Here is a 247,360-nt window from a genome sequence, read left to right as displayed (position 1 = left end):
ACAAAGCGACTCCATACTCGCGTCCGCCGAGCTGCATAGTCGCGTATTTGGTGCCTATTTATCACGTTTCTAGAAAGGGATGACACCGTCTCAGAGGTTTATTTAGTAGCATTCCCTGCACAGCTTGTACTGCTGGGTAACGCATCTGTGGGATTTGCTCTTAGTATTGCTTATTTGGAATGGCTTGTAGCTTAGGAAAAGCAGTATATAGATCATTTAGATTCCTAATGAGTATGCTGATCCCATGGCTGATATTTGGATTTAACAGCTCATCATGTATTCAAGGTCACAGCATATTGATCATCTATCCTCAGGATAGGTCATCATTATGAGATCAGGGGGGATCCAACACCCTGCACCTCCACTGTTCCACTATTATTTGCCTTGCTGGAAGTAAACACTTTACACAGGGCTGCAAAACACAGCTCCATGTAATGTGTATCGGCCGCTGCCGTGTACAGCCGAACAGTTCCTATTCGAATAAAAGCTGATTGGTAAGCGTGCCTGGTGTCAGACCCCACCTACCAATAGGTCATCAATATTTTGTGGCCCCTTTTAAGTGTTCAACTTTCATCTGTATTTATTGATAGCCCCACATGAGTCTTCATTAGTACATTGATTTCTCCTCTCCATCAGTACTCAAGTGTTGTGCCTTTTGGTATATGGGGTTGCCTGCCTGTATCTTTATTTTGTTTAGCTGAATAAAAAGATCATTTGTTTACATTGTAGGCTGTGATGTCATTTATTTTTCCCCTTTGATTGTCCAGTTACATTATATGCTGTGATGTCACTTATGTTTGTATTATGAATGTCCAGTTACATTTTTGTTACAAAATAATTTGTTAGGCAGATAAGTAAAAAAACAACATTAAACATTACGCTTAAATGTCCACACAGTGGTCAAAATGAAAGCTTTACAATAGCATGATATACACAAGCTCTGATCTTACGGTAGTCTAGCTGGGTGTATTAGGCCCAACCCAATCATAATATGTAGTAGTCCATATGTACAGTGGCTTGCAAATGTATTCATCCCCATTGGCACATTTCATGTTTTGCTACCTCACAACCTGGAATTTCACTATTTTTTTAGGGTTTGCATCAGTTCATGTAAAGCACATGCCTACAACTGTGAACATTTTTTTTTTTATTGTGAAGCAAACAACAAATTGGACAAAATAACTGAAAACTTCAGTGTGCATAACTATTCACCCCCCTAAAGTCAGTACTTTGTAGAGCCTCCTTTTGTGGCAATTACAGCTGCAAGTTGCTTTGGATAAGTCTATGAGCTTTCTACATCTTGCCACTGGGATTTTTGCCCATTCCTCAAGACAAAACTGCTCCTTCTCCTTCAAGTTAGAAGTTTCTTCTGGTGAACAGCAAACTTCAAATCTGACCTCAAATTCTCATTTGGATTAAGGTCTGGGCTTTGACTAGACCACTCCAAAACATTTACACGTTTCCCCTTAAACCTCTCGTGTTGCTTTAGCAGTATGCTTTGGGTCATTGTCTTGTTGGAAGGTGAACCTCCGTCCCAGTCTCAAATCACTGACAGACTGAAACTAGTTTGGCTCAAGAATATCCCTGTATTTCTCACTATCCCTCAACTCGGACCATTTTCCCTGTCCCTGCTGCCAAAAAACATCCCCACGGCATGATGCTGCCACCACGTTTCACAGTGGGGATGGTGTTCTTGGGGTGATGAGCTGTGTTGGTTTGGCACCAGACATAGCATTTACCTTGGTGGCCAAAAACTTCAATAAAAAGTAAAATTTTGGTCTCATCTGACCCCATCACCTTCCTCCATACATTTGGGGAGTCTCCCACCTGTCTTTTGGCAAACTCAAAACGAGCCTTACAATTTGTGTGTGTAAGTAAAGGCTTTTTTCTTCCCCACTCTTCTATAAAGGCCTATGGCTTATTGTGGTTGTATGGACAGATACTCCAGTTTCTGCTTGGGAACTTTGCAGCTCCTTCAGGGTTACCTTTGGTCTCTGTGCTGCCTCTCTGATTAATGGCCTCATTGCCTGGGTTGAGAGTTTTGGTGGGCGGCCCTCTCTTTGAAACTTTGTTGTGGTACCATGTTCTTTCCATTTGATGATGGATTTGATGGTGCCCCAGAGATCATCAGAGATTGGGAGATTAATATATATATATATATATATATATAATATTTTTTTTAATAACTAACTTGTTTGGATATCTCCTTGGTCTTCACGATGTTTGGTTAGTGGTGCCTCTTGCTTAATGGTGTTACAGCCTCTGTTGCCTTTCAAAAAAGGTGTCTATATACTGACAGACCATGATTGCACACAGGTGGACTTCCTTTCAATAAGCATGTGATTTATGAAGGCAATTGCTTGCAAAAGAAACGTTTAGGGGCTTCATAGCAAAAGTGGTGAATACATATGCACATGCCAATTTTTAGTTATTTGAGCCCATTAATTTAATTTATGCCTATATTTTTCTAACTTCACTTAACCATCTTAAGACTATTTAACGCTGATGCATCATACACAAATCTGATTACAAAAATATTTAAACACAGATTCCAATTTCTGGTGCAACCAATTACCTTTATGAAAGGAAGTCCACCTGTCCAAATGTCACATGGTCTGTCAGTATATACATACCTTTTCTGAAAGGCCACACTCTGGGGGTGAGGTCTATTGAAATTTGCACCAATGAAAAGTCTAGTAGATGAACATAAGGCCTGTGAATAATGAAATCGGTCTACATGGCTGCCATAGGACACTACCCCACGCCCCAGTTTGCATACATCTGGTTGTAACACAGAGCACTAACAAGTTTTTTTAATTTTGTATTTATTTTACTTCTATAGTACCATTAATTTCCACAGCACTTTCAGACATCATCATCATCACTGTCTCTAATGAGGCTCGCAATCTAAATTCCCAATCAGTATGTCTTTGGAGTGTCGGAGGAAACCCACACGAACACGGGGAGAACATACAAACTTGCAGATGTTGTCCTTGGTGGGATTTGAACCCAGGACCCCAGTGCTGCAAAGCTACAGTGTTAACCACTGAGCCACTGTGCTGCCAAGTCAATGATAATCCATCACTTCTATTACATTACATACTGAAAACCTTCAATAAGAGAGATTCAACATATATCATTATCATAAATTTCAATGGCCAGGTTTATCGCAGTTCTCCTGAGAAATATACTCAATTCTCCATTCTTCCATGCAGTGCCCATATCCGTTACTGAAATTGCAGTGGTAACCTATGCACTTTCTTGACTATGGTTGGCTAAATCCACTGATGTGGGTAGGACTGATTAAGGTGTATTGGAGATTTGGCTGACGTTATTTCAGGCTGTCAGGGGAAAAAAAAAGTTTGGTCATCTAGAATTTTGACATGCTTGATCCTGTTTACAGTATTGTACCGACAAATATTATTTCTGTATCTGGTTTTAAATAAACAGTCTTAAATTGCACCCTCGTTGCGGTTCTACATTAAAGCCTGCGGACGCTGAGTCTGCGCTGGTCTTGTCCGCTTGTCTGCTCCCCATCTTGAATACGGAGGTAAAGGAAAAAATCTCACAGCATCTTATCAATCGGCTATACCTCCAGTCGCCTTATGTAGAGACAGAGCAACTTTTAGAAAACCTCTGATATGGGAGAGATGTTAGAAGATTTGACTGGTGCATGCAACTGCTGAGATCCCTGTGATCACTAAAACAAAAGGACAGAAGGACTCAAAAATAGAGCACTGATCTCAGACTGAAGAAGGTCCCATACACATTCTACAGGATAGAAGCAGGGCAGTGGAGTCGGTAAGCCAAACCACCGACTCCAACTCCTCAATTTCCCTGACTTCCGACTCCACAGCACGGCCTCACTACTGAGCATGTACATAAAGTGCAGCACAGATTTATCTCAACTAAAAGATTAAATCCTTAGATCAGGAACAGAACAGACATTAACAGGACATTTCATAACTTTCCCAAATTCTTATGAAAACATTTACAGCACATCCAGCACTTAACTACTGAACCCAATTTATTATATATTTTAGGAGTCGGTCCATTTTATACCAACACCAACTCAGTCTCCACCAAAATGGACTCAGACTCCACAGCATTTAGCACTCAATAATAGAGCACTGCTGTCCCCTGAGGCTGAAGACGGGATCATACACCTTCAAGTAGGCCCTTCTGTATTCTGAGGGAGAACAGGACTATGTTAAGTGCTTCCCTTTGCTTTAGTAATTTGCTCAGGTCTCTGCACCTGTATCCCCAATCAAAACATCCAAGATAGAAAGCTATTGACATCCCATAAACCTAAGGGGGACTTCCACATGGAGCAGAATTGCTATAGAAAAGTTCTGTAGTATAAATAATATAATTTATACTAATATTATATATAATATTATACTAAACATCTGTAGCAGCATATCTGCGATTTGCCATTGCATATAGGACAAAATAGAGAGGGAGCTGTGACGATACAGCCTATAATCTTAAAACAGAAAATTAGATTTGTTAATCCAAGAGAAATACTCTGATCTTTGCGTTGACATGTAAATGTATGTGTATTTATGTGACAGGTCAAGGACAGACCAGTATTTGTATAACCCTGATTGTTGTCTCCTCTTTGATTCTAAAACAATGATGTTGATTTAAAGAGCCCCCTACTATACCAACTATGTAAATTGATTAGCTCAAACAATGAGACCTTAGCCCTGTGAGTAATGCCCTCCCTAACCCCTTGACCTGTGGATGTGTACTTAAAAAGGACATGTGCTTCTGTCATGGCTGTGGAGTCTGTGTCCATTTTGGTGGAGTCGGAGTTGCTATAAAATGGACCGACTCCAACTCCTAAAATATATAATAAATTGGGTACAGTAGTTCAATGCAGTTTGTGGGGAATATTTTTTCTTAAGAATTTGGGAAAGTTATGAAATGTCCTATAAATGTCTGTCCTATTCCTGATCTAAGGGTCTAGACTTTTAGCGGAGATGAATCTACCTACAGTAAAATTCTCACTTAAACATGAGCCATGTATGAGGGAGTCTGAGTCATGGAAATTGAGGAGTCGGAGGTTTGGCTTACTGACTCCACAGCCCTGGCTTCTGTAGCAGTCAGACTTGTCACAGAGATTGGAAAGAGACTTTACAAGAAGAATCAAAGATCAGACTCTTCACCTCATCAGCTTGGTAGGATGGCTTTACCCAAAGAGACACAGATTTGGATTCTACATGATTCTAGTCTAAGGGTAGATATCCCTGACTGGAAAAATACTGATCTGCTACATTGACCATCAGAGAGACATGGATACATTTGGGGAGACTAGTTTGGGACGATGAAGTCACCTGGCCCCATGGATTTGTTGATTGGGGTTGCCAGGTGGGACCCTCTGGTCGCCTGGAACCCATGGAGACATTCGGAGAAGCCAGATTGGTACCAGCCTGTCATCTGGCCCCATGGAAACTCGAAAAGGCCAGGGTGAGACCCTCGGGTCTCCTGGCCTTGTACCTCGATGGACTGCTAGCTTCCTAAGCTTGCCGCTACCTTCTCTCTGTGGGGGCCCGCCAGAAGCAGGGGGCCACTGGTTGAGGTAGTTGGCCCTGGAAGTCCCAAAGTCGCAGCTCTTCTCTCCCAGGCGAATGGAAGGGTGAGACTGTAATGTTGTACCATCTTGGGTATTTTCTGGGACTGTTCTATGTGTTTATTGTCTGTTTTGTGGTTCAATAAAGTATTGCCACGCTGTTTTACCCTCACCCTGTGTTGTCTGAGATGTGTTACAGAAGACCCCAGCTCTTCACATTTTGGTGGCAACAGTGGGATACTACTCAGCCCAGTGGAGTTGCAGGGGTCTGGTGTTTGCACACACCGTCCAAACGGCTGCACAACTAGGGAGGCATATAGACAGACCCAGCAAACCATAGGTGAGGCATACACAGTGGGTTTCGGATGCTACCATGTTCAACCCCACCAGCCAGGCCTTGGGAGGAGGACCAGAGAGGATATACAGCAGCAACAAGAAACGGCAACTACAGGAGCTGTGTCAGCTTCAACAGATTGAATACCAGGCCACCGACACTCATCGGATTTAATTCAGGAACCACAGGATGCGGAGGACGGCATGTGTGGACGCAACGGATACCAGTCAGTTCTCGTCAATTGCGTGTGGAGTTTATTTGCAAGGAAGACATGGAATATGCTCTGAGGAAACCGGATGATGCAAAGTTGTCTTCTCATGATGGTGAGACCTCTTATATTCTTGTCTGTGCTTAAAGACATGCTGATGGACTGTCTCCAATAAGTGGAGGATGATTGGGATCCTATCATGTCTGGCTAATTAAGATTGGGGGAGCAATGTGACGATACAGGCTATAATCTTAAAATGCCAGACGATTAGATTTGTTAATCCAAGAGAAATACACTTATCTTTGTGTTGACTTGTAAATGTATGTGTATTTATATGGCTGGTCAAGAAGAACAGACCAGTATTTGTATAACCCTGATTGTTGTCTCCTCTTTGATTCTGAAACAATGATGTTGATTTAAAGAGCCCCTACTATACCAACTATGTAAATTGATTAGCTCAAACAATGACACCTTAGCCCTGTGAGTAATGCCCTCCATAACATCTTGACAAGTGGATGTGTACTTAAAAAAAAGGCATGAGCTTTTGCAGCAGTCAGACTTGTCACAGAGATTGGAAAGAGACTTTACAAGAAGAATCAAAGATCAGACTCTTCATACTATCAGCTTGGTAGGGTGGCTTTACCCAAAGAGACACAGATTTGGATTCTACATGATTCTAGTCTAAGGGTATATAGCCCTGACTGGAAAGATACAGATATGCTCCATTGACCATCAGAGAGACATGGATACATTTGGGGAGACCAGGTTGGGACGATAAAGTTGCCTGACCCCATGGATATGTTGTTTGGGGTTGCTTGGTGGGACCCTCCGGTCGCCTGGAACCCATGGAGACATTCGGAGAAGACAGATTGGTACCAGCCTGTCATCTGGCCCCATGGAAACTCAGGCCAGGATGGGACCCTCGGGTCTCCTGGCTTTGCACCTCGATGGACTGCTAGCTTCCTAAGCTTGCTGCTACCCTCTCCCTGTGCGGGCACGCCAGAAGATGAGGGCCACTGGTTGATGTAGTTGGCCCTGAAAGTCCCAAAGTCGCACCTGTTCTATGTCAGATGAGCGGAAGGGTGAGACTGTGTAATGTACCATCTTGGGTATTTGCTGGGACTGTTTTGTGGTTCAATAAAGTATTGCCACGCTGTTTCACCCTCACCCAGTGTTGTCTGAGTAGTGTTAAGCCCATGGAAGACCCCAGGTCTTCCCAGGAGCTATTTCTCAACTCCTCTGGATGATGCCACGTCCCATGTGACTGCCTGTAATTGACTGAAACAGTCACATGGGATGAAAAGTCTTCACATTTTGCCAGGAAATTTTCAAAAGTGTGAATGAAATATGGATAAATCCCATCCACTTTGCTACAACTGTAACACACTGGAGATTTTCTGGCTGGCTTATCAAAACGTTGGGTGGTGGCAGCGAAAAGTGTGGTGTGGACAGACTGTGGGGTGCGCTTAGCTTCTTGTCAGCTTACTGCAACGAGTCAGTGGACAAGTGAGTGTGAGACCCCCTTATAGTCCCCTCTGAGTCATATGTGCAGCCAGGGCTGTGGAGTCGGAGTCTGTGCCCATTTTGGTGGAGTTGGAGTCGGTATAAAATGGACCGACTGCGAAAATATATAATAAATTGGGTACACTAGTTCAATGCAGTTTGTGGGGAATATTTTTTCATAAGAATTTGGGAAAGTTATGATATGTCCTATAAATGTCCGTCCTATTCCGGATCTAAGGGTCTAGACTTTTAGCTGAGAAAAATGTGTCCTACCGTAAATTTATCACTTAAACATGAGTCAGGAAAATTGAGGAGTTGGAGTCGAAGATTTGGCTTACTGACTCCATAGCCCTGTGTGCAGCGTGTGGTTGGTGTCCGTTGCAATGTTTATCCTACACAATGATAAGAAGCGGAAAGCTGCAGTCCTTACTGAACACTTCCTCAGGGATGGACAATATTTTTAATACATAAATATATTAATTTTTTAATTTAAATGATTTTTATTGAGTTGAACCCCTTTCTGATGTGGGGCGTATTAATACATATCTGTGCCCTGGGCCTATTGGACCAGATACATATTAATATGCCCTGGTGATCGCGCCCGCACAGATGCTGTGCAGGCGCGACCGCCGCCGGGTGTCAGCTGATCGTCACAGCTGACACCCGGTACTATGTGCTAGGAGTGGTCCCGCATTGCTCCCAGCACATAAACCCCTGAAATGCTGCGCTCGAAGTCGATCGCAGCATTTGCGGGGCAAGCAGCGGTGAGAACGCCCCCCCCTACCTCTATCCGGTGTCCCGCGCTGTGTAGGCCGGGTCCAGATAGTTGACATGGTGACCCAATGTCGTCATGACGACATCTGGGTCACCTGGCATCAGCAAGATAGGTAGATTGTGCTCAGTGCACAATCTACCTAGCTTGTGTGTGCAGGGGTTGACAGTCTGCACAGCATAGGGGATGATGCTTCATCCTTATGCTGTGCAAGCGATCAGACTCCAAAAAATGAAAGTCCCATAGTGGGACAATGTGTAAAAGTAAAAAAAAAAAAAAGTCTCAAAGTGAAAAAAAATAAATAAATTTAAAAAATATTTTAAAAAAAGAAAATAATCCAAAAAAATAAAAATATACTGTACCCATAAAGAAATAATTAAAAAAAAAATTACACATTTGGTATTGCCACGTCCGTAACTACCTGATCTATAAAACTGTCCCACTAGTTAACCCCTTTAGTGAACACAGTAAAAAAAAAAACGAAACAAAACGATGCTTTATCATACCGCCGAACAAAAAAATAGAATAAAACGCGATCAAAAAGACGAATATAAAAAATAAAAATGATATCACTGAAAACGTCATCTTGTCCCGCAAAAAACAAGCCGCCATACAGCTCCATCAGCTAAAAAATAAAAAAGTTATAGCTCTCAGTATAAAGCGATGCAAAAAAAATTATTTTTTCTATAAAATAGTTTGTGTAAAAGCGCCAAAACATAAAACTATATAAATGTGGTACCGCTGTAAACGTACTGACCCGAAAAATAACGCTGCCTTATCAATTTTACGACACGTGGAATGGCATATAAAAAAAAAATTCTTGAATTGTTGTTTTTTGTTTATTCTACCGCCCAAAAATCGGAATAGAAAGCGATCAAAAAATGTCACGTGCCCGAATATGGTACCAAAAAAACTTCAACTTGTCCCGCAAAAAAATAAGCAGTCACATGACTCTGTCGGCCAAAATATGGAAAAATTGTACCTCTCAAAATATGGTGATGCAAAAACTAGTAATGTGTGACAGCTGTCAATCATAAAAACCCGATACGAATATGGTATCGCTGTAATCGCACCGACCCGATGAATAAAATCGTCTAATCACTTATACCGCATGAGGAACGGCGTAAAAAATAAACTCCACGGTTAAAGTTGGGCTATGGTTGTATTAGGGTTGGGGCTGGGATTTTTTCAATAGTAAAAAAAAAAAATGACGATATGGCAACTAGTGTTGAGCGCAAGTGCTCACTACTTTGTTTGCATCGGGTGCTCGGGTGACTTGCGCGAGTCTCCGCCCCTTATGTTTTGCAGCTGTTATACAGCCAAAAAAAACCTTGCAGGGATTGCCTGCCATGCACGAGCGATCCCCGCATGTTTATTTTTGGGTGTCTAATAACCGTGAAACATGCAGGGCAGGGACTCGGAGCATGTCACTCGAGCACCCGCAATACATGGTGCATACCAGAGCACCTGATGCAAAATCAAGTAGCGAGCACTTGCTCTCAAAACTAATGAATACTTATTCAATATGATGACCTAATTTTACCAAATTCTGTGTCGTACCTCTGGGTTTAAAACGTTCACTATACCCCTTGATAAAATCCTTGAGGGGTGTAGTTTCGAATATGGGGTCACTTGTGGGGAGTTTCCACTGTTTACAGTGGGTACGGAAAGTATTCAGACCCCTTTAAATTTTTCACTCTGTTTCAGTGCGGCCATTTGGTAAATTCTAAAGTTCATTTTTTTTCTCATTAAAGTACACTCTGCACCCCATCTTGACTGAAAAAAAACAGAAATGTAGAAATTTTTGCAAATTTATTAAAAAAGAAAAACTGAAATATCACATGGTTATAAGAATTCAGACCCTTTGCTCAGTATTGAGTAGAAGCACCCTTTTGAGCTAGTACAGCCAAGAGTCTTCTTGGGAATGATGCAATAAGTTTTTCACACCTGGACACCAGGGGAGGAGTCCTGAGGAGATAATTTGCATATTCCCACTGCATTTTGGGGTAAGTGAAGAGTCTCCGCGAGCTCAAAGAACACTGGATTTTGGCTGTTGGAGCTGAAAAGAGGACATCGGTAAACCAGGGGAGGAGTCCTGAGGAGATAATTTGCATATTCCCACTGCATTTTGGGGTAAGTGAAGAGTCTCCGCGAGCTCAAAGAACACTGGATTTTGGCTGTTGGAGCTGAAAAGAGGACATCGGTAAACCAGGGGAGGAGTCCTGAGGAGATAATTTGCATATTCCCACTGCATTTTGGGGTAAGTGAAGAGTCTCCGCGAGCTCAAAGAACACTGGATTTTGGCTGTTGGAGCTGAAAAGAGGACATCGGTAAACCAGGGGAGGAGTCCTGAGGAGATAATTTGCATATTCCCACTGCATTTTGGGGTAAGTGAAGAGTCTCCGCGAGCTCAAAGAACACTGGATTTTGGCTGTTGGAGCTGAAAAGAGGACATCGGTAAACCAGGGGAGGAGTCCTGAGGAGATAATTTGCATATTCCCACTGCATTTTGGGGTAAGTGAAGAGTCTCCGCGAGCTCAAAGAACACTGGATTTTGGCTGTTGGAGCTGAAAAGAGGACATCGGTAAACCAGGGGAGGAGTCCTGAGGAGATAATTTGCATATTCCCACTGCATTTTGGGGTAAGTGAAGAGTCTCCGCGAGCTCAAAGAACACTGGATTTTGGCTGTTGGAGCTGAAAAGAGGACATCGGTAAACCAGGGGAGGAGTCCTGAGGAGATAATTTGCATATTCCCACTGCATTTTGGGGTAAGTGAAGAGTCTCCGCGAGCTCAAAGAACACTGGATTTTGGCTGTTGGAGCTGAAAAGAGGACATCGGTAAACCAGGGGAGGAGTCCTGAGGAGATAATTTGCATATTCCCACTGCATTTTGGGGTAAGTGAAGAGTCTCCGCGAGCTCAAAGAACACTGGATTTTGGCTGTTGGAGCTGAAAAGAGGACATCGGTAAACCAGGGGAGGAGTCCTGAGGAGATAATTTGCATATTCCCACTGCATTTTGGGGTAAGTGAAGAGTCTCCGCGAGCTCAAAGAACACTGGATTTTGGCTGTTGGAGCTGAAAAGAGGACATCGGTAAACCGCGCGCCGGTAGGCGCGCGCATTTTGAAGCTTTTTTTTTTAAGCTTTTTTCACTGTTTTCAGAACATTAACAATAAGAACATGGAAGAGTCCAGGAGCCATTTGGTGAGCTGCATATCCTGCTACATGTTCACAGACTTGCCAGTGGAAAAGCCAAACTTCACATGCAAGAAATGCAAGCTTGTGTCCCTGTTGGAGGAAAAGTTGCGAAATCTAGAAGAGAGGTTAACTACCTTGAAAATCATTAAGGAAGGTGAAGAGTTCTTAGACAGAGCAGAATTATCTCTTCATGATTCAGAAAGAGAAGAAATTCGAACTGCACCTGACGAAACAGAGGAATGGAAGCATGTGACCCACAGAAGCAGGAGGATCGAGAGGCAGTCAGCACCCATACTGCTCAGGAACCAGTACCAGGCTCTCACGCTGGAGAACCATGAAGAAATACAGCAAAATAAGACTTTGCCAGCAATGAATAACCTTGTAAGCCCTCAGAATCCTCCTGGATGGAGAAAGAAGAATGTTGTGAAGAAAAAACGGAGAGTGGTGGTCATGGGGGATTCCCTGTTAAGAGGAACAGAGGCCGCTATCTGCAGACCAGACATAACCTCAAGAGAAATGTGCTGTCTTCCAGGAGCAAAAATTAAAGATGTGTCTGACAGGATATCAAGACTCTTCAGACCTACAGATCACTACCCATTCCTGCTAATACATGTGGGGACAAATGACACCGCAAGAAAGGACCTGGAAACCATCTGCAGTGACTTTGAAGACTTAGGCAAGAAAGTGAAAGAATTGGGAGCGCAGGTGGTCTTCTCATCCATCCTCCCAGTGGATGGCCATGGAACAATGAGGTGGAATAAGATTCTACAGGTGAACAACTGGCTACGTCGATGGTGCCGTCAACAAGGATTTGGATTTCTGGATCACGGAATGAATTACCTATACGATGGACTACTTGCTAGAGATGGGGTGCACCTTACGAAGACTGGAAAACATGTATTTGGAAGTCGCCTTGCTACACTCATCAGAAGAGCTTTAAACTAGAACAATGTGGGAAGGGAAGCAAAAGGCCAGAAAAAGCCATACAGCTGACAAATACTATTGAGATCTCTGCTACTGGAAGTGGAAAGGAAGAACAAAGACAAAACAATTTAAATAATAAAAATATGGGAGGAAGAGAAACCAATCACAAACTAAAATGTTTTTATACAAATGCACAAAGCATGGGCAACAAACAAGGAGAATTGGAACTACTAATGCAGGAAAAGGAATATGATGTCATTGGAATCACTGAAACTTGGTGGGACGATACACATGATTGGAATAAAAGGCTAAAAGGATACAACTTATTTGCAAGAAACAGACTTGATAAACGAAGAGGAGGTGTTGCATTGTATGTTAGAAAAGCGTATATCTGCACAGAGATTGAAGCTTCAGAGACTGGGAGTTCTGTGGAAACTGTTTGGGTAAGAATACAAGGAGAGAACAACGGAAAGGACACCATTGTAGGCATTTACTACAGGCCACCTGGGCAAGCTGAAGATATGGATGAACTCTTTATGTATCAAATGACCAAGTTCTCCAAAAAATATGACGTAGTGGTCATGGGAGATTTCAACTATCCAGACATTTGTTGGGAATCTCTCTCAAGTAAAACTAACAGGTCAAGCAAATTCTTATCCTCTCTTGCTGACAACTTTATCTTCCAAAAGGTAGGGGAGAAAACAAGGGGATCTGCTACTTTGGATCTAATCCTTATAAACAGGGAGGAAATGGTTGAGGAGGTAAAGGTGGCTGGGACCCTAGGAGGCAGCGATCATGCTATTATAGAATTTTGGATAACTAGAGGAGGAAGACATGTGAAGACTCAGACTTCAAGGTTAGATTTTAGAAAGGCAGATTTTAAGAGACTCAGAAAGAGAATAGGAGGGATCCAATGGCTGGATGTCCTTAAGGACAAAAATGTCCAGGAAGGATGGGAAATTTTTAAAAATGAGATTCTCAAAGCACAATCGTTAACAATCCCGAAAAGTAGGAAGAATGGGAAGCATTTAAGGAAACCAGGATGGATGAACACAGAACTTAAACACATGCTAAAAAGAAAGAAAGAAATGTTTATTAAATGGAAAGAGGGAGGCATATCTAAAGAAGATTATAATGCAGTCTGCAGATCCTGCAGGGCACGCATCAGGTTAGCTAAAGCTGACAATGAATTAAGGCTTGCAAGAGATGTCAAAAGCAATAAAAAAGGATTTTGGGGGTATGTCAAAAGTAAAAGAAAAGTCAAAGATGCTATAGGATTTTTACAGGATGAAAATGGAGAAATGGTAAGAGAGGATGTTGAGAAGGCCGAACTTTTTAATTCCTATTTTGCATCTGTTTTCTCTCAGAAAGAAAATGTAACATCAACTGATCTTCACTGTCCTTTTAAAGGAATAGAGGAATCCAAGTTATCTGTAAACAGAAAGATTGTGAGGGAATATTTAGCTAACATAAATGAGTTCAAGTCTCCAGGTCCAGATGAATTACACCCCAGAGTACTGAAGGAGATCGTAGAAGAAATTTTAGAACCACTCTCCATAATCTTTGAAAATTCTTGGAGAACAGGAGAAGTCCCAGAAGACTGGAGAAGAGCAAATGTTGTTCCTATCTTCAAAAAGGGGAAGAAGGTGGACCCAGGGAACTATAGGCCGGTGAGTCTGACTTCTATACCAGGAAAGATCTTTGAACAAATTATTAAACAACATGTATGTAAGTACATGGATAAGAATGAAGTGATTAAGCAGAGTCAGCATGGGTTTGTAACTAACAAGTCATGTCAGACTAACTTAATTTCCTTCTATGACAGAATCACTGACTGGGTGGATCAGGGAAATGCTGTAGATATAGTATATCTTGACTTCAGCAAAGCATTTGACAAAGTATCTCACACCATCCTTATTGAAAAAATGACCAAGTATGCAATGGACCAGGCAACTGTTAGGTGGATTCATAACTGGCTTAGTGATCGGACTCAAAGGGTGGTTGTAAATGGCTTCACATCCAGCTGGATGAATGTCTCAAGTGGGGTACCACAGGGCTCCGTCCTGGGACCTGTATTGTTCAACATCTTTATCAATGATTTAGATGAAGGAATTGAGGGTAAACTGATTCAATTTGCTGATGACACAAAGCTAGGAGGGATAGCTAATACTAGAGAAGAGAGAGAGAGGATTCAAAAAGACCTAAATAAACTGGAGCAGTGGGCAGCAACCAACAGAATGGTTTTTAACAGGGAAAAATGCAAAGTACTACATCTGGGCAATAAAAATGAAAAAAGCATATACAGAATGGGAGGAATAGAGCTAAGCAACAGTACATGTGAAAAAGACTTAGGTATACTAATAGATCATAGACTGAACATGAGTCAACAGTGTGATGCAGCAGCAAAAAAGGCAAATACAATTCTGGGATGTATTAACAGAAGCATACAGTCTAGATCACGTGAAGTCATTATCGGTCTTTACTCCTCTTTGGTCAGACCTCATCTGGAATACTGTGTACAGTTTTGGGCACCACATTTTAAAAAAGACATAGACAAACTGGAGCAAGTTCAGAGAAGAGCGACCAGAATGGTGACTGGTCTGCAAACCATGTCCTATGAGGAACGGTTGCAGGATTTGGGAATGTTTAGCTTGCAAAAAAGAAGACTGAGAGGAGACTTAATAGCTGTCTACAAATATGTCAAGGGCTGTCACATTGTAGAAGGATCATCTTTATTCTCATTTGCACAAGGAAAGACTAGAAGCAATGGGATGAAACTAAATGGGAGGAGACACAGATTAGATATTAGAAAAAACTTTTTGACAGTTAGGGTGATTAATGAGTGGAACAGGCTGCCACGAGAGGTGGTGAGTTCCCCTTCAATGGACGTCTTCAAACAGAGGCTGGACAGACATCTGTCTGAGATGATCTAGTGAATCCTGCTTTGAGCAGGGGGTTGGACCAGATGACCCAGGAGGTCCCTTCCAACTCTACCATTCTATGATTCTATGATTTGGGGATCCTCTGCCATTCTTTCTTGCAGATCCTCTCCAGTTCCGTCAGGTTGGATGGTGAACGTTGGTGGACAGCCATTTTCAGGTCTCTCCAGAGATGCTCAACTGGGTTTAGGTCAGGGCTCTGGCTGGGCCAGTCAAGAATGGTCACAGAGTTGCTCTGAAGCCACTCCTTTGTTATTTTAGCAGTGTGCTTAGGGTCATTGTCTTGTTGGAAGGTGAACCTTCGGCCAAGTCTGAAGTTCAGAGCACTCTGGAAGAGGTTTTCATCTAGGATATCTCTGTACTTTGCTGCATTCATGTTTCCTTCAATTGCAACCAGTCGTCCTGTCCCTGCAGCTGAAAAACACCCCCATAGCATGATGCTGTCACCACCATGTTTCACTGTTGGGATTGTATTGGGTAGGTGATGAGCAGTGCCTGGTTTTCTTCACACATACCGCTTAGAATTATCACCAAAAAGTTCTAACTTCGTGTCATCAGACCAGAGAATCTTATTTATCGTAGTCTGGGAGTCCTTCATGTGTTTTTGAGCAAACTCTATGCGGGGTTTCATATGTCTTGCACTGAGGAGAGGCTTCTGTCGGGCCACTCTGCCATAAAGGCCCGACTGGTAGAGGGCTGCAGTGATAGTTGACTTTGTGGAACTTTCTTCCTACTGCATCTCTGGAGCTCAGCCACCGTGATCTTGGGGTTCTTCTTTACCCCTCTCACCAAGGACTCCAATGAAGAGTAGAACCATCTCAAGGAGGATCACAAGGAAATGGACAGCATGTGACTTAAATATGAGTGTCTGAGCAAAGGGTCTGAATACTTATGACCATGTGATATTTCAGTTTTTCTTTAATAAATTTGCAAAAATTTCCACATCTGTTTTTTTTCAGTCAAGATGGGGTGCAGAGTGTACTTTAATGAGAAAAAAATGAACTTTTTAGAATTTACCAAATGGCTGCAATGAAACAAGAGTAAAAAATGTAAAGGGGTCTGAGTACTTTCCGTACCCACTGTAGGCGCATCAGGGGCTCTCCAAACGTGACATAGCGTCCGCTCTCGATTCCAGACAATGTTGCGTTCAAAAAGTCACACAGTGCTCCCTCCCTTCTGAACCCTGCTGAGTGCCCAGTGTATTTTGCCCACATACAGGGTATCGGCGTACTCAGGAGAAACAGTTTTTGGGGTCCATTTTCTCCTCTTACTCTTGTGAAAATAAAAAATTTGGGGCTAAAAGATCATTTTTGTGGAAAAAGTTTCATTTTTTTATTTTCACGGCTCTACGTTATAAACTTTTGTGCGGCACTTGGGGGTTCAGGGTGCTCACCACACATCTAGAGAAGATCCTTGAGGGGTCTAATTTCCAAAATGGTGTCACTTGTGGGGGGTTTCCACTGTTTAGGCACATCAGGGACTCCCCATGCAATATGGCATCCACTAATTATTCAAGCTAATTTTTACATTCAAGAAGTCAAATGGCGCTCCTTCCCTTCCGAGCCCTGCCGTGCGCCCAAACAGTGGTTTTCCCCCACATATGGGGTATTTGCGTGCTCAGGAGGAATTGCACAACAAATTTTGGGGTCCATTTTTTCCTGATACCCTTGCAAAAATAAAAAAAATTGGGGTCTAAAGTAACATTTTTGTGAAAAAAGTTAAATGTTCATTTTTTTCTTCCTCATTCCAAAAATTCCTGTGAAGCACCTGAAGGGTTAATAAACTTCTTGAATGTGGCTTTGAGCACCATGGGAGGTGCAGTTTTTAGAATGGTGTCACTTTTGGGTATTTTCTGTTATAAAGGCCCCTCAAGGTGACTTCAAATGTGATGTGGTCCCTAAAAAATGGTTTTGTAATTTTTGTTGGAAAAATGAGAAATCGCTGATCAACTTTTAAACCTTATAACTTCCTAACAAAAAAAAATTTTGGTTCCAAAATTGTGCTGATATAAAGTAAACATGTGGGAAATGTTATTTATTTACTATTTTGTGTGATTTATCTCTCTGATTTAAGGGCATGAAAATTCAAAGTTTGAAAATTGCAAAATTGGCAAAATTTTCACCAAATTTCCGTTTTTTTTCCACAAATCAACGCAAGTCATATCGCAGAAATTTTACCAATTTCATGAAGTGCAATATGTCACGAAAAAATAATCTCAGAATCACCGGGATCCGTTGAAGCGTTCCAGAGGTATTACCTCATAAGGTGACACTGGTCAGAATTGTAAAAATCGGCCTGGTCATTAACATGCAAACCACCCTCGGGGTTTAAAGGGGTTAATAGGTAAATGGTATATCAACAATATCAATAAAAATTAACTAGGAAAGGGAAAGCTGGGAGGGAAAACAAAAAGGAAAGATTAGGATGATTTTTTTTTAGCATACAACTAAAATTATTCATATAATAGGGATAAAGGAAAGGGAGAGGAAAGGGAAAAGGGAGATGATAGATTTGGGAAGAAGGGTAAGGAGTCATACAAAACAATCACATGAACAAACAAAGAACACAGAGATAGAAAAGTGTGCCTGTAAGCTTATATTACCGGGCTATCCATTGTATTATCATAGATAGACCTATAATATTTTTAAGACATAGAAGAATAGAATTTATTGTTCCAAAGTGACCATCCCCTCTCGTATTTTAAAAAATTGTTGTTTTTCAAGGCGTTATTATTATGTTCAGAAATATGTTCAGGAATCTGTTTGATTATGTTAATAATTGTGAGAATTTCTCTTTTTTTCTCAAAATGTGGCAATCAAGTGGTTGGTGGTGATTAGAATATGAGAAACTATAAATTGGTGTTTTTTCAGCAACTAGTTAATACCTAGGACTAATAGAGCCATCTGAGGGGTGAGCACAATGCTACCTCCAATAACCTCAAAAATGAGAGTTTCAACTTTCTCCCATAATCTGTTGATACCATAGCATTCCCAGAACAGGTGTTTGAAGTCACCCTTCTGTCCACATTCTCTCCAACATTGAGGGGATTGAGTTGGAAAATCTTTGTTTAACCCCTTTATGAATTGGTACGTAATAGTATGCACCACGTCATAACCCCCTGTGCAGCACGGGCACCGGCGCAGAGCCCGCACTTTTCCAGGCACATGATCGGCGCTCATACCAAGTGAGCAAATCTGCTACACACAGGCGATCTGCTCATCACCTGTGTGTAACAGAAGCCATCAGACAAGTGCTGCTTCTAGTCTCCTATGGAAACTACTGAAGCATGTAAAAAAAAAAATAAAAATTTTTTTTAAATATTAAAAAATAAAATATAAAAGTTTAAAATCACCCCCCTTTTGCCCCATTCAAAATAAAACAATAAAAAAAAAACATATTTGGTATCGCCGCGTTCAGAATCGCCCGCTCTATCAATATAAAAAAAGAATTAATCAGATCGGTAAACGGTGTAACGAGAAAAAAAAAAATTGTAAACCCCAGAATTAGGTTTTTTGGTCACCGCAACATTGCAATAAAATGCAATAACAGGCAATAAAAACATCAGATCTACCCCAAAATGGTATCAATAAAAAGGTCAACTCAACGCGCAAAAAATAAGCCCTCACCCGGCCCCAGATCTCGAAAAATTGAGACGCTACGGGTCTCAGAAAATGGCGCCATTTATTTATTTATTTTTTTCAAGCAAACTTTGGATTTTTTTTCCCACCACTTAAATAAAAAAGAAGCTATACATGTTTGGTGTCTACGAACTCGTAATGACCTGGAGAATAAGAATGGCAGGTCAGTTTTAGCATTCAGAGAACGTGGTAAAAAAACAACCCCCAAAACACAACTGTAACACTCCTCGCCGCGCGCACACACAGCAGTAACCACACTACACGCCGCACACACACAGCAGTAACCACGCTACGCGCCGCGCACACACAGCAGTAACCACGCTACGCGCCGCGCACACACAGCAGTAACCACGCTACGCGCCGCGCACACACAGCAGTAACCACGCTACGCGCCGCGCACACACAGCAGTAACGCTACATGCCGCACACACACAGCAGTAACCACGCTACGCGCCGCGCACACACAGCAGTAACCACGCTACGCGCCGCCCACACACAGCAGTAACCACGCTACGCGCCGCCCACACACAGCAGTAACCACGCTACGCGCCGCCCACACACAGCAGTAACCACGCTACGCGCCGCCCACACACAGCAGTAACCACGCTACGCGCCGCCCACACACAGCAGTAACCACGCTACGCGCCGCGCGCACACAGCAGTAACCACGCTACGCGCCGCGCGCACACAGCAGTAACCACGCTACGCGCCGCACACACACAGCAGTAACCACGCTACGCGCCGCGCACACACAGCAGTAACCACGCTACGCGCCGCCCACACACAGCAGTAACCACGCTACGCGCCGCGCGCACACAGCAGTAACCACGCTACGCGCCGCGCACACACAGCAGTAACCACGCTACGCGCCGCGCACACACAGCAGTAACGCTACATGCCGCGCACACACAGCAGTAACCACGCTACGCGCCGCCCACACACAGCGGTAACCACGCTACGCGCCGCCCACACACAGCAGTAACCACGCTACACACACACAGCAGTAACCACGCTACACACACACACAGCAGTAACCACACTACGCGCCGCGCACACACAGCAGTAACCACACTACGCGCCGCGCGCACACAGCAGTAACCACACTACGCGCCGCGCGCACACAGCAGTAACCACACTACGCGCCGCGCACACACAGCAGTAACCACACTACGCACCGCGCACACACAGCAGTAACCACACTACGCACACACAGCAGTAACGCTACACACACACAGCAGTAACCACGCTACACGACGCGCACACACAGCAGTAACCACACTACACGCAGTGCACACACACAGCAGTAACCACACTACACGCAGTGCACACACACAGCAGTAACCACACTACACGCCGCGCGCACACAGCAGTAACGCTACACACACACAGCAGTAACCACACTACACGCCGCGCGCACACACAGCAGTAACCACACTACGCGCCGCGCGCACACACAGCAGTAACCACACTACGCGCCGCGCGCACACACAGCAGTAACCACGCTACTCGCCGGGCGCGCGCACACAGCAGTAACCACGCTACGCGCCGCGCACACACAGCAGTAACCACGCTACGCGCCGCGCACACACAGCAGTAACCACGCTACGCGCCGCGCACACACAGCAGTAACCACGCTACGCGCCGCGCACACACAGCAGTAACCACGCTACGCGCCGCGCACACACAGCAGTAACCACGCTACGCGCCGCGCACACACAGCAGTAACCACACTACACGCCGCACACACACAGCAGTAACCACGCTACGCGCCGCGCGCACACAGCAGTAACCACGCTACGCGCCGCGCACACACACAGCAGTAACCACGCTACGCGCCGCGCACACACAGCAGTAACCACGCTACGCGCCGCGCACACACAGCAGTAACCACGCTACGCGCCGCGCACACACACAGCAGTAACCACGCTACGCGCCGCGCACACACAGCAGTAACCACGCTACGCTCCGCGCACACACAGCAGTAACCACGCTACGCGCCGCGCACACACAGCAGTAACCACGCTACGCGCCGCACACACACACAGCAGTAACCACGCTACGCGCCGCACACACACAGCAGTAACCACGCTACACACACACAGCAGTAACCACACTACGCGCCGCGCACACACAGCAGTAACCACACTACGCGCCGCGCACACACAGCAGTAACCACACTACGCGCCGCGCACACACACAGCAGTAACCACACTACGCGCCGCGCGCACACAGCAGTAACCACGCTACGCGCCGCGCACACACACAGCAGTAACCACGCTACGCGCCGCGCACACACACAGCAGTAACCACGCTACGCGCCGCGCACACACACAGCAGTAACCACGCTACGCGCCGCGCGCACACACACAGCAGTAACCACCTACGCGCCTCGCACACACAGCAGTAACCACACTACGTGCCTTTCACACACAGCAGTAACCACGCTACGCGCCGCGCACACACAGCAGTAACCACGCTACGCGCCGCGCACACACAGCAGTAACCACGCTACGCGCCGCGCACACACAGCAGTAACCACGCTACGCGCCGCGCACACACAGCAGTAACCACGCTACGCGCCGCACACACAGCAGTAACCACGCTACGCGCCGCACACACACACAGCAGTAACCACGCTACGCGCCGCACACACACAGCAGTAACCACGCTACACACACACAGCAGTAACCACACTACGCGCCGCACACACACAGCAGTAACCACACTACGCGCCGCGCACACACAGCAGTAACCACACTACGCGCCGCGCACACACAGCAGTAACCACACTACGCGCCGCGCACACACACAGCAGTAACCACGCTACGCGCCGCGCACACACACAGCAGTAACCACGCTACGCGCCGCGCGCGCACACACAGCAGTAACCACGCTACGCGCCGCGCGCACACACACAGCAGTAACCACCTACGCGCCTCGCACACACAGCAGTAACCACACTACGTGCCTCTCACACACAGCAGTAACCACGCTACGCGCCGCGCACACACAGCAGTAACCACGCTACGCGCCGCGCACACACAGCAGTAACCACGCTACGCGCCGCGCACACACAGCAGTAACCACGCTACGCGCCGCGCACACACAGCAGTAACCACGCTACGCGCCGCGCACACACACACCAACCACGCTACGCGCCGCGCACACACACACCAGTAACCACGCTATGCGCCGCACACACAGCTGGTACCACACTAAATGCCACACACAGCAGTAACCACACTACGCGCCGCACACACACAGCAGTAACCACACTACGCGCCGCACACACACAGCAGTAACCACGCTACGCGCCGCACACACAGCTGGAACCACGCTACTCGCCACACACAGCTGGAACCACGCTACTCGCCACACACAGCAGTAACCACGCTACTCGCCACACACAGCAGTAACCACGCTACTCGCCACACACAGCAGTAACCACGCTACTCGCCACACACAGCAGTAACCACGCTACTCGCCACACACAGCAGTAACCACGCTACTCGCCACACACAGCAGTACCACACTACACGCTGCACACACACAGCAGTAATCACGCTACGCACAGCACACACCCAGCAGTAACCACGCTACACCCAGCAGTAACCACACTACGCGCCACACAGAGCAGTAGCCACGCTACACACAGCAGTAACCACACTACGTGCCTTTCACACACAGCAGTAACCACGCTACGCGCCGCGCACACACAGCAGTAACCACGCTACGCGCCGCGCACACACAGCAGTAACCACGCTACGCGCCGCGCACACACAGCAGTAACCACGCTACGCGCCGCGCACACACAGCAGTAACCACGCTACGCGCCGCACACACACACAGCAGTAACCACGCTACGCGCCGCACACACACACAGCAGTAACCACGCTACGCGCCGCACACACACACAGCAGTAACCACGCTACACACACACAGCAGTAACCACACTACGCGCCGCACACACACAGCAGTAACCACACTACGCGCCGCGCACACACAGCAGTAACCACACTACGCGCCGCGCACACACAGCAGTAACCACGCTACGCGCCGCGCACACACACAGCAGTAACCACGCTACGCGCCGCGCGCACACACAGCAGTAACCACGCTACGCGCCGCGCGCACACACACACAGCAGTAACCACCTACGCGCCTCGCACACACAGCAGTAACCACACTACGTGCCTCTCACACACAGCAGTAACCACGCTACGCGCCGCGCACACACAGCAGTAACCACGCTACGCGCCGCGCACACACAGCAGTAACCACGCTACGCGCCGCGCACACACAGCAGTAACCACGCTACGCGCCGCGCACACACACACCAACCACGCTACGCGCCGCGCACACACACACCAGTAACCACGCTATGCGCCGCACACACAGCTGGTACCACACTAAATGCCACACACAGCAGTAACCACACTACGCGCCGCACACACACAGCAGTAACCACGCTACGCGCCCCACACACAGCTGGAACCACGCTACTCGCCACACACAGCTGGAACCACGCTACTCGCCACACACAGCAGTAACCACGCTACTCGCCACACACAGCAGTAACCACGCTACTCGCCACACACAGCAGTAACCACGCTACTCGCCACACACAGCAGTAACCACGCTACTCGCCACACACAGCAGTAACCACGCTACTCGCCACACACAGCAGTAACCACGCTACTCGCCACACACAGCAGTACCACACTACACGCTGCACACACACAGCAGTAATCACGCTACGCACAGCACACACCCAGCAGTAACCACGCTACACCCAGCAGTAACCACACTACGCGCCACACAGAGCAGTAGCCACGCTACACCCAGCAGTAACCACGCTACGCGCCACACACAGCAGTAACCACGCTACGCGCCACACACAGCAGTAACCACGCTACGCGCCGCACACAGCAGTAACCACGCTACGCGCCGCACACAGCAGTAACCACGCTACGCGCCGCACACAGCAGTAACCACGCTACGCGCCGCACACAGCAGTAACCACGCTACGCGCCGCACACAGCAGTAACCACGCTACGCGCCGCACACAGCAGTAACCACGCTACGCGCCGCACACAGCAGTAACCACGCTACGCGCCGCACACAGCAGTAACCACGCTACGCGCCGCACACAGCAGTAACCACGCTACGCGCCGCACACAGCAGTAACCACGCTACGCGCCGCACACAGCAGTAACCACGCTACGCGCCGCACACAGCAGTAACCACGCTACGCGCCGCACACAGCAGTAACCACGCTACGCGCCGCACACAGCAGTAACCACGCTACGCGCCGCACACAGCAGTAACCACGCTACGCGCCGCACACAGCAGTAACCACGCTACGCGCCGCACACAGCAGTAACCACGCTACGCGCCGCACACAGCAGTAACCACGCTACGCGCCGCACACAGCAGTAACCACGCTACGCGCCGCACACAGCAGTAACCACGCTACGCGCCGCACACAGCAGTAACCACGCTACGCGCCGCACACAGCAGTTACCACAATACGCGCCGCACACAGCAGTAACCACGCTACGCGCCGCACACAGCAGTAACCACGCTACGCGCCGCACACAGCAGTAACCACGCTACGCGCCGCACACAGCAGTAACCACGCTACGCGCCGCACACAGCAGTAACCACGCTACGCGCCGCACACAGCAGTAACCACGCTACGCGCCGCACACAGCAGTAACCACGCTACGCGCCGCACACAGCAGTAACCACGCTACGCGCCGCACACAGCAGTAACCACAATACGCGCCGCACACAGCAGTAATATCACTCATTAGGCTGCATTCACACTTATGTTTAGACTTTCCGTTTGTCTATGTCTCCCGGAGATAACCATGCACCGGATGGCTGAGGAGCAGGTCAGCCCCGTAGATTATTACCCCTCCGTTATGTGTGCAGTTCTGTGCGCGGCGCTTTTCCTTCCATTTTAGAACGGAACACATAACGGACCCACAGTGAGGTCCCTCTGCTCCATAACGGATCCGTCTAATTACTCCTATACCCGGAGCACATGATGCCAGGCATTATACCGGTACCCGGCCGCGTCTCGATCACCGTCTGCTCCGTGGTGCCGGGCTAAGCCGTGTGCGATCTCAGCAGTTCTAGGTAATGCGACATGAACCTATGCAAACTATCTGGCGGCTACAAATGACGGAGAGCGGTTTCTCTGTGAGCGAGGGGTTAAAACCTGTGTAGGCGTGTACAGGGCGGGGAGCGGGAAACATTAGTCATGTGTGGGCGGGGATGGCCGTCTCATCTGCGCGGGGCACCAGACACAAGGGGCGGCACTATGTAGGCGTAGCAATATGTAGAGAAGGTGGGTATTGTGTTGTGGGCGGGGACCAGTCATGAAGGCGTGTTGTTACATGCCAAGTTACCAGCTATAGGGGCGGGTCCTGATAGTAGGCGGTGCGGCTACATGAGGGCGTGTCCTGATAGTGGGCGGGGCGGTAGCATGGGGGCGTGTCCCGATAGTGAGTGGCGCGGCAGCATGGGGGGCGTGTCCTGATAGTGGGCGGTGCGACAGCATGGGGGCGTGTCCTGATAGTGGGCGGTGCGACAGCATGGGGGCGGGTCCTGATAGTGGGCGGTGCGGCAGCATGGGGGCGGGTCCTGATAGTGGGCGGTGCTGCAGGCCGGAGCTCCGCACTTGTCCGCAGGCGGCCTGAAGTTTGCATGCGGCGGACGCTGGGAGTTTACACGACGTTTTGTTGACATCGGGCCGGAAGGAGCGGAAGGAGGGAGGGTCGCTGTGCGTGTTGCCCGCCCGTCCACCAGCCCCTCCCGTATGGCCTTTTCTCGTCCCTCCGGCGTCAGGCCGGGCCTCCACTGATCCTCCGGAAGGGGGCAGCAGCTCGGACCCCATGACAGGCTGAGTCGCCGCGGTCCCGCGGGGACTGTACGAGCCCGGACACCTCGGACTTTTCCCCACTTCTCGTAGTCAGAGCTGAGGCCTGCGACATGGCTGCGTCCCAGGCCTCCAGCGGCTCCAACCCGAGGAAGTTCAGCGAGAAGATCGCTCTGCACAACCAGAAGCAGGCCGAGGAGACGCGGGCCTTCGACGAGCTGATGACCGACCTGACAGTGTCCCGGGTGAGCAGCCGGCACCGTGTGTCTGACGTGTGAGCGCGTGTGTTCACTGACAGCCGACATCGGCCACAGACCGCGCGATTCTCATACAACACGACCTCTAACGATGATCGATCTCAATAGTGATTGTGCCAGTGCTGCTCACATGAAGTCTGTTATGTCAGTGGCGCTTCCTGCAGCTCCTCAGACCCCGACCAGGTCAGCTCCAGATGCTGCGACTACAACTCCCAGCGTGTCCTGACAGATCTATGAAGCTCCAGCAGTTGGGAGTTCTTTCCCCACGTGACGTCGCTGCCCCCCCCCTTACGTGACGTTGCTGCCCCCCCCTTACGTGACGTTGCTGCCCCCCCCTTACGTGACGTCGCTGCCCCCCCCCTTACGTGACGTCGCTGCCCCCCCCCTTACGTGACGTCGCTGCCCCCCCCCTTACGTGACGTCGCTGCCCCCCCCCTTACGTGACGTTGCTGCCCCCCCCTTACGTGACGTTGCTGCCCCCCCCTTACGTGACGTCGCTGCCCCCCCCTTACGTGACGTCGCTGCCCCCCCCTTACGTGACGTCGCTGCCCCCCCCTTACGTGACGTCGCTGCCCCCCCCTTACGTGACGTCGCTGCCCCCCCCTTACGTGACGTCGCTGCCCCCCCCTTACGTGACGTCGCTGCCCCCCCCTTACGTGACGTCGCTGCCCCCCCCTTACGTGACGTCGCTGCCCCCCCCTTACGTGACGTCGCTGCCCCCCCCTTACGTGACGTCGCTGCCCCCCCCTTACGTGACGTCGCTGCCCCCCCCTTACGTGACGTCGCTGCCCCCCCCTTACGTGACGTCGCTGCCCCCCCCTTACGTGACGTCGCTGCCCCCCCCTTACGTGACGTCGCTGCCCCCCCCTTACGTGACGTCGCTGCCCCCCCCTTACGTGACGTCGCTGCCCCCCCCTTACGTGACGTCGCTGCCCCCCCCTTACGTGACGTCGCTGCCCCCCCCTTACGTGACGTCGCTGCCCCCCCCTTACGTGACGTCGCTGCCCCCCCCTTACGTGACGTCGCTGCCCCCCCCTTACGTGACGTCGCTGCCCCCCCCTTACGTGACGTCGCTGCCCCCCCCTTACGTGACGTCGCTGCCCCCCCCTTACGTGACGTCGCTGCCCCCCCCCTTACGTGACGTCGCTGCCCCCCCCTTACGTGACGTCGCTGCCCCCCCCTTACGTGACGTCGCTGCCCCCCCCTTACGTGACGTCGCTGCCCCCCCCTTACGTGACGTCGCTGCCCCCCCCTTACGTGACGTCGCTGCCCCCCCCTTACGTGACGTCGCTGCCCCCCCCTTACGTGACGTCGCTGCCCCCCCCCTTACGTGACGTCGCTGCCCCCCCCTTACGTGACGTCGCTGCCCCCCCCTTACGTGACGTCGCTGCCCCCCCTTACGTGACGTCGCTGCCCCCCCCTTACGTGACGTCGCTGCCCCCCCCTTACGTGACGTCGCTGCCCCCCCCTTACGTGACGTCGCTGCCCCCCCCTTACGTGACGTCGCTGCCCCCCCCTTACGTGACGTCGCTGCCCCCCCCTTACGTGGCGTCGCTGCCCCCCCCTTACGTGGCGTCGCTGCCCCCCCCTTACGTGGCGTCGCTGCCCCCCCCTTACGTGGCGTCGCTGCCCCCCCCTTACGTGGCGTCGCTGCCCCCCCCTTACGTGGCGTCGCTGCCCCCCCCTTACGTGGCGTCGCTGCCCCCCCCTTACGTGGCGTCGCTGCCCCCCCCTTACGTGGCGTCGCTGCCCCCCCCTTACGTGGCGTCGCTGCCCCCCCCTTACGTGGCGTCGCTGCCCCCCCCTTGCGTGGCGTCGCTGCCCCCCCCTTGCGTGGCGTCGCTGCCCCCCCCTTGCGTGGCGTCGCTGCCCCCCCCTTGCGTGACGTCGCTGCCCCCCCCTTGCGTGACGTCGCTGCCCCCCCCTTGCGTGACGTCGCTGCCCCCCCCTTGCGTGACGTCGCTGCCCCCCCCTTACGTGACGTCGCTGCCCCCCCCTTACGTGACGTCGCTGCCCCCCCCTTACGTGACGTCGCTGCCCCCCCCTTACGTGACGTCGCTGCCCCCCCCTTACGTGACGTCGCTGCCCCCCCCTTACGTGACGTCGCTGCCCCCCCCTTACGTGACGTCGCTGCCCCCCCCCTTACGTGACGTCGCTGCCCCCCCCCTTACGTGACGTCGCTGCCCCCCCCCTTACGTGACGTCGCTGCCCCCCCCCTTACGTGACGTCGCTGCCCCCCCCCTTACGTGACGTCGCTGCCCCCCCCTTACGTGACGTCGCTGCCCCCCCCCTTACGTGACGTCGCTGCCCCCCCCTTACGTGACGTCGCTGCCCCCCCCTTACGTGACGTCGCTGCCCCCCCCCTTACGTGACGTCGCTGCCCCCCCCCTTACGTGACGTCGCTGCCCCCCCCCTTACGTGACGTCGCTGCCCCCCCCCTTACGTGACGTCGCTGCCCCCCCCCTTACGTGACGTCGCTGCCCCCCCCCTTACGTGACGTCGCTGCCCCCCCCCTTACGTGACGTCGCTGCCCCCCCCCTTACGTGACGTCGCTGCCCCCCCCCTTACGTGACGTCGCTGCCCCCCCCCTTACGTGACGTCGCTGCCCCCCCCCCTTACGTGACGTCGCTGCCCCCCCCTTACGTGACGTCGCTGCCCCCCCCTTACGTGACGTCGCTGCCCCCCCCTTACGTGACGTCGCTGCCCCCCCCTTACGTGACGTCGCTGCCCCCCCCCTTACGTGACGTCGCTGCCCCCCCCCTTACGTGACGTCGCTGCCCCCCCCCTTACGTGACGTCGCTGCCCCCCCCCTTACGTGACGTCGCTGCCCCCCCCCTTACGTGACGTCGCTGCCCCCCCCCTTACGTGACGTCGCTGCCCCCCCCTTACGTGACGTCGCTGCCCCCCCCCTTACGTGACGTCGCTGCCCCCCCCCTTACGTGACGTCGCTGCCCCCCCCCTTACGTGACGTCGCTGCCCCCCCCCTTACGTGACGTCGCTGCCCCCCCCCCTTACGTGACGTCGCTGCCCCCCCCCCTTACGTGACGTCGCTGCCCCCCCCCCTTACGTGACGTCGCTGCCCCCCCCCTTACGTGACGTCGCTGCCCCCCCCCTTACGTGACGTCGCTGCCCCCCCCTTACGTGACGTCGCTGCCCCCCCCCTACGTGACGTCGCTGCCCCCCCCCCTTACGTGACGTCGCTGCCCCCCCCCCTTACGTGACGTCGCTGCCCCCCCCTTACGTGACGTCGCTGCCCCCCCCCCCCCTTACGTGACGTAAACAGCATGGATTTATATAGTGTGACCCAAGAGAATGTCAAAAAATAAAAAAATAAATCTATACTTACCCTCTGATGGCCCCCCGTGTCCTGCTTCCCTCCGTTCTCCCTTGCCGGCAGCGGTACACTGAAGTACCTGCCGACATCAGCATTGCGTGACCCGTCACATGACTCTGACGTCAGCGCAGGTCCTTCAGTCCATCTCAAACTGCCGGCAAGCAAGGAGGAGCGCAGCGCGTGCCGCCAGAAGGTAAGTGTATATTTATTTTTTTTTACAGTTTTCTATGGTTCCCAGGTCCGGAGGAGAGTCTCCTGTCCTCCACACCCGGGTACCATCCGCACATTGGAACGCATGGAATGCACATCTACATATCCAGTGATGCGTAATCCATGCGTTCCAATGCAAGTCAATGGCAGTGAAAACGCTGCGCTTCCGCTAAATAATTTGTAGTGCTGCGTATTTTTCCGCAATGATGATCCGCAGCGGAAATTTCTGCAGCATGTGCACAGCACATGCCGATTATCATTGGGGAGCATGGCAGGCCTTCTACCAAGCGTTTTTTAAGCTTTTCTGCAGTGTTTTTGCCGCTGCGGAAACGCTTAAAAAGCGCATCGTGTGCACACAGCCTTAAAGTAAAACTCCATGTGCTCATAGCCTAAGGTTGCATCCATACATCCTTTTCCATTTCTCATCCATCTGAAGCCGACTGTTTCTCTCTTTTGTCATTTGTTTTCATCCATTTTTTTAACAGATTCCCATAGACTTGAATGACCGAGTTTTATCTGCAGAATGGATGAGAATAGAACAAGCTCTCAGTCTCACAGACCGGAGACGCGGATCTGTTTTATTACTGATGTGTGGACGGATCCGTAAACTCTATGGCTCGTTGTGGTGCCCGGGACATGTACGATGGCTGTGTTCTTGCAGCTTAAGGTCCATTTACATGGACTGACCGGCAGCACGATAAAACCGTAGGTCGGTAAACTTTTACCGATCTGCAGTGGTTTAGATGCCTGTTTACACAGAAAGACTAAAGCAAGGATGCACACTGGGCGATCTATACTAAATCAGTCAGTGTATGGGCTGCCATTGTTCTCGGCAGCACGAGTCCTGATTACACAAGGCGATGCACCGCTGAGGATGATTATCTTTAATCTTTAAACTAACATTTTTAACAAGGCTCATTCACAATTATCCTGCAGTGTAAATGCACCATGAGTCTGTATTGACACATCTGTATCCACGTCCATCAAACAATGCATCCGTTTGTTTTTATCTCCTCCTTTTTGTAAAAGCTGAATGAGGTGAACTGTCTGTAGTTTATCCATCGACTCCTAACAATGAAACACCAATGAAAAAATTAGTTTTCTAAGTTTAACATGTTTACCTGGTTCTCCTGAGACTCAGCAGCTCAGCTGTGTCGGGCAGACGTTTGTCCCTCATGCAATTGCCGGATTCAGTAGAAAAAACAGCATATCGCCCAGTAGCCTGCAAATAATAATTTTTATTTATATAGCGCCAACATATTCCGCAGCACTTAACAATTAAAAAGAGGTAGACCTAGACAACACTCTTCTTCTACAAGCTGCTCCTGCTAGTTTGCAGGCCCTTTAACAAAGCAATGTCAAAAAGGTGTAGAGTGAGAAGCTGTACCCTACTTTCTAGAATTGGGACCTGCACACCCACTGTCGAAAGATGTTAGTGGTCATTGAGGGGTTAATTTCTGGGCTCTGCAGCAATAAGCTTAAACTAGATCTGCAATGAACATATAGCTGGCTTCAGGGTGGCTTTAATTACAGCGATTTTGGAAAGTTGACATACAAAATGCACCAGTGAGACATGTGAACCCGCCCTCAGTGTATGCCCCTGTAAGGCTATGTGCGTACGTTCAGGATTTGCAGCGTCTCTGCATCTCTTGGCAGGAAAAATGCTGCCGAAAAAACGTGCATTTTGATGCAATTTTTAATGCCTTTTTTAAAGCGTTTTTGTACATCAATGAATGCTTTTTTGGAGCTAAATAAAGTTATTTGTAAAAAGAAACGTGGGACATTGCTTTAACCCTTGGATTACTGCCAGACCTGGGGTGAGTATATTGGTTAATTTAAATGATTAAAGAATGTGTCTGTTGTAGTTCAAATTAAGTGTTTATTCTGTCTGTGTGTTAATTTAACTCTTTTTACTTTACTTTAATAGTAATGAAAGGGTCTGATTGACACCTTGTCATCACCACACATAAGGGCTAGGTGTCACCTAATCCCATATACACAATCTTCATTAGCATTTCCATTCATGTAATTTGAGGCAGCTGTGAGCTGCTATTTTTAGCCTAGGAAGGTGCCATTAGGCAAACACTTTCCCTGGCTTTAATAACAGCTCACAGCTGTTTCGTTAGCCGCTAGGTCCCCCCGATCAGCACTCAGCCGCTCTTTGGACGCAGCGTATTTTTGCTGCGTCCAAAACGCTGTGTTGTAATGCCGCACTTCTGTTGTCAAAACTTGCGTATCCACCGCATATAATGACACTTCAATTGGTCAAAATCTGCAGCGGAGACTAGCGTCTCCGCCAGGGCTGTGGAGTCTGTAAGCCACACCTCCAACTCCCGACTCCCTCATACATGGCTCATGTTTAAGTGATAAATTTACTGTAGCACAGATTAATCTCAGCTAAAGGTCTAGACCCGTAGATCAGGAATAGGACAGACATTTATAGGACATTTCATAACTTTCCCAAATTCATATGAAAAAAAAATATTCCCCACAAACTGCATTGAACTACTGTACCCAATTTATTATATATTTTAGGAGTATTTTATACCGACTCCACCAAAATGGACACCGACTCCACAGCCCTGATCTCCGTTACAGAAATTGACATGCTGTGGGTGAGTTTGGGTACGTGGCCACGATCAGGAGCCGCTGCAGGATTGAAGCTGTGTATTTATGCAGCATCAAACCTGCAGCATCCAGATGTTACAGCATAGTGGATGGGATTTCTAGAAATCCCATGTCCACTATGCGTGCATCTGATATTGCGGATCACCCGTGGACACGGACATGCGGTACATCCTTCAGGACCGCAGCATGAGGATTTACCTGCGTTCAATAGTATGCAGCGTTTTTGACGCAGCAAAAATATGCTGCATCCAAAGCGCTGCTACGTCCGGATCATGGGCACATAGCTTAAAATAAAAAAAATGGCGTGGGCTCCCTCGTCATTTTTATAACCAGCAGAGGGAAAACCGACCTCTGGGGGCTGATATTAGTAGCCGGGGAAGGGGCCATTAGCCAAAAAATGTTCCCTGGCTCTTAATGTCAGCCCACAGCTGTTTGCTTAGCCTTTACTGGCTAGGTTACAGGGGGACCCCAGAAAAAAATTGACGTAGGGTCGCCCTATAAAATTTAACCAGAAAAGGCTAAACAGACAGCTGCGGGCTGATATTAATAGCCAGGGAAGGGTCCATGGATACTAGCCCCCTCTTCGGCTAATAATATCACCCCTCAGCAGTCCCATAAATTTCACATCCATAAGATGCGCCAAATATTATGGCGCTTAGCCTCTGCTCTTCCCACTGCCATGTAGCGTTGGCGAATGGGGTAATGGAGTTGGGGTTCATGTCAGCCTTGTATTGGGGATTGACATGAAGTCCAGATTAGTAATTGAGAGGCGTCTATAAGACGCCCCCATTACTAACCCAGTAATAAAGTTTTCTACGCTTTTTCAATAAAAGACACGGCCAGAATATAAGTATTTTATTGAAATAAAATTACATACGGTTTTAATAATATTTTTATTATGGCTCCAGTCCCGAATCCCTCTATCTTCTGTAAAAAAAACAAACAAACAAAAAACAACCATGTCCCTCGCCTGTCTACCGTCACAACGTAATCCAGATTGTCCCTCGGCGATCCAGGTCACTTCTACAGCAGCCACATCAATCACTGATGTGACTGCTGTAGAAGACAGCACTATACACTGACAGGAGTATAATCAAAATTCCGCATCATGTGCACAGCACATCAGGATTGTCATTGCGTTAGCTTGCAGACAGATTACATAGCGTTTTTGATGCATTCTGCGTGGAAAAAATGCATCAGAAACGCACAGTGTGCACTTAACCTTATGATCCGCCCTTGTGTGTCTGGTGTATAGATCAGTTGTCGGATCCTATTGATTTCGATGGAGTCCTGTGACCGTGTAATGACTGATAGCAGCTAAGTTGTCCAGTATTTCCTCTTCTATCAGATCCTTTTCGATTCCAGAGTACAACGGGCACCAGTATCCGGCCTTAGTCCACGTCCCCACTATCAGTATTCGGTCACTATTTTTTCTCAGGAGTGGGAGCCAAAACCAGGTGAGGAACATTCAGAGGAAAGGTATGATAGAAACAAGTCACCAATTCTGCATTTATCACCCACTCCTGGTTTTGGCTCCCACTCCTGAGAAAAAATACTGACTAAATACTGATAGTGGGGCCGTGGCCTTAAGGTACCGTCACACTTAGCGACGCTGCAATGATCCCGACAACGATATGACCTGTCAGGGATCGATGCTGCGTCGCTATGTGGTCGCTGGTGAGCTGTCAAACAGTCAGATCTTCCCAAGACGCAGCAACGATACGACGACCCGTAACGATCTGTATAACGATGTCGGCGGTCGTTGGGACCCTGTCACATAGCAGCTACTCTGACGATTCAGACCTCGATGAGGGACGACTTCTCAGTTCTGAGGCGCCAACGAGGTCGTTGGTAAGGTGTCAAACACACCGATGCATGCTACCCAGCGGGACCTCAACTATCAAAAAATGGTCCAGGCCATTTCGACACGACCAGTGATCTCACAGCAGGGGCCTGGTCACTGCTACGTGTCAAACTTGTGACTCAGCAGCAATCTCGCTTAGTGTGACGGGGGCTTAAAGCCCCCGTCTCACATAGCGATATCGCTGCTGAGTCACGGTTTTGGTGACTCACCAGCGACCTCACCAGCGATGTCGCTGTGTGTGACACTTTGCAACGATCAGGCCCCTGCTGTGAGGTCGCTGATCGTTGCAAAGTGTCCTGGACCATTTTTTGGTCGTTGGCCTCCCGCTGGCCAGCACACATCGCTGTGTGTGACCAGCGGGACCAACGATCTGACTGGTAACTATGGTAAACATCGGGTTACTAGGGGCACGCGCGCACTTAGTAACCCGCTGTTTACCATGGATACCACTCTGCTACGGTGCGCGGAGGCTCCCGCGCACCGTAGCAGAGTGGTATCCATGGTAAACAGCGGGTTACTAGGGGCACACGCGCACTTAGTAACCCGATGTTTACCATAGTTACCAGCCTGCTCCTGCTTGCAGCAGGCTGGTAACGGGAGCAGGACATCGTGGAACGATTCTTTCCACGATATCGCTGCTCCCCTGATCGCTGGTGAGCCTGCCTGTTTGACAGCTCACCAGCGATGTATTAGCGATGCAGCAACGATCCCTGACAGGTCGTATCGTTGTCGGGATCGCTGCTGCATCGCTTAGTGTGACGGGGCCCTTAGACTCTTCTTGTCCAGTGAGATGGTTAAACTGATTGTTACAGTGAAGCTGTTAAATTATTGGAATTCGTTCAGATTGGTAGAAAATTCATTTTTTGGTCTGTGGCCAGCGCGTGATGATAAATCTTTTACAGTTTGCCTTTGAGCCTCTGATTACTGCTGGCAATGAGCGGAGAACCATGGTGGTAACTGAGGCTGGGCTCACACTGTCTTCGTCACTCTGAGGGGCTTCCGTGTGAAACCTCATAAATGGGATTCAGATGTGTCCCCAATGAAGTCAATGAGGCAGACAGTCTAAAATATGAAATTTTGGTTTCTTGTTTGACCTCCTTTGTGGTGGTGTCCGTGTAAGTGTAGCCCACCATGTTGTGTCTGGCTAAAAAAGGTGGACACCACCAACAAAAGAAGTCAAACTGAGTCCTAAATTTCATATTTCCTATTCTGTTGGCTCCCGAATGGGGACAAGCAGGATGTGACACCTTTTAAAGGGTGTCCCACGAGATCAAATATCCAGTGCCTGCCCACAGGATGGGGCATGTGTGTCTGATCACTGGGACCCCGAAGTTATTAGTACAGGGGTCACCTGCTTCAGTTTCTTACTGCCCAGCTGCAGTGAGGAGGAGCTGGAATAGACTTGTGGTAATGCATGTGGGGGTTCTGCACTATTCATTGTGTAGGGGGCTGCCAGACAAGCAGTGGAGTGACCCCCACCCATAGGGTTATCATGTATTATGTGAATAGGTGACAAATGATCCCAGGCATACAGACATGTTGGGTGTACGTCCGTGTGGCTAGTGTTTGGACATGCTGGACTCTTTAATTCCATTACTGTGTGTGATTTATTTCCCATTCTTACTGTAGTGACTGCACACCCATATCCTCACCATTGGGGCGTGCATGTTCACCCGGTCACAGCTCCTTAGTTGAGGCGGGGGTCATGTCTCGGGGGCTCATTAGTGATTTAACGTTGTAGCACATGTCGCTGTGTTCACATCTGCACTGCAGGCCGGAGACAGATGACATCATGGCTGGCTGCAGCGCCGTTCCTTCCATGACTGAATCCAGCTAATCTCGTTGTCAGTGGGTCCATCGGGCGTCTCCATGACGAGAGGTATAGGGCACCATGTCCGGTAACCTATAGCCGTGATAGTACTGTACCTCCAGGAAGGCTCTGTGTGAATGGAATCTTGTTCTAGTAAATTCTTCCTGTCACTAAAATGTAACCGAGTGCTGCATGTGTTAGCCTGCAGGTTGTGATGCCTTTTATTGGAGAGAGTGGAGACAGTATAGGTCGGCTTGTAGGTTTATGTTCTTCTAAAGAGCAGTACTGACGCATTTCAGACGTTCAAAGTTTCTTCTCCTCATGAGTTTATGGGTGCGAGTGTGTCAGTGTGGTTTATCATGCCGGGTGGGTGCTGGGAGATAAAATACAGATTAGTTATAACTGCGAGTTGCTGTGTGCTGCGGGAAGCTGATGGCACAGAGTGATCGCGCCGCTCACATGGGCAGCATAGAAGTCACTGGTAATATAGTAGTAATCAGTAAATGACCCCTCTACAAATGTCGCGTCCTCATATAAATACGGGGGGACATGGTGATTATATGGTTGGGGGCTGCAGAAGTGGGGACGTTACTGGCTGACATCACATCCCCCTCATATACACGACGATACCCACTGAGCACGTGTACCACAGCCTCCAGTAAGACTATGGCGGCCTACAAGTCAGGCACTACACCATGCCTCTTGTCCTTCACACAAGACACGCACTGCTATTCTGAAAGGACTGAGATGCTGAAGATTGGGGCTTGGGCAATTGTCACAGAACCCTCCCTCCATCGAGGAACATTGATGCAGTGTGACTAATAGTTACTGTGATCCCTAGCCATAGTGATCGATCTAATGTCCCCTTCATCAAGCCTTAGGCTAGGGCTGCACACTGATATTTGGCTGTGGAGTCATGGTGAAATTGCTGCATTACTCTCATGTTAAACAAGGTCGCAACCGTTTCCCAACCATTGCAGAAAGTCTAATTGGTATGATATGTAACTTGGAATATATATACACTGCTCAAAAAAATAAAGGGAACACTTAAACAACAGAATATAACTCGAAGTAAATCAAACTTCTGTGAAATCAAACTGTCCACTTAGGAAGCAACACTGATTGACAATCAATTTCACATGCTGTTGTGCAAATGGAATAGACAATAGATGGAAATTATTGGCAATTATCAAGACAACCTCAATAAAGGAGTGGTTCTGCAGGTGGGGACCACAGACCACATCTCAGTACCAATGCTTTCTGGCTGATGTTTTGGTCACTTTTAAATGTTGGTTGTGCTTTCACACTCGTGGTAGCATGAGACTGACTCTACAACCCACAGAAGTTGATCAGGTAGTGCTGCTCATCCTGGATGGCACATCAATGCGAGCTGTGGCAAGAAGGTTTTCTGTGTCTGTCAGCGTAGTGTCCAGAGGCTGGAGGCGCTACCAGGAGACAAGCCAGTACACCAGGAGACGTGGAGGGGGCCGTAGGAGGTCAACAACCCAGCGCAGGACCGCTACCTCCGCCTTTGTGCAAGGATGAACAGGAGGAGAACTGCCAGAGCCCTGCAAAATGACCTCCAGCAGGCCACAAATGTGCATATGTCTGCACAAACGATTGGAAACCGACTCCATGAGGGTGGTATGAGGGCCCGACGTCCACGGATGGGGGTTGTGCTCACAGCCCAACACCATGCAGGACGCTTTGCATTTGCCACAGAACACCAGGATTGGCAAAGTCGCCACTGGCACCCTGTGCTCTTCCCAGATGAAAGCAGGTTCACACTGAGCACATGTGACAGACGTGACAGAGTCTGGAGACGCCATGGAGAGCGATCTGCTGCCTGCAACATCCTTCAGCATGACCGGTTTGGCAGTGGGTCAGTAATGGTGTGGGGTGGCATTTCTTTGGAGGGCTGCACAGCCCTCCAGGTGCTCGCCAGGGATAGCCTGACTGCCATTAGGTACCGAGATGAGATCCTCAGACCCCTTGTGAGACCATATGCTGGTGCAGTTGGCCCTGGGTTCCTCCTAATGCAGGACAATGCCAGACCTCATGTGGCTGGAGTGTGGCAGCAGTTCCTGCAAGATGAAGGCATTGAAGCTATGGACTGGCCCGTCCGTTCCCCAGACCTGAATCCGATTGAGCACATCTGGGCCATCATGTCTCGCTCCATCCACCAACGCCACGATGCACCACAGACTGTCCAGGACTTGGCTGATGCTTTAGTCCAGGTCTGGGAGGAGATCCCACAGGAGACCATCCACAACCTCATCAGGAGCATGCCCATGCGTTGTAGGGAGGTCATACAGGCACGTGGAGGCCACACACAATACTGAGCCTCATTTTGACTTTTTTAAAGACATTACATCAAAGTTGGATCAGCCTGTAGTGTGTTTTTCCAATTTCATTTTGGGGGTGACTCCAAATCCAGGCCTCCATTGGTTAATAAATTTGATTTCCATTGATGATTTTTGTGTGATTTTGTTGTCAGCACATTCAACTTTGTACAGAACAAAGTAATCAATGAGAATATTTCATTCATTCAGATCTAGGATGTGTTGTTTGAGTGTTCCCTTTATTTTTTTGAGCAGTGTATATTTATTCCATGTGGTGACTAGGTTAATTTTAGACTTCTACTTCCTGTCCTTTCAGAATTTTCAGAAGACTCTTTATCATCAGAGGCAGGATTACAATGACAGGTAACTCCTCCATACACAGCTGATACTAGAAAAAAAAAAAGTGCAATAGGGTCTTATCGGAGTAATTTAGTAAGGAAACAAAGGGGTTTAAACTCCCCTAGAAAGGCTGTGTACGGCACAACCACTGCTGAGGTGACTATGTCAGCTGCTACAATATCCACCAGTGTCTTCAGAATGATACCAGGGTAGGGTGGATTTTTGATGTGCTCTGCTGGTTTAAACACGATGCAAGAAATCTCTGGAAAAAGTGGTTTATTGTCGACGTGTTTCAGAGTCCATCTGACTCCTTCCTCAGGGCAACCGCAAAAAATCAATTGAGATTTCCTGAGATCTCTTGGAATGTGTTTAAATTAGCCACACACATCAAAAATCCACCCTACCCTGGTATCTTTCTCATACACAGCTGATGGCACAGGATCCACCAATTACAATAGGTGATGTCACAGCTGACCTGCTCCCCCTCCCTTCACAATGACCTTGCTCACACTTATTAGTTGCTTCAATACAAAAATTAGAGTCAGTCTTTTCATTGCAGCTATGTCAATGTGTGGCATACGGTCCATAGTGGCAGACCAAGCTGCCGCTTTGGGGCCCATGAGACAGGGGGGCCCGGGAGAAGGAATCCACATCTGTAAAAGTTGTGTGTTGTGCCGCGCAGAGGATGACTCTGTGTCTTCTCTGTAAGGGTACGTGCCCACAATCAGGCTATAGCAGCGCTTTGGATGCGGCGTATTTTCACTGCGTCCAAACGGTGCGTTCGATCATGCAGGTAAATTCGCAAGTGTTCACTGAACCACGCTGACTTACCCCAGCCAATACATTCTATTGGGGAAATTTCTGTTGCTGAGACCAGACTATATTCGCACATCTTTATAAAAATGGACCATACACTGATCCATACACATCTCCATTTTAAAAACGGATCCGTGTCTCCTGTCCATGAGCTTCAGAGCAGGTCCTGTTCTCATCCGTTTACACTTGGCCATTAAAGTCTAAGGGGATCTTAGCAACAATGAGGTTTGGTCCCCACTTCCTCCCGGCATCCTGATAGTTAGCAACTATCCGAGAGGAGGTCACTGGAGCGGAAGTAACAGTGACTCCCCGGCGCCTGCGCACTAAAGCACAGCAGTAAAATAAGGCAGGGAGGGAAAAAAAATGCGGCTTAAGTTATAGGTGCATTGTGCATGTGCGGGATGTGCAGATCTAGAGTGCACGTCACGGGACCCTGTGACATGCAGGGGAGGGGGGGTATTTAAATTAAGTAGGTAGGCGGGGATTTCTTGGCTTTTCCTGGTCGCCAAGCCTAGAAAAATTGGATTTTTATAAAAAAAAATATATATCAAAGCAAGCAGACCTCGAATATGAGGCATACAGGTATGTATAGATTTACATTTCTATAACTTGTATGCCAATAGTAGAGGTCTAACTCCAAAGGGGTGACAGATTCCCTTTAAATACAATCAGTCCCTTTAAGACCATTGTGGTTGTGCTGAGATATGTACACACAATGTAAATATTTTACTCCTACTGATGTTTTTGTGATTAGTGTATTGATTAATTTAGACATTGTAGGTCAGATGTAATTGCTCTTCACACCTATAATTACATGTGCACATTATCACCTCTTCTAGTGTTTGAGAAAAGGTTTAATATGTAAGAGACAAATCTTTGTATTATGATTTGGGTGGCGGGTTGAGGTTACTGATGTGAGCAAGTGAGTCTCTGCTGGGACTACTGAAGGGTAAGGCATTGCTGTGACTATTATAGGTAAGGGAGCAGGGGAGTCTCTGCTGTGTCTAGTCAGGGGTAAGAGTGTACAAGGCACTACTGTGACTATTATGGATGAGGCTATGTGCCCACGATGCAGAAATGCTCCGGATTTTTCCGGAGTGTTTCTGCATCTCCTTGGCAGAAAAAACGCATGCGGATTGTACATGCTTATTGTACATGCGGATTGTACATGCATTTTTCCTGCCAGAGACAAGTGGAAGCGAAGCGTTTTGCACATGCGATTTCTCATGCGGGTTGACAAGCGCTTTCCAGGCGATTTTAGCATCACTTTGAAAGTGCTTGACAAGTTGGTCACACTATATAAATCCATGCAAACTGCATGGATTTTATATAGTGTGACCGTAAAGAATGGTAAAAAATGAAATATTATACTTACCTTCTGATGGCCCCCGGTGTCCTTATCCGATCCGTCCAGTGTCTCGCGGTTGTGTAAAAGGACCTGCCATAACTAAATGACATCATGGCAGGAGAGCTGCCGGAGAGCCAGGATGCATCGCTGAGGAGACCGGGGGCCATCAGAAGGTGAGTATAATGTATTTTTTATTTTTATTCTTTTTTTTACAGGTTCTATGGTGCCCGGTTCTGGAGGAGAGTCTCCTCTTCTCCAGACCCAGGTACCATCCGCACATTGAATCGCTTAATATCTGCATGTGCACATGTAGTCATGCAGATATTAAGCGATTCAAAACGCCGCGATTACGCAAAATAATTGGTAGTGCTGCGGATTTTTCCGCAATGATAATCCGCAGCGGAAATTTCCGCAGCATGTGCACAGCACATGCGGATTATCATTGGGGAACATGGCAGGCCTTCTACCATGCGTTTTTTAAGCGTTTCTGCAGCGGAATTGCCGCTGCAGAAACGCTTAAAAAATGCATAGTGGGCACACAGCCTAAGGGAGGAGGTGAGTCTCTGCTCTGATTGGTAAGGGGTAAGAGGATGCCAGGCTTCTGGTGAGCAGGCTTGGACGTTTTAGTTGTATGTGTTTCCTTTTTTTTTTTTTGCAGAAGAATACTCAAAAAGGGAACAGAAGTATAAAGGTTTCCCCAAGTTTTGGCATGTAAAAAAAAGTGTGCAGCCAAAAGTGTAGCAATCAGGTTATAATAACCCAGCTTTCCAGTTTCAGTGTATTTGTACAAGCTGGCTCCATGATCTGTGTGTCCCGGCTGCCATACCTGTTTTCAGCTTCAGGTTTGTAGTATTTTGCTGCCTGATAGTTATAGAGAGATGCTGGCAGGAAAGATCACATTAAGCTGCCATCGATCTGAGATTTTAGGTGGGTGACTGGTCAGTCGTTACCATCACCGACATACACAGCTGATACCAGCAGAAGCTGACACTATGCTATAGGAAAAGTCCTCAAATCTGAGCCTGTAAATCGCTTTGTGTGCACCCCTGCTTCCGGAGCAGCGCTCATGTGACAAGTGTTTCCCGTAAGGAAGGGTTTTCGGGATCTGGAATCCACTGATCTGTAGGGTATTTCAGGCCCTGTCACATAGTAGAAAACAGAAAAATATAGGTACGCTTTAAAGAGGATTTCACGTCACATGTTTTTTTACTGAATAATTTTATTTCCTGTCAAAAAAAAAACAAAAAAACACTTTTTCGATCTGTATTCTCAATCCTGTTATGTCTCCTGATTATTTAAAATTTGCCAACTGTTTTAGTATTTTTTTTTGTCAAGGGGGTGTGCACCTACTGTGCCCCCAGCACCCTTGGTAATGCCCCGTTCTCAAGTTATTCATAAATCCATAAACAATAAACATGTATTTATAGGTGTGAAGAAATAGCAGGAACAGCACAAAGAAGACTGCAGAAATGTTACCTAATGTAGAATACTGGTCTTCATTATAGAGTAAACTAAACTTTGAAGCTGCACAGCCGGTGACCTTAATGAAGCCATCAATAAGAGAAGCAATATTTTACCTTTAGTGAAAGTTGACCATCCTTATATGACTTTGTCTACCTTGTGGCAGTGGCTTTTTCCAGAGGCGGAATGATTGGTCCATTTAGTCTTAGGAAAAGCAGTCTGAAGTATGAAGGCTTTCCAAGTGCCGCTGTCTTGAGGGTATTGTTCACATTTTCCAGCTAGATCTTCCAGGCAGAAAATTTGCAGTTTATTACAGTAACAACAAAGTAGGTAAGCTTTTACCAAATCTTTCCACTTGCTTCAGTAAAAATCTTGGTGTAATTGGCGCAGAAGTTGAACTGCAGGGTGTATATTCAAATCCATGGGATTATTGTGGATTTATTACACATATTCCCTAATAAATTTAATAACGAAGGAAAAATCGAATGGGTTTTGTTGTGGATTTTGATACAGATTGCCCACAGATGGCAGGAAAACTGCAACTTGTGAATAAAAAATAAACTTTGTAAAAGTGTAAACTATAAAAGCCATCTACCTGCAGCTCCCATAGCCTCCATGCAGGGTCCTCTGCCAGTCATTGTGCTACCTGGTCTCCTATGATGGCATTTTTTTCCACATGTGACAACGGCAGCGGTCGTATAGAAGAAAACGTCAGAGCAGGCGGCTGAGTTGTACGGAGACCAGCCGGGAAAGGACAGATCTTTGCCAAAATCCACAAATTTTGGTTTGGATTTGCCAATACATAAGTATATCTGGCCAATGCGGAGATTAAAACGTGTAGCCAGCTAATCTAGTGAAATGTTATTAGTGAGATTTAGCACTTTGCATTTTACCCCTATAATTACTTTTTTTACTTAATGGTCAATTCCTGTAAGAGGATATCCTCGTGATATGCCATCAATGTATGTCCTGAGATAACTGCTCAAAGATTAATAAAAGATCGATGCCTTTCATTCATGTACATATCCTGAAATCTCATTGAGACACATCATCTCTGACCACTAGACCACGAGGCCCTGAGGCCGTCCCTGCTTGCGGCGGGGCCCTGAGGCCGTCCCTGCTTGCGGCGGGGCCCTGAGGCCGTCCCTGCTTGCGGCGGGGCCCTGAGGCCGTCCCTGCTTGCGGCAGTGCGTGCCCAGTTCCATAGAATATACACTCATGCAGTATAATTTGCGCCTTTAATGCACATAGTTCAATGTAAGCTTAGTTGCCCTACAACTAACCATTGCAGGCTATGACTCCAATGAGCAGTACCTTCCAATAACTTTCTTGCTGAGGTTGTAATGTGAACAGTCGCTTATATCCCAGACATTTGTTTTGGGCTGAGTCATATAGATGGCTTCTACATAGCAGCAGATCATCTGCTTTATCCCAGTGATCTGCCAGAGGATTGTTTTACAGTGAAGCTTCACTTTCCTACCTGTGATTCCCTTGCACCACATATAACAGATATATATTGTCCTCTTTGTTACGTGAGTGTAGTGAAGTCTGCCCTAGGACTGTCTGTGAACGGTTTTGTGTTCCAGCCCCGGGTAGATCCATCCTGTATTGTGTCTGTTGTGTCTTTGTTGAGATGTAAGTGAAGTATCTTCAGCTCCCCAGGGAAAGGTGGCCCACGGAGTGTCTCAGTAGTTTTCTACTGATTTTTATGTCTGAGACCCTCGGAGTGAGCTAGGAGCAGGATACAGCTTCCATCGCCATTGAGCAATTATAAGCTGATTCAATCAAAAATGTTCATTTATAATAATAATTTTTATTCCTATAGCGCCAACATATTCCGCAGCACTTTACAGTTCAGAGAGAATTTGTACAAACAAGATAAGACATTACAGAGTAATATATAATTCAGCACAAACCAAGAGGAGTGAGGGCCCTGCTCACAAGCTTACAATCTATGAGGAAATAGGGGGGAAACGAAGTATAAATAAAGTACTTGTGTAAGGTCCAGCTGTCAATATAATAGAGGCTTTCGAATAACGCTGCATGAACCGGTCATCAACCAGAATCTGTACATTTACAAAGTGCTCCTGAGTGCATGGAAGGGTGAAGAGGGAATAGTTAGATTAGTGAGGTGAGGGGCCAGTTTAAATAAATGTGTTCTCAGGACACGCTTGAAACTGTGGATACTGGGAATTGACCGGATTGTCTGGGGTGGTGCATTCCAGAAAAGTGGTGCAGCACAAGAGAAGTCTTGGAGACAGGAGTGGGAAGCTCGAATTATAGAGGATGTCGGTCTTTGTTCATTAGCAGAACGGAGATGACTGGTTGGGTGGTAGAGACGAGGGAGGAGATGTAGGGCGCTGCAGAACTGTGGAGAGCTTTGTGGGTGACAGAGAGAAGATTATATTGGATTCTTTAGGGCAAGCTGTGCACAGAGTGGCGTCATCAGTTTAGCATTTGGACAAGATTATGATCTTTGGCTGCTGCGTTCAGGACAGATTGGAGAGGCGAGAGTTTAGTAAGAGGGAGACTGATTAGTAGAAAGTTGCAGTAGTCCAGGCGAGAATTAATCAGAGCAGCAGCAAGAATTTTGGCGAAGGTTTTGAGGTGCAAGTGACATGAGCAAGCGATCTGATATAGGGAACTATTGAAAGAGCCGAGTCAAATATAACCCCAAGACAGCAGACATGCTGCTGGTGGTAGAGCCGCACATGGAAATGGCAAAATCGGGCATAGGTAGGTTAGTGGAAGGAGGAAACACAAGGAGTTCCGTTTTTGTCAGATTCAGATAGAGGGAGGACATGATGTTAGAGACAGCGGAAAGACAATCGCTGGTATTGTATAGTAACGCATGAGTGATGTGAGGAGACGATGTGTATAATTGGCATAGAGATGGTACTGAACACCAAATCTGCTGATGGTTTGTCCAGTAGGAGCGGTATACAGAGAAAATTGAAGGGGACTTAGGACTGAACCCTGAGGATCCCTGACAGGCGAGGAAGAGACAGCAATTGATCCACTGAAGGAGCAGTCAGAGAGGTAGGAGGAGAACCAAGTGAGATGACTCTCTGAGGCCGATAGAGCGGAGCATAGTGAGGAGGAGCTGGTGATCCAGGAGAATCAATGGGAGTAGATAATTTGTTTTTGGAAGATCAGTACATTAGTGAGGGCCGTTTCTATAGAAAGTAAAGAACGGAAATCAGATTGTAAAAGGTCAAGAAGAGTTATCTGAGAGAGAGCTGATTAGACAAGAGTGGACCAAGTCTTCGGCTATGTGCCCACGTTGCGGACCTGAAGCATATTTTTTACGCTTCTCCCTGGCGGGAAAATCGCATGCGGATATTACATGCGGTTTTCCCGCCAGGTAGAAGCGTTTGTGAGGCGTCTTTGCATGCATTTCCGCATGCGGGTTATCAAGCACTTCTCCAAGCATCACTTGGAAAAGTGCTTGACAACTTGTTCAGAATGGTAAAAAAGAAAAAAATAAACTTTATACTCACCTTCTGATGCATCCTCTGCCCCGTCCGGAGTCTTGAGCGGCTCACGCTGTTGTGTGCAGGACCTGCGGTGACGTCATTGAGTCATGTGGTGGGTCACATGACTCAATGACGTGGCAGGTCCTTCAGACAACAGCGCGACGGAGGGAAAACATCAGAAGATAAGTATAAACTTTATTTTATTCTTTTTTTTACAGGTTCTTTGGTACCCAGGTCTGGATGAGAGTCTCCTCTCCTCCAGACTTGGGTACCATCCGCACATTGATTCCGCTGCGCTTCCGCAAAATTAATGAACATGCTGCGGATTTTTGACTGCAGCATATACGCTGCGGAAAAATCCGCAGCATGGGCATTGACATTGCGGAATGCCATTGGGGACCATGGGGTGCGGATCTACATGCGTTTTTCAAGCGTTTACGCTGCGGAAATTCCGCAGCATATACGCTTGAAAAACGCTACGTGGGCACACAGCCTTCCAGGAGTTTAGTGAAAAAGGGGAGATTGGAGACCATCCGTTGTTAACGGTGCAGTTCTAGTTCAGGGATTTTTTTTCCTCTTGTGATAGGTTTATGATGTGGTGTTTGAAGGAAATTGGAAAGATACTGGAAGAAAGCGAGAAGTTAAATATTTTAGTTAGGTAGGAAGCAGCTGGTGAGAGGACCTGCGCAGGAGATGAAAGGGAATAGGGCCACTGGTGCTGGTAATAGGGCGGGAAGATGTGAGGAGCCTGGTAATCTCTTCTTCTGGAACCAGTTCAAAGACTGAAAGTGAACTGTACAGGAGGGAAGAGGATCCATGATACTGGGTGATTGGGAGACATTTTCCTGTCGGATACAATCAATTTTTTTCTTTGAAATAATTGGCCAGATAGTCAGCCCTGAGGTTGATGGTCCAGGCTTACACTATTGGACTGATGGAGTGAAAAAAGTGTCAGTTATTTAGATTGCTGGATAATGAGGTGATAAGGGTGCTAAATTTTTGGAGAAGGGAGGACTAGATGTATATGTTTTAAGCATAAACTTATAATGGATGAAATCTTTGGCCAAAAGAGTTTTTTTTTTTCCTCATGTTCTGGACTACTGGAGCAGCGCCAGGGTTGCTGAGTCAGGACATGAGTAGTAGGAGATTGGGGTAAACGATGAGTGCAAATTCTTCCTAAGTTGCTGGATATTGATGGCACAAAGATTTCTGTAAATGCGGTAAGTAGTGGTGTCCTGAGTGGGTGACAGTTTTTGACCGGGGGGACCTGGCAGGCACTGGTGGGGAACCGGGAGAGAGACAGGAGAGCTGGAGCGCGGTGCTGACGTCTGCCATGTGACCGATTTATCCACTGATTACCATGTACTACTTAATGTGTGTGAGTGGTCTATTTTATTTATATTTTTTGTTATTCCAGTCCATTACTTTTATCAGTTGGTTCATTTCTCTGAAGAACCATCTTTTCCTTTTTTTTTTTTTTATAAAAAACTTTACTTTATTATTACATGTTATGGCTTCTAAGTTTAGAACTGTTATTTATTCTTAATGGAGCCCTAATATTGTCTGTCAAAACTTTCCTATCAGTGTAAGGTCAGATTGTAAGCCAAAACAAATCCCGTCCCCCTTTCAAAAGTCTACTACCTGCTGGTATTGTCAGTTCAAATTAGTCCTCTTGGGAGTTTTTTATTACAGGGTCGCAGGAACCGTGAGGTCAGTACAGTAATTACAAGAGGCTTTTGTGCATAGGAACTAGAATTAAACTTTACACCTTTTTTTTTTTTTTCGACGCTGTTCCCTACAATATAAACTTTCTAAATATCGTAATTAGTATTGAACTATTTCTGAGCTGCATTCATAATTCTGCTCCAATCCGAGTTGAATTCGCCCAATATTCTCTTTTTCGCTCAATGTTTCTCATGATTGCTGATCACCTGTCTTTATACAATAATCTGGTGTGGAGAAAACTTTCCACTGAGCTAATTGTCTACTCACTGCTTTTGGAGTGTCTTCCTTCTGGCCCCACCCCAGTGTTAGGCCCATTTTACACACACACACACACACACACACACACACACACACACACACACACACACACACACACACACACACTAATATATATGTATGGAGGACTATGTGGGGCCATTATACTGTATGGAGGATTATGTGGGGCCATTATACTGTATGGAGGATTATGTGGGGCCTATTATTCTGTATGGAGGACTATGCGGAGTCCCATTATTCTGTATGGAGGACTATGTGAGGCCATTATACTGTATGGAGGACTATGTGGACCCATTATTCTGTATGGAGGACTATGTGGGGCCCATTATTCTGTATGGCGGACTATGGGGTCCCATTATTCTGTATGGAGGTCTATGCGGGGTCCCATTATTCTGTATGGAGGACTATGTGGGGCCCCATTATTCTGTGTGGAGGACTCTGTGGGGCCCCATTATTCTGTGTGGAGGACTCTGCGGGGGCCCATTATTCTGTGTGGAGGACTCTGCGGGGGCCCATTATTCTGTGTGGAGGACTCTGCGGGGGCCCATTATTCTGTGTGGAGGACTCTGCGGGGGCCCATTATTCTGTGTGGAGGACTCTGCGGGGGCCCATTATTCTGTGTGGAGGACTCTGCGGGGGCCCATTATTCTGTGTGGAGGACTCTGCGGGGGCCCATTGTTCTGTGTGGAGGACTCTGCGGGGGCCCATTGTTCTGTGTGGAGGACTCTGCGGGGGCCCATTGTTCTGTGTGGAGGACTCTGCGGGGGCCCATTGTTCTGTGTGGAGGACTCTGCGGGGGCCCATTGTTCTGTGTGGAGGACTCTGCGGGGGCCCATTGTTCTGTGTGGAGGACTCTGCGGGGGTCCATTGTTCTGTGTGGAGGACTCTGCGGGGGCCCATTGTTCTGTGTGGAGGACTCTGCGGGGGCCCATTGTTCTGTGTGGAGGACTCTGCGGGGGCCCATTGTTCTGTGTGGAGGACTCTGCGGGGGCCCATTATTCTGTGTGGAGGACTCTGCGGGGGCCCATTGTTCTGTGTGGAGGACTCTGCGGGGGCCCATTGTTCTGTGTGGAGGACTCTGCGGGGGCCCATTATTCTGTGTGGAGGACTCTGCGGGGGCCCATTTTACTGTATACTGGTTGGCCCTCAACTTTGTCAAAGTTTTTCATTTTGGCGCTCTGTGTGTTTGAGTTTGACATCTCTGCCCTAACCAAAGCTGATGAAACTCAGTTTTTTTTTTTCCATACGAGAAAAATCACTGACATCTGAATGAACTCTTACTTGCTCTCCTCCGGTCAAGTGTTAAATCTTCACCACTGCCCCGGGCCTTGTTGTTTGTCTGCAGCACTCATGCCAATAGCACTGCAGACAATCCATGAACTCTGGCTCATGCCATTTACACGAGCAGAGCCAGTGTTTAGCTGCAGTGCTGTCAACGTGATATCGGCACCAGAGGCAGCGGAGGAGATTCAACACTGGACCTGAGGAGGGTGAGTAAGGCTATATTCACAGTTGTGACATATCCATGTAACTAATACATTAGAGGGAATCTGTCACCAGGTGTTTACTGCCCATCTAAGAGCAGCATAATGTAGGGGTAGAGACCCTGATTACTTATTGGGACAGACCCATGACAGCCTAACCATCTTCACTAGATTTCCTCTCAGCCGCTTGAATGTGACATTATTGGTCTTGTAGGAACTTTATCATTCTTTTGCAGCTTGTGATTTTCTATTAGATCCTCTTTTGGCACTTTGTGTTACCTGCACTTTATTGTGGTATATTTAGTGGGATTGGAACTATAATATTGTCCTTTTTAAATGCATAAATTGGGACATTAACATCATTGTCCACAGTGACTGCAGACTTATCGATTTGGACCGGACAACCCCTTTAACAATTAACTTTTTCAATTAAAACTTAACAATATGCACACCTATTTTTTATATGTATTTCCTTTTCTGTTTCTCTTATGATTTTCAATACATATGTAATACACTTTTCTAATACATATGTGCTGTGCATCTTTCCACTCTTTTTTTTTTTGCTGAGACCCCATTCCAGCGATGTATCACTTACTGAGCGGCTTGCTGTCATTTTGATAAAATCACTTTTCTCTGCTGCAGATTTAGCAGTTCTCCCAGTTATAACCCCTTCCCCCACCACTGATTGGCAGCTTGATGTGTACACTGTGCATAGGCAGAAAGCTGGCAATCAGTAGTGAGGGTGGGGTTATACAGAGCTCATAATAGGTTTGACTACTTGGGAGCAGGTTTACTAGTTCTCTAATGATCTCCTGCTGATAAAACAATGATTTTATTAAAACTACAGCAAGCAACCCAGTAAGTGACACATCACTGGAATCAGGGTCTCTGTCTCTACATTATGCTTTTCTCAGATTGTGACAAAAACCTGGTGACAGATTCTTTTTTAAGAGTCGATTGATAAAAAAAAGTTCAGTCTACCTTCATTGGTGGAAAGAAGAAAGGGGATGATAAAAACCGATTCACCTGAAAAATAGTCTGTCCATATCTCTTGGATGGTAACCCTCACATGGGTGAGTGATTCCACCCTAAAGCATAGCTTGTTTTTACAATAAACTGCACCTGGGGACAGAACTTTTCTGAAACCTGAAAACCCCTTTATGGTGGCCATGTTGGCCAACGTTTGCTTGACCAGCTGACCATCTAATGTGTACATGGGTATTCGGCTTCCTTCCCAATGGCAGATGTTAGGGGAAAGAAGGATTGGGCATGTGGGATTTCAACGGCTTGTTTCTTAATCACTGGAGTACAGTAAGTCATATCGGATGTGTCTGGAAGCTGTTTATTCCCCTCCACCCGTTGGTAATACATGCAAACTTGGCCGTGTGTGTGACCTACTTTATATTTGGAGATTTGATGGTTTAGGCAATTTCATGTGACCTAAACATGGCAGCCGCACAAGCACTTTTTAGGCTGTGGGATCTTACTGACACTGAGCTATTGTCCCAGACTGCAGTAATGTGAGCAGTGCGATGTCACCATGGATATTGTAGGCCTCTCCATGTAAGCTGTGAATATTTCCAAACATGAAGTACCCGATTCAGCAAGGTGTTTTTGGCCGTTTTCTAGTGTGAAACACCTTGAAATGTTGCAAAATTTTTGCGCAATACAAAGTTGTGCAATAATGTTATATTTGGTATCTTTACACCAGTCAAGAGCAGCTCCGCCAAAGTAGGCAGAGCTTTGGTGAGACGGGGTGTGCGAAGGCCAATTCCTCAAACCTTACGCCACTTTAGTGTTACAAAGCCAATCTTGGTGAATCAGGCTCATGGGCCTTGAATCATCAAAGCCATTAGGCCAAAAGTCCGGCGAAAATTCCTTTGTGAAATCTCAATATTTTAGTGCAACGCTGAATTGCGCAAAGATTTTCCAACTCTTGTTATTTTTATGTAAGTTTCTCCCATCTCCGCCAAAATGGATGTAGCTGGAGTGTGGAGACGTAGCTGTCTAATTCCTTACTGTAGTCCGACTGGAGTAAGATTTGTAGTGATGCGCATGCCATTCGTCAGAAGCGGGAGGAGCGTCTGACTCCACCACAGTCCCTCATCTAGACCGGCAGGAACAGCGTCCGTCTTGATGAATCGGAGCCATAATGTTTTTGTGAATCGTGATACGTTAGATCATAGCTTATAGTAATTTCACCTATATGGGATGATTTAGAGGCTACTAACCTCCACACACACTGCTGACCTGGGCCGGCTCTGTGGTACATCGCTTGCCCACCTGACTGTCTCGCAGTTTTACAGGCTTCCCTTTATTAACAATATCCATTTTGGCTTTTCAGGTTCAGTACCAAAAGCTTCAGCAGTTGCAGCTTGCACAGACTCGGGCTCAGTACTATGGTGGCTCCTTGCCAAATGTGAACCAGATTAGCAGCAGTCCGTCTGATTTCCAGGTAAGATATTGATGCTGCGTCGATGATTGATTTCTTAGTGTCCACATTGTGTGTTAGAACACACAATCCTAATGTAGCCCTACTGCTCAATCCTGGGACATTCAGAATTTGGGGCCCAGCATTCTTGGAATCCTAAATGGCAGAATTACTTATTCCGTTTCCAAGTTGCTTTACTTGTAAGCACATTGACTCATTAATGGCGCTTGAATTTTAATTTGATGCAAATTTCAGGAGACCATTAGCAAATTTATGAGGCCACTCTACACAATTGATCCATTTGTTGTGTGAACCTTCGTGGTACTGGAGCCCTCACCCATCTACTTTCACAAAAGGCGTGAGCTACAGTACCATTTATGTCCACTACCTAGAGTGTGGCGCTGTGACTGATCCCATGCTGTTTCTTTACTGATCTATAGGGCACAGCAGATGGCAATAAGAACCTGTATTTAGTGAATCTTACTTTTGTGGCTGATTTGAACTCTATTAATAGAGATGGAGATTATTAAATTTTTAGTAATTGTTTCTACTTTGTGCACTAGCTGCTCTATCAATGGTTCTGGCGTTATGTATATTGTAGGCAGAAATTAATGCACGGGTAATGTATGGTAACTACAATTGAATGCTCATGTGTAGAAAAGTTGGACCATGGCAATAAACTGATGGCAAGGCTGGGGTATTTAAAGGGTTTGTCTACTACTGTGACAACCCCTTCTGAATTCCTATGTTCCCCCCTTGTAAAATAATAATAGTTATACTCCTCTGTGGTGCCGGCGCCGTTCCAGTAGTGTTGGCACTGGCTGTCCCGGGGATCGAGTGACATTTTTGTCACACAATCCCTGCAGCGAGTCAGGCTGGTTTTACTCTCCCTCCTTCAGACGAATCACATACAGCAATGTAAAGACTGAGAAAGCGGTAGCGTTTGCTTCCTCTGGATGTATGTGATGCGTCTGTAGGAGAGAAGAGTGACGCCAGCGCTGATTGGCCACAGGGATCGCGTGACATAAAATATCACGCGATCCCTGGGAGAGCCAGTGCCGACACCTCTGGAACGGTAACAGAAGTGAGTATAAGTGTTATTATTGTACGAGTGGGAAATATAGTGATTCTGAAGGGGTTGTCTGAGTAGTGGACAACAGCTTTAAAAAAAAAAAAAAAAAGAGCGAATTTATTGTGTAAAATGAACCATAAAGGGTATCTTTCAGTCTGTGTACACAGTATATGGAATACAGTGTGTATGGATTTTGCTCCAGGGGAGATGTGACTTATCTGTGTGGGGTACCATAGTTATTAAGCATTCCCTGCGAGACTGTAAGCCCGCAAGGGCAGGACCCTCTACCTTCTGTACGCAGGCGGTGACCTGATCGTGATTTGCATACTTGTGGTCACATGCTGACTGGATGTGTCTCACTTCTCTCAATTTGTGTCTGTGGAGAGGCACCAAGTGCTTCTAATGGGCACATGACCACTAGCATGACAATGGTGGAATCACAACAGTAACTGCAGCCTTTTGACCCAAGCCTGGACAACCCCTTTAATGCATTTATCTAGGGCTAAACATCACTTTTGCTATTAGGTTTCATACAAAAATGTGCACGTTGCCTTCTGTAGGTTCTCAGTGTTGCACTTTGTATTTGTGGCTGCAGAAGGAGTTATCTGAGAATCTGTCAGTCAGCTCATTCTGACGATCTGATGGGGGAGAGTTTCTAACTCTATTATTTGTCTTTTTCTGACCCGTTCTAAACTGATTTATGACCATAGACCATATCAAAGTATAATGAGCAGTGAAAGAAAAAGTCACTGTAAAAGTAAAATTGTGAAATCCAATTGTAAAAATGATTTTTAGCCCTACAAACATGCATGTATGTTGAAAAAAAAAAAATAAATAAATATATATATATATATATCTATCTCTCAAATGTAGACTACTCCTCCGCAGCAAAGTGTATGGCTCTAGAGAAACGGTGTGGGTCCGTACACCACTGGTACAGGAGCTCAGCGCCTCCGCCTCTCATCCAGACCAGTTTTTTCTGTGGCACACTATGTATTCTGCCTTATATGATACATACTAGTTATCTCCTGTGAGAGGACCACTCTGCAATACAATTTGGGGTAGTTAAAACATTATACCGTCTTTATCACTCTGACTTAAATTATTCCTGGGGTTACTTGTATAAGAATGGGTCTCCTGATATTGGCAGGACCCCCCAGCTCCCGGAGCATGGTCACCATGTATTTACCGTCCCTGCACTAGTTCTCCATCTTACCAAGGTATTGGCAGAATGGGGCCGTGTTCTCGCCCTCATCTGTGTTGGTCTCCTCTTCTTTTTATCATTTACACATGTCTGACAGTACAGAGAGATTTTCAGAAGTTATAGAAGTGAGCAGATTATAGTGTAGTATCGGCGTCTCTGCCCCCTGACAGGCAGAGACGCCGTCCCACTCACCGCCGCGCTCCCTGCCCGGCGTCCTCCGGCGCTCCTGCCTCTCTTGCTGCCAGCACGCGCAGCTCCCCGGGCACTGTGCTTAGGGCACGCGCGCACTCGCGCCGTCCTAAAAAGTCCCCGTCCAATGGTCTTCCCCTATAAAAGGCATCTCCTCCATTATGGAGGTGCCCTTGCAAGGTTGTTGCTCTTTATGCTAAACTCTGCTTCAGCCCACAGGTCCCGCTGCCTGTCTGACTACCAGTCTAGTCCGTCTGACTATCAGTCCAGTCTGCCAGCCTGATTACCAGTCCAGCCTGACAGTCTGCTTACAGCCCAGTCCGCTAGTCTGTCTATGGGCTTGGCCAGTCCGCTTATCTGGAGCCTCCACCTGCTACCTGTCTCCGCCTGCCAAGGACACTCTCCAGCCCGGCGGTCTGCCTCCTGTCAAACCCTCCAGTCTGTCTATGGGCTAGGCTAGCCTGCCTACTTGGAGAACTTGCCTGTTACTTGGAGGCTCCTGCTTGCACCTGCCGTGTATACCTGACAACCTACCTAGAGGCTCCTGCTAGTTACCTGCCGTGCCTGCCAGCCCGTCTGCCCGGATCTCTCGTCAGCCTGCCTGCTGTGCTCATCTGCTGTATCGGTCAGTCTCTGCCTTCTGACCCGTGGGAGTCACCTGCTCTCATACAAGGTCGGTCCCCAGAGTAGCACCTGGTCCCTCTGCTCGGTCCTTCCCTGGTCACGGAGTTGATTGAGCCGCCGTACGGCCTTGGTCGGTCCGAGTTGATACCTAGTTACGCCCCTCTGGTCCCTCCTTGCACCGCAGCGCAGAGGTTCCACCACCCGGATCCGTAACATATAGTTTCCATCATTGCCACAAACCTAACTGTCTGTGCCAGGTGCGGCTGCAGCGTTACCCGCCCGGCCCTTTAATTTAGACAATAATTCTGTTTTCCCAAGACCTGCACCTGGAGACCTCTTCTATATGTCAGCGTGGGATAGCGGCTGAACATCTGTGAGATCCTGACTGCTTCTCCTTATTATATACACGACGGTCATTACTTTTAATTCCTGTGCAAATCTGTGATGTGTGTGAGGTAGAAAATGGTGACACGACCGAAGGACACACTATAACACCATGACTAGCAGCTCAGATACCACTATTTTCTTACCTCAGCCCCATCTGGCTGAAGACTATGGGGATACATAGAAAGAGCTGGATTGTCGTATTAGTCCTCATTGCTTGCCATCTGTTGGATGGCCATTTTTAATAACGTTCTGGGTTGAGGCTCTACGTTCTGGGTTGAGGCTCTACGTTCTGGGTTGAGGCTCTACGTTCTGGGTTGAGGCTCTACGTTCTGGGTTGAGGCTCTACGTTCTGGGTTGAGGCTCTACGTTCTGGGTTGAGGCTCTACGTTCTGGGTTGAGGCTCTACGTTCTGGGTTGAGGCTCTAAGTTGTGGGCTGAGGCTCTACGTTGCGGGCTGAGGCTCTACGTTGCGGGCTGAGGCTCTACGTTGTGGGCTGAGGCTCTACGTTGTGGGCTGAGGCTCTACGTTGTGGGCTGAGGCTCTACGTTGTGGGCTGAGGCTCTACGTTGTGGGCTGAGGCCCCAGCCCAGGCGAGTTGCTAAACTCTCCCAATGGGCATTAAAAAAAAAAGCACTTAGTGGTTGTGATCCTCCTGTTCACATGGACATGTTTCATGGCTTGGTGTCCTCAGGGAGCGCTCATTACTATTGAGGTATTTGGAAGTGCAGCCATGTCACACAGCTGCTGGGAACAGATGGGTCATGAAGGAATATTACACGTTTATTGCTGTGATGTAACTGCAGAAAATATTCTTATTGGAAACTATTATTTGAACAGGTTCTGGTGGCTATAACTGGAGCATTTTTGGGCTGGTAGTAACATTGGTTATATGGGGAATGAGTGCTGTGCCTGAGAGCAATTACTATAGTGAGGACTTTCCAAACTGCCACCTCCAGACATGTTTCCAATCATAGATGCCTTTTTTCAATGTTCGCAGTATTCTCTTCTGAACTCATCATCATGGACATGATAAAACAATGAGGGATATTTATTATTACTGTCCTAAATTTTATATATTATATCCCTGGTGAGAGAGGCTCAGATCCAGCCAATAATTTCCCATAATGATAATCGGTGCATTCTGCTAGATGTATTAGACGCCTCCTCTGGCCACTAAAATTGTGCCCCCAAATAATGACACTATTAATATATTTGGCACATTTTACACTTTAGTCACTCTTCCAATTCTAGACATATGTAAAATTGTCTAGTGAGATGCAAATTATTCATCGTTTTAATTTTATTGAAGTCACTTTTTGATTATTGACTTCTGATTTTCACTGATATTTGTGTCGCACAAAAGCCTTAGATCGTTTAAAAAGTCACAAAAATGTGCCAGCTTGAAAACTTCTCCAGCAATCTTATTCCAGATCCTTACTCCAGGCAGGGACTGGAGTGAGAAACTCAAATTACTTTTTTTTTTTTTTTGAGTAAAGGTTGCATTTTATAAATCTGTCTAAAACATCTGGATAAGCAAAGTCGTCAAATGATAAAAAATAGACTTAAAAAAAGACAGCTTAAAAATGGTGCTAAATGTATAAAGAATAAGGCACAAACACTAAAGCCACTAATAAAGGGGAAATTACACCTGGAACTTGTATGAGAACCAATGATCATTTAATCCGTTTGGACTGTTACAATTTTCATTTTTGTGCGTTCATTTTTTTCATCTCCTTCTTCCAGGAATGTATTCTAAAGCAGGAAAAAGTTAAACAGAGGGAAAAAATGAAATTGTTATAATTTTAGTTTTTTTGAAGTGTGGGGGGCTGCGGCTGTTGTTTTGACATCATTCATTGTGCACTAAAATTATCTGATGATCGGATTCTCCGGGACCTGTGCGAAAAATCTGAATTTTTGTAAAAAAAATTGAATTAACATTTTTTTTTTGTCAATAAAGCTGTAGAAGAGCTTGTTTTTTGCTGGGCAAATTGTTGGGTTTTATTGGTACCATTTTGGGGTATGTATGACTTCTTTTTTTTTTTTTTTTTTTTTAGAAATTTTTAATAAAAAAATGTTGGTGTTGGCGAAGTAACAGTAGAGCTGGCAGATCATATTGGGTTTATGTGAATTGTTTTGGGTGGAGAAGCCTCAGTAAAATAGAGGTGAAGAACTGTCTTCTCATCATTCCTAGATTATACAGCTTTGCTGCTCCAAGTTTCCCCATTTGCTTCCATATGGCATGTGCTGTGCTAGAGATTAACAATGATTTGTATGGCAAAGCAGTTTGCAGATCAAGTTAACACCTTCATACCCAGCGAGGTTAGATGTTTTTTGTTTACCTGTAGTTTGTAGAAATGGAAAAACCTCTGCGCTTTTGAGGCTCGTTCTTTAAATGGGCTGTCCACTGCCTTTAGTTAAAAACTAGTGCGATTTCAGAATAAAAAAAACATACACTTGCCACCAAATTCCCCGTTGCAGAAAATTTCCACATAAACCGCACAACTGGGTATGTATTAATTATTTTTTCTACTCATTGTACTACATAGTTTAAATTCAAAAAGCACATTTTTCTGTAAATCCGCTTTTGCCCTTATTCCACCTGTTTTGCTAACAGAGACCCTGCAGCGCTGCGCCTTCAAATTGGCCTGTGTGAATTACAGGTTCCCCATGAGTCTGGGCATGGTGTGCTAATCAAAACTGATGCGGCTCCTTCAAGTTAGAGGTTTCTTCTAGTGAACAGTAAACTTAATATCTGACCACAGATTCTCAATTGGATTAAGGTCTGGGCTTTGACTAGGCCACTACAAAACATTTCCACTTTTCCCCTTAAACCACTCGAGTGTTGCTTTAACAGTATGCTTTGGGTCATCGTCTTGTTGAAAGGTGAACTTCCGTCCCAGTCCCAAATTGCTGACTGATTGAAACAGGTTTTGCTCAAGAATATCCCTGTATTTCGCACCATCTATCTTCTCCTCGACTCTGACCATTTTCCTGGTCTCTGCTGACAAAAAACATCCCCACAGCATGATGCTGACACCACAATGTTTCACTGTGGGAAGGTGTTCTTGGGGTGATGAGCTGTGTTTGGCGCAAGACGTTGTGTTTACCTTGATGGCCAGCATACTGTTATAGGATAATAACTTTAGTTAGCTAAAAATATAGGATAAGATGCAGTTAATGTTTGGGACGAGCCCACAGTGGAAGGGGAATAGTGCTAGTGAAAAGCGGGCATTTCATGGTAGTGATTGAGATAGGGATGCACAGTCACAGGTTCAAGTGAAACGGGCACAGGGGAAAAGTGACGTGGAACCGTGAGAAGGGAAGGTAACGGATCTCAGACGCACTGCTGGAACTGGACAGCAAATCCCTAGGGCTGATGGAGCCAGTGAGCGTAGGAATAGTCCAGGAGGAACAGATGGTAGGGCTAAAGATGTGTTTAAGGAAATAAGGAACAAAAAGTGTTGTGCCCAATCCCACATGTTGCAAAGTGATGAACTTGAACTGTCCAATAAACTTCTGTTTGTTGAAATGAACTTGGATCATTGAAGTTGTGTGTGGCGGCTCCTGAAGATGGAGGCCTACAAATGAGTGTGATGTACCCAACGGCACAATGGGACTGGGACACGGTTTTCCTGTAAAGTGCCAGAGCGCAATGGAGCAACAGCTCGGCCATGGCTACCGCCTGCGGTCACTTTACAGCTTCAAGACTTTTTGCATCCTATATACAGTAAGTTTTGGCATCTGGGTTTCCAATACCTAAAATGAGAGAAACGTCTGACCTCCTTATGATATTCACAGCAGAGAGATTTGCTGAATACACCGGCAGACAATGTCTGGGAATCCCTAAACACAAAGGGCAGTAAATATTCTGCCTTAAGGGAGAAGAACCTTTAGAGCCGAACCTCCTTCATGTGCAGGCTAAAGAATAGAGGAATATGTATGTAAGCCGCCACCTCTCACCCCCCTTATAACAAAAACATGCATTGTAAGCAGCCATAAGAATCCAAAGAATTATGTGCACTTGTCAAAGATTTATATTATGCCTTCACTTGTCGGTCTCCAGGGCATCGATGTGCTTACTAGACCTTACTTTTTGGCATTGTGGTTATGCAAATGTAAGGATCCATACCCTTGTGCCGGCACCATATTACCTACCGCATCGCTCTTTATGTAGCGGCTGAATCTTCCTTTGCGGTGTGAAAACCTGAATGGGCAATCAGTTTATTCTCATTAAATGGGGCAGGTAAACCTGAAAATCATTGGGAGAAAACAGGAGAAGGCTTAGATTTTTGCCGAGAATTCTACTGAAAGTGTAATCTTTTCTTTTTGGAAAATTCTCGTGTGTTTTTAATATACTCACCCCACCCCCTCCCATCCCCTCCCAATCACACTGATTTTAAAATTGTGGCATCCTTTTGGATGAAAAGAGGATTTCAAATTGAAAAGAATAAGAGGCTGTTTGTGGGCTGATTTTATGTAGATGTGGAATTTGCATAATAAGTGACAAATTTTCGGACTTGTGTGCACATATGCCGTATGTGACCTGATGCTTATTGCCGTGGGGTCCATACACCATGATTAGTGTCATTGAATAGAGTCATTTCCACCTGGACCATTGGCGATTCAAACTGTAGATTTGTAGCAGAAATCTCAGGTTTGACTAAAGACTTTTCCCACAGATTCTCTGACAAATCAGTTTCCAATTTTCTGATAAAATCTCAATGTGAACGTACCCATATGTTCCCTCTTCGTGTGTGTGTATATATAAACTATAAGTTCACATACACTATATAAAAAGACATATGCATGTTTTTCTCAATTTCTGACATGAAATCAGAATAAACCTTTACCCTTTTAGGTCATTTAGGAAATTAGGATTACCATAATTTAATATTTGCCAAATGCCCGAATAATAGAGAGAATGTTTTAAGGCATTTTTACTTATTGCAAAGTCAAAAGTTTACATACACTAAGATTACTATGCCTTTAAACAATTCTGGACTGCTCGTATAATGATGTCATGTGTTTGGAAGCTTCTGATGATCTGAACATCTGAGTTAATTAGAGACACACCTGTGGATGTATTTTAATGCACACCTGAAACACACTGCTTCTTTGTGTAGCATCATGGGAAAGTCTAAAGAAATCAGCCAAGATATCAGGAAGAGAATTGTGGACTTGCACAAGTCTCGCTCACCCTTGGGTACAATTTCAAGATACCTGAAGGTGCCTCATTCATCTGCACAAACACTTATACACAAGTACAAACAAGATGGAAATATCCAGCCATCATACCGCTCAGGAACGAGGCAGGTTCTGTGTCCCAGAGATGAACATGCTTTGGTCCGACATGTGCATATCAACCCAAGGACAAAAGCAAAAGACCTTGTGAAGAAGATGGCGGAAGCTGGTAAGATTGTGTCAATAACCACAATGAAACAAGTACTGTACTAACATGGGCTGAAAGGCGACTCTGCCAGGAAGAAGCCATTACTCCAAAAGAAACATAAAAAGACAGATTAATGTTTGCAAATGCACACAGGAACAAAGACCTTAATTTTTGGAGACACGTCCTGTGGTCTGATGAAACTAAAATTTAACTTTTTGGGCATAATGACCATTGTTATGTTTGGAGGAAAAAGGCAGAAGCTTGGAAGCCTAAAAAGACCATCCCAACTGATGGGATAATGTTGTGGGGTTGTTTTGCTGCAGGAGGGACTGGTGCACTTCACAAAATAGATGGCATTATAAGAAAAGAAGATTATGTGGCAATACTGAAGTAACATCTCAAGACCTCAGCCAGGAAGTTAAAGCTTGGGGCTTGGGCGGAAATGGGTCTTCCAAATGGACAATGACTCCAAGCATACTGCCCAAATGGTAACAAAGTGGCTTAAGGATAAAGTCAATGTTTTGGAGTGGCCATCACAAAGCCCTGATCTCAATCCTATTGAAAATTTATGGGCAAAGCTGAAAAGGCAGATGAGAGCAAGGCGACCTACCAACCTGGATCAGTTACACCAGTTTTGTCGGGAGGAATGGGCCCAAACTCCGACCAACTATTGTGAGAAGCTTGTGGAAGGATATCCCAAACGTTTGACCCAGGTCATTCAGTTTAAGGGTAATGGTACCAAATACTAATGAATAGTATGTAAACTTTTGACTTTGCATTAAGTAATAAAAATGCCTGAAAACATTCTCCTATTCTCTCCCCCTCTCTCTCCCCCTCTCTCTCCCCCTCTCTCTCCCCCTCTCTCTCTCCCCCTCTCTCTCTCCCCCTCTCTCTCTCCCCCTCTCTCTCTCCCCCTCTCTCTCTCCCCCTCTCTCTCTCCCCCTCTCTCTCTCCCCCTCTCTCTCTCCCCCTCTCTCTCTCCCCCTCTCTCTCTCCCCCTCTCTCTCTCCCCCTCTCTCTCTCCCCCTCTCTCTCTCCCCCTCTCTCTCTCCCCCTCTCTCTCTCCCCCTCTCTCTCTCCCCCTCTCTCTCTCCCCCTCTCTCTCTCCCCCTCTCTCTCTCCCCCTCTCTCTCTCCCCCTCTCTCTCTCCCCCTCTCTCTCTCCCCCTCATATTAAAAATTATGGTAATCCTATTTGACCTAAGCGGGAAAGGTTTATTCTGATTTCATGTCGGATATTGAGAAAAACATGTATATGTGTATTTTTATATAGTGTATGTAAACTTCTGGTTTCGACTATGTGTGTATGATTGTATATTTATGTATGTATATCTCGCATGCTTATACAATTAGCATTTCATTAGCGTTTTCACCCCCACCTCCCCCCAAAAAAAGACCGTTTGAACACTAAAAAAAGTAAACGTTAACCGATAGCAATAATGCAACTTTCCAAGAAACATTGACAAAAAACACTTTCCTGAAGCAGTTACTACGTGAAAAATGTCGTTTTGAACCGTACCCCCTTAGTGGAAGCTTTTGAGCCCACATGTAAAGACAAAGGTTTTTGCTTTTTCCCTAGTTCAGCTTGGTTTTGGTTTTTCGGTGCGCACTTTTGACTTTTTATACTTTTACGCCACGTTCACATGTTGACAACAGACCTGCTACAAAATCCACACCAGTTGATTTGGCCGTAGACGTCGCCTTACTGCATTACAAAGCCTTGTGTTGGGTATAATCTATGATAAAAGTAGCACATGGTGAGAAATCTGCGGTGGAAATCCGCACAGTATGCACACGCTCTCAGCTTTGTGCAGGTTTTTTTTCCAATACATGTGGACATGTGTTCGAGAACCATATTTGCTTGTATTGTAAATTGCTGTGTTTGTGACATGAAACTGCACGGCCAATCCTGTACGTGTGAACATACCCTAAGGGAATCTGTACACTGGGCGAATTTGCAGCAGACTGTTCTGGATTATCCAGAACGAGGATTTTCTGCAGATTACAGTAGCAGCACCGTAAATGAGTATTTAAGAAATGTTCGAGGAATGTTGCAGAGGGATGTTATACGACTGTGCTTCTTGTATTCTGAGCTTTTTGTCACATCTATATTTTCTCTGCTGCCTCACGTTACCCATGTTTGTTTCCCCTCTTACTGTACTGCGAGTTCACGCTTTATCTGCTTCCCAGATTGGCGCCTCTTCCTGAATGTTTGTCGATGTATTAGATCAGGGATGTCAAACTCAAACACACAGGGGGCAAAAATGAAAAACTTGACAAAGTCGCAGGCCAACCAGTATACTGAATAATGGACTCCACACAGTCCTCAATACAGAATAATGGGCCCAACATAGTCCTTCATACGGAATAATGGGCCCAACCTAGTCCTCCATATGGAATAATGGGCCCCACATAGTCCTCCATACGGAATAATGGGCCCCACATAGTCCTCCATACGGAATAATGGGCCCCACATAGTCCTCCATACGGAATAATGGGCCCAACATAGTCCTCCATACAGAATAATGGGCCGCACACAGTCCTCCATACAGAATAATGGGTCCAACATAGTCCTCCATACAGAATAATGGGTCCAACATAGTCCTCCATACCGAATAATGGGCCGCACACAGTCCTCCATACAGAATAATGGGTCCAACATAGTCCTCCATACAGAATAATGGGTCCAACATAGTCCTCCATGTGGAATAATGGGCCCCACATAGTCCTCCATACAGAATAATGAGCCCAACATAGTTCTCCATGCGGAATAATGGGCCCCACACAGTCCTCCATACAGAATAATGAGCCCAACATAGTTCTCCATACAGAATAATGGGCCCCACACAGTCCTCCATATAGAATGAGCCCAAAACAGTCCTCCATGTGGAATAATGGGCCCCACATTGTCCTCCATACAGAATAATGGGGCCCACATAGTCCCCCATACGGAATAATGGGGCCCACATAGTCCCCCATACAGAATAATGGGCCCCGCACAAGTGTGGCAGTTCTGGTGTTGAGGGGCAAATATACAGGCGCATCTCACTAAATTAGAATATTATCAAAAAGTTATTTATTTCAGTTCTTCAATACAAAAAGTGAAACTCATATATTATATAGAGTCATTACAAACAGAGTGATCTTTTTCAAGTGTTTATTTCTGTTAATGTTGATGATTATGGCTTACAGCCAATGAAAACACAAAAGTCATGGGCTGTGGAGTCGGTAAGTCAAACCTCCTACTCCTCAATTTTCATGACTCCAACTCTGACTCTGTGACTCCGACTCCCTCATACATGGCTCATGTTTAAGTGATACAGTAAATTTATCACAGATTCATCTCGGCTAAAAGTCTAGACCCTTAGATCAGGAATAGGACAGACATTTAGGCTATGTGCCCACGATGCGGAAATGCTCCGGATTTTTTCCTGAGCGTTTCTGCATCTCCCTGGCAGAAAAAAACGCATGTGGATTGTACATGCGGATTGTACATGCGGATTGTACATGTGGATAGTAAATGCGTTTTTCCTGCCAGGGACATGCGGATGTGAAGCGTTCTTCACATGCATTTCCGCATGCAGGTTGTCAAGCGCTTTCCAAGCGATTTTAGCATCACTTGGAAAGTGCTTGACAACTTGGTCACACTATATAAATCCATGCAAACGGCATGAATTTATATAGTGTGACCGAAAGAATGGTAAAAAATAAATATCATACTTGCCTTCTGATGGCCCCCGGAGTCTTTATTCGATGCGTCTCGGCTTGCTGGCAGCTCGCGGTAGACTAAAGGACCTGCCGACGTCAGCGGTCGCATGACCCGTCACATGACTAAATGACATCAAGGCAGGTCCTTGAGTCCACCGTGAGCTGCCGGCAAGCCGAGACAAGGAGATCGGGGGCCATCAGAAGATAAGTATAATTGTTTTTTATTTTTTTTACAGGTTCTATGGTACCCGGGTCCGGAGGAGAGTCTCCTCTTCTTCAGACCCGGGTACCATCTGCACATTGAAACGCATGGATTCCGCATGTACAGATCCAGTGATGCGTAATCCATGCGTTCCAATGCAAGTCAATGGCGGCAAAAAACGCAGCACTTCCGCAAAATAATTGGTAGTGCTGCGTATTTTTCCGCAATGATGATCCGCAGCGGAAATTTCCACAGCATGTGCACAGCACATGCGGATTATCATTGGGGACCATGGCACGCCTTCTATCATGCGTTTTTTAAGCGTTTCTGCAGTGGAATTGCCGCTGCGGAAACGCTTAAAAAACACATCGTGAGCACACAGCCTTATAGGACATTTCATAACTTTCCCAAATTCTGATGAAAAAACCATTCCCCACAAACTACATTGAACTACTGTACCCATTTTATTATATATTTTAGGAGTCTGAGTCTGTCTATTTTATACCGACTCCACCAAAATGGGCTCCGACTCCACAGCCCTGTTTGCAGTATTCACACTGTTTTCTCAGGAAGAGTTTACAGCAGTTTCTTATCATCAGAGGCAGGATCACAACTGATCACATAACTCAGTATCCACCACTCACAATATACGTATGTGGTCACCGCCGACCTCGCTTACTTTCACAATGACCTTTCCATATGCTCATTAGATGCTTCAGTACAAAAGATGGGGTCAGAGTAATTTGATTGTAGCTAATGTACTTGTGAATTTCCTTCCTTTTTTCGAAAGCCTTATTGGGCTGTGTGAAAATTTTAAAAGATTTTTATTTTTAATACCAGATTGTGGTATGGAGAAAATAAATTGCCAAAAATTAAAAAAAAAAAAATTAAACAATGGGCAATCTGATAACACATTCCTTGTAAGTGAAAAAAAAATTGTCTGATGTCCTAATGGCAAGAAGAGAACTTGGGGAAATTTATGAAGTGAAGCGCAACATATAATAGAGAGATGTAAGACTTTTCCGTTCCAGAATAAATAGACTTTATTGCAATAAAACCATGTTTTGGTGTGATGCCTCAGGCCAACGTGGTATTGTTGAGCAATGCTGTCACTATGGCAAGTCTACACATTACACTGCTTTTAGATAAATTTTTTTGTCATTGACCCTGCCAGCTATATCCGATATTTATGGTGACCTATAAACTGAGCAGATCTGGCTAATGCTATTGGAAGACAGGCTGGATCTCATCTGGTCTGATCGTATTTCCTGACCGTGATAAGGGGCATAAGATGTGCCCAACAACCACTTGTGCCACGCTCTGGTAGAAATAACAGATCCCTAAGAATAAGTCTCTGAGGTCAGACAGACTTTCCAAAAATCCCACCACATTCTGCAGAGGCAGATGACCTGCAGTACGGATTTTGGAAGAAAATTTAGCAGGTGAATTGGATGGAGATTTTCTCATGGAATTCACTGCAAAAATCACAAACCCCAATTGTTGCAAATTTTTATTTTAATTACCTGTGGGTATTTTGCAAACTTTTTTTAAACAAAAAAAAAGTTTTATAAAGTTTAAAGCCATAATGACTATACTGTCTTCACCTTGTGCTCAAGAGGCTCCCTTGACTGGTATGTTGCCTGTCTTGGTATAACCTTGCCTTCTTATAGGTCTTGTCCATTTTCCTTCTTTTGTCTTGTGGTATTCCCTGGTGTTTGTTATGCCAATTTTATCAGAATGGTGCATATGTTTGTGTTTTTTTTTTTTTCTTTTTCTGCAAAATGTCGCAAACACTTCTGGCGTACATATAATCACTCCAGGGTAGGACTGGAGTTAATTTAATACATATTTTGCGCAAATGATTATTCAGGCAAATAAATCTGGAAACTGGAAATTTTGCCTAATGTGGTAAACTAAAAAAAAAAAAAAAATAAATAAGACCTAGGCAAACATATAAAATAGATATAAATGTGCAAATACAACCACAACCAGCTCCTGATTATACTGCCGGGAGCAGGGTGAGAAAGCTGTGGTTGTCGGAGTTCGGTCACATCATTATGTAGAAATCTTACTTTGCATAGGCTTCAGCCTTCCAATTTCTCTTCCTTAAGGGCTCATTCAGACACGAGTATTTTATTCCAGTATACAAAACTGATAGCATACAGAGAGCACTGGAACCAATGTGGTTCTGTGGGCTAGCATAGATGAGGTTTTTCCACAGGGGCCATGTGTCTACAGTCATGCCGAAAGTGTTGGCACCCTTGAAATTGTTCCAGAAAAGTATTTCTCCCAGAAAATGACTGCACTTCCGCATGTTTTGTTATACGCATGTTTATTTCCTTTGTGTGTATTGGAACAAGACAAAAAAAAACTTAAAAAAAAAAGGCAAATTGGACATAATTTCACACACAACTTCAAAAATGGGCCTGACAAAATTAACACCTTTCCAAAATTGTGGGTAAATAACTTTTGTTTCAAGCATGTGATGCTCGTTCAAACTCGCCTGTGGCAAGTAACAGGTGTGGGCAATATGAAAATCACAAAATGGGGAGTCGTTGACTCAATCTTTGCATTGTGTCTGTGTGTGCCACACTAAGCATGGCGAACAGAAAGGAGAAGAGAATTGTTTGAGGAACCAATATCTTGTTTTATTTTATTTTTTCTCTCCACAGATCCATTGACTTGAATGGGCAAATTAAACTTGTTTCCATTTTGCTTTTTTTGGGGCCAAACGGATAGAAGATGTATATAAAAATATAAAACCCACAGGTGTGATTTGGGCTTTGGTCACGTTCTCGCATCAGTATTTTGGTCAAAATTTGTAAGTCAAAACCAAGAGTGGAACTAATGATATTGTGTGACCTAGTAAATGCCAGAGGTACCAAGGATGCTGGCAGAATTGAAGACTGCTCTGGTCCAGCTGTGCTGGAGACCCAAACTGGATGCCATGCTAGGGCCGCACAAACCTTTTTGCTCCATTCATGTAGCATGGAAACACTCTTACAACCCCAGCAAAATACTGTCCAGTATACTGCTCCGAGAACCTACATCCACTGAATGGGTCAGTAAAAAATAAATGGACAGCACACCGGTAACATCCAAGTGTTGTCATTTTTTCACTGACTGGCTGCTAGCCGGAGCTTGGGAAGCAGCTTATTTTTTATTTTCTACCCTATGCGACAGTAATAAATGACACACCGATGGTAAAACTGATGGAAAATGAATCCTGTAGACTGATGAAATATGGCCTGTGTCTTGCAGACAAATGTGAAAAAGATCACTGATGTGTGAACAAGGCCTAATACTGGTGAGTTGATGTGTAGCTGTAAGCTCACACCAAGATACAAACAAGGGTTGTCCTGCAATGTAAGCAAAGGAAATCCTCAGCTGAAATACATTTTACGAGGCATTTCCATTCTGCAGCCATCCACTTCAGGGTTCTTCACGGGACCTTTGATGTCTTGTCCCACTGAGATCTTCACAGAATTGGATTGTTTGCACCTGTGTTCAGAGCAGGGGTATTATTGCGTTTAATTCCAACATTTCCTTCCTTTTCAGCCTTATCAACCATATTATAATGTGAATGTTCCTGTGTTTGTTCCTGTGATCTGGGTGAGAATCATGAGAACAGGTTTTAGATCCTGCATTTTGCAGAAGGTCCAGTCTTGGACCTTCATCATTTACCAGTAAAACTTACAAGCAAGAAATTTGTGGGCTGCATTAACTATGTCTGCTGGGGAATAATAGAGGAGAAACCTCTAAGAACTCCTTGCTATCCTCGTCTGACATCGTCCTCGATTGTGTCATACTGCCCTCCATATAGTCCTCCTCCTAGGCGTGATAAACTGTAAGGCCTTCTTCACACATCAGTATTCTTGCTCAGTATGGGTAAGCCAGAAGTGTCTCCTAAACACTGAAGAGCCATGGATCTTTCTATTAGAGTTATTGTCCTGCTTTTGGGTTACAATTAAGGCTATGTGCCCACGATGCAGATTTGAAGCAGAAATTTCCTGAGCATTTCTGCATCTCCTTGGCGGAAAAAATGCATTAAAATCTGCATCGTGGGCACTCAGCCTTACTGTTGCAAAATTCTAGCCAAATACTGAAATGTGACCAAGGCCAGACTGGCAGGAAAACCTGTTTCTTTGTCTTGATGTAGGTTCTCCTGCTGCTACGTGTAGAGATATGTAGCTTTGATATGCCATCGGTTGGTGAAGATTGAACTGTGTCTTAGAATAAAGCCCTAATTAAAGGAGTGGTTTCATTTTGTTACATGTGTAAAATTGCAAACTGCTTGTAAAAGCAATCAAGTTGTAAATTACCTATTAAAAATCCTCTCATCAAGGAGGGAGGCATTTTTAATTCTGTATTGTGCTGCTTTTTGCTTGGGTTAGCAGCTACTTCTGCAGTCTCATCACAAGTGTCTGGTTCTGTAGATGAGTAGCATGCACTTACAAGCTATTTGTTTTAGAGCTTGCAAGGCCTGCTCGGTCGCTGGCCGAATCGCCCCCTTGTGAGCATTTACTAGACGGGAGCTAGCTAGGACTGGCGATCTCCATCTCCACATTATATTGCCTAATTTGGGTACATTATAGTCCTCCCTGAGCTCTGAGAAGTATTAGGTGTATGCAGCTTTCACACTTTGCGGTTTTGTTATGGCATTTTATTACTTTCCTCTAAAATTCAGCAAAGCCGTGATATTGTGTGGACTTGTAACCCCACAGCCTTCATCTTGGGCGGCTTATCAGATATAATGGTTAATTCTTGTCATATTAGCTATAGGAACCAGGGAAATCGTCTATTTCTTCATGTTTTTTGTCCTGTTACGTGAGGACTCCTTATATAACTTTCCATGTAACTGGCATGGAAGGATTAAAGGAGTTGGTCACTTATGGGAGCCTTTTTTTTTTTTTCCTAATACATGTATTTTGGAAAAAAATAATTTTTGCAGGTGGATTTCATCACATTTTTGCATAATTTTGCTTTTTCCTCACATGGAAAAGCTGCTTTTCTATTGGAGGAGGCTAATAGTCTGACGGTCACATGCTCCACCGCTAGCGGCCATTGTATGGGCAGACGTACTGGTCAGTGTGTGAGGAAGAGGCGACCTCTGAGAATCTGTCAGCGAGCTCGTTCTGACAGGCCAACAGGAGAGTTTGTAATCTTTTATGGCTTTTTCTGAGCTCCTCTCAGCTGGTTTATGCCCACAAACCACAATATAGTTGAAGGTAATGAGAAACAAAAAGTCTGTAAAAAAACAAAGTGCGAAATTTATATTGAAACCCAATATCAAAAATGATATTATTAGCCCAAAATACATGCAACTAAGTAAAAAAAAAATCCAGAACAGTAGCCACCCCTTTTTAACCTCTTCTCAACTGTCACTGGTAAATATACCCCGGCACTTGCTGGTCTTTATGCAGTGCCGCCATAAATTTACGGTCATGCAGGGTTGGGGCACGGGATTCCAGTCTTAGCACCATCTCGGACCGGCGACATCATGGGGACCTTATTGGCTCAAGTCCCGATGATGTTATCCCTGTGTAAGCCAGCCCCTGGCTGTCTTATCTTCTAGATGCTGCTATCAATAGTGATCAGGGCATTTAGAAGTCTGATAGAGGCCTCCCTCTCTCACCCCATCAACATCCCCAAGACGTGATTGCGGGGACCCCGGGTCTGCAAGCTACAGTGGCCTGTTAGACTCAACCAGAAGCAAGGTCTAGCAGGCGATCTTCTGATCCCAAACAGTAGCTTCCAACCACAAATTGCACAACAAATTGTGGGGTCCATTTCCCCTTTTAACCTTGGGAAAATGAAGAATTTGAGGCTAAAGCAACATTATACAGTACTTTTTTTTTTTTTTTTTTTTTCTAGTTTGCTTTAAAAGGAATCAGTCAGTAGGATCAGCCCTCCTAAGTCATCTATATGGGTATGTAAGCAATAGGAAGCTGAATGAACCTCATACCTGCGATCTGATGGTGTTTTTTTTGTAAATCAAAAGTTTGATTTCCATATACGTTTATAAGTACAATACAGTCATAAATGATTTACAATAAATCAGAATAAAGCAGTTACAAAACCTGTTTGTTTTTTAAAAAAACAAACTGCTTAATAATCTAATTACAATCTTACAAGTTCTATAACAATGTGTTTACCACTAGAAAATGGAAATAAAAAAAACACACAAAATAAACAAGATAAGGAGTGTAAATGAAAAAAAAAAAGTTGAAGAGGGGTAAGGAGGGAGAGAAAGCAAAAGAAATTAATAAAACCATAAACAATTGAGGAGAAGGAAACGTCGGTAAGTCTCTCTCCGAAGTCAATCCAGACCCTGTATTGTCCATAGATGCATGCCAAAAATGTAATCATAGAGTAGCGATTTGCTGTTTTATTCCAGAGAATCCATGTTTTTTACATGTGAATGAGCTGTTCAGGACTATGGGCCGGACACTGATCTGCATGAGAATCTGCCTCCAGAGATTATTTTAAATAAAAGGGGGAGTTACTAGTGTGAGACAAGTAACTAACACAGAACAGGAGAAATTAATTTAGTTTTCTTGCCAACTGATTTTTTTTGCAGCTCTCTGAGCTCTGCTGTATTGCAGCAATATTTCAGTCCTGTCTGTCTGTGTGTGAGCTGGAAGCTGAGAGGAACCTGCAGATGTGTCAGTTAGGCCGGGGTCACACTGCCGTATGTTCTCTCATGTCAGAGAATTGGGCCAAATATGCAAATGACAGTCTTCCCAAACTGTATAAGCATTCAAGCCGAGTGTCCGTGCTCTGTGCTCCGATCCTCTCGCATGAGATAATTGCAGCACAGCTGTGGAGGGGCCGAGAAAGTAAATTCTCCATCTTCTCCATTGCCGGTATTCACTCAGATTAGACTGCACTCGGATGACATACAAGTGCAGTCCGATGTTTCATACACACCCATAGACTTATTTGAGGGAGTGCTGTCCGATTCTCTGATGCATTCGCAGCATGCTGCGATTGTTTTCTCATGCCTAATAGGCATGAGAAAATAATCGCTGATCTTCACTACCCTATAGAATAACATTGGTCTGAGTGCTATACGATTTAAAAATCGGATTCCACTCGTCCGATTTATATTTTCATGTGAGCGAGCCCTTCTAATAACACACAGCTGTGCAGCGAGAACAGAGAGTGGCCATGACACTGGTAACTCCCCCTTCATGTAAAATAATCTGGAGGCAGATTCTCTGGGAGATCAGTGTCCGGTTTATAACCCAGAACAGCTCATTCACATATAAGAAAAACAAGGATTTCTCTGGAATAAGACATCTGATCGCAGATATCAAGGTGTCATTTTATTCAGCTTCCTATGACCTACATGCCCATATAGACGGCTTAGGAGGGCTGATCCTACTGATAGAATCCCTTTAAATTTTGTGAAGTAATAAATGCTTTGAGGGGTGCTGTTTTTAAATGAGTTCTTGTTTATGGATTTTATGGCCTATAAGCCAGGGCTGTGAAGTTGGTTAGCCAAATCACCGACTCCTCAATTTCCCTGACTCCGACTCCACAGCCCGACCTCCCTACTGAGCGTGTACATAAAGGGCAGCACAGACTCATCTCGCCTAAATGCCTAGATCCTTGGAACAGACATATATAGGACATTTCATAACTTTCCCAAATTCTTATGAAAAAATATTCAGCACATCGTGCATTGGACTACTGTACCCAATGTATTATATATTTTATACTGACTCTGACTTTTAACCCTTTTTAACATCCCAACAAAAATAAGTCTTTTAAAAAATGATACTGATGTAAAGTAGATATGTGGTAAATGTTTTTTTTTTATCAACTATTTAGTATATGACTCAACATTTTTTTTCAATATTTTTATAAATAAACCCAAATTTTATTGACCTAAGTTTACCACTAGCATAAAGCGCAGTGTTCCAAAAAACAAACAATCTTGGAATCGCTAAGATATGCTGAAACGTTCCAGAGTTATAACCTCATAAAATGACGCTGGTCAGGAAGGTGAAAACGGGCTGGGTGGGTGAAGGGGTTAAAGGGAATCAGTCACCACATTTGATTTATGTAAACTATTAATATGGACATACAGATTATAGCCTGCTGAGGAGAGCGATCCCTGTATGCCTCATATCGGGTGTATTGTTGTTGATAAAGCTTCTTTTATCACTTTACATTAATGACCTTTTCCAGACTATGGGGAGGACGCTGCCTGGAAGATAACGCGGCCCCTCACTTCATTATTCTATCTTTCTCCTCCCACATTGTCAGTGTGTCCCTGTGGCGTCTGGTGCGCGGACGGATATCCCGCGCCTGCGCGTTCTGCCTGCCGTCGTTCCTCTTCACTGTTCCGCTCTTCTATGGGCATTGGCTTCCCTTTTGTTCTGCGCAGGCGCTGGAGAGCCACTGTAACTTGTGCTCCCAGAGTTCTCCGGCGCGCAGAGAAGGTGCAAATGACATGCTTTCTATGCAGGGCGGGAGGAAGGAAGTCGGGAGTGCACCTTTTCTTGCTAGAATACAGGTAGTTGTGGCTGATATTTACAAGATCATCCTTTGGATCCACTGTTTTTTATTCAAAGGCCACGGTCACACGTTCAGTATTTGGTCAGTATTTTACATCAGTATTTCTAAGCCTAAACCAGGAGTGGGTGATAAATACAGAAGTGGTGACGTGTTTCTATTATACTTTTCCTCTGTTCCACTCCTGGTTTTGGCTTACAAATACTGATGAAAAATACTGACCAAATACTGAACGTGGCCTAATAGTTAAATTTCTGCATGCAGTTTCTACTCGATTCGCTAAGCAGTCGCTCTTGGTGATCCATTACACCCCAACACAGGCAAGATCTGCACATATTCAACAGCTGTAGACCTTTTAGGGGAAGGGAACAAGAAGAACCATTGTAACATAGAAGAGGCCACTTGGAAAGTTGTTTTACTGACATTTTGGAATGTGAATCATTACCAATTTGTACATATGTGACATGCAGGGGGGATAATCCATGTAAAGGCTAATTTTTATAGATCCAATCAAACTAGTTATGTTATTCTATTCTTGTTAGCAGAAAAACTTGGGTCCTATTTCTTGAGTCTTGTTCACATGACTGTATTTTCTGTCCGAGTGCTGTATTTTGCATGATTGTTTTAGCACCAGAAGTTTATCATTGCTGGACACAGCAGCCTTTGTATGCTGGTCCGACATGCCCCCTCCTCCAATGAGCACCTCACTGTCTATGGACATTGTATATACAGAGACGGGTGTGGGCGGAGCTAGCTTCCTCAGCTCTGCTTCATTGCTAAATCTAAAAACTGTGTGAGAACAGCTGCACCCAGTAATCTAAGTAATACATCGTTGGATTCAGGGTCTCTTTGCCTACACCATGCTGCTCTCAGATGAGGTAGCAAAAACCTACTGACAGATTCCCTTTAAAGATCTGCAGCCACCTGCCAAATGTTTTAAATTTTGAAGTGCTAATTATTGGTAAATTCAATATTTTTTAGATTGCAGCAAATATAATGGAAAATAACTTCTAATCTTGGTAAATGCCTTTAATAAAAAATACTTTTTCTTTACCAGCTATGCTCTTAACTCTGCTTCATTTGTGTGTTCTAATAATTTCCCTGTACCTTTGTCACCTAACACCAAGCTAATCCCACTTTTGTTTATCTCTAAAGTGCAAGAAAGTTTTTGTATATTACAATTTACTGTTTATAATTGTAATACGCAGACTAAGGGCGCAGTCAGACGGCCGTATTACTCTTACGAGGATAGCATCACAATCCTGGGACTGGCTGTCGGCTCTCCTGACCTGAGCGTGATAGCATGTATTTCTATGCAGCTGTAGCTCTAAGGTCAGGAGAGCCGACAGCCAGTCCGAGGATTGTGTTGCGATCCTCGTGCGAGTAATACTGTCATCTGACTGCGCCCTCAGTTGTATTATATGTAGAAACCACATAGGATTGCTTAAAGCAATGGTCAAGATGCAACTGCTCGAGTCCTGTAATAGAGAAGCACAGCCGGAGGTCTATCATCTGCTCTTCAGTTACTATTATAACCTATTATAGATGGTCAGGTTCTTTGAGATACTGTTGGGACAGTACTCTGCCTCGTATTCTACTGAAAAACTTGTAGAAAAACATCTGCATAAAAAGAAAATGTTTCATATGTAAAGAATTGGTGTTTTTTTAATGTTTTTATACTGCTCTATTAAACATCATGTACCAAGATTATAAATTACCATCATACCCATGGGTTTGGGAATAATTTATCGATGAGTGGGGGTTTGACTGTTATTTAAAGGGGTTTTCCAAATATCAAACTTTTTCCCAAACTTAAGCCACCTTAGTAAACTCCAGTATACATGATTACTGCATGGTCCAGAGTTTCCGATGCTTTTCCTTGTTTCCTGTGCGGAGCCAACAGTAGGCGGTGAACCACAGCCTGTCATGTGGCTGTTGCTCTAACGGGTAAAACTACATTACCCCTGAGCTCCCTGAACTTCTATTAAGTCAGTAACATATCTATTTAAAAAAAAAATCCACCCATCTCTTGTAGTATTAAAAGCTTTTATTGCATCCCAGAAAGAAAGGGCCGAACCAGTAGAGCATAACATAATCCTAGATAACCGGAAAGCTGCGGCTGCAGGTTGGTGGACGGTCTAGATGGCCGCGCAGAAACAGTGAGGCTTCGGATTATAACTCCTGACTGTGTGCGGATGATGTGGATGATGATCATCCTCTATACGGAGTTACATGGGAAGAAGGTAATGGCCACACTGGCCCCCTACTGTCAGGACGGTGGAAGTGCGCCTACTACATATTGTACACCTGTATTTCCTGCGCCTGCTTGACCTGTAGCTATAAAAACTACAGGACAGAATCCGTGGTAACAGTGTGAAAACAATGGCAGGATTGGGGGCTGGAAATTTTCTATTGATCCACTTGATCTTGGGCGTTAAACAAATAACACTATATGTAATTTACAGTAAAGTAGTATATACTCTTTGAAAGGAAATCTTTCAGCGGGTTTTTGCTCCACCATCTGTGAACGGCATAATGTAGGGCCCGAGACCCCAATTCCAGGAATGTATAACTTACTGGGCTACCTTCTGCAGTTTTGATAAAATCACTGTTTTCTCTGCTGCACATCTACCAGTTTTCTCAATGCTGAGCTCTGTATAACCCCACCCACACCACTGATTGGCAGCTTTCTGCCTATGCACAGTGTACATAGAAAGCTGCCAATCAGCAGTGGAGGCAACGTGAGAGAGCTCATGAATATGGAGGACTACCTGGCAGCTGGTTTACTAGTCCTTTTAGTGATAATCTCATGATTATTTTATCAAAACTACAGCAAGCGGCCCATTAAGAGACACATCGCTGGAGTCAGGGTCTCTGTCCTTACATTGTGCTGCTCTCATATCAGGAGGCAAAAACTGGGTGCCAGATTCCCTTTAATTGTAGCTGGGGAAGGTGAAGGCCTGGAAGCGGCTTTGACAGTGAAATGAGACAGGCCGCAGTTGAACATTTAATATTAATGTGAATATTTGGTGTTACTATTTTAGCAGTACTCATGTCGCTTTTCTTTTTTTTTTACAGGCTTCCTTTCACCCAGCAGATAATATGCGAGGTATGAGGCACCATGGGCTGGTGCAAAGGGTTTCCCGTAATCGCCAGCATTCCCCTCTGCACAGACCCGTAGAGAAGCATGGACGACAAATATCCTTTAAGATTTCTGAAAAGGGCAAAGAGAAGCTGGCGGTAGCGCTGGCGTTCCTGTGGCGACTGTCTAATTTCAGCTCTTGGTAGGGCCGCAGCACTCCATGTAAACAGTGAGATCTCGCTGGGATTCCAGCTCATTAGACTGCCTCTTCCAGCAGCGAGCACTTATCCCATTAGGACAGGACTGAGCTTTTATTTCCACGCTGCTTTATAACCTTTCTGGTGTTGCTATATTGTGCTTAGGTTTTAGGAGTTTCCTTTGCAGTTTGATTTGGTTGTAAAGGCTTCATTCCCTTTTGACAATATAAAGTCTACAGCCCTCCTGTCTGTCCGGACGGTCTGTCCTTTATGGGGTTTTTTCCTTTTATTATTAACCTGACGTTTAGTGGAAACTGTGAAGGCTTCTATCCAACCGCTGTGTTTTCTCCTAATGGTTGACAGGTCCTGTTTCTATAGACCTTCACATGTTTGCTTTGTTAGAATTTTTTGGTAGCCAGACTATCCAACAATCGCTTGTCTGTGACTACCTGAAAAAAACACAAAATAATATCCCACAATTCTGCACTTAATCTCATTTTTTGTTTCATATTCCAATTAAAACGGAGACAAGTTAAAATAAATCTCATCTGCGTATCTCAGATCAGCCATGTCTTGCCCCTTCTCCTGCCCGGTGTCTGGCTATAAGGCTATGTTCAGACACAAATCTGCAGAAAAACTTTATCTTCAGGGGCATTTTGTTCGTTTTTTTTTTTGCAGTTTTGGTGCTTTTTTGATGCTTTTTTTTTTTTTTTTTTTTTTCAGCGTTTTTTTCACTGTTCTTCTGTCTCTATTTATGCATGTACATAAAGTTCTGTGAAAAAAAAGAACCCCATTCTATTTTGCCATCAAAAACACTGAAAAAACACTGATGCAAATTTAATGCGTTTTTTTTACCACTCATTACTTCCTATGGGTTAAAAAATGCTGAAAGAAGAAGGGACATGCTCTATTTTCCAAAAAACAATGCAAGGCACAAAATGCGCAACAAAAAAAACATGATGTGTGAACAGAGAATTCTGGAATCTCATAGACTTTGCTGGTAATGCAAAAGGCAGCTGAAAATTTGCATAAAAATCTGCAGCAAAAAACGCTGAAAAAAAAACCATGATGTGTGAACATAGCCTTAGACAACTGGCTGCAGCAGACGCCTCTGTGCTGTGTGCACTAGAACAAATATCACTAGACCCTTGGTTGGGGTGGTTTCAGTCAGTCATCAACTGAAGACGATCAGCGGTAGGTTAACTCCTGTCTTCTCTGCAGGATTTCTAAAAGTCTCACTATTTTAGGCTATGTGCCCGCGATGCAGAAATGAAGCAGATAATTTCTGCAGCGTTTCTGCATGTTCTTGGTAGTCAAAAACGCTTGCAGATTTTACACGCGTTTTTGATGCGCTTTTGCACCGTTTTTACATGCGGATTTGACTTGCGTTTTTCAAATGCATTGAGACCTCAAATCCGCATGCGGAAATGCACAAATAATGGACATGCTGCGGATTTTTCCGCAAGGAAAATCTGCTGCAGAAAAATCCACAGCATGTGCACAGAACAGGCAGATTTTCATTGGGGATCATGGGGCACGGATTACCAAGCGTTTTTAAAGCGTTTCTGCTACGGAAATTCCGCATCAAAAATGCTTGAAAAACGCATAGTGGGCACGCAGCCTTAGAGTCATGTAGAGAATGCTGTAGACTAGCAAACAATGAGGACATTGAGATTTCTTGTTTAGTTTTGGCAATCAGTTTTAGATTTTGTGTCTCTTTTTAAGTCGTCCACTGGATGTCCTAAATGAGGCTAGAATAGCTCTGCACATATAATGCCTTATGCCACGGCCCCACTATCAGTATTTTGTCAGTATTCGGTCAGTATTTTTTCTCAAAGGTGGGAGTCAAAATCAGGTGATGAACAATCAGAGAAAAGGTATAATAGAAACAAGTCACCAATTCTGCATTTATCACCCACTCCTGATTTTGGCTCCCACTCCTGAGAAAAAATACTAACCGAATACTGACCACATACTGATAGTGGGGTCATGGGCTTAAAGGGGTTTTCCCACGAACAAAAGTTCATTTTAAAACTGGCTGTGTCTGACCATGTACGGAACATACCACAGCTCCTGGGCAGGGGTGGGGAGAAAAAGAGTATACACGATCAGACACAGTCAATTTTTTAAATGAACTTTTGTTCGTGGGAAAACCCCTTTAAATCAGTGGTCCTCAAACTGTGAGGCTGGCCTCACCAGTATTGTGACCATTTGTCAGAGAGGTGGAGTAGCTGGGAAGGCAGATTTCATGGAAGTGATTATATGCTGCAAAGTCCTTTCTATAACTTGACCAATTTTTTGGTTTAGCAACATAATTGACTTATTTTGTACTTATTGTAATGTTATATTGGATTCAAGAGACAAAAAAAAGAAATTTGAGATTTACAGATGGAGAGGCCAGGACATTATCAGGACCTGCCTGATGAGGCCCTAGTGCAGGGATGTCAAACCTAAACACACAGGGCCAAAATGAAAAACTTAGCAATTGCGGGCCAACCAATATAGTGTATAATGGGCCCTCATACAGAATAATGGCCCCCACATAGTCCTCTATACAGTATAATGGGCCCCGCATAGTCCCTCATACGGAACAATGGGCCCCGCATAGTCCCTCATACGGAACAATGGGCCCCGCATAGTCCCTCATACGGAACAATGGGCCCCGCATAGTCCCTCATACGGAACAATGGGCCCCGCATAGTCCCTCATACGGAACAATGGGCCCCGCATAGTCCCTCATACGGAACAATGGGCCCCGCATAGTCCCTCATACGGAACAATGGGCCCCGCATAGTCCCTCATACGGAACAATGGGCCCCGCATAGTCCCTCATACGGAACAATGGGCCCCGCATAGTCCCTCATACGGAACAATGGGCCCCGCATAGTCCCTCATACGGAACAATGGGCCCCGCATAGTCCCTCATACGGAACAATGGGCCCCGCATAGTCCCTCATACGGAACAATGGGCCCCGCATAGTCCCTCATACGGAACAATGGGCCCCGCATAGTCCCTCATACGGAACAATGGGCCCCGCATAGTCCCTCATACGGAACAATGGGCCCCGCATAGTCCCTCATACGGAACAATGGGCCCCGCATAGTCCCTCATACGGAACAATGGGCCCCGCATAGTCCCTCATACGGAACAATGGGCCCCGCATAGTCCCTCATACGGAACAATGGGCCCCGCATAGTCCCTCATACGGAACAATGGGCCCCGCATAGTCCCTCATACGGAACAATGGGCCCCGCATAGTCCCTCATACGGAACAATGGGCCCCGCATAGTCCCTCATACGGAACAATGGGCCCCGCATAGTCCCTCATACGGAACAATGGGCCCCGCATAGTCCCTCATACGGAACAATGGGCCCCGCATAGTCCCTCATACGGAACAATGGGCCCCGCATAGTCCCTCATACGGAACAATGGGCCCCGCATAGTCCCTCATACGGAACAATGGGCCCCGCATAGTCCCTCATACGGAACAATGGGCCCCGCATAGTCCCTCATACGGAACAATGGGCCCCGCATAGTCCCTCATACGGAACAATGGGCCCCGCATAGTCCCTCATACGGAACAATGGGCCCCGCATAGTCCCTCATACGGAACAATGGGCCCCGCATAGTCCCTCATACGGAACAATGGGCCCCGCATAGTCCCTCATACGGAACAATGGGCCCCGCATAGTCCCTCATACGGAACAATGGGCCCCGCATAGTCCCTCATACGGAACAATGGGCCCCGCATAGTCCCTCATACGGAACAATGGGCCCCGCATAGTCCCTCATACGGAACAATGGGCCCCGCATAGTCCCTCATACGGAACAATGGGCCCCGCATAGTCCCTCATACGGAACAATGGGCCCCGCATAGTCCCTCATACGGAACAATGGGCCCCGCATAGTCCCTCATACGGAACAATGGGCCCCGCATAGTCCCTCATACGGAACAATGGGCCCCGCATAGTCCCTCATACGGAACAATGGGCCCCGCATAGTCCCTCATACGGAACAATGGGCCCCGCATAGTCCCTCATACGGAACAATGGGCCCCGCATAGTCCCTCATACGGAACAATGGGCCCCGCATAGTCCCTCATACGGAACAATGGGCCCCGCATAGTCCCTCATACGGAACAATGGGCCCCGCATAGTCCCTCATACGGAACAATGGGCCCCGCATAGTCCCTCATACGGAACAATGGGCCCCGCATAGTCCCTCATACGGAACAATGGGCCCCGCATAGTCCCTCATACGGAACAATGGGCCCCGCATAGTCCCTCATACGGAACAATGGGCCCCGCATAGTCCCTCATACGGAACAATGGGCCCCGCATAGTCCCTCATACGGAACAATGGGCCCCGCATAGTCCCTCATACGGAACAATGGGCCCCGCATAGTCCCTCATACGGAACAATGGGCCCCGCATAGTCCCTCATACGGAACAATGGGCCCCGCATAGTCCCTCATACGGAACAATGGGCCCCGCATAGTCCCTCATACGGAACAATGGGCCCCGCATAGTCCCTCATACGGAACAATGGGCCCCGCATAGTCCCTCATACGGAACAATGGGCCCCGCATAGTCCCTCATACGGAACAATGGGCCCCGCATAGTCCCTCATACGGAACAATGGGCCCCGCATAGTCCCTCATACGGAACAATGGGCCCCGCATAGTCCCTCATACGGAACAATGGGCCCCGCATAGTCCCTCATACGGAACAATGGGCCCCGCATAGTCCCTCATACGGAACAATGGGCCCCGCATAGTCCCTCATACGGAACAATGGGCCCCGCATAGTCCCTCATACGGAACAATGGGCCCCGCATAGTCCCTCATACGGAACAATGGGCCCCGCATAGTCCCTCATACGGAACAATGGGCCCCGCATAGTCCCTCATACGGAACAATGGGCCCCGCATAGTCCCTCATACGGAACAATGGGCCCCGCATAGTCCCTCATACGGAACAATGGGCCCCGCATAGTCCCTCATACGGAACAATGGGCCCCGCATAGTCCCTCATACGGAACAATGGGCCCCGCATAGTCCCTCATACGGAACAATGGGCCCCGCATAGTCCCTCATACGGAACAATGGGCCCCGCATAGTCCCTCATACGGAACAATGGGCCCCGCATAGTCCCTCATACGGAACAATGGGCCCCGCATAGTCCCTCATACGGAACAATGGGCCCCGCATAGTCCCTCATACGGAACAATGGGCCCCGCATAGTCCCTCATACGGAACAATGGGCCCCGCATAGTCCCTCATACGGAACCATGGGCCCCGCATAGTCCCTCATACGGAACCATGGGCCCCGCATAGTCCCTCATACGGAACCATGGGCCCCGCATAGTCCCTCATACGGAACCATGGGCCCCGCATAGTCCCTCATACGGAACCATGGGCCCCGCATAGTCCCTCATACGGAACCATGGGCCCCGCATAGCCCCTCATACGGAACCATGGGCCCCGCATAGCCCCTCATACGGAACCATGGGCCCCGCATAGCCCCTCATACGGAACCATGGGCCCCGCATAGCCCCTCATACGGAACCATGGGCCCCGCATAGCCCCTCATACGGAACCATGGGCCCCGCATAGCCCCTCATACGGAACCATGGGCCCCGCATAGCCCCTCATACGGAACCATGGGCCCCGCATAGCCCCTCATACGGAACCATGGGCCCCGCATAGCCCCTCATACGGAACCATGGGCCCCGCATAGCCCCTCATACGGAACCATGGGCCCCGCATAGCCCCTCATACGGAACCATGGGCCCCGCATAGCCCCTCATACGGAACCATGGGCCCCGCATAGCCCCTCATACGGAACCATGGGCCCCGCATAGCCCCTCATACGGAACCATGGGCCCCGCATAGCCCCTCATACGGAACCATGGGCCCCGCATAGCCCCTCATACGGAACCATGGGCCCCGCATAGCCCCTCATACGGAACCATGGGCCCCGCATAGCCCCTCATACGGAACCATGGGCCCCGCATAGCCCCTCATACGGAACCATGGGCCCCGCATAGCCCCTCATACGGAACCATGGGCCCCGCATAGCCCCTCATACGGAACCATGGGCCCCGCATAGCCCCTCATACGGAACCATGGGCCCCGCATAGCCCCTCATACGGAACCATGGGCCCCGCATAGCCCCTCATACGGAACCATGGGCCCCGCATAGCCCCTCATACGGAACCATGGGCCCCGCATAGCCCCTCATACGGAACCATGGGCCCCGCATAGCCCCTCATACGGAACCATGGGCCCCGCATAGCCCCTCATACGGAACCATGGGCCCCGCATAGCCCCTCATACGGAACCATGGGCCCCGCATAGCCCCTCATACGGAACCATGGGCCCCGCATAGCCCCTCATACGGAACCATGGGCCCCGCATAGCCCCTCATACGGAACCATGGGCCCCGCATAGCCCCTCATACGGAACCATGGGCCCCGCATAGCCCCTCATACGGAACCATGGGCCCCGCATAGCCCCTCATACGGAACCATGGGCCCCGCATAGCCCCTCATACGGAACCATGGGCCCCGCATAGCCCCTCATACGGAACCATGGGCCCCGCATAGCCCCTCATACGGAACCATGGGCCCCGCATAGCCCCTCATACGGAACCATGGGCCCCGCATAGCCCCTCATACGGAACCATGGGCCCCGCATAGCCCCTCATACGGAACCATGGGCCCCGCATAGCCCCTCATACGGAACCATGGGCCCCGCATAGCCCCTCATACGGAACCATGGGCCCCGCATAGCCCCTCATACGGAACCATGGGCCCCGCATAGCCCCTCATACGGAACCATGGGCCCCGCATAGCCCCTCATACGGAACCATGGGCCCCGCATAGCCCCTCATACGGAACCATGGGCCCCGCATAGCCCCTCATACGGAACCATGGGCCCCGCATAGCCCCTCATACGGAACCATGGGCCCCGCATAGCCCCTCATACGGAACCATGGGCCCCGCATAGCCCCTCATACGGAACCATGGGCCCCGCATAGCCCCTCATACGGAACCATGGGCCCCGCATAGCCCCTCATACGGAACCATGGGCCCCGCATAGCCCCTCATACGGAACCATGGGCCCCGCATAGCCCCTCATACGGAACCATGGGCCCCGCATAGCCCCTCATACGGAACCATGGGCCCCGCATAGCCCCTCATACGGAACCATGGGCCCCGCATAGCCCCTCATACGGAACCATGGGCCCCGCATAGCCCCTCATACGGGACCAATGGGCCCCGCATAGCCCCTCATACGGACCAATGGGCCCCGCATAGCCCCTCATACGGACCAATGGGCCCCGCATAGCCCCTCATACGGACCAATGGGCCCCGCATAGCCCCTCATACGGACCAATGGGCCCCGCATAGCCCCTCATACGGACCAATGGGCCCCGCATAGGCCCTCATACGGACCAATGGGCCCCGCATAGGCCCTCATACGGACCAATGGGCCCCGCATAGGCCCTCATACGGACCAATGGGCCCCGCATAGGCCCTCATACGGACCAATGGGCCCCGCATAGGCCCTCATACGGACCAATGGGCCCCGCATAGGCCCTCATACGGACCAATGGGCCCCGCATAGGCCCTCATACGGACCAATGGGCCCCGCATAGGCCCTCATACGGACCAATGGGCCCCGCATAGGCCCTCATACGGACCAATGGGCCCCGCATAGGCCCTCATACGGACCAATGGGCCCCGCATAGGCCCTCATACGGACCAATGGGCCCCGCATAGGCCCTCATACGGACCAATGGGCCCCGCATAGGCCCTCATACGGACCAATGGGCCCCGCATAGGCCCTCATACGGACCAATGGGCCCCGCATAGGCCCTCATACGGACCAATGGGCCCCGCATAGGCCCTCATACGGACCAATGGGCCCCGCATAGCCCTCCATACAGTATAATGGCCAGGGGTGGTGATTCTGGTGTCGGGAGCCAAATATAACCGCCCTGCAGGCCAGATTTGGCCACCGGGTCGGAGTTTGACATGTTTCCTACTAGGACATACAAGGAAATAATTACACATGTACCACTGATTTACAATTCACTCTTTCAAGTATCTGCAGAATGGTCTTGTTATGTGACTTGTTTTCACAACCTCCCGATAGAACAGCTTGAATGGATGACAACCGTGTAAACAAGACCTACTCTTATTTCTAGTAGAGGCATCACATTTGGGTGGGTTTCCAATATAGACAAATGGCCTACACATGTGAATGGGTTGCTATATCCAATCAATATATGTCTTTCCAAGTGTGATAGTATTAACAAAGTGATTGCATTTAACCATGACGTTTAAAGTCCTTTATTCAAAACATGTAGGTCGTAGGATACAGAATGCTTTGCAGGACAATTCCAGAAAAATCTTAAAGGAAAGCGATCATCAGAAAATGACCTATTGTTTAAATCCGGTTTTTGTTTTTTAAAAAAATTGGCAATGTTTTTTTTGTTAATGAAACTTTTTTAAACTCCTACTTCCTGTCCTTTTCAAGGAGAGTTTTCAGCAGGCTCCTTATCATCAGAGGCAGGATTACAATGACAGGTAACATTTGTGTACACAGCTGATAAGAGGATCCACCAATCACAATAAGTGATGTCACAGCTGACCCTGCCCCTCCCTTCACAATGACCTTTGCACAGGTTCATTAGACACTTCAATACAAAAGATGGGTTCGGGGGTCTGACTGTTTGGCAAATGTCCAGGTGTTGTTTTCTGAAACAGGAAATTAGAGTTTAAAAAAAAATCCCCAGTGTCCTCTGTGAAAATTGGCTCGAGTTCTAATTTTAATTTCTAATACATATTGTGATATGTAAAAAGGAAAAATAAAATGTAACGCAAAAACCTGATTTTATCAGTGGCTCATTTTCTGATGCCTTGCCTGTAAAGTGACCAGTAGCAGCGCCAAAGGAAATCGTTCGTATGGTGGCAAACTGTATACTCTTTTGCTGCCCAAACACTACTATTCACTACAGGATCCATCTTTTATTCATTCTGAACGAGGCTTGTGCGGTAGAGGTCAACAATCGCTCTGTGCGTGCAAAGGTTTTGTAGCTTTATTAACTTATAGAAATCCAAAATGGGAAATACAGGAGATTTTTATTTTATTATTTTGCAATATTGTATTTAATTTTAGCTAGTGCTTCTTTTTTTTCCTTAAAATCACCATGCAGGATCTGTACCTTTTTGTGGTACAGAAACGATGGCCCTCATGTTTAACCCCTAAAAAAAATGAAAGTGCAAATATTCTAAATTGTATTAGTACCCTTAGCCTTTCATGCATCTTCGCTATCTTTATGTTGAGACATGGACGAGTAAGTGACGTTTGTACAGCGATTCCTCCTATTTTCTGACAGTTCTTACAGTTTTTTTGTTTCAATGATTATGGGATTTCTTGACTTTCATTGGCTGGATTACGGTTTTAGCTCATAACCTTTAATTTTCTGCTAATTTGTGTGTAGTGTATGTTGGAACTTGCACTTCAGAAATGAGGCATACTGCTTGCTGGGTAAACATGGCGTGCGTGGCTCATTCATACCTGTTTGGTGGAGGGCTGCAGCGGCTTGATACCAAGCATTAATAAAATTAGAGGTAAGACTCTAAAATAGATTTGTCAGACAGAATGGCGCAGGGAAGGATCAGTTTCTTTCTGATGTGGCTTTGGAGGCAGCTGGTAAAAAATAAATGCACAGTGCGATGATAGAATCACAAAATGCTTTTTTCCTAGATGTGTCGTCTTGTGAACACGTAGCAGTCTTTTTTTTTTTGACAGTGTCGTGGCTGCTTATATCTTAAAGGAAGGGGAAAAATGTTTAGTAGGATTATTGTATTCCATTGACCATGCGAACATTGATCGTAGGATTACCTGGTAGATATTTAGTTTCTCTAACATAAAATAGCCATAAAACAATAAAGCTAAATATCAGACAATATGGAGTTATTAAAGGGAATCTGTCAGTAGGTTTTTGCTATTTCATCTGAAAGCAGCGTGATGTAGGCAAAGAGAAGCTGAATCCAACAATGTATCACTTAGATTACTGGGTGCAGCTGTTCTGACACAATCAGAGCTTTTAGATTTAAAATGCAGCAAAGCTGAGGAAGCTAACCCCGCCCACACCACGGCTAACCCTGCCCACACCAGGCTCTCCATGTGCAAAGTCCATAGACAGTGAGGCACTTATCACAGGAGGGGGTGTTGCTGAACTAGTCCAGCAAAATCCTTCACAGTTAACAGCAGCATTTTGACAAGTGACACATCCCTGAATTCTGTGTCTCACCCTCGATCTCCTGATATCTTCAGAAAACATAGCCTAAAGCTGCTGTGAGTCACCTAAATGACTGCCACAGAATTACTCTGGCAAAAATGATGGGTCTTAATAGTTATGCATTGTAGTGCACATTATCCCATAATTCTACATAGCTGTGCAGGAGAAAAACAAATGGGCTCATTATGAGTCAAGAGGGACACAAGAAATCCACATATTGACCCACACGTAGTTTGATTTCATGTGTCAGGGCTTTAGTGTTATTTATTATTATTTTCTTATATAGCGCCATTAATTCCACAGCGCTTTACAGACAATATAATCACTTTCCCCATTGGGGCTCACAATCTACATTCCCTATCAGTATGTCTTTGGAGTGTGGGAGGAAACCGGAGAACCAGGAGGAACCCCACGCAAACACGGGGAGAACATACAAACTCCTTGCAGATGTTGTCCTTGGTGGGATGTGAATTGAGGATCACAGTGCTGCAGGACTACAGTGTTAATCACTGAGCCACTTTGCTGCCCACACTGTGTCTAATTTAGTGTCGATTATGTATTGGCTAGAAAAACAAATGGGGTATTTCTGGATTCAGTCAGCTGAACTGGTAGAAAAGATGTGCAAGGTTTGCACAGGAAATTTGTGATAGGATCACTAGCAGTAAGGCTAGCAGGAAATGTGTGCAGGATGCACCATTATCCTTCAGGGTTAACCCATAGACTGACACTAGCTATATCGTGGTTATATGTGTTACCATGACATTTCACGATAACCTCATTGCATGTTAAAAAGAATGGACTGTGCTGGGCAAAGACCCACACCTAGTTTCTGAAAACCCTTGTCCCCTGGCTGCAGCTTTCTTCACCCCTTCTCCGGGTCCAGCGCTGAGTCTCTGCTGCTGATATCCGTGGCTTATTGTCTTCAGCGCTAACACCATGTTGCCAGACAGCGAGGCAAACTAATAGGCGAGTCAAGCGCTTCTGCCCGAGTCGACCGCACGAGTCGCTGAGCTAAGCGATTGGCTGCAGCGCTGATGACATGACGTCAGCCATGCATACATTTGGCAATACAGATCAGTGATGAAGATTCAGCTCTTAACCGGAGGAGCACGGAAAAGCATAGTTTGTTTTTCTTTCTTTTTTTTAAAGGGAATCTTTCAAAGACAAGTCCAGCAATACCTTTACATGGTCAGTCCATTCCTCCATTACTGAGAAATCAGAGTTTGAATTAATATGCAAATGAGGCTGAAGAACTATGGTAGATCTGAAGACTCTGTCACTCCAGCTCTTTTCCCCACCCACCACCACCTTCTCCTGCTTGTTAGTGAAGCAGGAGGAGGCGGTGCTAGGCGGGACATGTTTTTTCTATGGTTGTCGTCCTCTAGACAGTCAAATAATGAGCTCTAATTTCCTGCTTGGAAGTAGAGTTCATTATTATGCTATTATGATGATGGCATATACTATTTGTATAGATTCTTTTGGGACCTTTTTTTTAATTCTGTTAAAATGTTTAAAGGGAATCTGTTAGCAGGTTTTACAATAAAATCTGAAAGCAGCATAATGTAGAGACAAAGGCACTTATTCCAGGGATGTGTCACCTACTGGACTGCTTGGTGCAGTTTTGATATAATCCCTGTTTTGTTTGATGTAGATGTAGCAAAGCTATTATTTTTTTGGCTGCCAACACCCCTGACTGGCAGCTTTCTCTGTACATTGTGAATTGCCAACAAGATGCCAATCAGTGGTGGGGTTACTCAGATTAGCCTGACTGGCCTGCACGTGAGATGTAGTCCTCTAGTGATAATCTCCTGCTGATAAAGCAGTGATTGAAACTACAGCACTCAACCTAGTAAGTGACACATCACTGGAATTGGGCTCTCTGCTTCTACATCATGCTGCTCTCAGATTAATTGGCAAAAACCTGCTGACAGATTCCCTTTAAAGGGTTTGTCCAGTACTTGCACATTGATGGCCTTTCCATAGCATAGCCCTCATTAATCATCAGTATAAGATCAGAGAGGGTCTGACACCCAGCATCCCACCCTGCTGCAGCAAATATATGTAAACTGTGTATGAATAACAACATTGCAGCTGCATCACACTGTGTAGTGGCCACAGTGGAGTACTGCAGATCAGCTCCTATTTACTTTAATGGGAGATGCAAAGCAGTACTCAGCAATGATCACTATACAATGTATGGAGCTGTGCTGCTCTGCTCGGAACATTACATACATCTAACCACAGCCGGAGCTAATAACAGCTTATTAGGGGGGTCGGTCCCAGGTGTCCGACCCCCACAATACCTACCTACAAGTCGTCTAATTTCTGGAAAACTACTTTTATCAGTTATAAGAAGGAATATAGGATGAGAGCTAACACAGCAACACTTGTGAATGGTTAAGAAAAATTGACTTACAAATGAAGACTGAAAGCCATACTATCACAAATCTCATCTCCAACATCAGTTTGACTCGTAATAAACTTTTTTTTTTTCTTTTAAATTTCGAAACTATCCAAAAGCAAAACTTTCTTGCCCACAGCAGCCAATCACAGTGCAGCTTTTAGTGTAACAGAGCAATTTAGAAAATGAAAGCTGAGCTCTGATTGGAGTTTTTTGTTTTAGACCGTGTTAATAAATGAGACTGAATGTGTTACAATAATGTGAGTAAAGTGTATTTAATATTTCCATTCTGGTGGCTTTTGGTGTAAAATGAGATCACCCAAGAGGCCCTTCATATTAGAGGATAGCCGTTTATAGGATAGGATGTGTGTACATTGTTATGTTGCTGGTGTGTACGGCTGGCAGGAGTAGATGTCGGACGCACTGTCCCCGCATGCAGTTGGGCTACTGGTTGTACTTGTAGCAGGAGGTCTATAGGGAAAGGCGGCAGGAATTACTATGGCACATAATATGGAGGTAGCCAGGGCTACAGAGTAATAAAGTTGTCGTTGCCGCTTCAAGGCCATTACATAAGCATTTTCTGCTTGGCACACTGTATTAATTAGCGTGCCACACTTCACATCGCTACTCAGCATATGAAAAGAAAATTAATTGAAACGAAAAACATGATGGCAGACCGTTCCAGCAACTGCTTGTGTAAGTGCTACTTGGCTCCGCTTGTCCCTTCCAGAGCCATAAGCCAAGTTTTGGCATTGCTTGTGCCCCTCTTGCTACTTCCCTGCGAGTCGTCGAGAATAGTTTGTTCTGTGGCTGTTTGTCTTGTAGAAGTGAAGAATTGTCTGCTTGACTTCAAGTCATTTTCTGACCGTGAGAGCTGCGGCTTTGATGTGTCTGTCGGTGGCAGCTGCAGGAATGCTGCACGTCCAGCAGGTACAGCCGCCGTCGTATTACAGCAAAGGTGCTGGGGAATGTCCTCGCTCTAGGGAAAGGTAGCTGCTTATTCTTCTGCACAGACTTGTAAAACATGTTGGTCAGATGACCCGGAGTTTTCATTTAAGCATGAATTCATACAGTGGTTTCTTATTCACCACTCATATACAGCTCTGGTGTAGTTGGTCTATGGCGTTTTACATACAAACAGGGCCTCATGGGGGAAAAAATATGTAAACTAACCCTGCTCCAGAAGGAAGAACACCCAAACACTTGGCTGCAGATGGTTGCTGAGTTTCTTCTAGAGCAGGGATGTCAAACTCAAACAAACTTGACAAAGTCGCCTGGCCAACCAGCATACAGTATAATGGGCCCCACGAAGTCCTCCTTACAGAAGAATGGGCCCCACATACAGTACAGACCAAAAGTTTGGACACACCTTCTCATTTAAAGATTTTTCTGTATTTTCAGGACTATGAAAATTGTACATTCACACTGAAGGCATCAAAACTATGAATTTAACACATGTGGAATTATATACTTAACAAAAAAGTGTGAAACAAATGAAAATATGTCTTATATTCTAGGTTCTTCAAAGTAGGCACCTTTTGCTTTGATGACTGCTTTGCACTCTCTTGGCATTCTCTTGATGAGCTTCAAGAGGTAGTCACTGGAAATAGTTTTCACTTCACAGGTGTTTCCTGTCAGGTTTAATAAGTGGGATTTCTTGCCTTATAAATGGGGTTGGGACCATCAGTTGTGTTGTGCAGAAGTCTGGTGGATACACAGCTGATAGTCCTACTGAATAGACTGTTAGAATTTTGTATTATGGCAAGAAAAAAAGCAGCTAAGTAAAGAAAAACTAGTGGCCATCATTACTTTAAGAAATGAAGGTCAGTCAGTGCGAACAATTGGGCAAACTTTGAAAGTGTCCCCAAGTGCAGTTGCAAAAACCATCAAGCGCTACAAAGAAACTGGCTCACATGAGGACCGCCCCAGGAAAGGAAGACCAAGAGTCACCTCTGCTTCTGAGGATGTTTATCCGAGTCACCAGCCTCAGAAATCGCAGGTTAACAGCAGCTCAGATTAGAGACCAGGTCAATGCCACACAGAGTTCTAGCAGCAGACCCATCTCTTCAACAACTGTTAAGAGGAGACTTTGTGCAGCAGGCCTTCATGGTAAAATAGCTGCTAGGAAACCACTGCTAATGACAGGCAACAAGCAGAAGAGACTTGTTTGGGCTAAAGAACACAAGCAATGGACATTAGACCAGTGGAAATCTGTGCTTTGGTCTGATGAGTCCAAATTTGAGATCTTTGGTTCCAACCACCGTGTCTTTGTGCAACGCAGAAAAGGTGAACGGATGGACTCTACATGCCTGGTTCCCATCGTGAAGCATGGTGGAGGAGGTGTGATGGTGTGGGGGTGCTTTGCTTGTGACACTGTTGGGGATTTATTCAACATTGAAGGCATACTGAACCAGCATGGCTACCACAGCATCTTGCAGCGGCATGCTGTTCCATCCGGTTTGCGTTTAGTTGGACCATCATTTATTTTTCAACAGGACAATGACCCCAAACACACCTCCAGGATGTGTAAGGGCTATTTGACCAAGATGGAGAGTGATGGGGTGCTACGCCAGATGACCTGGCCTCCACAGTCACCAGACCTGAACCCAATCGAGATGGTTTGGGGTGAGCTGGACCGCAGAGTGAAGGCAAAAGGGCCAGCAAGTGCTAAGCAGCTCTGGGAACTCCTTCAAGATTGTTGGAAGACCATTTCCGGTGACTACCTCTTGAAGCTCATCAAGAGAATGCCAAGAGTGTGCAAAGCAGTCATCAAAGCAAAAGGTGGCTACTTTGAAGAACCTAGAATATAAGACACATTTTCAGTTGTTTCACACTTTTTTGTTAAGTATATAATTCCACATGTGTTAATTCATAGTTTTGATGCCTTCAGTGTGAATGTACAATTTTCATAGTCATGAAAATACAGAAAAATCTTTAAATGAGAAGGTGTCCAAATTTTTGGTCTGTACTGTAGTCCTCCATACAGAATAATGGGCCCCACATAGTCCTCCATACAGAATAATGGGCCCCACATAGTCCTCCAGACAGAATAATGGGCCCCACATAGTCCTCCAGACAGAATAATCGGCCCCACATAGTCCTCCAGACAGAATAATGGGCTCACATATCGATGGCGGTTCTGGTGTCGTGGGCCAAATATAACCACCCTGCGGGCCAGATTTTGGCCCATGGGCTGGAGTTTGACATGTATGTTCTAGAGTAGTGATGGCGAACCTTTTAGAGACCGTGTGCCCAAACTGCAATCCAAAACCCACTTACTTATCGCCAAGTGCCAACACGGCAAATTAACCTGAATACTGAGGTTTTAGTTTAAAAAAAACTGATACAAAGAGCAGGCGAGCGCAGTATAGAGCAGCCACGGGAAGGAGCAGGGGTATGAGACTGCAGAAATAAAGAATGTGCGCACCTCCATCCTTGTATATATGCTGCCCTCCCCTCATCCTTGTATACACTGCTCAAAAAAATAAAGGGAACACTCAAATAACACATCCTAGATCTGAATGAATGAAATATTCTCATTGAATACTTTGTTCTGTACAAAGTTGAATGTGCTGACAACAAAATCACACAAAAATCATCAATGGAAATCAAATTTATTAACCAATGGAGGCCTGGATTTGGAGTCACCCCCAAAATTAAAATGGAAAAACACACTACAGTCATGGCCAAAAGTTTTGAGAATGACACCAAAATGATATTTTCTCATGATCTGCTGGCCTCTGGTTTTTATTAGTGTTTGTCTGATGTTTATATCACATACAGAAATATAATTGCAATCATATTATGAGGCCCAATAGGTTATATTGACAGTTAGAATGAGTTAATGCAGCAAGTCAATATTTGCAGTGTTGCCCCTTCTTCTTCAAGACCTCTGTAATTCTCCCTGGCATGCTCTCAATCAACTTTTGGACCAAATCCTGACTGATAGCAGTCCATTCTTGCATAATCAATGCTTGCATTTTGCCAGAATTTGTTGGTTTTTGTTTGTCCACCCGTCTCTTGATGATTGACCACAAGTTCTCAATGGGATTAAGATCTGGGGAGTTTCCAGGCCATGGACCCAAAATCTCTATGTTTTGTTCCATGAGCCATTTAGTTATCACCTTTGCTTTATGGCAAGGTGCTCCATCATGCTGGAAAAGGCATTGTTGGGCGCCAAACTGCTCTTGGACGGTTGGGAGAAGTTGCTCTTGGAGGACATTCTGGTACCATTCTTTATTCATGGCTGTGTTTTTAGGCAAGACTGTGAGTGAGCCGATTCTCTTGGCTGAGAAGCAACCCCACACATGAATGGTTTCAGGATGCTTTACAGTTGGCATGAGACAAGACTGGTGGTAGCGCTCACCTCTTCTTCTCCGAATAAACTGTTTTCCAGATGTCCCAAACAATCGAAAAGGGGATTCATCAGAGAAAATGACTTTGCCCCAGTGCTCAGCAGTCCACTCCCTGTACCTTTTGCAGAATATCAGTCGGTCCCTGATGTTTTTTCTGGAGAGAAGTGGCTTCTTTGCTGCCCTCCTTGAAACCAGCCCTTGCTCAAAGAGTCTCCGCCTCACAGTGCGTGCAGAAGCACTCACACCAGCCTGCTGCCATTCCTGAGCAAGCTTGGCACTGCTGGTAGTCCCATCCCGCAGCTGAAACAGTTTTAAGATACGGTCCTGGCGCTTGCTGGTCTTTCTTGGGCGCCCTGGAGCCTTTTTGACAACAATGGAAGCTCTCTCCTTGAAGTTCTTGATGATGCGATAGATTGTTGACTGAGGTGCAATCTTTGTAGCTGCGATACTCTTCCCTGTTAGGCCATTTTTGTGCAGTGCAATGATGGCTGCACGTGTTTCTTTAGAGATAACCATGGCTAACTGAAGAGAAACAATGATACCAAGAACCAGCCTCCTTTTAAAGTGTCCAGTGATGTCATTCTTACTTAATCATGACTGATCGCCAGCCCTGTCCTCATCAACACCCACACCTGTGTTAATGGATCAATCACTAAAACGATGTTAGCTGCTCCTTTTAAGGCAGGACTGCGATGATGTTGAAATGTTTTTTGGGGGTTAAAGTTCATTTTCTGGGCAAATATTGACTTTGCAAGTACAGTAATTGCTGTTAAGCTGATCACTCTTTGACATTCAGGAGTATATGCAAATTGCCATTACAAAAAATGAAGCAGTAAACTTTGGAAAAATTACTATTTGTCTCATTCTCAATACTTTTGGCCATGACTGTACAGGCTGATCCAACTTTGATGTAATGTCCTTAAAACAAGTCAAAATGAGGCTCAGTATTGTGTGTGGCCTCCACGTGCCTCTATGACCTCCCTACAACGCCTGGTGAGGTTGCGGATGGTCTCCTGTGGGATCTCCTCCCAGCCTGGACTAAAGCATCCGCCAACTCCTGGACAGTCTGTGGTGCAACGTGACGTTGGTGGATGGTGCGAGACATGAGCACATTTGGGACATCAATCGGGATTCAGGTCTGGGGAATGGGCGGGCCAGTCCATAGCTTCAATGCCTTCATCTTGCAGGAACTGCTGACACACTCCAGCCACATGAGGTCTGGCATTGTCCTGCGTTAGGAGGAACCCAGGGCCAACCGCACCAGCATATGGTCTCACAAGGGGTCTGAGAATCTCATCTCGGTACCTTATGGCAGTCAGGCTACCTTTGGCGAGCACATGGAGGGCTGTGCGGCCCTCTAAAGAAATGCCACCCCACACCATTACTGACCCACTGCCAAACCAGTCATGCTGAAGGATCTTGCAGGCAGCAGATCGCTCTCCATAGCGTCGTCAGACTCTGTCACATGTGCTCACTGTGAACCTGCTGCGGTGATGGCGTGTGTGCCCATCGGGAGGGCTCTGCGTGCCACCTCTGGCACGCGTGCCATAGGTTCACCAGCACTGTTCTAGTGGAAAGATAATTTGTAACACTTGTATGTAAAACAGTGGCACAATATTTGCAATTGGGGCACTGGCGCTGTTGACCTGGGTGTAAAACTTTTAAAAATACACATTTTCAAAAGAAGAAAAGAAAGTGCTATTGTTTTTATTGTTATACCCCCAATATGTAATGTCGTTAGCATCAAGGATACGGGGCAGTGTCCTGGACTTCTGGCCTTAGATTGAACAGCAGTCTGAACTGTATCTTTATTAACACGACACCGGACACTGATACAGTTGGATCAGTTTTCAGAGCAGGGAGCTTATGGCTCCCTGCACCACCACTTACCCATCCTGCAGGCAGCTGTAGGCACATGGTCTGTAAAAAGCAGGCAACGCAATGACATCACTGCATGGCCCGCTCTGTGTGCCGGGCCCCCGCTCTGTGTGCCAAGACGAAGTAGACTTGGTCGCTCTGATTAGGTGAATGTATGATACTTTTTGCTGGGTTCTGTAGTAAAGTTGGGCTTGTCGTTTGGCTTAAATCATAAGTTGGCTATGATGTTATATAGGATTGCCAGCAAAGCAGCAGATTGTCTGGATACAGTTAAGATGAGCAAACAATGCACCCTCAAATGGTTAAATGAGGAGCTCAGCTCTACATAGCCCTGAGCAACCAGAAGTAACAATTCTAGGTAGATGGTGTAAATTTGCAGAACACTAGTTCTTGCAATGTTCTCAGAGACAAAACACAATCTGCAGCCTGTGTTGACATAGCAATGAGTGGGAGTGTATTTTTCTGAAAAGATGAAATATGGATTGCTAAAGACACTCCTTGTTTGTACAACTCGGTCTAATCCCTGCATCACAGCTGTACTCCTTAGAGGGAATGCACTCAGACTTCAGTAAACTCTTCCTTCCTGTCTGTTTTACAATGTGTTTGTTGGTTCTTGCATGTAACCTCTTCCTTGCTGGAAGGAGATATTTTCCTGGTTTTAGGAGGCTGTAAACATAGCAGGATATATAATTTTTTTGCATATGAATTACCGGACAAATGCATCTACTTGTTTTTTAGTTTTTCTTATTTTTAGGAAATGTTCAGCAACAAATCTTTGTAGTTGTTTTGTGTTCTATTTTTTATTTTTATTTTTTTAAATAGTTTCTGTATGTGTTTACAGGACAAACGATCATTTCTCATTGCTGTGTCCAGTATTTTGAAAATGGCTTCCAGTCTAGGCAAAGTTCATATGAACATAACTGGTTCGTGTGCACAATGGACCATACATAGATGGCACACTGAACAGTGCCTGGACTATGTGCTAGTTCACATGAGCCATTTTCTAGACAGATGGATCGTCCATGTAGAAAATAACACTGTGTGCTAGTTTTAGCACGGTCGAAAAGCACATAGCTTGTATGCCTGTCTGTGTTTTGCATACTTGATTTGGCCTGTGGCATTAGACCACTTTGGGAAGCTTCCTATCCCTACCAATGGTCTTCCACCCTCTACCAATGGTCTTCCACCCTCTACCAATGGTCTTCCACCCTCTACCAATGGTCTTCCACCCTCTACCAATGGTCCTCTACCCCCTACCAATGGTCCTCTACCCCCTACCAATGGTCCTCTACCCCCTACCAATGGTCCTCTACCCCCTACCAATGGTCCTCTACCCCCTACCAATGGTCCTCTACCCCCTACCAATGGTCCTCTACCCCCTACCAATGGTCTTCTACCCCCTACCAATGGTCTTCCACCCCCCCACCAATGCCCCCCCCCATACCCCCTACCACTGGTCTCCCCCACCAATGGTCTCCCCACCCCCCCTACCAATGCCCCCCCCCTACCAATGGTCCCCCCCCCTACCAATGGCCCCCCCCCCTAACAATGGTCTTCCACCCCCCCCTACCCCTGGTCTCCCCACCCCACCTACCAATGGTCCCCCCCCCCCCCCACCAATGGTCTTCCCCCTCCCCCATACCAATGGTCTTCCCCCTCCCCCATACCAATGGTCTTCCCCCTCACCAATGGTCTTCCCCCTCACCAATGGTTTTCTGCAATACTAAGCTGTGCTTTTAGCCCAGCCACCTCTCTCAAGTTGGCTGATTATGGAGATGATCAACACATGAAGAACTTCTGTTACTTTACCAGATTGCTGCGAAAGTTTATAGACTAGTACAGGTTACTTGTGCAAGCTGCTCCCAGTCTGACGTTGCCTCCTCAGCTATGCCTTCTCTACCTGAATTTATATTTATTGTACTTTTACAGTATCTTTTTTAAATGACTCTATATCCCATAAACAAACCTTTCTAAAGCCTCATAGGTTATTCACAATTTTATATTATCAGATAGTGTTTGTAAATGCAAGTAATGTAGTAATGAAGGCTGTGTGCACACGTTGCGTTTTTGCTGTTTTTTTTTTTAAGTTGATATTTCTCACAGCACCTGAAGGGTTCCAGCAAAGTGAGTGAGAATCCTGAAGTCTCATGCACATGTTGCTTTATTTGTGACTTGCCGATTTAAATCTGCAGCATGTAAATTCTTTCAGCAGTTTTGCTGCATATTTCACCCATACTAAGGGTATGTGCACATGATCCTTTTTGGCAGCGCTTTGAATGCAGCATACTTGTGCTGCATCCAAAGCGCTGCACGCAGGTGAATCCGCATGTGTTCATTGAACCATGCGGATTCACCACATCCTATACATTACACTGATATCATTTCTCTTGCGGAGACACTAGTCTCCGCAATAGAAATTAACATGCTGCGGTCTGAGAAGACGTATGTCCGTCTCTGTGGGTGAGCCGCAGGAGCACGGCGGAGATGCATAGTGGGCATGGGATTTCTTGAACATATGCTTGAACATCTGGCCGCTACGGATCGCACGCACTGCAACTGCGCTACGTCCAATCCGGAGCGTTTACTGACCATGTGTGCGCACCCTAATGAGTGGGGAAAAATCGTCACCAAAAACGCTTGTTTTTTTCCTGCCAAGAGATGCAGAAATGTCTGCACCATGTGCACAAAACTGTTTAAATAGTTCAGTTGTTCTTGAGATGTTTACACTGTTTCTTTTGTTTACAGCTTGTTGCCTTGGAGATTGACCACCACCGCTAGACAGCAGAACATGCGCAGTGCTTTCAATCTTTTTTCTGTTGGGCTTGTAAGCGCTGTTTTGAAGCTGGATGGGATAGCTGTAGCACGCGGTTACCTCCTAATCCTGGCTAGCTTCAGCTAAGTGCTAAATAGCAGTGTTGGTCGGTCTCCTAGACAATGACCTTTAACCAAAAACGGTTGCAAATTTTAATTTTCAGCAGTAAATTACAAAAGTACTTGTTTTTACAATCTTTATCTGATAATATCCATCTGTGAAGGATGTAACCCTTTAAATCTGTGTGGCGCTGTTCCTCTGGTTATAATACCTTGAAGTTTATGAATAAATTAACAGCTGGGTGATACCTGTTGGGGGTGTGACCTTTCATCTACACTATCCAATCAGTAGTGACTTTGGTGACACGCCCCTTTTGAAGAGAGGAAATTCATAAATTAATTCATAAACTTTTAGGAGAAATAGGAACAGTGTATTGCGAAGTGCATTGTGCATCTTCGGCTGGGTTCACACTGGCATTTGATCATTCCATTTGAAGAACAGACAAACAGTTTGTGCCTTAAATGCTTTATATAATGAGAAAAACTGAAGCAGAAGGGCTACGTTAATTTATGAAATTGAATCTGTTGCTAGGTGTTGGCTTTATAATCTGAGACAACTATGATGTAGGCACAGAGCACCTGATTCCAGTGATGTTTCACTTACTGAGCTGCTTGCTGTCATTTTGATAACATCAGTGTTTTCTCTGCTGCAGATTTCTCAGGAGGGGGTTCAGGGTCAGCACATCACATATTGTGAATGGTGGATCCTCTGTTATCAGCTGTATATAGAGGTGTTACTGGTCATTGTCATCCTGCCTCTGATGATAAAGAGCCTGCTGTAACCGCTTCAGAAAGTAAGAGCCTAAAAAGACCCAGTTGCAAGATTGCATTTTTTTTTTACGTATTAAGATTGTGCTATGAAAAGAAAACATTGGTGACATTTTTTTGGAAATCCATGTTACACAAAAACCTGATTCAAACATTTTAAACAATATGTCCCTTTAAAAAGACAGTGGTCAAGCCAAGGATCCATTCTAAAATGAATAAATAAATGTATACTAGGGAAGTATTTGGCATAGAATTAAGCCCCCGACTTGTATCGTCTGATAACATTAGACTGAGACAGTCACTTAGTGCGGGGAGCGGAGGAATCAGGGGCTGGTCAAAAGCAAAAATGAGCCGTGAGCAATGGAAAAAGTGACCCTTTAATAAGATAGAAGAAACATAAATGAACTTAAGGGCAGCATGGTGGCTCAGTGGTTAGCACTGTAGTCAGTGCTGCGCTTGGGGTCTTGGTGATGATGATACATACGATCATGTGCGTCCTATACAAATATCATCATTATTACAGGACTCAGTACAGTGCACGTGTCTTGTGGGCGAAGCTTCATCTTCAGCTACTCTTTTGCTTCACCGAACAGATCAGAACGACTGTTTTTGTATATTTGACGTTAGGACAAACTCTGAAGAGAACAGTTTCTTGCATACATATGACCTATTAATACGCTGGCCTCCCAACAATATTCCTTAAATGCGCTGGCCACCATTGCTGACCTCCCAACAATATGCTGGCCTCCCAATAATATGCCCATGGAATACGCTGGCCTCCATTGCTGAACTCTCAACAATATGCCTATAGAATACGCTGGCCTCCATAGCTGGCCTCTCAACAATATGCCCATAGAATACGCTAGCCTCCAGTGCTGGCAGCCTCATTGTTACTTTCTTTTGTAGTGAATTAAATATAATGTGGAACCAGGGCTGTGGAGTTGGAGTCGGTATAAAATGGACAGACTCCAACTCCTAAAATATATAATAAATTGGGTACAGTAGTTCAATGCAGTTTGTGGGGAATATTTTTTCATAAGAATTTGGGAAAGTTATGAAATGTCCTATAAATGTCTGTCCTATTCCTGATCTAAGGGTCTAGACTTTTAGCTGAGATGAATCTGTGCTACAGTAAATTCATCACTTAAACATGAGCCATGTATGAGGGAGCCGGAGTCGTGGAAATTGAGGAGTCGGAGGTTTGGCTTATGTGGAACCCCTTCTGTTAGGGGCTAATAGCCGCCATGTTGGGTGTCCTCCCAGATAAAACTGAGGAGTTGTGTTTGTATTTTAGGGCACAATTCAGGTTAATGGAGGATGAGGAATTCCAGCCTCTGAACCCATGTCCACTTCTAAATGACAAGCCCTGGCATTAGATAACAGGTAATGTGCGGAGCGCTGTTTGGAATCTCCCTGAGGTCGCCGCTCTCCCATCTGCTGCGGTTGTTCTGCTCTGAAGGCTCTGTCCTAATTGCGGCAGCATGAAACCCAGGCTCCCCCATAGCCCTGACTGCTCGCTGCGATAAGTGGCCCGCACAAGGTCTTTCCCAGTTCCCTGGCTCTAATGTTACAAGGTTATATTCCTATTAAGTAACCCGCATGGCGCCAGATTTCCAGAGATGGGAAATTTAGTTAGTAAATATCTATTACATGTGATAAGGTTGGCAGAGCCGCACAAGATACAGAGGAGCATTCTTCCTGTGCTGCAGACTATTGACTATGAATTGGTTAAATTTAAGGGATCTGCTTATTATTCCATTAATTGCTGGAAATCATTTTGGGCTCTTCATTTGTATTTCTCCAATCAGTACAATTCGGTCCTTTGTTCGGCGCTGGTGCTTAGCACAGACTTGGTTACAGGCAGTAATTGAAGCTTAGCTGTAGTAAATGGCGCTCTACATTTCTGGTCCAGGCTCTAGGCTTTGGAAGCCATTGCTGAGCTTCTGGAGGAGCCTGGTTTGTGTCTGGGGCCTTGTCTGAGATGCCAGCTAACCCATAGAGAGTAGTAGTATATCATGTCATGTGAAATGTTATCCACTAGTCATCTGCTTTTCCTTTACTGTGAATCACTGTGACAGCTCTCCATATGGATCGGTTTATCTCTCCCCTCCTCCTGATAATAACTGGAGAAGGTAAGCACATCAGTATGCAACAAATAATAAATGTTTTTTGTGCATGCCTTGTAAAAGTACCTGCAGTAATTTTATAACAGGTCATTTTAAAGTTGCCCCTTTAAACCTGTCAGCAGGTTTTTGCTATGGAATCTGAGAGCAGCGTGATATAAGGGCAGATACCCTGATTCCAATGATGTGTCACTTACTGGGCTGTATGGTGCTGTTTTGATGGAATCTCTATTTTTATCTGCTGTAGATATAGCAGTGGGCAGAATGTATAACCCTGCCCACACCCCTGATTGGCAGCTTCCTTGGCAAGCTGCCAATCAGTGGTGGGGGCAGGGTTACATAGATTAGCTAGGCTGGCCTGCATGAGATATGTAGTCCTCTAGTGATAATCTCATGCTGATAAAACTGATTGTATTGAAACTACAGCACACAGCCTAATAAGTGTCACATCTCTGGAATCTGGGTCTCTTGCTGTATATTATGCTCCTCTCAGATTAAGTAGAAAAAAAGCCTGCTGACTGATTCCCTTTAATATTAAATTATTGGGAGCGCTAAATTACTTCTTATGACATTTCCCCATTCTGGCAGCACACGACACATGTAGGTAAATGAGAAATTCTGGCTGCCTGCAGTCACCTCTAGAGGGAGCATAGGATACCTTATGGGAGAAATGCTATGAGCTCCTATGCGCCCCCATGTGGAGGCTGAAGGCTGCAATTATTTTCTTTATAATTTGACTCTATGAAGGGGATTTGGAGCTCTGTACTAGAGAGAATGGTTAACTTAAAAACAACAAAAAAGGCAAACACTCACATTAAAGGGCTTGTGCAGCAGCTCTTTTCTGTTTGATCTGATTTTACGAGAGACGCTGCTTCATTCCAGGCATTGAATGGTCACCTCACCATCTATCCTGTATTACATACAAAAACCAAGTATCTCTCCAGGCCGAATGTCCGACCTGGCAGAATAAAGCCAACGCACAAACTCTCTTTGAAAGCGGTAATAGGTGAGTGTCACGAGCAGCACATGTGCCGGATACCTGCTTATTGTGCATGCACCTTGGCAGGAGGGCAGTTATGTCAGAAGTGAGCAGCTCTGGACGTGGCCAGATATCCACTGTAAGTAGAAGAGAGGTCCAGAGGTTTCATTAGATTCTGAAGGTATGGTGCCAAAGACCTCTCCCACTGACGTGGGCGAATGGGTGCAGAAGTTTGCTGGTAACATCCCAGTATCACACAAACTCCGTGCTCACATTCGCACCCACACATCAGTGGGGAATCGTGCCCTGATTGGTGCCCTAGTTGGCACTTTTGATGGACCCTAGTGGGAGCATTTGTGCTAATTATTGAAGTGTCTGTAGGTTACCGTTATGAAATCTTGATTGCCTACTGCAGCTAGTAGATCCAGGAGTCTTGGTGCCACTGGCTTCCTATACTGTGGGTACTAAATGCCACTTGTGCTAAGTGTATAATGACAAGTATTACATCAGCATCTGAAATAGGAAACCTGTCCCTGCTTACACTTTCCTAGTTGAGCTTGCCCCAAGAAAACAGTGTGAAATTTGCCAAAGCTTAAATTTCAGGACATCACTTTCAGTAATGGCATCCATTCGGCTGTCTTATTTAGGTTCAGAATCTTATTACCTCTTGGTACGTGTAGTACTGCCAGTTATTTCATTATTTGTCCCATTAATGTCATGTAGGGCATGTAGATTGACACATTGTGTGATTAACGCTTCTTCTTTCCTCTGCAGGATACATTTCTATGTATTTGTATTACATGCATACATACCTGTAGGATTGCTCTCATATTTATTTTTGTGTATGACTCTTTGCATGCTTTTATTTCGTTCTTGTCCTTTATTTCCTCTGTTTCCAGTATACTAACTGCTGCCCTCTAATTTTCTGCCCCAATCTCATTGATTAAATAACCTGCGATGGTGGTGGCGTCATCCCACCCATCAGCTCTCCGTGGACACATTTGCGCCGTGGTCTTTGTCTCCAGATGTTGCATTTGATGTGTGACTCTAGACATCTGTGTAAACTAATGTACAGCATTGGCCAGAATACTGACTTTATTCCTAGTAAATCACTCGGCGAGCTTGGAAAGGACCTCTGTATGAGCTGATGTATAGCAGCGAGGTGATTGTGGTTGGTTTTTGGCAGCTCAGAGTTGATCGTTATTTACAGAGGACAGGAATGGGGTCAGCGGGTGCAGTTCCTGGAAGTTTCCTACAGCCGGAGATCCTCAGAGCGCAGACGTTTAGTCATTATTGTAGATTTCTCGCTTTGGGTTGAATCATTATTACTTTATGAAGTAAGCGCCCTTTCTGCTATTCCTCTCTGGTAGGTCTGTGGTCTGTTTGTAGCTAGTTTTTATGCAGATGATGTCTTTTAGATAAGTACAGTCTTGTCTTTTCCCACTCAGTAGCCCTTTTATAATGTTACACTTAGGGTATGATGAGGATGGTTTAAGATGGTAAATAAATGGGCAACCACATTTTTAATATATTTTTTAAAAGCCGTCTTCACCCCCCATCCTCTTCTTAAGCCGACCTGCAAGAAGTTTGCGTGAACTCCAAGTAGCCATTCATTTACAAACTGCATGTTTCATGGCATTGTGGTTGTGTATTTAATGGGGTCTACAAAGTCCTTGATGTTTCTCCCCTGCCCAGTTCACACATAGATATTACAGGGTGGGTTGCAAACCGCTTCAATAAAACCGCTGCAACTTCAGACCAATATTCTTAATAGCAGCAGCCTTATGCCTGGCTAAGACGCCCATATTTCTGTGTATCCGCAGCGTATTACCTGGACCGCATGATCTAAACTTAGTCTCATAGGCACATATAAGGTTGTAGGTTCGAGTCAAGAGCCGGCAGTCCGGGCACTGCGAATTGTATACGGACCTTGAAATACAGCCATGTGAACCTGGCCCTAGGATGAAATTGCTTTCCTTTTTCTTAATCTCTTGGCACACCTTGCCGCTGTGGCAAATTTTCATTTTTGCACTTTTGTTTTTTCCCTCTTCTTCTTGCAAGAGTTACGTTTTTTATTTTTTCGTAGCCATACGAGGGCTTGTTGTTGTTTTTTGTTTTTTGCGAGAAGAGTTTGGAAGGACATTAATGTCCTGGAAAACTGGTACATGTACATCATGTTGGGAAGGTGGTTAAGGAAGGTTGCTGGAAACTTTTGGCCATTTTTTCAGACTGTGGGGTACATATTATGGCTGCAACAACCTGACCACCAAGAACCTTTTAAATCCGATCCCAAAAAACACAACCCTACAATGATTTATTAAAACCATGTAAGGTCTGGGTATTGCAGTGATAACATGGGTCATCAATGAAGCTAGTCTTTGTGTTGTAAAATGTGCATGGTGGGATTATTAACCTTCTCCTCCAGACTGTTTATAAAAGTGGCTATGGACAGCTTGCCATTTAACAGGTCATAAAGGCATGTATGTGGTTGCTCCATTCCTACCCTGCAGGAATAGAACTAATGGCCATTTAGCTTTTTTTTTTTTTTTTCGTTAAATCAACTTGAAGACGTGTTCCCGACAAATTTTATTCCTGAAACCTTTCTAAATATATATGTCATGTAGTTGTATTAAAGTACTTGCTGATTACGGTCGTTGCTGGTTTTCAGCACCGCTCCAGTTTTCTTCTGGGTGAATTGACTTCAAATCTAACTTGCCAGATCACATGTGTTCTTGTGGCCTGGAAGTCGCTCACACTGTAAGTCATACATGTCAAACTCTGGCCGCAGGGTGGTTTTATTTGGCTTGCGAGACCAGGACCACCACCCCTGTGTGGGGCCCATTATTTTGTATGGAGAACTGTGTGGGGCCCACTAGTCTGTATGGAGGACTGTGTGGGGCCCACTAGTCTGTATGGGGAGGACTGTGTGGGGCCCACTAGTCTGTATGGGGAGGACTGTGTGGGGCCCACTAGTCTGTATGGGGAGGACTGTGTGGGGCCCACTAGTCTGTATGGGGAGGACTGTGTGGGGCCCACTAGTCTGTATGGGGAGGACTGTGTGGGGCCCACTAGTCTGTATGGGGAGGACTGTGTGGGGCCCACTAGTCTGTATGGGGAGGACTGTGTGGGGCCCACTAGTCTGTATGGGGAGGACTGTGTGGGGCCCACTAGTCTGTATGGGGAGGACTGTGTGGGGCCCACTAGTCTGTATGGGGAGGACTGTGTGGGGCCCACTAGTCTGTATGGGGAGGACTGTGTGGGGCCCACTAGTCTGTATGGGGAGGACTGTGTGGGGCCCACTAGTCTGTATGGGGAGGACTGTGTGGGGCCCACTAGTCTGTATGGGGAGGACTGTGTGGGGCCCACTAGTCTGTATGGGGAGGACTGTGTGGGGCCCACTAGTCTGTATGGGGAGGACTGTGTGGGGCCCACTAGTCTGTATGGGGAGGACTGTGTGGGGCCCACTAGTCTGTATGGGGAGGACTGTGTGGGGCCCACTAGTCTGTATGGGGAGGACTGTGTGGGGCCCACTAGTCTGTATGGGGAGGACTGTGTGGGGCCCACTAGTCTGTATGGGGAGGACTGTGTGGGGCCCACTAGTCTGTATGGGGAGGACTGTGTGGGGCCCACTAGTCTGTATGGGGAGGACTGTGTGGGGCCCACTAGTCTGTATGGGGAGGACTGTGTGGGGCCCACTAGTCTGTATGGGGAGGACTGTGTGGGGCCCACTAGTCTGTATGGGGAGGACTGTGTGGGGCCCACTAGTCTGTATACTGGTTGGCCCGCGACTTTGTCCAAGTTTGTAATTTTGACCCTATGTGTTTGAGTTTGATGTCCCTGCTGTTAGTCTATGGAGTTTCACTATGTAAGTTCTGAGACTCCATAGGCTTACAGTGATGGACGTAGCACCGTCCCATACAACGGACCGGCAAGGTATTATCTGGCAGAGGTGAGAAGCGCTCACATGAGAAAGCGGACCAGAGCAATGCTGAAAACTGGGAAAGAGTGTGATCTGGAAGGATTTTAATACAACTACACCACATGACAGACATATCTACAAAGTTTCAATGCTTAACCCTTTTGTCGGGAGTGCTTCTTTAATACAAGTGCAATTTTTTTTTTTTTTTTTTTTTACTTGGCAAATGTCACCTTCGTCTGCTGGCTCCATGTTATTCTGCTGTACTCATTAGGAGGTGCATAAACTTGGCCTTGGAGCTAGGGATTGAGACAGAACAGGAGGAGATTTATGCCCTCTGTTTGGTAAAAGAAAGTCTTCCTGGCAACTAAATGATCTCAATAAAATAATTTCCAGTGAGAGAGGTCAGTAGTGCAGCTGGTCTCTGTGTCCCACGCTCTGGATCCCTGGTGTCACTTGTTCCCATTGGCAACCACTTCATTGCCAAAGAACGTTTCGTGAGTGCAAAAAAAAGTCCCAAAACACAGAAAATTCTGCTCTTAACACTGTGAAGCCCAAACAAAGAACGCAGCTGAATGTCAGAATACGCAGCTTACCGTCAGTTCCCTGGTGCCGACCTTTTATTTTATTTTTTTTCCTATTTTCCGTTTTAGTCAAACCGTGAAAGTGACCACCAGCTGGGTCCGATAATGCCGCTCCTTCAAGCAATGTCTTAACTGGTTTAGAGAAGTAATTGCGCAGTAGCGCCTTGTGAGGTTGCCCAGGTCTTTTCTGCTTATTGCCATTCATGTAGTGACCTCCAGTAATCATCGCCTACCTACATCAGATTGTTTTATTAGGAGAAGACCTTTCATGTTTTTTTTGCTGGAATCGTTCAATAATTGACGCTCTTTTTTCTTAATTGTCCCATGAAGCTAATGATCACTGTAGCCTTAATTACTATTGTGCGTCCCCTCCTGTATAATTCTTGACCTCCATTCCTCTGCTGACACTAATCAATATGAAGCCTGCTTTGCTAACTTCTGCCTTTAAGCACTGGAAACACTTGCAATGCAACGCATTGGAAGACCTTTCGAAAAGCCTCCATTTTTCTACCAGTATCTTCACATCTTTCCTCGAAATCAGTTGCCACAATTCCCAATTTAACATGGTACCATTCTATTTTTTCTTTTCAGTTCATTTTTTTTTCTTGCAACTTTTCTCCATTAACTCCTTTATTTTTTCCTCTTCGTCCTCTGTAAGTGCAGTTTTCCTTTCTTACAGCACTAATGTGGTACTACAATGTGCACAATTTTTATTTTGGGATTTTAACTGATCTGAAACGTTTGTTCCTTCTCCCCCCCCCCCCCCCCCCTCCTCACTTCTGTCTCTGAAGGCAGCATGCTACCTGGAGTGAAGAGAAACGGCCAGGATTTAGACTATTGTCTGCTCTCAACAGGTGAACCATGTTACATATACTTATTGATAACTTTGAGCGAACGACCAAAGAAAAATTCAGGAGAAAATTAATTCTGCGCTTTAAACCACAGACAACTACTGTATAAAAGTCACATATTTTTTTAAAACATGTAGTTGCGCACAGATTTTGTGACTTTTAAAGGGGTTTTTCCAGTAAATGTTTGTCCCTGATAAAATAGAAAAAGCCTATACTCCTCCGATGCCGGCGCCGTTCCAGCGGTGTCAGCGCTCGCGCTCCCGGGGCTGTGATGCAGTGGAATGACACGTGGTGCCTGGCTCCAAATCAGCGCTGGCATAACTGGCCCTGCCTTCCTTCGGATTGAAACCAGGGCTGCAGCTGATCTGACTCCTCTTCATGTTCGATTTGTCCAAAGGCAGCGACAGTGACGCCAGTGCTGATTGGAAGCCGGGCACCACATGTCATTCCACCAGAGCTCCGGGGACCGCGAGTGCTTACACCCCTGGAACGGCGCCGACACGGCAGGACAGTATAAGCTTTTTTATTTTATCGGATCAAACATTTAGTTCAAGAAGGGGTTGTCCTAGTAGTGAAAAACCCCTTTAAGTCACCCCGGCCTCTTTTCTGAAAAGTGGTGGTTATGACCTGATGTTTGGACGCCGGGCACCACATGTCATTCCACCAGAGCTCCGGGGACCGCGAGTGCTTACACCCCCTGGAACGGCGCCGACACGGCAGGACAGTATAAGCTTTTTTATTTTATCGGATCAAACATTTAGTTCAAGAAGGGGTTGTCCTAGTAGTGAAAAACCCCTTTAAGTCACCCCGGCCTCTTTTCTGAAAAGTGGTGGTTATGGCCTGATGTTTGGACGCCGGGCACCACATGTCATTCCACCAGAGCTCCGGGGACCGCGAGTGCTTACACCCCCTGGAACGGCGCCGACACGGCAGGACAGTATAAGCTTTTTTATTTTATCGGATCAAACATTTAGTTCAAGAAGGGGTTGTCCTAGTAGTGAAAAACCCCTTTAAGTCACCCCGGCCTCTTTTCTGAAAAGTGGTGGTTATGGCCTGATGTGACCCAACAGATGCACTATAATTTATGATAAAAAGTGGAGCAAATTCTGACAGAAATGTACTTCAGACCATGATTAGAGTAAATTTTCTGACTCTAGCGCACAGCCACCCAAAAGATGTGCGAAATTCATAGAGCTGTTTGCCTCTTCATATATTTTATTCTAGTGGACTTTTGATCAAGACTGACAAAATGCCACTTTTGATGAATTCCTCTGCTATAACGTACTATATGGCTATATCAGCATGCCTGCATTTATGGTTCATGTCCATCTCAACATTCTTGAATTTAACTTCTGTAAAAAGGACTGAGTATAACTGCCGAGGTGGAGGAGGAAATGGTCTTGAGGCTAATACAATGTTCTGATTGCTAAACTGCGGATGGAGTGGGGGGGGGGGGGTCTTGAGTAATAAAATGTACCCACCAACCAACTTTCAGGTAGACTACCTGTCCTAATATTGTTGGGTTATGTTTGCATATTCACCCCTAAATACAGGTAGGTAAATACTTGCTTTTGAAACTTTCTAGAAAATTTTCACTTTTTCCTACATTATCCTAGATTTTCTGGCTCCTTCATCTTGTGGGATTTTTGTGAGGATTTGTAAAAACCTAATCGGGGGAAGTCAAACAAGTTTAGAAGCCCGAGGCTCCTACATGAAACCATTATGGCTTAAATGTCTTAAGCTGGCTGTAGACCCACAGTAATTGGTGCCTAGGTTCACACGATGCGTTTTCACGGCGGTTTTCCCGCCACGGAAATGCTGTGAAAACGCTTGTAATAGGTCTGCCAGCTGTAGCAATGATAATCCGGATGTGCTGTGCACATGATGCAGAAATTTACGCTCCGGATCACCATTGCGGTATAAACCGCAGCATGACCATTTCTTGCGCGATCCCACCGCTAATTCACGCCAATTGACTTGCATTGAACCGCAGCAAACCCGCAGGTATAATATCTATACATGAGGATTTGCTGCTTTTCAATTACAGCCAATGGCCACGAATTTGCGGAGGAAACGCGGTGCGGGTTGTACCCGGGTCGGGAGGGGAGAACTACAACTAAAAAAAAAAGTAAAAATTTTAATTAAAAAAAAACCTCATACTCCCCTGTCCGACGGCCCCCGGTGTCTTCCTGGTCCCCAGCGGCGATCCTCTCCTCTCGGTGGCCGGTGGTACCAAGCTGCCACGACCTGCGCTGACATCACTGATCAGCTGATGGGTGACGCGACCATCAGCTGATGGGTGACGCGACCATCAGCTGATGGGTGACGCGACCATCAGCTGATGGGTGACGCGACCATCAGCTGATGGGTGACGCGACCCTGGGAACATTTGCAAGAATGTTCCCAGGGTGGTAAGCTCACCGGGGCTGATCAGCTGATCAACCCCAGTGACCTCCTGCAGCATGTATATTGATAGGGGTGATTTTACACCCCTGTCAGTATACAGTGCTGTCTTCTACAGCAGTGACATCAGTGATGGCTGATGTTACTGCTGTAGAAGTGATCTGGATCGTCATGGGACAATCGTGGACTGCGTCGTTGACGGCGGACAGGTGAGGAATATGGTTGGTTGTTTTACGTTTTTTTTCAGAAGATCAATGGCTTCGCGGACAGAGTGTAATAAAAAAAAATTGTAGAACAGTGTTTTTTATTTCTTTAAAATACTTTATTCTGGTCGTGTCTTTTATTGAAAAAGCGGCTACCATTTTACTACGCGGTTAGTAATGGGGGTGTCTTATAGACTCCCTCCATTACTGACCTGGGCTTCACGTCAGCCGCAAATACAAGGCTGACACGAAGTGCAACCCCATTACCCCACTCACCACGGCTACAGGGCAGTGGGAAGAGCGGAGGCTAATGGCGCATCTTATGGATGCGCCGTTTCTGGGGCTGTTGAGGAGCGATATTAATAGCCGTGGAGGGGGCTAGTATCCATGGCCCCTTCCTTGGCTATTAATATCAGCCCCCAGTTGTTCGGCTTTCCCTCTGCTGGTTATAAAAATGACGCGGGAGCCCACGCCATTTTTTTTTTTTTTTTAAATTTTAGGCTCTGTGCCCACGATACGGACGTAGCAGCGCTTTGGACGCATATTTTTTTGCTGTGTCCAAAACGTTGCATTCTATTGAACTCTGGTAAATCCACTTGTGTTCATTGAACCATGCGGATTTATCGCATTCAGTACTTTCTAGTGGTCAAATTTCTGTTGCGGAGACTAGTGACTCCGCCAGAAAATTTGACATGCTGCAGTCCTGAAAGACGCGCCGCATATCCGTGTCCACAGGTGATCCGCATCCTCAGATGCACGCATAGTGGACATGGGATTTCTAGAGATCCCATCCACTATACCGTAACATCTGGACACTGCGGGTTTGACGCTGTATATACACGCAGCGGCTCCTGATCGTGGCCACTTACCCAAACTCACCCGCAGCATGTCAATTTCTGTAGCGGACATACTAGTCTCCGCTGCAGATTTTGACCGATTGAAGTGTCATTTATATGCTTTGGATTCACATGTACCGACAACAAAGGTGCGGCATTAAAACACCGCGTTTTGGACCTAGCAAAAATACGCTGCGTCCAAATCGCTGCTGAGTGCTGATTGGGGGGACGTAGCGGCTAACGAACCAGCTGTGAGATGTTATTTAATGGCCAGGGACCATGTTTGCAAATGGCACCTTCCCAGGCTAAAAATAGCAGCTCAAAGCTGCCACATAAATTACATGAATAGAAATGCTAATGAAAATTGGGTGAATGGGACGTGATGACAAGGTGTCAATCAGACCTTTTCATGACCAAAACTAATTAAAGTAAAGAGTTACGCAGACAAGGAGCAACCACTTTATTTGAAATACAACAGACACATTCTTTAATCTTTCAAATTAGCCAATATACTCAGCCCAGTTCTGACGGTAATCCAAGGGTTTAAGCAATGTCCCACTAAATAACTTTATTTAGCTCCGAAAAGCATTCATTGATGTACCAAAACTCCTCAAAAAACGCATCAAAAACGGCCAGCTCTTTTCTGCCAAGGAGATGCAGAAACACTCAGGAAATTTCTGCTTCAAATCCTGATTGTGCACACATACCCTTAAGATGCCACATACCTCCCCTGTTCTGGATGCCAAAAGAATTGCACAGAAAATAAAAAAAAATATCTATATATATTTTATTTATTTATTTTCCTTTAGCAATAGGAATCTTACTAATTTTGCAAAAAGAAAATCACATTTTGACTTGAGAAAAATTATAAATGTTCTATTTTTTTTTTTTATCTTCAGTGTTTTTTTTTTTCCACAAATTGTCTCTCACAGAACGAGTACCAACTTGGAAAGGTATCTACCCTTGAAAGTGAATCTGTCAGTAGGATTAACCCTCCTAAGGCGTCTATATGGGCATGTAGGTCATAGGAAGCTTAATAAAATGATACCTTTGATATCAGCGATCCGATGTCTTATTCCAGAGAAATCCACATTTTTCTTACATTTAAATGAGCTATTAAGATCTATGGGCCGGACATGGATGTGCCTGAGAATCTACCAGTGTCCTATGAAATGGTCACTCTCCTGATCTCACTGCAGAGCGGTGCATGATTATAACTGACACAGTGCAGCATTAAGCACATCTGCAGGTGTCCTCTCATAGTGTTTTAACTTCCATCTCGCTGTGTACATTAAGCACACTTCTATCAGCTCTCCTCCTTCATAGCATGGTCACCTGTGCTGTATTATCCCCCCTCCCCTACCCCTCACTGCCTGTCTAGATAGGTATGAGTATCACACTTGTCTGCTGTACTCAGGCAATTTGTAATTGCTCTATTTTAAGATCAGATCAAGGCTTAAGAAGTAACCTGGTTATTCCTATGTTAGATGCAGAGCTATTACAAGTTTAGCACAACAGCATGTGTGTGATACTGATACTTTGGGCTCTCAGCTCCAGTCAAAGTATGGGGGTAGGAACAGTACAGCAGAGGTGACAGTGCAGTGAGAGATGGAGATCTGAAAGAAGAGTTTGTAATGTGACACGCTGAAGTCAGCTGTGCTATCCCTCTCCCCACAATGACTAATGAGCAAGATTAGACCAGGAGATCAGGGCTGTATCGTTACATCTCACAAACTGAGAAACCTGCTTTGAAGGGACACCGTCAGCACAGAATGAATGTTCAAACCAGGTACAGGCTCTCAGTGCACCATGGCGTGGTCAATCATTTATATACACCTTCCCACCTGCTTATTTTCCATCTAACTCCACCTTTTTTTCTCCAATGAGTTGCTGCTTTCTTATGATTGATCAGCATGCAGGGGGAAGAGGTACACTCACCCCCAGTGAAAACTATCTGATAACACCCACTTGAACTTAAAAAAAAAAAAAAAATTCCAAAAATTCACTCATTAGGGCTAAATACTTTGTTTGCTAACATCTCTGTAACAGAGGCGAAATGTTAAATTTGTCCAGAAAAGTATGGAAATTAACTCTAGTTGAAAGACTCATTAAAGGATTAAAGGATGATTTTTAGTAGCTACCTCTTGGGGCTCGTGAGAGAGTTCTCTCCCAGAACGAAAGGAAGTTGCATCTTTTTCTCCCCTGGAGCATTGCTAATAAGAATCCGCACTCAGCTGTGCTCTTTGAAGTGGACTTGTACCAGGTCAAAAGTGACCAGTTTTTTTTCTAATTTTATTTCTGTTTCCTCCCTTGAATAATTAAAGGGGTTTTTTTTTTGCTTTTTTTTTTTATATAAATCTGCCATACAGTTCCACAGAAATGAGGCCCTTTTTACTTGATGCTAATTTGTATGGTTTTTATTGTGAGGGCGGTGCTCACAGAATAATAATGCGGAGCAGCCTGAAGAGACTCCTCCAGACAGTCCTGTGAACCACGCCCAATTGCCATAAAAATTAGCACTAAATATAAAAAAAACAAATCTCTGGAACCATATGGCAGATTTTAAAAAAGTAAAAATCTAATTGCTCAGGTGAGCAGAGGGAATGGCAAGTCCTCCTATGAGGCCTCTTTTTAAAAAGTTTTTTTTTTTTTTTTTTTTTTAAACTAAATCTGTGCGCTTGTGTTAATATATTCACCTAGCGCCACTTTCTCTGGTATCCAGCGCCATTCTACTCTTCTCAGTGACGTCACTGCTCTGTGTGACCTGGAATTGGCTTTTACAGTGTAAGCCAATGGACCATCAGAACGAGGCTTGTAGGCTTGCATTGTAGCGAGACTTTCAACTCGCGCTTAGAACATAGTGATCTGGAGAGTCTGAAGAGTGATGGCGTCACTGAGAAGAGGAGCAGAGCGGCGCTGGAAACTGGAGAAAGCGGCGGTAGGTGAGTATATTAACACACAGTACACTACATGCTCATATACACAGATTCAGTTAAAAAAAAATCCAAAACTTTGGGCAGGTTTGTTTAAGGAAAACCAGTACTATCCCAAAGTTTACGTTATTAGTAATTAATACGTTTATTCTTGACCACACCATGCTGGATTAAAGCTGGTCCAGCTGTCGGCTGAATAGTGAGTCTGGCCTCTAGATCCACTGGAAAACCTCTCATCAGCCATTTTTTTCCTATGCAGTGAGCACAATGTGAATAAGTTCAAATGAATGTAATACAAGGACAGCCGAGGTTTACCATAGTAGGAGCCGTTGATACTTTGACTTCTGCACATTCCTCACTGTTACTTCTGTAGGGGAACGTCCACATTATGCCCTAATCACTGTATGGAAAGGGGATGTCTCAGACCCTGATGATCTTGAAGCAGGTTGAGGGCACTGGAGAAATCTACCATTATTCCATAAAACGGGAATGAAATGTTTACACCGCACTAGGCCCTACTATTGGCACACCATGTGATACGCCGGGATCTGCTACATTTATCAAACTGATGCAGATTTCAGGAAAATGCAAAACTAAGTAAATTCTGTTAAGATTCAACAGGCGGAAAAAAGCAAATAATTATTTGCATTCTGACAGTGGTTTTAACCATTCTACTTAGTCACCTTTTATCATTTAGCCAATTCTTTGCTAGATGTGATGAATATCCGGAGGAAAAATAAATCCACATACGCTGTCATAATAAAATATACAATAAAGGGAATAAAAGCTGATACCACCACATTAGCCACTAAGGCTGCAAAGCTCTGCAAAGTTGATAATGTGAAAGAAAAGCATTTGTAGACAAGGCCAGAGAGATTTAAGGTTTAGGATGATCCCTTCACGGGAAGACAAACCAGTTTTAATTATTTACATCTTATGATGGTGTTTGCTAACTCCGCTAATAATTAACTGCAGTAAAAGCGATTCTCTTCGCACGCTGTCTCTTCTACCGAAAACTATTGTTTTTTTTTTCTAGTATTAATGAATTGGTAGTATGTTATCAGATTACAAAGCAGAATAATGAGCAGATGCCAAGTGATAGTCTGGAATATGCAGCTAAAAATGAGCTGAAATTAACCATTTACACACACTTGCATAGCTGTCAAAAATCATTAGGCTACGTTCACACTTGCAGTTTGACATTCCGTATGCATGTGTGTGTATATATAATATATATACACACACACTGCTCAAAAAAATAAAGGGAACACTTAAACAACAGAATATAACTCCAAGTACATCAAACTTCTGTGAAATCAAACTGTCCACTTAGGAAGCAACACTGATTGACAATCAATTTCACATGCTGTTGTGCAAATGGAATAGAAAATAGATGGAAATTATTGGCAATTATCAAGACAACCTCAATAAAGGAGTGGTTCTGCAGGTGGAGACCACATCTCGGTACCAATGCTTTCTGGCTGATGATTTGGTCACTTTTGAATGTTGGTTGTGCTTTCACACTTGTGGTAGCATGAAACGGACTCTACAACCCGCAGAAGTTGCTCAGGTAGTGCAGTTCATCCAGGATGGCACATCAATGCAAGCTGTGGCAAGAAGGTTTGCTGTGTCTGTCAGCGTAGTGTTCAGAGGTTGGAGGCGCTACCAGGAGACAGGCCAGTACACCAGGAGACGTGGAGGGTGCCGTAGGAGGGCAACAACCCAGCCGCAGGACCGCTACCTCCTCCTTTGTGCAAGGAGGAACAGGAGGAGCACTGCCAGAGCCCTGCAAAATGACCTCCAGCAGGCCACAAATGTGCATGTGTCTGCACAAACGGTTAGAAACCGACTCCATGAGGGTGGTATGAGGGCCCGACGTCCACAGATGGGGGTTGTGCTCACATCCCCAAACCGTGCAGGACGCTTGGCATTTGCCACAGAACACCAGGATTGGCAAAGTCACCACTGGCCCCCTGTGCTCTTCACAGATGAAAGCAGGTTCACACTGAGCACATGTGACAGACATGACAGAGTCTGGAGACTCCGTGGAGAGCGATCTGCTGCCTGCAACATCCTTCTGCATGACTGGTTTGGCAGTGGGTCAGTAATGGTGTGGGTTTGCTTTTTTTTGGAGGGCCGCACAGCCCTCCATGTGCTTGCCAGAGGTAACCTGACTGCCATTAGGTACCAAGATGAGATCCTCAGACCCCTTGTGAGACCATATGCTGGTGCAGTTGGCCCTGGGTTCCTCCTAATGCAGGACAATGCCAGACCTCATGTGGCTGGAGTGTGTCAGCAGTTCCTGCAAGATGAACACATTGAAGCTATGGACTGGCCCGTCCATTCTCCAGACCTGAATCCGATTGAGCACATCTGGGACATCATGTCTCGCTCCATCCACCAACGTCACGTTGCACCACAGACTGTCCAGGAGTTGGCGGATGCTTTAGTCCAGGTCTGGGAGGAGATCCCACAGGAGACCATCCACAACCTCATCAGGAGCATGCCCAGGCATTGTAGGAAGGTCATACAGGCACGTGGAGGCCACACACAATACTGAGCCTCATTTTGACTTGTTTTAAGGACATTACATCAAAGTTGGATCAGCCTGTAGTGTGTTTTTCCACTTTAATTTTGGGGGTGACTCCAAATCCAGGCCTCCATTGGTTAATAAATTTGATTTCCATTCATGATTTTTGTGTGATTTTGTTGTCCGCACATTCAACTTTGTACAGAACAAAGTATTCAATGAGAATATTTCATTCATTCAGATCTAGGATGTGTTATTTGAGTGTTCCCTTTATATTTTTGAGCAGTGTATATTCATAAAAAATTGTTCAAAAATACTACAATAAAATGTATTTAAAAAAAACAGACTATCAAAAATTGTACTTGCATGTTTGCATATATAACTGTTCTAGACTAAAAAAGTAGCCATCGGTTTAATTTTTATTTAATAAATCAATAGTACGTATAGAAATAAGCAACTTTGTAATATATAATCGGGGAAATCTGCTTCTTTCTCTGCCAAAATTAGTCATGCATTGTCAAAATTCTCAATTGTGAAGTAAAATCTGTATTCAGTGAAGACCGACTATCTAATGGATAAGCTGAGCGTTTGATGCCAGCTTCTATACCGCATGACACCCTCTTCTCCCCTGATGATTAGCTGAGGCAATGAAACGCGTTGGGAGCGGTGTGCTGTGAGTTGCTGGAGGCTGAATAAGGTTTTGGATGCCCCATCACATGGAGCTGTTCTAAGGCCAGAGAGCAAGAACCAATCTTCTATCCGGTGAGGTCGTTCCATTAACATATTTATAAGTGTTTAAAGGCTCACCATCGATTGTGTAAATGTATTAAGGTTCTTGTGGCCTGAGACATGATACGTTTGAGACACTGTCTTGACAGCTCCGTTACTATTTTCCCGCCATTCTCTGTGTGATGTTACAGGTAGACCACATACGGTTATATTCCTGGACATAATGAGTTATTGATTGTTAGGGTCACTCACTATCACAGACAGGCTTATACTTGTTTTTAGGTCCTTTGGACTTGTGTATTACCTTTTTATTTAGTTGTAATAAATGCTAAGTTTTAATCCTTTGTAGCACTACACTCGCTTTAAATACATATTTTCCCTGTGTGGTTTTCTTGAACCCCTATTGCTATACCTTATATTGAAGACCGACTATCCCATTAATGAGACGGGAGATGGTGGTTGTTACAGATACAATTCTGTGTAGATGGGAGGAGGCAGACCACCTCTCTACTCCTATCTAGATAGAATCTGATCATTAGCAGCTCTTATCCATTTTGGCAGAGAAAGAAGCACATTTTTCTGATCTGATATATTACAAAGTTGCTTATTTTCATATGTACTTTTGGTTTATGAAATAAAAATTAAAACTACTGTTAAACTTTAAAGAAGCCCTTTCACCAGTTTTCTCAGCTTAAACATGTTACATTATGGAATAGTGGCTGCACAGCTGTATAAAATGTATTTTTCAATTTCTCCATTCTGGTGAGGAGATACTAGCTTGTGAAATTTAGGTAGTAATTTGTGTTACATCGAAGATTTTTCAGTGGAGGTGTGTACTTCTTCCTCTGTATGCAATTGTCCGATCATAAGTAGGCAGCAACATACAAGGTAAAAAAAAAACATACCTACACAATAGCTTAGAGCAGACTATCTACTGTATGATTCATGAGACACTCCCCTTCTCTCACTGAATAGCTGCCTGAGATTACAAAGTGCAGGGAGTGAAGCAGAGAGGAGTGTGATTGCATACACCCTTTAGCATTCACCTCAGTTTGGGGGGATGGGCAGCACAGCCGAGCTTTGTCTGATTACAAATGTGTCTGCAGCTGCAACACTCCATTCATGGTGCTGTCAACTCTGCTGTAGTGTCCCCCCCCCCCCCCCCACACTGACTGCTGATGAAAGGTGTTTGTAATCACACTCCTCTCTGCTCAACTCCTAGCACATTGTAATTAAATACAGCTCTTTAGTGAGACCAGGGTGTCATTACATGTCTTACACAAGAAAAAGCCTGTTCCAGACTATTGAGGTGTGTTCTTCTTTACCCCTCTATGATCTCTTCTGTTTGATTGGTCAATGTCAAGCGAGGTAAGAAGTAAAAATCTCTGGTAAATTATAACCTAAACTTTACAAGCTAATATCATCACACCTGAGAGGAGAAATAAAAACGACATTGTACTCCTCTTCAGCCTCTATTCTATGATGTAGCCAGTTTAGCAGGCTAAAATTGTTGAAAGGTCCTCTTTATCCATGGGATCCAGAATGAAACCAGTGTTTTTTACATTAGACTGCCTTCTGCGGGCTGTAAAGAATGTATGTGGTACGAAGTTTACAGTTTTCTTTTGCTTTTTGAAGATTTTAAACATTGTTACTTTTTATTAATGTTTGCATAGCACACTTCTGATCAAGAACCACTTGATGGCTTCTTCCAGGGAATGCCTGGGAACCGTAGCCAGACCTTTCTGTATGATTTATTTTTCATTTTCCTTTTGTCAATTTATTGCTTCTTTTTGCCACGACAGAGCACTTATAACATTTCCTTAAATTGTCTGTGGGTGAGAACAGCGTTGTATGCCTTTAGTTTACTTTTCTTGCAATGATTCTTGAAAAGTACGGCATATATTTGAGATGTAGGATATATCGTAATAGTTCGGGTATCCGTATGTATAATGATAGTCTAGTGATTGGTGATCTTTGACTCCACCGACTCGCCTCTTCGGATGTGCTCCTCCTTTCTAAAGGATGCTACATGTTTCATTATTTGCTGTCCTTTGCTACTCATTAGTCCTGTCCCAGGTTAGATCCAGATAATTAATTCTATTATATTATTCATTATGATACGCTATTTTTTTTCTCAGAACGAACTCTGACTCTGCACTTCACACGAGTGCCTCAAGTACCAAACCTCAAGATCCATTTATGAGTGGAAACCAGCATGCTGTTCGAGTCCCCAGACCTCCCCAGCGCAACAGTAAGAAAACCTTAATGTCTTATTATCTAAAAGGGTACAGCAAAAAAAAATAGATTTATACCATATTGGGCAGAATAATCTATTTTCTTTGCTTGACAAGCTTGCATGGTAATAAAAGCATCACTACTATAAAAGTTACATGAAGGAGAGATAATCCGAGATTAGGAAAGGGAATCTGCTTTTTTATTTTTTCCTCCCAAAAAAAACTGCACCAAGCAGCATGGCCTATGAATGAAAGTTTGCCTGGTTCTGGAGAATAAAAAGCAGATACTTAAGAAAAATCTTTAGGCTGTGTGCCCACTATGCTTTTTTCAAGCGTTTTTGCCGTGGAATTTCCGCAGCGAAAACGCTTAAAAAAAACACTTGGTAATACGTGCCCCATGGTCCCCAATGATAATCCGCGTGTGCTGTGCACATGCTGCAGAAATTTCCGCTGCGGATTATCATTGCGGAAAAATCGCCGCAATTGACTTGCATTGGACCGCGTGACATCCGCATCACTGCATCTGCACAAGCGGATATCACACGGTTCAATGTGCGGACGGTACCCAGGTCTGGAGGAGAGGAGACTCTCTTCCAGACCCGGGTACCATAGTACCTGTTAAAAAAAGAATTTAAAATAAAAAATAAAGATTATACTCATCTTCCGATGTCCTCCCGGTGTTTATCCTCCCCTCCGTCTGGTCTGCTGTATGGGTCGCGGTGTTGTGAAGGACCTGCCATGACGTCATTGAGTCATGTGACCTGACACATGACTCAATGACTTCACCGCAGGTCCTTCACAACACCGTGAGCAGTGCAAGACACCGGACGCAGCAGAGAAAACACCGGGAGGACATCGGAAGGTGAGTATAATCTTTATTTTTTACCATTCTTATTCTTTTTTTTTTTAACTAACTTTGTCACACTACTATAAATCCATGCCTGTTGCATGAATTTATATAGTATGAACTAGTTGTCAAGCACTTTTCCAAGTGATGCTAAAATCGCTTGGAAAAGCGCTTGATAACCCGCTTGCGGAAATGCATGCAAAGACGCTTCACAAATGCTTCTACCTGGCGGGAAAAACGCATGTACAATCCGCATGTACAATCCGCATGCGTTTTTCCTGCCAGGGAGAAGAGGAAAAAATATGCAGCATTTATGCATCGTGGGCACATAGCCTTAAACTGAACTGGTCTTTTAAAAAAAAAATTGGTATTGCAGCCGCAGGGCCAGTCTGCAGCCGCAGGGCCTTCGAGATTCTATTACTTCTAGTAGTATTCTTGATCTTTGAGGCACTGTGGTGAGGAGACATTGACTATAATAGTCTGGTTCCTATACATGTGTCATGTCCACGTACACGAAGTAGGTCAACGGTGTCACCTTTTTTGCAGGGTGTAGATTGAAATATAAGAGCAAGTCTTTATTGAAGGATTTTTTTTCCATGTCTGTCTCAGTAAATGCCTGCATTTCCATTACATAGTAATTCTGGAGCACATTTACATAATTGTCTGGTTCCTCTGCTAGTTCTCCTGAATGATGTATGAATAAATGGCCATCTAGGCTGTGCCATCGCCTTTCCGACACACCACATTGTTAGACTATATAGAATAATATATATGCGTATTGAGTAAAGCAAATCTCTCAGGAGACCTAAGAAAATTCTTTACATTTCTGATTTTTTTTTTTTGTGTTGAGGTTCTACGTCTTTTAGATTTTCTTTTTGTTGGTCATTTACCACTAAATTTTTCCCCTGTCTTACTGGTGAATGAAGTCATTGGTTGTGTATCTTTTGTGTGGCTGACTTGAAAAGTCTGTCACCATGTGAGACTGCCGTGGGCCTGTATAATGTGTGGATATATGAAGACAGAGTCTAACAGGGTAATGCATCCTCTGGATTTCTGTGCTCCAACCAACAGCACAATCTATTGGGCTACTTTCTCACTATGAGATTTTAGTGCGTTTTTGACACGGAGTATTTCCACTACTCCAAAAACTCAGTGTCTTACAGTTCCATCTAAGTGGATGGGATGTATAGAAATCTCCTGCCCCCTGTGCTTTTTCCTTTACATTAGCGTAAACTGACCTGCGGTGCGGGTTTCAAATCCGCACAACATGTTAAGGTCTCTTGCGGGTACACTGAGTTTTCCTTTTTTTTTTTTTTTTCAGCAGCAGAAGGGAAGGAAGGGAGACACAGATCCATTACTAGTGGGTAGGCGGAGCCCCACAGGATAGTTCACCTCAGATTTATAAAAAGTGACGACCGGCCCCTCCAGCTTAGGCTCCTCCTACTCCCATGTTCCTCCGTTTTAAATTTGAGGTCGCAGAGGATAGTCGCTGCCTTCGCAGCTCCTCAGAAGATTTTCTTATTTTTATCCCGGAGACCTGGACCCCCCGTGGTCTAGAGGTCTCAGGGGGTCTCAGCGCTGCTGGGGCCCCCACCCCTCCCCTGGCGGATCTGCGTACCCCCTAAGGCGGTCCCCGCGGAACCCTGCCGGCCCCGGGGGGATACAGGGCGCTTCCTGGCGGAGACGCAAACCGCGCCTGTGGGGTCCCTGCGCGCTCCGCCGTGGGGGAAGCTAAGAGCCACGGCGCCACACATCCCTGGGGGTCCCTGTGGCGCTCAGCTGGGTAAGTGCTCAGTATGTATGAGTCCTTCAGCGGCTGCTGCGGCAGCCGCTGTTACCTTAATCAATGCGGTGCTGTTTTTTTCTTTTTATCCGCAGGTGGAATCCCTGCAGTGAGGTGTCAGACGAGCGGGAGCGGAGGACGGAGAAGCCTTTTTGAACGGCGGTGGGGGGCGTGGCCTCGCGTCTCCTCGGCTGCCTGTCTTTCGCGGGCAGGAAGCGCTCTAAGCGCGTGCCGGAGCGGTTCCCGCCCTTCCTCTTCCGGCTTCTTCATGCGTGGTGGCCATACCACGTGGCGTCCTCCTGCTCCTAGCTCGTCTCTCGTCTCTCATCATTCCGACCGGGAAGAGCAGTCACCGCGGCCAGCTGGGTGAGTCTCTCACCTCCGCAGCGCGGGGCACCTCTCTGCAATCCTGTTAAGGTAGTCAGACTGTGCTGTACCTGCCGCTGTTACCTCTCAGCTGAGGTATTTCTGGGGCTCGCACACCTCTTTTAAAAAAGCAGAGGTTGTCCGCAGTCTGCAGCATTAACCCCTCGAAGGCAGTTAACCCTTAAACCTTGCTCTGTCGGGCAGCTGGGGTAGCTTTCTCTCCTAGAGGAGCTGTAACCCTTCAGCGCTTGGTTTCCCCTGGGAAGAACAGGCTGTGGTACGGGATCACTCTGTCCTAGTTACTGACCCACACCTTTAAGGGGTTATTCGGCCTTTCAAATTTCTGTGTGAGGGCATGTCGGATCAGGGTCCAGAAGGCGCTAACTGCCTCCCAGGTCCGTATCTGACACGCAGGAGTCCTCGACGGCGTCAAGTTTAACGCTGGTCGGGGGGCTCAGTGATGTTAAAGTGGAGGCGCTCACTCGCTCCATTGATAGCCTGTCTAGGCCTTCTAGGTCATTGGGTATCAGCTAAATCCCAACAGACTTCTTGTGGCAAGAAGCGCCTCAGGCCGGTACTGTCCCCTCCACACAGCGAGACGGAGGCCTCAGAATCTCCGACAAGCTCTGCTGGGGAGATCTCCGATTCTGACGAAGAGGATCGGCAGGAGCGCTCTGCTTCGCTTTTGGGCCGCGTGGATGCCTTTATTGTGGCTATGAGAGAGGCGTTACAGTTGCCTGATGAGGTATCGAGACGCCCGGCTAAGTCGGCCCGGCTGTTTCAGGAGTCGCGTCGGACTTGGTCAACTCTGCCATCACTCGATGAGCTTAGCGAGGCGGTGGAGAAAGAACGCCTGTGTCCGGATAAGCGTTTTCAGGGGACACGGATTTTTGATGCTCTGTACCCCTGTTCCACGGAGATGGTCGCTAATTGGGTTCCCTCTCCTGAGGTGGACGTTCCTTTATCTCAGCTGAGCAAATCCTCTTTGCTTCCTGTTAAAGGGAAGGCGAGTCTGCAGGATCCGCTAGACAGAAAGACAGAGTTAGCGGCGAAATCCATCTACGAGGCCGCGGGTCATGGATTCCGAGCGTCTTTAGGAGCCATGTGTGCTGGTGAGGCGTCTCTGCGGTGGTTGGATCAGCTACGGACGGCGTGGCAAGATGGGACCCCATTATCGGAGGTAGAAAGGCTCATCCAGTTGTTGGAAGAGGCGGCCCGATATGGCAGAGACGCAGTTCTGGATACTACTTCGGTTCTGTCCAGAGCGCAATCCTCGGCTGTCACAGTCAGAAGAGTGCTGTGGCTTAAGCAGTGGACTTGGAGACTCTGTATCTAAGCAAGGTTTGCTGAGTCTGGCGTACAAGGGCGGTCAGCTTTTTGGTTCTGACCTCACGGAGCTGATTGCTAAGGCCAAAGCAAAGGATACCGCTTTGCCGCAGCGGAGAGCAGCGGCGTGTACGTCTGGCAAGTCTAGTGTCGGTGGTGGTCGTTGGTCCTTTCGGCCCAGGGGACGGTTCGGTCAGTCCTCTTGGGGATCGGGTCGTCCCTCGTCTTCCGGAAAGAAGACCTCTCAAAAATCCCGTACTCCCTGGAAACAGAAATTCCGTCAAGACAAACGGGAAACTGACAAAAAGCCCGCTAAGGCGGACTGACGCCAGGTGCTCACCCGAGGGTTCCCGGGTGGGGGGTCGTCTGCTCCAATTCGAGTCGACTTGGGCATTCCACGTATCGGACGCCTGGGTGACGCGGGTTATGTCGGCAGGCTATTTCATAGAGTTTCATTCTCGACCCCCAGACAGGTTTTGCCAGTCTTGCATCCCGTCCGAGCCCAAGCTGGCAGCTGCACTGCTGCGGGAGGTCGATTCTCTTCTGCAGAACGGCGTAGTGGTTACGGTTCCACCGGAGGACCGGGGAAGGGGGTTTTACTCCAACCTTTTTGTGGTTCCCAAAAAGGAGGACAAGTTTCGCCCCATTCTGGATCTCAAAGAGTTGAATCTTCATGTCCGGACCCGGAAGTTCCGCATGGAATCTCTTCGCTCTGTTGTGGCGGCCCTGTCACAGTACGATTTTTTGGTGTCAATCGACATCCGCGACGCCTATTTGCATGTCCCCATTGGAAGGGCCCACCAGCGCTTCCTGCGTTTTGCCATAGGTCAGGCTCATTATCAGTTTGTGGCCCTGCTGTTCGTGTTGGCCTCGGCGCCCAGGGTTTTTACAAAAATTCTGGCGCCACTTATGGGCGGCTGGTCAATTGGAAGAAGCCATCTCTGGAGCCGTCACAGTCAATCCTGTTCCTGGGAATGCATTTCGACACGGTACGGGCAGTGGTGTCCCTGCCTCCGGACAAACAAGCAAACCTTCGTCACCAGGTTCAAGCCATGAGGTCGACGACGGCAATGTCCCTTCGAAGGTGTATGCGCCTTCTGGGTCTGATGGTGGCGACAATGGAGGCGGTACCGTTTGCTCAATTTCATTCCAGGGGTCTCCAATATCTCATTCTGACCCGTTGGGATCGATCGCCGGCTTCGCTGGATCGCAGTGTCATTATCTCCCGCAGGGTGCGAGAGTCTCTCGGATGGTGGTTACGTCCGGAGGTGTTATCCCTGGGGAAATCTTTCCTCCTTCCACGGTGGTCGGTCATAACCACCGATGCCAGCCTGACGGGCTCGGGGGGGAGTTTGGAACGATCTCTGGATTCAGGGGGTCTGGTCGTCAGAAGAGTCTTCTCTGCCGATCAACATCCTGCAGTTGAGGGCGATTTTTGTCTGCCTCCGTCCCTTGGGACGGTCCCTTTGAGCGGTCTGCCGGTCCGAGTTCAGACGGACAATGCGACAGCGGTCGCGTATATCAACTATCAGGGCGGGACGAGGAGTTCCAGACTCACGATGGAGGTCTCTCGGATCATGGTATGGGTCGAGTCCAGGGTTCCAGCCATCTCCGCGATTCACATCCCAGGAGTGCGGAATATCACAGCGGACTTTCTCAGTCGCGAGCAAGTGGATCCCGGAGAATGGAGTCTTCATCCGGAAGTGTTTGCACTGCTGTGCTCCCGTTGGGGGACTCCCCAAGTGGATTTGCTGGCATCCAGGCTGAACGCCACGATTCCGACGTTCATGTCCAGGTACAAGGACCCGGAGGCCATGGCGGTAGATGCTCTAGTAGCCCCGTGGGACCAGTTCGAGCTGATCTACGTGTTTCCGCCGGTATCCTTACTGCCTCTAGTGATGTGGCGGATCAAACTCGAGCGAATTTCAGCAATTTTGGTGGCGCTGGATTGGCCAAGGAGGGCGTGGTTTTCAACGCTGGTGTCTCTTCAGGCAGCGCCTCCATTTCCACTACCTCTTTGTCCGGACCTGTTAACCCAAGGTCCCATTCGTCATCTGGACCTGAAGTCTCTTCGTTTGACGGCGTGGCTCTTGAGACTGAAATCTTGACCCGTCGAGGGTTTTCAGCCGAGGTCATTTCCACCTTGCGAGCGGCCAGAGGTCCTGCTACGACTAGGGTTTATCACAAAACTTGGGAGGCCTTCTTTGTGTGGTGTTCTGAATCGTCAAGAAACCCGAGGATTTTTTCCATTCCCAACTTTTTGGCTTTCCTGCAATATGGGTTGGACAAGGGTCTGGCAGTTAATACCTTGCGGGGTCAGGTATCTGCTCTATCCTTGCTTTTTTTCGCGGGGTAACACGTCAGTTTCCGCCTCGGAAGACGTTTGTGGCTCCTTGGCGGCTCAATATAGTCTTGGAGGCTCTTCAGCATGGGCCTTTTGAGCCTATGGATTCTGCTACGCTTTATTTGCTTTCTTGGAAGGTGGCCTTCCTGGTAGCGGTCACCTCCTTGAGAAGGGTTTCTGAGTTGGCGGCACTTTCTTGCTCGCCCCCTTTTTCTTGAATTCCATCCGGATCGCGTGGTGCTTCGCACCCGTTGTGACATTCTGCCTAAAGTGGTCTTACGTTTCCATGTCAATCAGGACATCGTGTTGCCTTCACTCTGTCCAGAACCGAGGAATTCAAAGGAGCGGGCCTTGCACTCGTTGGATTTAGTACGGGCGTTAAAGTTCTATCTTGCGATCACGCAAGGGTTTCGGAAGTCGGACTCTCTTTTTGTGATTCCTGCTGGTCGTCGGCGTGGTCAGCGGGCTTCCAAAGACACTATAGCTCGGTGGATACGGTCGGCTATCCTAGAGGCGTACCGGCTCAAGGGCGAGCCTTGTCCGATTAAGGTTCGAGCTCACTCCTCGAGAGCTGTGGGTTCGTCGTGGGCTTTTCGTCAAGGGGCCTTGGCAGCTCAGCTCTGCCGGGCGGCTACCTGGCGCTCCGTTCACACCTTTACAAAGTTTTATAAGGTGGACGTCAGTGCTTCCGCTGATGCGGCCTTGGGACGCAGGGTCCTTCAGGCGGCGGTGGTTTAGGTTATCTCTTTATCTAGTTTTGGCGCTTGTTGGGCGCTTGACTAAGTTGTTGAGGAGTTGGCGATTCTGCCACTGTTTCCCACCCTTGAGTTCTGGACTGCTTTGGGACGTCCCACTAGTAATGGATCTGTGTCTCCCTTCCTTCCCTTCTGCTGCTGAAAGACGGATTTTGGTAAGACCTTACCTGTAAAAATCCTTTTCAGCGAAGGAAGGAAGGGAGACACAGCACCCTCCCATGGCAGAAGTTTATTATTGTTTTCAGATGCGGCGCGACCCCTCTCTGATGGCGGTCATCTGGGCTGGGTCGGCGCGCTAGGGCTCTGTTCCAGCATTGCCAGCTCATCGCAGTTGTCAGGTCCAGTGAGTAGTGCCTGGGACTGTGTGGTTTCTTCTACTATATGCATAACCTGTTCTCTCGTTTTTTCTGAGTTTTCAGAAGAGGTTGTGTTGTTCCGCTGGTGTTATCTGCTCTTCCTTAGCTTGTGTACAGACTGGAGAATCATGGGAGTAGGAGGAGCCTAAGCTGGAGGGGCCGGTCGTCACTTTTTCTAAATCTGAGGTGAACTATCCTGTGGGGCTCCGCCTACCCCCACTAGTAATGGATCTGTGTCTCCCTTCCTTCCTTCGCTGAAAAGGATTTTACAGGTAAGGTCTTACCAAAATCCGTCTTTTTTCCCCTATAGACTTTCATTAGGTGCGGAAAATTCACAGGTAAAAAACACATGCGTTTTTAGTGCTTTTCTGTGGCGTAAACACATCAGAAGCCCATGTAATCCGTGTCAATAACATTTTATTATAAGTCAAATACCAGGAAGTATCAAAAAGAAAACAGCTTTATTTAAAACATCACGTGTCAAAAACATGATAATGCAGTAAAAACGTAATTAAAAATACATAATCAAAGTTACATAATAGGTGCATAAAATTGCAACACCAAAAGCTCATTGTGATAACGTGGCCTTGGGCTACGGTGACACAATCAGTGTTTGGTGAGTTTTTGATGCCACAGATTGTCGGCATCTATTGGGTCACGTGCGTGTTGTTTTTTCTCTTCTTTTTTTACAATTGCATTTTTGATGCTGCGGGGGTTTTTTATGGTTTTATTTTGGTATGTACTTTGATACCGTCATGTGCGGATTACATGCTTTTTTCCCTGCGGATTTTCTGCATCTAATGCAATTATATGGGGAAAATCTGAACCTAAGACTCACCGTAAGACTTTTAAAAGAGAAATTGACATGTTGCGGATTTGAAACGCGCACCGTAGATCAGTTTATGCTGCAAAAATTCTTTTTAAAAAGTGCAGTGAGCAGATTTCTATAAATCCCATCCACTTTGCTGGAGCTGTAAAACGTTGTGCGTTTTTTTGGGGGGTTTAATGAAAATATGCAGCATTGAAAAACTCACTTGGGAACTTATCCTCCAATGCCTCATTAGCTCACAGAACAGGAGTGAGATAGATGACGACATTGCACTGTGTCTGCCAGCTATCCACGTATAGTAGGTCAGGGCTGGGGTTTCATGGTCACACATTCAATCTAATCTTTTGTTGTCCATTGACTCTCAGACTGATAAAAATGACAACCTCGCCCCCCTTGAGTCTGCTGTCCCAGGCTGCAGCTGTGATGTCACATCTGCTCACAACCGCTGCAGCCAATCACTGGGCTCAGTGGCTTATGCTGTCTGCATCAGTTACGAGCACTATAGACTTGACGTCTGCAATGAAGCCAATCAACGAGCAGCGGCAGAGCCACACCAATAGACCCGGGAGGGTGCGTAAAAGACATGAAGATAAGAAACTTTGTAATTTATTTTATTAGAAAAATCCGCTTATTTCACCTCCAGTCTCAAAATTCTCAGTTTCACATGTAAAATCGCATTGAATACAACCATTCCCAGTACTAAGGTAGCATATAACAGCTGGTGCTTATAAAGTTCTATGGAGCTAGAAGAAGAATGTCAGTCTACCCCCAGATTCTCCTTACTCCTCCCTACCTCCTACATAAAACTTTAAAAGCACCAACTGTATACAGATTTTACCCATGATATGAAAATGCACGATCAGTCCAGAAGAAAGAAATACAGATTATATGACGGTTACTCGGTAAGGTGCACCTTGTTTAGTGGATTGAATATGGAGCTGACCATACTTGATATAATAACCTGCCGGAAACAACCACCAGTCTCCCCTAATCTTTCTCATCAATACATTTATGACTGAGGCCAGGTCATGATCCACTACGACATTTACATCATGGATACAGATTTGTTGATTTAGGCAAAATTCCATCCATGGCCATAATAATCCTAGAATCTCAGCAGATCGTGAAGGCAGGTCTCTTATTTGGGGACATTAATCCCATAAGTTGCATTTTGTCTGTGGCAGATATCTGGCGACCACTACCTGTGTAGTGTATATCTGTAGTGCCCGCTCATGGCTGCTCTTGGAGAGCACATATAACTAGCTGCTACTCCATAAAAATGATCGTTCCTTCTCCAGCCTCATATATAGATTCCTCTAAATCTGAACATCTCCCTCTAGTGTTCACTGAGAATTTTACAGGGAGAATTGTTTTGTTTTTTTCTGGTTTTGCTGTTGTCGTAGTGCATAGGACACTCGTGCTGCAGTAATAGACCAGATCACCCACACGTGGGCAGACTATAATCTATAGCACGTAGGCATATATGAAACCAAATGCACTTGTATAGCACCAACATAGCCTGCTACACTGTACAGAGAATGTCCCTTTTCTTGCATGTGTATTGGGTCATAATTAATAGAAAGTCAATTAACTTCTGTGAGTGTTGGAGGAAGCCCACACAGATATGGAGAGAATATACAGATGTTGGCCAGATTAACATTTATCCCCACTATGAGGGAGGGCAACAATGTACCGCCCTACGGAGCTGGTATTTATGAACACACTACCCGTTCAGTCCCCTAATCCATCAATTGAATGGGAGCAGAGCTGCAGGTCTCAGCAATGGCCACTATTTGTGTGGGTGTCGGACCCTCACTGATCTGGTATTGATCACCTGTCCTATGGGTGGATCCTCAATATCAATGTAACGGGAAGAGACGATATTTGGAACCGAAACGCCCGTTATGGGCCGTCCTCTGCTTTCTTGCAGTCAGTGAATGAATGGCGGAGAGGGCTATGGCAGAGAGATGTCATACCCGTCCTCCAGAGAAGGCCGGCATGGTAAATGGAGCCTAGAGAAGTGATCAGTTCTCCATGTGCTCGCGCTCTTCCATACCTACTCGGTGTATAGCTGCGTATTATGGCGGTATTTCCACTGGAGAGAAGCGATATCAGAAGGGTGTGGTATCTCCTTATCACCTTCCCTGATGGGTGTGCCTGTGGTGCAGTACTCTTCTGTTGTATGGGGAGGTTTAGGGCCCAATTAGACATACCGATTAACCATGAAACGACCATTTGGAGGAATGCTTGTTCCCGAATATTGGGCCATCAAAAAAAGCATTGTCAGATGCATTGCTTTTAAAGTTACCTAAAGGGTTGTAATCAGGTTGATGGTGCCCTAACGACAGGCGGCATTAATCAGACACTCGTCTTTGAGTTCCCGAGTAAACAAACTTTGAAACGCCGGGGACCATGGCCCTGATTCATCAAGACCGGCATTGTTCACACCAGTCTTAATAGGTAAGGCGCCTCCGGCTCCCAACTTGCCCAATCGTCAAGAGAGGCATGTCTCTTATGGATTATGCATGCTTTAAAAGTGCCATGGGCCCTGCCACAAATCTTACTACAGCCGGGAACTGGAGTAAGGTTTCTGGCATAAGCTACACCACCGCTCACCGTGAATTAGATGAGCAGGCATTGCCGCAGCCTGTCCTGCCCCAGATCCACACATTTTGGCAGAGCTGAGCAAAAACTGACATGGAAATGCCAAAAGTCACAAAATTGTTGTGCATCCTCATGTTGCCAAAAGTTTTGTGACTCTTCAAAGTGCTTTACACCAGATTTGTGGGGTGAACACTTTAATAAATTGGGACCTATGTGACTCGCCTGACTAGTCCAATACTTCTCTCTGCCCCACACCAGGTGACTGACAGATACCTGTGTGTGTACACAGAGAGACCTGTCAGTCATGAGGAGCAGGGCAGGAATAAGCCGCTGTTTTTTCAAAGGTTGTTTCTTCTGAAACTCGGCAGTGTATGAGAGTAAGGCCTCGTTCACACTATCAGTATTTGGTCAGTATTCTACATCAGTATTTGTAAGCTAAAACCAGGAGTGGGTGATAAATACAGAAGTGGTGACGTGTTTCTATTATACTTTTCCTCTGATTGTTCCTCTTATGGTTTTGGCTTACGAGTACTGTGGTAAAATACTTTACGTGTGAACGAGGCCTCAAACATATACTTGATGGCAAACGTGCAGCCAGTGTCTGATTCCTGCTGCCTGGACACCCTGAAGATGGGTTCTTTTTGTCCTCAGCAGTACAACATCATGTTAATGGTTCTCTGCACATAGAAGTGCAGGCGCCCTGTCTATACAGACCATTAAACCACCATCCATTTTCTTCCATGCAGGGAATCTGTCAGTAGGATCCATGCTAAAAGCCGAATAACTGCGATCTGATGTCTTATTTCAGAGAAATCCATTTTTATATGTAAATGAGCTTTTAAGATCTATGGGCGGGACACAGATCTCCCTGAGGATCTGCCTCCAGAGATTATTTTAGATGAAAGGCGGCGTTACCAGTGTGAGACATGTAACATCTGACAGTCTGCTCTCCTGATCTACTGTACATGTCTCGCACTGGTAACGCCCTCTTTTATTTATAGTAAGCTCTGGAGGCAGATTCTCGGGGAGATCTATGTCCGGCCCATAGATCTTAACAGCTCATTTACATATTAAGAAAAATGTGGATTTCTCTGGAATAAGACATCAGATCGCAGATATCAAGGTATCATTCAGCTGCCTGTGACCTACATGCCCATATAGAAGACGAAGAGGGGTGATTGTACTCACAGATTCCCTTTTAATGGCTCGTTAAGCCAGCATTACACTGAAGTGATCACCTTGTTATCAGCCTTAACATGGTGCCCCATGACTTCTTGGATTCCACACCTTGGTTATTCATCTGGTTACACACAGTTCATGAACTACATATCCTAATGTTGTCGTGAGCCCTGTACAAGCCCTTGCTGAGCTCATCCCAGTTCATATTTCAGTGCATGTGATTGTGGAGAGATGTTTCCTACAACACTTAGTTATAAAAGGTCATGAATACTTCTAGCACCTCCACCCTTGCAGCTGAAATAAACAACCTGATCTCCTTTACATGAGTTGTGGGCAGGTATATATGTGACCCACACCAATATATATATGTGACCCACACCAATATATATATATATATATATATATATATATATATATATATATATATATATATATATATATATATATATATATATATATATATATATATATATATATATATATATATATATATATATATACACATACACTCAGCAGAGCCAGGACAAAAAGTAGGTAGCTGTGATTGAGGGACGAGGGGGCAATTTATGGATTGAATGAGAAAAAATAGCTTTATTTTAAAGGGAACCTGTCAAGTTGAAAATGGTATCTGATCCGCAGGCAGCAAGTCCTAGATCAGGAGGAGCCGATCAGATTGTTGTACATTTTTGTGTGATAAGTTTTAGTCAAACTGGTATTGAGCAGAGGCCGAACAGAAAGGGATTGTGTAGGAAAAGATTCAGTATAACTTGTCCTTTATTGATGAAATCTGTGGTGTTCGTGTGTAGGAGTCCAGTGGGCGGTCCTGTTCAGTGATGGACGGTCTTCACCTTATTACAGTGCAGCCCTAAAGAAAAGAAAGTAATGCAATCACGACACATGTATCCTAAAACATCTTTGTCGACAGAAAAAAAAAATAAAAACTTAACTAGTCTCAGAAAATGGTGCTATATATATATATAATAATATTTTTTTTTTTTGATTTTTACTTTTGATTTTTTTTCAATGTTGAATTAATAAAATCAATTTAAGCTTGGAATCGCTGTAATTATACTGACCTGGAGAATCAAGATGACAGGTTATTTTTATCATGCAATGAATGGCGTGTATGAAACGGAGGAATTGGATTTATTCACTGCATGTTTAGATTGCGTTGTGGGTAAGAGGTGTAATTTCTCATTTCGGTCAACGGAATAGTATCCGCAGCCGGGTACTGCATATATATACATCATATATTCGAATCAATAGGGTCAGCATGTGCAGTACCTGTCCACAGCCACTGCACCATTGATTGGGCTGTGCTGTGCAGCTCCGCAACTCAGCACATCTGTCTGCCGCTGGCACTGGAACAGGTGTCGCCCCCCAAGAACTAGGGATAGGTCATCAATATAAAAGTCCCAGACAGCCCTTTTAGTTTTTTTCATGGTACATTCCCTTTAGCTGATGTTAGTGTTGGGCCTGAATGGTTCTGTCTGGGACTATTATGAACTTAATCTTGAATCTTAGAGAAAAAAAACACAGTATTTTGGTTCACAGTAAAATTCCATTAATTTAATAGGTAAGAGTCCTAATGGGCTTCCCCATGAAATGATTATTCCGGAGCATCGTCTCGTGCTGTATTGGGCCAATCCTCACTTGTTTCTGAATGTAGAATTGCAGGGTTTTCCATTCTTCAAACTAGTCCTTAAGATAGGTCATCAATATCAGATTTGTTCTGGAAAGATGCCCAACAACCCCACAAACCTCTGTCTGCTGATCCCGTGGCAGCCGGATGTAAATGGTGAATGGTGATTCAGACCTGACAGGTTCCCGTCAGATGACTTCTCACTAATGAGCAGGCCGTCCTGGCCGATCATATGTCTGCGCACATGTATGGATCTTGGCTATTATAAATGCTAGTAAAGTGTCTGATAACTAATATTTTATATCTTCTGTTCTGCAGCAAGTTTACATGAAGGGGAAATAGACAACTTTGTAGAAGGTAAGAGCTGTGGCGTCAGTCCTTGTTGTGTGACCTTCTCATCTTACATTTCTGTTGTGTATAATGACAGGAGTAATCTCTAACAGCGACACCATTTCCTTTCTGAAACAATCCAGTATAGGAAGCAAATAGTAGCAGTATAGGACCAAATAAATAGTACATGTGTTTAAACTGTACCTGACACCTGATACATACTGGCCATAGATTGGTCAGCATGTATCAGACCAACCAGGAATGTTTGACTCTGAAACACCAAATACTTTTAATAGCTGACGGGGACCGAGCCACATGGTACAGTAGTCGGACAGGTGGGTCCCCAGCGGCTTCTCTGCGCCCGCTGCCCTGGAGTGACATGTCTCTGCCTATGTGCATGTATAGACTTATCACTCCAGGGCAGCGGGCTGGGAGAAGCTGCCAGGGACTTGTGACTAGTGCTCTGTGCGGCTCGGTCTCCGGCGATCATTAAAAGCATGTTTTTCTCTGAAACACCGCAGCATTTTAGAATAAAACATACGTGGCTGAGATTGTACAGTCAGTGCCTGATACGTGCTGCCTGTGGGCAACATGTATCAGGTGTCAGGGTCCCCTTAAAGCAGTGATGTCAAACTCAAAACACACAGAGCGCCAAAATGAAAAACTTGGACAAGGCTGCGGGCCAACCAGTATACAGGATAATGGGCCCAACATAGTCCTCCATACAAAATAATGGCCCCACATAGTCCTCCATACAGAATAATGGGCCCCACATAATCCTCCATACAGAATAATGGGCCCCCCATAGTCCTCCATACAGAATAATGGGCCTCACATAGTCCTCCATACAGAATAATGGGCCTCACATAGTCCTCCATACAGAATAATGGGCCCCACATAGTCCTCCATACAGAATATTGGGCCCCACATAGTCCTCCTTACAGAATAATGGGCCCCACATAGTCCTCCTTACAGAATAATGGGCCCCACATAGTCCTCCAGACAGAATAATGGGCCCTCGCATAGTCCACCATACAGAATGATGGGCCCCACATAGTCCTCTATACAGAATAATGGGCCCCACATAGTCCTCTATACAGTATAATGGGCCCCACACAGTCCTCCATACAGAATAATGGGCCCCGCATAGTCCTCCATGCAGAATAATGGGCCCCGCATAGTCCTCCATGCAGAATAATGGGCCCCGCATAGTCCTCCATGCAGAATAATGGGCCCCGCATAGTCCTCCATGCAGAGTGGGCCCCACATAGTCCTCCATACAAAATAATGGCCCCACATAGTCCTCCATACAGAATAATGGGCCCCCCATAGTCCTCCATACAGAATAATGGGCCCCACATAGTCCTCCATACAGAATAATGGGCCCCACATAGTCCTCCTTACAGAATAATGGGCCCCACATAGTCCTCCAGACAGAATAATGGGCCCCCGCATAGTCCACCATACAGAATAATGGGCCCCCGCATAGTCCACCATACAGAATAATGGGCCCCCGCATAGTCCACCATACAGAATAATGGGCCCCCGCATAGTCCACCATACAGAATAATGGGCCCCACATAGTCCTCTATACAGAATAATGGGCCCCACATAGTCCTCTATACAGTATAATGGGCCCCACACAGTCCTCCATACAGAATAATGGGCCCCCGCATAGTCCTCCATGCAGAATAATGGGCCCCGCGCATAGTCCTCCATGCAGAATAATGGGCCCCACATAGTCCTCTATACAGAATAATGGGCCTCACATAGTCCTCTATACAGTATAATGGGCCCCACACAGTCCTCCATACAGAATAATGGGCCCCGCATAGTCCTCCATGCAGAATAATGGGCCCCGCATAGTCCTCCATGCAGAATAATGGGCCCCGCATAGTCCTCCATTCAGAATAATGGGCCCCGCATAGTCCTCCATTCAGAATAATGGGCCCACATAGGAGTGGTGGTTCTTGTGTTGCGGTCTAAATATAATCGCCCTACAGGCCAGATTTTGGATCACGGGCCAGAGTTTGACACTTGTGCCTTAAAGAAATCTAATCAATGATTGTTTTTGATTCTTGCACCATTTGTGTTTTTTAAGGGAACATGTCCTCCTCCACATGTCTTATGTCTTTCTGATGCCTTTGTATTACTGTAGTAATGTACGCGCCAGTGGTGGAGGGCTGTTAATGGATTAACTTTTATTGTGCTGAACCTCTTTACTCATGAACAGCTTAGACATTCTCATTGCCCATGATAACTTTTTTTTTTTTCTGTGTAGTTTTTCCATTTCCAAATGCTTTGACGGACGAGAACATGCTGAATGTCTCGAAGCCAATGCCCAAACAGCTATGGGAAGCCAAAAAGGTGCAGTACTTAATAGGATCCCCAGCTCTCTTGTCTGCTGATGGATGGGTTGTGACTTTTTTTTTTGCTGTGGCAGTGGGTGGTGTTGAAGCGTATGTTCTCCCGTGGACAACAGTTTCCAGGTATAAAAGCCGCCATAGACATTAGATAAGTGACAGCTGAAGGACGGGTACCTCTCCTGCGGAGCGCTCCTATGTTCTCTGTTAGCGGCTGTCACTCTTCAGGCTAGGCTGCTGACCTTCAGGGGGCCCGATCTCTCGTGTGGCCAATATCCTCTGTCGGAGGATAGCCAGCAGGCACAGATACACATTAGTCTGGTTGCTGGTTCAGCCAACTTTAGTCTAATGTGTATGTGGCCTTAATTTATAGAATTCATCTATAGTGAAGAGTGAGTATGTTTGGTTAACCCTTTCGCCGAGTATGCTCGGGGCGAGCACCGAGTATTTATAGCTGCTCGGTGATGTGGTTGAATCGCTCCCATGTGTATGATTTGCGACTGACAGCTTTGATACATGTGAGGAATGTCTATTTCTTACACATTCCTCACATGTATTAAAGCTACCAAACAGTCGCAAATCATACAAATGGGAGCGATTCAACCATATCACTGAGCAGCTGCAACTACTCGGTGCTCGCCCGAGCATACTCGGCGAAAGGGTTAACAAAACGTACTCGCTCATCACTATTCATCTATGTGGAAATACATGGTTTTACTCTTCTATTACCAACACTGCCTGATACCCTGTCTAATAGCACAGTGCTGTATTTTTATTTCTGAAATCTACTAGCGTTCATTGCTGTCTGTAATGCGCTTGTGTTCGTGCGATGCAGTCTAGAATGTGTCATCTTCCGGTTGGGGAGCGGATTGCTATTATAAAGTTAGACCATGTGAACAAGTGATAATAAGCATTGCTTTATGGTACAGGAAAATCTACATGTATAGATGTATATATTTTTATATTGATACATTTTGTTGCTGTTGTACCTTCATCAGTCCCTCTTGGAGAGAGCACCTTCAGCCCAACCATTGCATTACAGAATAGATTTAATTCCCATGTGTGGCCTGTTCTTCTTTTTATAGTCCTCTCCATTGTCCATATAACCCATCTAATGACCTGTTATCTCTAATGAGCCACTAATGTTTTGTTTCCTCCTCCATTTATAATGTATGTTTTTCCATGGTGTAAGACCAGCAGTTGACAGTCCTTGCATTTGCTTCTGAGCCTGCAGGTTTCCTGTTCTTTGATCCTAATGTCTCTATTCTGGGCTTCTTCCATTTAAATCTTTGAGGAATGTCATTAATTAGCCTGGTTAGATGTTTTTTACTGGATTATTGCATAGCTTTTCTCATTGATGCTGGTCTGTAATAGGAGGTTTTTTCTTAATGTCTACTGCAGAATGACAATTGAGAGTTGTAAATCTTTCATTTTTGTACTAAAAAAAAAATCCCTTTTAGTAAAAGCTTATGTAGCAGATACTGCATATTTCCAATTCATTAGCTCCAAAGATAAAATAAAGGTGCTTATCTTCACATGACAGAGACTCAGCCGTGTGGGAACATCGGCCACTTTCTCCTAGAAGAACTAGGGTAGCGACCTCTGCACCACAGCTGGGTGCAAACTATTTTATAAAGTTACGTCCCCCTGTGTCCAGGTGAATCTGCTTGGTATAGAAATGTCTTGTTAACTTCTGTCTTTACTGAAGCGTCTCTAAATATCTATTTCAGGCCCAGTCAATGGCATCTCGTCCTCGATCCTGTGAAGTCCCAGGCATCAAGTATGTACTGAAACAAATCCTCCAAAAAAACGAATTGATTTTGTTTCAAACATTAAAGCGGTATTTCCATCTGACATTTATGGAATATAATATAATATAATATATATAATAATATAATAGATGCAGTTTCTACACCATTTATATACAGTGGGTACGGAAAGTATTCAGACCCCTTTAAATTTTTCACTCTTTGTTTTATTGCAGCCATTTGGTAAATTCTAAAAAGTTCATTTTTTTTCTCATTAAAGTACACTCTGCACCCCATCTTGTCTGAAAAAAAAAAAAACAGAAATGTAGAAATTTTTGCAAATTTATTAAAAAAGAAAAACTGAAATATCACATGTTCATAAGTATTCAGACCCTTTGCTCAGACACTCATATTTAAGTCACATGCTGTCCATTTCCTTGTGATCCTCCTTGAGATGGTTCTACTCCTTCATTGGAGTCCAGCTGTGTTTAATTATACTGATAGGACTTGATTTGGAAAGGCACACACCTGTCTATAGAAGACCTCACAGCTCACAGTGCGTGTCAGACCAAATGAGAATCATGAGCTCAAAGGAACTGCCCAAGGAGCTCAGAGACAGAATTGTGGCAAGGCACAGATCTGGCCAAGGTTACAAAAGAATTTCTGCATAACTCAAGGTTCCTAAGAGTACAGTGGCCTCCATAATCCTTAAATGGAAGAAGTTTGGGACCACCAGAAGTCTTCCTAGACCTGGCTGTCCAGCCAAACTGAGCAATCGTGGGAGAAGAGCCTTGGTGAGAGAGGTAAAGAAGAACCCGAAGATCACAAGTTGCTGAACTCCAGAGATGCAGTAGGGAGATGGAAGAAAGTTGCACAAAGTCAATTATCACTGCAGCCCTCCACCAGTCGGGCCTTTATGGCAGAGTGGCCCAACGGAAGCCTCTCCTCAGTGCAAGACATATGAAAGCCCGCATAGAGTTTGCTCAAAAACACATGAAGGACTCCCAGACTATGAGAAATAAGATTCTCTTGTCTGATGAGACGAAGATAGAACTTTTTGGTGATAATTCTAAGCGGTATGTGTGGAGAAAACCAGGCACTTCTCCTACAATTATGATATTTAAAATGGATTTTTGTACTGTATATTTATCTGTTAATAAACAATCTTCTTTTGTAAGCCATTTATACTCCTAGTCTATGTTTGGTTTTATATATGCTGTGAGTAGGCTGCCTGGGTAAGGCCCGGTTATCCGTTTTTTTTTTGGTTATTTGACATGTTGGCTGCTGTTTATAAACCTTTATGGCAGAGTGGCCCAATGGAAGCCTCTCCTCAGTGCAGTACATATGAAAGCCCGCTTAGAGTTTGCTCAAAAACACATGAATGACTCCCAGACTATGAGAAATAAGATTCTCTTGTCTCATGAGATGAAGATAGAACTTTTTGATGATAATTCTAAGCGGTATGTGTGGAGAAAACCAGGCACTGCTCATCACCTGCCCAATAAAATCCCAACAGTGAAACATGGTGGTGGCAGCATCATGCTATAGGGGTGTTTTTCAGCTGCAGGGACAGGACGACTGGTTGCAATTGAAGGAAACATAAATGCGGCCAAGTGCAGAGATATCCTGGATGAAAACCTCTTCCAGAGTGCTCTGGACCTCAGACTTGGCTGAAGGTTCACCTTCCAACAAGACAATGACCCTAAGCACACAGCTAAAATAAGAAAGGAGTGGCTTCAGAGAAATCTGTGACCATTCTTGACTGGCCCAGCCAGAATCCTGACCCAAACCCAATTGAGCATCTCTGGAGAGACCTGAAAATGGCTGTCCACCAACGTTCACCATCCAACCTGACGGAACTGGAGAGGATCTGCAAGGAAGAATGGCAGAGGATCCCCAAATCCAGGTGTGAAAAACTGCATCATGCCCAAGAAGACTCATGGCTGTACTAGCTCAAAAGGGTGCTTCTACTCAATACTGAGCAAAGGGTCTGAATACTTATGACCATGTGATATTTCAGTTTTTCTTTTTTAATAAATTTGCAAACATTTCTACATTACATTTGTTTGTTTTCAGTCAAGATGGGGTGCAGAGTGTACTTTAATGAGAAAAAAAATGAACTTTTTAGAATTTACTAAATGGCTGCAATGAAACAGAGTGAAAAATTTAAAGGGGTCTGATACTTTCCGTACCCACTGTATAACAGGATCCGGTCGGGGCAGAGATGGGAGACAATCTGTATATATGCCATAAATGTAGATGGGAATAAAAGGGGCAGATTTATGGTAAATATTGTTGCAATAGAGATCTGGATTTTAGCGCTTGCTGTGGATTTTTAATGCCTCCTTTGTTGCAGATTTGCCATAGATTCTCAGCTCTCTGAGGATTTTATTCTTTGCAATGTACTAGGTCATTGATGGCCAGTCTGCTAAAAAAAAAAAAAATCTGCAGCAGAAAACCCAATATTTATAAAGTATCAATACAAATCAATTTTTGGCATAAGATGCTTTCCATAACTAGGCTCTTTTCCATTTATGCACTCTAGCCAGACAAGTGTCTTTGCAGAATTTTTTTTTTTCAAATATCCTAAAACTCCTTCAGCGTTTTCCTCTTTTGCTCTTGATTATCAAACTTTCTACATTTAATTTATGTTTGAAAAGAACATTGACATTTTATCAATTTCCCTTTCCAGAGTTTTTCCGTCTTCAGATCCCAACGCTGGCCTTTCACATTTCCAGGGGAATCTCAACACGGGTGGATCACTGCCAGATCTTACAAATCTGCATTTTCCCTCTCCCCTGCCCACTCCGCTGGACCCCGATGAAACAACGTATGGCAGTATGGGTGCAGAGAATAGCACAGGAGGGCTGCCTGCTGCCATGACCCACCTGGGCATCAGTGGCTCTCCAGGTCCGTGTTCACAATGTGCTTTTCTTCATCCTCTATACTCATGTTATATGTATGTATTATACATCATTAAATCACAAGATCAAGAATGTGACAAAATGACCTCTCTAGGAGTAGTCATTTTAACCTTGTGGGACCAAAAGTAGAAATCTATATCACTTAGACTTTTAATTATTAATATGGTCACTGTTATTACACAGTGACATCTATGGTGGTGCATATGGAAGATAATTGGAGACAGAGTAGCTGGGATTTAGCAGTATGAGGGGGCGAGCCAGAAATAATAATAATTAAGGGGGGAAAAAAGGCTGGTGGAAAGCTTTGCCTTTTTCAATAGGGTCTTTGTGCCACACAGCCCACTCTCTTACTTCAATATGCAAGCGTTCAAGTTCCACAAAGTAGTTCTTGATAATACTGCCATTATATGCCAGTGAATAGGGGCTTGTGTAAGGCCAAGTCAGATCTCTCTAATTCCTATCTTCCTAAAAGCTGCTTACTTTCCAGTTTCTTACCCAAGTCCTATGTTTCAAAGAAATCTGTAAATTGATCACCATATGGTAATATTAGTTTGAAGCCTGTAGCAAGGGCATAGAAAATATAGCTGTCTTGTAGTTGACATGTTCCACTATTACTAGGTATACGTGATGGCACGCAGATGAGAAGGACTTCTTCTACTGTGCAGCTTTGATCACTGCTCTTGTGAGAAGAAAGCACTTTATAACAAGTCTGGCATTGAGCCCACGTCTTCCGGATGTGCACCCCTGATGCATTTCCTGGATGCCAGCATAGCGTTGTGCAAGATCTGCAATATTACATTTTACTTTTTTTTTTTTTTTAATAAAATCTTCTTTTTGATACAGGTTTGCAGAACACACGCAGCAATCCATCCATACAAGCTACACTGAACAATAATTGCTCAATGGCTTCTCCTGTAAACAACCACGGACCTCCAACTGGTCGCTCAAACCCATCCCTTCACCAGTCTCTTCGCCTGGCATCCCTCAGCAATCCTTCTCTTTCAACAGCCAATCTTGGCAGTTCCCCAAGGCGAAGGCAAACTCCTGTAAGCCCACTGACCTTGACTCCAGGCAACGAGTCAAATCGCTGCATTAGTGGACAGTTTTCACCCACCAGCCCACTGAATATACCAACTAATCCACAGGTAAAATTTCAGATATCTGGCTACGTTGGGACATTCAGTAAAACTATTAGGCCATGAAAGCCTGGTGTTAAACAAATATTTCCTATTAAAAAGGTAGCTAAATTAATTATCTGAACAATTCCAGGCTAAGGCTGAGTGCACACACTGCAGACTATCAAGTAAGGTCATGTAAAATCGTCAACGTATCTACCATATCTTATGTGTGGACTTCACCTTATGCATTAACACTATGAAACCGGATGCAGATTAGAAAATGCTCCTCCTTACCGTGTGATTTCACCCTAAATCCTCATTGTTGATGCACTAGATCTGAATGCCATAGGGGAACATTTTGTACCGCCCTTCTAGCTTAGTCCTTCTATACTTTATTCAGTCTCACTACTTCTCATTATCTGATGATGTTCCAAACATCTTGCAGAACTGACCACAGATCTGTGGATGTAGTCCTGTGCAAATCCTTCTGTCTTTTCATAAAATCTCAGACAAACTGGATGATGTTGAGCTCAGGACTCTGTGGGGACAGAGATTCCAAATCCTGACCTAATTCCCAACTCCATTTGCTGAAATGCAGTCCCACCACGCTGCACTGTTCCTGGAGACGCTCATTATAGTACCTCTCTCTAGCCCTTTGGCGAACAATCTGCCTTCTGTACCCAACAAATATTTCACATTTTGACCCCTCAGTCCAGAACAACTAATGCCAATTTTCTGCACCCCGCTTCCTGTGTCAGTCTGCAGAGGTAAGTCGCTGGACCTGGTTTCGTTGTTGAAGGTATGGCTTTTTTGGACCCAATTCCACTTTTAGCCAGACTTCTTTGAACTCTGGGTGGAGCTGGATTATTGCCACTTCTGAATTGATGGCCCCAATGCTGACAAATACAGCAGTTAGTTAAATACAGTGGTCAGTTCTTCAAGATGTTTGGAACATTCTCCCTGACAGATTCCTTCAAAACCTGTTTGCATGTGTACCTAGAAGATTTGAGGCTTTTTTAAAGCAAGAAGGTGATCACGCCAAATATTGATTTGATTTAGATTTCACTCTTGTTCATTCATATTGAATTTTGTTAATTGATAAAAATAAACTATTATCACTTCTATTTTTGTGAAGCATTCCTACTCTGCAGCTTTCTTCCTCCACCTGACTAAAACGCTTGTTCTGTAATATATATAATATAGTATAAACCCCTTTACAACATATATCGTGTCCCTGACTTTGATGCGGGCTCCAACGCTGAGCCCACTTCTTTCCCCGCCTTTAACAACCACCAGGGAATTGGTGCTCTGCCTGTGGCTGTTAACCAGTTAAATCCCGCTGTCCATCTCGGGTCAACAGGGTTAACAGGCTCCGGTCAGAAGCGTGTCATTAATCCCGCCACTGTCACTTGATCGGGGGGGGGGGGGGGGGGCTGCCGATGGGTTGTCATGACAGCTTGGGGTCTGCAGAAGACACCCCGTGCCTGTCATTACGATACTCCTGTGAACGCCAGCTCAGATGATCGCACCTTAAAGTCTCCTAAGGGGACTATTAAATAAAGTAAAAAGTGGGGGAAAAAAATAAAGACACAAAGTTCAAATCACCCCCTTTTTGCCCATAAAAAAAACACATATTTGGCATTGTTGCATTCAGAAATATCCAATCTACCAAAATATAATGTCTGTAAAGCGCTATGGAATTAATGGCGCTATATAAATAAGTAAAATAAATAAATAATATACAATTAATCAGATCGGTAAACGGCGTAATGAGAAAGCATTTCGGGGGGTTTGCCCACCACAACATTCCAATAAAATGCAATAAGAGGAGATCAAAACATTGTATCTTCCTCAAAATGGTATCAATAAAAACGTCAGCTCAGGGCGCAAAAAATAAGCCCTCACCTGGCCCCAGATCTTGTTGAAAAATAGAAACATTACGGGTCTCGGAAACAAATGCAAAAAACTTTTTTTCATACAAATTTGGGAATTTTTTTTTCACCACTTAAATAAAAAAAAAAAGATAGATGTTTGTTATCTGCGTACCTGTACTTACCTGGAGAATCATATTGACAGGGCAGTTTTACCATATAGTGAACATGGTAAATAAAAACAATTGTGGAAATTTTTTCCCGTTTTCCAGTACACTATATAGTAAAGCCAATGGCGCCATTCAAAAGTACAACTTTTCCCAAAAAAGCAAGCCCTCACATGGCCATAGTGATGAAAATATTAAAAAGTTATGGCTCTTGGAAGAACTTAAAGGGAGGAGAAAAAGGAAAATGGTCTAGGGGTAAAGGGGTTAAAGAGCTTTTGAGATAATTTTGCAATTACCTTTGGCTCCTTTAAACAAGAGGCAGCTACATATTAAAGAGCTGTAATTCCTAACCCCTTACCCAATTAGGATGTGAATACTCCTAAATTACAGCTGAGTCGGCACTGTAAGCCCATACGGATTATATAACTGTATGTTTTGTTAAACAGCCATCTTCTTCCTTTATTCAGTGCTGTTCTGTTTTGAAAGTGGGCTTATGTAGTTATAGATCATATAAAAAAAGAAGGAATATTATATGATTTAGTTTTCCGCATGTACTGAACCCATTACATTGTCCATGCAGAAAATGTAACCTGGCACATTATGGGTTAGGTATATTGTATACGGATGATGTGTTTGTGGACACATTTGTGTATGTAGTATTAGGTCTAATAGTGTCCTCTCCTATCCATGTGAGACGGCAGACTACATTGTTCCAGATCCATCCTGTAACCACTTGAATAAAGCAGACCTGACTCTTGTGTTATAAAATCAGTAAGGAAGAAGCACTCCATTGCCATTGCTATAGAATGTGTGTATGACATGTAATTGTATTTGTTATATTGGCTGCTATTTTACACTGAATTGTGCCATTTGTATTTTTCCAGGGTATAGCTATGGACAGGAGCCCGCTTTCTCTTCCTCCACTAGAACCTCCGCCACCTTATCCTTTATACCAAGACCCATCCCATAACCCCCTTCAGCATACACCGCAACATCTGCCCGAATCCACAGAGTCTCCGAGCTTTCAGCCTCCCTCTCCCGTACCCTGCCCTCCTTTGGACTTAAATTTGGCTAATGTGAGTATTGTTGTAGGGTGCTGACGGTAGGGGTTATTTTCTTTTTCTTTTAATAGGTATCTGTACTGATCTGAGTCCATCCTACAGGTGCACAGTGTGAAAAGGTTACAACCCTCAGCAGGCACTGAATAGTCGTCTGATTATATACACTGCTAGCATCTAACTTTCCATCTGAAAGATCAGTAGTCTGACATTTTTAATGGGTTGTCTGAATTCTAGGTCGTCATCTAAGAGACACGTGATGTCTCATTCCAATCACCTGACCACGGAATATGCACCAGGTTATCTTTCTTTCAGCAGTACACAAGGGGGCTACATTTAATGGGTGACGAGATGGATGACAAGGTGACAAGATTAATAAATCACTTTTCAAGGTCTCAGTACTCATAATGTCACTTAATTAGGGCATTATGTGCAGGAATAAGGATTCTGAGAGCGTTGTTGGAGGAGATAAGAAGGAATAACTTCAGTCTCCCAAAGATGACGTCACAACTCTCTCTCTGTAGATTAAAGGAAGTTTACAGTAGCTACAAGAGCGCTGATCATTGACAGAACGGCCTCCATTATGTTGGCAACAGATTCTTATAGCAAAATTACAAATGGGAAGGTTATACATAGCCGAATTAATAGTAACTAGTAGATCAGTCAGTCTGTCTGTCCTACAGAACTACTGTATTTTCTGGAAGAAAATCTATTTAAATAGGTCAAAGCTTGACCGTTTTTACTTGTATTTTATTCCTGCTTCTTCCATGAGTACAAGCTGCTCACATTAGTGATTCAAAAAAGGGTAATCACAACCACTAACAAAATTAGACCATTAAAACCATAAACTTCATTCAAGAATTATTAAAAATGTACAAGATAATTGATACTAAATATTCACACACTTAAGTTTAGGTCATAACCACAGCAATATAAGGCACACCAATGGCTCAAGGTATTGGGGACCTGTCTTTCCCTATTATTCCTTGTTGTGGAGGTTGGCACCCTAAATTATAGCTTAACTCGCGCCCCCGATCTGTTTCTCACCCTAATGTAACTTAGACAGTCCTATATTAATTTCAGATATTAGAGCGACTATTGGTGTATATAACACTGTGAATGATGTCTAGTCTATTATCCCAGATAGTGAGGGTGTGGGCTGTAAAACCAGGTATAGTCAATTGTAGAACCTAGGCAGAGGTTACCTTAATAAACAAAAAAAAAAATCTTTTATCCCGGTGACCGGTCCTTTTAAAGTAATAATTAGAATTTTTATTACCGATGTGTAATTGTAAGACCGGTTTGCCTCCGGCAGAAGATGGCACCTACTAACCGCATTATCTTTATACTGTATGTTTCTCTGGTTTCTTTTGTAGAGCACCCTGAGCGGCTTCTTTTCAGATCCTTTCTTTGATCAGCAGCAGCCCATGAGACAGGGGAAATGTCTATGGCAGCAGGTCAGTCTTACTGCTCTACATTTACTTTGTGAAGTTTGTTGAGAACTCTTTCTCTTGATTTATGGCACAGTTTATCATTTCACATGGACACTGCTTGTGTGGTGAGTTGTAGCACTGTATGTACTGTCTACACTGACAGCTCATGTTTAACCCTGGTTATATGTGGGGCCTGGCAGAAATTATAGTTATGACGTACACAGGACAGACTATGATGGGACCCTTCAGAGTTTCATCAGTTTTTACTGCATGCAAAAAAAAAAAAGATGGAGGTTTCTCAAGCTTCTGAGTGAATGACGGAACGCACTAAGATTCAACTATGATGCCATCCATGAGATGAGTTTTTCCCAGACCCATAGACTTGCATTGGTGAGTTTGATCCTTGACTCGAATCAAAACGAACATGTCTTAGTGTTTTGGAGGTTTTTATTTTGCAGGGCAGGCTACTTGGTTTACACCAAAACACAGAACTGTGAGCCGCCTCATAGACTACAATGGGTCTTTATTCTATCTGGTAGAACTCGAATGTGAAAGCCGGACGTCTGAATGAGTCCTTATATACTGATTTTGCAAGCAACCTGATTAACCGCATCTAGAGATAATACATTGATGTGAATTTATTTGCAGATGAAAATAATTTATCTTTTTATGCTAATAATTCTTTGTATTAATTATGCATAAAATAACGTGTCCATCATTTGTCAGCTAGATCTAGTGGTGGTCACCATTCACTCTTTCCATTGAATTCTCCTTTTCTCTGCAGTTGAAAGTGATAGAATAAGTAATCTGAAGCAGACAATTAATGTGCTCCATTAGGGCACATAGATTTCTTAGACGGGGGGACGCAGCTTGTCCGTGCATTATGCAGAATGCCCATTGATTGTAATATTTAACTACAGGGGTCGACAAAGTTGTTCAGAATCTAGGAGCCAGCCAAAAAATTTAGGAGCCAGAATTTTTTTTAAGCAAACTTGGTTTTTAATTTAACAAAATAAACATTACAAACGTTATAAACAACATTTTACTTTTAAAGATAATAAATATTATATTTTGGGAAATGGGAAATGTCAGTTAATTGGTTATGTTAAAATATATATATATATATATATATATATATATATATATATATATATATATATATATATATATATATATATATATATATATATATATATATAATATATATAAATAAATATTCAGGGTCACATAAAATAAAAATTACACAAAAAAAATAAAGCAGAATGAAATAATGTAATTTTCTGATGTTTTTAATTAAGCAAATACCTGTCATGCCTTTGTATTAAATTCATGGTGAAAGAAAATACTGTTCTGCTAAATTCTCCAAGTCTGAAATTCTCTTGTATATTTCTGTCAGTACAGAATTACTGTATCATTTTTTTTTTTCCGATTATCCAACACCCTTAATAATTCTTTAGACGTACGAGACGGAGAGCAATTGCACAACTTTTGACAATCTCATCCATCCTATCCCTACAAAATCACCTGCAGCAAATTTAGGAAAAGGAATGTGAGTAGGTCGTTCTTGGAGTAGCTACAGAAATAGTTTGCTTTGAAGACTCCAAACTGCATTGCTAGTAAAAACGTTTGGAACTTAACCATCAAACAATTGCCAGCCAAGGAATTTTACAGAATTGTTCAGCTCTTGACAAGTTTCCAAACTTTGTAAAAGGAGAGAAGATGTTATAGAAGAGTTACAGGTCAGCGGATGGGCAGAGTTTCTGAAAATGGTTCTATTTTACTTCACATGGTGAAAAAATTATCCGGAGGATCTGGAACACGTAACTTTTGTTTGTCAGTCGTGAGCAAATGTGTTTTGCATTTTTACAGCCTCTTGACTGCAACTTGTGTACGTAAAAGAGAGAAACCATTCAAATGCATAGAGCTTAAGCCTTAAGTACTCTCCCTGTCCAGTCCCGGAGCATAAGGGGGGCGGAGCAAAGTGGAGAAGGCGGCCTGAGCGATACTGTCCCTGCTTCCTCCGATTGGATGACTCCGTGCAGGAGGTGGGATTGGATTGAGAGTATTTTTTTTTCTTCTCAACTCCTCAACTCCTCAAGCGCCAGACAACATTTTCTAGGCGCCACTGGCGACCAGGCGCCTGGGTTTGTCGAGCCCTGGGTTAGCAGATCCAACTTTGAAATCAAATGGGGGCGGGAAGGCGTCTTCTGGGGCGGGGAGGCGTCTTCTGGGGCGGGGAGATGGCTATGCTGCACTGTTGGCGTCTCATTGAATGGGAATGTCCAGACAATGAATTAGAATAAGCATTGCAGTTTAATCTCTACGCCAGCGGCCCCCAACCTCTTTTACCTTGAGAGCCACTCTCACTACACTATTGCATCCAGCTTCAAGCACCTCTATGACTATCAGTATCATCTTGGCTCCAGCTCACAATATTTATTTCTCTCCTTCATCACCCCTGGCAGAATATTCACATTCAGATCTGCTCTTCTGTGCTGGGCTACTTGCAAAAGTCAGACCTTTTCTCCATACTTAGTTGCTAGATCTGGTGCTAAACGTCAAACAGCCACAAGCCACACATCGTTGGCCCGTCAGCCACATGTGGTTCCTGAGCCACCGGTTGGGGACCCCATCTCTACGCATTTTGAAGTTCATCTGACTCCTTCATCAGGAGCCCACAATCGCCCTGCATTGTGAGACGAGCCCTGTAGTTGGCTCAATGATCCAGGGTAATCTTATGAAAACTACAAGACAGTCAGTGAGTGATGCAGTACTGCCATTCAGGTCTCCACCACCATCTTTTACTTCCTCAGTTCATTGTATACCTGGTAACAGATTTCCTTCAAAGGGAATCTGTCACCAAATTCTTGCTGCCTCATCTGATAGCAGCATAATGTAGGGGCTGAGACTTTGATTCCAGCGATGTTTCACTTTACTGGGCTGCTTGCTGTAATTTTGATAAAATCACTGTTATCTAATGCAGATTTAGTCTTTTTCTGACTGCTGAGCTCAGTATAACCCCGCCCTCCACCACTGATTGGCAGCTTTCTGCCTATTCACAGTGTGCACAAAAAGCTGCCAATCAGTGGTGGGGGTGGAGGACTACCTGGCTGCAGGTTTACTAGTTCTTTAATGATAATCACCTGCTGATAAAACAGTATACCTTTTAAAGCTACACTAAGCAGCCCAGTAAGTGACACATCGCTAGAGTCATGGTCTCTTCCCCCGCATTATGCTTTTCTCCTCTTACGTGGCAAAAACCTGCTGACAGTTTCCCTTTAATAATAGTAATATAAGCATTGGCCAAAATTTTCACTTATTGTCAGTGAATTTAATCTTTTCTGTGTTTATTTTCTAGCAAGAGCAGTATGACATGTATGGGAGTCCTAGCAGTTCCTTGCCCAACAATAATTTCTTCGATCCAAACATGAACCTTCAGTACTCTCAGGCAGCCATGATGGGACTCGGAGGGAGTCATGGAAATCTTCAAGATCCTTTCCAGCTAAGGACGAGTTACTTGTATTCTAACTGTGGTGGAAGCGTTCCCAACATTATCCTAACAGGTCAGCCTAACCCTGATAAACACTGCTGAATTATACCATAAATAAGGATCTGGGGAATTACTCCCATAGAACAGATTGTGAAAATACACAGCACGTTTAGTAGAAGTAATACTAGACTTGAAGTTAATTTAGGCTGTGGATTTTCTTCCCCGCATGTGGTGAGATTTCGTAAAAAAGTGGCAATGCTGCTACAGTAATACACAGCTGAGTTTCTTCCTGGGAAATTTGGATTGGAAAATGGCCTTATACAAGCACCCCAATAAGCCCATGTTTAAACAGGATTTTTTTTTTTACACTGTGGCCTAAAAACTTAACAGGCAGATAGTTGCTATCTACCTACTTGTTGTACCTGGCTCAGCGCGGTCAGTGACCACTCCTACCGGTGATTCTACTGCTCATGTCGACAGATCAGGTCTTCTACTTCTGGGCTACTCTGTCGACGGGTCGTGACTGCCGGCGCCATGCTGATTGACAGCCGGCTTCCCCCATTAGGTATCAGGCAGGCTGTCAATCAGCATGACACCATTAGTCAGAACCCACCAACTGAGCGGAAGAGAAAGAGCTGCTCTGTCAGTGTGAGGTCCGGCAGAGCTCTGCATCGGGGACTATAGGCAGTTAGTTAGCAACTACCAGCCTGTAAGTTATTAGGCCCATGGTTAAAAAAAAAAAAGTCCCGGACAAACCCTTTTAATACTAGACATCCTAATAAGCCCATGTTTAAAAAAAAAAACAAAACGCCCTAACATTTCCAGGTTTAACCCCTTCCTAACATGATGTGATTCAATTGTTGGATGCTGATGGGTTGCCATGGCAGCTAGGGGTCTTCTGAAGACCCCCATGCCTACCTTTACAGTCGGTGCTCTTGGGAAGACGAGCCTGTGTCTGACATTCATAGACATAGTGATTTATTTACTTCAATACGGTGGTATTACAGTATATAGTACAAACCAATGGGTGAGTTCGGGTCACCTAAGGGAACTAAAAAACAAAATTGTGGGGGGGAGGGGGTGGGTCAGAAGGGGTTAAAACTTTATGTAGGCGTCTGCAACCTGCGGCACTCCAGCTTCTGTGAAATTACTATGTCCTATTGTACGTTGACAGCTGGTTTCACAAAAATTGCTGACCTCTGATGTAAGGAAAGATTGTATGCACCATAACAAAAATGTACATCTAAAATATTCTCCTACTTGTTCTATACTTTGATTGCATCCTCGGTCATCTAGCTCTGGTCTTTCTGGTATCTTTCCAGAATAGGCAAACCTGTGCTGGAATTTTACATGTTTGCACAATGGAATAAATCAAGATGGCTGATTTAATCAGTTGTCATGTGCCTTTAAGAGCCGCGGGTGGATTGGCAGTTAAATCGTGCTGTCAATCACTGACAGCGTGATTTAACACGCATCAGCCGGTAGCGCATCATAAATCCCACCCATTGACTCCTGTCACATGATCGGGGGCGCCGATGGGTTGTCATGTCACGAGGTTATCATGAAGACCCCCATGCCTGTCATCACGATACTCATGTGAACGCCGGCATTCATAGATCATGATTTCTGCTATACATAGCAGTGCTGAAGCCCTGGTTTGTGTAGCACAGGAGATTAGACGATTGCAGCTTCATGTCTCCTAAGGGGACTGTTATAAAGTACAGTAAAATGTTCAAATCACCCCCCTTTTGCCCCATTGAAAATAAAACCATTAAAAGAAAAAATATATATACATATATACAGTGTATATATATACCTACCTACCTATTTGGTATCGCTGCGTTTGGAAATGTCTGATCTATCAAATATAAAGTAAATTAATCTGATTGGTAAACAGTAATGAGAAAAAAATCAAAACGCCAGAATATTGTTTTTTTGACTGCTGCAACATTGCAATAAAATGCATTAAGAGGCGATCAAAACATTGTATCTGCCCCAAAATGGTATTAATAAAAATGTCCACTCAGGGTGCAAAAAATAAGCCATACCCTGCCCCAGAACCTGAAAAATGAATACGCTATGGGTCTCAGAACATGGTGACAAACGCAAATACTTTTTTTCATATTTTACCTAGCCCCGCACTACTATATGCATTATGTAAAATAGGGATCGTCCGAGTAGTGGACAAGCCCTCTAACTAATATTGAACCATCCTTCATACTTGGTGTTTTCTCTTTTAGAAGACTCAAACAGCTTCTCAAACAACAGCTTATCGAAGGACATTGGCAGTGCCGTCGCAGGGGTTTCCGAGCTGGGCTTTGACACCGATAATACATTTCAGTTGGATGATGAGCTGAAACTTGGACCTTTGAGCTTGGATAATCTGAGTATGTTAAGTGACCCTGAAATGGTTCTGCCTGACCCCACCATAGAGGACACCTTCCGTTCTGACAAGCTGTGATCCAGACTTTCTTTGGGAGCGGTGCCTGCTTCAGTCTTTTTACAGGGCAGCGGAGAGGAGAAAACCTGTTCTGGCTGCAACGGAGAACAAATCGCTTTGTTCCGGTCTTGTTCACGATTTTCTGGATACTGAGCAGTTGTAATTACTTAAAGGATCTTTGACATTTTGAATGTCTGGTCAATTAGAAGTACTAAGACACTGCTTCAAACCAAGCCAGTAATTGATGTCTTGTAGATAAGCACACGAAATTCTATGTGAAACTTTCCTTGTAGAAGAACTGCCTTCTTGCTTCTTTCTATGGTGACGCACCATTGCCTTACATTTTTCTACCCTTTCACGCTTGCAGCAGATGGCAGAATTAATTTCAATCTGCTCAAATTACGAAGGATTAAAACAAGCAAAAAAAATATGTAAAAAAAAAACTGTTCTTAATGGTTAAAACCCGATCATACAAGTGCTTGAGATTCCTTATCGTACAGCCTGGAACCACGGACCTCGAGACTCGCTAATGGATATATGTCAGATTTGAAAGTACATTCTGCTTTGAACTTTTTGCCAAATTAGAGTAAAATCTGGTATCAAATCATAACGAATCGGCATGTAATGTATTGAGGTAGTAACGCAATAGTGCCTTAGTCCTAGACACTCGCAGAATCTTCTTATCTATTCTCTATATACAGTGGATGCAACTTGAAACTTGATTGATAGTTGCCCCAATTTGCAAAAGCTTTGAGGCTTGGAACTGCGCAGTGGTCTCTCGAGGCACTAATGAGCCAAATGTCATTTTTATTTAATCTGTCACTCATTAATCAAATCGTCACTAGTGGTGGGGAAATTATGGCCAGACAGTCAGACAGATCAAGAAATGCTTTTATTTAACAGCTTTGTACTCTGACTTTAAAGCTGTGTTCACACTTCACGGCTGCGCTGCATTTTTTTTTTTTTGCTGCGCAGCAAAACGACAACATTTTTAAGAAAGTCACGGCAAAATGATGCATTTTTCCATGATTGTGGCAAAAAATGCAGCACAAAGACGTGTGAACACAGCCTAAAAGATAGTCCGGAGAACCCATGTGAACCATAATTAGGCAATTACATACTGAAAACATCCCTAAGCCGCGTTCACACAGTCAGTATTTTGTCAGTATTTGACATCAGAATTTGTAAGCTAAAACCAGGAGTGGGTGATAAATACAGAAGTAGTGACGTGTTTCTATTATACTTTTCCTCTGATTGTTCCACTCCTGGTTTTGGCTTACAAATACTGATGTCAAATACTGACAAAATACTGAACGTGTGAACATGGCCTAAATGTTGCATTCACGTTAGTATAAATGCCAAAAATTAATTTGAAATCTTCCTTCATTTAAAATCATTTCAAAGTATGGAAACAGTAACCAGTGTCCCCAGTCTACAGGTACTGAGAATGATGTGTAGCCCTGTTGGGAAGAAATATTCAGTACAGCAGTATAATTTGTTACGTAACCTAGCATATTTGGGTCAAATAAGTGGCGCTTCAAACGGAAGTTCATTTGATTCTAAATTTATTTAAAGAAAGAAAAACCAAACACCTAAACTTCGGCATGTGAACAAGGCTTGGAATTTTTCTTGATTGTACCGTCAATTGTAATCAAACTTTGCACAACTTGGCTGATCGCTGTGTTTAGTAAAGGTATCTACCATGCATAAAAAGAACGATTTTCACATGCCATAATAAGAGAGCGGGCATGAGGGCTGGTATCTCGCTGAAAGACATGGAGGAGCCTTGTGATCAGTTATTTGTCAGTCAACCAATTGGCATTGAGTAGTTTGACAGCTTCTCACACATAATGTCCTATTTAATGAGATGCAGGCCCTTTTGACAATGGTGTTAAAAGGTGCATTTTCGCTGCCCAAACTGCCCCCAGTGTTGCATCTGTTGCCTTGTACAGGCCATAGCTATGCCTTGCCCTACCATTTCTGGGTTTTCATTATGTTTTGGCAAAATGTATATGGAGGAAATATGGCCGTGTAAATGCAACATTAAAAGGGTTGTCCACTACTTGGTCATCCCCTTCTTAAATCTATCCAGACTGATGGGCTATCTCCATGTTGGGTAAGCTATGGAGGCTGCACCTTATAGCCCACCACTACAAATGGAGTTACTTGTGCTAGGTGATTGCTGTGACTGAGAGAACCGTTCACCGTAGACTCTAGCTAATGGGGCCTGATGCAATGGCGATCTCCATCTTCATGTGTGACCGCTGTGAGAAACAAAAACACATCTTACAGATCAGTAATGAAATATAATTTTTCTTGGAAAAAAAAAATTCAAAGAAGTTATAAAAATTGCCATAGAAGAAAATAAATTTGTACTTGATTTATTACATATCACATCATTATATAAAGGACCTATAAGATTTGTAAAAAAAATTGCAGTGTAAAGTATAAGAAATGGGGTCAATTTACGTAACCGTATAGTGGCTGTAATTCACGGGCTGCATTACTGCCATAATTCCTGGTCTGAGTTTCTTAACCATAAATAGCATCATCTATGACTATGGAGTTATTAGTTAAGGTCAGGAGACTCGGGGTCCGGGTGCCTGCATATGTGCATATGAAAAATCCTCCAAGTTTCATTCAGAAAGGCAGACTATTTTATTTTTCCTCTTTTCATCATACTTTCATCCATGTGCTTTTAATGTCAGTGTGCGATCTGTTTTCACACATCTACATTAAAACATGTACATGATCACATACAGTTTCCTAAGGTTCTAATTGAAATCGATCCGTAAGAATCGGATGCACTCAGTCTGTGTGATCTGATATTTTTTCTTGCATCCATAGATATGAATGCGAGTCTCATCCAAGGCTCGGGTGATAGTAGTGCATGCTGTGATTCTTTTCTTATGGACACTCGGACCGAGAAAAATAATCATTCTGGTGAACAGCACTATTGAATAACATGGATCAGTGTGCTGTCCGATTAATCACACGTCCGATTTATAAACTCATCTTCATGAGCCATCAGATTGGGAATTATGGATGCAACACAGACTTTAAAATACGGCCGCTCTATGGTTGTGTGAATCTAGCCACAAGGCCATATTCGAGTCGGCCGACTGCTTTCCAATCTGTATGAAGGCCTTCAGTTGTCCCAGCCACTCAGGTTATAGAATTCGTATAAAATGGGGATTGTAAAAAGCCATGCTATCAGTAGTGCCTTAGGAAGAATGACATAGTTGCATCAAATTGCACAGTGAGATTTGGCTGTTGAAATGACTTTCGTCAGCTGTTGCACTGACCATTTTTCTAATTTCCAATGCAGACCCATTTGGTATCGCTGCAGTTCAGTCCCCATTTTTGTACTTCTTACAGCCGGGTCGGTGCACAAAGTGCATTTCCTAATGAGACGGTCACTGCTCGTGTACTTCGAACGCGGCATCCGGTAAGGGCTACACCTCCTTCAGGCCTGGCTCTTGGGACTCCTTAGCGGGAGGATAGTTGTTCAGCTTTTTATCTTTAAACATTGGGTGTTGCCAAACTAGTTTTGAAGATATTCAAGACTGCTCCCAAGCCTGAAGACAACAGATCACACATACATCACTCGGAGACATTGAGGCTGTCATAATTGTGAAGAACTCATTGAGAGACGGTGGTGCTGGGTCCATCACCTGTAATGTATAAGTCTGACATGCAGAAGTGCGCACTATGGATAGATCCAAAACCGAGCCCATGATCTATATTTGCGCTGTATTGATGTAAGGGGCTAGCATGCTAATTATTTCTATGCCTGTGTCTGTTAGATGTAAGATGGGGTTGTAAAATGAGAATTGTGTGCTTGTAGGATACAATACGTCTACTGCCAACCATGTTTTATCTAGTAGTGGTTCTCTGTGTTGTATTCTGCATTTTGTGACGTAAATAGGCCAAGGGGGCGTACATCTTGGCATTTCTATATGCTACGTACTTTCATTTGGTAAGCCTGTTTTCAGACACTTTCCATGTGCAAGATGGCCCCTTCAAGAAGTGGACCAAGAACAAACTGGTCAACATCTGGGTAAAAGGGATTTCCGACTTCTAGAATAATCCTTCCTTCTCGTATGCTTGGCATTTAGACGTTCTGACAAGAAGACGTGCACATACCGTTGCACTTATCCGATATGTTTTAATAAGAGATGTTTTATTGTAGAGAGAGATTTTGTATTGTAATTAAGATTTAGCCTTTCTATATATCGTATTGTAGTAATTTATCTTCAAAGTACATTTCTGTTAGTCATTGGCAGAAGACACGTCCGCAGTCTAGCGATGGACTCAATCTTAGTCTTCAGTTCTTGACGCTACAGTTATTTATGCATACGTTTTTATTCTGTGTATAATATGGACGTCAGGTGTTAACCAGTTCTTTGCCAAAGGGATTAAAGGGCTGTGATATTTGGTTGTAAATGAATCAGTGAACCTTGTGCAGCGATAACACAAGTGTCAGTTATATCATATCTCATGCACGTTAACTGTCCTTGACATTTTCCTGTTATGACTGCGACATTGGGCTGTTTTGGCTTCCTACTAATTAACATAATATATTGGATATATCCCAAAGACCTGACTGAAGTCATTGTTCATTCTAACCTTCATGTATCGGTGCTGACTCTTAATGCCTCTATTCACAGATGTGTAGGGTACTACTAATGTGAAGTGACATGCACACAGTCCCATGGCCCCAGTACAATTTTCGGAGTATTTTTGTCTACATGTTTTCCATTCACATATTCATAGAGCGAAATAATATTTTTTATGTTTAAAGACTAAACTACATCTGTGTGTGTGGTTTAGCCTCTGTTCACATCTGCATTGTGCTGATGGTTTTTAACAACATCAAAAATCGTTGCCAGATCAGGATATTACTGGCGGACCTCATTGACTTATCATGGGGTCCTGTGAGTTCCACCATAGTGTCCATCATTTTGGTGTGAAAAATAGGACTGCGGAAAGTGCTATTCTTTTTCATCAAGTGTGGCTCTCTAAAAGCTTCTGGAGATGTGAACTCTGCCTTAAACATACATTTCTAGATATTTTTTTTTAACCGGCTGTGTTTTTTAGACTGTGTAGATAAAAAAAATCTAAAATAAATGTTAAGCCATGACCATTACATAGCCCATTACAGCATAAACAACAGACTTTTTTTTCTTTACACAGGTTGAATGCTATCATATGAGACCTAAAGGCCCCCATACACATATGGCGGGATTGTCCGACAGTCTAATGTCTATGTACTCTCCCCCAAAAGGTGTCAGCTGAAAGAAGGAACCAGATTGCTATATTTCAGTAGCTGATCCTTCTGTTCTCCCTGGAGATAAGCTGCCACCCGTTGAGTCTGGGATCAGCGCTCTCGTAGGGAACGCAAGAGCTGAGCTTTCCTGTGTGTGGAAGAAGAGTAGAGGGGAAATGGTTGACGTAAGACTCCTTAAATATAAGATTGAACGACCACTGCTACAAATTATTTTATTCCCATAAGAGACATGGAGTCATAGTCCAAATAACTTATCAATACAAAAATTGGGCAAACATGTTTTAAACACTATAAAAACAGTCATAAGTTAGCAAGGACACATGTGTTTGTAGCTAGTGGACCACCACAAATGTTGGGCAGGGGTGGTATGCAACCCAAAGTCAAGATATGGTCAAATCCCTCATTTCATGGCCTGAGCAAATGTATCCCACCACCAAAACACCACATAGCACTGGCAAAAGTCAATCCTCATGCAATGAGTCTATATAAGTCTTAATATATTGCAGTGCCCAATAAAGTGCTGGTGCATTAGCAGTAAATCATGTCTAGTAAAAAAGGCTTATATCAGTAGAATGATCCATGCAACTCAGACCAGAGTACCATGCATCAGCACACAAATGGTGTTATATATGCAGTAAAATAGGGAAACCATAATCACAAATTAAAGGAGCTACCTTACCCATCATGTAACCCAGTGGACACACGGTAGCAACAGCCCCAACGTGCGTTTCGCATGGACTTCCTCGGGGGGCTGTGATGACTGCAATGTATGTGTTTTGGATGATATTGATTCTAAAATTATTTATGGACAATGGGAATGTTAATACCTAATTGTCAGTTTATTCATTGCCAAGAGAAATAACCGAAGTAGAACACAGTCCAGCGTCTTAAAAATAAGGTGCTCCAGAATTGTTGATTTTTTTCTTTAAGAAATGCAAGTATGTAATAAAATTGGCAGGTAAGGAGAGGTGACAGGACATCTTTATACCAAAATATGTTCCGCAGTATTTCTGCTCCTGTTTGTTGAAGCCATTTCTGCCCAAATTGACGGACGGTCATATCAGTAAAGGTTGGACGACTGCTCAGTCGAGTCTGCTTCAAATAAATCAACTTGTTCTAGTACAGAATATTGTTTAATGGTATATCAAATAAAGGTACATACGATGTAGTAATTGTTGTTCCTGCTTTTAATATATTCCTAAAGTAAATGTACTAGCTTCTGTTAGGAACTGTGCATTCGCAGTAAGGTCCATTTTGGGCCATGAAGGAAATGCTAAAATTCCCATTTTATCTGTTACTGTTCTGTTTAGTTTATTTCACCTGTCACAAAATTCTGCACAGTTCAGTTGTAAGACTATGTTCATATCTGTGTCCGAGGCGCCCCTATGAGATAGACACTTGGGTGCAACAGGACTGACCCCATTATAAGTCATCGGGGTCCTTCCGGTGCCTCTGTTGTCCATGATGTGACAGGTCTGGTTGTTTTCTGTATATATTAGCCACACTGCAGATGTGAATAGAGTCTTAAGATTGCGAGGGATGTCTCGGTGCTGCTCGCTTCACTAATGCCTTAATGTGCCAGTAGTTGAAAGCATTGAACGTCCATTTTAATCATACCATGCGGTATTTATAGGCAACCAATGGTAATAATAGTTCTGGTCCGTTTCATCTTCTCATTTTGGAAGCAAAGGCTCTTCTAATTTTACTTCTTTCAGTTGTTAAAATTGTACAGTGATATTTAAAATATGCAGTTCATAAACTAGTTTTTCTTTTGTAATGCATCATTTTACACCTTTCATAATTAAATTGCAGCGAAATAAAATTCTACATTTGCATCCAGTGTCTTTATTTTATGATTGGGCAGTCTTAAAGCTTTTAATGAAAGTTATTGGAGAGTGTTATATTGGATTCACACGTGGCATACTTTTGTGCCACTGATTTGGCCCCAGTGAATCTGCGTGTATTAGGCCACGTTCACACTGGAACAGTGCTTTTTGTTGAGCACAGGTCGTTTTATTAGAAAATTGGATTCAGACGTACCCTTCCCCCAATGTGTCCATTTACTTCAGTGAGGCAAACTGAATTCAAAGGGTGAACTTTTGACTCAATATCAACTTTTTTCTGTCTGTTCCCATCTTCAGAGAACACAAGTGTAGTCGATTACTCTTGCGTCCTGCAAAAAGTGACACCAATGGAAAATCCCTTTAACTGTCTATCATCAAATTTACAAAGGGCACTTTTAGCCCAACCAGTAGGCGGATCTTTAATTGAGGGAAAGTGTATGAAGACTAATTCACAGCGTGTGGCTGAGATTTGATAAAATCAACTTTGCTCTGCTACTGTAAAGCACTGCAGCCCTGATTAAGTAAAGCTTTTACTGCAGAAAACTGCACTCAGGATATTCTTACACTGTGCACTGACAGTGCGATTTCTTGTCAGATTCTTCTGATCAGAGCTGGCGAGTGAGCGCACTGTCACTATGCACAGTGACAAGAATCTACTGAGCATACGTTGAAATTGAGACTCGACGCATGCTCCCAACCCCTGAAAAGTAGGTCACTCATGATGCCTCTATCAGAGAGAGGGCAGAGGCTGGGGCAGTGATTTCAGCCTCTGCCCTCTGATGACCACTGGTTTAGATATCAGCATGTACTGGGACTCTCAAAATGTCATCAAAGAAGTAGTAAAAAAGTAGTGAGGGAACGATAGGGAATTTTTACTTAGTGTATTAGAAAAAAGATTAGATTATTACATTAGATAGCCATTTAGGATTAACAAAAGTTTTAGTTTCGGACCATCCCTTTAAAAGGTGCACACCACTTTTGAGCTTTGCTTGACTAGTTAAGAGACGTGCATCACTTAATAAATCAGGTACGTTTTACTCCAACATGCCCCTTGCTGAAGACTAGCATGAACGTCGCTGGTCTTGAAGAACCTGGGCCTGCTTATTTTTCCATCTGCAAATCTGGCAGCAGCCTGAAGACCTACCGATCCCGATGCCTCCATCTCAACTGAGAAGCTGTATCACACATACCTCAGTCGGGGGGCCGTGAAGAAATGTATCTCTTTCTTGCTGAGCATAAAGGGGTTAGCTTCAGCTTTGTCCTCATCTATGTTTATTTGTTTTCGAGTTGGGCGAAGTCAGTCTCTGTGCCTTGCTATGAAGCTGGAGATTTCCTCGCCAAGCAGAACGTGGGTTAAAACCTATTTCTTCATACACTGCTCAAAAAAATAAAGGGAACACTCAAATAACACAAACTAGATCTGAATGAATGAAATATTCTCATTGAATACTTTGTTGTTCTGTACAAAGTTGAATGTGCTGACAACAAAATCACACAAAAATCATCAATGGAAATCAAATTTATTAACCAATGGAGGCCTGGATTTGGAGTCACCCCCAAAAGTAAAGTGGAAAAACACACTACAGGCTGATCCAACTTTGATGTAATGTCCTTAAAACAAGTCAAAATGAGGCTCAGAATTGTGTGTGGCCTCCACGTGCCTGTATGACCTCCCTACAACGCCTGGGCATGCTCCTGATGAGGTTGCGGATGGTCTCCTTTAGGTTTGGATGTAGCAAATTGTAACCTTACTGGCACTAATGTGGTAATGCAGCTTGTCTAGACTCACAGTATATCAATCATGTAAAGCAGAGGTCCCCAACCTTTTTTGCACCAGGGACCGGCTTTAAGCAAGACCAGTTTTCCATGGCCCGGTGGGGGTGGGGGCGGGGCTTTGGTCATATGGGGGTGGGGTTATGGAGGGGTGGAGCTGTATGGGGAGGATGCTGGTGGGACCTCGGTGTACAGCGCTGCTAAGTAGCAGCATTGTACATTGAGCGTCAGTGTATACAGCGCTGCTGCTTAGCAGCGCTACACACTGAACACCGGTACCGGGAGCCGCGTCACTGAAGCCAGTCTGCTGCCCCAGCACGCCCCACATAACATGTTCTGCCGGGGGCGTGTCAGTGAGGAGAGCCTGCCGCCCCACCCCGTCAGGAACACACCATGCTGTGCAGGAGGGCCGCGTCACTAAGACCCGCCCCGTGACGTACAACAGGTACCATGCTGTGCTGTGGAGGGCTGCGTCACTAAGACCCGCCCGACGCCCCACCCCGTCCTGCATAATGTTCTCTGCCGGGAGCTGCGAGCTGTCACGGCTATGGCAGAAAACATTATAAATCCACACAGAGCGAGCTCTGACCAGGCGCAGGGCCGCGGAGCTAGCTGTCAGCGGCGCCGCGGACCGGCTGAAAAACCCCAACGGCCCGGTCCTGGTCCGCGGACCGGCGGTTGGGGACCTCTGATGTAAAGGATACAGCGAATTTCTAACGCTGTGAATAAATCCCTATTAAAAATTATACCTTTATTAATACTATTAAAAAAAGGAAATAAACTTTGTAATTCCTATCCAACAAACACTTTTACATACACAGCATCTATGCCGTGACCAAATAATATCCAATTAATATGTCCCCTAGAAAACAGGACTGAAAACTTGTTCCAACTTTGGCATCATGACTCCAGAAAACTGCCCATTATGGACCACCTTCTTATTCCTCCTGATGAACCAGTATGAATGGGGAAACGTGTCAAGGTTACGGCACTTTGGTAACTATATGGTGTCCTTATTGAAGTAACTTTGCATCTGGTCTGGGCATATATTGTGTAGTTGTTTGAGCACTTATGAATAATGGGGTTTTATATACACTTGACTATAATATTGGGCAGGACCAGACTTTGGCTCCATATTGTTGGATGCTCTGTCCTCTTTTTTTTTTTTTCAGGTACACTGCCATTGGGGACTTACTTTAGTCAGGACTACTTAGGGTCAGATGACTATGAGTGGGGCGCCATAACCTACATGCTTTTTCTAGGGTGCCAATCTCCTCGGTCAGCAAAGGCTTATCTTTTCCCTCATTGAGGGAAAATGTTAGGATATCCCCCTGCTTGATCTTGTTTTCAGACCTGTTTTCTATTTGACCTATTAATTGGATATTATTTGGTCACCACCTAGATATATGTATACGTATTTGTTGGATAGGAAATTCCAAGTTTATTTCCTTTTTGTTTTAATAGTATTAATAAAAGCATAATTTGTAATAGAGATTTATTCACCTCATTAGAAATGCAACTTGTCTACGCTATTTTGTAGTGCCCCTTCATGGGCATAATATGCGACATTTACAGTGGGTACGGAAAGTATTCAGACCCCTTTAAATTTTTCACTCTTTGTTTCATTGCAGCCATTTGGTAAATTCTAAAAAGTTCGTTTTTTTTCTCATTAAAGTACACTCTGCACCCCATCTTGACTGAAAAGAAACAGAAATGTAGAAATTTTTGCAAATTTATTAAAAAAGAAAAACTGGACTATCACCTGGTCATAAGTATTCAGACCCTTTGCTCAGACATTCATATTTAACTTACATGCTGTCCATTTCCTTGTGATCATCCTTGAGATGCTTCTACTCCTTCACTGGAGTACAGCTGGGTTTAGTTAAACTGATAGGACTTGATTTGGAAAGGCACACACCTGTCTATATAAGACCTCACAGCTCACAGTGCATGTCAGACCAAATGAGAATCATGAGCTCAAATGAACTGCCCAAGGAGACAGAATTGTGGCCAGGCACAGATCTGACCAAGGTTATAAAAGAATTTCTGCATTACTCAAGGTTCCTAAGAGCACAGTGGCATCCATAATGCTTAAATGGAAGAAGTTTGGGACCACCAGAAGTCTTCCTAGACCTGGCCGTCCAGCCCAACTGAGCAATCGTGTGAGAAGAGCCTTGGTCAGAGAGGAAAAGAAGAACCCCAAGATCACTGTGGCTGAGCTCCAGAGATGCAGTAGGGAGATGGGAGAAAGTTTCACTATCACTGCTGCCCTCCACCAGTCAGGCCTTTATGGCAGAGTGGCCTGACAGAAGCCTCTCCTCAGTGCAAGACATATGAAAGCCCGAATAGTTTGCTCAAAAACAGATGAAGGACTTCCAGACTATGAGAAATAAGATCCTCTGGTCTGATGAGATGAAGATAGAACTTTTTGGTGATAATTCTAAGTGGTATGTGTGGAGAAAACCAGGCACTGCTCATCACCTGCCCAATACAATCCCAGTGAAACATGGTGGTGGCAGCATCATACTGTGGGGATGTTTTTCAGCTGCAGGGACAGGACGACTGGTTGCAATTGAAGGAAACATGAATGCGGCCAAGTACAGAGATATCCTGGATGAAAACCTCTTCCAGAGTGCTCTGGACCTCAGACTTGGCCGAAGGTTCACCTTCCAACAAGACAATGACCCTAAGCACACAGCTAAAATAACAAAGGAGTGGCTTCAGAACACCTCTGTGACCATTCTTGACTGGCCCAGCCAGAGCCCTGACCTAAACCCAATTGAGCCTGAAATTGGCTGTCCACCAACGTTCACCATCCAACCTGACAGAACTGGAGAGAATCTGCAAGGAAGAATAGCAGAGGATCCCCAAATCCAGGTGTAAAAAACTTGTTGCATCATTCCCAAGAAGACTCATGGCTGTACTAGCTCAAAAGGGTGTTTCTACTCAATGCTGAGCAAAGGGTCTGAATACTTATGACCATGTGATATTTCAGTTTTTCTTTTTTAATAAATTTGCAAAAATTTCTACATTTCTGTTTTTTTTCAGTCAAGATGGGGTACAGAGTGTACTTTAATGAGAAAAAAAATGAACTTTTTAGAATTTACCAAATGACTGCAATGAAACAGAGTGAAAAAATTAAAGGGGTCTGAATACTTTCTGTACCTACTGTAAATAACACCATATCCCTGAACAAGAAGTCAATAGTTAGAACATGGCTTGGCTCTGTAGAGCGTAATTATATTTTCAGTCGGTAGACGAGCATAACACTGCTGACCTCTTCTGGCGACTTACCTATTTTGAGAACAAAAGGATTTGGCATCTTGAAATTCTTCTTGTAGAACCCCCATGGTCTAAATCCATCTGCAACCCCCAAATCTATCATCATAGATACATTGTTGCCCCTCTCCAATGTATCTAATTCATGCAACTACTAACGGAGTTTACCAGCCACATCCGACAAGTAAATCGCTCTATACTGACCTCGTCTATAAAGCCCTCGCTGAGAATGAGCGGTTTTGTGCTATTGTTTTGCCCTAAGTAATGGCAACTTTGCCCCCATAATGGCCTTGTTTCACTTCTCCTTGGATGTTGTCTATGTTGCTTCCTTGGAGGAGCTACTGTGATAATTTTGTTCTTAGCAAATTCTACTGCCCAGTTGCCCAACACAAAACTGAAGACAAAGGCCACAAAGTAGTGGGAGGAGGATACTGCTAGTACAATAAAATCTATGGTCTCTTCATACAGTTCACACTGGGCAGTGGAGGCTGGCAGTAAATTAGATGCAAGAGGAGGGCAAAGAATGCATCCTATGGTTGCATTCCCCCATCATTTTACAGGGGCTGTAAATGAACAAATTTTGTGGGTCTGCCTTGGAATTTGAATTAGTTCAGGGTCTGTTGTAGATAAAAGATGTTGTCCAACACGCTCCCTTCTTACAATAGTACCAAGCGTTACCTTTCACAATTGCTTAGTTTTAAGATTTGGCTGCATCCCGTGCTCCTTTCGGATGAAGTCGCAAGGTGCTTGGACTATCACAATGGCACCAGAAATGATAATGTGCAGTATGTGTATCCTACACGCTCAGTAGTAAAAAAAACTTGATCCAGCTCTCCCCCCTAGACAACTCACCCCTTAAAAGAGTGGCACCTCCTTGATGGGACATCAATGTAAAGCTGTATTTTGGGGGGACAGGGTGGCTGAAGTTTTTCTGCCTCTGAGCATTTGTGGTATCACAATCTGTGTGCAGTTCCATTTCTGTTCAACAGCCTCTAAAGATTATTGCCAAAAAGTTACAATGGGAATGAAGAGGAAAGTAAAGGCGCTAGAATAATGGGCTGGAAAGTGGCTAGTGCTATGGCGGCCATAGTAAGGATGCTGGACTGCAGAAACCACCTGTGATTATGAGAAATGTTTAAGTGCTGCTAAAGCTTTTTTTGACCCCCGAGTTACAGATGTTAACAGTGTGCGGAAGCTGTTGATCGATCGAGTGACTGTCGACACAATCGCATCAGCCCCTTACCTCACAATGAGGAAATGACCACTTTAATTCGTGCTCTTGGCTTTAAGCATGGGAGTTCTCCTGACACAGGTAAGTGGGCCTATACTGAGACTCGGTGAGCACCCCTGCAATAGGGTACTCTGAGTGATGCTTAGCAGATAAATCACTCATGAGTGATTGACTGATTACATATGTTTGATTGTCATTCGCTTTTTCATATATACTAATAATGTAGGGGGGACTTATTTTTGCATTGGTTGACAGCACCAATGATATCCGTTATACTGTATCTTCTTCCCTGTTGTTTCCTTAAGAGATAATTTTACATCTTTGTTTCTTAAAGTGTAAATCAAAGGATTTAGCATTGGAGTGATAGCGCTGTAGAACAAAGTGGCCATTTTGTCTTGGTTAGTGACATGAACGGTCCCAGGTCTCAAGTACATGAAGAAAATGGTGCCAAAAAATAACACAACCACAATAACATGTGACGCACAAGTGGAAACCGCTTTTTGCCGTCCCTTTGTTGTACGAATCTTCATTATGTTAGAAATTATATTAATATATGTAAAAAAGATGACAAAAAAGGGGAGGACAGCTACCACTATTGCGCAGAAGAAAAGGACAGTCCTATGGAGAGATGTGTCTGTACAAGCCAGCTCCAGCAATGTTGGGGCCTCACAGAAAAAATGATTCACTACATTTGGCCCACAAAAAGGCAACTGTAATATATACACACAGTTTACTATTGAGTTTATTAAGCCTGCAACCCAAGACCCAGCTGCCATCTTAATGCACAAAATAGGATGCATAATATTGGCGTAGTGTAAGGGGCTGCATATAGCCACATACCGGTCGTACGCCATTGACAGTAACAAGTAACACTCTGTCCCTCCTAGAGACATATGGATAAACATTTGGGTTACACAACCCGTACGAGAGATGGTTTTCTTCACTGCTAAGAAGTTGATGAGCATTTTAGGAACTACACATGAAGTATAGCAGATGTCCAAGAAGGAGAGGTTTCTCAAAAAGAAGTACATTGGTGTAAAGAGTCGAGGGTTTATGTTACTGATCCAAATTATTAACATATTACCGAGTAAAGAAACAATATAACATGAAAGAAATACAATGAATAGCAATATCTGCATGTCCTGCCTGCTGGTTAGTCCTAGAAAGATGAACTCAACCACAGCGGTGAAATTCCTTGTGCCCATTTTCGAAGCCTGAAAGCAATGATGAATACTATGTCAATAAAATGATAATGCAATGACAAAGGTTCACTATTTTATTACTAATTATAACATTCAATAAGGTAACATTTAGTAAGTAAAATTTGCATAATAGCCAAAAAAAACAGCAACTTTAACAGTTACTGTATATTTCGGCTTGTGTTTTTTTTTTTTTTGCCTAAGTAAATTGAAAATTCAGTGCTCAAAAACTTTCATAATATATTTTTTTATAGCAGTCATACCTTTTTGTTCTTCTGAAACCCAGGTCCAAACCCTCTGCATATATTTAAACACACGCATTCTGTCTTCCTGCTGCCATCACTACAGAGCTTTGTAATTTACTACTGTGGTCAATGATGAATAGTAGAGATTTGGCTTGTATCTGAACCATTGTTCCTATCTGTTTCAAGTGTTTTAGAATTAGTTTTTTTTTAAAGGGGACCCATCACCTCCAAAAACTGTATTTACCTGTTGATACACTGGAAATTTGAAGGTAAATACCATTTAAATAATATCTGCCAAGGTAACTGGAGCAGCAGCTACAGAGAGAAAATGAAGATACATTCTCCCTGAAGCTGCTCACATCCAGTCATCTGAGTGGTGCACAGAGCTGTAACAGTTACAGCTCAGTATAGAGTGATCGTGTTTATCACTAATTGCAGGGGAGTAATTATAACGCCATCACTATGTAGTGAGCAGTGACTATAATCTCTCGCTTGCATCACACTGATTACTGGAAGAGAGCGACTGCAGGGAGAGTGGTGCACCTGAGCTTGTGGCGCCACTGTGAAACAACTGGACTTGTAAATGACTCTCACTGACAATCCAGCACTCTAAGTCCTTGAAGCTCCAGGCTGCTCCCCTAGTTACTACGTTAGACCACGTTCACACGTTGAGTATTTGGTCAGTATTTTATATCAGTATTTGTAAGCCAAAACCAGGAGTGGAACAATCAGAGGAAAAGTATAATAGATACACCTCACCACTTCTGTATTTATCACCCACTCCTGGTTTTGGCTTACAAATACTGTTGAAAAATACTGACCACCGCATGGTCTCCTCCGAGATCACTAGCTTTTTTCACCTGACTTCAGCTCACTAGCTACTTCTGGTGAAGACACTCTTTCTCTCTTGACCAATGCTTGCACTCACCTGACTTCAGCTCACTAGCTCCTTCTGGTGGAGACACTCTTTCTCTCTTGACCAATGCTTGCACTCACCTGACTTCAGCTCACTAGCTACTTCTGGTGAAGACGCTCTTTCTCTCTTGACCAATGCTTGCACTCACCTGACTTCAGCTCACTAGCTACTTCTGGTGGAGACACTCTTTCTCTCTTGACCAATGCTTGCACTCACCTGACTTCAGCTCACTAGCTACTTCTTGTGGAGACACTCTTTCTCTCTTGACCAATGCTTGCACTCACCTGACTTCAGCTCACTAGCTACTTCTGGTGGAGACGATCTTCCTCTCTTGACCACTGCTTGCACTCACCTTACTTTTCCAATAGAAGCTATTTGAGGTAGTACACGCTTGCACTCGCGCTTACATCTGCTCACGAAGCCTTGGCTGTTACAGCTACTTCAGGCAGCATGCATTCACCCTCCTTCCCTGGCTCCTATCTCCTGCCAATGGGACATTCTCAGATCAACCAGTCTCCTATGCCTGAAACAGTCACAGAGGTAATCTCCATGTAAAATGGTGCAACACCCAGATCAAGATATTTCTACTACTCTGATCACTGAGTAACATGGCTCTGGTCAATACAAAGGCCCACTGCAATTGACACTGGATAGAGGAAAACTAGCCCCCTATATAACGTATCTGACATACACGCTGATAAAAAAAAAATACAATTAAAATAGCCCTATTTTTTTGCCAATATGACAAACCCTATCTGTTTCAGTGAAAGTGACAGAATCTGTGACTGAGCCTGCTAACAGAGAATTCAATGCAGATGCGAACATTGCCTAAATAATGGTGAACGCAAATGAACAGTATACCGTTGTCCTTACTATATTTTACCTTTAAGGGTCACTTCTTCTTTCATAGAATTGCATACTCCAACAGTAATTCTATAACTAAAGCACATTGTAGTTCTTCCACCAGCCATATAGATGTGAGTACAAGTAGAACAGACTTTCAGATTACTACTATAATTTATAATCCTCTGACATTCTCTAGAGGATGTTCTGTGACCCAGGGGATTATGTGTCAGACTGCAATTAAAAAAATAAAGTAATAACGGTTTACGCACTATTCTTTTCACATAAGATACATGTCATAGAGGTTATCAAAGTTTTGCTGGCTTTGGATATATCCTTAACTCAGTATTTCCCAACTTTCCTAGCACTGATGAACACCTGATAATGTTTCCTCTCCTGTAGAACCCCTAATGCCCTTCCTGCCTTAGGCCCCCTTCACACATCCCCTTAAAAAAACGTACACGTACACGTCTGTTTTTACTATCCGTGTGGTTTTCTGTTGGCCGTCCATGTTTACGTGTGAACCATCCGTGTGTGAACGCGTACATGTGACACGTACCGGAGTACAATGCAGAATAGAAATTACAGATTTTTAGATGATAAAGATGTGCAGATAGATAATATATAGATAGATATCCGTGAGATATATAATTAGCGCCTTGCGTGTGTAGCTTACTGTACATGTATTAATTTATTAAGCAAATAAAAATAAAAAAATGACGTGGGGTCCCCTCTATTTTTTGATAACCAGCAAAGGTAAAGCAGACAGCTGTGAGCTGATATTATCAGGCTGGGAAGGGCCATGGTTATTGGGCCCTTCCCAGCCTACAAATACCAGCCCACAGTCGGGGGCCGAGATAATCCAATTCTGGTGCTTGGCCTTCGCTCTTGCATTGGCAATTGGGGTAATGGGACTTGGGGTTGATGTCAGCTGTGATTTGTCCAAAAAGACAGCTGACATCAAGCCCTGGTGTTAGTAATAGATAGGTGTCTATCAGACATCCTCATTACTAACCCAATAAAAAAAAAATACACAAAAAAAAATACTTTTATTTAAATAAACACTCCCAGTGTGAAAACACGGACATGTCCCATACATTATAATGGGTGTGTGTATGTGTCTCCGGTACATGTGAAAACAGACACCACACATACAGGAAGCACGGACATGAGTAGGCGGCCTTAGAGACATTTGATGTAAGGGCTAGTGTACCTCTATCATTCTTCTCCAGTGCTATCATTTAGCTCAGGTGTCTCAGTAAGGCAAAATTTGTCTGAATTCCTTATTCTAAGGCTTATTCTTGTTGTATTCTGGGTTACCCCTGATTTCCTGGTCGGATAACATTTGCTCAATCACTGACCAGATGGTTGTCTCTATTTCATAAAAAAAATATTAGATTTGCATTAAAGTGGTATGTAACCTCACCTTTTCACTGAACTTGTTATTAAACTGCAGTTTTGCTGCATTTTTTGCAGCGTTTTTTTATGCAAATTAAAAGCTGCTTTTTATAGTACCAGCAAAAGCTATGAGATTTAAGAAATTTTATAAACATGTTTGTTTGTTTTCCTGACTGAATTCTAAAACTGTCATTTTTGAAAACTGCAGCATGTCAATTCTTTCAGCGTTTTTGCAGCTATTTTGTCACCATAGAAAGCAAAATAACAGCAAGTTTTTTTCCCAAGTGTCAACTAAAATGTCTTGGTATAATCACATGAGCATGGCAATTAGGATTAGTACAGTTTAATTAAATTAAATTAGTGATATGTGTTAAAGTAAACAATGCCCCACCAACTGAATGACCAACCAATGTGTGAATGTAAACAATGTCCAACCAATTCAATTCCCTGCCAATGTGTTAGGTAAATAAAACCTGACCAATTCAACTTCCTCCTGCTGTTTTTACATTTACAATTGTGTAGTTTTTAATGAACTGACATGAGTTTATTGAGTTCATGTGTAAATGATTCTGTAAAAGATTAATAGCTGCCAAGTAAAAAAAAAACGGATTCCATACATAGCAGCACATAGATGACAGGTGGGAAAAAATTGTCCCACTATCCTGGATGAGAATAGTATTGATTACCTATATGCAAGTGTGAGCGAACCTTAAGTCTGTGGAGCGTCGGATCAAAGGAGTGCTACTTTAACTATTGACCATTTCCCTTCACACAAGAATTGAAAGTTACATTAAAGTGTTATACAAGTCCTGTCACACCAGTAAATGTAATTACATCTGTCTGTATGCACATATCTGTCTGGTTCTCTCCCTGTCTGTATTGCTGCTCACTGCTATTGTGCCCCTTTTTCGATTACAGCTGAATAGGATGTGTCAAGGTGTATTACATATACCCATGATCCATCCAATTATTCTGTATAACACATGTAAGGGGTTATTACAAGAGTACAAGAGATCTGTGTAAGTGTAGCTCCCACATCAAGATAGCAGCAATATTACAAAAGAAGGACCATATGGCTGAATGTATAAATTACCTGGAGATTTATTTTTTAAGTGAAGCCATTTACAAAAATATTTTTTTAGCCATTAGGAATTTTAATATTAACCCCTTTACCCCCAAGGGTGGTTTTCACGTTAATGACTGGGCCAATTTTTACAAATCTGACCACTGTCACTTTATAAGGTAATACTGTATCTCTGGAACGCTTCAACGGATCCCACTGATTCTGAGACTGTTTTTTCGTGACATATTGTACTTCATGATAGTGGTAAAATTTATTCGATATCATTTGCGTTTATTTGTAAAAAAATCGGAAATTTGGGGAAAATTTTGAAAAGTTCGCAATTTTCAAAATTTTAATTTTTATACCCTTAAATCAGAGAGATATGTCACACAAAATAGTTAACAAATAACATTTCCCACATGTCTACTTTACATCAGCACAGTTTTGGAAACAATTTTTTTTATTAGGGAGCTATAAGGGTTAAAAGTTGACCAGCGATTTCTCATTTTTACAACAAAATTTGCAAAACCATTTTTTTAGGGACCACATCTAATTTGAATTGACTTTGAGGGGTCTTTTTGACAGAAAATACCCAAAAGTGACACCATTCTAAAAACTGCACCCCTCAAGGTGCTCAAAACATCATTCAAGAAATTTATTAACCCTTCACGTTCTTCACAGGAATTTTTGGAATGTGGAAGAAAAAAAATGAACATTTAACTTTTTTCACAAAAATGTTACTTTAGACCCCAATTTTTTATTTTTGCAGGGGTAACAGGAAAAAATGGACCCCAAAATATGTTCTGCAAATACTCCTGAGCACGCAGATACACCATACGTGGGGAAAAAACACTAGGCGCATGGCAGGGCTCAGAAGGGAAGGAGCGCCATTTGACTTTTTGAATGTAAAATTTGCTTGAATAATTAGCGGATGCCATGTTGCTTTTAGAGAGCCCAAAATGTGCCTAAACAGTGGAAACCCCCCCATAAGTGATACCATTTTGGAAACTAGACCCCTCAGGGAACTTATCTAGATGTGTGGTCAGCACCTTGAACCCTCAGGTGCTTCACAGAAGTTTATAACATGAAGCCGTGAAAATGAAATTTTCACATTTTTCCCACAAAAATGTTTTTCAGACCCCAGTTTTGCATTTTCATAAGGGTAACAGGAGAAATTACACCATGAAACTTGTTGTGCAATCTCTCCTGAGTAAGCCGATACCCAATATGTGGGGGAAAACCACTGCTTGGGCGCACAGCAGGGTTCGGAAGGGAAGGAGCGCCATTTGACTTTTTGAATGTAAAATTTTCTTGCATAATTAGCGGACGCCATGTTGCGTTTGGAGAGCCCCTGATGTGTGTAAACAGCTGAAACCCACCACAAGTGACACCATTTTGGAAACTAGACTCCTCAGGGAACTTATCTAGATGTGTGGTGAGCACCTTTAACCCCCAGGTGCTTCACAGAAGTTTAGAACATGAAGCCGTGAAAATAAAAAAATCTAACTTTTTCCATAAAAATAATCTTTTAGCCTCAAATTTTTTAGTTTCACAAGGGTAAAAGGAGAAAATGAAACCTAAAAACTGTTGTGCAATTTCTCCTGAGTACGCCAATACCCAATATGTGTGGAAAATACACCATTTGTGCGCCCGCCAGGGTTCAGAAGGGAAGGAGCACAGTGTGACTTTTTGAACGCAAAAATGGCTGGAATCAAGAACGGACGCCATGTCGCATTTCGGGAGCCCCTGATGTGCCTAAATAGTGGAAATCCCCAACAATTGACTCCATTTTGGAAACTAGACCCCTCAAGGATTTTATCAAGGGGTATAGTGTACATTTTTAATCCAGAGGTATGACAGAATTTTTATAACATCATATTGAATAAGTTGTCATTAGTCTTGAGCGCAAGTGCTCGCTATTTGAGTTTGCATCGGGTACTTGGATATGCACCATGTATCACGGGTGCTCAAGTGACATGCTCAAGTCCCTGCCCCGCATGATTCACGGTTGTTAGACACCCAAAATAAGTATGCGGGGATTGCTCGTGCATGACAGGCGATCCCAGCAACATTTTTTGGGCCGTGAAGCATATGGGGAGGAGACTCGAGCATGTCGCTCGAACACTCATGATACTCAGTGCATACACGATCACCCGATCAAAACTCAAGTAGCGAGCCCTTGCATTCAACATTGGTCGCCATATCGTCATCATTTTTTTTTCTTTACTTTTGAAAAAATCCCAACCCTAACCCAACCCTAATACAACCCCAACCCTAGCTCCACCCTAGCCCAACCCTAGCCCAACCTTAACCCCATCCCCAACCCTAACCCCAACCCTAACCCTAGCACAACCCTAACCCCAACCCTAATACAACCTCAACCCTAGCCCTAGCTCCACCCTAGCCCAACCCTAACCCCAACCCTAACCCTAGCACAACCCTAACCCCAACCCTAATACAGCCCTAACCCTAAAGTTTATTTTTTTACACCGTTCCTCGTGTGGTATAAGTGATTCGACGACTTTATTCTTCGGGTCCTTGCGATTACAGCGATACCAGATTCATATCAGGTTTTTATGATTGACAGCTGTCACACACTAAAAGGCACTTTTTTTTGCAAAGACTAGTTTTTGCATCACCATATTTTGAGAGCTATAATTTTTCCATATTTTGGCTGACAGAGTCATGTGACGGCTTTTTTTTGCTGGACAAGTTGACGTTTTTATTGGTACCATTTTTGGGCATGTGACATTTTTTGATCTCTTTCTATTCCGACTTTTGATCTCTTTCTATTCCCAAATTGTTTTTATGAGGTTTTTTTTTTATGCCGCTCCGTGTGTGGTAAAATTGATAAGGCAGCTTTATTCTTCGGGTCAGTACGTTTACGGCGGTACCGCATTTATATATTTTTTATGTTTTGGCGCTTTTACACAATAAAAACTATTTTCTAGAAAAAATATTTTTTTTGCATCGCTTTATTCTGAGACCTATAACTTTTTTATTTTTTTGGATGATGGAGCTGTATGGCGGCCTGTTTTTTGCGGGACAAGATGACGTTTTCAGCGGTACCATTTTTATTTACATTCATCTTTTTAACCACGTTACCATTCTAACCATTCCATTGATTTTTTTTTTTTTTTTTTCTCTTGTTTGTTTGTTTTTTTACAGTGTTTACTAAAGGGGTTAACTAATGGGACAGTTTTATAGGTCAGGTCGTTCCGGACGCGGCGATACCAAATATGTGTACTTTTATTGGTTTATTTTTATTTTTTCATAATAAATAAATATTATAGGTTCAATATATTTTTATTTTGGGGGGTGATTATTTTTTTCATTTTTTTTTAATAGTTTTGCAAATTATTATTATTTTTTTTCACTTTTCTACTTTTTTTTTACTCTTACACTATGTCCCACTATGGGACTTTTACTTTTTGCAGCCTGATCGGCTGCATGGCATGGAGAGCAGCAGCTCCCTATGCCATGCAGCCAGTCAGCGCTGCACACAGGGAGACATTACTTTGGTCATGCACTGCGCATGACCAAAGTAACGTCCTGCCTCCTGGTGACCCGGATGTTGTCATGACGACATCGGGTCGTCATGGCAACATCTGGGAAGCCGCGGCAGACAACGCTGGAGTCCGGCAGGAGAGGTGAGTATACCGATCACCTCCCCTTGCCCCCGCAATGCTGTGATCAAGTTAGTCGCAGCATTGTGGGGGTTAATGTGCCGGGAGCGGTGCGGGACTTCTCCCTGCACATAGTAGCGGGTGTCAGCTGTGACTATCACCGCTTGTGTGCGGGCGTGATCGCCGCTTGTGTAATAGTACGTAGCTGGTCCATAAGTCCAAGGGCACAGCTACGTACTATTACTGACCTCGTCGGAAAGGGGTTAAAGATCATTAAGATAGGAATGTCCCTTTAAGAAAAATGTTGGTGTGTGTATACATAATTATATACAGTATCTCTCTCATATATATATATATATATATATATATATATATATATATATATGTAATATAATAAAGTTTTTTGTTTCTTAAATGCATTAAAGGGGGCTAAAAAACATTTTTGCAATTGGGTTTCATTAAAAATCTTGCACTGGTTGCCTCCCATAGTCGCTGTATTACGCTGTCTATTGCTAGCTGCAGAATGAGGTAACTGGAGGCCACATTATCTTTATTTTATCAGATGTGTTGAGGACATGATTTTGTGGCACTTACCACTATATAGGTACGACAGGTTCTTCTCCTGCTCTTATTAGTACAGCTTTCATCACAGACCGCACAGTTCTCCAGTCCATATAATAGCCGCTGGTGGAGGAGCATGTGACCAGACCTATCTTCAGTCTCCTCCAATAGAAAAGCAGTTTTCTCATGTCAGGTTTTCTATTGGACAATGCTGATGGACAGGTCTGGTCACATGCTCCTCCATAAGAGGCCATTGTATGGATGTAATGCCCCAAAGTTGTAATGTATATGCCTTTAAAATATAGCAGAGCTGGCAGCTACCTCCTTATGTTTGCACAATGTTCACATTACCCTTTGCAGATAATGTAAATGAGAATCCAGTACATAGAAGTGGTTTATACAGTTGAAACCAGAAGTTTACATACACTATATAAAAAGACACATATACATGATTTTCTCAATATCTGAAATGAAATCAGAATAAACCTTTCCCGTTTTAGGTCAATTAGGATTACCATAATTTTTAATATTTGCCAAATGCTAGAATAATGAGAGGAAGAATGTTTTCAGGCATTTTTATTACTTACCTCAAAGTCAAAAGTTTACATACACTAAGATTGCTATGCCTTTATACAATTCTGGACTGCCCTTATGATGATGTCATGTGTTTGGAAGCTTCTGATAGTTTTTTTCAACTGTATATGCATAAAGTGATGTACTTATTATGTTCTGCTATCAGGAAGTTGTAAAGAGTTAACAAAGCAGCCCTGCTTCCCATACATGTCCATAAGATCACATGGTTAAACCACATGACTGGGTCCAGAGTTTGATAGAGAAGGAAGCAGACACTTTGTGGACAAGTGTTGCCTAGGAAAGCTGAAGGTAAGAAAGCAGCCAGAGCTCTTGTATATGAGAGACCACAGTCTCAGCTGCAGACAGCTGTGTGATAAAGACTGTGCATACAAGGAGAAGTTGAAACTCAGGAATCACTGCACCATTTATATATCTGCATTACTATACTGGGAAGTAACTATGCTTGCTGCATTGGAATTAAATTATTATTTATCTTAATGTACCTGTGGATTCGTGCAACAAATAAAGATTATCAACAACCCCTCTGGCCTCCCTGTTTCCTGGACTATTTGGAGTGCACCACATTACCCCACTCTACCAGGAAACCGAGGTTAATTAAGTGCACCTTGGCATCACAAACTTTATTTTCTTTTATTTTTGTCCCTGCCATAGTGAAGTGGTGACATCTGCACACCACATGGATGTGTGTGACCTATGGCATAGTAGTGCATCACGGCATTACATGGACAGAAGAGCTGTGTAGTCTGTGAGGAAGGCTGCACTAACAAGAGCAAGATGACAACCTATCATCTATAATATAACCGGTGATGCGTGTCTCTGTCTGAAGCCTTTATAGACTGCGCATGCGTGACGCGAAGTCTGGCTCCAGACAGAAGCAGGCATCCAGCCGTTACAGGTAAGAGGAGTGTATGGTGCTGGAGATCGCAGAATGCGTAGACATTGAACGCATACCACGATCTCCGACGCCATACTTAGATACTTACCTGACCGGGAGGAGCGTTGCCGCGGCGTCTCTCTTCGCCGGAGACCGGGGCAGGAGTGAGGCATCAGATCAGCGCATGCGCATAGCGCTATCCGGCGCCATCTTACTGAAGACACATTTGCAGTGTGTCTTCAGCAAAATGGCGCCAGACAGCGCGGTGCTCCGGTGACGTACTCCTCCCCCGGCCTCCGACAGAACAGGACACAGCAGCGCTGGAGCACAGGGAAGAAAGGTGAGTATAAGTTTTCTGTTTTTTTTATGTGTGTACAGCGTGAAAGGGATGAGGGGGCCACACATACCAGGATTGGGGGGTGAGGGGTGCCACACATACCAGGATTGGGGAGTGAGGGGGCCACGCACACCAGGATTGGGGGGGTGAGAGGGCCACACATACCAGGATTGGGGGGTGAGGGGTACCATACATACCAGTATTGGGGGGTGAGGGGTACCATACATACCAGGATTGGGGGGTGAGGGGTACCACACATACCAGGATTGGGGGGTGAAGGGACCACACATACCAGGATTGGGGGGTGAGGGGTACCACACATACCAGGATTGGGGGGTGAGAGGACCATGCATACCAGGATGAGGGGTACCACGCATACCAGGATTGGGGGTGAGGGGACCATGCATACCAGGATTGGGGGGTGAGGGGACCATGCATACCAGTATTGGGGGGTGAGGGGTGCCATGCATACCAGAATAGGGATGAGAGGTACCATACATACCAGGATTGGGGGGTGAGGGGGCCACACATACCAGGATTGGGGGGTGAGGGGTACCATACATACCAGGATTGGGGGGTGAGGGGTACCATACATACAAGGATTGGGGGGTGAGGGGTACCACACATACTAGGATTGGGGGGTGAGGGGTGCCATGCATACCAGATTAGGGATGAGGGGTACCATACATACCAAGATAGGAATGCGGGGCACCATGCATACCAGGATGAGGGGTACCAATCATGCCAGGATAAGGATGAGGGGTGCCATGCATACCGGGATTGGGGATGAGAGGTGCCATGCATACCGGGATTGGGGATGAGGGGTGCCATGCATACCGAGATTGGGGATGAGGGGTGCCATGCATACTGGAATTGGGGGTGAGGGGTGCCACACATACCGGGATTTGGAGTGAGGGGTGTCACGCATAACGGAATTTGGGGTGAGGGGTGCCAAGCATAACGGGATTGGGGGTGAGGAGTACCACGCATACCAGGATTGGGGATGAGGGGTGCCACGCATACCAGGATTGGGGATGAGAGGTGCCATGCATACCAGAATAGGGATGAGGGGTACCATACATATCAGGATAGGAATGCGGGGCACCATGCAAATGTGGCACTCCAGGGGTCTGGTTACCACAGTAATAGAAATATTACGTCTGAGAGCAAGTGGGAGGTTTCTCTGGTCAGGAGCCCTAAGCATGCAACACCGCCCGCCCAGACCTGAGAGGGGAGGAATCTGCCCTTATAAACTGGGTCTGGGGCGGGATTAGGTCAGATAGAGCCTGGAGAGGGAAAGCAAGAACTAGGAACTCTGTAGGAGCAGGAGCGAGTGCCAGGGGCTGGAAGCCAGATAACTCGCCCTGGCTGAAGACACTAAGACCGGACACGGAGTCCGAGGCTGTGGGGACATCCAGGTCCAGCAGCAGAATCCAACCGGCAGGGGATTCCAGGTCCTCTGGCCATAGAAGCCCGGAGGCACGGTCACAAGCAAGGGACCAGCACCGCCATCGTGGAGTGGAGGCTAACAGAAGGACCCAAGTCACCGGCCATACGGGTGACACCAGTAAAGACCCTGAACTGCACTGCACAGATTCTGAGTTGTTCCTGCTGCGCTCGTGCACCATCACTCCCATCATCCATACCAACTGCCCTGAGGCTATACTTCTCCCGTGGGGAGTCATCCCATTCTTAGCTGCACACACAACACCGGCCTCAGCGGTCTGCCTTGCAGCGGTGGTCCCCACTGACCGCAATCCACGGGTGGCGTAGTCAGACCATCATCATACTAATAACCCTGCCACTGATTTGACCACCCTGGGCACGGACCGGGTCATCGCCACGGAGACTACAACCCCCAGCGATCCGGCTCCGGGTATCCCCGCACACACGTGCACGCACAACACAGGCCCAGGGGGCGAGTCAACTTTGGCGTAGTCGGCAGGATTCAAACCAACCCGCCAACAACGGGTATTGCGTGCCTGAAAAAGACTTTTGCACTTACCTGAGAGCCGTTTCCCGCCATCTTCAGTTGGTTCCCGCCATCCGGAGTCGGTTCCGCCATCTTCAGGACGCCGCGCGGGAAGAAGAGGGGCGTGGACGCCGAAAGCGCGCGAGATCCGAAGCTCCGCCCCACGCACTGACGCTGCGCAAGGTCCTGGAAGGGAGAGAGAGCGACGCTGACGTCACAGGAGCGCGACGCAAGGTCCTCAACCCCGACGATCGACTGCGGAGCCGCGGCCTATGGAAGAGGATCATCGCAAGGTAGGCCACGGTCCACTAGGGGGGAAGGAGGATGTCGGATACAGAGGGAAGCTCCACCGCCTCAGCTGCCGCCAGCGCAACCGCTGCTGCGGTCATGCCATTCACCATGCCCTATATCCCGGGGGCAACCTGGCTACCCCAGTACTCAGGGGAGTCACATACCCTAAGTGACTTTAGGGAAAGACTGGATATCCTCTTTCAGGTATACCCCCTCACGGAAGAGCAAAAAGTGAGCATCCTGGTGGCCCAGTTAATCGGGGCAGCCCAAAGGGAGGTAAAGTCCTGGCCACCTAGGAAGAAGAGGACTGTCAGAGAAATACTAGCCCGGCTGAAAGACACATTTGATACCCGAACCTCAGCCGAAATAAAACTCAGATTTTACAGGTGTAAACAACGGGCACACGAAAGTATAAGAGACTATGCTCTAAACTTACAAGAGGCCCTGAGAGCCATTAAGCAGACAGACCCTGACAGCGTGGGGAATGAAGACAAGCTGTTGACCGAACAATTTATTGAGGGTCTACTGTGCAATGCCCACCGAACCCAGTTACGGGCAATGTCCTTACAGGACCCTGACCTGGACTTTGCACAGTTCAAGGACAGAGCCATCCGGGTGCTCCGAAAACCGGCACCAGGTGGCACTGTGACCCACAGGCGCCCTGCTATCACTTATCACCAGGACGCGGCGCCCTTGTCTGCAGGGCCTGTGGGAGCTGATGCGCATGCTTTGAACAATAACCCGGCTACAGACCTGCACCACCAGGTCCAAGAGCTGACTAAGAGCGTTGCCGCGCTAACCAGAACTGTGCAGTCTTTACAGGTCTCTTCTCCAGGAAAGATCCAGCTGGCATCCGGACCGGAGGACGTCCCGTGGCGCCGACTGAGGAGGACCCCACCGGCCAGAGGAAGACCCAGCGACCGATACAACGAGGACGGACAACCCATCTGCCACCGCTGCAATCAACCCGGACATATGGCAAGGTACTGTCATTTAAATGGGCACAACCTGGGGTAGAGGGCCAACCCCCAGACATAAGATCATCAGGCCCATCGAACTGGCATGACAAATACGTAGGGGGACGTCCGGTCTTGCCTGTGGTACTGGATGGCATTCCTATGAGTGCCCTACTAGACACTGGGTCACAGGTGACTACCATCCCGTACGTGCTCTTCAAGCGGTACTGGAATGACTCGGACATAACCCGCTACCCAGATGACGACCTGAGCATTATCGCCAGCAATGGTCAGCCCGTGCCACAGATAGGATTTAAAGAGGTGACCATCAAGGTCGGTAAAGTTGAACTGCCGGTACAAGGACTGATCATTGTGGACATTGACCGTCGCGAGAGTCACCCAAAAATAACCCTTGGTACTAACGTAATTGAAAACTGTCTTTCAGAGGTGATTCTTATTTTGCAACAGGTTACCAAGAACGCCAGTTCCAGCCAGCAGCGTGTGCTCCAAAAGTAGATCCGGGCACTGATGAAGCGGCAACAAGTGGAATTATCTGGTGGTGAGATAGGTAGCGTGAGAATGTGTGACCCGTTCCCTATTGCCATGCCCCCGAAGAGTGAGATGGTGATTTGGTGCCGGGCAGCTATTGGTCTGAGAGGTAGAGACTACCAAGCAATGGTGGAACCCATCTACTCAGACAGTAGGCCCACCATTTTGACAGCGCGGGGGGTGGTCGATGTACGCCATGGGAGGGTACCAGTCCGCATCATAAACATCGGGGAGAGAGAAGTACACCTGCCCCGGTATGCCACGCTAGCCAAATTGTTCACCATAAACCAGAACTCCGTACAGGCCGTGGAACCCTTGCCTCTATCTCAACCAGAGGAAGGTAATGGCTCTAAGAAACAAATGGGGGACTGGTGCCAGCAACTGCATTTGGGTGCTGACTCCACTCCCTCACACCAAAAACAGGGAGTCTACCGGGTGGTTCAGGAGTACGATAGAGTGTTTAGTAAACATCCGCTAGACTTCGGGCGAGTAAAGGGGGTAGAACATCACATCCCCACGGGAGACCATCCTCCCATAAAGGAGATATAACGACCCGTACCCCCTGCACACTATCAGCACGCCAAGGGGATGTTAAAAGACATGAAGGAGGCTGGGGTAATCAGGGACAGCTGTAGCCCCTGGGCAGCTCCACTAGTCTTAGTGAAAAAGAAAGACAACACCATGAGAATGTGTGTAGACTACAGGAAGGTCAACCGTATCACACACAAAGATGCGTACCCGTTACCAAGGATAGAAGAGTCCTTAGCTGCATTAAAATCTGCTAACTTCTTCTCTACTTTGGATCTCACTAGCGGGTACTGGCAGGTTCTTGTAGCAGAGGCGGACCGGGAGAAGACCGCATTCACCACCCCGATGGGACTCAGCGAATTTAACTGTATGCCGTTCGGACTCTGCAACGCACCAGGAACCTTCCAACGGTTGATGGAATGCTGTCAGGGACACCGGAACTTCGAGACGGTCCTATTATACCTGAACGATGTCATCGTCTATTCCAAGACCTATGAGGACCATCTAGAACACCTGGCAGAAGTGTTTGAAGCTCTGGCAAACTATGGCCTAAAGGTAAAACCCTCAAAGTGTCATCTACTGAAGCCAAAGGTACAGTACCTGGGACACGTGGTGAGTGCTGACGGAGTGGCTCCCGACCCTGCAAGATCACCGTGATTAAGGACTGGCCAAGACCATCCAGCATAAAGGAAGTGCGGCAGTTCCTCGGGTTGGTAGGCTACTACCGAAGATTCATTCCCGGTTTTACCAAGAAGGCAGCTCCTATGCAGGACCTCCTGATAGGCCAGTCCAGGAAGGCCAAAAACCAGAAGCCACCCTTCAGATGGGAAAAGCTGGAAGAGGAGTCATTCCGCCAGCTGAAGATGGCCTTCACGGGGGATGAAATCCTGGCGTACCCTGATTACAGCCAGCCCTTTATCCTCCACACGGACGCAAGTAACATCGGGCTAAGAGCCATACTGTCCCAGATCCAGCAGGGGAGAGAACAGGTAATTGCTTACGCCAGCCAAAAACTGCGACCCACGGAAAGAAACCCTGAGAATTACAGCTCGTTCAAGCTAGAGTTCCTGGCAGTGGTGTGGGCGGTAACTGAACGTTTTAAGCATTACCTTGCCTCTTCCAGGTTCACCGTGTACACGGACAACAACCCGTTGACACACCTGGACACTGCAAGACTAGGTGCCCTGGAGCAGAGATGGATGGCCTGCCTGTCCAATTATGAGTTCACGATCAAATACCGGGCAGGACGCTCCAATACCAATGCGGACGCCCTGTTCTGGATGCCAAACCTACCGGACGGAGGGGAAGATCCAGAAGAACTGGAAGAGGTCGAACTCCCTGCGTTCCACCGTCATGGGATTACCCATTATTCCCACCGTGTGAGGGGCCAGCAATCCGCTACGTTCAACCCCTTACCCCACTACAACTCGGCGGAGACGAAAGACAGTGACCCCGCAGTCCGTCTGGTGAAGGAGATGCTGACCCAGGCTGACGCCCGCCTGGACCCAGACACTCCGGAAGAGACCAAGCAACTGTGGACGGAAAAAAGCAGACTGTTTCTCTACGAGGAGAAGTTGTGCCGCAGAATGGTCAATTCCCGGACACATGAACTGATCTGGCAGGTTGTGGTACCGAGACGGGACGCAGCTATGGTGCTGGAGGCCTACCACAATGGGGCAGGGCACTTCGGATGGAAGAAGCTGGAGTTCCTGCTGCGTGAACGGTTCTACTGGATAGGCATGAGAGGAGCCATTGAGAGATGGTGTAGAGACTGTGGCCCATGCAATCTAAGAAGAAGGGACCGTGCCAGCCAGAAGACTCCCCTGCAGCCCATCATCACCAGGCAGCCGCTGGAACTGGTCGCTCTGGACCATGTTAAACTGGCTCCAAGCAGAAGCAGGTATGTCTACGCCCTAACCATCGTGGATCACTACTCCCGGTTCCTAGTGGTGGTCCCCGTCAAAGACTTAACAGCTCAAACAGCAGCTAGGGCCTTCCAGCAGCATTTCTGCCGCCCACATGGGTATCCGGAACAGGTGTTGACAGACCAAGGACCAGCCTTCGAAGCGGAGGTCTTCCAGGAGTTCTGCAACCTGTACGGCTGCCGGAAGATAAGAACAACGCCCTATCACCCCCAAACCAATGGACTCTGCGAGAAGATGAACCAGGTGGTGATAGATCTGCTAAAAACATTGCCCCTGGAAGAACGCAACCTGTGGCCTGAGAAACTGCCTGATCTGGTGGACCTGTATAACCACATCCCGGTAGGTTCCACCAACTGTACCCCGACTTACCTAATGCGAGCAAGACCTGGTAAGCTGCCTGTTGACCTGGATATGGGAGTCCTGACACCTGAGGACACCTCACCAGAGGCAGACTGGGATACAGAACAGCAGCAGCGGTACCGGAAAGTACAGGAGAGCGTCGAGCGAAGTCTCTGTCAATCAAGAGAAAGGCAGGAGAGGACTTATAACCAACATGCTCCCGCTGTTCCCCTGGTACCTGGAGAGCAGGTCTTGAAAAGAAAAAGGCGGCTCCATAAGTTGGACGACCAATGGGAAAAGGACCCGTACACCGTACTGTCCTCAAGCCACAATAATCCAAAGGTGTACGTCATCAGCAGGGATGGAGGAGAGACCACAGCCACTGTCTCCAGAGACCACCTGAAAAAGTGCCCCGAGAAGTTGCAAAGCACGGATAAAGATCAGGAAAACCCTCAACCCGTAGAGGAAAAGGAGGAAATGATCAGCACCGTACTCGGAGACTTTCCCCGGTCCTGGACACAAGTAAACAACGCTATCGTGGTGCCCGTGTTCACCTTTCTCCAGCCAGCCCCTCAAGGGCCTACAGAAGACCAGGTAGAACTGGAAGAGCAGCCGGCCCAGGAGGCAGAAGAGTCCACAAAAGCAACGCAGGAGGATCAACCCTCTGCTAGTAGTGAACCTGCCGTGCCCCTAGTGAGCCAAAGAGTATGCAGACAGCTGCCCAGCTTACCCATAACACCTCCTACACCCTGTAGTGCAGGACCAGTTAGTGAGCTCCGTAGGTCCACTAGAGTCACAAGAGGTCAGATGCCCGCTCGCTGGAGAATATAAAGTAATGCACTGTAAATTTACCTGTTTCTTGAAAATGTTTATGGTTTTTGTTGTTGCCTGTTATTAATTATGTTTCTCAGTTACCCTGCAGATTTCTATGGACTAACAGGTTATGAACGCTGGATAACCGGAACAATTCTTGTAGATAGTTGCACATAGTGCCTCTTGCGAAGATGGCCGCAGAAGAGAAAACCTGTCTGGCGTGGCCTCCTTGTGGCCCAAAGTAGTTAGCTCGCCTTGCAGCCACGCTCAAGGCCAACGCAAGGGGCTTTCTTTTGACAGGTCCCCTACCTATTCTCAAAAACTTCACCTTGGGTGATATGGACACCCGGTTACGGAAACGCCGTGACCACAAAATGTACTTTTTCATGTTGTCTTGTTATTGTTATACCCTGCATTTATGTTTCTTTAAAAATATGCTTAGTCCCGGAGTACCAAATTTTACTAGGGGGGAATGTGGCACCCCAGGGGTCTGGTTACCACAGTAATAGAAATATTACGTCTGAGAGCAAGTGGGAGGTTTCTCTGGTCAGGATCCCTAAGCATGCAACACCGCCCGCCCAGCCTGGGAGGGGAGGAATCTGCCCTTATAAACTGGGTCTGGGGCGGGATTAGGTCAGTCAGAGCCTGGAGAGGGAAAGCAAGAACTAGGAGCTCTGTAGGAGCAGGAGCGAGTGCCAGGGGCTGGAAGCCAGATAACTCGCCCTGGCTGAAGACACTAAGACCGGACACGGAGTCCAAGGCTGTGGGGACATCCAGGTCCAGCAGCATGATCCAACCGGCAGGGGATTCCAGGTCCTCTGGCCATAGAAGCCCGGAGGCACGGTCACAAGCAAGGGACCAGCACCGCCATCATAGAGCGGAGGCTAACAGAAGGCCCCAAGTCACCGGCCATACGGGTGAGCACCACACGGTACACTCAGGGACGTGGGCTACTTCTACCCGCATACAGCAAGGTAGCCAGGAAGAGTGCAGATAAACGGGGAGGCCTACAACTCCACCTGGCCAGGGGAGATCCTGCTTGCTCACAGACTGACCAGGCCTCTACTGCTAACCAGTACTCCCGGGAGAGTCTGCTTTATAACACCAGTAAAGACCCTGAACTGCACTGCACAGACTCTGAGTTGTTCCTGCTGCGCTCGTGCACCATCACTCCCATCATCCATACCAACTGCCCTGAGGCTATATGACGCGCCCCCTGGGCCATATTCTTTAGGGGAATATCCGGAGCCGGATCAGATGGGGGTTGTAGTCTTCCGAGTGGCTGTGACCCGGTCCGTGCCCAGGGTGTCAAGCTCAGAGTATGTGGCAGTCCTACAGATGTTATTAAGTTCTTAATGTCGACTACGCCACCCGTTGTATTGCGGTCACTATGGCCGCCGCTGCAGCAGGGTCCGCTGAGGCTGATGGTGTTGGTGCAGCTTTTGGTAGTATAACCCCCAACGGGTGGGGTATAGCCTCAGGGGGTCAGGTGCAGAGGATGGGGGTTGTGGTGGTGCAGCATAGATGTTAAATGAAGACAGAGTCGGGTTGTGCAGTTTAGGGTATTTACTCACTGCTGATGTTCCGGTCACTCCAGCTTCAAGTGACCACCCGAGCCGTGCTGCGTCCACCAGGTCCTGGATTCAGCCAACCCCCAAGCAAGTCCGGAGCGTGACCCTGAGCTCTCCTTCTGTCCTTTCCTCTGGCCGTCCCCACTAGTGATCCACCTAGGTCCAGCTCCCTCGGGCCTTCTGTTGGGAGACCCTTGGCCTTGGGTTCCCTGACCCTCCACGTGGTTTGCCTTCGGGGTGGATGTGGTGGGTGGCCGTGGCAGACGCTGCCCACGGCCTCCGGTCTCTGGCTAGGGTGTGCTTTTGCCCCCACTAGTTTGGGATCCGGTACCCTATTGCCGACTCTTCACCCGGGGATTGAATTTGGGTTCTCAGAGTCCTCTCTTTGTCTCCTCTGGGTCTTTCCTTCTCTGCTCCACTCTGTCTCTCTCTCTGGGGCTTCTCTGCTCCTCTTCCTCCTCTGACTTCTTACTCTGACAGACTGACTCCTCTGCAAAGACTGACCCTGTTCTCTGATGGTGCCCACCTTATATACACCCTCTATGTGTGAGCTCAGGCGACCAGCACCCAATGAGCTCCTATCTTTACCCAGGCTGCTCCCCCTATCTGCCCCTACACTACTTGGGATGTACCACCCCCCTCCCACTCCAGCCAGGAACAGACTCGGTCGTACCTGCACATTTCTAAGTGGGAGTACCGTCGGTCTGTTCCTCGGAAATGGGATGTGTGTAGTGCATGCAGCCTACCGAGCTCAGGTCCACACTCCATCCTTACCCGGGAGTGGAATATCACACCTCTGGGTTGAGGTGCAATACCCCTGTAGCAGCCGAATCCTCAGGGTGCTACATTTCCCCCTGGTAAATCACAGCACGTCCTCGGGCTGTAAGACATAAACAACACCAAAACATACAATTTTTTTTTTTTTCATAAACAACATAATAAAAACATATAAAACATATATTAGCAGCATCATAAAACTTTTCATAATAACATTCTCGTCGCCTCTGGCTCCTCCTCCGGTCACTGTGCAACGTGTGACCGGGTACAGTGCGACAGTCTTTTCTTGAAAAATGGTTTTCCTATAAAACCGGTAGGGGGCGCTTTAGGAAGCGCAACTATATACAAAAGGGGTAGTGGCCGCTCTCAGTCCTCGGCCAGGTATTAGGGAGGAATGACCGCTCTCAGTCCTCGGTCAGTGGGATTTAAGGGATAACCGGGTAAACAGTTCACACTTGCTGGTCCCAACGGGGACTATATTAGCAGCAACAGTTTCAGTTCACGGTGCCCCGACGGGCAACTATATACAGCTTGTACTCTGCTGTACTTAACGACGGCGTCCTCCTGCTCTTTCTTTATGGTTACCTTTGGCTTCAGACCCGTCCGGGTCCTCTTGCTCTTCCTCCTCACACCGCAGCTCTTCCTCCGTCAGGCGATGCACATGGAGGGCGTAGGGTCCTTTGGCACACTTGTGCCGGGTGAAGGTGACCTCGTCCCCGATGTAAAGGTCACGACCTCTGTGTCCCTCCGGTAGGTGGGACTCAACGTCTCTCCTCGTCACGAAGACGTCGCCTAGGGTGCGGTGGTCTCGGATGAAGCCCCACCCATGCTGCATGTTAAACTTTATCACAGTCCCGGTGGTGCGGGGACTATGCGCTGCACGGGGGTCTCTCCTGGCCCGGCTCTTCTGCTCCGCGCTCCTTATTTGAGCTTGCTGTTCCCGGACCCGCCTCTCTCTCCGCTCCCTCTCGAAGACCTCGAGCTGTTGGCGGCAGCACTCAGCACGCTCCGCTGCAGCTGCCCGAGTCTCCTGAGTGAACCCCATGAGATCTTCTCCGGTGGGGTCCCACTCAAACTGCGCTTCTGCCAGCGGGGGCGAGATCCTCTTTACGGGCTTTGGAGCCGGGATCAGGGGTGCACACATGGCCCCAGCCTTCCTCTGCCGTTCCAGTTCATGATATTCCTGGGGCCAGATGAAAGGCTGCCCATCCGGGCACGTGTGTTGGGTAAACAGGTCCTCTCCCAGATGCGGCACCTTTGGTCTTATGGGCGCGGTGGTGTTAGCGCCCGGGTTGCCCGGGCCTTGCGGCCAGGCCTGGGGTATCTGGAAGGTGAAGGGCACCGTAAGGACGGCGGCACCCTGGGCTACTTGGCCCTGCGACCAGGCCGGTGGCTCCGCGGAGGTAGGGGGCGCTGTTGGTATTGCGGCGCCCGGGGGTACTAGGCCTTGCGACCAGGCTGGTGGTACTTCCTGCTTGGTCACGCTCGGGGTCGAGGCGTGTGACGTCACAGGGGTCGCGGCTCCCGTTTGAGGCCTAGTCTGCGGCGGTGACGTTGCAGCGACGGGCACGGCAGGATAGACTTCGGGCTCTGCGACGGGGAGCTGGGGCAGGTGCGCGGTTTCCCGGTTTGGGGTATAGACGTCCCCTTTACCTGCCTCCACTCGTTCGGCTCCCTTCTCGGCGCCGTCTCCGGCCTTCAGTCCTCCCGCGCCATCCTCAGAGGCGGTCTGTCTCCTCGTCTTGGGTGGCGTGCTCCGCTGACAGGTCTCAGTCTGCTGGGCCATCTCACGGCTCCACTCCGCCAACGTCTCTCGCTGCACCCGGGCCATCCTCCTTGCGAGGCCCTCCAGAGCGGTCTGTGCACACTCCCGGTCTCGGGGGAGCTGTGCTAGGACCTCCACTAGGCCTAGTGGGGTCGTTGTTTCCAGCAGGCTCCTGACCAACGGGTCGGTGCTGCTCTGCTCTCCTTCTGTTGTCTCTAGCAGGCTCCTGGCCAGCGGGCCGGTGCTGCTCTGCTCTCCCTCCTCTGTTTCTAGCAGGCTCCTGGCCAACGGGCCGGTGCTGCTCTGCTTTCTCGCCATCTCCGGGTAAGCTCCTCCGATACTCTTCTCCAGGCTTCTTGCCTCCGGGTAAGCTCGCTCCAGACTGCTCCAGGCGACACCCATCTTTTTTCTCTTCTTTTCAGTCCTCCCACTTCGAGGGCGGTCCCGGGGCCACTTGGTGATTGTCAGCTCCAGGGGCAGTTCTTTCACGCTGACAGACACCTCTAGCATCACAGTCTCTGTTGGTGGGGGCGGTTTCCACTTTTGGCGCCATTTTCGGTCCTGGCCCACGATGGGAGGCGGCCTCTTGCCATCCTCTGGCACGCCCATAATGGCGTCCGCTCTGACAAGGCGGGAAACCTTTGGAAATGGCGGGAATCGTCTCCCAGTGGCGGGAAACTCTGCAGATGGCGGGAAAAAGCTGTTAATGGCGGACAACCGGCGGGAATCGACCTGTGATGGAGTCCGATGGTGGGGACCCTCCGGAACCGGTAGGAGACTTCTTTTTGAGGTAAACTCGTTCTTTTCTTCAGGCACGCAGTACCCGGGTGTTGCGGGCACGTAATCCTGCCGACTACGCCAAAGTTGACGCGCCCCCTGGGCCATATTCTTTAGGGGAATATCCGGAGCCGGATCAGATGGGGGTTGTAGTCTTCCGAGTGGCTGTGACCCGGTCCGTGCCCAGGGTGTCAAGCTCAGAGTATGTGGCAGTCCTACAGATGTTATTAAGTTCTTAATGTCGACTACGCCACCCGTTGTATTGCGGTCACTATGGCCGCCGCTGCAGCAGGGTCCGCTGAGGCTGATGGTGTTGGTGCAGCTTTTGGTAGTATAACCCCCAACGGGTGGGGTATAGCCTCAGGGGGTCAGGTGCAGAGGATGGGGGTTGTGGTGGTGCAGCATAGATGTTAAATGAAGACAGAGTCGGGTTGTGCAGTTTAGGGTATTTACTCACTGCTGATGTTCCGGTCACTCCAGCTTCAAGTGACCACCCGAGCCGTGCTGCGTCCACCAGGTCCTGGATTCAGCCAACCCCCAAGCAAGTCCGGAGTGTGACCCTGAGCTCTCCTTCTGTCCTTTCCTCTGGCCGTCCCCACTAGTGATCCACCTAGGTCCAGCTCCCTCGGGCCTTCTGTTGGGAGACCCTTGGCCTTGGGTTCCCTGACCCTCCACGTGGTTTACCTTCGGGGTGGATGTGGTGGGTGGCCGTGGCAGACGCTGCCCACGGCCTCCGGTCTCTGGCTAGGGTGTGCTTTTGCCCCCACCAGTTTGGGATCCGGTACCCTATTGCCGACTCTTCACCCGGGGATTGAATTTGGGTTCTCAGAGTCCTCTCTTTGTCTCCTCTGGGTCTTTCCTTCTCTGCTCCACTCTCTCTCTCTCTCTGGGGCTTCTCTGCTCCTCTTCCTCCTCTGACTTCTTACTCTGACAGACTGACTCCTCTGCAAAGACTGACCCTGTTCTCTGATGGTGCCCACCTTATATACACCCTCTATGTGTGAGCTCAGGCGACCAGCACCCAATGAGCTCCTATCTTTACCCAGGCTGCTCCCCCTATCTGCCCCTACACTACTTGGGATGTACCACCCCCCTCCCACTCCAGCCAGGAACAGACTCGGTCGTACCTGCACATTTCTAAGTGGGAGTACCGTCGGTCTGTTCCTCGGAAATGGGATGTGTGTAGTGCATGCAGCCTACCGAGCTCAGGTCCACACTCCATCCTTACCCGGGAGTGGAATATCACACCTTTGGGTTGAGGTGCAATACCCCTGTAGCAGCCGAATCCTCAGGGTGCTACATATACTTCTCCCGTGGGGAGTCATCCCATTCTTAGCTGCACACACAACACCGGCCTCAGCGGTCTGCCTTGCAGCGGCGGTCCCCACTGACCGCAATCCACGGGTGGCGTAGTCGGACCATCATCATACTAATAACCCTGCCACTGATTTGACCACCCTGGGCACAGACCGGGTCATCGCCACAGAGACTACAACCCCCAGCGATCCGGCTCTGGGTATTCCCCGCACACACGTGCACGCACAACACAGGCCCAGGGGGCGAGTCACATACCAAGTTGAGGGGTACCAATCATAGCAGGATAAGGATGAGGGGTGCCATGCATACTGGGATTGGGGATGAGGGGTGCCATGCATACCGGGATTGGGGATGAGGGGTGCCATGCATACCGGGATTGGGGGTGAGGGGTGCCAAGCATACCGGGATTGGGGGTGAGGGGTGCCACGCATAACGGGATTGGGGATGAGGGGTGCCACGCATTCCAGGATTTGGGATGAGGGGTGCCACGCATACCAGGATTGGGGGTGAGGGGTGCCATGCATACCAGGATAGGATGGTGGAGACAGGATGGGGGCAGCGCAAATACCAGGAGGGGGGCACCACATACCAGCATGGGAGACCATATACCAATTTAAATGCTCGCCACCTGGGCGTAGAACGGGTTCAATAGCTAGTACCTATGTAATAGTAAGTGCCACAAAGTCATGTCCCCAACACATGTGATAAAATAAAGGTAAAGTGGCTGACCCCATTACTTCATTCTGAAGCCAGCAATAGACAGTGTAACAGAGAAGCTATCGAAGGAAAACTGTGCAAACGTTTTAACTAAGTCCAATTGCAAAAATTATTTTTTTAGCCTTAATTGGATGCATTTAAGTAAGAAAAAATATTGTCCCCAAGGGTGGATAACCTCTTTAAACCCTACATGACCTGGAGATTTTCCATTTTAGCACTTTTGTTTTTTCCTCCCCTTCTTCCAAGAGCCATAACTTTTTTATTTTTCTGTCCATATAGCCGTATGAGGACTTGATTTTTGAGACGAGTTGCACTTTTGAAGGATACCATTAATTTTATCATGTGATGCACTGGAAACCATGATAAAAATTCCAAATTCGTTGAAATAGCAAAAAAAGTGCAAATCCACAATTGTTTTTTTTGTGGGGGGTTTTAATCACCATGTTCACTATACGGTAAAACTGACCTGGCAATATGATTCTGCAGGTGAATACGAGTACGCAGATACTAAACATATAATTTGTCTATTTAAGTGGTGAAAAATAATTCAGAAATTTGTAAGAAAAAAAAAAAATGTCGCCACTTTCCGAGACTTGTATCGTTTTCATTTTTTGATATATGGAGCTGTGTGAGGGCTTATTTTTTGTGCCCTGAGCTGTTGTTTTTATCAATACAATTTTGGGGTAGATACGATGTTTTGATCACCTCTTATTGTATTTTATTGTAATGTTGTGGTGGCCAAAAAAACTTAATTCTGCAGTTTTGATTTGTACTCTCGTAATGCTGTTTACCAACTGGATTAATCTACTTTAATTTTTGATAGATCTAATTTTTACAAACGTAGCGATACCAAATATGTGTATTTTTTGTATTGTTATTATTATTCTTAATGGGGCAAAAGGGGGTGATTTGAACTTTTGTGTTTTTTTACTTTTTGCAGGAATCAATGAGGATGTCACAAAAATAACTACATTCAGATGTATGGAAGCAATTTTCAATTTTTGCAATAAATTCTGCAATCTGTGAGGTCACCCTTAAAGGGGTTGTCCGGTCCAAATCGATAAGTCTGCAGTCACTCTATGAGTGACTCTGTGCGCTGCGAGGATTCGCCAGTTTCTGAGCCGGAACGGTCAGATACGTATGCGAGATGCATACTCCAGGGCAGAGTGGGTGCAGCCTCACTCAATACAAGTTCCGAGCGAGGTTTTTTTGGGGACAATTATGAAATCAGGCAGTGAATCTAATGCACAAAATCTTAGTGTGTAATTTCAAAAATGTCAAAATATCTGTGTTTTCATCACTCCCTCCCCCCCAATAAATGGAATAAATACAACTGAAAGCTGCATGGATTAAATTTATATTTATATCTCACTTTTCTTTGAAATACATGACATTGGGGTCTTGAGCTTGTGCCCCTTACTTGCCATTTTAATGTCTTCATCAAGTCTTATATTGTAATGTATAAGACTCTCTACCAAGTAATCATGTTAAAAAGCCTTTAATTGAAGAGACCAAACTGGACTATTTTAGCATTTGCATCAACACCATGACTGTATGACCAATTGGAACTGGAGCAAATGGGTCTCACTCCCCCAATCCACATATGCATTAGTGTTTAATTTATATTTATTTTTATTTCTCCAGAATTGCAGATCATCATAAATGATCATATTTGTTATTCTAGTACAGACTTATTGTCTTGATGCTACCAATTATGTGCAAATTATTTATCATTTTTATTCACTACTAATATTACACAGGAAGTTGTTGGTAAATAAGTATGCACTAATAACAGAGAACTTGATCAGACAGTCGCAGGGTTCTTCAAGAGACCCTGAAATGTTTGTCTATGGGCCTTAAAGGGAATCTGCCATCAGGTGTTTGCCACGTATTCCAAGAACAACAACATCATGTAAATCAAGAGACCCTGATTCCAGCGATATTTCACTTACTCTGCTTCTTTCCGTAGTTTTGATAAATTAATTGTTTTATTAGCAGATTATTACTAGTCAACCAGCGGCTTTGTAGTCCTCTATATTCATGAGCTCTGTATAACCCCGCCTCCACCATGGATTGGTAACTTTCTGCCTATGCACAGTAAACACAGCTGCAAATCAGTGGTGTGGCCGGAGTTATACAGAGCTCAGCATTCAGAGAACTGGGAGATCTGCAGGAGATAAAATAGGGATTTTATCAAAACTTCATCTAGCAGCCCAGTAAATCATATAGCAGTGAAATCATGGTCTCTTTCCGTATATTATGCTGCTCTCAGATAAGGTAGCAAAAATCTGTTGACCGATTCCCTTTATTCTGCCAACCCCCCCTCAATCTATTCTCCCCTCAATCTTTCCCTTTGAATATCACAATTTGTTATTTATTGTGACATTCAATGGATGTACAGCATTGAGCTATTGGGGCAGAGCTGCAGCGGTGTATTGCGGCCATCGCCCTGGCTCGCTCGCCATGAATACGCTCCCCCAAAATGGGAGCCGCTGCCACTATTACTGCACAGTTTTATGTATTGCTCAGGTCAAATTTATCACACTCTTCTTCCTTGTGGCTTCCTTCAATGCCTCCTTTACATCCTTGTTTCTTAAAGTGTAGATTAGGGGGTTTAACATCGGCGTGATCACGCTGTAGAACAAGGTGGCCATCTTGTCTTGGTTAGCAACATGAATAGTTCCAGGTTTCAAATACATTGAGAAAATGGTGCCATAAAATAACGTGACCACAAGAACATGGGAAGCACAAGTGGAAAAAGCTTTCCTACGTCCATTGGATGTGCTGATCTTCATTACGCTGGAAATAATATAGATGTATGTAACGAGAATTAGGAAAAAAGGGAGCACGGCTATCACCATAGCACAGACAAAAATGATCGTCTTATTAAGTGACGTATCTCTGCAGGCTAACTCTAACAAGATGGGCTCCTCACAGATGAAATGGTTAATAACATTAGGGCCACAAAAAGGTAACTGTAAAGTAAAGGCTGTTTGGAATATTGAGTTTGCTATTCCTCCACCCCAAGATAGGATTGCCATCCTTATGCACAAGACGGGATGCATGATATTAGTATAATGTAAGGGGCTGCATACAGCCACGTAGCGGTCGTAGGCCATTGCTAACAGTAGATAGCACTCAGCTCCTCCTAGAGATAGATGGATGAACATTTGGGTGAAACAGGCAATGAATGAGATGGTTTTCTTCACAGATAGAAAATTTTTGAGCATCTTGGGAATAATGCTCGATGTAAAGCAAATGTCCAAGAAGGAGAGATTTCTCAGAAAGAAGTACATTGGGGTGTTTAGTCAAGGGTTTATGCTACTGATCCAGATAATCACCATATTACCTACCGAGGAAATGATGTAACATAAAAGAAATACAATAAATAACAGTATCTGCATGTCCTGTGTATTGGATAGTCCCAGAAGGATGAACTCGTCCACAGTGGTAAAATTCAATGTGATCATAATGACAGTCTGAAAGAAAAGCTGAGCATTAGGCTCTGTTCACACCATGTGTTAAGCATACCTTTAAAGTATACACTCGGATGTATCAATTAACCCATTAAGGACTGAGCCACTTTGCAGGTTTTCCCCTTTACCCCCGAAGGCTGTTTGCACGTCCCACTGATTCTGAGATTGTTTTTTCATGACATAATGTACTTCATGATAGTGGTAAAATTTATTTGAAAAAAAAAAAAATCTGAAATTTGGCAAAAATTTAGAAAATTTCGCAATTTTCAAACTTTGAATTTTTATGCCCTTAAATCAGAGAGATATGTGACACAAAGTAGTTAATAAATAACATTTCCACATGTCTACTTTACATCAGCACAATTTTGGAATCAAAATTTTCTTTTGTTAGGAAGTCATAATGGTTAAAAGTTGACCAGCGATTTCTAATTTTTCCAGCAAAATTTACAAAACCATTTTTTTAGGGACCACATCACATTTGAAGTGACTTTGAGGGACCTTTGTGACAGAAAATACCCAAAAGTGACACGATTCTAAAAACTGCACCCTTCAAGGTGCTCAAAACCACATTCAAGAAGTTTATTAACCCTTCAAATGCTTCACAGGAATTTTTGGAATGTGGAAGAAAACAATGAACATTTAACTTTTTTCACAAAAATTTTACTTTACACCCCAATTGTTTTATTTTTGCAAGGATGGCAGGAAAAATGGACCCCAAAATGTGTTGTGCAATATCTCTTGAGTATGCTGAGATACAACATGTGGGAGAAAACCAGTTTGTGTGCACAACAGGGCTCGGAAGGGAAGGAGAACCATTTGACTTTTTGAATGTAAAATTTGCCTATAATTAGAGGACGCCATGTCGCATTTGGGGAGTCCCTGATGTGCCTAAACAGTGGAAACCCCCCACAAGTGACTGCATTTTGGAAACTAGACCCCTTAAGGAACTTATGTGTGGTAAGCACTCTGTAAAATAAAAAATAAATTTTTTTCCACAAAAATATTATGTAAAATGTTCCCATTTATCCCATGCTCTACACTGAGCACTGATATCGGGGTTTCCATTTAAATCTCCGAGTGACGTAATTCAGATGAAACCCCCTAGGGATCCATTCACTATAATGAGGCAGCAAAGTTACTCTGGGCTCAGTCTGGCCTCTGTGATGCGGTGTCCTTTTTCTCAGAGGTTCACAAAACTGTGTCCGACGGCACTTTTATGCACACCTAATAAAAAGACGGACACTGCCGGATCACAGGTCAGAGGACGTCCACGGTGCCTCCATCTGTCTCATTACAGGGAATCTTCCGCTGGGGGTTCCGTCTGAACCAGTATTTCAGAGATTTACATGGAAACCTTGGTGTAAGCGCTCAGCGCAGAGCGCAGGATGCATGTGAGCTGAGCCATACTGCGATCTTTGGGAGGCAGAATGAACAAATCAGCAGGAGGTGAAGAATTGGTATTATTTATTTTCTACGCCGTTCCTCATGCGGTATAAGTGATTAGACAAATTTATTCTTCGGGTCGGTGCGATTAGAGCGATACCAAATTTATATCGGGTTTTTATGTTTCACAGCTGTCACACTAAAAAGCGTTTTTTTTTTGGGCAGACTAGTTTTTGCATCACCATATTTTGAGAGCTATAATTTTTCCATATTTCGGCCGACAGAGTAATGTAAGGGCTTGTTTTTTGCGGGACAAGTTGACGTTTTTATTGGTAGCATTTTTGGGCACATGACATTTTTTGATCGCTTTCTGTCATGATTTTTGGGAGCCAGAATAAACAAAACCCAACAATTCAAGAATTTTTTTTGGGGGGGTTTATTTTATTCTGTTCCATGTGTGGTAAAATTGATAAGGCAGCTTTATTTTTCGGGTCAGTAGTACGATTACAGCGATACCACATTTATATATTTTTTTAAAGTTTTGACGCTTTTACACAATAAAAAATATTTTATAGAAAAAAATATTTTTTTTGCATTGCTTTATTCTGTCAGCCCTGCAGACACTAGATAGTTTCATCCTGCATTGCTAGTTTGATATCTTGCTAGCGCCTGGTGACCCAGATGTCGTCATGACGACATTGGGTCACCATGGCAACGATCGGGACCTAGCGATGACATCGCGGGGTCTCCGATCAAAGAGCAGAGGGGCTTTTGTCCCTATGCTTGCTCACTAAATGCTGCAATTGCAGCATTTAGGGGGTTAAAGTGCCGGGAGCGGTGCACCGCTTATGGCATTGAGTGCCGGGTGTTAGCTGTCAGAATCAGCTGTCACCCGGCGGCGATCGCGCCCGTGCAGACTCTGTGCAGGCGTGATCACTGAGACGTAATGATATTTACCTGGTCATTGAGGCCTAGGGCACAGGGACGTATTATTACGCCTCACATCAGAAAGGGGTTAATGACCAGGCCTCATTTTTTAAATCTGACCACCCTCATTTTATGAGGTAATAACTCTGGAATGCTTCAATTAATCCCGCTGATTCTGAGACTGTTTTTTTTTATATATTGTACTTCATGATAGTGGTAACATTTCTTTGATATGATTTACGTTTATTTGTGAAAAAATCAAAAATTTGGTGAAAATTTTGCAATTTTCAAACTTTTAATTTTTATGCCCTAAAATCAGAGAGTTATGGAACACAAAATAGTTAATAAACAACATTTCCCACATGTCTACTTTACATCAGCGCAGTTTTTGAAACATAATTTTTTTTTGTTAGGAAGCTATAAGGGTTAAAAGTTGATCAGCGATTTCTCATTATTCCAACAAAATTTACAAATCCATATTTTTAGGGACCACATCACAGTTCAAGTGACTTTGGGGGGCCTATATGACAGAAAATACCAAAAAGTGACACCATTCTAAAAATTGCACCTCTCAAGGTGCTCAAAACCACATTCAAGAAGTTTATTAAAATTAACATTTAACACTTTTTCACAAAAATATAACTTAAGACCAAATTCTTTTTATTTTTACAAGGGTATTAGGAGAAAATGGACGCCAATATTTGTTCTGCAATTTCTCCTGAGTACGCCAATACCCCATATGTGGGGAAAAAACAGTGTTTGGGCGAACGACAGTGCTCAGAAGGGAAGGAGCATTATTTTGATTTTTTTCAACACAAAATTGGCTGGAATCGAGAGTGAACGCTATGTTGTGTTTGGAGGGCCCCTGATTTTCCTAAACAGTGGAAATCCCCCACAAGGGACACCATTTTGTAAACTAGACCCCTCAAGGAACTTATCTAGATGTGTGGTGAGCAACTTGAACCTCCAGATGCTTCACAGAAATTTATAACATAGAGCCATGAAAATAAAAAATCAATTTTTTTCCACAAAAATTATCATTTAGCCCCAGAAGAAAATGGACTCCAAAATTTATTGTGTAATTTTTACTGAGTATGCCGATACCGTATATGTGGTCGAAAACTACTTTTGAGGCACAGTGCAAAGCTCAGAAGGGAAGAAGCGCCATATTGAAGTTCATATTTTCCTGAGCTGGTTTGACGGTACCATGTCACATTGGCAGAGCCCCTAAGGTACCAGAACAGCAGAAACCCCCATAAGAGACTCCATTTTACAAGGTACACCTCTTAATGAATTCATCTAGAGGTGCAGTGATCATATTGACACCACAGAATTTTATACCATTGGGCAGTGAAGAAAAAATAATTAAAATAATTACATTTTTACCACAAAAAAATTGTTTTAGCCCCAGATTTTACATTTTCACACTGGGAAATGGGTAAAAATGGCACCGAAATTTGTCACACAATTTCTGCTGAAAGGGGCAATACCCCATATGTGGCTGTACAGTACTGCTTAGCCACACGGCGAGACTCGGGTGGAACAGAGTGTTATTTGCCTCTTGGAGCGCAGATTTTCCTAGAATAGTTTAGTAAGTGCTAAAAGTGCAGAATCTCCCCTCAAGTGACCCCATTTTGGAAATTATACTCCTGCCAAACATGTAGACGCTAAATGTGGCTTAGGCACATTTGGGCTCAGAAGGGAGGGGTAGTTTGGATTTGGGAGTACAGAATTCACTGAATTTCTTTTGGGGGGTGAGGAGCCATTTCTTTTTTTCCAGAGCCTTTGTACTTTGTACTACTAGTAACGTGGAAGCCCTTTATATTTCCGTTGACCTGAGTGGGGACTTGCTTTTTTTGTGCATTGATTTGGAACATTGTACATAACATTTTGGATCACATTTATCCTGTGGTCTACGCTGAGCACTTATATCGCGGTTTCCATCTAAATCTCTGAGTGACATGAATCAGATGAAAGGCCCGAAGGATCCAATCACTATAATGAAGCAGAGTTACTCTGGACTCTGACCTTTGATCAGCATTGTCCATATTTTCAGAGGTGCATAAAACTGTGGCCGACGGCACTTTTATGCACACCTGATAGAAAGACGGATACCGCCGGATCAAAGGCCAGACAGCGTCCACAGTGCCTCCATCTGCCTCATTATAGGGAATCTTCTGCCAGGAGTTCCATCTAAATCACACATTTCAGAGATTTAAACAGAAAACCCAATGTAAGTGCTCATTATTGAGCACAGGATAAATGTGAGCCAAGCCTTACAGCGATCTTTGGGAGGCAGAGTGAACAAATAAACAGCAGGTGAAGAATTGGTTTTATTTATTTTTTACTCTGTGTCTCGTGCAGTATAAGTGATTAGGTGACTATTCTTCGGGTCGGTGCGATTACAGCGATACCAGATTTATATTGGGTATTTATGTTTTGCAGCTGTCACACACTAAAAGATGCTTTTTATTGCAAACACAAGTTTTTGCATCGCCATATTTTTATAGCTATAATTTTTCCATATTTTGGCTGACAGAGTCATGTCAGGGCTTGTTTTTTTCTGGGACTAGTTCACATTTTTATTGGCACGATTTTTAGGCAAATGACGTTTTTTGATCGCTTTATATTAACATTTTTGGGGAGGTAGAATAAACAAACCAGAAATTCAGGAATTGTTTTTTTTTTGTTTGTTTTTTTACGCCATTCCATGTGTGGTAAAATTGATAAGGTAGCTTTATGTTTTGGGTCAGTACGGTTACAGCGATATTACATTTATATAGTTTTTTTAAGTTTTGGCTCTTTTACACAAACAAAACTTATTTAGAAAAAATAATTCTTTTTGCATCACTTTATTCTAAGAGCTATAAATTTGTTATTTTTTGGCTGATGGAGCTGTATGGCAGCTTGTTTTTTGCAGGACAAGATGACATTTTCAGTGGTACCATTTTTATTTATATTCGTCTTTTTAATCACATTTTATTCCACTTTTTTTTCCAGCGGCATAATGATAAAGCATTGCTACAATTTTTTTTTTTTTACGCCGCTCACTGAAGTGTGTCACACTTTTATAGATGGGGTTGTTCTGGATATGTGTACTTTTTTCCCCATAAAAATGTATATTTATTAATGTAATATTTTTTATCATTTTCAATATTTTTTTATTAGATTTTTTCAATTTTTTTTTACTTTTTTACCTAGGACTTTCCCTTTTTTTACAGGTATAATGCATTGCAATGCACTAGCATTGCAGTGCATTATACCTATACTGCTCAAATCATGATCTAAGAAGCTCTCTGTAACCTGGTGATCCGGGGGTTGTTATTGACGCGCCCCCTGGGCCAGTGCTGTTAGGGATACCCGGAGCCGGATCAGATGGGGGTTGTAGTCTCCGAGTGGCTGTGACCCGGTCCGTGCCCAGGGTGTCAAACTCAGTGTGTGGCAGTCCTTATAGATGTTACTAGATGTTCTTTTATGTCGACTACGCCACCCGTTGATTTGCGGTCAAAAGGCCGCCGCTGCAGGATGGTCCGCTGAGGCTGGTGGTGTGTGTGCAGCTGTGGTAGTATAACCCCCAACGGGAGGGGTATAGCCTCAGGGGGTCAGCCGTGGAGGATGGTGGTTGTGAAGGTGCAGCAAAGAGACTCAGAGGCATAAAATGCAGTTCCGGGGTTTTACTTACTGGTGTTGCTCGGGTCACTGTGTACAGCAGTGACCACCCGAGCCATGCTGCGTCCACCAGGTCCTGGACTCGGTCAACTCCCAGGCAACTCCGGAGTGTGGTCCTGAGCTCCTTTCTGACTCTCCCTTCTTCTGGCCGTTCCCACCAGGGATCCACCTAAGTCCGGCTCCCTCGGGCCTCTTGTTGGTAAACCCTTGTCTCTGGGTTCCCTGACCCTATTCTTGGTCTGCCTTCCGGGTGGATTTAGTGGGTGGTCGTGGCAGATCCTGCCCACGACCTCCGGTCTCTGGCTGAGGATTAGTGCTGTAGCCTCCACCAGCTTGGGATCCGGTACCCTGTTGCCGACCCTTCACCCTATTAGCTCTCTTATGGGCTCTTGGGGTCCCCTCTTCCTGCGCCTCTGGGTCCCTCTTCCTTCTCCTCTGCTCTGCTTCTCAGGCTCTCAGACAGACTGTCTGACTGACTGACTGTGGCTGACTGACTGACCCTGATCTAAGATGGTGCCCACCTTATATACTCCCTCTATGTGTGAGCTCAGGTGACCAGCACCCAATGAGCTCCTAGCTTTACCCAGGCTGCTCCCCCTATCTGCCCCTACACTACTGGGATGTTCCACCCCCCTCCCACTCCAGCCAGGAACAGACACTGTCGTACCTGCACATTTATTAAGTGGGAGTACCGTCGGTCTGTCCCCCGGAAATGGGATGTGTGTAGTGCATGCAGCCTACTAGCTCAGTTCCACACTCCATCCTTACCCGGGAGTGGAATACCACACCTCTGGGTTGAGGTGCAATACCCCTGTAGCAGCCGAATCCTCAGGGTGCTACATTCCCCCCTGGTAAATCACAGCACGTCCTCGGGCTGTAAAAGAATAAACATCCAAAAACATACAAATTTTTTTTTTTCATAAACATCAACATATAAAACATCATATATATTATCATCAGTAATAAACTTTTCATATAAAACTTTTCATAAATAACATTCTTGCTTCTGGTTCCTCCGGTCACTGTGCAACTTGTGACCGGGTAAAGTGCGACAGTCTCTCTTGGAAGAAAACAATTTCCTATAAAACCGGTAGAGGGCGCCTTAGGAAGCGCAACTATATACAAATGGGATATGGCCGCTCTCAGTCCTCGACCAGTGGGATTAAGGACGGCTGTTCACAGTCCTCAGCCTGTTAAGGGATGGGGACTCACGGGTACAGTTCACTCTTTTGTCCCAACGGGGAACATATTTTAAGCAGCAACAGTTTTTTTGGTACCCCTACGGGCAACTATATACAGTCTCTTCTCTACCGTACTCAACGACGGCATCCTCCTGCTCTTTCTTTGGATTCAGTTTCTGTTTCAGACCCGTCCAGGTCCTCTTGCTCCTCCTCACACCGCAGCTCCTCCTCCGTCAGGCGATGCACATGGAGGGCGTAGGGTCCTTTGGCACACTTGTGCCGGGTGAAGGTGACCTCGTCCCCTAGATACAGGTCACGACCTCTGTGTCCCTCCGGCAGATGGCTTTCTACGTCTCTGCGGGTCACAAAGACGTCGCCGGGGGTATGATGGTCTCTAATGAAGCCCCACCCATGCTGCAGGTTGAACTTAATCACAGTCCCGATGGTGCGGGGACCATGAGCTGCACGGGGGTTCCTCCGGGTCCGGCTCTTCTGTTCAGCGCTCTGTATTTGCAGCCGCTGCTCACGGACCCGCCTCTCTCTCCTTTCCCTGTCAAAGACTTCCAACTGCTGGCGGCAGCACTCCGCACGCTCAGCTGCGGCTGCCCTTGTTTCCTGAGTGAACCCCATGAGGTCTCCTCCGATGGGGTCCCACTCGAACTGCGCTTCTTCCAGCGGGAGCGGGGTCATCTTGACAGGCGCCGGAGGCGGTATCAGGGGCTCATCCAGAGGCCGTTCCCTCCGGAGTCGGGGATTGACGAACTCCGGAGGCCACACAAAGGGCTGCCCATCCGGGCACGTATGCTGGGCGAACAGGTCTTCACCCAGGTGCGGCGCTCTAGAGGTTGAGGGCGCTGTGGTGGTAGCGGCGCCCAGGTTTACCAGGCCTTGCGACCAGGCTTGGGGCACCCTGAATGTGAAGGGCACCGTGAAGACGGCGGCGCCCGGGTGTTCCTGGCCTTTCGACCAGGCCGGCGGCTCGGCAGAGGTGGAGGGCGCTGTTGGTACTGCGGCGCCCGGGGGCACTCGGCCTTGCGACCAGGCCGGTGGTGTCTCCTGCTTGGCCGCGCTCTGGATTGAGGCACGTGACATAGCAGGGGGCGTGGCCGCGGCTCCGGCCGCTTGAGGCCTAGCTTGGAGCGATGACGCAGCGGCTACGGGAATGGTGAGTGGGGCTTCGGGCTCTGCGACGGGGAGCTGGGGCAGGTTTACGGCTTCTGGGCACGGGATGCTGTCGTCCCCATTACCTGCCTTCATCTCTTCGGCTCCCTCCGCGGCGCCGTCTCCGGCCGTCGTCCCTCCTTCGCCGTCCTCAGAGGTGGACTTGCTCCCCGCTGCGGGTGGCATGCTTCGCTGGCGGGCTCCGGCTTGCTGGGCCATCTCTCGAGTCCACTCCGCCAGTGTTTCCTGCTGCACCCGGGCCATCCTCCGTGCTAGGCCCTCCAGCGCGGTCTGTGCACGCTCCCGATCTCCGGGGAGCTGCGCCAGGATCTCCAGCAGGCCTTCTGGAGTGGCGACCTGCAACAGGCTCCTGACCACTGGGTTGGTGCTGCCTGCCTCTCCCTCCATCTCCGGGTGTGTTCTCTCTGGACTCTCCTCCAGACTTCTTGTCTCCGGGTGCGCTCTCTCCAGACTGCTCCAGGCGACACCCATCTTTGCTCTCTTGTTCTGTCTCCGCCCCCATTGAGGGTGGCCCCGGGGCAACTTAGTGATTGTCAGTTCCAGGGGCAGTTCTCTTACGCTGATGGACACTTCCAGCATCACAGTCTCTGTTGGTGGGCGCGGTTTCCGCTTTTGGCGCCATTCTTCGACCTGGCCCACGATGGGAGGTGGCCTCTTGCCACCCTCTGGCACGCCCATAATGGCGTCCGCTCTTCCAAGGCGGGAAATCTTTGGAAATGGCGGGAATCGTCTCCCAGTGGCGGGAAACTCCATGGATGGCGGGAAAAAGCTGCAAATGGCGGACAACCGGCGGGAAACGACCTGTGATGGGGTCCGTTGGCGGGGACCCTCCGGAACCGGCGGGAGACTTCTTTTTGAGGTAACGGTGAACTTTTCTTCAGGCACGCAGTACCCGGTTGTTGCGGGCACGTTATCCTGCCGACTACGCCAAAGTTGACGCGCCCCCTGGGCCAGTGCTGTTAGGGATACCCGGAGCCGGATCAGATGGGGGTTGTAGTCTCCGAGTGGCTGTGACCCGGTCCGTGCCCAGGGTGTCAAACTCAGTGTGTGGCAGTCCTTATAGATGTTCTTTTATGTCGACTACGCCACCCGTTGATTTGCGGTCAAAAGGCCGCCGCTGCAGGATGGTCCGCTGAGGCTGGTGGTGTGTGTGCAGCTGTGGTAGTATAACCCCCAACGGGAGGGGTATAGCCTCAGGGGGTCAGCCGTGGAGGATGGTGGTTGTGAAGGTGCAGCAAAGAGACTCAGAGGCATAAAATGCAGTTCCAGGGTTTTACTTACTGGTGTTGCTCGGGTCACTGTGTACAGCAGTGACCACCCGAGCCGTGCTGCGTCCACCAGGTCCTGGACTCGGTCAACTCCCAGGCAACTCCGGAGTGTGGTCCTGAGCTCCTTTCTGACTCTCCCTTCTTCTGGCCGTTCCCACCAGGGATCCACCTAAGTCCGGCTCCCTCGGGCCTCTTGTTGGTAAACCCTTGTCTCTGGGTTCCCTGACCCTATTCTTGGTCTGCCTTCCGGGTGGATTTAGTGGGTGGTCGTGGCAGATCCTGCCCACGACCTCCGGTCTCTGGCTGAGGATTAGTGCTGTAGCCTCCACCAGCTTGGGATCCGGTACCCTGTTGCCGACCCTTCACCCTATTAGCTCTCTTATGGGCTCTTGGGGTCCCCTCTTCCTGCGCCTCTGGGTCCCTCTTCCTTCTCCTCTGCTCTGCTTCTCAGGCTCTCAGACAGACTGTCTGACTGACTGACTGTGGCTGACTGACTGACCCTGATCTAAGATGGTGCCCACCTTATATACTCCCTCTATGTGTGAGCTCAGGTGACCAGCACCCAATGAGCTCCTAGCTTTACCCAGGCTGCTCCCCCTATCTGCCCCTACACTACTGGGATGTTCCACCCCCCTCCCACTCCAGCCAGGAACAGACACTGTCGTACCTGCACATTTATTAAGTGGGAGTACCGTCGGTCTGTCCCCCGGAAATGGGATGTGTGTAGTGCATGCAGCCTACTAGCTCAGTTCCACACTCCATCCTTACCCGGGAGTGGAATACCACACCTCTGGGTTGAGGTGCAATACCCCTGTAGCAGCCGAATCCTCAGGGTGCTACATTATGATGACCGCCGGTTCACCATGGCAACGACCAGGCCCCCCCCCCACGATGATGTTGTGAGGGCACCGATCTGAAGCCAGAGGGGGCTCCTGTCCCTATGTCTGCCTCCTGAATGTTGCGATAACCCCCGAAATGCAGTGATCGTGAGCTAACAGCCAGGGGCGGTGCTGACACTGCTCCCAGCTGTTTAGTGCAGGAGCTAGGCCACTGGCAGCGCTGAGCTCCTCCACTGATTGGGCAGGAGGATATTTCAGCACCTTCAGCGCGATCACAGCGATCTGAGTGTGGGGACCAACGCTATGGGTTCCCGCACCTCTTCCCTTGCCGCTCAGCTGTCAGCACTGAACTGTTGCTGCATGTTTACATGCTGTGACAGTTTAAAGGGTGCAGGAACTTATACCCGGCCACGATGGGCTATGGCCGTCATTGGACGTAATGGGGTTAAAAGGATGCTTCAAACGGATGCCAGACATTTCTTCTGTCACCATAACATTCCATTATAAAAGAGCACATACAATTATGATATACGTCTGTTTACTTAGATACTGCTGTATAGGAAATGCAGTCAACTTTTCCAAATGGCAGTATCCTGTAATTGTATATATTGTATATGCTCCTTTAAGCCACGTTCACACTTTCAGTATTTGGTCAGCATTTTACCTCCGTATTTGTAAGCCAAAACCAGGAGTGGAACAATCAGAGGAGAAGTGTAATAGAAACTCGTCACCACTTCTGTATTTTTCTCCCACTGCTGATTTTGGCTTACACATAATAAGATAAAATACTGACCAAATGCTGAGCATGTGAACCTGGCCTTATAGTGGATTCCTATCCATCTAAAGTTTTATTCACACATCAGTATTTTTTATCAGTATTTGATCAGTGTTTGTATGCCAAAACCAGGAGCGTCTCCAAAACACAGAACAGGTGTCAATCTTCCAATTATGGTTTTCCTCTGACTGTTCCACTCCTGGTTTTGGCTTACAAACACTGATGAAATACTGATCAAATACTGAATGTGTATGAGGCCTTAGGCAGTGTTTCCCAAACCTCATCCTCACGGCCCCCAACACATCATGTTTTCAGGATTTCTTTAGTATTGAACAGGTGATGGAATTAGCATCAAGCATCACAAAGTGCCACAGCTTCTCTGACCTGTGCAATAATGAGGAAATCCTGAAAACCTTATCTGTTGGGGGCCGTGAGGACTGGAGTTTGGGAAACACTGATCTAAAGCTTCTGTCTAGCATATAATTGTGAGTATAGCCTTATGTGAATGACAAGGACATAGAACACAAGGTACTGTACTACCAATTGCGGAGTTATATGAGCATTGTATATTCCATGAATAAATGAGGCTTTGGCTTCTATTATATCAGCACTATAAATGATTTTTGCAGCATGTAGCGCTATTCTTGTTGTTAAAATGGCAGAAACCTTGATGGAACTCCAGCGATCCCCATTATAGGTCAGTTTAGTTTGTCTCTCACTTGTATCTGTCTTCAGATAGATTTGACATCATGGTTTACTTTCTGAATGATGCTGGTGTGAGCAAAGCCCACAGTATGTCAGTTACTATAATATGTGATTTCTATCTTTGGCACATCAATAGCATTTTTAAAAAAAATAAAAATGGTAATACTGTGTGAAAACCAATATGCATGGAGTTCAGGGCATAATGCAGATGTCCAAATCCACAGCATGTCTTATTTGTCGCAGATTTTGGTTATTGTGATACAAAGGATGAATCTTGTGTTGAAATGTGCAGAGGGAAAATTTTGCAAGGGCAATTTTCAGCTCCATGGGAACATGACCTATTGGTAGAAGTATAAATCTAAAAATGTTTCAAATGTTGCAACACAATATCTTACCTTTCACTTCAATAAGATTGTGCTTTCTTTGATACTGAATTCAAGCATCACTTAGGAAATGACATATTACCGTTCTTGTACTGTGTTAATAATCAAAAGTGGCAAAGTCTAAACAGTAAATTGCGTCTTTGACTCTTTCTCCTCTCTCCCAGTATTCTGGTAAACTATTCCATGCTGCAATTAGTTCAGGGGCCACAGAAACGATCATTTATAATTGCTCTGTGCTCCCTGAAGATGTCTTTCTTTTACTTTTTGAGTTGAGGGAGTAAACATCAAACTTAACATAAACTGTAAAAGTTAACTTACAAACTTTGCAAATCTATGTTATAAGCAAACTTTGGTCAGAATGGGAGCTATTTCAAATCAACATTTTACTTGAACATATTTTTTTTATTTTCAATGTCATTGATATATTAAAAAAAAAATGGAAATCTTGTAGCTTTCACTCTGGCGCCTATAATATACTACTTGCCATTGACATTGCAGCACCAAAAAGGAAAAGTTATGTAATTATGGAAATCACGGACTGGATAGAACTGTTAATGATATGCAAATGATGAAAAAAAATTAAACCAAATTTTCAAACCATCTTGATTTATTCAATATTGAGTATGATTTTTATAACTCCATAATTACTGGAATTTTTATAGCTCCATAACTTTTACTTTATCCCTCATTTCCCAAATAAAGATATTAAAAAAATAAAAAAAATACACGTGGTATCACCGCATTCATAAAAGTCCAATCTATCAAAATTTAAAAAGAGTAATGAGAAAAAGAATCAAAATGCCTGAAATGTGTTTATTTGGCCACTATGCCTCCATAAAAAATACAATAAAAACAGATCAAAACATCATATATAGCCTAAACTAGTGTCAATAAAACCATCAGCTCGTCATACAAAAAAACCAAGCCTTCACACAGCTCAATCGATGAAAAAACAAGAATCTTACGGGTCTTTGAAAATGGTGATGCAAACACCATTTTTATTTTTATTTTATTTTTTTTACAAATTTCAGAATTTTTCTTCTCTACTTAAATAAAAAAAAATCTATACAAGTTTGGTATCAATGCAATCATACTGACCTGCAGAATCATGCTTCTGGTTACATTTTACTATAGAATGTATGCCTTGAAAACAAAACACCAAAAAAAAAAAAAAAAGACAAAATTGCATTTATTTTTCCCCAATTTCATCACACTTGGATTTTTATCTCCATTCTTTAGTACAATGAATGGTAATATGAATGGTGTAACTTAAAACTATAACTCGTCCTTTCTAATTATTTCTAGAAATGTGCCATCAATATATTTTTAATCAACTTAATAATATACTGTAATGATTTGAGAAGTGCTGAGCTCTTCTCTTCTTTATGGGACTCACTGTTTGTGGTGGTAGCATAAACATTTCAGAAAAAGAGTCATTCTGCACAATCAGAGCTCCTCAATTATGACTTGCAGGACGCACGATATGACTGCATGGATATTGTGGTGCTCTAGTTAATAAAAAGCTATAATTTAAATTCTTCAAAAGGTAGAAAAAGTTGCACTCACCATCCAATAAAAAAATTGCCATTATTAGAAAATCAATAAAAGAATGTTCACAGGAAGAGGCGGGTAGCGCTGTGGACGACGGCTGTTTTGCCGGTAGCAAAGCTTCTGCTGATCCCACAGATTCCGTAGACTCCATAGTAGCGTTGTTACACGCAAAACTGCCATCGTCCACAGAGCTACCCACTTCCTCCTGTGAACATGCTCAGGGGTGTCGCTAGGGTCCTAAAAGATCAGGGGCCCAAGCCCCAAAGTACGCATTTCCCCACACGACCTCCCCGCTACTTAAAAGAGGATCTATACATATAGAATTACTGTTTACCACTGTTGCTATCATCAAATACACTATAAAAAGACTAATATTACCAAATTTACTACTATACAAGGCCAAAATAATACCGCTACACAATGCCCACTACCATCACCACTACACAGTGCGTACATAATATTATAATATAACCATTGCCTCTACATAACACACACTGTATAAAGACCAATAATACCGCCATACCCGTACCACTGTATGACTGAAATACATTAAGCTGTTACTGAATTAAAAAAATAAGAAAAAAGACTGATATTACCACCATTCTGTGACCATGTAGTGGTAGATACCAGTCCTGCCTACCATATTACAGAGATTACCGTACAGACATATACAGTATAGAGACTTACAGATGACGTTCTTTTTGATGGAGTCGTTCGCTTTTCTCATCTTTTTCCCTTGGTTCAGACCACCATAACAATTTCCTCCAGTCAGTAAGTCAGTACTCATCCACAGAGATTACAACAAATAAACATGATTTCTCACATTTCCAGCACTGTCCCCATCTATTCCCAACCTGCACAACCTCCTCATCCTGACTGCTCTTCAGGCGTGGAACAGTGACCCCCAATACTTCAAATATTATATCATTACTATGATTACCCCTCAACCAATTAAGGCTACAAAGACTGTGTGCCAGATAGAGGGGGGCCTCTAAAAATAATTGTGTGCCATAGAAAGTAATAAAGCCCCCACCGTGCTACCTAGCAAGTAATAATGCCAGTTATGCTCTTTTGAAAGTTATAATATCTGAAGTGTCCCTTCCACAGCTCCCTATGCAATGTATGGTGGTCCCCGCAGCTCCCTATGCACTGTATGATGGTCCCCGCAGCTCCCTATGCACTGTATGATGGTCCCCGCAGCTCCCTATGCACTGTATGATGGTCCCCGCAGCTCCCTATGCACTGTATGATGGTCCCCGCAGCTCCCTATGCACTGTATGATGGTCCCCGCAGCTCCCTATGCACTGTATGATGGTCCCCGCAGCTCCCTATGCACTGTATGATGGTCCCCGCAGCTCCCTATGCACTGTATGATGGTCCCCGCAGCTCCCTATGCACTGTATGATGGTCCCCGCAGCTCCCTATGCACTGTATGATGGTCCCCGCAGCTCCCTATGCACTGTATGATGGTCCCCGCAGCTCCCTATGCACTGTATGATGGTCCCCGCAGCTCCCTATGCACTGTATGATGGTCCCCGCAGCTCCCTATGCACTGTATGATGGTCCCCGCAGCTCCCTATGCACTGTATGATGGTCCCCGCAGCTCCCTATGCACTGTATGATGGTCCCCGCAGCTCCCTATGCACTGTATGATGGTCCCCGCAGCTCCCTATGCACTGTATGATGGTCCCCGCAGCTCCCTATGCACTGTATGATGGTCCCCGCAGCTCCCTATGCACTGTATGATGGTCCCCGCAGCTCCCTATGCACTGTATGATGGTCCCCGCAGCTCCCTATGCACTGTATGATGGTCCCCGCAGCTCCCTATGCACTGTATGATGGTCCCCGCAGCTCCCTATGCACTGTATGATGGTCCCCGCAGCTCCCTATGCACTGTATGATGGTCCCCGCAGCTCCCTATGCACTGTATGATGGTCCCCGCAGCTCCCTATGCACTGTATGATGGTCCCCGCAGCTCCCTATGCACTGTATGATGGTCCCCGCAGCTCCCTATGCACTGTATGATGGTCCCCGCAGCTCCCTATGCACTGTATGATGGTCCCCGCAGCTCCCTATGCACTGTATGATGGTCCCCGCAGCTCCCTATGCACTGTATGATGGTCCCCGCAGCTCCCTATGCACTGTATGATGGTCCCCGCAGCTCCCTATGCACTGTATGATGGTCCCCGCAGCTCCCTATGCACTGTATGATGGTCCCCGCAGCTCCCTATGCACTGTATGATGGTCCCCGCAGCTCCCTATGCACTGTATGATGGTCCCCGCAGCTCCCTATGCACTGTATGATGGTCCCCGCAGCTCCCTATGCACTGTATGATGGTCCCCGCAGCTCCCTATGCACTGTATGATGGTCCCCGCAGCTCCCTATGCACTGTATGATGGTCCCCGCAGCTCCCTATGCACTGTATGATGGTCCCCGCAGCTCCCTATGCACTGTATGATGGTCCCCGCAGCTCCCTATGCACTGTATGATGGTCCCCGCAGCTCCCTATGCACTGTATGATGGTCCCCGCAGCTCCCTATGCACTGTATGATGGTCCCCGCAGCTCCCTATGCACTGTATGATGGTCCCCGCAGCTCCCTATGCACTGTATGATGGTCCCCGCAGCTCCCTATGCACTGTATGATGGTCCCCGCAGCTCCCTATGCACTGTATGATGGTCCCCGCAGCTCCCTATGCACTGTATCATGACTCCGACAGCTTCCTATATCCGGTATGATGGCACCCACAGCTCCCTATAACCGGTATGATGGCCCCTACATACTGTATAATGGCCCCCGCAGCCCAATATATACTGTATGATGACCCCCCACATCCCCTGTCCATATATACTGTATGAGTTCCCACAGCTATTTATACAATATATTATGGCCCCCACAGTCCATTATACACTATATTATGGCACCCACGTGCCCTTATATATAGTATGATGGCCCCACAGCCCCTTTTATATAGCATGATAACCCCCAAAACCCCCTTACAGTGGGTACTGAAAGTATTCAGACCCCTTTTAAATTGTTCACTCTTTGTTTCATTGCAGCCATTTGGTAAATTCTAAAAAGTTCATTTTTTTCTAATTAAAGTACACTCTGCACCCCATCTTGACTGAAAAAACCCCAGAAATGTAGAGATTTTTGCAAATTTATTAAAAAAAGAAAAACTGAAATATCACATGGTGTCCAGCTGTGTTTAATTAAACTGATAGGACTTGATTTGGAAAGGTACACACCTGTCAATATAAAAGACCTCACAGCTCACAGTGCATGTCAGACCAAATGAGAATCATGAGCTCAAATGAACTGCCTAAGGAGCTCAGAGACAGAATTGTGGCAAGGCACAGATCTGGCCAAGGTTACAAAAGAATTTCTGCAGTACTCAAGGTTCCTAAGAGCACAGTGGCCTAATCCTTAAGTGGAAGAAGTTTGGGACCACCAGAAGTCTTCCTAGACCTGGCCGTCCAGCCAAACTGAGCAATCGTGGGAGAAGAGCCTTAGTGAGAGAGGTAAAGAAGAACCCCAAGATCACTGTGGCTGAGCTCCAGAGATGCAGTAGGGAGATGGGAGAAAGTTTCACTATCACTGCAGCCCTCCACCAGTTGGGCCTTTATGGCAGAGTGGCCGACGGAAGCCTCTCCTCAGTGCAAGACATATGAAAGCCCGCATAGAGTTTGCTCAAAAACACATGAAGGACTCCCAGACTATGAGAACTTTTTGGTGATAATTCTAAGCGGAATGTGTGGAGAAAACCAGGCACTGCTCATCACCTGCCCAATACAATCCCAACAGTGAAACATGGTGGTGGCAGCATCATGCTATGGGGGGGGTTTTCAGCTGCAGGGACAGGACGACTAATTGCAATTGAAGGAAACATGAATACGGCCAATTACAGAGATATCCTGGATGAAAACCTCTTCCAGAGTGCTCTGGACCTCAGACTTGGCCGAAGGTTCACCTTCCAACAAGACAATGACCCTAAGCACACAGCTAAAATAACAAAGGAGTGGCTTCAGAACAACTCTGTGACCATTCTTGCCTGGCCCAACCAGAGCCCTGACCTAAACCCAATTGAGCATCTCTGGAGAGACCTGAAAATGGCTGTCCACCAACGTTCACCATCCAACCCGACGGAACTGGAGAGGATCTGCAAGGAAGAATGGCAGGGGATCCCCAAATCCAGGTGTGAAAAACTTGTTGCATCATTCCCAAGAAGACTCATGGCTGTACTAGCTCAAAAGGGTGCTTCTACTTAATACTGAGCAAAGAGTCTGAATACTCATGACCATGTGATATTTCAGTTTTCCTTTTTTAATAAATTTGCAAAAATGTCTACATTTCTGTTTTTTTCAGTCGAGATGGGGTGCAGAGTGTACTTTAATAAGAAAAAAAAATGAACTTTTTAGAATTTACCAAATGGCTGCAATGAAACAAAGAGTGAAAAATTTAAAGGGGTCTGAATACTTTCAGTACCCACTGTATATATAGTTTGATGGCAGCCACAGCCCCTTATATGTAGTATAATGACCCCCACTATGCCTTTTATATATAGTATGATGACACTCACAGCCCCTTATATATAGTATGATGGCCCCATTGACACTTATATTTAGCATTATGACCCTGAAAGCCACATATACAGTATAATATATATGTATGTATATATATATATACACAGTACAGACCAAAAGTTTGGACACACCTTCTCATTTAAAGATTTTTTTTGTATTTTCATGATTATGAAAATTGTACATTCACACTGAAGGCATCAAAACTATGAATTAACACATGTGGAATTATATACTTAACAAAAAAGTGTGAAACAACTGAAAATATGTCTTATATTCTAGGTTCTTCAAAGTAGCCACCTTTTGCTTTGATGACTGCTTTGCACACTCTTGGCATTCTCTTGATGAGCTTCAAGAGGTAGTCACCGGAAATGGTCTTCCAACAATCTTGAAGGAGTTCCCAGAGATGCTTAGCACTTGTTGGCCCTTTTGCCTTCACTCTGCGGTCCAGCTCACCCCAAACCATCTCGATTGGGTTCAGGTCTGGTGACTGTGGAAGCCAGGTCATCTGGCGTAGCACCCCATCACTCTCCTTCTTGGTCAAATAGCCCTTACACCGCCTGGAGGTGTGTTTAGGGTCATTGTCCTGTTGAAAAATAAATGATGGTCCAACTTAAACGCAAACCGGATGGAATAGCATGCCGCTGCAAGATGCTGTGGTAGCCATGCTGGTTCAGTATGCCTTCAATTTTGAATAAATCCCTCAGTGTCACCAGCAAAGCACCCCCACACCATCACACCTCCTCCTCCATGCTTCACGGTGGGAGCCAGGCATGTAGAGTCCATCCGTTCACCTTTTCTGTGTCGCACAAAGACACGGTGGTTGGAACCAAAAATCTCAAATTTGGACTCATCAGACTAAAGCACAGATTTCCACATGTGTTAATTCATAGTTTTGATGCCTTCAGTGTGAATGTACAATTTTCATAGTCATGAAAATACAGAAAAATCTTTAAATGAGAAGGTGTGTCCAAATGTTTGGTCTGCACTGTGTGTGTGTGTGTGTGTGTGTGTGTGTACATGTATTTGGCCCCCTTGAACATTTCTACCTTTTGCCACATTTCTGGCTTCAAACATAAAGATATAAAATTCTAATTTTTTGGGGAAGAATCAACAACAAGTGGGACACAATCGTGATGTGAAACGAAATTTATTGGATATTTTAAACTTTTTGAACAAATTAAAAACTGAAAATTATATGGTGTGCAATATTATTCGGCCCCTTTGCTTTCAGTGCAGCAAACTCACTCCAGAAGATCAGTGAGGATCTCTGAATGATCCAATGTTGTCCTAAATGACTGGTAATGATAAATAGAATCCACCTTTGTGTAATCAAGTCTCCGTATAAATGCACCTGCTCTGTGATAGTCTCAGGGTTCTGTTTCAAGTGCAGAGAGCATCTTGAAGACCAAGGAACATACCAGGCAGGTCCGAGATACTGTTGTGGCAAAGTTTAAAGCCGGATTTGGATATGAAAAGATTTCCCAAGTTTTAAACATCTCAAGGAGCACTGTGCAAGCGATCATATTGAAATGGAAGGAGTATCAGACCGCTGCAAATCTACCAAGACCCGGCCGTCCCTCTAGACTTTCATCTCGAACAAGGAGAAGACTGATCAGAGATGCAGCCAAAAGGCCCATGATCACTCTGGATGAACTGCAGAGATCTACAGCTGAGGTGGGAGAGTCTGTCCATAGGACAACAATCAGTCGTACACTGCACAAATGTGGCCTTTATGGAAGAGTGGCAAGAAGAAAGCCATTTCTCAAAGACATCCATAAAAAGTCTCGTTTGAAGTTTGCCACAAGCCACCTGGGAGACACACCAAACATGTGGAATAAGGTGCTCTGGTCAGATGAAACTAAAATCTGAATTTTTGGCCACAATGCAAAACGATATGTTTGGCGTAAAAGCAACACAGCTCATCACCCTCAAAACACCATCCCCACTGTCAAACATGGTGGTGGCAGCATCATGGTTTAGGCCTGCTTTTCTTCAGCAGGGACAGGGAAGATGGTTAAAATTGATGGGAAGATGGATTGAGCCAAATACAGGACCATTCTGGAAGAAAACCTGTTGGAGTCTGCAAAAGACCTGAGCCTGGGACGTAGATTTATCTTCCAACAAGACAATGATCCCAAACATAAAGCAAAATCTACAATGGAATGGTTCAAAAATAAACGTGTCCAGACCTGAATCCAATCAAGAATCTGTGGAAAGAGCTGAAAACTGCTGTTCACAAACGCCCTTCATCCAACCTCAATGAGCTCAAGCTGTTTTGCAAGGAAGAATGGGCAAGAATTTCACCCTCTCGATGTGCAAAACTGATAGAGACATACCCCAAGCGACTTGCAGCTGTAATCGTAGCAAAAGGTGGCGCTACAAAGTATTAACTCAAGGGGGCCGAATAATATTGCACGCCCCACTTTTCAGTTGTTAATTTGTTAAAAAAGTTTAAAATATCCCAATAAATTTCGTTCCACTTCACGATTGTGTCCCACTTGTTATCGATTCTTCCCCCCTAAAAATAGAATTTTATATCTTCATGTTTGCAGCCAGAAATGTGGCAAAAGCTAGAAAAGTTCAAGGGGGCCAAATACTTTCACAATTCACTGTGTATATATATATATATATATATATATATATATATATATATATATATATATATATATATATATATATATATATATATATATATATATATATATATCTATATATATATATATATATATATATCTATATCTATCCCCAATCCTGGTATGTATGGTACCCCTCATCCCCCAATCCTGGTATGTATGGCTCCTCATCCCCCAATCCTGGTATGCCTGGTCCCCTCACCCCCCAATCCTGGTATGCCTGGTCCCCTCACCCCCCCCCCAATCCTGGTATGTGTGGTACCCCTCCATCCTGGTATGCATGGTCCCCTCACCCCCCAATCCTGGTATGAGTGGCCCTCTCATCCCCCCCACGCTGCACACATAATACAAAAAATAAACACTTATACTCGCCTATCTTCCCTGTGCTCCAGCGCTGCTGTGTCCTGTTCTGCTGGAGGCCAGGGGATGAGTGTGGTGCCGGAGTATGCACGTGCCCATACCGCGCTGTCCGGCGCCATTTTGCTGAAGACACACTGCAAATGTGTCTTTAGTAAAATGGCGCCAGATAGCGCTATGCGCATGCGCCGGTTCCGACACCTCAGTCCTGCCCCGGTCTCCGATGAAGAGAGGCGCCGCGGCAATGCTCCTCCCGGTCAGGTAAGTATGGCACTGGAGATCGCGGTATGTGTTCAGTGTCTACGTATACCGTGATCTCCGGTGCCATACACTCTCCTCTTACCTGTATAACGGCTCCATGCCTGCTTCTGTCTGGAGCCAGACTGCGTAGGCATGTCGCTCTTGCACAGTCTATAAAGTCTTCAGACAGAGATATGCATCCCCGGTTATATTATAGATATATATATATTATGATGGCCCCACTGCCCTATATAGTATGTTTGCCCTACTGCTCCATATATATAGTATGATGGCCCCATAGCCCCTTATCTATAGAAAGATGGCCTCACTGTTAGAACCTTGCTCTTAGGTTTTTTCCTTTGCTGGTCACATGACCTTGTTGGCCTATTTAATCCTGCTCCGCCCTTCTGGCTTTGCTGGACTTCATTGTATAACTACTTTCTAGCTAGCCTGTGCTCTGTATCTAACTCTGTTAGTTTGCTTGGTCTACGGACCTCTATGTTCTATATATTTTGTTTGTTCGTCTGTCTGCTACTATTTCTGTTAGGAGGTGTCCCATTTTCCTCCCAGTCCTTAGTACTTGTAGGGATTCCTTCCCCACATCTATAGGTCTCCGTACAGACTAGCTTAGGACTTTAGCAGGTCTGATCGCAGGATCAGGTTCCCTGTTACATCGTAGGGATTCAGCTGAGTTCTATCGTAGGGACAGATCTCCTCTCTTTCCTTAGCTCTGGTAGCAGAACATAACACTCACAGCCCCTTATCTCTAGTATTATGGCTCCCACAACTGAATAATATAAAGAAAAATAATAGATTATACTCGCCTAATCCTGGTTCCCGGCACCGCAGCATCAGTCTCCTCTTCAATGGCAGGTCTGCAGAGTCACCTGCATGAGTACGCTGATGTCTTGTAAGCCGCAGACGTATAGCAGCTATGGCTTACGAGATTGACAGTGATAGGGCAGGGAGCTTGTGTCTGGTTGCTCTATCATGAAATTGAACTTGAACTGTATTGGCGTCAGGTTGACGCTGACACAGTTCAATGCGGCGGTCATAGGAGATCCAGGACTCTTGGCAAAACATTCGGGGCTGGAGCTCCGGATCTTTGATGCTACTGACACCCCTGAATACGCTTTTATTGATTTTCTAATAAAGGGAAATTTTTTGATTGGATGGTGGGTGCCACTTTTTCTTCCTCTTGAAACAGGTAGCATGAACATGGTAATGCATAGTGTAGCAAGAGAAGCTGATACCAAGATGAGAAAAGAACAGCATTGTTGACTTAAAGTCAATGGTCTCAGTCAAGTGAGTGCACAAAAGAGGTTATAACTAGTGTTGAGCCACCCCCGTAGTGTTCGAGTTCGGTTCGGTTCGTCGAACACCCGTGTGTTCGCCGAACTGTTCGTCGAACACCTTCGAACACCGTTAAAACCAATGGCAGGCAAACAAAAACACATAGAAACACATAGAAAACACCTTCAAAGGTGTCCAAAAGCTGACAAACTGCTCAGAAGACATAACTAACACATGGAAAAGTGACAAGTACATATAGTCATGCGAAAATAAAAGAGGTGGAGGAGTAAAAGGAGGGGGAGACACAGATATAGGCATGTCATGCCCTTCTAAAATCCAAAAAGTGAGAAGCCGACACGGCCAGTCCGCTCCTGCCCGTGCCACCTCCGTGTCGCCGGGTTTGTGCCAGAGCCGCGGTGAACCCTGACGGCCAGCCCCCCTCTCCCAATACTGGTGCCTGTCCGCTGGTGGGTCGAGCGAGCCCCCCTGTGGTGGAGGCAGCTCTAAGCTTTTTAATTTAAATTGTCTCTCTAATTTGAATGAATACACTTTAAATCCATTTACAAGGATCTATTGGAGGGCAAGTCTCATGCCAGCAGCCGCGGTAATTCCAGCTCCAGTAGCGTCCACTAAAGCTGCTGCAGTTAAAAAGCTTTTATAAGGATCGAGCTCGGCTGTCCACCGCAAGGCATCCTACTGCCAGCCCCAGCCCCTATGCCTTGGGGTGCCTCCTGATGCTCTTCACTAAGTATCCCATGGTCCCGAAGCATTTCCTTTGAAAAAATTAAGTGTCTAAACTACAGGTGGTGTAGCTTGCTTAACAGCCGGGATAATCCGCTGACTAGCAGACACTGTATTTCCTGGGCTAGATGCAGTTAAAAATTTGTAATTCGATACTCTCGTTGGATGCTGAGAAAGCATTCCATAGAGTCTCCTGGCACGCCATATATGATTCTCTTAAAAAGCTTGGGGTAGGGGTCTAGGGGACCCTTTTATAGCCAAAATCACGGCCCTGTATCGCAATACGTCACCTAGGCTGAAGATAAATGGAACTGTAGCACCCTGAGGGCTCGGTTGCTACAGACGTATTGCACCTCACCCAGAGGTGTGATATCTCACTCTCAGGTAAGGATGGAGTGTGGATCAGGACCCGACACCTGCATGCATTACACCACATTGCCGTGGGGCAGGGCGACCAATATGCCCCTGAGATGGGCACGACAGTCCCTGTCCCTGGCTGGAGTGGGGGGAGGGAACACTGAGGAAGGGGAACCCTGTAGTGCAGGAGCAGGGAGGAAGCAGTTCCTGGGTGCATTGAGAAGGGAGTATAAAAGGTGGGCACCATCTTAGTTCAGTGCAGAGAAGTCTGAGCAGAAGTGGCAGGGAGCAGGGGCTCTGCATGAGCTCTGCTCCGGAGGCGGGCCTAGTAACAGAGGCCCAGGCCTGGAAGAGGAGCGGAGAAGGCTCCAGGAACGAGGAACGAAGGGATCCCAGGGGTGCGGACGGGCGAGTCGCCACCGCACGCCCGAATCCACCTGCGTGGAGGGGTCAGGCCAAAGGGGGAGACCGGTCCCCGAACTAGTGGAGGCAGGAAACGACCCTCAGCTAGAAACCGGAGGCTCTGACATTTTATGTGGCGCAGCCCCTCGCTACACCCGCTAGGAAGGCACCACATAGGGTCAGGGAAACTGGCGCCAAGTTTACCAAGAGGAGGCCCGAGGCAGCCGGACAGAAGTGTTGGTAAGAAAGGCCAGACAAAGGACACACAAAGGGGGTCCTGTGAAGTGCTCCAAAGTTATCTGGGAGTTGTCTGAGCCCCTCACCTGGTGAGCACAGTACGACGTGGGCAGCCGTTACCTGCAGACGTGGTCTGGATAATAAGAACTGTGAGTAAATGCCCTGGACTGCATCACTGACTCCGTGTCGTTACTGCTGCTGCCCTGCACCATCACCCCCATCCTCCGCATACACTGCCCTGAGGCTATACTCCTCCCGTGGGGAGTTATGCTACGCTCTGCTGCACCCACAACACCAGCCTCAGCGGTCTGCCCTGGAGCGGCGGTTCACTCTGACCGCAATCCACGGGTGGCGTAGTCGGACATTTAAACATCAAAACCACATAAATAGTTCCGCCACTGGTTTGACCGCCCTGAGCCACGGAACCGGGTCGCCGCCACGAAGACTACAACCACCAGCATCCACCAAAAAGGGTCCGGCTCCGGGTGTCCCAAGGCCCAGAGGGTGCGTCAGAACATTTTCATCACCTTTCACAATCACCAATGGGACAAGGCAGGGATGTCCTCTGTCCCCTCTCTTATACATCCTAGTGATGGAGCACCTGCTCTCATCAATTCGCCATAACCCCAATATTAGGTGGATTGAGGTGGGAGGCACCGAGTACAAGTGCTCTCTATTTGCTGATGATGTCCTAGTATATATCACTCAATCACATATATCCATCCCTGCTGTTATGGCTGAAATAGATCACTTTGTTACATGGTAAAATTTTAAAATCAATGCAGCGAAGTCTGAGGCCCTCGATGTCTCCCTCCCCAAATCCATATAGGATTCCATCCAGTCCAACTTTCCCTTTGCCTGGCCCTCACAGGGTATCAAATACTTAGGAATTCCTATTCATAGAGACCTCTCCCATCTATGTTATCTTAATTTTGGGCCCTTTATTGAACAACTCCATACAGACCACGGTTGGCAAGTTAGAACTGTAAGATTCACTACGTGAACCACTGGTGTTTTGTGGAAAAGCACATGTACACTGCGTTCCAAATTATTATGCAAAAAGTGTTTAGGAGTGATAAGGGAAGAATTTGTTTGTTTGTCAGTTAAACTCATTGATGGTGATGTGTGTCAGGGCTCTTTATATCACTGTAAGCAATTGCAGACACCTGTGCTAATTAGTTTGGCAGGTGTGTCCAATGAAAGGCAAGACTACTTAAGAAGGCTCTCTCACATTATTAAGCAGCCTACATTTTCTGCCAAAATGGGAAAGAAAAAGGATGTGTCGGCTGCTGAGAAGCAACAAATTGTGGAGTGTTTAGGTCAAGGCATGACTACAATCAACATTGTGCGATGATCAGGATGAAGTGTCTTGGCAATCAAGAAGTATGTAGCTGATTCACAGTACACACGTGTGCGTGCTGATAAGGGCAAATTGAGGACTCTTTCCTACAGGCAATTACGTCAGGTTGAAAGAGCAGCGGCAAAAAAGCCTTGTCATAGCAGCAGACAAGTTTTTGAAGCTGCTTGTGCCTCCAACGTCCCCCGAACAACAAGATGCAGGGTCCTTCAGAGGTTTGCAGCTGTGCATACGCCATCCTGTCGACCTCCTCTATCCACTTCACACAAGCAGAAACGGCTCCAGTGGGCCAAACATTACATGAAGACTGATTTCAAAACTGTTTTGTTCACGGATGAGTGCCGTGCAGCGCTCGATGGTCCAGATGGATGGAGTGGAGGATGGCTGGTTGATGGACACCCCACGCAAACACGGCTACAGCGCCAACAAGGAGGAGGTGGAGTAATGTTTTGGGCTGGAATCATGGGGAGAGAGATTGTTGGCCCCTTTAGGATCCCTGAAGGCGCTAAAGATGAACTCCATAATGTATGTGGATTTTCTCAAACAGCACTTCCTGCCATGGTTCAAGAAGAAGAACCGTGTATTTCACAGCAAGATCATTTTTCTGCATGATAATGCACCATCTCATGCTGCACATAAAACATCTGCATCTCTGGCTGATATGGGCATAAAAGGGGACAAACTTATGGTGTGACCCCCATGCTCCCCTGACCTCTACCCCATTCAGAACCTTTGGAGCATCATTAAAAGGAGTGTCTATGATGGCGGGAGGCAGTTCACATCTAAGCAACAGCTCTGGGAGGGTATTCTGTCCTCATGCAAAACAATTGAAGCAGAAACCATCCAAAACCTGACAAATTCAATGGACGAGAGAGTTCAGAAGCTCCTTTCGAACAAGGGGTCCTATGTGAAAATGTAACATCACCTAGAATAAAGTTTTGAGTTGAAAACTGTTTGATTTCAGTTTCTAACAACCTGCTAATGCTTATAATTTCAAAAATGACCATTTTTTTGGTCTTTATTAAAATGAAAAGGTTGATCGAAAAGTTTGGGTGATCTAAGAGTGTGGCAACCCAGTAGTAATGATTACTTCGAATTCTGACAATATGAGGGTCATGCTGCAGGTAGTGCAGCAAGAAGGCACTTATGTGTCTTGCGCATCTCGGAGCCCCAAAATTATTTTCCGGGCTAGATGCAGCTAAAAATTATTATTAATTTTAAATCTGGTGAAGCTTATTATAGATGGCCTAATAGGATCAGTGCTGCACACTGCTACAAAGCCCAAATTATTTTCCAGTCAAGATACAGATAAACATGATTAGTAATTTGAAAGCTTAAAACGGTTGGTAGGGTGATTTTAACCAATCATCAAGCTTTTACTCTCCCCAGGATGACACAGGGGTAGAAAAGTCGTTTCGGATCCATGATTTGTTCATCTTTATGAACGTGAGTCTGTCTACATTATCAGTGGAGAGCCGCGTGCGCTTATCTGTCAGCACACCACCAGCAGCGCTGAACACACGTTCAGACAGAACGCTGGCTGCGGGGCATGACAAGATCTCCAAGGCGTAAGTGGCTAGCTCCGGCCATTTATCCAGATTGGAAGCCCAAAAAGAGCAAGGGTCCAGTGACACAGTCGTGGCTTCAATGTTTACTTGGAGATACTCCTGTACCATCGTCTCTAGGCGTTGACTATGTGTCAGACTTCTTGTCTCCTGTGGCCTTGCAAAGGATGGGCTAAAAAAGTGGTGAAATGATTCCGCAAAATTGATGTTACCAGCAGATACTGTGGTTCTGTTACGGTTTGAGTGCTGAACACTTGACGGTCCCATGGTTGGCAAGTTGGAACTGTGAGATTCACTACGTGCACCACTGATATTTTGTGGAAAAGCACATATAAGATTCTGCAACAGTCTCTGCTGATACTCCTGCATGCGTGCATCCCTTTCTATGGCAGGAATAATTTCTGCAAATTTACTTTTGTACCCGGGATCTAACAGTGTGGCAACCCAGTAGTCAGGATTATTTCTAATTCTCACAATTCGAGGGTCATGTTGCAGGTAGTGCAGCAAGAAGGCACTCATGTGTGTTGCGCATCCAGGAGCACCAAGTCCCTGTTGTGTTGGTGGCGAGGTAACAATCATGCTTCCTTCCTCTGTCCTCTCCCCCCAACCTCGCACAACAGAAATGTGATCAAGGTCTCCCTCATCTGATGAGTCTTCCATCAGTTCGTCCTCCACTTCTTCCTGGGCTCCTGCACCTTCCTCACTAGTTTGGCTGCTACCATGCACCCTGGTAAAACCATCTCCCCCACCCTCACATGCCTGCCGCCTTGGTGCTGCCGACCGTCTGGACCTTGCAGATGTTAGCCCTTCCGCATACAACTCCTCCTCCTCTACTTCCTCCACCTCCTCTTGTGCCACCACCTGACTCCGAATTCTGTTTAACATGTGCTCCAGCATGTAAATCACCGGAATAGTCATGCTGATAATGGCATCGTCAGCACTAAACATCTTCGTCGCCATTTCAAAACTGTGCAGAAGGGTGCATAGGTCCCTGATCTGAGACCACTCCTCCAGCGTGATTTGCCCCACCTCTGGATCTCGTTGGCCCAGGCTATACGTCAGAACGTATTCCACCAGGGCTTGTCGGTGCTGCCACAGTCGCTGCAACATGTGCAGAGTTGAATTCCACCGGGTAGGCACATCGCATTTTAGCCGGTGAAGTGGCAGGCCCAACGACTTCTGTAGAGATGTAAGTCGCTGAGCTGCGGGATGCGAACGGCGGAAGTGAGCACACAGCGACCGTGCCCTCTGCAGAAGGCCATCTAGTCTGGGATAGTGGGCTAAAAATTGCTGGACAACCAGGTTCAACACGTGAGCCATACAAGGCACGTGTGTGACATTGCCCCGGCGAAGGGCCGCACCCAGGTTTGCAGCATTGTCGCACACGGCCTTCCCTGGTTTCAGGTCCAGTGGAGACAGCCATTCATGAAATTTGGTTCTCCAGAGCTGACCACAACTCCTCAGCTGTGTGACTCACATTTCCCAGACATTTCAAAGTAAAAACCGCCTGATGACGTTGAGCCCTACTGCCAGCATAGTAAGGAGGTGTGCAGGATCCCTTCTGCGCAGTTAGAAAGCTTGTGGCATGACCAGACAGGCTTTGGGTGCAGGTGGAAGACCGAGAGGAAGTTGAGGAGGCAGAAGCAGTGGAGGAACTTTGACATAAAGAGGATTGACGCACAACTCGTGGGGACGGCAAGACTTGGACAGCAGCCCCTTGTCCTGCTGTCACCATAGTTACCCAGTGCCCAGTCAGCGACATGTAACGCCCCTGTCCATGCCTACTCGTCCAAGTGTCTGTGGTGAAATGCACCCTGTCACACACAGAGTTTCTCAAAGAAGCGGTGATGTTGTGTGCGACATGCTGGTGGAGCGCAGGCACACCTTTCTTTGAGAAGTAGTGCCGACTGGGCATCTGGTACTGGGGCACTGCGACGGACATAAGGTCTCGAAAATCCTCTGTGTCCACCAGGCGGAAAGGCAGCATTTCTGTAGCCAAGAGCTTGCAGATGGTGAAATTCAACCTCTTAGCTTTCTCATGGCTAGGAGGAAATGGTCTTTTACTTGTCCACATCTGAGGGACCGAGGGCTGGCTATTGTGCTTAGACGGGGTTGATAAGGGTGTCCCCGGCAAACTGCCGGTCTGTGAGGAAGATGCAGGCGGACATGTTAGGTTGCCTTGATCCAAAGGTGGTGCTATCGATGTCGGACAGCGCTCAACACCAGCTGGTGTTACCACCTCCAAAGAAAATGATGACCTGCCAATCACGCTGGCTGTTGCGGGTAAAGAGGTGGCAGGTCTGCGCCCCAAAACAGGTGTGACTGCTGTCCCCCCAGTCACAGAGGATGAAGAGGCCGCGGATGCACAAGATATGGCAGACGGTGGTTGGCCCGGCCGGCTAGGCCGCATTGTAGCACACTGAGCTTCCCACTGCAACTTATGCTTCATGTCCATGTGCCGGTTCATGCATGAAGTACTCAAACTATGTATTTTTTGGCCTCTACTTAGCTTTTGCTGACAAATGTTACAGATAACACGAGTTGGGTCATCTTTATCGATCTGAAAAAATGCCCAGGCTATGCAAGGCTTAGCACCCATGCGACCTGAAGAGCCACCACGACTTGTGGTGAGAGGCAGAGTTGTGTTTGAGGATGCAGTTGTTGACGTGCTTCCAGTACTACGTCTCTGTCCAGGAAGGCGCAACCTGACCTCGTCGTCACTAGCATCTTCCTCCACCTCCTCTGCTGACCTCATCTCTTGGCTGACTGTGGGTTGACAGTAAGTGGGATCTCCAACCTCATCATCATCACCCTGTGTGTTATCACACCCGTCGTCCTCAGAGCCAACCTGTTCCTGCCCTGACAAAAAACTAAAGTTGTCGCTCCAATCAGGTATTTGAGTCTTATCATCGTCTTCCTCATTGTCTCCACCAACAGGAGTTACAGTTTGGGAATGAGGGTCTACATTATGGTCAGAACCTTCTGCGTCTGGTCCTGGATCCGACTCATAAAGATTCTGGGCATCAGTGCAGATCATTTCCTCGTCTGGATTCACAGAAGCGCTGGAGTCGACCTCTGATTCCCAGGCTATAGTATGAGTAAACAGCTCTGCAGACTCAACCATCTGTTCTACCTCATACTCAGACGGGCAGCTGGAGATTTGGGAGCTGTGAGGAAGCAAGTGCGATTTGGGTGACACCTTTGAGGACTGGAGTATTTGTGATGTTGAAGTTGATGTGGAGGAGAGCCCACTTAAAGGAGCACTTGAAGCACCTGCTGTTTTTGTGCCTCATCTGGAATTTGTAGCGATTGGCGTGGCCGTAAGAAAGGGATCTTATCACATTGTCCGCTAAAAGAAGTAGACATTTTAGTTTGGCTGGAAGATGGTCTTTCTTCTGCACCTACCCCACGGACACAACCTTTTTTCCCCTTCCCAACACGCCTATTCCCCTTTCCACCAGCAGCAGGCCTTTTTCCACTCATTTTGGTGGTTAACTAATTCACAACTCTGGAGTTGTTTGCACAAAAAAACAATGGATGGTAACCGAGCAGAGCTGAGTGGCCAAACTGTGGTATTAGGCCAAAACTATTGGCTGGGTTAGATGCAGAAAAAAATTATATTCAATTTGCAACCTGATGGAGGTCAGTATAGATGGACTAATACAACAAGTCCCACACACAGCTAGAAGCCCAATATTTTTTCAGAGGTAGATGCAGAAAAAAATATATTCAGTTTGCAACCTGATGGAGGTCTGTATAGATGGATTAATAGAACAAGACCCACACACAGCTAGAAGCCCAATATTTTTTCAGAGGTAGATGCAGAAAAAAATTATATTCAGTTTGCAACCTGATGGAGGTCTGTATAGATGGATTAATGGAACAAGACCCACACACAGCTAGAAGCCCAATATTTTTTCAGAGCTAGATGCAGAAAAAAATTAGATTCAGTTTGCAACCTGATGGAGGTCAGTATAGATGGACTAATAGAATGATGCTATGCCCAAAAGATTTTACTTCACTAGGTGCAGTAAAAAAATTGGTATTCTATACACAGGTGGTATATCTTGCAACACAGATAGGCTACTCCACTGACTAACACACTCTGCAATAGGCCAAAAAGGATTAGCTTTGCTAGATTCAGCCAAATGCTGTGAAAAAAACTTGCACAGCACTGGCACAGACCTGCCTGGCAAAAACTGATAGGAAAGGACTCCAATTACAATTAGTCTTTACTCCCACAATCTATCTATTTAAGAGCACAGACCTGCCTGATAAAAGTCGTAGGAAATGCTGTAACCTAGTCCTTAAAAGGACTGCAATCACAACTATTCTCTACTCCCAAGCTATCTGTATATTTGTGCGAAAATTGGCTTGAAATTAACAAGGTATAGCGCACACAGCAACAGCGGTGCCGTCTAACACGCAGCTGCAGCAGTGAGAAAATGGTGGCGACGGGGAAAATGGCTTGGTCTTATAGGGCAAGGACATGTGACATACACTGCCAATGACACATGCCCATGCTTGTGTGAAAAAAAGCACTTCGCTCCGTGTGTGCGCTGCTGATAGGCTGACAGATTGCACCTCCCCACTGTAAATGCGGGAAAGAGGAAAAAAAATGGAGATCTTCATTGTTCCTGCAGAGATCCATCCCCTGCCCCTCCCCCCACCCCGCTGTACACTCAAACTGCGTAGTAACATTAACTTTCATCATTACTGAGAAAAAATCCAGTTATGATTTTGGTGCACGAACAGTTATCGAACATAACCTCGAACAGCCGAATTTTTCTCAAATTGTTCGTGTTCGCCGAACGGCTCGAACACCGCCCAAAACAGCTCGAATTTGAGATTGGCGAACAGTTCGAGTAGAACAACGCTCATCTCTAGTTATAACAAGAGCTGTGGAGTCTTTCAGAACTGGCCCCAATGCCTTTTAATTGGAGATTACTGAGTGGGTCCTCAAGTAAAACAAGGTCCTAATGTGCTGTGGTGCTCAGACAAGGTGTCTGTTGTTATCATATACAGTGGGGAAAATAAGTATTTGATACATTGCTGATTTTGCAAGTTTTCCCACCTACAAAGAATGAAGAGGTCTGTAATTTTTTTTATCATAGATACACTTCAACTATAAGACAGAGAATCTAAAAAAAAAATCCAGAAAATCACATTGTATGATTTTTACATAATTACTTTGCATTTGACTGCATGAAATAAGTATTTGATACAATAGAAAAACAGAACTTTGGTACAGAAACCTTTGTTTGCAATTACAAAGGTCAGACATTTCCTGTGTTTCTTGACCAAGCTTGCACACACTGCAGCAGGGATTTTGGCCCATTCCTCCATAGAAATCTTCTCCAGATCTTTCAAGTTTTGGGGCTGTCGCAGGGCAACATTGAGTTTCAGTTCCCTCCAAAGATTTTCTATTGGGTTCAGGTTTGGAGACTGGTTAGGCCACTCTGGGACCTTGAAATTCTTCTTACGGAGCCACTCCTTAGTTGTCCTAGCTGTGTGTTTCTGGTCATTGTCATGCTGGAAAACCCAGTCACGACCCATCTTCAATGCTCTTCCTGAGGGAAGGAGGTTTTTGGCCAAAATCTCATGATACATGACCCCATCCTTCCTCCTTTCATTAAGGTGTAGTCACCCTTTCCCCTTTGCAGAAAAGCACCCCCGAAGTATGATGTTTCCCCACCATGCTTCACAGTTGGGACGGTGTTGTTGGGTTTGTACTCATCCTTCTACTTCCTCCAAACACGGCAAGTGTAGTTGATACCAAAAAGTTCTATTTTGGTCTAATCTGACCACATGATCTTCTCCAATGCCTCCTCTGGATCCTCCAGATGATCACATTGGAAAACTTCCAACGGGCCTAGAGATGTGCTGGCATGAGCAGGGGTACAATGTGTGCCCTGCAGTATTTTAATCCATGACTGCGTAGTGTGTTACTAACTGTTATGTTTGATACTGTGGTCCCCAGCTCTCTTCAGGTCATTGACCAGATCCTCCCGTGTAGTTCTAGGCTGATTCCTGACCTTTCTCAGAATCCTCCTTACCCCACGAAGCGAGAACTTGCATGGAGCCCCAGACTGAGGAAGATTGACAGTCATCTTGTGTTTCTTCCCTTTTCTAATAATTGCGCCAACAGGTGTTGCTTTCTCAACCAGCTGCTTGCCTATTGTCCTGTAGCCCATCCCAGCCTTGTGCAGGTCTACAATTTTGTCCCTGGTGTCCTTAGACAGCTCTTTGGTTTTGTCCATTGTGGAGAGGTAGGAGTGTGATTGAGTGTGTGGACAGATGTCTTTTATACAGGTAACAAGTTCAAACAGGTGCAATTAATACAGGTAATGAGTGCAGAGTAGGAGGGCCTCTTAACCACTTCGCACCAGAGCCTGTTTTAGCCTTCGTGACCGGGCCAATTTTTTCAATTCTGACCACTGTCACTTTATGAAGTAATTACTCTGGAACGCTTCAACGGATCCCCCTGATTCTGAGATTGTTTTTTCGTGACATATTGTACTTCATGATAGTGGTAAAATTTCTTCGATATCACTTGCACTTATTTGTGAAAAAATCGGAAATTTGGCGAAAATTTTGAAAATTTAGCAATTTTCAAACTTTGAATTTTCATGCCCTGAAATCAGAGCGATATATCACACAAAAGAGTTAATAAATAACATTTCCCACATGTCTACTTTACATCAGCACAATTTTGGAACCAAAATTTTTTTTTGTTAGGGAGCTATAAGGGTTAAAAGTTGACAAGCGATTTCTCATTTTTGAAAACAAAATTTGCAAAAAACATTTTTTTAGGGACCACATCATATTTGAAGTCACTTTGAGGGGTCTTTATGACAGTAAATACCCAAAAGTGACACCATTCTAAAAACAGCACCTCTCAAGGTGCTCAAAACCACATTCAAGAACTTTATTAACCCTTCAGGTGCTTCACAGGAATTTTTGGAATGTGGAAGAAAACAATGAACATTTAACTTTTTTTCACAAAAATGTTACTTTAGACCCAATTTTTTTTATTTTCGCAGGGGTAACAGGAAAAAATGGACCCCAACATTTTTTGTGCAATTTCTTCTGAACATGCTGATATGTGGAGGCAAACCACTGTTTGGGCGCACGGCAGGGTTTGAAAGGGAAGGTGCGCCATTTGACTTTTTGAATGTAAAATTTGTTTGAATAATTAGCGGACGCCATGTTGCATTTGGGGAGCCCCTGATGTGCCTAAACAGTGGAGACCCCCCCCCCCCACAAGTGCCACCATTTTGGAAACTAGACCCCTTAGGGAACTTATCTAGATGTGTGGTGAGCACCTTGCACCCCCAGGTGCTTCACAAAAGTTTATAATTTTGAGCCGTAAAAATAAAATTTTCACATTTTTCCCACAAAAAATGTTTTTCATTCCCTAATTTTGCATTATCATTAGGGTAACAGGAGAAATTGCACCATGAAATTTGTTGTGCCATTTCTCCTGAGTACGCCGATACCCCATATGTGGGGGAAAACCACTGCTTTGGTGTACGGCAGGGTTCGGAAGAGAAAGGAGCGCTATGTTGGCTGGGATAGGTTGCAGACACCATGTCACATTTGAAGAGTCGCTGACATGCCGAAACAGCAGAAACCCCCACAAGTGACCCCATTTTGTAAACTACACCTCTCAAGGAATTCATCTAAGGAAGTACTGAGTATTTTTTAATTTTTAAATTTATCATTGGGCAGTGAAAAAAGCATAATTATATTTTTACCACAAAAAAATGTTTTACCCTCCGATTTTACATTTTCACACAGGGCAATGGGTAAAAATGGTGCCGAAATGTGTCACACAATTTCTTCTAAAAGTGGCAATACCCCATATATGGCTGTATCGTACCGCTCAGCCATACGGCGAGATCTGGGGGGGGACGGAGTGCCATTTGACAATTGGAGAACAAATTATTGTAGAATAGGTATTTGGATTTGGGCGCGCACAATTTTCTGAATTTCTTTTGGGGGGCAAGGGCCATTTCGCTTTTCCAGAGCCTTTCTGCTACCAGTAACTTTGAAGTCCCTTATATTTTTAACAGATGACGGACCTGAGTGGGGACTAGCTTTTTTTGAGGACTGAGTTGAAGCTTTTATTGGGAACATTTTACGTAACATTTATCCGGCGCTCTAGGCTGAGCACTTACATCGGGGTTTCCATCTAAATTTCCAAGTGATGTAATTCAGATGAAACCCCTGCGGGATCCATTCACTGTAATGAGACAGCAGAGTTACTCTGGACTCCGTCTGACCTCTGTTTAGCGGTGTCCTTTTTTTCAGAAGTGCTCAAAACTGTGGCCAACCGCACTTTTATGCACGCCTAAAACAAATGACACTGTGGGATCATAGGCCAGACAGCATCCACAGTAGCCTATATCTGCCTCATTACAGGGAATCTTCCATCATGGGTTCGGTCTGATTCACGTATTTCAGAGATTTACACGGAAACTCTGGTGTAAGCGCTCAGCGCAGAGCGCAGGATAAATGTGAGCAGAGCCTTACTGCGATCTTTGGGAGACATAATAAACAAATCAGTAGCAGGTGAAGAATTGGTTTTATTTATTTTTTACGCCGTTCCCCGTGTGATATAACTGATTAGATTACTTTATTCTTCAGGTCGGTGCGATTACAGAGATACCAGATTTATATCGGGTTTTTATGATTGACAGCTGTCACACACTAAAACGTTTTTTTTGCAAAATCTAGTTTTTGCATCGCCATATTTTGAGAGCTATAATTTTTCCATATTTCGGCCGACAGAGTCATGTGATGGCTTGTTTTTTGCGGGACGAGTTGACATTTTTATTGGTACCATTTTTGGGTACGTGACATTTTTTTGATCGCTTTCTATTCCGTTTTTTGGGAGGTAAAATTAACAAAAGCCAACAACTCAGGAATTGTTTTTTGAGTTTTTTTTTTTTTTTTATGCCGTTCTGCGTTTGGTAAAAGTGATCAGGCAGCGTTATTCTTCGGGTCAGTATGTTTACAGCGATACTACACTTACTGTATATTTTTTTTATGTTTTGGCGCTTTTACACAAAAACAATTTTATAGAAAAAATATTTTTTTTGCATTGCTTTATTCTGAGGGCTATAACTTTTTTATTTTTCGGCTGATGGAGCTGTATGGCGGCTTTTTTTTTTGCAGAACAAGATGACGTTTTCAGCGGTACCATTTTTATTTCCATTTTGCTTTTTGATCGCATTTTTTTTCCACTTTTTGTTTGGCGATATGATGAAAAAGCATATTTTTTTGCTCCGTTTTTTATTTATTTTTATTGCGGTGTGCACAGGAGGAGTTAATTAGTGTGACAGTTTTATAGATCGGGTTGTTTCGGACTCAGCGATACCAAATGTGTACTTTTTTTTGTTTTGCATAAATATACGGATTTATTGGTTTAATATTTTATTTATTTTTATTTTGTGATATATATATATATATATATATATATTTTTTTTAACAGTTTAAAACATTTTTTTTTACTTAGTCCCTGTATGGGACATTCATTTTTATTTTTCTGATCACTGATCTCATGTAATGTAATAGACATGTATTACATTACATGAGATCTTTGCTGACTGTTTCACAGTCAGTGTGTCCTGCCAGGCTTCAGCTGCAGGCTGAGCCTGGCAGGACACCATATACAGTGCTGGCCAAAAGTATTGGCACCCCTGCAATTCTGTCAGATAATACTCAGTTTCTTCCTGAAAATGATTGCAATCACAAATTCTTTGGTATTATTCTCTTCATTTAATTTGTCTTCAATGAAAAAAAACACAAAAAGAATTGTCCTAAAGCTAAATTGGATATAATTCCAAACCAAACCTAAAAAAGGGGGTGGACAAAAGTATTGGCACCCTTTGAAAAATCATGTGATGCTTCTCAAATTCGTGTAATTAACAGCACCTGTAACTTACCTGCGGCACCGAACAGGTGTTGGCAATAACTAAATCACACTTGCAGCCAGTTAACATGGATTAAAGTTGACTCAACCTCTGTCCTGTGTCCTTGTGTGTACCACATTGAGCATGGAGAAAAGAAAGAAGACCAAAGAACTGTCTGAGGACTTGAGAAACCAAATTGTGAGGAAGCATGAGCAATCTCAAGGCTACAAGTCCATCTCCAAAGACCTGAATGTTCCTGTGTCTTCCGTGCGCAGTGTCATCAAGAAGTTTAAAGCCCATGGCACTGTGGCTAACCTCCCTAGATGTGGACGGAAAATAAAAATTGACGAGAGATTTCAACGCAAGATTGTGCGGATGGTGGATAAAGAACCTCGACTAACATCCAAACAAGTTCAAGCTGCCCTGCAGTCCGAGGGTACAACAGTGTCAACCCGTACTATCCGTCGTCGTCTAAATGAAAAGGGACTGTATGGTAGGATACCCAGGAAGACCCCACTTTTTACCCCGAGACATGAAAAAGCCAGGCTGGAGTTTGCCAAAACTTACCTGAGAAAGCCTAAAACGTTTTGGAAGAATGTTCTCTGGTCAGATGAGACAAAAGTAGAGCTTTTTGGGAAAAAGCATCAACATAGAGTGTACAGGAAAAAAAAAGAGGCATTCAAAGAAAAGAACACGGTCCCTACAGTCAAACATGGCGGAGGTTCCCTGATGTTTTGGGGTTGCTTTGCTGCCTCTGGCACTGGACTGCTTGACCGTGTGCATGGCATTATGAAGTCTGAAGACTACCAACAAATTTTGCAGCATAATGTAGGGCCCAGTGTGAGAAAGCTGGGTCTCCCTCAGAGGTCATGGGTCTTCCAGCAGGACAATGACCCAAAACACACTTCCAAAAGCACTATAAAATGGTTTGAGAGAAAGCACTGGAGACTTCTAAGGTGGCCAGCAATGAGTCCAGACCTGAATCCCATAGAACACCTGTGGAGAGATCTCAAAATGGCAGTTTGGAGAAGGCACCCTTCAAATATCAGGGACCTGGAGCAGTTTGCCAAAGAAGAATGGTCTACAATTCCAGCAGAGCATTGTAAGAAACTCATTGGTTACTGGAAGCTGTTGTTCGCAGTTATTTTGGCTAAAGGTTGTGCAACCAAGTATTAGGCTGAGGGTGCCAATACTTTTGTCCGGCCCTTTTTTGGAGTTTTGTGTGAAATGATCAATGATTTGATTTTTGCTTCATTCTCTTTTGTTTTTTTTTTTCCTTGCAAGCAAATTAAATGAAGAGAATAATACCAAAGAATTTGTGATTGTAATCATTTTCAGGAAGAAACTGAGTATTATCTGACAGAATTGCAGGGGTGCCAATACTTTTGGCCACCACTGTATGGCAGATCTGGAGGCGGTCATGTGACCTCCAGCTGCCATAGCAACGCCAGGTCCTGGAAGGTATCAGGGGTCGTCGGAGAGGTAAGTAAGACGACCCCCTCTCCTCTGTCTATCTTCTATATGCCGCGATCACTATAGATCGCGGCATATAGAACATAGCAAAGGGTTAGCATCATTGGGACCTGATCCAATCAGGTCCCGATGATGTCCCCTGTCAGAGCTAACGCTCTGCACCGGAATCGCAGCGCTTGCAGGACCCTGGGGGTCCTGAGCGCTGCGGGACCACCCACCGTTTTTAAACGTCGGCGCTGCACAGAGCCCAGCAAGCGCCGACGTTTATTTACAGTGGGCCGTCGCGAAGCGGTTAAAGAAAAACTAACAGGTCTATGAGAGCCAGAATTCTTGCTGGTTGGTAGGTGATGAAATACTTTTTTCATGCAATAAAATGCAATTTAATTATTTAAAAATCATACAATGTGATTTTCTGGCTTTTATTTTTAGATTCTGTCTCTCACAGTTTGAAGTGTACCTACTATAAAAATGACAGAGATCTCCGTTCTTTGTAGGTGGAAAAAATTGCAACATCGTCAGTGTGTGAACCAGACAGAAAAAAATACCCAATAAAATTTAACTTTTAATAATTACCATTAAAAGTGTACTAAATAGTCCAAATGGGACAAAACATAACTACACATATCATTAAAAACATATGGGGGAAGGATAGTCAGGGTTAAAAAATGCAATCAGGCTTACCCTAAATAGCCTTTATGGGATGGAATGCCCTACCTAACAGCAGAGTGTTTTCACCCTAACGAGTTGGTGTCAAATACTTATTTTCCCCACTGTATGATGTGTTAGATCAGATGACCTCGGCAAAGTGCGGGCTACAGGCCACATGCAACTCTTTTTCTGTTCTGGTGCGGCATGAGGACCAGAGTAGTCAAAGGGATTTATGCAGTGGTGTCCCGCACCACGTGGCTTCCCTCTGCCAAGTGTTTAACTTTCCCTGATATCTGCATCCTCAAGATGCAGAGACCAGTGAAGACAATGATCGAACAGGGAGCCGTGAACGCCATCTTCCATCATTAAGCGTGTGCGTCTGAGAGAGCAGAAGGTGTCAGATATTGCTACATCGTGCCAGCAGTGCCTCAGTGTCCCAAGCTGCGAGGAAACGAGGTTAGGTGAGTAGTTTTATGTGTTAGAACCTTGCTCTTAGGTTTTTTCCTTTGCTGGTCACATGACCTCGTTGGCCTATTTAATCCTGCTCCGCCCTTCTGGCTTTGCTGGACTTCATTGTATAACTACTTTCTAGCTAGCCTGTGCTCTGTATCTAACTCTGTTAGTTTGCTTGGTCTACGGACCTCTATGTTCTATATATTTTGTTTGTTCGTCTGTCTGCTACTATTTCTGTTAGGAGGTGTCCCATTTTCCTCCCAGTCCTTAGTACTTGTAGGGATTCCTTCCCCACATCTATAGGTCTCCGTACAGACTAGCTTAGGACTTTAGCAGGTTTGATCGCAGGATCAGGTTCCCTGTTACATCGTAGGGATTCAGCTGAGTTCTATCGTAGGGACAGATTTCCTCTCTTTCCTTAGCTCTGGTAGCAGAACATAACAGTAAGTCCAGCCTGCAAATTCTCTAAGGAAAGATTTTTCTGTTCCATCATGGTGTCGGTTCAGGATTTGGCTCATCGCCTGCAGGGACTCTCTCTGGAGGTGGTCGAGCTCCGTCAGCACGTGAGTAACTGTCCTGGAGCACATTTCTTGGAGCCTAAGGTATGTTTGCCGGATTTATTTTTTGGTGAACACCGAGAATTTTTTTCATTTAAAAATGCTTGCTTATTGTATTTTCGTTTGAGACCCAAGTCCTCTGGGGATGAATCCCAGCGCATAGGGTTCATAATGTCACTTTTGCGCAAAGAGCCTCAGGAGTGGGCCTTTTCTTTGCAACCTAGTGATACATGCTTCAGATCAGTGGATAGTTTTTTTTCTGCTTTGGGACTATTATATGATGATCCTGACCGTGTCGCATCAGCTGAGACTGAGTTAAGACGTTTGAGACAGGGATCAGGTAATGTGGAAAAATATTGTACTCATTTCCGTCGTTGGTCTACTCAAACAGGGTGGAACGATTCTGCTCTGAAAAGTCTATTTCTTGCTGGGCTCAATGAAAGGGTTAAAGACCTGCTAATTGCTTATCCTACACCTGAAGATTTGCAACAGGCTATGCAATTAGCTATACGGGTGGATAGGAGACTGCGTGCAAGGGTTAATGAGAGCAAATCCTCTGCTATGTCAGTTTCTGGTTATGAGAATGTGTGTACTAACAGTGGTGAATCGATGGAGATTGGATCGGTGGCACCTCGCTCTCAAGAAAAAGACCGTCGATTTTCTGAAGGCTTGTGTTTCTAATGCGGAAAATCTGGTCATTTGATTAAAGGCTGTGAGCTTCGTATTAAGAAAGAAAAAAAAATGGTCAGTCATGCCCGTATTGCCTGTTTAAATTCCAAGGGTGTATTTTTAGCTGCTTCCACGATTGCTCAGGAAAAATTTATGGAATTTCGGGTGTTTGTTGATTGTGGATCTACTCTGAATGTAATTGATGGGGGATTCTTGGAAAGACTCAATTTAAAACCCGAACCTTTATCATCCCCCATTGCTGTGGTTTCTGTGGATGGTTCCCCTTTGAAGAATATTACTCTCAAGGTCTGTGAATTTCCTCTCACTATTAATGGTGTTCACCATGAGAAATTGGATTTGGTAGTTTTGAATAACTTGCCTTCTCCAGTAATATTGGGATTGCCCTGGTTAAAATTTCACAATCCTGTACTGGATTGGTCTACCAATGAAATTAAATCCTGGAGCCATAAATGTTATGACAAGTGTTGTAACGGGCGTATTGCAGCTTTGGATAGGGGAGAATTGCCTGTTCCTATTCAGGATTTTTGGAGAGTTTTTTTCTGAGAAGGAATCGCAGGTTTTGCCTCCCCATAGAGACTATGATTGTTCTATTGAATTTGTCCCTGGAGCGACTCTTCCTAAAAGTCGTTTATTTAACCTTACTATTCCTGAGAGGAAGGCTTTGGATGAATACATACAGACAAGTTTGGCCGCCGGTCACATTAGGCCTTCTAAGTCTCCTGTGGCGGTTGGATTTTTTTTTGTAAAAAAAAAAGGACGGCGGTCTACGTCCTTGTCTGGATTTTCGTGAGATTAACAAAATTACTGTACGCAATCCTTACCCACTGCCATTTATTCCTGATCTGTTTAACCAGTTAATGGGGGCCAAGTGGTTCTCTAAAATTGACCTTAAGGGGGCATACAATCTGTTGCGCATGAAGGAGGGTGACGAATGGAAGACTGCTTTTAACACTCCTGTGGGTCATTTTGAGAATCTGGTTATGCCTTTTGGTCTTACTAATGCTCCTGCATTTTTTCAGAATCTTATTAATGACATCCTTAGACCTTTGATCGGCAAAAATGTGGTTGTGTATTTGGATGACATTTTGATTTATTCGCCGGATCTGGAGTCTCATTGGCGGAGCGTACGTGAGGTATTACAATTGTTAATGGACAATTCGCTTTTTGCTAAGCTGGAGAAATGTGAGTTCGCTGTACAGAGAATTAGTTTTTTGGGTTACATTATCTCCAGCGAAGGTTTTGAGATGGACCCGGTTAAAGTTCAAGCTGTACAGGAATGGCCTAGGCCTATTGGTTTGAAATCGATACAGAGGTTTTAGGTTTCGCCAATTATTACAGAAAATTCATAAAAAATTTTTCTAGTATTGTCAAACCTCTGACCGATCTCACCAGGAAAGGTGCTGATGCGGTTCAGTGGTCTTCTGAGGCCATTGAAGCTTTTGTGTATCTCAAGGAGAGGTTCACCTCTGCTTCCATCCTTATGCAGCCTGATGTGACTAAGCCGTTTTTGGTTGAGGTTGATGCTTCTTCGGTGGGGGTTGGCGCAGTATTGTCTCAGGATAACGGGGATGGATTACATCCCTGTGCCTTTTTTTCAAAAAAATTTTCGGAGACTGAACTGAATTACGATATTGGTAATCGGGAATTATTGGCTATTAAACTCGCATTTGAACACTGGCGCCACTTCTTGGAAGGTGCGGAATTTCCCGTTCAGGTTCTTACGGATCATAAAAATCTGATATATCTTGATGCTGCCAAGCGCCTGAATGCCCGTCAGGCTAGGTGGGCACTGTTTTTCTCGCGGTTTAATTTCTCCGTTACTTACATCCCTGGTACTAAGAATGTTAAGGCGGATGCCTTGTCTCGCAGTTTTTCTCCCATAGTCGGTGCTGAGAAAGAGGAGAACATTTTACAAGAAGGTGTTGTGATAGCTGCTTTGGACTCCGTTTTGGAAGATGAGATTCTTAAAGCACAGGAGAATGCCCCATCTAACACTCCTCATGGGAGGTTGTTTGTGCCTGGGACCTTTAGGAGAGATTTGTTTGCTGAGTGTCACGAATCTCGGTTGGCAGGTCATCCCGGAATCTCTGAGACCAAGAGACTGGTGGGTCGCAGTTTTTGGTGGCCTGGATGGCAGAAGGAAGTCATTAAGTGGGTGCGTCAATGTACTATATGTGCTAAATCTAAGTCCTCACATACTCCTGCTGCGGGGTTGCTTTGTCCTTTGGAGGTTCCCAGTGCTCCTTGGACACATTTGGCTATGGACTTTATAACTGACCTTCCCCCCTCTGAGGGTTTTACTGTCATCTGGGTGGTCGTGGACCGTTTTAGCAAGATGTGTCACTTGGTTCCCTTCGTCAAACTGCCCTGCGCTAAAACTCTCGCTAAGGCCTTTGTCAAGGAAATTGTCAGACTTCATGGCGTTCCTACTGACATTGTTTCTGATAGGGGTCCTCAGTTCGTGGCTCGTTTTTGGCGTGCCTTTTGTGACAGGTTGGGAGTTCATCTGTCGTTCTCGTCCGGATATCATCCTGAATCTAATGGCCAGACAGAAAGGAAAAACCAGGATGTTGAGCAGTTCTTGCGTTGTTTTGTGGCAGACAATCAAGAGGGGTGGTCTGAGTTTCTGCCACTTGCTGAATTTGCTCTGAACAATCATACATCTTCTTCTGCTGGTTGTTCGCCTTTTTTTTGTTGTTCTGGGAGACATCCGTCGTTTGGGTCGTTCTCCAAGTTGGGATCTGCCGTGCCTGAGGAGGAGAATTTTTCCGGTGATTTGGAAAGAGTTTGGACGGATGTGCGTGGTAATCTTCAGGAGGCCAACAGAAAATCTAAAGACTACTTTGATAGGAAACGACAGGAGGTTTTGTTCGCTGTTGGTGACATGGTTTGGTTGTCCTCTAGGAATCTGCGGTTGAGGATTCCTTCTAAGAAATTGGGTCCCAAGTTTGTAGGGCCCTTTAAGGTGCTTCAGGTTGTCAACCAATCTGCTGTTAGGTTGGAGGTTCCTACCTCCTGGAGAATTAATCCGGTATTTCATGTCTCTCTGTTAAAAAAAGCTGTTGTGTCGGATGGTGACGCCTCTGCCTCTGTTCCTCCGGTGGTGGAGGACGGAGAATATGAAATTTCTTGCATCCTTAACTCTAGACGGTATAGAGGTAGTTTGCAGTATCTGGTGGCCTGGAAAGGTTTCGGACCCGAGGATAACTCTTGGGTGAGGTCAGATGATGTTTCCGCGTCCAGACTTATCAGAGTGTTTCACAGGAGATTTCCTGATAAGCCTGGTCCTAGGGGATCCGGAGGATCCTCTTAGAAGGGGGGGTACTGTTAGAACCTTGCTCTTAGGTTTTTTCCTTTGCTGGTCACATGACCTCGTTGGCCTATTTAATCCTGCTCCGCCCTTCTGGCTTTGCTGGACTTCATTGTATAACTACTTTCTAGCTAGCCTGTGCTCTGTATCTAACTCTGTTAGTTTGCTTGGTCTACGGACCTCTATGTTCTATATATTTTGCTTGTTCGTCTGTCTGCTACTATTTCTGTTAGGAGGTGTCCCATTTTCCTCCCAGTCCTTAGTACTTGTAGGGATTCCTTCCCCACATCTATAGGTCTCCGTACAGACTAGCTTAGGACTTTAGCAGGTCTGATTGCAGGATCAGGTTCCCTGTTACATCGTAGGGATTCAGCTGAGTTCTATCGTAGGGACAGATTTCCTCTCTTTCCTTAGCTCTGGTAGCAGAACATAACATTATGTGTATTATTTTTTTTACACCATTCTGCTGGGGTGGGGCAGGAGGGGTTAACAATAGCATGTAAGGGAGCTGTGTGGGGACATCATTCTGAGTGGGTGGCTGGGTGGGGACAAAATGCTGTGTAAGGGAGCTCTGTGAGGACATCATACTGCTTGAGGGGCTGTGTGGTGACATCATATTATGTGGGGACATTATACTGTGTGTGAGGACTGTGGGATATCATATTGTATTGGAAGCTGTTGATCAAGGTACAATGGCTGAATAACAAGAACAGTATGATTTACTGCCTTATATAAACTTTATAAAAAAGCAGTAAATTATATGGTTCTGATCTGCTGCTACACGTAAGAATACATGTTACAATAAGCCCTATAGTAACAGTTATTAGAAGTAACACCTAGTCAACATACTTAAGTCTGCTCAATATTAAGTGATATATATTATTTTTTAACAATAATGTCAAGCAGAATTAAGTTTTGGTGGTTTGAGAAAAATTAATATATAATAATAAGCAGAATTAAGTTTGGTCGGTTGGTTCGGCTGTCCATAACAGTCACAGCATCTTAAGTGGCCCCTTAGGAAAAATTAATTACCTACCCCTGTGTTAGATTAATATTATTAAAGGTGTCATTTTGGCACACTTAAGAGTGAGCCTTTCAATATAAATCATTAGGCCCCATAGCAAAGTCCTTATTGGGCCCTCTCTTCTCCCCCCCAAAAAAATTATTCAGCAGATTAGGCATGACCATACCGCTTAAGGGCCATCACAGAAGGACATACTTCTCAGTCCCAACTTTTACAGATAGTATGAGCTACATGTGTGATGCCCCACATAAAATGCCTTGCCACACATAAAGTATGATACCCTAACAGAACCCCCCACACACTTAGTAGGATGCTTCTGACGCGCCCCTGGGCCTGTGTCGCGCTGCGTTGCGCACGCGGGAGCCTACCCGGAGCCGGATCAGTGGAGGGTTGTAGTCTCGTGGCGGCGACCCGGCCCGTGCCCAGGGAGTCAAACTAGACGGCAGTCTATTAGTAGTAAATAGTTCATGACTACGCCACCCGTTGAGTGCAGCCAGGAAGCTGCTGCTGCAGGGCAGACCGCTGAGGCCGGTGGTAGGATTGTGCAGCGTGATAGTATAACCCCCAACGGGAGGGGTATGGCCTCAGGGCAGCCGACGTGGATGATGGGGGTAGCAGGAACCACTCAGAGACGGTACGGTGTAGTTCAGGGTCTTTACTGGTAACAACGACAGACCCTCCCGGAGTACTTGCTAGCAAACGGGGCCTGGTCAGTCTTTGAGCAGATGGGATCTCCCCTGGCCAGGCGTAGTTGTAGGCCTCCCAAACTGACTGTACTCTTCTGGCTACCTTGCTAGAAGCTGATGTAAGTAGCCCACGTCCCTGAGTGTACCGTGTGGTGCTCACCCGTATGGCCGGTGACTCGGGGCCTTCTAATGGCTTCCGCTCCACGATGGCGGTGCTGGTCCCACGCGTGTGACCGTGCCTTCAGGCTTCTGGGCCAGAGGACCTGAAATCCCCTGCCCGACGGATTCTGCTGCTGGGGAGGATTTAGTCCCCACAGCCTCGGACTCCGGGTCCGGTAAAGAATCTTCTTAGTCAGGGCGAGCTCTGTAGCTGCCAGCCCCTGACTCCTTGTAACTCTGCTGTTTCCTATGCTGCTTCTCTTCTCCACTCTCCTTGTCTGACTCACCCTGCCTCAGCCCCGGGTTTATACAGGGGAAGTTCTTCCCCTCCCAAGACTGGGCAGGAGGTGTGGCATGCACAGGATCCCTGACCAAAGGACCTCCCACCTGCTCTCAGACATAATATCTCTATCACTGTGGCAACCAGACCCCTGGGGTGTCACATTCCCCCCTAGTGAAATTTAGTACTCCGGGACTAAACACATTTAGAAAAACATAACAAAGTATAACAATAACAATACTATAAGAAAAACACATAAGATGGTTACGGCGTGTCCGCAACCGGATGCAGTCTTTGAAGAAAAGCAAAGGTGTCCATTTCACCAACACAGGGAGACGTAACCAGGTAGGGGTCTGTCCTACCCCGAGTCCTTAACAGTCTCTAGTCCATCCTGGGTTACGCTCCAACTATATACAAGGATTCCCGGTAAATCCACCAAGGTTTCCTAAAAATAACTAGAAACACAAAATTATACACAAGCAACAAGACACAGAAAAACATAAATAAAACAATTTATACACTTTAAATTCTCCAGCGTGCGGGTAACTGGCCTCTAGTGGCCCGAGTGGACCTACGGAGCTGACTGTCTGACCCTGAACTACAGGGTGTAGGAGCTGTCAAGGGTAAACTGGGCAGCTGTCTACCGGCTCTTTGTCTCACTAGGGGTACGGCAGGCTCACTATAAGCAGAGGGTTGATTCTCCTGTTCTGCTTGTGTGGAGTCTTCTGCCTCCTGGACCGGCTGTTCTTCCAGCTCTACCCGTTGCTCCGTAGGTTCTTGGGATGATGGTTGGAGGAAGGTGAGTACGGGTACCACAACTGCACCATTGACTTGAGTCCAAGACTGAGGGAAGTCCCCGAGCACGGTACTAACCATATCTTCCCTTTCTTCCACGGGTCGATGGTCTTCTTGTTCCTCTTCAGGGTTCCTCAGTTGTTCGGGACACTTCTTCAGGTGGTCCCGGGATACAATGGCTGTGGTTTCCCCTCCGTCTTTACTGATGGTACAGACCTTCGGGTTCTCGTGGCTTGAGGGCAGTACGGTGTACGGGTCCTTCTCCCACTGGTCGTCCAACTTGTGGAGCCGTCTCTTCCTCTTCAAGACCTGCTCTCCGGGTACCAGGGGAACAGCGGGAGCATACTGGTTGTAAGTTTTCTCTTGTCTTTCCCTAGCCTGACAGAGACTTCGCTCCACGCTCTCCTGTACTCTCCGGTACTGCTGCTGCCTCTCTGTGTCCCAGTCTGTTTCTGGTGAAGTGTCCTCGGGGGTCAGGACTCCCATTTCCAGGTCAACAGGTAACTTACCAGGTCTTGCCCTCATTAGGTAAGCCGGGGTACAGTTGGTGGAACCTACCGGGATGTGGTTGTATAGGTCCACCAGATCGGGCAACTTTTCAGGCCACAGACTGCGTTCTTCCAGGGGCAACGTTTTTAGAAGATCCATTACCACCTGGTTCATTTTTTCACAAAGTCCATTAGTCTGCGGATGGTAGGGTGTCGTCCTTATCTTCCGGAAGCCATACAGATTGCAGAATTCCTGAAAGACCTCCGCTTCAAAGGCAGGTCCCTGGTCCGTCAGCACTTGGTCCGGGTACCCGTGTGGACGGCAGAAGTGCTGCTGGAAGGCTCTAGCTGCTGTTTGAGCCGTTAAGTCCTTGACGGGGACGACAACCAAGAACCGGGAGTAATGATCCACGATGGTTAACGCGTAGACGTAGCCACTTCTGCTTGGGGTCAGTTTTACATGATCCAAGGCTACCAGTTCCAACGGTTGCCGGGTGACGATGGACTGCAGGGGAGTCTTCTGGCTGGCTCGGTCCTTCCTTCTCAGGTTGCACGGGCCACAATCTCTGCACCACTTCTCGATGGTTCCCCTCATGCCTACCCAGTGGAACCGCTCGCGCAGCAGGAACTCCAGCTTTTTCCACCCAAAGTGTCCAGCTCCGTCGTGGTATGCCTCCATCACCATGGCTGCGTCTCTTCGTGGCACCACTACTTGCCAGAGTAATTCATGCGTCCGGGAGTTAACCATTCTGCGGCACAACTTCCCTTTGTAAAGGAACAGTCGACTCTTCTCTGCCCATAGTTGTTTGGCTTCCTCCGGAGCGTCTGGTTCAAGGCGAGCCTCCGGCCGAGTCAGCATCTCCTTCACCAGTCGGACGGCAGGGTCGCTGTCTTGCGTTTCCGCCCAGTTGTAGTGGGGTAAGGGGTTCAACGTAGCAGCCTGCTTACTCCTTACCCGGTGGGAATACTGAATAGTCCCATGACGGTGGAACGCAGGGAGTTCAACTTCTTCCAGTCCCTCCGGATCTTCTCCTCCGTCCGGCAGGTTGGGCATCCTGGACAGGGCGTCCGCGTTGGTATTGGAGCGTCCTGCCCGGTATTTAATTGTGAACTCGTAGTTGGACAGACGGGCCATCCACCTCTGCTCCAGGGCACCGAGTCTTGCCGTGTCCAGGTGTGTCAGCGGGTTGTTATCCGTGTACACGGTGAACCGGGAAGAAGCGAGGTAATGCTTAAAGCGCTCAGTGATTGCCCATACTACGGCCAGGAACTCTAACTTAAATGAGCTGTAATTCTCGGGGTTCCTTTCGGTGGGTCGCAGTTTTCGGCTGGCGTAGGCGATTACTCGTTCCTTCCCCTGCTGGATCTGGGACAGTACGGCTCCTAGCCCGATGCTACTGGCGTCGGTGTAGAGGATAAAGGGCTGGCTATAATCCGGGTACGCCAGGATTTCGTCCCCCGTGAGGGCCATCTTCAGCTGGCGGAAGGACTCTTCTTCCAGCTCTTCCCATTTGAAGGGCGGCTTCTGGTTCTTGGCCTTCCGGGACTGGCCTATCAGGAGGTCCTGCATAGGTGCTGCCTTTTTGGTGAAACCGGGAATAAACCTTCGGTAGTAGCCTACCAACCCGAGGAACTGCCGCACTTCTTTTACGCTGGAGGGGCTTGGCCATTCCTTAATTGCGGTGATTTTATCAGGGTCGGGAGCCACTCCGTCAGCGCTCACTACGTGTCCCAGGTACTGCACCTTTGGTTTCAGGAGGTGACACTTGGAGGGTTTCACCTTTAGGCCGTAACTCGCCAGAGCCTCGAACACTTCCGCCAGGTGTTTCAGGTGGTCCTCATACGTCTTGGAATATACGATGACATCGTCCAGGTACAACAGGACCGTCTCGAAGTTTCTGTGGCCCAGACAACACTCCATTAGGCGTTGGAAGGTTCCTGGTGCGTTGCAGAGTCCGAACGGCATGCAGGTGAACTCGCTAAGTCCCATCGGGGTGGTGAATGCGGTCTTCTCCCGGTCCGCCTCTGCTACAGGAACCTGACAGTAACCGCTAGTGAGATCCAAGGTAGAGAAGAAGTTAGCAGATCTTAAAGCAGCCAATGACTCCTCTATCCTTGGTAAGGGGTACGCATCCTTGTGTGTGATACGGTTGATTTTCCGGTAATCTACACACATCCTCATGGTGTTGTCTTTCTTTTTGACTAAAACTAATGGGGCTGCCCAGGGGCTACAACTATCCCGGATTACCCCAGCCTCCTTCATGTCTCTAAGCATCCCCTTGGCGTGTTGGTAATGTGCAGGGGGTACGGGTCGATACCTCTCTTTTATGGGAGGATGATCTCCCGTGGGGATGCGATGTTCTACCCCCTTGACTCGCCTGAAGTCTAACGGGTGTTTACTAAACACTCTCTCATACTCTTGAATCACCCGATAGACTCCTTGTTTCTGATGTGAGGGAGTGGAGTCAGTACCCAGATGTAGTTGCTGACACCAGTCCTCCATGTCTTTCTTAGAGCCGTTACCTTCCTCCGGGTGAGATGGAGGCAAGGGTTCCACAGATTGTATAGAATTTTGATTAGTGATATATAATTTGGCTAGCGTGGCATACCGGGGCAGGTACACTTCCCTCTCCCCGATATTTATTATGCGAACGGGCACCCTCCCATGGCGTACATTGACGACCCCCCGTGCTGTCAAAATGGTGGGCCTACTGTCTGAGTAAACTGGTTCTACCATTGCCTGGTAATCTCTACCTCTCAGACCAATAGCTGCCCGGCACCAAATCATCATTTCACTTTTTGGGGGCATGGCAATAGGAAAAGGGTCACACATTCTTACGCTACCAATCTCACCGCCGGAGAGTTCCACTTGTTGCCGTTGCATCAGTGCCCGGATCTCTTTCTGGAGCACCCGCTGCTCGCCGGAGCTGGCATTCTTGGCAACCTGCTGTAAAAGGAAAATCACCTCTGCAAGACAATTTTCAATTACATTAGTTCCTAGAGTTATTTTTGGGTGACTCTCATGTTTATCAATATCTACAATGATCAGTCCCTGTGCGGCCAGTTCGACTCTACCAATTTTGATGGTCACCTCTTTAAATCCGATCTGTGGCACGGGCTGACCATTGCTGGCGATGATACTCAAGTCGTCGTCGGGGTAGCGGGTAATATCCGAGTCATTCCAGTACTGCTTGAAGAGCACGTACGGGATGGTGGTGACCTGTGACCCGGTGTCCAGTAGGGCACTCATGGGAATGCCATCCAGTACCACAGGCAAGACTGGACGTCCTCCCACATATCTGTCGCGCCAGTTCGATGGGCCTGGTGATCTTTTTCCTGGGGGTTGGCCCTCTACCCCAGGTTGTGCCCGTTTAAAGAACAGTACCTTGCCATATGTCCGGGTTGATTGCAGCGGCGGCAGATGGGTCGTCCGTCCTCACTGTATCGGTCACTGGGTCTTCCTCTGGCCGGTGGGGTCCTCCTTGGTCGACGCCACGGGATGTCCTCCGGTCCGGATGCCAGCTGGATCTTCCCTGGGGTGGAAACCTGTAAAGACTGCACAGTTCGGGTTAGCGCAGCAACGCTCTTAGCTAGCTCTTGGACCTGATGGTGTAGGTCTGGAGCCGGGTCATTGTCCAAAGCCTGCGCATCAGCTCCCACAGGCCCTGCTGACAAGGGCGCCGCCTCCTGGTAGTAAGTGGTAGTGGGGCGTCTGTGGGTCACAACGCCACCTGGTGCCGGTTCTCGGAGCACCCGGATGGCTCTGTCCTTGAACTGTGCAAAGTCCAGATGGGGATCCTGTAAGGCCATTGCCCGCAACTGGGTTCGGTGGGCATTGCAATATAAACCCTCTATAAATTGTTCAGTCAACAGCCTGTCCTCGTTTCCCACCCCATCAGGGTCGGTCTGCTTTATGGCCCTCAGGGCCTCTTGTAGGTTTAGTGCATAGTCCCTTATACTCTCATGCGCTCGCTGCTTGCACCCGTAGAATCTAAGCTTAATCTCGGCTGAGGTGCGGGTATCAAAGGTGTCCTTCAGCCGGGTTAGTATCCCTGCGACAGTCTTCCTCCCAGGTGGCCAGGATTTTACTTCCCTTTTGGCTGCCCCTGTTAGTTGGGCCACCAGGATGCTCACTTTTTGCTCTTCTGTGAGGGGGTACACCTGGAAG

The 247,360-nt window shown here is 45.7% G+C and overlaps 2 protein-coding genes and 1 pseudogene across 3 annotated transcripts; 1 reads left to right on the top strand and 2 right to left on the bottom strand.

The window, feature by feature from the left end:
- The first annotated feature begins 25,715 nt into the window (after window positions 1-25,715).
- CRTC3 (CREB regulated transcription coactivator 3) lies at window positions 25,716-159,363 on the top strand. 2 transcript variants are annotated; one of them, XM_073653143.1, is made up of 15 exons: window positions 25,716-26,221; window positions 51,691-51,801; window positions 76,154-76,273; window positions 101,015-101,076; window positions 107,338-107,400; window positions 119,170-119,282; window positions 133,615-133,653; window positions 135,908-135,993; window positions 137,720-137,769; window positions 140,430-140,647; window positions 141,505-141,806; window positions 144,702-144,893; window positions 146,252-146,332; window positions 149,667-149,871; window positions 152,039-159,363. In XM_073653143.1, exons 1-15 carry the CDS (start codon window positions 26,090-26,092, stop codon window positions 152,257-152,259), a joined length of 1,995 nt encoding a protein of 664 aa, XP_073509244.1. In that variant the 5' UTR covers window positions 25,716-26,089; the 3' UTR covers window positions 152,260-159,363. The 2 variants fall into 2 exon arrangements, with proteins under 2 accessions (XP_073509244.1, XP_073509245.1); XM_073653144.1 differs by lacking the exon at window positions 107,338-107,400.
- A 6,525-nt stretch (window positions 159,364-165,888) lies between these two features.
- LOC141167299 (putative olfactory receptor 2B8) lies at window positions 165,889-166,860 on the bottom strand. The gene has a single exon (XM_073654727.1). It carries the CDS (start codon window positions 166,858-166,860, stop codon window positions 165,889-165,891), a length of 972 nt encoding a protein of 323 aa, XP_073510828.1.
- A 27,273-nt stretch (window positions 166,861-194,133) lies between these two features.
- LOC141167298 (olfactory receptor 2G3-like) lies at window positions 194,134-195,078 on the bottom strand (annotated as a pseudogene).
- Between the last annotated feature and the right edge of the window lie 52,282 nt (window positions 195,079-247,360).

The sequence above is a fragment of the Phyllobates terribilis genome, unplaced genomic scaffold (genome assembly GCF_046119375.1).
Source record: "Phyllobates terribilis strain yellow unplaced genomic scaffold, ASM4611937v1 Scaffold_11__3_contigs__length_659146591, whole genome shotgun sequence".
NCBI classification, from domain to species: domain Eukaryota; kingdom Metazoa; phylum Chordata; class Amphibia; order Anura; family Dendrobatidae; genus Phyllobates; species Phyllobates terribilis.
Note: the sequence above shows the minus strand (reverse complement) of the source record. Positions and strands in the feature narration are given on the sequence as shown.

Bases quoted from the DNA above. Each gene is read 5' to 3' on its own strand.
- LOC141167299 (XM_073654727.1), bottom strand. From the start codon at position 166,860: ATGGGCACAAGGAATTTCACCGCTGTGGTTGAGTTCATCTTTCTAGGA.
- CRTC3 (XM_073653143.1), top strand. From the start codon at position 26,090: ATGGCTGCGTCCCAGGCCTCCAGCGGCTCCAACCCGAGGAAGTTCAGC. The intron at 107,401-119,169 runs GTGAACCATGTT...TTTTTTTCTCAG, and splicing joins CTATTGTCTGCTCTCAACAG to AACGAACTCTGACTCTGCAC. The intron at 144,894-146,251 runs GTGAGTATTGTT...TTTCTTTTGTAG, and splicing joins TGGACTTAAATTTGGCTAAT to AGCACCCTGAGCGGCTTCTT.